Source organism: Mirounga leonina, unplaced genomic scaffold (genome assembly GCF_011800145.1).
Source record: "Mirounga leonina isolate KUSES-001 unplaced genomic scaffold, KU_Mleo_1.0 Mir_173, whole genome shotgun sequence".
Taxonomy (NCBI): Eukaryota; Metazoa; Chordata; class Mammalia; order Carnivora; family Phocidae; genus Mirounga; species Mirounga leonina.
Window position 1 is genome coordinate 69966884 of NW_023270447.1, and position 258900 is coordinate 70225783.

The 258900-nt window shown below is 47.3% G+C and overlaps 13 protein-coding genes and 1 long non-coding RNA gene across 34 annotated transcripts in view; 3 read left to right on the forward strand and 11 right to left on the reverse strand.

Annotated features, from left to right (window-relative positions):
- Nucleotides 1-9909, reverse strand: part of HDAC1 (histone deacetylase 1) — a 32777-nt gene extending 22868 nt beyond the window's left edge. Inside the window, exons 1-2 of the mRNA XM_035019208.1 lie at nt 9785-9909; nt 3153-3265 (exon numbers count right to left, since the gene is read on the reverse strand). Coding sequence (XP_034875099.1) covers nt 3153-3265; nt 9785-9833 — 162 coding nt within the window. The 5' untranslated portion in view covers nt 9834-9909. The remainder of the gene's footprint in view (nt 1-3152; nt 3266-9784) is intronic.
- A 254-nt stretch (nt 9910-10163) lies between these two features.
- LOC118019749 (myotubularin-related protein 9-like) lies at nt 10164-49137 on the forward strand. 5 transcript variants are annotated; one of them, XR_004681742.1, is made up of 13 exons: nt 10164-10369; nt 11831-11978; nt 33661-33783; nt 42769-43171; nt 43349-43457; nt 43699-43824; nt 43939-44112; nt 44599-44825; nt 46299-46460; nt 46635-46776; nt 46859-47079; nt 48445-48746; nt 48828-49137. XR_004681742.1 is itself a non-coding variant. In XM_035019211.1 (13 exons), exons 4-13 carry the CDS (start codon nt 42987-42989, stop codon nt 48956-48958), a joined length of 1629 nt encoding a protein of 542 aa, XP_034875102.1. In that variant the 5' UTR covers nt 10176-10369; nt 11831-11978; nt 33661-33783; nt 42769-42986; the 3' UTR covers nt 48959-49137. The 5 variants fall into 5 exon arrangements, 4 of the variants coding, with proteins under 4 accessions (XP_034875104.1, XP_034875105.1, XP_034875102.1 ...); XM_035019211.1 differs by having other exon boundaries at nt 10176-10369; nt 48595-48746; XM_035019213.1 differs by lacking the exon at nt 46299-46460 and having other exon boundaries at nt 10171-10369; nt 48595-48746.
- On the reverse strand, nt 13831-36953 carry LCK (LCK proto-oncogene, Src family tyrosine kinase). 2 transcript variants are annotated; one of them, XM_035019216.1, is made up of 14 exons: nt 36568-36953; nt 29699-29807; nt 22400-22509; nt 22039-22120; nt 21755-21845; nt 21425-21523; nt 21190-21293; nt 20893-21042; nt 20448-20600; nt 20122-20301; nt 17678-17754; nt 17432-17585; nt 17217-17348; nt 13831-14480 (listed from the first exon to the last, which is right to left on the reverse strand). In XM_035019216.1, exons 3-14 carry the CDS (start codon nt 22502-22504, stop codon nt 14278-14280), a joined length of 1530 nt encoding a protein of 509 aa, XP_034875107.1. In that variant the 5' UTR covers nt 22505-22509; nt 29699-29807; nt 36568-36953; the 3' UTR covers nt 13831-14277. The 2 variants fall into 2 exon arrangements, with proteins under 2 accessions (XP_034875107.1, XP_034875106.1); XM_035019215.1 differs by lacking the exon at nt 29699-29807.
- Nucleotides 38761-40668, reverse strand: FAM167B (family with sequence similarity 167 member B). The gene is made up of 2 exons (XM_035019223.1): nt 40200-40668; nt 38761-39562 (listed from the first exon to the last, which is right to left on the reverse strand). The coding sequence occupies exons 1-2, from the start codon at nt 40458-40460 to the stop codon at nt 39326-39328; spliced, it is 498 nt and encodes a 165-aa protein (XP_034875114.1). The 5' UTR covers nt 40461-40668; the 3' UTR covers nt 38761-39325.
- Nucleotides 49138-49210: 73 nt separating the features above from the next.
- Nucleotides 49211-56601, reverse strand: EIF3I (eukaryotic translation initiation factor 3 subunit I). Its single transcript, XM_035019217.1, has 11 exons — nt 56517-56601; nt 56331-56423; nt 55127-55214; nt 54748-54813; nt 53437-53586; nt 53214-53341; nt 50922-51032; nt 50711-50800; nt 50319-50392; nt 49527-49619; nt 49211-49385 (listed from the first exon to the last, which is right to left on the reverse strand). The coding sequence occupies exons 1-11, from the start codon at nt 56517-56519 to the stop codon at nt 49304-49306; spliced, it is 978 nt and encodes a 325-aa protein (XP_034875108.1). The 5' UTR covers nt 56520-56601; the 3' UTR covers nt 49211-49303.
- Nucleotides 56553-63631, forward strand: TMEM234 (transmembrane protein 234). Of its 5 annotated transcripts, XR_004681743.1 has the most exons (7): nt 56557-56653; nt 56942-57093; nt 57910-57976; nt 60088-60180; nt 60452-61040; nt 61549-61712; nt 62517-63631. XR_004681743.1 is itself a non-coding variant. In XM_035019225.1 (5 exons), exons 1-5 carry the CDS (start codon nt 56638-56640, stop codon nt 62525-62527), a joined length of 339 nt encoding a protein of 112 aa, XP_034875116.1. In that variant the 5' UTR covers nt 56555-56637; the 3' UTR covers nt 62528-63631. The 5 variants fall into 5 exon arrangements, 2 of the variants coding, with proteins under 2 accessions (XP_034875116.1, XP_034875115.1); XR_004681745.1 differs by lacking the exon at nt 60452-61040 and having other exon boundaries at nt 56553-56653; XR_004681744.1 differs by lacking the exon at nt 61549-61712.
- On the reverse strand, nt 61426-65732 carry DCDC2B (doublecortin domain containing 2B). Its single transcript, XM_035019226.1, has 9 exons — nt 65464-65732; nt 64502-64553; nt 63988-64064; nt 63630-63761; nt 63210-63356; nt 63066-63105; nt 62318-62549; nt 61839-61942; nt 61426-61581 (listed from the first exon to the last, which is right to left on the reverse strand). The coding sequence occupies exons 1-9, from the start codon at nt 65730-65732 to the stop codon at nt 61486-61488; spliced, it is 1149 nt and encodes a 382-aa protein (XP_034875117.1). The 3' UTR covers nt 61426-61485.
- A 682-nt stretch (nt 65733-66414) lies between these two features.
- On the reverse strand, nt 66415-69230 carry IQCC (IQ motif containing C). The gene is made up of 5 exons (XM_035019210.1): nt 68848-69230; nt 68310-68453; nt 67846-68086; nt 67471-67589; nt 66415-67348 (listed from the first exon to the last, which is right to left on the reverse strand). The coding sequence occupies exons 1-5, from the start codon at nt 69214-69216 to the stop codon at nt 66512-66514; spliced, it is 1710 nt and encodes a 569-aa protein (XP_034875101.1). The 5' UTR covers nt 69217-69230; the 3' UTR covers nt 66415-66511.
- On the reverse strand, nt 69191-74059 carry CCDC28B (coiled-coil domain containing 28B). Of its 5 annotated transcripts, none has more exons than XM_035019222.1 (7): nt 73931-74059; nt 73006-73075; nt 72574-72764; nt 71030-71196; nt 70715-70905; nt 70491-70513; nt 69191-69384 (listed from the first exon to the last, which is right to left on the reverse strand). In XM_035019222.1, the coding sequence occupies exons 3-7, from the start codon at nt 72735-72737 to the stop codon at nt 69330-69332; spliced, it is 600 nt and encodes a 199-aa protein (XP_034875113.1). In that variant the 5' UTR covers nt 72738-72764; nt 73006-73075; nt 73931-74059; the 3' UTR covers nt 69191-69329. The 5 variants fall into 5 exon arrangements, with proteins under 5 accessions (XP_034875113.1, XP_034875112.1, XP_034875111.1 ...); XM_035019220.1 differs by lacking the exon at nt 69191-69384 and adding an exon at nt 69391-69614 and having other exon boundaries at nt 70463-70513; XM_035019221.1 differs by lacking the exon at nt 73006-73075.
- Nucleotides 74060-79377: 5318 nt separating this feature from the next.
- On the reverse strand, nt 79378-91897 carry TXLNA (taxilin alpha). Of its 2 annotated transcripts, XM_035019227.1 has the most exons (12): nt 91801-91897; nt 91059-91268; nt 89904-90242; nt 88757-88828; nt 88347-88438; nt 85598-85768; nt 84068-84262; nt 83314-83433; nt 83001-83075; nt 81965-82057; nt 81474-81569; nt 79378-80092 (listed from the first exon to the last, which is right to left on the reverse strand). In XM_035019227.1, the coding sequence occupies exons 2-12, from the start codon at nt 91234-91236 to the stop codon at nt 79766-79768; spliced, it is 1758 nt and encodes a 585-aa protein (XP_034875118.1). In that variant the 5' UTR covers nt 91237-91268; nt 91801-91897; the 3' UTR covers nt 79378-79765. The 2 variants fall into 2 exon arrangements, with proteins under 2 accessions (XP_034875118.1, XP_034875119.1); XM_035019228.1 differs by lacking the exon at nt 88757-88828 and having other exon boundaries at nt 91801-91896.
- Nucleotides 91898-94767: 2870 nt separating this feature from the next.
- KPNA6 (karyopherin subunit alpha 6) lies at nt 94768-152817 on the reverse strand. 3 transcript variants are annotated; one of them, XM_035019229.1, is made up of 14 exons: nt 152733-152817; nt 112155-112288; nt 110500-110592; nt 109990-110089; nt 108843-108937; nt 107202-107333; nt 105774-105862; nt 104766-104865; nt 104283-104446; nt 104060-104138; nt 102219-102344; nt 101761-101888; nt 100570-100748; nt 94768-99949 (listed from the first exon to the last, which is right to left on the reverse strand). In XM_035019229.1, the coding sequence occupies exons 1-14, from the start codon at nt 152734-152736 to the stop codon at nt 99762-99764; spliced, it is 1611 nt and encodes a 536-aa protein (XP_034875120.1). In that variant the 5' UTR covers nt 152737-152817; the 3' UTR covers nt 94768-99761. The 3 variants fall into 3 exon arrangements, with proteins under 3 accessions (XP_034875120.1, XP_034875122.1, XP_034875121.1); XM_035019231.1 differs by lacking the exon at nt 152733-152817 and adding an exon at nt 152269-152312; XM_035019230.1 differs by lacking the exon at nt 152733-152817 and adding an exon at nt 119997-120086.
- A 2605-nt stretch (nt 152818-155422) lies between these two features.
- Nucleotides 155423-175269, reverse strand: TMEM39B (transmembrane protein 39B). Of its 3 annotated transcripts, none has more exons than XM_035019234.1 (9): nt 175167-175269; nt 173283-173409; nt 172537-172756; nt 171856-171939; nt 171382-171536; nt 163348-163684; nt 162212-162399; nt 157716-157836; nt 155423-155875 (listed from the first exon to the last, which is right to left on the reverse strand). In XM_035019234.1, exons 1-9 carry the CDS (start codon nt 175168-175170, stop codon nt 155633-155635), a joined length of 1479 nt encoding a protein of 492 aa, XP_034875125.1. In that variant the 5' UTR covers nt 175171-175269; the 3' UTR covers nt 155423-155632. The 3 variants fall into 3 exon arrangements, with proteins under 3 accessions (XP_034875125.1, XP_034875124.1, XP_034875126.1); XM_035019233.1 differs by having other exon boundaries at nt 173283-173441; XM_035019235.1 differs by lacking the exons at nt 172537-172756; nt 173283-173409; nt 175167-175269 and adding an exon at nt 172056-172507.
- LOC118019763 lies at nt 174820-182767 on the forward strand. Its single transcript, XR_004681748.1, has 3 exons — nt 174820-174906; nt 180857-180983; nt 182409-182767. It is a non-coding gene; the product is annotated as an uncharacterized LOC118019763 (long non-coding RNA).
- Nucleotides 182768-183931: 1164 nt separating this feature from the next.
- KHDRBS1 (KH RNA binding domain containing, signal transduction associated 1) lies at nt 183932-221706 on the reverse strand. Of its 3 annotated transcripts, XR_004681747.1 has the most exons (12): nt 221181-221706; nt 208544-208668; nt 207597-207713; nt 205511-205657; nt 202715-202848; nt 201997-202198; nt 201404-201471; nt 200579-200637; nt 197858-198050; nt 195197-195256; nt 189987-190074; nt 183932-184247 (listed from the first exon to the last, which is right to left on the reverse strand). XR_004681747.1 is itself a non-coding variant. In XM_035019236.1 (9 exons), exons 1-9 carry the CDS (start codon nt 221560-221562, stop codon nt 197953-197955), a joined length of 1332 nt encoding a protein of 443 aa, XP_034875127.1. In that variant the 5' UTR covers nt 221563-221706; the 3' UTR covers nt 196709-197952. The 3 variants fall into 3 exon arrangements, 1 of the variants encoding a protein (XP_034875127.1); XR_004681746.1 differs by lacking the exon at nt 189987-190074; XM_035019236.1 differs by lacking the exons at nt 183932-184247; nt 189987-190074; nt 195197-195256 and having other exon boundaries at nt 196709-198050.
- Nucleotides 221707-258900: the final 37194 nt, after the last annotated feature.

The following is a 258900-nucleotide window of genomic DNA, read 5'->3' on the forward strand; positions in this document are numbered from 1 at the left end:
AATAAATAAATAAATAAATAAATAAATAAATAAATAAATAAATAAATAAATAAAATATTGCTTAGGCAGGCACCTGGGTGGCTCAGTTGGTTAAGCGTCCAACTCTTGATCTCAGTTCAGGTCTTGATTTCAGGGTTATGAATTCAAGCCCCGCACTGGGCTCCACACTGGGCATGAAGCCTATACATATATTGCTTAGGAATAGGGAAGAGGACAAATGGACACATAAAGACCCTGGAACCAGAGAGATCTGGGTTGGAGTCTTACCTCACCTGTTAATAGCTGTGTGATGTTGAACACATTAATTATCCTCTCTGACCTTGTTTTCTCATCTATAAATTAGGGTTGCAATAAGGATTACATGAAATAACAGGTAGCCCTGGCCTACCACCTAAGCAATCTTCAATAAACGTTAGTTTATTTTTCCTCTCACTTGGAAGATAGGATCCATTTTTTAGTATCTTAATATCACTCATGGAGGTTAATATAGTCCCTGGGGTATGACAAGTATTCAACAAAAATCTACTGAATGGAAGAAAGAAAGAAGGCTTGAGGAAACTTTTTTTTTTTAATTTTTAAAGATTTTATTTATTTATTTGACAGACAGACAATGAAAGAGGGAACACAAGCAGTGGGGAGTGGGAGAGGGAGAAGCAGGCTTCCCGCCAAGCAGGGGGCCTGATGCAGGGCTTGATCCCAGGACCCAGGCAGACACTTAATGATTGAGCCACCCAGGCGCCCCTTGAGGTAACTTTTATTTTATTATTATTATTTTTTTTTTTTTAAAGATTTTATTTATTTATTTGAGAGAGAGAATGAGATAGAGAGAGCATGAGAGGGGGGAGGGGCAGAGGGAGAAGCAGACTCCCCACCGAGCAGGGAGCCCGATGCGGGACTCGATCCCAGGACTCCGGGATCATGACCTGAGCCGAAGGCAGTCGCTTAACCAACTGAGCCACCCAGGCGCCCTTGAGGTAACTTTTAAAGATGAGTAAAATACGACTGGGCAGAGTAAATCCTCTCAGTCAGGATAGGGTGGACAGAGGCAGAATCTGATCTGGCTGACTTTGAGGATTCTGAGAGGGGAGCGGCAGGAAAGGAGGCAGGCTGGGGCCAGATTAGCACCGTAAAGATGTGTATGAGGCAGCTCTAGAAGGTCTTGGTGCTCGCTATTCCACATTCAGGTATCCTCTCTTTATCTAAATGCTAGTCTGCTCCCTAAAGTCCCTCAACACCTCTGTCTGCTAACCTTTTATGTTTTTCATCCCAGATGCCTTTCACACCTGAAAAAGCTCTCTGGTCCCAACGTCTGTCTGCTCCTCTACCTTCCCTCCTTGCTTCCCCAGCTGCCTCCAGTAGCTCTAGGGACATAACAGGGCCATCTGAGACAGAAGACTCATCTCCTTACAGTCTCTGGAACGGTAAGGAAGGATACTGCTGTTGCTAGGTTACTTAAGCTGCCGGCACAGACTTTAACCACAGACTCTTAGGCTCTAACCATAAGGCGACATGGGCCCCCAGCCCTTCTTTATTTTTTCATTTGGACCTTTGCAACAGCCTCCTAACTGGCTTCCCTGCTTCTAAAATGCATGCCTGGGGGCCCCTGACTGGCTCAGCTGGTGGAGCATGCAACTCTTGATCTCGGGGTTGTGAATTTTAGCCCCACACTGGGTGTACAGATTACTTCTCCCTCTCCCTCCCATTCACTATCTCTCTCCCTAATAAATAAATAAAATCTTTTAAAAGTAAACAAATAAATAAAAATAAAATGCATGCCTGTTTTTATCTCTCTTTGATTTAAAATCCATTACCTGGAGATGCCTGGCTGGCTCAGTCAGTAGAGCAGGTGACTCTTGATCTTGGGGTTGTAAGTTCCAGCCCCATAGTGGGTGTAGAGATTACTTAAAAAAAAAAAAAATCTTTGGGGCACCTGGGTGGCACAGTCGGTTAAACTCTTGGTTTCAGCTAAGGACGTGATCTCAGGGTCTTGAGATCAGGCCCCACATTACATAATAATGTGGATTTCTAGCTTCTCTTTAAAAACCAGTAGGTGGGGGCACCTGGGTGGCTCAGTCAGTTAAGTGTATGCCTTTGGCTCAAGTCATGATCCCCTAGGGTCCTGGGATGGAGCCCCACATCGGGCTCCCTGCTCAGTGTGGAGTCTGCTTCTCCCTCTCCCCCTGCTCGTGCTCTCTTTCTCTCTCAAATAAATAAATGAAATCTCAATTAATTAATTAATTAAAAACTGGTAGGTGGGCAAAAATCAGCTGGAACAGAGTTAAGCAGTTACAGTCTATGCTCTTTAGTAATTGGAGACTTGTCTAATTCAACACAGTCCCGATCCCTCTTTCTTTTAGGCATTGGATTTTTTTGATCCTGGCCCATCAGAATTGCTTATGACATAGTACAGCACATCTAATCCTTGCTGACCTCTCCAGCTCTAGGTTCCCCCACTCACACCTGTGACCTTTACACTATAGCGCTACCTGAACACCAAACTACTTATAGTTTCCCCAAACACACCATATTGTTCTCACCTCTTTGCCTTTTTGTCTACACTCTTCCCTTGGTCTAGAATGTCAGTCCCCTCCTGAACTCCAGGCTAAATTCTATTCAATAGTTAAATTTCTGCTCAGATAGAACCTCCAGGAAACTTTCCAAGGCTCCCTTCCTCCTTCACTTCCCATTATCTCTGCATCTTGTACATTCTTTAATTGTTGCACTTACAGACTGTAGTACAATTTACTTGTGTAACTGTCAGTCTCTAGCACTGGACTGAACCCTTTAAAAACAGAAATCTCTTGGGGCGCCTGGGTGGCTCAGTCGTTAAGCGTCTGCCTTCGGCTCAGGTCATGAACCCAGGGTCCTGGGATCGAGCTCTGCATCATCGGGCTCCCTGCTCAACGGGGGGCCTGCTTCTCCCTCCCCCACTTCCCCTGCTTGTGTTCCCTCTCTCGCTGTCTCTGTCAAATAAATAAAATCTTTTAAAAATTAAAAAAAATAAAAATAAAAACAGAAATCTCTATCATTTACAGTGTCTGCCACATAACAGCCACTCGACACATTTGATGAATGAGTAGTTGAGAAAATGAGATGAATAACATGACCAGAGCTGAAGGGGTTAGGGAGTGGTGGGGCTCCCAGTAACTCACATAGATTTCCATTTTTCGGTAGAGACCATAGTTAAGTAGCAAATTGTGAGTCATGCGGATTCGGTGAGGCTTCATTGGGTGGCCTTGTCCATAATAGTAATTTCCAACATCCCCTGAAGAAGAAAGAGTGACAATTTCAGTGACACAGTTAGACACACTTCCAGGAGAATCCAGGAGTTTTTATAACCATCTCCTAGTCAAATTCTTTCTCTTTCTTTCTAGTCTTTAAGATCCTTACCCACATCGAGGAAGGGTAACTCCAAAATAAAAAACACAAAACAGAAACAAACAAACAAAAAAAGCAGGGGGCCCTGGAGAGTTCAGCACTTAAGGATGTAAGTCTAGCCCACAGGCACTAGGCAGTGTAAAAGGTTCATTCCAAAGCTTACTGGAGAATAGCAGGCAGTGAGGTGACTCACCTCACTGTATCTCCAAAGGATTCACTCCCACAACAGAAAAATAACCACTACTATTCAGAATTATTATAAGTTACAGTTCACCTCTTTCACATTATAACACTTTATGGAGTTAAAGCACATTTACATTCATTTTCTTACTGGATCCTCACAATAACCTGGTAAAACAGGACAGGAGTATTACTCTCATTTTATAGATAAGAAAACTAAACTCTTATCATCTCTTGTTTCAGCTATAGCAATAGACTTCTTTTTTTTTTTATAAAGATTTTATTTATTTATTTGAGAGAGAGAATGAGATAGAGAGCATGAGAGGGGGGAGGGTCAGAGAGAGAGGCAGACTCCCTGCTGAGCAGGGAGCCCGACATGGGACTCGATCCCGGGACTCCAGGATCATGACCTGAGCCGAAGGCAGTCGCTTAACCAACTGAGCCACCCAGGCGCCCTATAGCAATAGACTTCTAATTGGTTCCTCTGCCTTCAACTCAAACTATCTGCCACACTGACCAGTTATTTTTCTAATATACAGCTTTGATAACATCACTCCCCTGCTCAAAAATCCTTAATGGCTCCCCATCTTCTACAGGATAAAGAACAACTTCACTAGCCTGACATTCAACCCACAACACTCTCCCTCTCCTGCTCTCTCCCTCACCCAGTTCTCTGCTCTAAACTGGAGTAGGCAAACTATGGCCCTTGGGCCAAATACTACTGGCTGCCTGTTTTTTAGAAATAAAATTGTATTGGAACACAGCCATGCCCATTAATTTAAATACTGTCTATGGCTGCTTTCACATTATAATAGCAGAGTTGAGTAAACAGTCACCACAGAGACCCACCCACATGGCACACAAGGCCAAACATATTTACTATCTGGACCTTTACAGAAAATTTGCCAATCTCTGTTCTAAACACACTAGATGATTATGAGCATCCTGAACATCGCATTCACCTTCACACCCAAGTAGCTTTTGTTAAGACTGTTCCTTTCACCTGGAATGTCCTTCCTTTTCTGATGATCCTCATACTACAAAGCCCAGCTTTAGCGCCAAATATATTCCTGATCAAAATAAATGGTCATTTCCTCTCCATTTGTATGTATCACTTAATAAATTTTGTTTTGAGGGATGCCTGGGTGGCTCAGATGGTTAAGCATCTGCCTTTGGCTCAGGTCATGATCTCCAGGTCCTGGGATCGAGCCCCACATAAGTCCCGCATCGGGTTCCCTGCTCAGCAGGAAGTCTGTTTCTCCCTCTCCCTCCCCACCCCATGCTCTCTCTCTCTCAAATGAATAAATAAAATCTTTATAAATAAATAAATAAATAAATTTTGTTTTGTATCTGAATTACTTATTTATCTATTTATATCCATAAGACTGGATGCTCCTTGAAGGCAAGGACAAAAATAAATAAATAAATAAATTTTGTTTTGTATCTGAATTACTTATATATCTATTTATATCCACAAGACTGGATGCTCCTTGAAGGCAAGGACAAATGTGCCCTGTACAACATAAAGGCTAAATAAAGATTCAAAGAATTGAACTAAGTGAGACTTAGAGACGTTAAGTGCCTATTTAAGATCACACAGCTAACAAGTGATGCAGAGTTCAACTCTTCTGACTCCAAATCCAGTATCCTAAAAGCTGCACTGGGTTTCCCAGGTATCTACTTCAGTTTGCACTTAATCTAGAGGGCTCTGTGAATCTCCTTGGCACAAAGTTCCTGGCACAAATATTCCAAAAATCAAGTGGGGGTGCCTGGCTGGTCAGTCACTAGAGCATGCGACTCTTGATCTCAGGGCCATGAGTTCGAGCCCCACTTTGGGCAGAGAGCTTACTTAAAAAAAACAAAAAACAAAACAAAACAAAAATCGAGAGAACTGCACACCCAAGGCTCTCTCCTTAGAAGTCCATCAGGATGAGGCAGATCTTTGAGCACCAGTGAAAAGAAGGTCCCAACACCTTATGCATCATGGTTTGGTGGTGTCAGCAACAATCTTCATTCCAGGGAGCAAAGCACTGTGGGGAATGCTACCAATAGCAACCAAACCACGCTCCAATGCTCTTTGTCATAGACATGGCCAGGGACAACAGGAAACTTCTAAACAGCTGGATGTTTAGGATCTCACCCTCTTCTCTGTCTTTTTAATAGACTTTACTTTTTAGAACAATTTTAGATTTATAGAAAAATTGCAAAGATAGTACGGGAGAGTTCTCAGACACCTCACAGGCAGTTTCCCCTATTATCAGCATTCTACATGATAAAATAAGTATTTGTTACAATTAATGAAGCAATACTGACACAGTATCATTGACTAAAAGCCCATACTTTATTCAAATTTCCTTAGTTTTTACTTAACGTCCTTTTACCCTCTTCTCTACTCTTAATCTTAGTGAGACCTCTGAGGGCAAGAACTGTGCTCTCAGCCAGAACCACAAGCCAGAATACAGTATTTGGTGGCATTCAATTGGGGCCCTTGTCTCATACAGACACAGACTGAGATGCAGTAGCAGAGAAGGCAGGAGGAAATTTTGTTTCCAGAGACCCTCAGACCACCTTACATGGGGATTATCAGAATAGGTTCTCAAGGCATTGGCTGAGACATCCAGATGCAGACCCAGTTTGAAGGCAGACAGTAACATGACCATTACCATTACATAATTGGATTCCTGGCTTACCCATGTCTCTGGCCTGGGCCTTAATCCCTAGCAACTCCCCTGCCTATCAAACCTGAATTCAGCCAAGGCTTAGACTTGGGGAACTAAGATAACTTATCTAGAAGGCTAGGGGAGTACCTGAGGGTGGGGCCCAGAGGCACCATCCTTTTCTCAACAGCTTCTAATCCGGTTGCAGAGAGACTTTTTAAAAGAAATAATCCTTTCTATTCAGATACTACCTTTATAGTTTAGAGAGCTTTTCCCACTCTTCTCATAGTTTTTCAGTTTTATAGGAGAGTGACCTGAGGCCTACAAAGGTAAAGTGACTTGCCCAAAACTGCAAAGCTTCTGAGGGGCAGAACTAAGTCTGGGTCCCAAGCTGGTGACCTCATTGCAAAACTCCCAAGCGGTTTCTCAAAAAGTAAGAAGTCTCCTTTGTCTAAAGGTCTTTCCACTTTTTCTCATTTTAAACTACAGTGTAGAGATCACAAAACTGTGCAAACTGATACGGCTACAAAGTCATAGGCTCTAGCCTCAAATGGGCCCTCACCACTGCTCAGCAGTCCTTCCAAATTTATTTTCCTAGCTCCCTCTTTCACAACAGCTACTTAACAGCTATCTGTCTTTGAGATGCCTACTCTTCCAACTGCCCTCCCCCACTCATAGGAAAAGGAATATTCGCTTACTTCATTTGGAAGACTCCCTCAACTTTCTCCCCATCCAGCTTACCTACATCTGAACTTTTCCTTGCCTCTCAACATGAAGAAACTTCCCCTTGAAGGCTAGCGTCCCTCCTTGTGCCCTGGTTTCCATCTCAGCTGGCCTCCTCAGGAACCTCCATCATTACCAGCCCCTTTCTCCTGTATCTTCAACCACTCCCTCTGGCTATTTTCCATTCGGATTTTGAATATGCTCAACCCTCAGCCACTACATCCCCTTTTATAAACAACCCTTTCTCTCTGCCCCAACCAAGCTTCCTTTGAAAAGGGTTCAATCTGATATCTTCTCTTCACCCATCCATTCATTCTTCAATAGACTGCAATCTAGCTTCACTTCACTTCACTTCACTTCAAACTGTGCACAAGAAACAGTTCTTGCAGACACCTGGCCACTCCCTCCTTCTTTTGGCTACTCTAACTCAAGACTTTCAGGTTCATGGGGTGCCTGGGTGGCTCAGTCGGTTAAGCAACTGTCCGACTCTTGATCTCAGCTTAAGTCTTGATCTCACAGTCGGTCGTGAGTTCGAGCCCCGTGGTGGGCTCCATGCTGAGTGTGGAGCCTACTTAAAAAAAAAACAAAGAAAAGACTTTCTGGTTCACTTACATTCCCTCTGTACAATTTAATCGGCAAGTATTTATTGAGAGCCCACTATGACTGAGGCACTGTTCTGGGGGCTGAGCATACAGAGCTAGATAAGACAAGATCCCATTCCCTAAGGAGATTACTGTCTAAGAAGAACGAACAAGTAAACAGGCAATTCCAATACACAGTGACAAGCGCTATGACAGGGGAGTACAGAGCATGAAGGGCACTAGACTTTTCTCAGTCCACTTCCTTAGAATTCCACCTGGGATTCTCTTCTCTTTCCACCCTATACAACTTCTTGGGTGATCACATCCTCTTCTTTTTTTTTTTTTTTTAGATTTTATTTATTTATTTATTAGAGAACGAGCGAGAGAGAAACAGCATGAGAGGGGGGAGGGTCAGAGGGAGAGGCAGGCTCCCCGCCGAGCCGGGAGCCGGATGCGGGACTCGATCCCAGGACTCCGGGATCATGACCTGAGCCGAAGGCAGTCGCTCAACCGACTGAGCCACCCAGGCGCCCCGATCACATCCTCTTCTTAACTAACATTATTATCTGTATGCTGACAACTACCAAAAATCTCTATCTTCTCATTTCTATCTTCTAAATTGCAGACCTGAATGGCCAACTATCTACTGGATGCCTCTACTTGGATATCCCCCAGTAGGGATATCCCTCAACGAATATTTCTTAAAAAAAAAAAAAAAAAAAAAGATTTTATTTATTTATTTGAGAGAGAGTGAGAGAGAACATGAGCAGGGGGAGGGGCAGAGGGAGGACAGGGAGAAGCAGACCTCCCACTGAGCAGGGAGCTCAGATCCCGGGACTCCAAGACTCTGGGATCATGACCCCAGCCGAAGGCAGACGCTTAACCAACTGAGCCACCCAGGTGCCCCTCAACAAATATTTCTTAAAAATACAAAACCCCAAGTATCAACTGATATAGCCTTGTCCAAACACATCAAACTGCCCAACCCAGGAGTTTGGGATCCTTGCCTTCTTCCTTACCCCTACATTTGTGTACTTAACTTCTGTCTCAGAGTAATAGTTCTAAGGTATAAATGTGATGATGTCACCAGCCTGCATAAAACTTCAATGATTCACAAGTGCACTCAGAATAAAGTTGAACTTCCTTAAGATAGTGTCTCCAGCCCTTCATGATCTGGTCCCCATTTACTTTTCCAGCCTCATCACTCGCAACCTTTCCCTCCACCCTATTCCCTGACCTTCTACACTCTTGCTCTCAAACCTATGCCTCAGCCATACTGTACACACACCTGCTGTCTTTCAAAAATGCTGTCCTCTCTCTTACCTCTAAACTTAATGTCATCTTTGCCTTCCCTGGGCCTGGCTAATAACTCCTGTTCTTCAGGTCCTGAGTGAGATGGCACGTCCCTCCCCGACTCCACAGGCTAGGCTGGGTGCCTCTCCTCTGTGCTCCCCAAACACTCTGAGCTTTCCTTTATCCCAGCCTGACAATGGAGAGCAATCTGTCACTGCCCATCTCCCCCTCCAGACTGAGAGGAAGATGAGAAGTGACCTGATCAGCCCCATGGCCCCAGCACCTAAACGTCCCTCGTACAGAGTAAGCTGCTCCACAGGCTTCTGTTAAATGAAAAAGTCTGTTTTAACAGGTTGCATCTTTCTCCTTGCAAGCCCAGGGGCCCCATTTCCCAGCAGCAACTGCAGGCCCAGCTCAGAGACTGGGGGAGGGGAGGCTGGTGACAGGAGGTGGTGACTCCTGCAGGACTCTCACCAAAAAGGATGAGGAAGCAAAGGGGCAGAGGAAGACCTTTGTATTCTCGGCAGGAAAACATATCCTTGCACCCTTCTCCGCCAGATCCTGCCTCCCCCCTCAGACTCAGCCTCCCCTCCAGGAGTCCGACTCAAACTCTCCCCATCAGGCTTCCTGAGAATCCCCCCCATCAAGTTACCCCAGGCTTCCCCACAAGCCCCCCGCTCAGCCTCAGCCTCCTCCCTCAGCCTCGACCTCCTGCTCTCAGCCTCCTCCCTCACCCTGACCTCTTTCCTCTGAGCCTCCTCCCTCAGTCTCGACCTCCTTCCTCTCAGGCTCTTCCCTCTGCCTCGCTTTCCTTTCCTCTGAGCCTCCTCTCTCAGCCTCGTCCTCCTCGCAGCCTCCTCTCTCAGCCTTTCCCCAACGCCTCAGCCTCTCCCAGCCTCCCCGCTCGCATCTCCTCAGCCTCCCTCTCCGGATGCGGCCCGGCCCCGCCCCCGCCGCGCGCACGGTGCTCACCGTCGTAGTAGTAACAGACTTTCCTCCGGGTGCCCTGAGTCTGCGCCATCTTGCTCGCCTCCCGTCCCTCCCGTCAGTCGGTCCGTCCGGCCTCCCGCCCGCGGCTCCGCTCAGCGTCCGACCCAGGGGGGGAGGGGGCGGGCCTCCAGCCCGCTCCGCCCGTCCCCTCCCGCGCTCACCTATAGCCGCGCAGCCAGGGCACGGCTCCAGCCAATCAGCTTGCGCAGGGGCGGCCCGGAACTCGGCAGGGGGCAAGGGCAGCCCCGAGAGGCAGCCGAGGGCCCCCTGGGCCTGTACCAAGGCCCGCGACAGGGGGGTGGGGGAGCTGCCCGGGGACCGTACCATTAGTCCCGGGGGAAGAAAGCAGATCCGTACACTTCACGGTCCCATTTCCGTGTTGGAAGCGTGCTTGGAGATCGGAAGCCAACTTCGTAATTTTGTAGAGACTCAACCGAGGTCTACGGGGGGGTGGGAAGTGACTTGCACAAGGTCACTCAGCTCGTGACAGGGCTGAACGTGGATTAGAACGTGGGTTTGGAAGAAGGAGAAATAAACTACAAAGGAAAGAAAACCGCTGTGGGCCAGGTACTGTGCAACAGCTTTACCGACGTTTATCTCAATGATTGCTCACAACAGCTTTGGAAGAGGCTTTTTATTCCCATTTTACGGATAAGGATAATGAACTTCAGATCTTTGTGACCTGCTCAGAGGCACACAATTAGTAATTAAATTCAACTTTCAATAGTATAGATTTTTTGAATGCTTACTGTGCAACAGAGACACTGTAACGAAGTTGCAGAACCCAGCCTTTCTTATTCCAAAGCCTGCCTCCCTGATGCCGTCACCCAGGAGGACAGAACTGATCGTTCTCTTATACTGGAGCAGGGTTTCTCAAGCGATTGAAGCTATTAGCTTTTGGAGCTGGATAATTCCTTACTGTAGGGGGCTGTCTTGTGCATTGTAGGATGTTTAGCAGCATCCTTGGCCTTTACTCATTAGATACCAATAGCACCCTCCACTCCCACCCCCAGTTGCGATAACCAAAATTGTCTCCAGACTTTGTAAAACTGTCCCCAGGGCAAGGGGTGTGTGTGTGTGTGTGTGTGTGTGTGTGTAAAATTGCTCCCACCCTATCCTTGAGAATCACTGCACTAAATTGATCAAGCATCAACTGTTCATTATTGAAAGCTGAAAGACTGAAAAGCACTGTGATGAGCTATTAAAATAACTAAATACAACAGCATTAATATTTAGTGAGTACTTACTATTTGTGTGCCAAGTAAGTTACAAACTCAGGTCCTATAGTTGATAAGATACATTTTTATGCCTCTACAATTTATTTATTTATGTTTAAGTAGGCTCCACACCCAGTGTGGAGTCCAATGGGAGGCTTGAACTCACAACCCTGAGATTAAGACCTGAGCTGAGATCAAGAGTTGGATGCTTAACCTCCTGAACCACCCAGGTACCCCTATGCCTCTACAATTTAAAGAGTGCTTGGGCATTTGTGTTCCTCACTTGAAAACTGCATTTAGGCCACTAATTATAAAAGTAACAGAAGATCTAAGACTGGGCAATTCTATTATAGAAACAGCTAAAGGGCCAGGGAATAAACCCTGTTTCCAGCTCTGTGTTGCTGCTTCCTGGCTCATAACCTTTCTGACCCCCACTTCCCTCTTTGTAAAATGGAGAGGATAAGAATACAAAGTTCACCAACTCTATGGTTGCACACAGTAGCCAGACAAAGAGGAGGGTGGGGATCAGATGAGGTCATGGGTGTGGCAGCATTTTATAAAATGCAGAACAGGAATCAGAAACTCAGATCCTTCCAGAGGTGAGGCAGGTGGTATAAAAATAAGTGGATTTATATTAGTTTGATTCAGGTGCTTTGCATATTTCTAAAATTGGATTCTTTTTCACTTTCATAAAGCAATATGCCTTTTCCCCATCTTTCCTCAAACACACTGCCATCTGCAGGTATCTTCATTTTCTCACTTTTTAATGGAAATAGAGGTGAAAAACATTTCATTTTCCTCTTCATTATAGCAACAACAGTGTGAGCATGATGATAAATAACCACTAAAACTCAGTTTCACCGTCTGGTAAAGGGACTCTGGCAAAGGAAGACTCTGGCAAAGGAAGAGCTCAAGCCCTACCTGAAGGGGGTGGCCACTACTCAGCTCTACGAGGACAGGTAAGCCCAGTGAAGCCAAATCTTCAAGCTATTTTTTTCAAGAGAAGGCAGAAATCTGTAGTTTTATGCAAAATCTCCCCAGTTTTATAAATTGACTGCTAACTCATTCTGTTAACATTCAAGACAGTGGGAAGAGCCATTCTTTTAAAATGTAAGTCAGATCATGGGGCGCTGGGGTGACTCAGTCAGTTAAGCGTCTGACTTGATTTGGGTTCAGCTCATGATCTCAGGGTTGTGAGATGGAACCCCTCGGTAGGCTCCACGCTCGGTATGGAACCATAGGATTCTCTCTCCCTCGCCCTCTGCCCCTCCCCCCACTCTGTGTGTGTGTGCGCGTGTGTTTGCTCACGTGCACACACAATCTCTCTCAAAAAAAAAATAAAGCTTAAAAAATAATAAAATGTAAGTCAGGTCATGTCATGGCTCTGCAAAAATCCCCGCAAAGTCTCCTTGAAATGGTTCCTGCAAAGGCCACAAGGCCCCATAGGATCTCTACCCCTCAGGCCCCCTGTCTGGACCTTGTGTCTCTGTGCTGGCCAAAGGAGCTTCTGCCTCAGGCTGTTCCCTCATCCTGGCCTCTCCTCCCCCATGCCACGTGGCTTGCTCCCTCATCTCCTTCAAATATTTGCTCAATGTCACCTTCTCAATGAGGCCTTCCCAGACCACCCTGTTTAAAATTGCACACTTCCCCCAAACATGACATTCCTAATTCCCCTTACCCTGCTTTATTTTCCCCCTAGCACTCCGCACCTTGTAGCATACCACATCATTTACTTCTTTGTGACTGTTTATTGTCTGTCTTCCCTTACTAGGATGTAAGCTCCATAAGGACAGAGATTTTGTTTGCGTTATCTACTGTATATTCTATGAACCCAGAACGATGTCAAACACACAGATGTTCAATAAATATTTGCCAAGGTGTGCCTGGGTGGCACAGTTGGTTAAGAGTCCAACTCTTGGTTTCTGCTCAGGTCATGATCTCAGGGTTCTCAGATTGAGCCCCATGTGGGGCTTGGCACTCAGCGCCCAGTCAGCTTGAGAATCTCTCTCCCTCTCCCTGCCCCCCACTTGTGCTCTCTCTCTAACAAATAAATAAATCATAAATAAGTAAATAAATATTTGCCAGATGAATGAATTAATTCAATGCTTAAAAACATCTTGGGGGCACCTGGCTGGCTCAGTCAGTAGACCATGTGACTGTTGATCTCAGGGCTGTGAGTTCCAGCCCCACGCTGGGTATAGCAATTAATTAAAAATAAAATCTTTAAAAACATCTTGAAGGTGAATCAAAACATATCTGAGGGGCACCTGGATGGCTCAGTCGGTTAGGCGTCTGCTTTCGGCTCAGGTCATGTTCCCAGGGTCCTGGGATTGAGCCCCACATCAGGCTCTCTACTTAGCAAGGAGCCTGCTTCTCCCTCTCCTGCTCCCCCTACTTGTGCTCTCTGTCAAATAAACAAATAAGATCTTTAAAAAATATATTTAAAACAAAACAAAACATATCTGAGTACAAATATAGCCCCAGAATCAGAAGCTGTAAAAAAGTGCTATTGCCCTTACATAACAGGAGGGGAGGGTCCTGGGACACACCCACTCCCTAGGAGGTTCTGGGTAGGGGTCACCCTTAATCCTTTGGGGTGGGGGTTTGAAGGAGTTCAAAGAACCCATACAGCAAAGTGTAGGAACTTCCTCTTGGCCCCCCAAATCAGCAGAGCTGGAAAAAGTTCAGACATCCCCTCATCCCATCTTTCACCCCAATTCAGGGTGACTTATTTTCCATCTTCTGAACCCCCATTCCCCCCTCCCAAGGAAGAGGAGATGGGAGTGGGGAGCTGAGAGATGTACAATCTTCATCAACAGAGAGTCATTTATTGAGCTCCTAGTGTGTGCCAGGCACCAAGGAGGAGCACACAGAGGTATTAGATAAGGTCCCAGCCTTCAAGGAGCTTCTTGATGGCTAGGGGAAAGGAAAAGGGGGTGGGCAGAAGCTGGTGTCAATCACAGGCGTCACTCTTCTCTCTGGTGGTCTTGGGAAGTAGAAGGGCCCGCAAAGGGACAACTTGAACAGGTGCCCAAGACATGTATACACATACCACACATGCACAAGACACCTGTGTGGAGCCCACACACTATAGAACCCCCGTATAACACACAAGAAGTGTATGTGCCACACGTGGGTGGGATTCACACGCAGAGTCCATATGTGCATAGGCCACGTGGGTATGACACAAGAACTGCATCTTCCCCAGCCAGGTTGCTAGATGGAGGGAGGGCTCCCGGCCACGGCCAGCTAGGTCTGTCAGGGCTGGGGCTGGTACTGGCCCTCCGTGGCCGTGAAGAAGTCCTCCAGCACACTGCGCAGGTAGTCAAAGGTGGGCCGTTCCTCTGGGCGCTCCTTCCAGCACAGCATCATGAGGTGGTACAGCTCCTCGGGACAGTTGTCAGGTCGCACCATGCGGTAGCCTCGCTCCAGGTTCTGAATCACCTCAGGATTGGTCATCCCTAGAAGTTGATGGGAGAAACAATATCAAGGCTCCAGGCTTTGGACACCCATGGCAGGGGTGATGTTCAGAATATTTAACTGGCACAGTGTGAGCACCAATCCAAAATGATCTTGGTCTGCATCAATAACAAGACCATATGCTTCAGGTACCCGCCGAATGTCAGTCACGCCACTTGGAGTGTTGGCTGTGGCTTAAGCACCCAATAACACGTACATGTTGACTGTGAGACCTTGGGTGAGCCATCTCCCCTCTTTGAGCCTCAGTTTCCTCATCTGGGAAATGGACCTAAGAGTAGCTCCTACTTCATGCAGCTGTTAATGAAAATTGAATGAGACAGTGCATATGAAGCACCAAATATAGGGCCTGGAGAGGAGATGCTGCATGAAGAATATCTGTGATTATTATGATTTGGTGGGGAAAGATGGGGTGGTCAGGGCCCAGGGGGATGGGAGTCCACAGACAGCACAGGGGTGAGGCTTCTCTGGCTTTGGGACCAGGCACATGAGATGCTGCATCAGGAAGCCAGATGGGCCCTGGACCCCAGCAAAGCAGACTCTGCATAAGGTAGGTTCAGCAAGCCCCTCAGTGACCCAGATTAAATAATTTGGGGTCCACATCCCTTAAAACGAGGAAATTACAGGACATAAACCAGGGAACTAAATACCCATGGCTAGAGTCAAGGATGCAAACACATAGTCTGCACCCAGTCTAAATATAGCCCATAGACCTACTTTGGTTTGACCCTTGTCATGTTTTTATTTTTATTTATTTATTTATTTTTAAGTAGGCTCCACACCCAGTGTGGAGCCCAATGTGGGGCTTAAACTCAAGACTTTGAGATCAAGACCTCAGCTGAGATCAAGGGTTGGATGCTTAATCGACTGAGCCACCCAGGCACCCTGCTGTGTTTTTAAATAATTTGAATCAATCATCAATATTTGGATATAGGCAAATTTTCCTAAAATTCCAAGTTTTGGCTTCCCTTGAAAAAGAAAAGATCTGGGGGCACCTGGTCGGCTCAGATGGTTAAGTGTCTGCCTTTGGCTCAAGTCATGCTCTTCAGGTCCTGGGATCGAGCCCTGCATCAGGCTCCAGGCTCAGCAGGGAGTCTGCTTCTCCCTCTCCCTTTGCTTCTCTCCCCATTCATGCTCACTCTCTGTCTCTCTGTCTGTCTCAAATGAACACATTTTAAAAATCTTAAAAAAAAAAAAAAGATCTGTTTTGGGGGTCCCTATGTCTTAGTAGCAATCATCTTCTGAAGCAGATGCAAGTTCATCCAGGTCACCATTACTCCCCATTGTCTCCCTGACCCTGAAGCCATGTGTCAGTTGCCAATTATCATCATGGTTTCAATGCTTTTTTTCATCTTTTTAAAAATTAGTTACTTGATTTATTGATTTATTTATTTTTAAGTGAGTTCCATGCCCAGTGTGGGGCTTGAACTCATGAGACTGAGATCAAGAGTTGCATGCTATCCTACCTGAGCCAGCCAGGTACCCCATGCTTTTTTTTCTTCTAACAGAGAAATTCTCCATGGGTCCATCTCTATGGGCACAGTGGAGGAGCAGTAAGGACGCTTGGCAGGATGACTGGAACGTGGTTCTAGTCCCCGTGCTGCCCTTGGACTCTGATGGGGCCAATCCTGGGCAGAGTAGTCCTTCAGGCTCTCACCTGATTCTAAGGTGCCTTTACCTTTCTAGGAGCAAAATCCTGTACATAGTGCTCTGGGGATGTGGGAAGCTTCTGCATATCCGGCCACTGTGCTCCGTGACCTCTCTCCCCTGTCTTTGTGTTCCATTTCCTTTCCCCAGAATTTCCTAGCAAGTTCCTTTCAAAAAATTCCATCTGTCTTGGCTGAATTCAGGGGTAAAGGACTTTGTCCAGAGGCTAGAGGAAGGGATGGGAGAGGGTAGGAATTAGTCATTTATATGTCTCTCTCATTCTTTAGATGGAAAGTTTCAGAGGGAAGGGAAGTCAGTGTTTAGTGGGCACCTACTGGGAGTCAAGCTCTTTCACAAATAGTCTCCGTTGTTCATATCAGGAAACTGAAGCTCAGAGAGGTGAAGTCACTTGCCCAAAATGAAGATTATTAATAAAACCTAGGGGCTCCTGGGTGGCTCAGTCGGTTAAGCATCCGACTCTTGATTTTGGCTCAGGTCTTGATCTCAGGGTCATGAGATCAAACCCCAGGTTGGCTCCGTGTTCAGTAGGGAGTCTGCTTGAGATTCTCTCTCTCCCTCTCCCTCACCCCTCCCCCAGCTCGCTCTCTCTCTAAAATAAATAAATGAATCTTTAAAAAATAATAATAATAAAACCTAACCCTCCTGAGTGCTTAGTATGGGCCAGGTACTGTTCTAACCTCATAATTTACAGATGGAGAAAGAAAGAATGATCTGATCAAACCCAAACAGAAAGTTAGCATCAGTGGCAGATCTGGTAATAAAGGCAGGCCTTTTCCCTCCTGAGCCAGATCCACTTCTACCATCCTAGGCTGCCCGTGTCAGAACTTAAGAAAAGAGCTGCGATTATTGAAGGAGGAGAGAAATTGAGACAGACATGGGAGCCAGCCCTGGGAGACGTGGCACCTGACTGGGCATGCTGGAGTCCTGAGGGAATACAGAAAAAGCAGCTAGAAAGATTCAGAATCTGAACCAGGGATAGATGAAGTGAGTGGACAGACATGGATTTGCTGCTCTTCCCCACCACTCTTTCAGTTCCTGCCCTTGGCCCTGACCTGGGTAAGGGATGCGGCCGTGGGTGACAATCTCTGTCAGCAGGATCCCAAAAGACCACACGTCCGACTTGATGGTGAATGTCCCGTAGTTAATGGCTTCTGGTGCTGTCCACTTAATGGGAAACTTGGCTCCTGGAGGGAGGCAGAATGAAGTCACCTGGGTCTGCTTGGCCAGACCCTGCAGGCCCCAGACTTCCCTTATATCGCACACCTACCCTCCCTGGCTGTGTACTCGTTGTCCTCGATGAGGCGTGCTAGGCCAAAGTCTGCAATCTTGCAGCTCAGAGTGTCAGATACCAGGATGTTGGCAGCCCTCAGGTCACGATGGATATAATTCCGCTCTTCAATGAATGCCATGCCCTCTGCAATCTGCAGACCAGGTAGGAGGTCAGCAGCCCTGGGCCAGACATCCTTATCCCACTCGGCTGTGCGCCTGCCCAGCCCCTCCCCAGTCTCCTTACTTGGGCTGCCATGTCCAAGAGTTTGTTGATGGTCAGCTTGATGCCTGGGGGGGTCTTGAGGAAATCCACCAGGCTCCCTGTGAGCAGAAGCAAAAGTTGCTCACTCAAGTTGCCCCAGCAGAAAGCTCCGAGACCCTTCTCCCCTAACTGGCTGTCTAGAAGCAGTATCTGACATGTGGAAAGAAGAATAAGGGGTGAGAATGGAGAAGTGTGCATTCAAGGTGAAGGTACCCAGGATCTATGAAATCTTTTCCTGTGGCCTAGGATGGAGCATGCTTGGAGAAGTCTGTAAGCTTCTTGTCACCAATGGGGTAGAGCCCAGACTCCTTAGTCAGGTAGGTGTCCAAAGCCCTACACGGTCCATACTGTAGTTTCTTCTCTTTCCCCCACTTCTGCCTCTTTCACTTCACCCACCCTAGACAATTTTGAGATTTTTCACATAGACCACTGGGCTCTCACCCCAAAGTCTCTTTGTCCCATCTCTGTCTGCTAAAAATTCTACTTTTCTTTCATGGCTCAGCTAGACTATTCCTCTAGGAAGCCTCTCTAGACTCTACCAGGCCTAATAAATTGCATCATTATCTACATTCCCCGTGACATGCTGGAACTCTCCTGTGGCAAAACTCTGGTTTTCCTAGAGTTTGTGCCACATAATGAAAATGAACTTCCCCTGAAAGCAGGAGCCTTGTTTTGTCCATCCGTGTTCCCAGTGCCCAGTCCAAAGTAAGCAGTGATAAATGTGTGCTGAAGGTATTGAATGGAGTATAGAAAGAGGTGCCTGGGGGGCTGAGGGACCATGTCTGGGAGCAGAGGCTGACTAGGAGAAGACCAAGGGTGAGAGTTGCTGGAATGGAGCTAGTGACTGCTAGCCCTTCTCAAGAGATTAAAACCCTGTGTAAAGATGGCAAAAACCTAAGTATCCCCACTACGAGCGCTGAATTAGTCACCAAAGATAAAAGGCTCCCCCAGACACAGCAAATATGGAGGTATCTACTGCCATTCCTACATCAGGTCAATGGAAGATGCTGCCGATCAATCCCAGCACTCATTTCCAATGAGCCTCAGAATCCTCCTCAGCACAGAACTCTAAGCAGCTACCAATTGAAGTTGGCCCACAGGGCAAAACCTATTTGCTACTTCCAGAATCCATTAGCCAATTAAGAGCTTTTTTTCCCGGGGTGCCTGGGTGGCTCAGTCGGTTAAGTGGCTGCCTTTGGTGCAGGTCATGATCCCAGGGTCCTGGGATCGAGCCCTGCATCGGGCTCCTTGCTCAGCAGAGAGCCTGCTTCTCCCTCTCCCTCTGCCTGCCTGCTGCTCCCGCTGCTTGTGCTGTCTCTCTCACTGTCTCTCTCTCTGTATCAAATAAATAAAATCTTTAAAAAAGAGAGAGAGAGAGCTTTTTTCCCCTTCCTGGAAGGTGGACAGATCTTATACGCCCAAAGAATCAGAGCCAGATGACAACACAAACTTACTGAGCAGTTAATATATTGCAGACACTATTCTAACTGCTCTATATACACGGACTCTTTCATCCTCACAAAGGCCCTATGAGAAAGTTACTATACCATTACCACCATTTTACAGATGAGGAAACCATAGCACAGAGCAGTGAAGTGATTGGCCCAAGGCCACACAATCGTGAAAGCAAGATTCTAACACAAGCAGTCAGATTCTAGAGCCCTTAATGACTACTCTAAATTATTTCTGGGTGAGCCCATTCAGATTTCTGATGTTATACTCGAGGGAAATGAGCACCAGAGATGGGACAGGGACTTGGCCTGTGTCACGGCAAACTGGTGACAAAGCTGGACCTGGAAACTTTTGGGGGGGGGGCTAGAAACTTCTATCCACCTTCCTGGGTGCTCTCAATCAGTCCAAGGGAGGGCAAGGGGCTCACCTAGAACTGAAAAAGAGAGATTTGGGGCAGATCTGCCCTCCCAAGGGTCAGGGTCAAAAGGAAGAGAGAAATAGGGCTAGAGACCCACTCATTTGAAATCAAGCATCTTGGCCCGCCTGGGTGGCTCATGCATTAAGCGTCTGCCTTCGGCTCAGGTCATGATCCCAGGGTCCTGGGATAGAGCTGGGCTCCCTGATGATTGGGGAACCTGCTTCTGCCTCTCCCCCCTGCCTGTTCTCTCTCTCTCTCTCAAACAAGTAAATAAAAACTTGAAAAATACAAGCATCCCGAGATCAAGGTAGGACTGCAGGTCAGGGAAGATGAGAAGTGAAAGCTCTTCCAGAGCCTGCCACCTTAGACTGAGCTCCCAGACAGGCTCGGACATCACACCCTCTTCCCGTCCCTAGTGATGAGTCTTTAGGGACCCAGGAAAACAAGAAGCCCTCGGTGCTGAGCCAGGCGAAAAGGCAGATCTCCTCCACCTTCTATCAGGGTCAGAGGAGATGGCAGCGCCCCCCCAGCAGTCGATCACAGTGGCGGCACCCACCGTTCTCCATGTATTCCGTGATGATGTAGATGGGCTCCTGGGTGACCACCGCGTAGAGCCGGACCAGTCTCTGGTGTTGCAGCTGCTTCATGAGGTTGGCCTCGGCCAGGAAGGCGTCGGGGGACATGCTGCCCTGCTTCAGGCTCTTCACTGCCACCTTTGTGTGCTCGTTGTAGTACCCTGGGGAGGGGAGGGATTGGGGAATCACTGGGAGCCCGAGCACCCGGAGCCAGGTAGTTGCCCGGACGCTGTCTCGGGACTCTCACGACCTCAGCGGATGCCTCCCCTTTCCCCCTTCCCCGCAGTCCCGGGGGGCCCTCACTCACCCATCCACACCTCCCCGAACTGGCCAGCCCCCAGCCGCTCCACCAGCTTCAGCGTCTCCCTGGGAATCTCCCACTCGTCCTCCCACCAAGGCTTCTGGGGCTTCTGGGTCTGGCAGGGGCGACTCAACCGCGTGCACAGCCCGTCCGAAGCATCTGCGAGCACAAGGGAGGGTGTTAGGGCCGTCAATACGGCGGACTCGGGTGTCCCCGCTGAGTCCCCACCGGGCCAAGTCCCCGTCCAGGGGAAATGGACTGGCAGGGGATGCCTGGGGTTGTCACCCGACACTGGGCTATCGGGTACCGCACCTCACCCCCTGCGGGGAATGAAGGAGCATACTGAGATGGGGGGAGGGCACCCCTGGGAGGGACTTAGGGGAGGCAAGCTGGTAGGGCACAGGTGAAGGAGCCTCAGGAGCACGTCTGAGGGGCCCCTGCTAGGGCTCACTGGTGTAATGGCGGACCAGCTCATGCAGGCCAGGAAAAGTGATGCGGGGGGAGATGTAGAAGCCGCCTTTGTCCAGGTTACGGATTTTGTAATGTTTCACCACCTCTCCCTGGTTCTGGTCGAAGTCCCGCACGGACAGTGAGAACGATCCTGGATGAAAGAATGGGTGAACGAATGCAAAAGAGGGGGAGGGGGAGGGGGGCCTCCTGCGAGGGGCGCCCCCCGCGCCTTCCCGGGGATCACCGGGCCCACCCCCCCGCGCTGCGGCCCCGCCCCCGGCCCCGCCCGGCCGCTCACCGGCGGTGCTCTCGCTCTCCCGGATCAGGAAGGAGCCGTGCGTGTTCCCGGGCGCCAGGAGCTGCCGCTCAGCGTCCTTGCGGCTCAGGTTCTTGAAGAACCAGCTGCGCAAGGCAGAAGGGAAGGCCGTCGTCTGCCGTTGGTCCGTTCCTCCTCCATCGCCCTCAAGCATTCACCACCAGCCCTAGCACCCCACCTCTGCTCCCACCCTTCGTCACCGGGAGTCCCCACTTACGGTTCAGGCTCCAGGCTGTTCGCTTTGGCCACGAAGTTGAAGGGGATGAAACCTTCCTGGCCGGTGGTCAGGGACTGCGCCTTCCACCACTCGCCGTTCCTGCGCGACAGAGGCAGTCGGTGGGGTCTCCTTGGACTTGGATTGGGCAGGAAACCTTCAGAGCCCCCCGTTACACCATGCCACCCCACCCTCCAGCCCAGCACTCTGGAGCCTTCTGTTTTGTCCCAAGGGCCCCCGCTGCAAGCCAGTCAGGGACGGCGATACAGGGGATCCCTGCTCCCTCCCATGCTCTGGTAGGGCAAGGATGGGTGGCGAGGAGGGGGCACTCACTGCTCCAGGATACGGAGCTGTTCACCCTTCTCGAAGCCCAAGTCTCCATCGTGAGAGGGCTCATAGCTGTGCAGAGCGATAACCAGATTATCTGGAAAGACAGAGGGCGTCAGGGAGAACCAGGCTGGACTAGGCTGGGAGCACAGAGTTCAGGAATTACAGGGTAGCAGAGAAGACCAGGGGCGAGAGAGGCAAGACAGGGTAGAGAGTGGATAGGAAGATGGAGGCCCACAGCCAAGGATCCATGGCCCTTAACTTTCAGGCCCTGCTGGTTGTGAGGTCACCTTGCAACGGTGAGGCTGGGGGGTTGCAGCCTTCGTAGGTAACCAGTGGATCCCGCACCTCAGAGCCATTCCAGATGGGCAGCTGTGGAGTGGGGGGTGAAAGTGGGGTCAGAGAGCAAGAACCTGAGTCAGATTCTGGCTCCCTTCCCCACTGCCCTGTTTTCACTTCTCCAGCTTGGCTGGGTCTTATCCCTGCATTTGCCAACTACTTAGGAGAGTCCCTTCCCCTCTCTGGGCCTCCTTTCCTTTCTGTTTTCCAAGGGGAAAGGGCTACTCTGTTATTTCAGTGGTGGTCCATTTCCTTCTCCTGGCTTGGATACTCCACCCAACTCCCTCACCAAGTCCCCCTCTTGCCTCTTACCATGGCCTTGCCGTCCAGTGGAACTATGGGGTAATGGCAGTTCTCACATACATCGATGTTTTCCATCCAGTCATCTTCAGGGTTTGAGCTGCAGCTACAGCCCATGGTCCCTGGGGCAATGGAGAGGGGGCTGAAGGGGCTCCCCCAAGATCTACTTGCCCAACATTAGACATCCTAGGGCCTTGCCCTGGGAATTTCCAGAAGTACCTGAGATTGTCAGGCCCCCATCCCCATTCACCAGCCACTAGAAAAGCTGAAATGGGTCGAGTTGGTCAGGTAAGGAGCTCCCTACTGGTGCTGTCTCTGAGCTCCCAAGTAAAGTCACACATGGGCCCCCACTGAGCCCTAGGCCCCGCCCTCCCACCTGGGATGGGCAAACCGCCACAGATACCTTTGTTAGCCTAGTTGCCCACTTCCTGCCTCTCCCCCAACCCTCTCTTTCCTCCCATCCCCCATGTTAGAGGACTACCTACTAGAGATCACACACACTTCCCCAGGCCCTGGGGGAGCCCTAAATTTTGATCCTCCCCTACCAGAGAGGTGTGTATGCCCCACCTCCTAATTACAACTCCCCTCTCTGGCCCAGGAAGTTGAATAAGAGATTCCTGCTCCCTAATGTCAGAGATCAGGCCCCCAGCCCCCCAGCCTTTCCCAGAACAAGTCTCCTTCAGAGGGTTTTTTTTTTTTTTTTAAGATTTCATTTATTTGACAGAGAGAGACACAGCGAGAGAGGGAACACAAGCAGGGGGAGTGGGGAGAGGGAGAAGCAGGCTTCCCGCTGAGCAGGACCCTGGGATCATGACCTGAGCTGAAGGCAGACGCTTAACGACTGAGCCACCCAGGCGCCCCTCCTTCAGAGGGTTCTGATTCTCACCAGCAGAAAACCCTTCAGTGTTGCTGTTGGCCATAACTTTTTTATTTGTTTGTTTGCTTAAGCAGTGGAAACTTCTTGTCATATGTAAATCTGACAAACTTTTTGTCAGATGGAAATCAAGCAGAACCTCATAGATAAAGCAGGTAAAAAAGGGGCTGTTCTGCCTGAAACAGAGCGGAGACGTCATTGTGAAGCCCCTAGGAGTCCTGAGACACCTCCTTGCCTAGGGCTGCTCCTCAGAACGGCTTAGAAAGCACTAGTCCTCAGATAAAATTCAATTTACCATTCAAGACCCTTTTTTTAAAGTAGGCTCCAAGCGGGGCTCAAACTCAGTGTTGCGATCAAGCCCTGAGCCAAGATCAAGAGTCCGAAGCTTAACTGACTGAGCCACCCAAGCGTCCCATGACCCTTTAAAAAAATTTATTGGGGCACCTGGGTGGCTCAGTCGGTTAAGCGTCTTCCTTCAGCTCAGGTCATGATCTCAGGGTCCTAGGATCAAGGCCCGGGTTGGGCTCCCTGCTCATCAGGGAGTCTGCTTCTCCCTCTGCTCCCCACCCCCCATGCTCCCTCTCAAATAAATAAATAAATAAATAAATAAATAAATAAAATCTTTAAAAATAAAAAATAATAGGGGTGCCTGGGTGGCTCAGACGGTTAAGCGTCTGCTTTCGGCTCAGGTCACGGTCCCGGGGTCCTGGGATCGAGCCCCACATCAGGCTCCCTGCTGAGCAGTGAGCCTGCTTCTCCCTCTCCCTCTGCCTGCCGCTCCCCCTGCTTGTGCTCTCTCTCTGTCAAATAAAAATAAAAATAAAAAAATAAAAAATAATTATTTATTTATTCATTCTAGAGAGAGTGAGCACATGCAGGTGGCAGAGAGAGAATCCCAAGTAGACCCCTCTGCCAAGCTCAGAGCCCAATAGTGCTCAACACCCTGACCCTGAGATCACCACCAGAGCCAAAACCGAGAGCTGGACGCTCAACCGACGGAGCCACCCAGGTCCTCCCCCATGACCCTTTAATATCAAGATCAAATCCACCTCCACACTCTATTCTGATACATACACACACACACACTCACACAACCTTCATTCTGAGCTACCCCTGCCTTTCCCAAACACCCCCTACTATTTTCTTACTCAATGCCTTTGCACATGTGGTTCCCCTACCTTGAGTGCTTTCTTGTCTGCCTACTGAGCTAACTCAACCTTTAAGGCTCAGCTCAAATATCACCTCCCCCGTGAAACCCTCCCAATACCCTGTTCCTACAACACTCTACTCAGACACAGTCGTCAGTTAGCACTGAGTGCCATGACTAGATGGATTTATGTGTCAGTCCTGCTGCCTTTCCCACCCCCTTGATGAGATGGGGGGTTCATTCAGAACAGAAGCTGTGCTTTATTTGCCTGAATGTCCCAGCACCCAGAACTACTTGTCATTAATAAATGTTGGTATGTGGAGGGTTCATGCACAGACTCTTCCATCTACAAGGGTCTTAGAAATCACCAAGTCTAACTTCTGATTTTAGACAAGCAAACGGAGGCCCGGAGAGACCTGCTTAAAATTAAACTCACGTGGGGGCACCTGGGTGGTGCAATTGGTTGAGCGTCCAACTCTTGGTTTCGGCTCAGGTCTGATCTTGGGGTTGTGAGATTGAGCCCCACCTCGGGCTCCCCACTCAGTGCAGAGTCTGCTTAAGCTTCTCTCTCCCTCTCCCTCGGCTCCTTCCACTCCCTCAAATAAATAAATCTTAAAAAAAAAAAATTAAGCTCACACGGGGCACCTGGGTGGCTCAGTTGGTTGAGTTTCTGACTCTTGGTTTCAGCTCAGGTCATGGTCTCAGGGTTGTGAGATCCAAGCCCCCCCACCCCACCCCTCGAGCTCTGCACTCAGTGGGGAGTCTGCTTGGAATTCTCTCTCCCTCTGTCCCTCCCCTGGCTTGGGCACGCTCTCTCTCTAAAAATAAAAAAATAAATAAATATTTTTTAAAAATTAAACTCACACAACCTATTTGGGACAGAACAAAGCTAGAGGTGCTAATCCATGCTGGGACCAAGTAGAAGTGGGGAATAGTGGAGATTTTGGGGTTTGCAAGACTGAAGGACACATGTCAATTACATCTCGCCTAAAAAAGAAAAAAAAAACAAAAACTCAAGGACAAGCCTCAGAGTCAGAGACCTAAATCAAACCCCAGTTCTGACATTCACTATATGACTTTGCTGAAATCATTCTTCCCAAGCTTCACTTTTCCTTTCCTGTCCAGTGGGGATCATCATCCCTTTCTCATAAGCTTACACAAATGTTAGCTTAGTTTAGGGCTTAGAAAGACTTCTATCACTGCTCATTCTGCCCTCCCAAACCTACTCCGGAGGATGGGAGAATGGGATTGGTAAATAATCCTCCTTACTAGAAACTCATGTTTCTTTAACTGAAATACTCAGAACCCGTCATGGGTACCAGAAGTCATGGGTGTACATCTTCCTAGAACATGAGTGTTATCTGACCTTATTCATATAGTTAAACAAACATAGATCTATTATGGAGGAACATGCAAAACGTACATGGAATTTTAAGCCAAATCAAGAGACTTTCAAGGAAAAGGGTACACATTCACTCTCCCCTCTACTGTTAGGAGTCCTGGAATTTGGGGGAGAGACATTTGAGAAGTTCTTCTCAACCATTCTCCTGTTCTCTCTCTGACAAATAAATTATTTTTTAAAGATTTTATTATTGGGGCGCCTGGGTGGCTCAGTCATTAAGCGTCTACCTTAAATGATAAAATTTTATTATTTATTTATTTGACAGAGAGAGATACACAGAGAGAGGGAACACAAGCAGGGGGAGGGGGAGAGGGAGAAGCAGGCTTCCCGCTCAGCAGGGAGCCCAATGTGGGGCTGGAGCCTGATGTGGGGCTCGATCCCAGGACCCTGGGACCATAACCTGAGCTGAAGGCAGACGCCTAACGACTGAGCCACCTAAGCGCCCCTCTGACAAATAAATTAAAAAATAAATAAAATAAGATCCTTTTTAAAAACAATATCTTATTTACTTCCTTATTTGAGAGGGGGAGAGAGAGAGAATGAGTGGGGGAAGAGCAGAGGGAGGGGGACAAGTGGACTCCACGCTCAGGGTGGAGCCCTACGTGGGGCTTGATCCCAGGACCCTGAGATCAGGACCTGAGCCAAAATCAAGAGTCAGACACTTAACAGCCTGAGCCATCCAGGCGGCCCTGCAAATGGCTTTTTTAACACCTCATTCTATTATGGCTAGAAACTAATGAGCAGCAAAAGCCTCCAGAGAGGCACTGATAACCATCTGGAAGCAGCCTAAAATGAGCTGAGCTATCGAGTGAGGCTGTGAGCATCCTGTTTTTGTGACATTCAAAGGGACCTTGGAAGATCACAGGTTGGTTGTACTGTAGAGAGAACGCCAACATTAGATGGAGTTGGACTTAGATCTGTAAGGTCCCTTCCAGGCTGACATTCTCAGAGGCTTCAGAAAAGAGTAAGAGAGAGATGAGAAAAGCTTGAGGTTGAGGTAAGTGAAGGAGTTTGGATTCAGCAGTGAGGAGAGGCCAGTGAAGGGCCAGGAGTCTAGACTGCAAACCACAGGGCTGGAAGCTGGTACCTGGACATGCGGGGAGGGGAGAAGGGGAAAAGAGCCCCAAGGCCTCGGGCCAGGGTCCAGGACAGCATGCAGACAAGACCTATGTCCTGGACTAAATCTGGGCCTCCCAGAGAGGACCTAACATTCCTAAAGATTGGGGCCAGGAATGAGGAAAAAGTCAAGCTGTGTCTTGATTAAGCCAAAAGGAACTCTAACTCCTCTGGGAATCTGACCCCTAGTGTTTCCTCCATGGCTTGCTGTGTGGTCCTGGAGCCCTGGGGCTGCAGGGATCAGATCCTGCCCTCTATAAAAGTGTGAACTATGGAGTGTAGGGCCCGGCAGCAAGCGTGAGACCGTAGGATCTGGCAATGCCAGAGATGATTTTGGTGAGTGGCTCCCAGCTACTGGGAGCTCCATGCTCTTGGGAGGCCTCAGGATAATGTGGGAGGCCTGCAGGTTATTTCAGTATTTTAAAAAAACCTAAAGGGAGGGGCACCTGGCTGGCTCAGTCGGTCAAGCGGCTGCCTTCCGCCCAGGTCATGATCTCAGGGTCCTGGGATTGAGCCCCACGTCGGGCTCCCTGCTGAGCAGGGAGCCTGCTTCTCCCTCTCCCTCTACCTGCCGCTCCCCCCTGCTTGTACTCTCTCTCTCTCTAATAAAAAAATAAAAAATCTTTAAAAAACCTAAAGGGAAATTGTACTATAATTTGTTTCTTAGCTTGACGAATTATTTTACTCTTTCTTCAGTGCATACTGATTGTCTCTGGTTAAAATTTGTATTAGAGAACATGAAAGTGAGTACTTAAAGTAGTTTAGTAGGCAAAAACTTCAAAATCATAAGATCCCTGACCCAGGAGGGTGGGGAGTACAACAGGGGAAGGGGTCAAGGAGTCTGGGAGGGAAGAGTTTAGAAGCACTGGTGTACTTTACCAGGCTTGTTTTAAAGATGGAGAAGCTGGGGGATCAGAGAGGTTACGTAATTTCCCCAAGAGCATGTGAGGACTCTAGGCAGAGGCGAAACTCAAATCAGGTCCCTACTCCTTAATCAAGGTATCCCCCTCTACTCTTCACTCCCTGGAAAGACCAAAGGGGGTGGAGGATCCTGAGAGGTCATGGAGGAAACAGGGCAGGGAGGCAGGTCTGACAGGGTGGGGAGCCACTCTTCCTCAAAAATTTCATCATGGCGGGGCGCCTGGGTGGCTCAGTTGGTTAAGTGACTGCCTTTGGCTCAGGTCATGATCCTGGAGTCCCTGGATCGAGTCCCGCATCGGGCTCCCTGCTCGGCAGGGAGTCTGCTTCTCCCTCTGACCCTCCTCCCTCTCATGCTCTCTGTCTCTCATTCTCTCTCTCTCAAATAAATAAATAAAATCTTTAAAAAAAAAAAATTTCATCATGGGGCGCCTGGGTGGCTCAGTCGGTTAAGTGTCTGCCTTTGGCTCAGGTCATGATCTCAGGGTTCCAGGATTGAGTGCCGTATTGGGCTCTCTGCTCAGCGGCAGGTCTGCTTCTTCCTCTCCCTCTGTGATCTCTCTCGCTCTCTCTCAAATAAATAAATAAAATCTTTAAAAAAAAAATTTGATCATTGTGCTGTTAACAAAGGCCTTTTTCTCCAAGGCAATTCTCTTTCCACCTAGAATGCATGCTTCTGAACGTACATTTACCTGACAGGTGAATGCAGGTCTGTGTATATGAAGTCATATGATTCAGTGAGCATTGTGCTTTTGTGTGCATGCCCGTGGGCTTGTCTGAGGCTATGTGTGCAGATGGATGTATCACAGAATGGGGGGATGTATAGTTTGCGCTTGTCCCTATGTAATTGTGAGGTCATATACGGATACATCTATTTATACAAAATGTGGGTCTCATCCTTCTCGTCTTAGTTTGACAAAAATTACTGGGTAGCCAAAACGATCTAACCAGGTTAATAAATGAGGTCAATAAAAAGAAAATCAAAATTAAATCTTAATATAAATGTCTCATTGTCAGGGGTACCTGGGTGGCTCAGTCGGTTTAGCGACTGACTCATTTGACTTAGGTCATGATCTTGGGGTCCTAGGATCAAGCTCCCTGCTCAGCAGGGAGTCTGCTTTTCCCTTTTCCTCTGCTCCTCTTCCCTGCTCATTCTCTCTTTCTCTCTTTCAAATAGATAAATCAAATCTTTAAAAATAATAAACAAATGTCTCATTGTTTGAAAGAAAGAAAAAGAAGAAGAAAAAACAGATCCAGAGAATCCCCAGGGTTCTCAGAACCAGCAAGGAGGGCAGATTCTGAGGTGAATGACAAAGGACATTCTCTTCTCCCAACTCAGGAATTCAAGGTCAATAGCAGGGATTTTATAGATCTAGACTTCCTCTGACCAGGGTCTGTAATGTTCTCAGTGAAATTCAAAGCTGCCCATGGTCCACAGAGCACCCTGTGTCAATTATAAAGAGCCACCCCTCCCTGGGGTTTCAAACTTGGAGAGTAGAGTGAGGGCTAGACCTCAGTCCCCACCCCTTCGTGCCTCTCAGCATAGTGCCCAATACACACAGCGGCCCTGCTCATTTGGTAGAACTGATAAAAAATCCCAGGCTAGGGGCACCTGGGTGGCTCAGTCGTTAAGCATCTGCCTTCGGCTCAGGTCATGATCCCAGGGTCCTGGGATCGAGCCCCACATCGGGCTCCCTGCTCGGCAGGAAGCCTGCTTCTCACTCTCCCACTCCCCCTGCTTGTGTTCCCTCTCTCGCTGTCTCTCTCTCTCTCTGTCAAATAAAATCTTAAAAAAAAAAAAAAAAAAATCCCAGGCTACGTGCAGCTCTTGGCCTGGATCATCTGAACCCAGACCTGTTTAGGGTTCATATCACCATGAGTTCCGATTCTTGCCAATTCGTTCACCTTTATCAACTCCATAGACGTTATCTCAGCTGGCTGGGCCTAGGACGTGTTGTGTCTCCTTAAAAAAAAAAAAAAAAAAAAGGCAACCCTTTTCCTCCCTTAAACTGTAAAGCTCTTCATTTATCGAACATTCTGTCCATAATGTGTGCCAGCTTCTTGCCCGGGTTTCTTAGCCAAGAACAGGTAGGCTATCGCGCGGCAGACCATCATGGTGCCCTGGGCGACTTCGTGGCAAATCGGTCGGGAATCATCTAAAACATTTTCTTGGCCTTTTACTTTGGCCGAGATTTGGTTGTTAGCAAAGTTGTATATGTTCAATGAAGAGCCTTGGGTTTGGAGGTGACCCACACAGATCCCTCATTGTGGTACTCAAGAATCAGGGTTGGTAGGCATGGCAAATGATTTCTAATGGGTAAAAGAGGGATGTGTCCTGAGTTCCCTCCTTTTTCATGTGTTCCTTTGTGATATAACAATTCCTTTTTTTTTTTTTAACCATAGAGAACAAAAAGGTAAGCTTTCTCTTCAATGCAAACAAGATGAATTTATTCTCACAAATCTGAGTGGCTTGACCATAAAACTGATTGTTAGTTAATTATTGCTAGAAAAATGGGCTACAGAGCAATGATGCTAAAGCTGGTATTTTTGGTAGAGGCCCTCCAACTAGTAACTTGTATGTACTGCTGATCCCTTTTAGTGAGTCTGCCCCCTGTGGACTTCTGTGTGCATTTTGTGACATGGGGGTTTTATCATGATGGACGGAGCCTTACTTACAACTTGGCAAGCCATGATGCTTTATTTAAGTTTCTGGGAGTCTGCAGGTCATGGAGTCTCAGCTCACCATATCCATGTCTGAGTGACACAAGGTCAATCCCAAGACCTCCCAGGCACTCACTGGCAGAGGGCCTCAGAGCAGTTTACTAAACCTCTCTGGGGGACACCTGGGTGGCTCAGTCGGTTGGGCATCTGCCTTCGGCTCAGGTCATGATCCCAGGGTCCTGGGATTGAGCCCCACATCGGGCTCCCTGCTCAGTGGGGAGCCTGCTTCTCCCTCTCCCTCTACTGCTCCCCTTGTTGTGCTCCCTCCTGTCAAATAAATAAATAAAATCTTTTAAAAAATTATAAGAAAAAATAAAAATAAACCTCTCTGAGCCTCTCTCCATTCCTTCATCTGCAAAATGGGAATTAAAGTGGGACCTGCAGGGGCACCTGGGTGACTCAGTCGGTTAAGCATCTGCCTTTGGCTCGGGTCATGATCCCGGGGTCCTGGCATCGAGCCCTGCATCAGGCTCTCTGCTCAGCAGGGAGTCTGCTTCTCCCTCTGCCTGTCGCTCTCCCTGCTTGTGCGCTCTCTCTTGCTCTCTCTGTCTCTTTGACAAATAAGTAAATAAAATCTTAGGAAAAAAAATAAAGTGGGACCTGCAGGTAGAGCTGCTGTAGGCATTACCTGTGAGATACAGATGGTCCCATAAAGTGCTTATCATGTGCTCGATACATGCTAAGAACTAAATAAATGAGAACACCGTTGACCCTTGAACAACATGGGTTTGTGCCGCATGGCTCTGCTTATTCATGGATATTTTACAGTAGAATACTATAAATGTATTTTCTCTTCCTCATGATTTTCTTTTTCTTTTTTTTGTTTTTTTATTTTCTTTTTCTTTTTTTTAAGATTTTAATTATTTGAGAGAGAGAGAGAGAAACAGCATGAGAAAGGAGAGGGTCAGAGGGAGAAGCAGGCTCCCCGCCGAGCTGGGAGCCCAATGTGGGACTCAATCCCAGGACTCTGGGATCGTGACCCGAGCCAAAGACAGTAACCAACTGAGCCACCCAGGCGCCCCTCTTTCTTTTTTTGTTTAAAGATTTTCTTTTTAAGTCATCTCTACAACCAACATGGGGCTTGAACCTACAACCCCGAGATCAAGAGGTACGTGCTCTACCGACTGAGCCAGGGGCTCCGTCTTCCTTATGATTTTTTTTAATTAAAAAAATTTTTTTAAAGATTTTATTTATTCATTTTAAGAGAGCAAGAGAGAGAGAGAACAAGCCAGGAGGAGGAGCAGAGGGAGAAGGAAAAGAAGACTCCCCACCGAGCAGGGAGCCCAATGCGGGGCTAGATCCCAGGACCCCGAGATCCTGAGACCATAACCTGAGCTGAAGGCAGACGCTTAACCGTCTGAGCCACCCAGGCATCCCCTCCTTATGATTTTCCTAATAACATTTTCTTTTCTCTAGCTTATTTTTAAAGAATTTTTTTAAAGATTTTATTTATTTGACAGAGAAAGAGACAGCGAGAGAGGGAACACAAGCAGGGGGAGTGGGAGAGGGAGAAGCAGGCCTCCCGTGGAGCAGGGAGCCCGATGCGGGGCTCGATCCCAGGACCCTGGGATCATGACCTGAGCCCCCAAGACAGACGCTTAACGACTGAGCCACCCAGGCGCCCCTTCCTTATTATTTTCTTGATAACATTTTCTTTTCTCTAGCTTATTTTAAGAATACAGTACATAAGACATGTAACATACAAAATATGTGTTAACCAACTATTTATGTTATCAGTAAGGCTCTGGTCAACAGTACGCTATTAGTAAAGTTTTTTGGGGAATCAGAGTTATACGTGGATTTTCGACTACGTGCGGTCAGAGCACAAACCCACTGTTGTTTAAAGGTCAACTCTAATTGCTATTTGAGGTTAGCAGGTGCACTTCACTGCATCAGCCTTAAACATTTTCCAGTCTAAACGCTAACATTAGCCGTTATCAATCATTTTCACTCTCCTTTGTGATTCTGGGCACTTCCACAGACCACCTTTTCACCTTTAATATATTTACCTAAAATGGAAACTTTGCTACCATACATAAATGGAAAACCAGTATCACCAGCCGTAGATAGAAATCAGTATCCATTAAAAGAAACACATAGTATCATATGTAAATTCACATTCATTACCCCCTAAAATCACTCCACGCCAGAGAGGCACAAGCCTTATTTCGGAACATGCTGCATTGTGAGACAGAGCTTTGGGCTTAGACCTCTGTTGGTAAGTTAGAGGAGACGCCATTTTCCTAACTGGCCAGCCTACTGACAAAAATTTAACGGGCACCTCTATGTGCCAGGCTCTGATCTAGTGCTGGGGACACAGAGGTGAGCAGATAGAGAGGTTCCTGTCCGTTGGGTCCTGCCCTCTCTGGCAGGACACTCCATGTCACGGGAGGCCATAGGCCTGTCTTCAGCTCAGTGACTGGTAATGTCTGTGACTCAACACCAAAACACCGGCAGCACAAAACAGCCGTACTGGTCAGAAAGGAGCTTTGCAAAATCACTGCTGCCACCCATTTACCAAGTTGACGTTTAGCTAAAATCACTAAAAATGAGGTCGATCTCCACGTACTGACATGGGAAGACATCCCGGATATAAGAGGGCAAGCAACAAAACAAAACAAAACAAAACATGGCAAGGAAGTTACAGAACAGAATGTAGCATAGAAACCTGTTTGCATTTAAATGTGTATATTTAGGGATTCTTTTCAGCCAGGTTCTGTGCTAAGCCTTTATTTGCATGTTTTCATGTAATTCTCACAATAATCCTATGACGTAAAGGCTATTATTATCCCCATTTACACATGCAAAAACTGAGGCACAAACAGGGTGAAGCGATTTGTCTAAGGCCTCATAACAAACAAATAAGTGGCGGAGTGGCGAGTTGACACTTGGTCTATCTGCCTCCAGAGATGGGGCTCTTAACCACTATACTTGGCTGCAGCCGTCCATAGGAAAATCTGGAAAGATGCACACCAAATTGTTCGCAGTGAACACATCCCAGCAGTGAGACCAGAGGGGGTTGTGTTTCTTATATTTCTTTTGATGCCTCTGTATTGTTTGGATTTTTAACGACAGGCCATGTGCTAATTTTGTAGTTGAGAAACAAAAAACAACAAACCACCACCAACGCAGAAACTCTGCCAAGAGACACGATCATTTGAGGAGGATTCGCTGCAGAACCTACCCTTCCTTCCATTCCTCTCCTTGTCTCAGGAAAGGTAGGCATGGAATGAATGGGGCATCCAGGAAAAAAGGCTTCTGTGACCAAAGAAGTTTGGGAAATGCTGAGTTAGACAGAATTGACCAGGCCCCGTCTCCCAGGGAGTTTTCAGAGTGCTAACAAGCTGACATTGACCAGGAAGTTAATATGGGCCAGTCTGGAGCTGAGGCCATGTTGGTTTGGCCCCAGAACCATTCTCTCGCTGGGTGCCTCATGGAACTGGTGTTCTTTAGAACAAGCATTGGAAATGCAGCACCAGCTATTTTAAAGCCAACGCCAAAGTTTGTTGTTGGAGGCCATGTCCCTGGATGGTATCTTGGTCCTGCCTACCCCCATCCCACCCCCACACCCAGCTCCCCCGAACTGAGCTTGACCTTGAGGTCATCAGCCTGGGGGTGTGTGTACAGATTTGTAAGATCCAGTGTGTGTTGTGTGTGTAGAACCTGCCTCTGCTTCTGCCCATATCTGCATGCGGACATTTTCTGATGATATGTCTGGTGTTTGGGACAAGATGTGTGTGTGTGTGTGTGTGTGTGTGAAGTTGTGTGTGTGGGACTCTCCTCTAAGGCAGACCTTGTGGCTCAGTCTCGAATTCTCACACCTACTATATACAGGAAACAAGCTCATTTGCAAAGCCACACCACAAGTGTGATGGAATGAGCGGTCTGCCAGCCGGCCAAGGTGCTGAGGGTGGTCCGCCGGCCGGCCAAGGTGCTGAGTAGGTGTAATTCTGGGTGTGAAAAGCCTTCCCTTTGGTGCCCCATTTACAGGAGGAAGGGCTGCCTAACCTCTGATAAGCACCTACCATGTGTTGGGTATAACCCTTGGCACATTACAAAGTCCCCACACGCATTCTGCAAGGGAGACATTTATTATTGCCTCTACAGAGTTTGGAGTCTGGAGACGTGAAGTCAATACTGTTCAAGGAAATGGCAGAAGCGGCATTGTACCTGGGTCAGCCTGACCCTGAAAGCCGTGTTCTTTGCACTACATCATACCCATTAACTCTCTGGCGTTTGGTCTTGTTATGCCCTCATGGTACCCAAGAAACAGAAACCAGGGACAGTGACCTGGGCTCATGTCATAAGTGCTTTCCAAAATGGGCCTTTGTCCTTCCCAGAACTGTGCTGACTCTTCCAGGGAGCCTTCCAGATCCCCTGAGGGAAGTCTTCTATTCTCTGAGAACCTCACCTCATTCTCTTGCCCTATCACTTGGCCCTTTACCCTTTGAGGAGAACCTCCATCCCTGAGCCATGAGGTCAATGGACCCTGAGTCATCTATCAGCACATGCTGGATGAGAGGGGTGCAGGTTCAGGGTGCAGATGAGCCCCCCTGAAGCACAGGGAGAGCCAGTGTGTTCTCCGGCCCCCACAAAAGGCTGCGGGCCTTGGACTTGGAGACAAGGGAAAGGCTGGGACATGCTGACTAGGTGGAAATTGTGTGTCAAGAAAAACTCCAACGGCAGAGGGTAGGGCAAGGGAAACCTGGAAAGTGTGGTTCACATGGGGATGCCCCCCCTAAACTGAAGGCTCAGAAGAAAACGAGGGGGTGGGCAGATAGCTGACTATGCCTTCCTGGGCCTCTACCTTCCTGGGGTTTGAAGCAGTGACCAGTTAGTCCTACACACACATTGGGGGGGTGGGTATGGAAGCCAGAAGAACCAAGTGGAGGGGGCAACCTGTGACACTTGGCAGGGGCAGGAATGGCAACTTTCCAGATGGAAGTGCCGACGTTCCTAGCCCAGGGCCAACTGGACCCCTGTCTCGGTTAAAAATAGCCCTTCCTCTGCCCTTCCCTTTCCATTCTCTGTCCTTCAACCACCCTCTGGTGGTTCAACAGCCTCTGGTCAGATACTTCCGCCCTGGAGGCCCCAACCCAGATGATAAACATGCCCTCACATATCCATCCGCTTCCAACAGAAGACACTTCCACCCCTCCAGCACTGCTGGTCACCAAGGCTAAAATCACTTCTCAGGTGTCCAGCCGGATGTTCTGGGTGATTCCTCTCTCTCTCAATCTCTCTGTCTCTCACTCAGAAGATTCTTGTCACTGGCATCTGCCCCAGCAATCAGTAGGATTCCTGGGTCCCGGGACTCAAGCCTGACCATCACCCTGCCCCATGGATGGGGGGCAGTCCTAGCCTAGGCCATCACCTTCTCCCAGGGAATGGCTCTACCTCTGCCTTACTGAGTGACTGTGGGGAGGGAGGGCTTGGCCTCTCTGGGCCTCAGGAAGTTCATCCATCATGGGATCGGGGACTGGACTTGGTGATTTTTTTTTAAAGATTTTATTTATTTATTTATTTGAGAGAGAGCGGGAGCACGAGTGGGGTTAGGAGGGAGGGCAGAAGCAGAGGGAGAGAGAGAAGCAGACTCCCTGCCGAGCAGGGAGCCCGATGTGGGACTCGATCCCGGGACTCCAGGATCATGACCTGAGCTGAAGGCAGACGCTTAACTGACTGAGCCACCCAGGCACCCCTGGACTTGGGGATTTCTGAAGGCCTTCTTAATACCTGACAGTCCATGTGCCAGATTTCCAAGAAAAGGCTCCCAGCGAGGTAGGGACCGGTGGCGGACGGTGTGGCAGGGGCAAGAACCAACGGCTACTCAGGTAAGGCTACTCCTTACCAGCTGCCACCCACCTGACCTCCAGCAAGATTTTTCTCTCCCCCAGCCTGTAGGGCTGCTGAATACCCAGGGGCCCAGCCCCATGCCCAGATGTAGCCCCCACTGTCGGGCCTCCCACCGCAGTCCCTAGACCCCTGTTCCCAGTACTCCTTACCTGCCCAGCCCAGGAGCCCCCTGGTCCCATTCACATGGTCCTCCTGGCCTAGCCTGGCTGCTCACACAGTTTCGGCTCCCTTCGCTGAGGTAGCCACCTCCTGTCTCAGCGCGCCCACGTCCCACCCTGACTTCCTGCCTCCTCCCGAGGGCTCCGCAGCCAACCGGGCCCCAGCAGCCCAACCACAAGCCTCCAGCACCCCAAGCTTCCTGCTGCCATAGCCCCCCACTCCTCAGCCCCTGGGGGTCCTAGATCTCTCCTGAGGGGGGCACTTGGAGCTGAAGAGAGAATCTTTAATGGAACCTCCCCTCCTGCCCCCAGGGTGCACCTGGACGAGAGATTCAAGGGCAGCCTTTATACCCCAGTGAGCAAGGGGCAGGCAGACATACACTCAGCTTTTGGTGAAGGACAAGTGGCACCGCTGTCACGGTCTGAAAGCTGAGTGACCCTTTCGTTACAGTCTAGAGAAGGCAAAGATAACCCCACTTCAGAGTCAGAGGAGAGAACCCTCTCCCCGCTAAACAGTTGGGGAGCCGAACACCATATGTTACAGTCAGATGTCAGGCTAACATGGCGGCCTAACGACAGTCATGTCATCTCAGGGCAAGGGACGGTAACTTTATTAGAGTCAGAGGGGAGCTAACACCCTCCTTAGAGACAGAATGCTGGACAGCAAGCTGTTTAAGGAAGCAGGCAGGACAACCCCTTTGAACCCCGTTCAAGAGACCAGGTTACAGCCCGTGCTGTGGGCAGAGGACAGGATCACACCCACTAATTAGGGCGAGACTTCTAATTCAGGGAGAGGCAAGCCACAGCCCCTGCGAGAAATGTAGGGCCTGCCACCATCTTCTGCAACAGGTGAGAGACAAGACAAACACTCCTGCCCAGCTCCCAGGTGCAGGCCACTGACTGGTAGGCCTTTCTGTTGGAGGCAGGAGACAGGAACCTAGTCACAGGCAGCAAGCAGGCCCAGAATCTCTCTTTCCCTTGGGGCCAGGCTGAGGGTGGCACCCATCACAGGCTAAGGGCCAGGTCACCGGTGTTATGAGGAACCCTGGGTGGCTTCTATGAGGCACCAGGGCTGGGCCCTGCCATTCCAGCCCCCCCCCCGCCCCGCCCCGGCCCCAGGAAAGTATAGATGTGTCACAGTCACCACCACGGGAGCCTACACTCAGTGAGCAGGCTGGGGGAGGGGAGCCCACAGAGCATTGTTGGGGTTTGTGAGGTGGAAGCTGATGTTCTGTGCACCTCAGCTACAGAGGGAAGGGGGAGACAGGAAATGGGGGGAGGAAGAGGAAGCCTGAGCTGGAAAGTCAGACAAAGCGGGTGCTACAGAAACAAAGGCTGAGGAGACGCAATGTTAAAAAACCCACAGAGTGACCCAGAGCCCTGCCCGGCCCGTCTCCGGGCCTCCGCATAGCAGTACCACTACCAGGGGTGAGAGCCAGGATAAGCAAGAGACGGTTCGTGGGTTTCGAGTGTTGGTTTGTTTTTAAGATTTTTTTATTTTTATTTATTCTTTTTTTTTTTAAAACGATTCCATTCATTCATTAGAGAGAGACAGAGAGAGCACAAGCAGGGGGAGACGCAGAGGGAGAAGCAGACTCCCTCTGAGCAGGGAGCCCGATGTGGGGCTCGATCCCAGGACCTGGAGATCATGACCTGAGCTGAAGGCAGACTCTCAACCATTTGAGCCACCCAGGTGCACCTTAATATTTTATTTATTTATTTGTTAGAGAGAGAGAGAGAGAGAGCATAAGCAGGGGGAGCAGCAGGGGCAGAGGGAGAAGCAGACTCCCCAGTGAGCAGGGAGCCCATCCCAGGCCCCTGAGATCATGACCTGAGTTGGAGGCAGACGCTTAACCGACTGAGCCACGCAGGCGCCCCGGTTTTGAGTGTTATTAAGCATTGTCTCACTGAAGACATCCCCAACTCCTTGTGCAGTAGAAGTAGCATAGTAGCGTTTCCAGCTGAGAGGTAAACAAACAGCTGCAGGGACCTCCTCAAGGTCTGATGGAAATGCGTGGTGGAGGGGCGCCTGGGTGGCTCAGTGAACCTGTCTGCCTTCAGCTCAGGTCCTGATCTCAAGGTCCTGGGATGGAGCTCCACATCCAGCTGGCTGCTCAGAGGGAGTCTGCTTCTCCCTCTGTCCCTCTCCCTACTCGGGCTTTCTCTTTTTTTTTTCTCTCTCTCTGACTCTCAAATAAATAAAATATTTTGAAAAAAGAAAAAAGAAAAGAAATGCACAGTGGAGCTGGCTTGGAACTCAGGTCTACCAGGTCCCGCATTCTTCAGCTGCCCCTTGACCTGTCACCTGTCATAGGGGTGATTTAGGATTTCAGGTTCTCGCCCAGTTCTGAACTTGATAAGAGGGGGAGACAGTGCTGGAGCTGAGGGAGAGATGGGGATCCATCTGTTCATCTCCACCCCAACCCAGGCAGTGGAATCCCTGGCCCCAGCTACAGATAAACACACAGCGACCTTGGGCCTGAATAAATGACTGCAGAGACCTTGATGGAAGCAGAGAGGGCCTTTATTGAAGAGTTGGGGCGGGGGGCGGTCTGTGAGCTTCTCCCCTTCCTCCAACATCCCCTCCTCAAGCTAGGGCAGCAGGGCTGACAGGATGCTGGGGCTTTATACTCCCAGAGAACTGAGTGACCCCCCAACCCTCCCACCACCCCTTGCCAGGTGCTGGCGCCTTTGAGGCACCCCTCCCTTCCTCCCTCCCAGCGGGTCTCAGGAGGCACGCAGGTGCCCCTCAGCAGAGGGTGAAGCGCCGGGCACTGATGTTCATGCGCGTGAGGCCGAGGTGCCGCAGCGGCGGCGCCAAGGCGAGGCCGGCCCCCGGCTCCAGCTCCAGCTCCAGCTCCAGCTCCGCCTCGTCCAGCAGCTCTTGGTGCAGGTGACAGGCTTGGTCCACCTTCAGCCGGTGCAGCTGGGCCCGCAGCCGAAGCAACTGCCCCGCCAGCCGCCGGTCCTGAGCCTGCATCTCCCGCTGCGGCCGAGAGGGGGCGTGAGACTGCGCACTGGTCCGCAGCCGCTCGCGCCAGTCCTCCCTTCCTGTCAACACCTGGGTCTTTGCACCGCCTGGGTCTCCCCACCCCCTCTCGCCCCAGCTTGATCCCTCCGCATCGCTCAGATCTTGCTCTAAAACTAAGGAGCGACTGTTACACAAATACAGGTCAACTAAACTGCAGTCTCCAGTTTAGAGGCTAGACATCCTTTTGTTTGCACGTACTGGGTTAAGAGCCACCTGAGTAATGCTGGTCTCCGCAGGTTCTGCCTACAGTGTGGTCAGTGCCTCATTTTGTCCTGCACTGCACCTTTGTGCTATAGCAATTCCCAGAGTAGGGGAGGCCATGCCTTCCCCATCTATGACTGGTGGCCCCGAAGGGCAGGGCTCTGTCCCCAGAGCCACAGGAGAGGTCGGTAGTAGGTAGGTTGGCTGGAATCCTGCTTCAGCAAGTCTCCCTGAATAAATCACTGGACAGGTCCATTCACGGCTCCTTAGCCCCAGGACAAAGCCACAGGAGTAGGGCAGTTGCTGGAGGTGAGGTCCATCCTCATCCCCTCCCCACACCCACAGTTGGTTCTCGGGTCCTAAGGATGACTGCCCACCCCACCCGACTCACCAGCTCCCGGCGGAGCCACTCAAGGGCAGAGTCCATTGAGTCGAAGCCGCAGAGGGTCCCGGGGCCCCCCAGCCCAGGTCTGGTTTGGGCCCTGCGCCACACCTGGCTCTGGACCCGGGCTGTCCACTCCAGATACGAGGGCCGCCGCGTCTGTAGCTGCAGCTTGGCCGTCAGGGCCTTCACAGAGTCCAGGCTCTCTTCCTCCTCATCCTCTTCATTTTCTTCCCCCACTGCCTGGAATTCCAGTGGCCCCAGGGACATGGTGGGTTTGGGGTGAGTGACGGGGCAAGGCTACAGCTCTGGGAAAGGCTGGCAGTATGGCTGGGGGGTGACCGCAGGAGCCGAGGGTGACAGAACTGTGCCAGGGAGTGTGTGATGGTGAATGTTCAGGGCGGGTCAGGGAGGCCGAGTGTGTCAGGGTGGGTGAATAGAGAGGTATGGGAGGCCGAGTGTGCAAGGGCTGGGATTTTCCTGGCCTGCTAACCCGGAGCCACGTGATGCCATCCGGATAAGGGCAGGAGGAGTCCTGCTCCTCCGGCCCCTTGGATGAATTTTATTGTCTTTGCCCAAAAGGAGACACCCTGTTCCCAGAAAGGAAGTTGCTCCAGGATGAGAAAAGCATCATCCACACTAGAGTCTTGGCCTTCTTCCCAAGACCCAAGTTAAGGGGGGTGGGGAATGGATAGAAGGCTGATGAGCTGCCCTCTGTCCTCATGACATTTGGACATGTCACGGACTCTCTGTTGGGACAGATAAATAATTTCAAGCTGTACTCTAAGGACCTTTAGGTTCCCTTGGAAATCCCTCAAGGACTATGTATGGGATAAGGGCAGAGCCGTAGATGGGCTCCTAGACCCTCCCTCTCCCTGCCCCTCCCAGGGCTTCAACCAGAGCTGTTCCCTTTTTTAAACTTTGTATTGAAAAATACCAGGGGTGCCTGGGTGGCTCAGTCGTTAAGCGTCTGCCTTTGGCTCAGGTCATGATCCCAGGGTCCTGGGATCGAGCCCCGCATCGGGCTCCCTGCTCCGCGGGAAGCCTGCTTCTCCCTCTCCCACTCCCCCTGCTTGTGTTCCCTCTCTCGCTGTGTCTCTCTCTGTCAAATAAATAAATAAAATCTTTAAAAAAAAAAAAAGAAAGAAAAATACCAGACACACAGAAAATTTCACACATCGTAAGTAATGACAAGCCTTGCTGAATTCTCCCAAACTAAACCCACTTGTGTACCCAGCACCCAGATGGAACAACTGAGCATTACTGGCATCCAGGAATGCCCCTGGCCTGTCACTACTCTCCCAATCTCTGACAGCTACCATTAGTTTGCCTTTTTGTGTACTTCCTAATGGTTCTCAAACTTTATTTTTTTTTAAATGTGTTTTGGGATTTTAAGATTTTATTTATTTGAGAGAGAGAGAGAGACAGAGAGCACGTGCACAAGCTGGGAAGAGGCAGAGGGAGAGAAGCAGTCTCACTGCTGAGCAGGGCTCAACCCCAGGATCATGATCTGAGCCGAAGAGAGAAGACAGACGCTTAACCAACTGAGCCACCCAGGTGCCCCTGGTTCTCAAACTTTAGTGTGCGTGGAAATCTCCTGGAAAACGTGTTTAAGGAGACACGTGGTGGTGGGGGTGGGGCTGATAATTTGCATTTCTAATTAATTCCCATCCCAGCTGGTCTGGAATTTTACAATTCATACTCTTTTATGTCTGGTTCCTTTCACAGATCATTCCGATTTTATGTTTATATTATGGGTGTCCACCTATGATTTCTTTTCTTTTTGTGCGTGTGTTTTTTAAAAGAAGGGTTTTGCACACACGCACACCCACACAAACCTGGAACCTGGTGGACCAAAAGGCCCTTTGAAGGCAGGTGTCTGTCTTATTCTTCTTAGTAATCAGCACTTAACACAGTGTAGGCATCAGTGTTTAAGAAAAGAAAGAATTAAAAAAAAAAAGAAATGAAAGAATAATTGGATGGATGGATAGATGGATGGATGGGTCCTCCAGTAAATCCTTTCACCTCTTGTAGTTTACCAGCTTGGGTGTGTCTCTTGCCAATCGGAAAATCCCAATGAACAGAACCTTCCTCAGTCATCTTTGTGTCCCCATACAGGGGCCAGCTCGGTGTATGGGCAATTCATATTTGGTTGAAGGATGGAGTGATAGTGAGAGGAGAGGGCAGGACTAAGCCAGGAGTGGCCCCCGAAGAGGGCGCCCTCAGGCAGGGACTTCCAGCTGTGGTGGGGGAGGGGCACCAGCTACACAGCTGCTTCCATTTAAGGTGGACTAAGGGATTTCCCCCACCCAGCCTCAGATGTAGGGGAAGGAAGCAGACAGTTCCCAGTTTCACACCCACCCTTTCCACCCCTTCCACCAGGGTACAAAAGAAGAGACGGTAATTTTTCTTTTTTAAGCCAGTGAGAGTGCCAGCTCCTAGGTTAAAAAACAAAACAAACAAAAAAAAAACCCCAAAAATGTTGAGTGCCACTGAGAACAAGGCACGAGGTGAAGGGCTTTAAGCAAGATTATTCTCCCCATGTCACAGATAGATGAAATTGAGATTTCCTTCACAGGTTCTGGCCGGCGTCCTCGCTCAGAGGTGCTGGCAGCAGGAGGGGGAAATTCCTGTGAAACTGTCCGATCCCTTCCTCCAAGGGGCCTCCTTAACAGCTGTCCTGCCGGCGTCGCCAGCTGCCCAGCCAGTTCCTGTCCCTTTCGGAGCCCGCGCTCGCCCCGCCTGACGCTCCGGGAGTCTGTCCTTCTGCTGGGCCCCAGGCCCACCACAGACGGAATGGAGTTCTCGGAGCTGATCCGTACCGGCCGGGCCCAAGCCAAGCTCCTGCGGGGTCCGGAGGCGCCCCCACTGCGTGGCACGCTATGCGTCACCGGCCACCACCTGCTGCTGTCGCCGGGGCCCCAGGCGACTTCAGACCTGTGGCTGCTGCTGTTGCGTAGGGTAGACTCCATCGAGAAGCGGTGAGCCGTGGCGGGGGCGTCCCCGTAGTTGCGGAGCTTGCGGCTCCGCGGAGGAGGGGGAAGGGCAAGCGCGGTTGGAACTGGTGCCCCCTTGCGCTGCGTCCAATCCGAATAAACTCGTTTCTCCTCCCCTGGTGGGGGGCGGGGGATACTAAGCCTAAGCCCGTCCATCCCCAGGGTCTCGGGTGACTCCGGCACCATCACGTTGCGCTGTAAGGACCTGCGAGTGTTGCAGCTGGACATAGAGGGCGTGGAAGCCACGCTGGACATCGCCCGTTCCATCGAGGTACGCCGGCGGTGCTCCCGAGGCCCTTAAGCTACCCCTGTTTCGTAACGACTCGGGAGTAAACAGGGGCTATTGCGCAGGGAGACTCAGCATCCAGTGTTATCCTGGGACACAGCTAATGGCAAGGGATGCAGGGTGGTCTAGAGTACTTGCAGAGGAGGGAGCTGCGGAGCGCAGGGGCCGGGAGCGCGCGGGTGAGAAGATTTCGACTTTGCCCAGATCCCCCGACTTCCTTCCCCAGGCGCTGTCGTCCTTGGAATCGGTCATCACTTCCTTTCCGTTCTTCTACCGTCCCAAGGGCTTGAGATTGGGCGACGCCTGGCACTTCCACCCACCCGAACGCTACTACAAGCGAGTAGCTCGCGAGGTGGGTGCGGTCGTGGGGGCCCGCGGTTGTGCGAGCGCCGGGCCTGGAAGGGGCGTGAGGACCGGGCGCTCACTGAGTGCCCTAACCTGGCCTTCGCCTCTCCCTGCGCCGCAGACCAACGCGTGGCGGCTGAGCGAGGTGAACGGGGACTTCAGCTTGTGCCCCAGTTACCCCCGCGCCGTGATCGTGCCTCGCGCCGTAGACGACGATGCCCTGGCGCGCTGCGCCCGCTTCCGCCAGGGAGGCCGCTTCCCTGTGCTCAGCTACCACCACGCTCCCAGCGGCACCGTGAGCCCGCGCGTCCCCAGACTCCGCCACTAGGAACAACTGCGGCCCTTCTTGGCCCTTTTCTGCACTGGCCCGGCCAATTCGCGGCGCGCTGGCCTCCCAGGCTCCTGCCCTCTCTGGCCCCGCCCCCTCCGTTCCCTCCGCCCTCCCCGGACTCTGACCCCGCCCCTCTGTCCCAAGACGGAGTCTTGCCAATCTGGGACGGGTCCCCGGCCGTTCGGGTCCCTGGAGCCTAGCCCGGTCTTCGTCAACCCTGGACCCGCCCAAGGTCTACTCTTCGGGTCCCTTTCCCCTCCGGCTACACCCCACCCAAGCCCGGGCCCTGCGCCTTGTAAGTTCCGCGGCTAGGTTCCCTGCGCTCCAGCCCGCCCCTGCCAGGCTCTAGACCCGCCCTAGTGTGTAGACGCTCCCGAGGGGCTCCCCGAGCGACGTCCCCGGGCCGGGGCTGGGTGGCTATGGCTTCCGGAGTGGCGTCCCCGTCCGCAGGTGCTGCTCCGTTCCAGCCAGCCCCTGACTGGTGCCCAGAAAAGGCGCTGCGCTGAGGACGAGGAGCTGCTGCGAGCTGTGCTGGCGGGGGCTCGCCCTGGGGCCCGGGGCTTCGTCTTGGACACGCGCTCGGCTCAGGCCGCCAAACAGGCGCGCGTGACTGGCGGCGGCACCGAGGCCAAAGCCGCCTACCCGGGCTGGAAACGGCTGCACCGGCCCCTGGAGAGGTGAGAGGTCTTTCTGTCCTCTTCTGGGCGCTCTCCCACCGGACTCTTTGGGGATACGAGTGTGTGTGGCGGGGGGTGGGGGGGTGGGGGGTGTAGTAGGAGTAGGGGGTGTCTTCCAGGAACCTTGGGGACTGACTGTTAGGCATTTCTGAGTAGCCATCCTATCCGGTGAGCATCCCCACTTGCACCCCCCCCCCCCCCCCACAGAGCTCATTTCTCTCTAGGTACCCCCAACCCTGCCTGGAAAGAAAAAGCCTCTGTTTACATTAAACTGGAATTTGTCTTCCACGAACAACCTCATCACACGCACACACACACACGCACGTACATGCACACGCACACGCGCACACACATGCACACACACCTCTCTCCCCATTGGTCCCAGCCCTCCCCTGAGGGCTCTACCTGCGCAGCTGTATCTATCCAGGTGGTGGTAGTACCAAGAGCAGGTCCTCAGGGGGTTTTTGTGCTTTACGGAGAGTGGACTGCTCCCCTGTCCAGAATACAAAACTGTTTATTCCTTTATTGAGCCAGTGCTGACTGAGCACAGAGGCTGGGATGGTGGCCAGCCCAGACGGGGTTGGGAGGCCAGCGGTACGTGGGCAGTGAGGGTTCAGTGTGATGAGTGGCAGCACAGAGCAGGAGCCCCTCTCCTGTGTGTAGGGAGTGCAAAGAAAGTTGCCCTGAGAACTGGAGGTGTTAGCTGGCACCTGGAAGAGGAGTTGGCCAGAGAGCAGAACATTCCAGGTGGAAGGAATGGCAGGTGCACAGGGGCAGAGCTCCTGGTCACTTGTCCTGTTTGGGGAGCTGCAAGCACTTCAGAATGGTGGACGTGTAGACTGTGGGCTAGACACAGAGAGAGACGGGGCTAAAGGGGTGACAGGGACCAGAGCAAAGGTCTTGAATGTCATGATTATGAGTTTAGACTTCATCCTAAAGGCAGGGGGCAGCCACTGAAGGCTTTTACACAGGGCTGGAAAAGTCTCCATGAGATTTTCTCGCAGGAGGTCACATTGGTGATCTTGAGCAGGGCAGTTCCTGGGAAGCAGGAGCAGGTACCAGAATCCTAAGAGTGTTGTGTTTCTCTTGTCAGACTGGGGCGCCCCAGGGAGTACCGTGTTGCTCCCATCAGACTGGGCTACTTCAAGGGCACTGGGATGCTTCCATCAAATTGGGGGTTTCCCAGGGCATTGTTTCCCAGGAGGGCTGTGTGACCCCTCCCCAGGTACCCCCCAACAGACTAGGTCTCCCCCAAGGGGTCTGGGGTCTCCTCCATCAGATTGGGGAATCCTCCAAGATACTGAACCATTTCCATCAGATTAGGTGGGCCCCCCAAATGGTCCTGTGTCCCTCTTGTCAGATGGGTTCCTCTGAGGGTTCTTTGTCTGCCTCATTGGTCTGGAGCGCTTGTTCCCAGGCTATGCTCACCAGAGCTTGGGTGGAGATGGGGTGACCGGATTCCTGCTTGTGCAGGGGATGGCCCCTACAGGAGAGTTTCGTGCGCCTGGTGGAGGCCTGTGGAGACCTGGAGCAGAGCATGGACCGCTGGCTCAGTCAACTGGAGGCCTGCCACTGGCTGGCGCATGTGAAGGAGGCACTCAGCACTGCCTGCCTAGCAGCCCAGGGCGTGAGGAGGTAAGCCCCCTGCCACGAGGCAAAGAACAGGACGGATGGGCAGGGCCCTCAACCCCTGGGCACACAGCCATGTCTCAGTAAGCACGGACAGCCTAGAAATGGGCCCATTTGGTTCCTGGCCCGCCCACCCCAGGCTGGGAAGGCCTGGCCACTGTTAACAGCCCTGGCCCACAGGGAAGGGGCCTGCGTCCTGGTGCATGGGGCTGAAGGCACGGACAGCACCCTGCTGGTGACTTCGCTGGCCCAGCTCATCCTGGACCCCTCGAGCCGGACCATAGCTGGATTCCAGGAACTGGTGGAGCAGGAGTGGATCCAGGTAAGTGGCTGCTCAGCCCCAGCCCTGCCCCTCCATCCAGAGACCCTGCTTCCTTGTGCCCATCGCTCTGCCCCCTCCCCAGGCCGGCCACCCCTTCCAGCTGCGCTGTGCCCACTCGGCCTTCTCCCATGCCCGCCCCAAGCACGAGGCACCCACCTTTCTCCTCTTCCTGGACTGCGTGTGGCAGCTGGGCCGCCAGTTCCCTCTGTCGCTGGAGTTTGGGGAGGGGCTGCTGCTGGCCCTGTTTGAGCACGCCTATGCCTCCCCTTTTGGCACCTTCCTCTGCAGCAGCGAAAAGGAGAGGTGAGCGAAGGGGGTGTCAAGGCGGGTCAGGGGCCAGGCACAGGCCAGGGTCAGATACCTGCTGCATCAGCACCGAGGTCCCTAGAAGACATCTGTCCCTTTTGGATGAGTTTCTCTTTGGGGGAAAACTCCGGTGTTTTCTCCTCCCCTGCCTCCAAATCTCACCCTTCCCCTTAACTTCTGCAAACCCAGATTTGAATGGGTCCACGGCCAGTCCTTCAGACCTACCCACTCTGTTCAGAGCCAAGAGCAAACACAGCTCTAGCTTAAAAACAAGGACTGAAGGGGGAAGTTGCTGCCAAATAAGTCATTTCTGAGGCTCTCTACCACTTTGCAGGGTTGATTCTAGTGAAGCAAAGGAGTAGAGGTTGAAAACGGAGTCAAACTGTTTGGGCTTAACTTCCGGCTCCATCACTCACCTTGCTGGTGATCATAGGAAACCTGTTTCCTGTTAGTAGCAAGGAGGCTTCTAGTAGCAGCCGGCATGTCTGGGGGCCGGGGCTGCGTGTGGATTAGCTGGGTTAAAGCATGCGAAGTGCTTGGCACAGAGCCTGGCACGTGGGCACCCCAGCAGTGGCTGTTCTTACGATCTGGTTCGCCTGTTGCCTATGCTCCCAAGCCCCCCAAAGCCATCTTTCTCTCATCAGTCTGACATGAGGGGAGGGTTCACTCCTCTTCTCGCTTTTGTTGCTCAACAACCCCCAGCCCCAACGTTGTTTTCACTGACTCCACTACTGGGTCATCCCGGTTAGAAACTCTTATCTCGATGTATCTCCCTCTCCCCGGTCCTTCATATACAGTCTTTCTCCTAAAACTTTCTTACCTTTTCCTTTCCTGGCAAAGGCCCCTCCTACCGACCCCAGTCCAGACTCTTCTTTCCATGTGGGATGTGGGAACAGCCGCCTCACTGTTCTAGCTGTCACCAGTTTAAAAAACTCACCCAACAGGGGCACCTGGGTGGCTCAGTTGGTTAAGCATCCGACTCGATTTCCGTTCAGGTCATGATCTCAGGGTCATGAGATCGAGCCCCGTGTCGGCCTCCACAATGGGCTCCGCACTGGATGTGGAGCCTGCTTGATTCTCTCTCTCCCTCTGCCCCCCACCCCCTGCTGGTGCTTTTTCTCTCTTTTTAAGAGAAAAAGACAAAAACCCACCAACACTCACTTGGGCCCTCTCCCATTTTCTTGCTCTTGGCCCTGTAGTCTCCCCTCCTAAGTACTTCCATGCTTTTGCACACCTGGTGAACTTCTGCGGACAGAACCAGCCCAAGTGGCACATTCTCAGTAACCTTCCCTGACGCTTCCAGGCAGAGCTAAATGGAACTCCTGAACAACTAGGACTTTGTCTTGTTCTACTTTATTCCAGTGTTCAGTACAGGATCTGACTAGCAAGAACATTTGCAGGAAAAAGGAGAGATTATCCCTGCCCCCAAGGTGGCTGTCACTCACCTAACCAGAGTTCCCAGTCCAGAATCCCAGAAGGCATAGCTTGAGTCTGGAAACTCACTGCCTACAGATGCCTGTGTGAAGTGAGGACTCGAACCCACTCCTTGTGGTCTGGGCTCAACCAGCCAAAAGAGCAACGGAAACTCCGGAACCCGCTCTACGTCCCCAATCCCTTGGCCATCTGGCCTTCTGTGGAGCTCCAGCCCCTGCGACTATGGCAAGGTGACCCCCTACCCCACCTCCTTCCCTGGGGAGCTAGCCCCTCTGCTCAGCTTCCTTATCTGTCCTCCTCTTCCTCCTCAGGCCTGTTTCTGCGCTGGATCCGCCCGCCTGAACCTTCAGAGGTAGCCTGGGAGAAGGTGTGGCAAATAGTGACAGATAAGAAGACCGAGGGCTTTGAGCCAACAGTTTCAGCCTCTGAGCCCCAACTTTAAGTGCTGGCTCCTTGGATAGTGGTTGAGATGTTCCGGAGACCCCTCCAGGTCCCTCAGCACCTTTGGACCTTGGATGAGGGCGCCTGCAACCCAGCCTAGTCCAAAACATACTGAAGCTCCAGGTTTGAAGTGTCTGTGGTGTAGGGAGGTCTAACTAATAAAGATCTCCATGACTGGTATCAGCTCGCTGGGGTGTCACCGAGAAGGGAAAAGGATGACACAGTCCCCACAAAATTTCTGACCAGAAACCACTTATTTCCAAATGAATTTATTACTCAGAGTCCAAAACTTTCTGTGAGCCCTGGCCCAGAAACTTCCCCTGGTCCTGATGGAGATCCAAGCTTCTTAAGCCTCAAACTCAAATTCAAAGTACTGTGGGTCAAAGTAGTGGATGCGGACATAACCATCTTCACCGCCGCTGCTGTAGCTGCAGAGAGAGCGAGCCAGGGACCAGTCAGGTGTCCCCTCTGGGGCAAGGCAGGCCCAGGGGTGGGGGGGGGGGGCAGGGCACGGGAAAGGGCCAGAGGCCAGAGTGGGGCTGAGCTTAGTTCCCTGCATGGAGCCCTACCTCTTGCCATCGGGATGGAAGGCGACACTGTTGATGGGTCCGAAGTGGCCCTTGACTCTTCCAAACTCCTCTTCAAAGGCCAAGTGAAAGAACCTGGAGGAGAGTGGTGGGAAGAGACAGGTCACTCTCCATCTCCTTCCAAGACATGCTGGACGTACCGCTCCCCAAATGCAAAGCAGAAAGTGGGGAAACAGGGATGAGGGCGAATGAACGTGAAGAAAATAAGAGAACAGTAAGACTGGACCCAAGTGTCTGCCTGCAATCCTGTGGCTAACACTTCGTTACTACCTAGTAACTCATGCATTTCATCTGCCCGATTTTATAAGGGAAGTGTATTATCGCTGTCCCCAATATACAGTGGAGGGAACCAGGCACAGAGAAATACTAGGATGGGTCCAGGGCCTCAGAGGGAGCCCATGGTCATGCCTGTTAACTGCTACACTTGTCACAGGAAGGCCACAAATCTGGCTGTACCTCTTAGCAGGCAACGAAATAAGGAAGTCTCCCCAGGTATGTGGTTTGTGTCTATCACAAAAGACACTCTGTGGGGTTTCAATCTGGAAGAGCCCCCCCTTTTTAAGATTTTATCTATTTATTTGACAGAGAGAGAGAGAGAGCACAAGCAGGGGGAGTGGCGGGCAGAGGGAGAGGGAGAAGCAGGCTCCCCGCTGAGCAGGGAGCCCCGCACGGGGCTGGATCCCAGGACCCCGGGATCATGATCTGAGCCGAAGACAGAAGGCAGACGCTTAACCAACTGAGCCACCCAGGTGCCCCTGTCCCCACTCTCTTTACCTGGCTTCAAACTTGCCAATCCTGGTGGAGGTGGTGGTTACATCCATGGCTTCCTGACCACCGCCCAGCACCACCTGAAGGGAAGAAGAAATTCTAGACAGGCCGGAAGGGCAGGCAAGTCCATTTTCTGTTTTTTACCCCCAGCCCATAAGCTTTTATATTAGTACATCAGACTGAGAAGATGCTGAGGGCAGGCCCAAACAGATCTTTTCAGTCACCTCCTGCCCTGCCCTCTGGGGCTTCCCAATCATTCAGCCTTCTCATTGCTCTGGTAATCTCCTCTCTACCTGACACTATTTCCTACAGAGTTCATATCTCAATTGCTAGATAAACGCCTAGGTCCTGGAAGCATTCTAAGGCGTCAGCAGGAAGCCCAGGTGGGGTTCCCTTACATGGTCGTAGTTGGGAGAGAGGGCAGCTGAGTTGACTGGACGTTCTGTCCGGAAAGTCTTCTGGTGTTCAAGAGTTGTGGAGTCAAAGAGCTAGAGAGAGAAGACAGGGGAAGAAAATCTGTAACAGGAGTCTTCCTGAGGGAAAGTTGGGCAAGGGGAAAGCTTTGCAGGGGGTGGGAGGAGCCCTTCCAGACTCCTCACCCAGGCTCACCTTGGCTGTGTTGTCCTTGGAGGCGGTGACAAACATGGTCATGTCCCTGGATAACTGGATGTCATTGATCTGCCTGGAGTGCTCCTTAACATTCACTAGGACCTCTCCAGACTGGGGAAGGCAAAAGAGTGAGGGTCCAAGTAGCCCGAACTCCACCAGTCCCACTGCTCTGCTGGGGTTCTATACTGCTCCCTGTCCGGGCCGGTGGGGGGCGGGGGTCTGGGGCAGGTGTGCCCAAGTATCCCCTGAACCAACATTCACCCCCACTCCCAAGCCCAAGCCCCCATCCCAACCTGGCCCACATGTACACACTTCAACACTGCTAGTCGGGCTAGGAAAACACGGGCTTCTGGTGACAAATCTACGGACCTAGTAACTAATCAGCACATCACAAGGGTAGAGCCGTTTCCACTCCCTCCTTCTTGTCCCCAGATTGTGAATAGTCACAATTTGCCGAGCACTGTGCCACGCACTCAACACCTGACTGCGTTCATCCTCACAACAACCCCATGAAGTGGGTCTTTTAAAGGACATTTTCAAAGGCAGAACGTAAGGTTCAGAGGGGTGATGTGACTCACTGGAGGTCCTGCAACCTGTAAGATGCAGAGAGCCTGCGCTCACCCCCTGCCCAGCCAGGGTCGGGGTGACAGTCCACTGGGACTGCTGCATGTCCAGCTTTTTCTAGATCTTCTCAAAGAGCCATTGCATCTCCCGACTTCCCTCCCACGCAGCAACCTGCTACAGCCAGTATGGTACAAAAAGCAGAGTTTGAGGGTCTGCCCTCAGAAGTACCTCTTGCTGCCTCAATTTCTCTCTCTAGAAAACAAGATGACTAAAAGCCCACCACCCAGGGTCACAGTAGGGACACTGGGACTGTGTCTCATTTGACTTTGTTGTGACAGGAACCTGGCCTATGTTCTGCAGACACTGATTAGATGATTAAAAGGCCTTGTGAGCACTGTGCCTCACACACAGTAGACCCTCAGAGAACTTCCTTTTCCTTTCCTGAATTATTTTTGTTGTTGTTTTTAAGTAAGTTCTATGCCCATTGCGGGGCTTGTACTCACGACCCTGAGATCAAGAGTCTCCTGCTCTATTGACTGAGCCAGCCAGGCACCCCTTTCCTGAATGATTTTTACCTACTCTGTGAGAGGGATGTATTTTTGTCTCCTCCATCAATGTGGACACATGGTAGGGACCTATCTGGCTCCTGCATTTCGGGGAGTAAGCCCCAGCTTTGCAGTCAGGCCTATCTGAAGGCACAGAACAGCTCCACTAGGTGCTCGCACCAAGCATCATGTATGCCTTTGACCTTGGTTCCCGTTCCTTTCCTGCAGGTGGGTCTGGGGCCTAGTGGACTACAGTCAGTGTTTGCTGAGTGACTGACTAGCCCTTATGGTAGTACACGCCAGCATTGCCCAGGGACCCGGGCACCCAAATGAGAATCCAAGACAGGCCGGCTTGACCCTTTCCTTACCCCCCATCTCATCAGTCACCCCTAAATAGCTCTTGACTCTGTCAGGGGCTTCACATCCTCAGAGCTATTTCCTCATTCAGGTCCATTCTCTGAACTAAGCCTGCAAAAGCTTTCTAAAGAGAAAACTCTGATCACCAATCACCATTTAAAGAGTCCCTACTGCCCAAAAGAAAAACAGAGTTACTTACCTCCTGACACTCAAAAAAAAATCTAGTCGCCACTCACTTCCCCCAACACTGTGTCCCAACAACCCTAGACGCTTCTGAACAATCCCCCCATTCCCTTAACTCTGTGCTCTTGTGGGCACTGTTTTTTCCGCCTGTGGAACGGCCTCCTCTTCTTGCTTGAAGCTCCACTATTCTTCACGGGTTAATGTACGGGCCACCGTCTCTGTGACAGAGGGCACCTTCTCTACTTGGCTGAGACCTCTACGGCGGCACAACTCACAAACCAGCTCCTGGGTTAGCCGTCTGCCAGTCTGGCTCCCTGGCGGCAGGGCCCACGTCTGATGCGGGTCTTTGTCCTCAGAGCCCAGCACGAGGCCTGGCACTCAGTGGCGGCAGGAAAGGGCTTCCTTGTGATCACTGTGGACGTATCCAGAGTACTCTGTGACAAGTTTTTCAAACGCCTGATGTCATTTGATCCTTGCAACATTTTACAGATAAACAGACTCCGTGAAGTTACTTGCCTGGGTTCATGTAACTAAAAAGTGGTGGAATCTGTGTCCGAACCCAGCCCTTGCTCTTCACTGCTGCGCTATCCTGCCTCTTGAACGGAATCATTCTGCTGGGCGTGGGCCCCACCCTCCCCCTCACCTTGGCGCTGTACTGGTTGAGCTCTCCGCCTTCGTGGCCTGCGATGATGCACTCCCCCAGGGGTCCCCAAACAGCACTGGTGATCTTGGAGTCGTTGCAAGGGATCTTCATGTAGGGCTCATTGTTGTCTGTTGGGGGTGGGGGGGTGAAGATGTCAGGCCGTGGGCTCTGGAGCCGCGCCCTTCACCCCAGCCCCAGTCCCAACCCCGCAGCGCTGGCTCACCGATCTGGCTTGGATCCCGCAGGTCAAAGAAGCTCACAAAGCACTGGTAGCCCATCTGCTTGTCGGTGGAGAACATGATGATGTTGCCCCCAAAGTCAAAGCCACACGTCCGGACAGCTGAATTGGTCTTGAGGAGGGCCAGCTGCTTCCCTGGGGACAGGCAGAGTCTGGGCTACCCTTTGCCCTATGCCATCAAGGGGAGGACACGCCACATCTGCCTATCCTCCTGTCCGCTGTGTCCCCTGCTCTAGTGACCACAGCCCCCGCCACCGCCGCCTCCCCACCATCTGTCCTCAGACATCCTGCTGCTACGCACTGCTCACAGTGCGTAGCAATACGTCCGTCTTCTCCTCAGAATGCCTTCCTCCAAAACAAGGATCTGCTCGAACTTCTCTGCATGTCCCCAGAACCCAGCATCGACCTGGCACAGAATTGGGTGCCCAGTAAATATTTACTAGATGGAGTAGCTTAATAGGCTCCCGTGTCTTCGGCCTGTTCTTCCAATACTCCCCGCTGCTACCTGAGCTCGCCAAAATGAAACATACCCTTCCCTGCTCAAGGACCTCCACGGCATGCCAACTCCTGCAGAACGAAGACAAGCTCCTGAGTCTGGCATTTGAGGTCTATTCTGACCCTAGCCTGCCGCCTCTTCTCTCCTATTTCATCCCCCAAGAAGCAGGAGCTCCCATCAGATCAGATGACTTGGAGAGGATACTTGCCATGCTTTCATTCCAGAATGTGCTAAAGTGATGACCTCTTCCTCATCCTTTAAGCCCCAGCTCGTGTGACATTTACCTTGGGAAACCTTGCCGGGTTGCTCCCATCCCCACTCCAGGCAGTCAGCTGCCCCCACTCTGGCCTTCCACAGTGCTCTGTGCTTTCTCTAAGGTGCCTTATAGCCTACTGCACTGCCTCTTTTCTTTTCTTTTTTTTTTTTTTTAAATTTTTTTTTTTTTTTTTTTTAAGATTTTATTTATTTGAGAGAGAGAGAATGAGAGACAGAGAGCATGAGAAGGAGGAGGGTCAGAGGGAGAAGCAGACTCCCCGCTGAGCAGGGAGCCCGATGCGGGACTCGATCCCGGGACTCCAGGATCATGACCTGAGCCGAAGGCAGTTGCTTAACCAACTGAGCCACCCAGGCGCCCCTGCACTGCCTCTTTTCTTGTCTGTCTTCTTCTCCTTGTCTCTTTCTCGTTCCTTAGAACAGGAGCCATCTCTGGATTTATCTCTGTTTCCCCAAAACCTGTTCACCTAAACAGGTACGCTGTAGGTCCTCACTGTCTGGTGAAAAAGTAAACGATCCAGGCTTACCTGTTTCACAGTCCCAGAGACGACAGCTATTATCAGCTGAGCCGGTGAGGACATGTTTGGTGTCCCCTGAAGAGGGTGTTAAGAAACATGACTGAGTTCATCTGAGCCCTCGTCCTCCTGGAAAACCAACTGAATTACCTCCCCGTTCAGCCCCAGACAGCCTTTCTTCCTCTCTTACCTCAGAGCATTCTAACCTCCTCATCTAGAAACAGAACTTGTCTTGAATGGTCCCTCAACCAGTGAAGGGATCGGGTATTAGGAAGTAGGTTATCATTCCCTAGACCCACAATAGCATCCCAAACTCCCAACTCCCAAGTCGGCAGCCTCTCCGTTGCTCGCAGACCCTGGCAGCACAGACTCAGAGCAAAGACAAGGATACAGTCAGCGTCTACACACCACACAGCTCCAGTATGGCCCGTGTAAGTGCCCAGCCTCTCACCGTTCACAGAGTACCACACATTGACAATCTGGAGGAGTCAATGACAGTGTGACAGATGGTAAGCATCCCAGGCAATGGCCTCCTACTTAAGAGGTTCCCCAGAAACCCTCAGCAGCCTCTAGCCAGGCCAGATTTTGCCCTCTCTTGCTCATCTCTTGGGAAACAGCAGGTTGCTGGTAAAAAGACCAACTCCTGGATTTTCCTCCTTCCTGCAGGTAAGTGGCAGGGGAGTCAGGGGGCTTGCAAAAACATCTACATGCCATTGTCCCAGTCCTTCCCGAAACCCTCCACTACAGTGTTTCTTTTCTCTGAGCTTATTTTCTTGTCTGTAAAATGGACACAACAATAATGCCTTCTTCAAAGGGTATCTATGAGGCTTCAATAAAATGATGTCTAAGGAATTTAAAATATAAGTGACTAACAATTCTCTACTAATACACACTAGGTACTTACTGTGTAAGCTCCTTACTTGAATGATCTCATTTAACCCTGAAGACAACCCCATGAGGGAGGTACTATTAATACCCATAATTTATAATAAGGGAAACCAAGTTTAGAAAGGTTAAATGACACGCTCAAAGTCACACTGTTACTCGGATGCAGGGCTCAGGATTCAAATCGGGTCGGCTGGCTTCCGAACTCCCACTTTTAGCCGCGAGAGTTAACGTCTTCCATACGGAGGTGTCCCAAAAGGCAGTACATGAGGGTCTATTTGCACTCAGTGAAAAGCAGGATGGGGCCCAGAAGGACCTACTGAAATGAGACCAGGGACACCTCCCCCAGTAAAGTAGTCCTCTGTTGTCCCTCACTGTCCAAGGATCAGCTTTCCGCTTCTAGAGGTGGTCCGTTCCCCTACCCTGGAAGAATAGTCACTCTTGTCCCCATCTCCCTTCCATGATGGTCTCTTGCTCTTGTGCTCCCGGCCACTCCTCCCACCAACAACAGTGTTCTTTCCCAGTATAATGCTCTCGCCCACCTACTCCAGGGGTGGTCTCTTCCTCCTCTCCTAATCGGGAGCTCTTTGGTTCCCTTCTCACGGCAAAAACGGCTTGTCCACCCCTTGCCCTGGCAGAATGAACTCGCCCCCTCCCGACGCCTCCCCCCGCCCCAAGATCCCGCCGGCCCGCCCTCTGCCGACGCTCACAGGGTCCTTGGCCACCGTGAAGAGGAGGTCTCCCTCACGGTTGTACTTAATCTGCGTAATGGATCGCTCATGGCCCTGCAGCAGGATCGGCTTCTGTGGGGACAGGACAGGTGTGTCAGCGCCCAGGATCGACCCCTGCCCCAGTCCCAGACCCCCACGCTAACACCGCAACTCAGGAGAACTCACCATCCCGGCACTGACGCGAGGAAAGAAGCAACGTGACTAGGACCGGAAGAGGCTTTGGGGCCACTTCCGGATTGTGGGTCTCCGCCCCTTCGTTCCCGGAAGTGGAGGGAGCGGCGTTGCCATGGCGGCGTCTCTGGGTGGGTGGGCGGCCCCGCCCCTCTAGGGGCTTCCCAAACCTTGCCCGGAGTTCATTTCCCGCCCCACCTCCACTACCTGACCTTCACCCCTGCCCGAACCCCAAACTCCGGGCTCTCGGACCCATCTCCCCGGCCTCCCGGGGCCTGTCCTACCCGCCAATCGCACCCGGCGCGTCGGAGAGCGAGGGAGGGATGTGGGGGTGGCTGGCTGGGGAAGGGAGGTACGAGGAGGGCCGGGCCGGCGGGCAGCGGTTTTTGGGGGGTGAGTGACCTCGCATCTCCATCCAGGACAGGTGCTGGCTCTGGTGCTGGTGGCCGCCTTGTGGGGTGGCACACAGCCGCTGCTGAAGCGGGCCTCCTCCCGCCTGCAGCAGGTTCATGAGCGGACCTGGGCCCGGCAGTTGCTGCAGGAGATGAAGACCCTCTTCTTGGATACTGAGGTGTGTCTGTGAGTGGCCCCTTTCTCGCGCATAGCTGCTAAAAATTTGGTCTCTGGAATCAAACAAGGCTGGGTCAGAATCTGCTCCCCACCAGCTTACTCGCTAGAAGCTCTTGGACGAGTCACTTGTCCTCCTTGAGCCTCAGTTTCATCGTCTGTAAAATGGGAATGTTAATGGTAACCATCTTATTGGGCAGTTGTGAGGATTCAGTGAGGTGAGGCACATAGAGCACTTAACACTGGGTCCAGTACGGAATTAGTGTTCAATCTATGGGTGCTATTACTAGTATTTTATTGGTGATCCCTCCAACAGACCTTCCATGGGAGGACTTGGGGCTCAGATTGACCCTGGGGCGGGAGGGTAAGGAAGGATATGGAGAACTACCTCTGACCCCAGTGCTGCCAGTCTAGGCTAGTGGGAAAGACAAGACATAGACACAACCACCTCTCAGGACTAAGGGCCACGAGAGAGGTACTGATTAAGTGCTTCCTGAGTTTACAGGAGGGAGGCTGGAGCTAGGAGCCTCTAGGAATGCTTCTTGGAGGGAGTGACATTGGCATTCAGGGACTTGCGGGATGGGGAAGATGGGGAGAATGGGAACTAGCAGGGCTGAGGGAGAAGCATTAAAGGCAGAGGCATGAGTTCAGTCAGCAACTTGCTGGGTCCTTTTCAGTGGGTAATCACTCTTTGGACCCTTATAGCTGTAAGGAAGCTTCCTTGTAGCTTCCTTCAAGGAAGGGCATTATCTAGAAGCTCAAAGAAGGCACTGCTTCTCAGTCAAGCATCACGTTGACTGCAGATTTCTTCTGTTTCCAGTACATGATGCCCTTTTTCCTCAACCAGTGTGGCTCCCTTCTCTACTACCTCACCCTGGCATCAACAGGTGGGTCTCTGACTTAGAACTGCTATGCTCAGTGCTGGAGGCCACCTGGAAGAGTCACTTGGGGAGGGGGCCTGAAACACCCTGTTGCCATGAGTGAGGGAGAGCCCACTATCTCTGGTTCCCTCTTTGCACCCTCTTCTCTAAGCAGCCGGGGCACAGTGGGCTGATTATGAGTATGCTGCCAGGCACCTGGTTTGGTTTGAAGCCTGGTGGTCTTGTGCAGCAGTGGAGTCAGAGGGGAGGTTCATTTTGCTGTGCCAGCGGCTGGCCTTGACTCTCCTGCTTCCACGGTGTGCTACCTGCCTGACCTTGAGCAAGTCTCTTATTTGAGTGTTGGTTTTATACGATGGTTTTTGTAGCATTGAGAGGATTAAATTCAGTGTATGGGAAGCATCTAGCAGAGTAGCTGGTGCACACTGTAGGTGCTCAGTAAGTATATATTTCCTTCCTCCCCCTGATTGTTGACTGTCCTCTGCTGCATCAGATACTGTACTAGCAGGCGCACCTGGGTGGCTCAGTCGGTTAAGCGTCTGCCTTCAGCTCAGGTCACGATCCCAGGGTCTGGGGATCGAGCCCCGCATCGGGCTCTCTGCTCCGCGGGAAGGCTGCTTCTCCCTCTGCTGCTCCCCCTGCTTGTGTTCCCTCTCTCGCTGTGTCTCTCTCTGTCAAATAAATAAATGAAGTTGTTTTTTTTAAAAAAAGATACTTTACAGCTGTACTACAGAGATATTGCAGGTTTGGTTCTGGACTACCGCACGATACAACAAATGTTGCAGAGCAGATCAGATGAATTTTTTGGTTTCCTAGTGCATATAAAAGTTATGTTTAGGGGCGCCTAGCTGGCTCATTCAGTGGAGCATTGATCTCAGGAGCATAAGTTCGAGCATAGCATTTACTTAAAAATAAAATTGAGGGGCGCCTGGGTGGCTCAGTCAGTTAAGCGTCTGCTTTCAGCTCAGGTCATGATCCGAGGGGCCTGGGATTGAGTCTCACATTGGGCTCAGCGGGGAGCCTGCTTCTCCCTCTCCCGCTGCCATTCCCCCCGCCCCCCCAACTTGTGCTCTTTGGCTCTCTGTCTGTTAAATAAATAAATTAAAATCTTTTAAAAACCTGTCTTTTTTTTGAAGATTTTATTTTATTTGTCAGGGAGAGAGTGTGTGCGTGCATAAGCAGGGGGACAGCAGGCATTGGGCAAGGAGCCCGATGGGGGCTCGATCCCAGGACCCCGGGATCATAACCTGAGCCAAAGGCAGTCGCTTAACCAACTGAGCCACCCAGGCGCCCCTGCTTCTGACATTTGACATTTTCTTCTCTTACCTCCATAAGGCCCAAGCCTGAGCTGAAACAGAATCAGATGGGCTTCACCGGCTCTTTTGTTTGTCCATCTCCGTTTAGTTCAATCAGGGCACAGGCTTTGGAGTCCAGCAGGCCTTGGTTTAAGTCGTCGGTTTGCCTCAATGTATGTGTCTTCTTTGAGCTTTTGTTTCCTTTACACAAAGTGATGATGCTCTTCTCTCAGTGCTGTTGTGAAGATCAAAGGAGATGAGTACACAGTTGGCACTTAATAAATGGTGGCTGTGCTGTTACATTCATCCTACTGCCTCCTTTAGGCTTGGGGCCTATCTGTCCTGATATCCTTGCGATCGCAGGAGCTCTTCGAGTGCAAAGACCTCATCCTTATCCGCAAACCAGGGTGGTCCCAGACCACCTTATAGTTCGGGTCTTCGTGCTGGAGTGGAGGGAGCACTGAATTTAGAGTCGGGAAACCTGGTTTGAATCCTGAGCTTTGCTGTGATTTCATCGGGGAAATGAGATACTTTTTAAAGATTTTATTTATTTATTTGATAGAGCACAAGTAGGCAGACAGGCAGAGAGGCAGGCAGGTGGAAGGAGAGGGAGAAGCAGGCTCCCTGCTGAGCACGGAGCCCGATGTGGGACTCGATCCCAGGACGCTGGGATCATGACCTGAGCCGAAGACAGAAACCTAACCGACTGAGCCACCCAGGTGCACCCCCCTTTTTTTAACAGGCTGTCTTGATAAAATGTGTTTTGTGCCTAGAAAGGCATTTTTTTGGCATCTCAGAGATTTTTTTTTCATTCTGATCACTCAGATCTGACCCTAGCTGTGCCCATCAGTAACTCTCTGGCCATCGTCTTCACACTGATTGTCGGGAAGGTCCTCGGAGAAGATATTGGTGGAAAAGGTAAGTCAGGTCACTGCAAGTGTGGGAAGCCACTCCTTGGGCCTTGCCACCCCGGTTAGTCCTTTCCCAGAGCTGGCTCCACGGGTGGGGAGGAGAGGATCTTTCCCCATCCCTCCCCTTTCCTCAGCAGCTCTCCTGCTTCCTTATGGCCATCAGAGTTTCCTTCCCCTGGACATTCTGGGGACAGACCCCATTTGCACTGGTCCCTCAGCCCTGCACCAGCTCCTAGCTTGGCTGGGCTCAGCCCCTCAATTTCTGCCCGTTCTCCCAGGAGCATTCACAGGCATGGTGCTCACCGTGGTGGGGATTGCACTCTGCGTCACGAGCTCCGTGAGCAAGACCCAGGGGCAGCTGTCTGCCCTTTGAGTGGGCCCACACCACCCTCCAGCCCTTCTGTGTCCAGGAAGCCCCTGAGCCGTGAGGCACAGCCAGTGAGCAGACGGACCTAGCACTTCCCCCTGAGCCTCAGCGCCCTCACCTCTTAGGGGGCGAATAGCTACCTCGTGGTGGCTCTCACGGGAGAACCGCAGGGAGTGATCTGTTCAGCTGCTTGGATTTAGCACGAGAGACTTCATACCTCCCCAGCAACCTTTCTGCCCCGCAGCGCTCCTCGTGCTGTCATGTCAGGCCCCTAGCCCAGCCACCATCACTATGGCCCGATCCAGATTATCACAGCAGCTGGGTCCACGGACCGCCTGGAGACGGCCAGCCGCCGTCTGTGCCCAAGATGCAAACAGGAGGCCTCGGCTGCCAGAGGCCTTGGCTGGCTGAGGCAGGGACCTGAGGGGAAGAAGGGACGTCGGAATGGCAGGTGTAGAGGAGATGAGCAGTCTAGGAGCCTTGCCTGGCCCACCTAGAAGGTGGGTGGAAATCTTCAACTGCCTGCCCTTCTTAGACAGCCTGGGGCCCCGGCACCGCGTCACTTCTGCCACGTGATGCGGTGCCCGGCGAGGGGTAGCCTCAAATAAATCCGCACCGAACAGACGGAGGACAGTTAAGTATTCTTTTATTGCAGCAGACCTGCTCCCAAGTTTGTAGTCTCCCCCTAAGCTCGGTTAGCTCCTCCTGTCTCTGACCAGAGAACCCTATAGGAACATGGTCTCCATGGCTAGGGCTGCCCGGCTCAGAAGGAAACGAAGACTGGGCTGTGGGTTTAGGAGCAGAAGAGTGGGGCGGGGCTGAGGGGGCTACAGGGTATCCTGTGAGCCCAGGGGCAGCGCTGGGTCCCCTCGAACAGGCTGCTGGAGACGAGGATAAAAGGTGGCTGCAGAGTGCCCGCCCCAGGTCCTGGCTGGACAGCGGCTCTCAAGGTGGCAGAGACGGGGTTGAGGCTGAGACCACTGCCCCAGCCCCAGGCTGCTTTTCCAGGCACAGAGCCTCGTCCACCATCTGCGCTGCCCTCTGGAGGAGGCGGAAGGCCGTACAGAACAGAGCATTAGTGTCCCTTGTCGCCTCCAGCCCTCAGCTGAAGTTTCTGACCACAGGAAAGGAAGAGACTTTACAAATTTGGCTCTGCCCTCTCATTTAACAAGGTAGGAGGTTGGGCTTGGAGAGTTAGATCTGCTCACAGTCCCAAGGTGGGGGCTCTCCTGGGACCCCAGGCTGCCATTCCAGCTCAGAGCTCCTGAACCAACATACTGCATCCAGTCCCCGCCCACCTGATCCAAGGGTTCCTCCGTGCAGGTGTCTTCATCATCTGCCACTTCCTGGGCCCCTGCTGTCTCCTTCCTCGGGTGGAGAGCCTCATACACTCCCTTGACTCCTGATGAAGGAGGCAGTGTCGGTGGATGCCCAGGCTGAGGAGCCCTGAGCCTTTTCCTTGCCCTTCTCTCCCAGCCCCTTCCCCTCCACAGTCCCCACTACCTTGGAGGCTGGCAGGGTAGCTCTGAGGCAGGCCATTGGCCCCCATCCCTTCCAGATCCCACCCTTGAAGTTTCCCTGTGCCTCGTTTCATATTGCCAGCTCCCCACAAAGAAGCCAGGGACTGCGTGTGCACGTGGGGCAGCGGGAAAGATCTGTGTTGAGGCCAGGGCCAGCTCTGTCCCCGGGCATTCTGCCCCCATGGACCTCTCCCACAACAGGGACCATTCTGTGTCACTGTCAGAGGGTGGGTGAGAAGGGCCCAGGGTCCCCTCACCTGAGGGAACTGAGAGCGTGGGGAGCCTGTTGCTTGGCTGAATGGCCTGTTGGGGTCTGGCATAGAAAGCAGATGGCTCAGTGGGGCTTGGTTCCTTTGGAGAGGGCTGGGATGCCTGTGCCCTGGGGCCCTGGGCCTGTAGAGGACATACTGGGCTTGGACTGGGGGTGATGGTTGTTCTTGCCTTCTCTCCTGCCAGGCCAAGCTTGAATGCCCCTGGTGCCTGTGGGAGCTGGGGAGAGATGCCATCCGTCTCATAGCCTGCATCCTCCCTCCCGGCTCCCTCTTCCCATCAGGCTGCCTTATCCGGGGACAGAGCCGCTGGTGCCCGGCACTCAAGAGGCCCAGTGAAGCCAGGCCGTGTCCTCCGACCCCCACCCAGTGCTCACTGGCTCATTTCTTGGGAAGGCTCAGGCCTGGGATCAGCTGGGGAGCTGGACCCTGCTACGCCAAAGAGGCCAGTTCTCTCCCCCAGCGGCCCGCTCGGCCAGCAGAGTCCGCAGGTGTTCGTTGAGCCAGGCTGAGCTGTCTCCAGCTTCTGGTCTGGCCCTTGCCACTCAAGACCTGTGTCCCCCTGAGCAGCTGACTTCACTCCGGGGAACCTGACTGCCTCCTCTGGGAAATGGGAAATGGTAACCTGTGTTCCACAAGAGGATGCAGTGCGATGTGGAGAGAGCCTGAGCTGGAAGAGAGGCCAGCCAGTCACCCCCCTCCTTGCCTGCCTCCCATGGCCTCCCCCGTCACCTACCCGCGGCTTGTGGGGCTTAGACTTTGGGTCTGGCGGGTGCCTGCAATGAAAACAAAGGGTTTATAGCAAGTAGGCAGAGCAGGCATGGGATCAGGGTGGTTTCCTCTGCTCTACCCTGCCGCCTCGCCACTGACCCGTCCGTACCAGCAGCCCCTGGGCAGTGAGGGGCTGGGCACCAGCAGCTCCACATAAGGGAGGGCCTGGAACTCCTCTTCTCCGACCGCCACATAATAATGGCCGTTCACCAGAGCCTCTCTTGCTGACAGTGGGAGCCCCTCCAGGCTGCAGAGTCTGGGAGAGAGAGGTAGGTGGGTAAAGGCCAGCGGACAAGATGCCTCTTCACACTCGGCAGACTATGACGGGGTACGCGCTGGCCGCTGACCCTCCGAGCACCCGGGCCAGTCACCTCGGCTCTGCCCTGGCTCCAGGGGCTCAGCTGTGGGGGCCTCTCCCTGTGGCGTAGAAGGAAGTCCCATTTGGGGAGACGTGCTTTCCTTTCACCTTGTTGTCCGCTAGGACAGCCGGGACCAGCAGGGAGGCTCCCTCCCCGGGGCCCACACTCACTTGCACACAGCCCCAGCCTGCAGTTTGGCCTTCTCAGTCAGGAGCTTCAGCACGGTTTCCCAGTCCTCGCCAGCAGCCTGGGACAGCTTCAGGCTAAATGGCGGACTTACCAGGTCCCCATTCCTGAACACACTGGGACAAAGAGCAGCCTGGTAAGGAGAGGGGTCCCCAGAACGCCCCACATGTGAGAGGAAGAAGGGCAGCACGGGGCCGGAAGATTGTCTACAAACCGGGGCACTGGTCCGTTTTCACCCATCAGGCATGTTGGGACCAGGGGCTCTGGAAACAAACCCACCCACATTTTCTTGGTCTCACTGAAACAAAATCTATGCTCCTGCTCCCCGACATCGGCACTCACTGGATGTAGCAGGGGGAACCTGCAGGTGGTCGCGGTCCAAGGGTCCTGTCACCTGGGTGGTGAGTCACAGGAGGACCCTGAAACCCAAGGCAGGCCCTCAGATCAGGAGAGAGTTGAGGACTTTGGCTAGGGGTGGGTCAGTCCAAGGTGGGTAGGGTGAGTGAAGGAGGGGGCAAGGAGGGATGGGATGGGTCACACCTTTCACCAAAGGAACATTCTACCTCCCCGTAGTCACATTCCAACCACTACCTTGCCCCCATATGTTTTACAGCTTCCTCTTTCTATTGGGGACCACAACCTGGTGATAAAGGCTGGGCGAGGAGCAAGGCATAGTCTTGAAACCCTGTACCCCAGGAAGGGTAGCAGCTGGCTCCAGAGTGGATGTGGAGAGTAGCCCCCAGGGACCTGACAGATCCTGTTATTTCCAGAGCCCCTGATTTCCCAGATGAAACTGGGGGCAATCCCAATAGGGGTGAGAAGACAGGGCTGGAGGCCAGCCTCCCCCAGGACTCACTGGTAGTCTGCTGCCCTTCCCACCTGGATCCTTCCGTCTGGGGGATAAATAGCTGAAAGGACAGATGGGTCACAAGTCATCTTGGGAAGCCTGAGACCTCAACACCCTGGTAGCTGCCAGAGTGAGGGTCTAGGGCTACAGCTTACCAGGGATCCATCCCCACCGGGATAGTCTCAAGACATCTGTCCAGAAACAGACGCTGGCCCTTGAACCTGCCCTAGGGCCCAGCGTGAGGCTGACCATCTGGACTGGGGGCTCAGACACAAACCGTTAAAGGTCAAGAGAAACTAGTTCATTAAGCGTCATACTCTATCTCAGAAATTTTCTCATTCACGAGCTTTCATCTCATTTTCTGTGACAGAGAAAGTTACGTGACCTACAGTAACACGGAAGTAAGTGACAGCCCAGATTCTAAGTCTGTCTGGCTTCCCACCCCTTGCTCCTTACGCTACCATAAGCAACCCCAGGGGACAGCTGAGTAGCACCTAGAAGTCAGATCTGAGTTGGGAGCTCAGATACTTAAATTCTTCTCCCATCTTGGAAGGCATGGCCCCACCCTACAAATGGGGATGACCCCAGCCCGTGGAGAGCACAGGATGCCTAATCACAGCAGGGAGGAAGCGATGGATGGATTTAGCATTTGGTGATGGTGGTGGTAGCGGATCCAATCAAGAAGAGCCTTTGGAAAAAGGGGCTCCAGCTGCAGGAGAATGTTCTCCTCGAAGCCTGGTCCTGACTGTGGTGGGCATGAACATCAGTGTCATACTTGGCCTAGGGCTGTGGCTTCGCTGTTTGTAACCTGCGTACTCTGAGGCATCTGAAGAGTGGGGAGAAGACCGCCCCTGCGTCGGGCTGCTGTATCCCAGAAGAGAACACAAACGCACAGCAAGCACTGAACATGAATACTATCGCTCTTGCAGGTCCCTCCCTCCCGCAGCTCTAACCAGCCCTGGCCCACTCACTGCAGCTTGCGGAATCTTTCGAAGCCAGCAGCCACATACTGCCCTCCATTCTGCAAGTCGGCCAGGTCCGTGACAGGGTGGCCACCACGAGGCGTATAGAGGGCCCGCACAGCCACTGGGGCCTGCACAGTCGAGGTCACCTCACGGAGGAAGGTCTCCAGGGTGGGGAAGCGGCGTTGGCTCACCACCAGCTGGCGGCCTGGGGAGAAGGGGTCCCCGTTCTGGTATACCACCACCCTCTTGGCTGCTGGATTGCCACCACCGGCCATCGTGTGTCCTCAGCGAGAGACGCAGAGCCGTTGCCAGGCAACTAAGGCGGGCTGGGAGCAGGGCCGGTCAGAGGTGGAGTCCTGCTCCCTCACCAAGGAAGGTGGGAGAGACTGCAGGGCCTTCAGGGTCTCATCCAGCCGACCCTTGGTGGGGCCTCGTGAGAGTTGGGCGGGTCTGATCACTATCCTGGAAGGAAGACCCTGGGCCTCAGTGAGAGAGGCAGTGGTGGGGAACACACCGAAGCACAGATGTTCTAATACTGGAGAGGGAAGAATCGGCAGAGGCTCCCTGCCACCGTGCAGCCCAAGGGCTGAGCTCAAAAGACGATCAGCTTTGGGGACTGCTCCCAAGGATGGCCCATCTGCTCCTGGACTGTGGCTCCCAGCCAGCCCTGGGGAAGGTGCCCCATGCCAGCAGGAAAGGAACAGGAGGGCCCAGTGTCTATCCTGGACAGAGGCAAAAGATGAATGCAACCAGGTGCAGAATCCATGAAAAATGTTTATTCTCCATTAGGCCCCCCACTATACTTATCCCAGGAAACTCCCTATCCCAAAATTTGAATTAAACCACAGGCAGAGGATGAAAGTATGTCCTTCTCCCTCCCCTCCCCATACTGGTGCCCACTCTTTGCTCCAGCTTCTCTTGGCCCCATTAGCCACCAACAGCCCAGGGCAGAAGGAAGAGCTGGCACCAGGGAGCAAGGATGAGGCCTGCCTCCCTCATCACCCTTTCATAGCACCCTGCTTTGGAGCCTGGTCTTCCCCTGGCTCCCCAGGGCCTAGCCTGGTGGTCCTGTTTTCCATGGCCTGTCCCTCCAGTGGTCCTCCCCCATGTGGGCTGACCCTGTCAAAGACAGTTTCTCAGGCGGCCTTGATCGCCATGGTACGGTCCTCTGGTTTTTCCCTTCCTCATGGCTAGGTTCGTTGGAGGTTCTATCCCTGGAGCTTTTCTCACTAGGGAGCTGGCCCTTAGGTGGTTTAGTCTTCCAGAGACCCTGGCCATCATGCTCTGCCGAGGTCTCATCCCAGATGCCACAGTCCTCTGAGAGGTCTAACTTCCGTGGACTAGCTCTTTGGCAATCAGGGTCTCCGTGTTCTGGCCTCCTGGGAGACTTGTCCTCAGTATCTGGGTCTTCACAGAGTGTGGGCACCCGGGTCCTGGCCTTTTCAGAACGGTAGCCCCTGGGTTTGAGGCCTTTGGGGGTGTGGTCGCGCAGGACAGTCATTAGCTGCGGGCAGGTCTGTCCAAATGTCTGTTCCCCATGGTCTGGCTCTTTGGTGAGCCTGTTCTCTAAGGTCTGGTCATCTGATGGTGTGGGCAGCTGTGGCCCAGCCCTCCTGTAGCATGGGTCCCTGTACTTGACCCCAGCCGTGGTTTTGTCTGTAGTAGCCAGTCTTTCTGGGGACTTGCGGGGTGGTGATTTGAGCCTCCAGCAGTCATCCACATGGTCTGGCTCCCTAGCAGTCCTGTCTTGGTAGGACTGGTTTTTCAGTGGCGGGCTTGTTTGTGACCCAGCCCTCTCATAGGTCTGTGCCCTGTGGTCTGGGCACACGCTGGGCTTGTCTCTAGGCTGGCTGGCCTCTGGGGATGTCAGTGTTTGTTTGAGAATTAGGTACTGTTGGGAAAGAGAACAGACACTGTACCAGGCAGGACTGCTTGAGCACAGAGCAGGAGGCTTTTCCCTAACCCCGACCCTTGGCCCTAAATGTGCAGGCAGGGCTCCAAGGGAGTGCCTACCTCCTTACGGCTATTGATGGCCTGTTGTAGCCACAGCAGTTCCATGGCCAAGTGGTTGTGGTGGTACTGGAGCTCCTGGAGCTCAGTCTGGCTGCGGGGCAGTCCTAGACCCGCAGCTTCTGCGAAGGAGGGAAGAAAAAAGGGAGAAGGCTTTAGGGGTACACACTGGCTACTGGCTACCCTTAAGCCCTGGCACCCTCCCCCTGCCCACCCCCGAGTTGCCCTTAACGAGGCACTGGGAAAAAAGAGAGGGATGCAGCTTATGGAGCACAAGCCTTTCTACTTTTCAGATGGGAAAGCTGAGGCCCAGAGCGGGTCAGGGGCTTGCCCTGAATTGAGGCACAGAGGTACCTGGGTTTTCCATCCTTGACGTACCTCTGGTCTCCCCTTGGCTGGGATTCCTGGCTTTCCTGCTGTGCTCATCCCGAAGCCAGGGGCTGTCACCTCTGCAGAGAAGACTTCCTGAGTTTGCGGAGCTCTCTCCTGACTTCTTCAGCATCACCTCCCCCAAGACAGCTTCTCTCTCAGGTTCTTTACATGAGAAGCTGCTCCGCAGTTCCTGCTCTGGATTTGGTGCCCTCCCTTGGGGTTTCCGGGTCCGATGGGATTTTGCCTTCTGAGAAATCAGAAGTATGAGAACCTCACAGCTAAACTCTCCAAATATCTGGGTGCCAAAATTTAGCATACAAGGTGGTAAGGATTAAGGACTGGCATGTGAGGCGTGCAGTCTCTTCCACTGAGAAAAGCTTGTCAACGGGAAGGGTGGATTCTACCATTTCCTTGAATCCCCTCTCCAGGTCCCTCCTACCCCTCCCTTCTTCCACTGGGGTGTATACTACCGCTGGGAGAAACTGGGGCCTGGGAATCCAGCCCTCTGTCCACTGAAGCGTGCCCAGGTCACCCTCGATTTCTCGTACAATAGCTTCATACTCATCTCGCAGACTCTGGAAGTGGCGTCGGACCAAGAAGCCCCGGACGCAGGCCTGGCGTGGAGAATAAGGGGGAAAGAAAATGCTTATCACTGCACAAGTGGGGGCATTTGGGGGGTTTTCCTGGAGAGGTCGTCCCAGGGACTAAGAGGGGCTCTGGCCGCGGGAAAGGATAGGTGACGCTGTACGTCAGGACAGTCTCCGGGGGTTCAAGGGAGGATGCCGGACTGGATCCCTCTCTTGAATTTAAGGCCCTTCCCACCACTTCCTGGATGGAAGGCCGGTGAGGGTCCGCGGGTCCCCAGCATTCTTCAGGGCGGTGGGGGTGGGACGGTAATTCCAGAGGCGGGCACGAGGGTAGGTGACTGAACGTGGTAGCCTCATCTCGTTCGAAGGTCCCAACCCGAGATGCCGTGGTGGGAATCGTGCCCCCCGGCCCGCTCCGCACCTGCAGCACCGACATCCTCCGAGCAAACCGCTCCCGCTCCATCCGGGCGCCAACAGACCCGCGGCTGGCCGGGCGCCTGCCAGTTGCGTCACTAGTCTGCGCCGCGCGCCAGGCCCCGCCCTGCCGTCTCCAAGGCAACCCTGCTCCTCCCGCGGCCGCGGCCAGCCTCGGGCGGCCGGTTCCCAATACCCGCTTCCAGACTCCGCCCCCCCGCCTCCGCCCCACCGAGCGGGACCGCCCAAAGCACAGAGTGTCGCAGAGGGGTGTCTCTGCGGAGGCCGGGTGCTGGGGGCCTTCCCGAGTGAAGGCGCAAGGAGGGAAGGAAGCAGGCGGAGCCGGTGTCTTTCTTTTTTTCTGGTTTAATTCCATCCAGTGCCCCCCTCCCCCATAGCACCTGGGGAGCCGCGTAATACCCGATCGAGTCCATAAAAGGTCACAGTTTGAAGGGCATGAGAGGGGCAGTCTGGGCCTGGGTCCGACATCTACACGGCTGACTGCTCCTCAGGCTCGGCGTTCTCGGCCAGGTGCAACTTCTGTCTGTGCCAGTCAAGGATTGCGATGCTTTGGACCCCAGTCTTTCCAGCCCTGTCTGTCCATCCTGCACAGGCTTAGTTTCCCCAACTGCGCAAAGAGGCGGGGTCGGAGGACTCGGGTGATCCGTGGTCCAAGTTGCAGTCCACACCCGCCCTTCTGGCTAGGTAGCTTACTCCCTTCTCTTCTGGTCTAGATCTTGCAAGTACGTGCACCCGCACTATTTCTGGCTGAGACTAGATGGGGAGATAATCTAAATCAGTGAAAATAATTATTCAATGTTGAAAGAGTAGGAAGACATCAGACAAGCTTTGTCATGGATTGGTGTCAGTACTTGCAAAGATTTTCTTTCTTTTAAAGATTTTATTTGGGGGGCGCCTGGGTGGCTCAGTTGGTGAAGTGTGCGACTCTTGATTTTGGCTCAGGTCATGATCTTGGGGTTGTGAGATGGAGCCCTGCAGGGGGATTCTCTCCCTCTCCCTCTGCCCACCCCCTCTCCCTCTCTTAAAAGAAAAAAAAAAAGGATTTTATTTTTTTCACTAGTGTAACTTAAAAGGTTTTATTTTATTTTTATTTTCTTAAAGATTTTATTTATTTATTTGACAGAGACACAGCCACAGAGGGAACACAAGCAGGGGGAGTGGGAGAGGGAGAAGCAGGCTTCCCGCAGAGCAGGGAGCCCGATGCGGGGCTCGATCCCAGGACCCTGGGACCATGACCTGAGCGGAAGGCAGATGCTTAACGACTGAGCCACCCAGGCACCCAAAAAGGTTTTATTTTTAAGTAATCTCTATACCCAACATGGGAATCGAATTCACAACCCTAGAGATCAAGAGTCCCAAGCTCTACCAACTGAGCCAGCCAGGGACCTCACTTGCAAGGATCTTCATTAAGTAGATAAATCACATTCCCTATAACTATCTTTCTCCTGATATTTGGGACAATTATGCCTGGGGGGCAGTTTGTGACTAATTCTGCTTCAGTAGGACAGAAAGGGGAGACATTGGTTATAGTGTAAATACTCCTAGAGGGTGGTGGGGGGAAGGGAACTGATTTTGTCTGTGGGAGGTGTGGACATACATACACACAGCAGGATCCCCTGGAAAGGATACATAGAATTACTAAGATCTTCCAGCTGTCAACAGAGAGAAAAGGAGGTTTCTGTCAGGAAAGGCACCAGGCCAAACCCCAGATGCCCTGCAAGCGATCTTCTGGTAGGGGTTGGGGCTCCATGCACCCCCAGCTTTTCACCCAGGGGCCAGGAATAGCTTTAGGATCATGTACCTCCCCCACCCCGCAGTGTCCCCGGGAACAGAAGCACCCAGCCCTGACGCACATTGCTAAGCAGCTGGTCCAGGTTTCGGTCAGCCATCGTCTTCTTCTGCTCCTCAGGCAGCCCCTCAGTGACCCCGTCCTCTTCCTCCTCATCCTCCTCCTCCCCACACACGTCCAGGCTGAAGTGCAGCCGGGCCAGCTTCTCCTGCATCTCCCGCACGTGCTCCAACTGCTCAAAGGAGCATTCCTTCCCTGGACAGGACCTGTCTGAGCCCTGGGAGCACCGTGGGACCCTGGCCCCAGCCACGGCCCAGAGACCAGGCCCTCCAGCCCCACCCACATACCCCCTCAGGCAGCCCCCCTGGTGGGAACTCACCAAAGGCCTGCAGCCGGCCCGAGTGAAAATCATTGAGCAGGTTCAGCAGTCCCCCCTCCATCTCATAGACGTCTGTCACCTCGGTCAGAAAGGAGTGCTGCAGGGGAGTGCCTGCCGAGCCGCCCCCGCTTCCGGCCAGCACCGGACGGCATTTCTCCTTGCCTACCCTGGGTGGGGTGGGCATGGCCATGGTCACAGGGTGGGGGCAGCCAGGTACCCGAAGGTTTTTTCTGCCTTCTGCCTATGCACTAATTCATCTTCCTCTCTACTCCTGAACAGAAACGGATGTTTGCTCTTGCAGCCCTGCCCGGGGCACCAGGACTGGGAAGGGAAGGGAGTGGGTGAGGAGGGGTAGGGAGAAGAGGTCAAAGGAAGGCTTTCTCTTCAGATGACACTCCCAGCCAGAACCAGGCCTGGAGGGGGGCTTTTGGGTTCCTGTCTGGGCCCTGCACTCATTCCTCCCATGGTCCTGGGGGAATCGCTTGTCCTCACTGGGGATAGTTACTCCTTATTGTCATGACAGCCATCTTACCTCTCCCCAAAATGTCTTTCTGCTCCTCTTCTATTTCAAAACTGTTTTGAATTTTCCATTGTCCCCAGGATAACACTGAAGGACCCTTCTCAGCCTGCCCCCCCCTTCTTTCCTGTTGCATTTCCTACTGTTCTGTCTCCAGCCCTGAGCTTCAGCGACACCCCACTGTGGCGGTCCCCAGACAGATCTCTCAGGCAGGTAGTGTGCAAAGCCACAGGGGACACAGTCACGGGAGAAAGAACACCTTGTGTTTCGTGGGAAACAAACATGGAGACATTGTACGGTAGGATACAAATCCCCACTTATTAAGAAAAAGTAAGCAAAAATTCATATTGTACAGGGGCGCCTGGGTGGCTCAGTCGGTTAAGCGACTGCCTTCGGCTCAGGTCATGATCCTGGAGTCCCGGGATCGAGTCCCGCATCGGGCTCCCTGCTCGGCGGGGAGTCTGCTTCTCCCTCTGACCCTCCCCCCTCTCATGCTCTCTCTATCTCAGTCTCTCTCTCTCAAATAAATAAATAAAAATCTTAAAAAAAAAAAATTCATATTGTACATCTGAGTCTCCCCGTACCATCTCCTGCTCCATGACACTTGAGGGCCACCAACCACCTGTGGTTGCTGTGGAACCACCCAGGTTCCAGGAACCTCCCAGGCAATACTTTTCTTCCATACTTATGTCAGGCAAGTCCCTCAGCTTAGACATTCTCTCTCGCTCTCCAGTGTGCCCTTCAGCCTCTCCTTCTGGCAGCATCGCTCACTCCCTGCTCTGCGGTGCATCAGCACGGTGTGAGATCCCAGTCACCCCTCTAGCCTTTCCCCTACACCTGAGGGCACAGACTGGGGCTGAGGCATCTCTGAGCTCTCTCTCAGCCCCAGGGAAGGCATCAACAGTTGCTAAGGCTAAGGCTTAGGCTAAGGCTGTCTTTACCTTGCTTCCCACAGGGCTCAGCCCAGAGTGGGGGTGGGATCCCGTGGGGTCCCTCCCTCCTTGCCCTGCTTTCCTTCTGTACCCACCTCTTGAACTTGGCCCGCTGCTTGGGGGAGGGCAGATGAGGGAGTCCCAGGGCCAAGGAGCCGCTGTGGCTGGTGGGCACAGGGACCCTTCGTAGTGTTCCCGGGGCCTGGGCTGGCTGGGTCAGGCAGGGCTTGGGACTCCTTTTCTTCTTCTTGTCCTCCATTGGATGCCGGCTGGGCCTCAGGTCCCACTGAGATAGCGAGAGGCAAAGGCATCACTTCACCCAGCCACCCCTGAGAGCTGCACAGGAAGGGCCCTGGGACCTTCCCACTGCCCCGTCATAACTGCCAGGGCCTCGGTCCCCTCCTCTGTCCAGGGCGGGCAGGCCCAGATGCTGGCGCCCTCCCGCTGGGGTCTTGGATGTGTGTTTGAAGGACCTTCCAGGGCCTACCCCAGGCACCCCCCTGCCCTCCAGCCCCTGGCCTGGAAACCTGGCTGCTGCCTGGAAGGGCTGGACCAGACACTGTTGTCCCGCTGCTGCTGGGGTTTCCTGTCGGGAAGCTGGCAGAGGAAACGGAGGGGGAGGCAGCGAGGCTGTGAGCCGGCAGGAGGCCAGCGGAGGGTTAGGGGTGTCTTAACCAGGTCCTCTTGTATTTATTTAATCAGCTGTCCGGGCAGCTGCTGACAAACTTTGTCGGCAAGGGAGGTGACCAAGATGTGGGTGGGGGCGCCTGGGAAGACCTCAGTGTCAGGCAGTCACCCCCAGAGGATGGGTGACGGCGCTCACTGTGGGATCCCCCACCCACTCGGACACTGGCATCCCTCCTCTTCCGCCCACCCCCAACCCCAAACATCAGGCAACTCCCAGATGTTCTCTGGGACGGGCTCCCTGCCGCTGCGGCCAGGGTGGGGTGGGTGGTCGGGCAGCTGGCCGTCTCGGCCTCCAACAATGGCCTGTGGCTGGCACTGCTCAGCCTCCCGTCCAGCTCCACCCCCTAAGCCTCGGGTCAGCTGAGGTCCTCCCGGAGGAGGGTCCGGGGGCTCTTTCCAGGGGTTCTCCCAAGCTGCTCGCTCCAGGCTGCCGACTCTGGGATGGTGGCGCCCCTGGGGGCATCAGCATTGAAATTGGCACCTGGCTGGCCGGCCCCAGGGGGTGTGGTGGAGGGGAGACCGGAGCACGTCCTCCGACTGGCGTTGCAGCAGCTTGGCCCAATTAAGGACTTGACAGAAGAACTGGAGCAGGAGCCCCTGCTCCCCGGGAATGGCTGGGGGCCACCTGGGATCTATTTCCCATGCTCAGTCTTTAAAGCCATGTGCCAAAAGGATCGCTCGGCTGGGGAGCCAGGATCCAAAATGGAGCGTCAGACCCGAGACGTTCCGCACGGCCCCCCCCCCCCCCGGAAGGGGGCAACTGACCTGGAGGTGTGGCGTCGGGAGTGGGGCTTCGGGGCCGTTCCCTCCGCGATCGGCGCTCTCCTCCTAGGGAGCCGAGCGGGTGGAAGTAGAGCTGGCAGGAGGTAATTTGCATTTAAAGAGAAAGTGACCTTCTTTAGCGGTTGGGATGCGTAAGATGGGAGGAGACTACAGCAGTTACTAGGCTGTCGCTCTCACTTGACTTTACCTCCCCAGCTGAGCTAAGGTGACTAACGTTGGTTGTGTGCTGCCCATCTAAAAAACTCACTTTCCCATCAGTTCGGGGAGAAGCTATAGTCCCTTACAAAATGGTGGTGGCTTTGTCAGAAGGCCAGGGTGGGGCGATAGGGATGGGGGGGGCAGAAAATGTACATAAGCATGTAAGATATATATAAGCATACAAGATATATATATACATGAGCCTGTAAGAAGCAGCAGCAGAAGAAACTGCAAGAGAAGACAACCACCTATTGAGTCTGGGTCCCCTGTTAAGCACTTTATGTACATTTAATCCTCATAACAATCCCGCAGGAGGATACTGTCATCATCCCATTTGCCGAAAGTAAACTCTAGTCTTTTGAGGGTAATACCACTCACCCCACGATACCCAGACACTTCTCGCTGGTAAGCAGTGGGGGCTATATTCAGCGCCTGATGAAGTGATGGGACCAAGCCTCCTCCCTCCCCACCCCCAGGTCTAAGAGACACGTGTGGGGAGCATCAGGTCAGAGGGAAATCGGTGCGATTACTTGGCACTTGACCCCAACCCCCAGGAGGCTGACCCAGCGCTGCCCGTGCTGCCTGGGAGGCCAGATCAATGGGGCAGCTATTTAAAGACCTGGCAGAGGCTCCCAGCTCAGGTCCCCGAGAACCATGATGCAACAGGAGACAGGCTTATCCTTGGCCCGGTTGCCCTGCGGTCCCAAATTAACTGCCCCAGGGCAATGTGCACAGCACCCTGGTCCCCCTTCCCCTCCCATGGGCAGGAGCAGCTTCCTGGCCCCTGGGCCTCCAGGTAAGTTAGGGAGGGCTGGGTTCTGTTTCCACAGGCACCCACGCAGGGACCTTTCCCAGGTGCTTCCAACATCTAGACTGTTTCAGAAGAGGAGACATTAATTCAGGACTTTTTCAATAACCAGAGGCTTGAGGGAGGGTTCTGCAAAGGCGGAGAGGACAACGGGTGAGCTGCTCTCCTCCAGCTGCTAGAGGGGCACCAGGGCTCCTCCAGGAAAGTGGTAGCAGGTGCAGGAGCACCCCCTAGGGTGAAGCTATCCTCAGAGACGCATGGCTTGGGAGCTTCAAGAGTTGGGGCGGCCTCCCTGGACTCCTTCCGAAGATCTTTGACTGTGGCCAGCCCAGAAAAGTATCAACCTGTTTGGACTCTGATCAGAAGGGGCAGAGGCTCCGAGGGGACAGTCACAGCCAGTGTGAACACATCTGCTTGTGGAGGCCTGGAGGGAAGGGCCCTTTACTTGTCTCTGCCGTTTGTTGGGCATTCACATACCATCCTTTGTGCCAGGCCAACCCAGGCTCCAGAGAGAATAGGGTGCTGGTACAGGAGCCCCAACTTTTGCACCTAGGCTTGGCAGGGTGAGCAGGAATGTGTAAAAAACCAGCCCATTCTTCAGAACTGCAGGCAGAATGTGGTCTTCTCAAGGAAGGTTCAAAATCAAAGGAACTCACAGGTAGGCCAATGCCAAAGGATGCTGCCCGTGGCAGACAGCCCTGAACAGCAGTGCTCACAGTGACCGGCCATCTGATTTTGGGCCTCAATTGGCCTATGCCTCCGTCTCTGGTCTCCTTACCTTATGCCTTCCTCATGGATCTTCCCAATGTCCTCTTTAAACACCTTCAGTGGTTCCTGTCCTCTGGATCTAGCCCAGATTCCTTAACCTGTCACACAGACTCCTGGTGACCTCCTCCCACGACCCTCCTGTGCACCTGCATTTCTAGGTGAGCCACTTCACTACTAAATCAAGTTGTCAAACTTCTACCTGTCCTTTGGGTCATAAGGCCCTTCCAGGTGTGTCCACCCCTAGCTCTTTGCTGAAGGGGACAGGGGCTTCCTTTACGGTTCCACAGCACCACCACAGTTTCTTCATCTAAAAGTATCTTTTGGGGGGCGCCTGGGGGGCTCAGATGGTTAAGCCCCTCCCTCTCCCTCTCCCCCCCCTGCTCGTGGTCTCTCAAATAAATAAAATAAATAAATAAAATCTTAAAAAAAAAAAAAAGTATCTTTCGGGACGCCTGGGTGGCTCATTCGGTTAAGCATCTGCCTTCGGCTCAGGTCATGATCCCAGGGTCCTGGGATCGAGCCCCGCATCGGGCTCCCTGCTCTGCGGGAAGCCTGCTTCTCCCTCTCCCACTCCCCCTGCTTGTGTTCCCTCTCTTGCTCTGTCAAATAAATAAATAAAATCTTAAAAAAAAAAAAAGATTTCTGAGAGAAGGAAAGCGTAACCGACTGAGCCACCCAGGCGCCCCATAGAGAGTACTTAAAAAAAAAAAAAAAAAAGTATCTTTTCTTCATCACTAGCCTGACCCCTCATGGGGCAGGGGCAACTTGTCATTGAATGAAAGAAATCTGATGCTTCTATGTATCTGAGCATCATGCCAACTTTGCCACGGGCTCTGCTCAGGCAGCTCAAATGAATTTGCCTGTGGTGACTTGGCAGGCAGGGCGCACTCCGGAAGATGCACAATATGGCCCAGCCAAAGGCTCTGCAGCAGATCCAGACAAGTCAGTGACGGCCAGGTGGATCCAGAAGCACCAACTGACCACAAAGTCAGGAGAGAAACAAGTAAGGCAACAGACTCTTTATTTAACGTGGTTTAAAATACATCAAAATCAAGTCCCTGGCTGTTGTGAATACCAAAAGGAGACAAAAAAAAAAAAAGGCTGTCAGCACAGCTTTAAAACAAATCTGGGTGGCCAGGTCGGGCCATATGGGAAGCAGTTACAGGGACAGAAGGCAGCACCCCTCCCCCAGGCAGGTGCCCGGCTGTCCCTGGGGCGGCCACCTCTGTGCTGCTCAGGTGGGAGGCCCGGGCAGCAGCTGGAGAATCAGCTCAGTAGGCTTTGCCGCGCCCCCCCCCCCCCCAGCCACCAGGGCAGGTCCACTGGCCTCTCGATTGGCCCTCAGCAGGGCCACTGTGACGGGAGCGGAGATAACCGTCTTTACAGACAGAACATCCTCTCACAGAAAGTGCCTGAGCTCAGCCCGTGGTCCAGAAACCTCATGGAAAACAAAAGAAAACGAGTGCTGCCGATACCTCCCGGGAACCTGGTGCACGCGAGGCTCTCAGGCCGGCAAGGTCCGCAGCACACGTTACGTCAGCAGGGCCAAGGGCTCGGGGCGGCGAGCCTCACCGGCAGTGGTCCCCTGAAACGCTAGCAACCTAAGGATCCAACACAGCTCTTGGTCCCGAAACGGAGGTCATGTGCTCGGGCCCTGCCCCGGGGAGGACGGCACCGGCCTTCATCCGGACAGGCCACCTTCCCCCGCATCCGGCCCAGGCTCGGGGCCGGAAAGCAGAACAAGCAGAGCCGCTGTAGTGCTCAGCGTGGTGTGGCCAACGGGGAGGAGAGGGAGAGGGACAACGGGGGCCTCATCTGCAGCCTGGCCTGGACGCCTAGACACGGCTGGGGCCGCCCTGCTCGCCGCAGCCCCACAGCAGCTGGACTGGCTCTCTGGGGGCGGCTGCGCTGCACAGTCGTGGTCCCCCACAGCCTTCCCCCTCAGCCCGTGGGCTCCACGAGGTGGCTGAGGCAAGCAAGGCCATCGCGTGGGCTACCGCATGCCTCCTGCTCTTGAAACCGGCCAGGCAGCAGCTTGCCTCTTCCTTGCGCTTCCGGAGCCCAGCACACCCTGTACGCGGTTGTGTGTCTCAGCCTGACAAAGGGCCGGGCGGCGGGGGGGGAGAGGGGGAAAGAAGGCCTTACTGGGGAAGGACACGGCAGATCCAGGGACCATTCCACATATAGCCATTTCAGAGGGCAAGACCTTAGGAAACACTTGTCCACAGGAGAGGAGCTCAGCCAGGGAGGGCAAGTAGGTGTCCACACTTGGCCCGGCTGCCAGGGGGTCCTGAGAGCTGGCTGCAGCAGGGGTTAGCGGGAAACACTCCACGGCCCAGCAGGGGCTCCTGCCACGGGGGCAGAGGAAAAACGGTGTGCCGGTCCCGTGCCATCTCTGGTCTACGTCGTTAACGTGTTTCACGCGCACTGAGCACTCTTCATGAACCTGTTTATGTGAGGGACTGAAGTGAAAGGCATGGAGAGCGGGTGGTTGTTGAAGATGAAGGGACCTGCAGGATAATGAACTAGCCTCAAGGAAATCCAGCAAGAAACAAAAGCTCCACCATCCTGTGCCTCTTGGTCCACGGCTCCCTCAGCTACACTGAAGCCGAGGCCCAGCCAGAGGCAGGGTGTAGGACCTCACGCCCACCAGAGCCCAGCTTCCCAACCCGTGCCTCATTCTGTTGTTCCAGAAAATTGCTCTGTACAGACTGATGAATACACAACCGGCAAAATTTTCAGTCCAGAGCAGCAAGTACTGGGGGGCGTGGGGGCACCAGACCCGAGTATCTGCAGCCGTCCTGCAGATTTCTGAGGCTCATCAACTGTCAAGTCTCATTCCGTCCCTCAGCTGCCAGACAAGAGCTGGGGGCTTCCACACAGGAACTGAGACATCAAGGACATACTTCAGCTTATTCTTTAGGCAATGGGACCAGGGCAAATCTCAAGGATTGCACATTAACGGTGGGGTTAGAAGCAGAAACAGACTCCTAAAAGCCAAGGGGACAGTTGGGCACGGGGCCCAGCAACTGCCACATGGAGACAGTGGTGATGGGCATCAGCAGTGGCCTCCCAGGACCGAAACACATAGGCAAGCTTGTGGCAAAACCATCAGATGCCCTTCTCTTCCTCCTAACTGCAATCTGATTTCACCGAACAGGAAAGCTCAGCACCAACGTGGCAAAGATACCAGGTGGGGTGTTGAGGGTGGGGGGCACTGGAGGCCAACTGCGCCAATGCCCCTCCTCCTTCCTCAGATCAATACACACACTGTCATGTGCAAAACAAAAACAAAAAACAGAAACCTTCAGAAAGCATCCTTTGGGTGATCTCTTGTCAATCATTTGTGCAGGCTAGAGAGGCACCTGTGAATGATAAGGCTACTGAGAAGCATCGCTGGCCTGGTCCTGGCACCACCTGAGGGCTCCCTAACCGTGTACCAGCCCACAGCAACTTTCTCCAGGTCCCCCGTCCAAAGCAGGACAGCAGTTGGATCCCCAGCTCTGAAGGCCCCGCCCGGGGACCCCTTTCTCCAGGTTAAGAGAAGCAAAGGAGCTTCCAGGGGAGCTAGGTGAGCCAGAGCTGCCCAAGCCCTGCTAACGAGGGAAATGCAGTCAAGGCCTGAGTGTATCACTTGTCACAAGCCCTCACGGGCAGGAAGGGAGGGATCTGAGCCTCAAGTCAGGCAGGGGAATGCTCAAGTCACTTGTCCTGCCAGCTCACTGTGACAGCAGCTACAGATGGCAGCTCCTCTTTCAGACTCTTCAGCTCACAGAAGAGCCAGTGACTTCACCCGTACACACCCCCACCTCCAGTGCAAGCCCATGTTCCACTTAAGAGACAGAAAGGTAGGAGGCCTTGCACATATGCCGTATGTATGTAAAACTGACCCACGAAATCCAAAACTGCCAAGTGTCAGATGCCAGCCAGGTCGGAGCACCCTGGGCCTCAGCACTGGACTGCTTAGCGGTGGGAGCCTTGCCTGGGCCAGGCCTGGCTGGGCTGCTTGCTCCCTTCCCAGCACGCCCCCCGTGCCAGGTTCCCTAGGCGGTGGTGGAGGTGGACTCCTGGGGCCCCGCTTGGCCGGGTGTTTCTGTGCTCGCTGCTCCAGGGCAGCAAGGAGCTTCTGTGACCCTCGGGGAGCTCGGTGATTGGGCTCCAGGACCCTCACAACCTTGATCCCTGGAGGCGGTTGCAGCCTCTGGTCTTCGCTCAGGGCCGCCGTCAGGGAGGGAGCCCTGGCCACCAGCACTCAGGTCCTGTACCCTTTTGTTCAGGTCGTTGCGCTCTGTCTGCAGCGCCCGGCACAGCTTCTCCAGCCGCTGGATTTTCACCTGCAGGCCCTCCAGCTCTTTGTCCCGGAGTGTTTTCTAGGGAGAGAAATGGGGCCTCAGTGCCACACCATCAACCCCCACACCACAGAGTCACGTGGTAGAAAACATTCACACCTGAATGATACTGGGAGCAGACCAGAGCCAAAAGCTGGTCCCTTCCTAGTGAAACAGCCCTGGTGGGTGCCAAGACGTGGCTGCTGGTAGGGGGCAGTGTGGCGCCGAGAAGGGGCGTGTCTTGAAGACCACTTATTTCTCCATTTATCCGCCAGATGACACAAAGTAAGACCTGGCTTTTAAAGCCTATTTCCTTATCTGTTACAATGGCCTACTGGGGTGCTTGGATGGCGCCAACGGTTCAGCATCCACTCTTGATTTCGGCTCAGGTCATGATCTCAGGGTCACAAGACAGAGCCCCACGTCAGGTTCTGGGCTCAGCAAGGAGCCTGCCTGAGATCCTCTCCTCTCCCCAATCCTGTACCCCTCCCCTCTGCTCACACATGCATGTGCACACATGCTTTCTCTCAAATACATACATCTTTTTTTTTTTTTTTTTAAGATTTTATTTATTTATTTGAGAGAGAGAGAATGAGAGACAGAGAGCATGAGAGGGAGGAGGGTCAGAGGGAGAAGCAGACTCCCTGCCGAGCAGGGAGCCCGATGCGGGACTCGATCCAGGGACTCCAGGATCACGACCTGAGCCGAAGGCAGTCGCTTAACCAACTGAGCCACCCAGGCGCCCTAAATACATCTTTTTTTAAGGTTTTATTTATTTGAGAGTGCATACACATGTGCACAAGGGCGGGGAGGGGCTGAGGGGCAGAGAGACAAGCCGACTCCCCAATGAATGGGGAGCTCAACTTGAGGCGATCCCAGGACCCTGAGATCATGACCTAAGCCGAAGTCAGATGTCAGATGCTTTACCAACTGAGCCACCCAGGTGCCCCTAAATAAATCTTTAAAAAAAAAAAAAAAAGGCTAACATCAACCTCACAGATCTTGAGAAGGTTCAATGAACTGCCATTACCTAAAACATTCAGGACGGTCTAGTATATAGTAGCTACTCCAGCAACTAGTTCCTTTCTTCTGCATCTCAAACCATGAAATCAAATTAGCTGAGCTACTCTGCATATAAACTGTGCGCACCATTGGTACTCCTTGGTTTTCGGTTCCTGTATTTCTTTCATCTGTTCTCTTTGCTTCTACTGCAGACCTACCACTGGGCTCACCATCTCCCATGGGGCAACAGTCGGCAGTGCCTTTGGACAGATGGACATGTAAGTCCCAGCGCCATCTCACGCCAGCTGCATGACTTACTGGTAGGATGCAGAGGAAAGGGCCCAACACTCAAAAACTGCCTCCCCGCCGCCCCCCCCCCCCCCCCCCCCCCCGCTCCAGCTGCAGAGCACACGCAACCCACCTCCTCAGCCATCTCAAGCAAGGCCTTGTTGCTGCTTTCCCACCGGGACCGGTACATGGTGGTTTCTTTCTCCAGCTTCTTGATCTTCTTAGTCATCTGGGTTATGGGACAGAAAGAAGGAAATGGTCAGGGGGCCAGACCATCTGTGCATCTGTGTCTCCAAGGTGGGGAACAGTCCCAACAGGGCAAGGTATTACGGGCGCAGTCAGTGCCTTTGGTACCACCTTGGGACATCTCAAGGTCAATGCCGCCACCACCACCACCAAGGACTGACAAGGCTGCCCCTTGTCCAGGACAACCTGGAGGACGCACTTATCAGTGATGCTTCCTTGAGAGGTGGGGAAAGGCTCGGATCCCTCCTTACAGCCCACCCTTGGTATCAATCACACTGTTACTGTAAACAGCTCCCCAGGAGGCACCCCAGGGGCTGGGGCTTCTGGAAGACAGGCCCGGTGAGCCGCTGCAGCCACACCCAGCCTGGACACTGTTACCTTCTCCATCTCCTGTTTGAATGTGGTGAACACCTCACTGCTTTTGGAAAGAGTGTTCTGGAATTCCTCAAACTTCTCTGTGTATAGGGCCAGCTGGGTGAGAAAGAAGCCGAGATAAGATCAGGCTTCTCTGGAGGACACTTCGGGTTAACACAGTCAGACCCAACCTTGGACCTCGGACCCAACAATTCTATTGAGATACCATTTTTCTTTTCTTTTTTTAAACGATTTTATTTTTTTGACAGAGCAAGAGAGCATAGATAGGGGGAGCGGTAGAGGGAGAGGGAGAAGCACGCTCCCCACTGAGCAGGGAGTCAGACTTGGGCTCGATTCCAGCACCCTGGGATCACAACCTGAGCTGAAGGCAGATGCTTAACCGACTGAGCCACTCAGGCACTTGAGATACCATTTTTCTTTAAAACAAAACAAAAACTATGTATTTGGAAGGACGGAATCCAAAATGTTAAGCCTAGAAAGCAGGATTTGGGGTGACTTATATTTTGCTTCTTTTTTTTTTTTTTTAAGATTTTATTTATTTATTTATTTGAGAGAGACAATGAGATAGAGACAGAGAGAGCATGAGAGGGGGGAGCGTCGTCAGAGGGAGAAGCAGACTCCCTGCCGAGGAGGGAGCCCGATGCGGGACTCGATCCCGGGACTCCAGGATCATGACCTGAGCCGAAGGCAGTGGCTTAACCAACTGAGCCACTCAGGCGCCCCTTATATTTTGCTTCTATGTATGTTTTCAAACTTTTCTTCTGAAATTAAGTATAATTAATGTAATTAAAAACAACCGTTCCATCCCTGCCTCCTCAAAAGTAGCACAACACTTCCAACTAGGAACGAAGTCCTTCAAGCTCACCTAGCCACCTGGTCACCACCATAGGTGCTGGGCGGGTCCAGAGAGAACAAAGGCTCAGCAAGGTCACACAGCAGTCAAGGTGGTCCTAGAACGAGGGTCTCATTTCCCTCCCCCAGGATGGGGCCCAGTGAGGGGACCTCAAGAGGCACAGGATCAGGACCCACTCTGTCTCACCTGCTGCTTCAGGTGGGTCTCCTGCTGCTTCATCAGCTCGCACATCCTCTGGGACTCCACTGCCTCTTTGAGGAGCTATTTCCAAGACAGGACCCCAGATCCTATCAGAAGCCCCGAGGGGCTGTTTGGTCTTTTTTAGCCGTATGCCCCAGGACCCACTGAAGCTTCCTGCTCTCTGACTGCTATCTGAGGAAGCAATGCCCTGGTCTGGCCAGGCGGCAACCTCTCCCTGACACACCTGATGACTTATGAGCTGAGCCAGAACCCAACCTGCCTCCTCCCAGACTCCCCACCCTCAGGGCCCGAGCCTCACAAAATCCTTCTCCCGCTGGTGCCTCTCCTCTGCCTCCTTCAGCATCTCTTGGGCCTGCTGGAGCTTGGCATCCACCAGCTGCTGCTGCAGGTCCTTGTGTTTGAAGACTTTGTCGATATGCTGCAGGAAAGCATGGTGGGAGGGCCACCTGTCAGCACCTCCCTTTCTCAGGGAGGCCTGGTGGCTACAGAGACGTCCCATCTGCAGAGACCAGGGTCCCCTGCCCAGCCTCCCATCTCACTCTGACACGCTGGACTCCTCACGTTCCACAGCACTTGGGCCCCTTGTCCCTGGAAGGTCTACTTCCGAATCTCCCCTTGTTTCTCTCCAGTCAGTCCTGGGTGGGCACAGGGATGAAACTGGCTCCCAAGAAGCCAAGTAATAAATACACTCAAACCTCCGGCCCCAGATCACTCTGCTGGGCTAACAGCCCTCACTTTTGTAGCCCGACTCCCTTGTCAATGGGAAGAAAGGACAGAAACGACACCTCCGCCAACACAACAGCTTAGCTCCCTTGGCAAAGATCTGCCCCATCTATAGCCCAAGACTAGATGTGCAAATTTCAAGGCAGTCCCCCGAACTGCCGGAGGGGCCCTGGGGGCCGGGAGTGGGTGAGACCGCAAGAGGCGGTGGACTCGGTGTGGCTTCAAAGATCAAAGCAGCTGGGAAAAGGCGCGTGGGGACGTCACCTACACTCCTAATAGGACAGGAAAGATGGCCTGGAGCTGGGTGTTGGCTGTGCAGGACTCCTTACCTCCTCCCGGAGCTCGTACTGCTCGATCAGCTTCTTGAGCCTCTCTGCCAGCTCCATGTTCTCCTGGCGCAGCTTGGAGTTACGCTCATTGTGCTGTTCCATCTGCAGTTGAATGTCGTTCAGCGTCACCTGGAAGTGTGAGGTCACCTCCTTGCGCTTCTCCTCTTCCTCCCGGGCCCGCTGCACGCCTTCTTCCTGGGCAGAGAAGTCAGCCCCATCCCCATCAGCCGCAGCTCCCCAGCCAGCCATGGTCTGTACCGACAACCCTCTCTGCTCTCAGAGTGAGGAGCGGCCAGGTTGCAAGATGTCCTGCGATGGGGCTCCCAATGGACCCCTCTATCAGGTGACAGCAAGGGAGAGATTCTCGCCCTAGAACGATGCAGGCATTCTAGAGGAACCTGGATCTCCCGAAGCCCATTCTTCCAGACCTCAGGTTAAGTGGTCTTGTTTCTGCACTTTCATTTCTCACCTCTCACCCCCACTGCCCACCGCTGACCCCTAGTTCAGTAGTACCCAGGGTTGGCAAGATTGTGCAGAATTAGGCATGCAGACACTATTGGTGGGAAGGCAATCTGGCAAAATCTATTAAAATTTACAATGTGCACATTCTTTGACCCAGACATTTCACTTCTGAGATTTATCCTATGGATAAATTGTATACAACGAGCCGGGGATATATATATATAACTAGAACTTCCACTGTAGCTCTATGTATATAGTAGTGTAAACTTAGAAACAACGCAGCAATTCCTTAACTGGGGCACTGATAAAATACCGTACATGCATACAATAATGCTGTCAAACAGAATGAGACAGCCCTCAATAAACTGAGAGGGAAAGGCAGCTACGCATTCTGGGAAGTGAGAAGACAGAACGGGATGTGAAACGATACACGATGACGGCTCCGTCTGTACGGAACCCTATGTGGGAGTGCGTACAGATGCAGCTAGTCTGCGGGCTGTACTTAAACTTGGGCGTAAGTACATGTACTTCCCAGTGGTTTCTGATGGACACTGGGGTTGAGGAGGGTGGGCAACTGTCACTTTTAAGCTGCTATACTTTTGTCACCTTTGAATCTCTCCTACCAAGTTTATATTAAAGTTGAAACGCTGTCAAACTAAAAATGAGCAAAACACATTGCAAAATACCATATATTTGCTGATCCAAATTTGTAAGAAATAGATAAAGGATCCAGAGGTCAGAGCAGTGACTGGGCTTTAACCAGACTGACCCCGCCCCCGAAGCAGCAGAACGAAGAGAAAAGCCCCAGCATTCCAGACCCACCACGGCTGGGAGAGGAGCTGCCTGCCAGAAACTGAACAGTACGGAAGCCCTGCCTCCCGGGCTCCCTCAGCCCCGCAGCCCTCACGTTACCGGACACGAGGATGGGTCAAGGGGTTCTAAGAAGCTGCCGCTAAGGTAGGGGCGTCACCGGGGACACTGATGTCTCTGCTGAAAGCCCGTGCTACTTCTTAAGGGCAAAGCCCACCGAAGAGTGGAAGTCAAGGGAAGCAGTCGCGGGCCGCCCACCTTGAGCGAGCGGTTGTGGCGCTGCAGCTCACGGCACAGGCTCTCCAGCTTGCTGCGGGCCAGCACGGCCTTGCTGTGCTCCCCGCGCAGGTGGTCCTTCTCCTGCACCAGCTGGCTCTGCTTCTTCTGCAGCAGCTTCATCTGCTTCTGGGAGTTCCGGTGCTCCTCCAGCTGAGGACAGGCAAGGCAAGGAAGTGCCGTGTGGGGCCCTTCCCCGGGGACCCCGGCCCTCTCCCGACGCCAGTTGTTAAGGGCTCCAGCTGGACACCGTGCGGGTGACTCACACCTCTCCGACAACCCCGAGGGCCCCGTGGCAGGGATACAGAAACGGGCCGTTGGGACAAGCAGGGCTGCAGACCCCAGCTTCTCCCTGCTCTGACCAGAGACAAAGTTCTCAAGACTCTCACCTCTTGGGACACTCATGCCCTCAGATGAGACCCCCACCACACCCTCTTGTACTCAACAGACCCCCGTCACTCCCTCTCGCTGCTCCGAGACTCTGCACCATTTCTCTCCTCAGTGTGATTGCTGTTACCATTTTGGCCTTTTCATTATGGACAGATCTTAACCTCCTCCTCAGCCCCGTCCTCCCCGCCGGATCAGCTACCCTCCTGTGAGCCCATTCAACGCGGATACAGTGTGACTCAATTATGTAATGACAACTCTTCCAGTGGCCACGTTAAAAAGGTAAGTAGATGACATTAACACTAGTAAAACATTTACTTAATCTAATATTTATTATTATAATACTCAACCTGAAACCAATGTAAAAAATTTGCGTATTTTATTCTTCCCCTTTCCTTAGGTGTTTGAAATCCAATGTGTATCTTACGCTCAGAGCACATCCAAATCCAGACTAGCCACATTTCAATTGGCTAATGGTTACTGTCCTGGACCATGAGATCCAGGTTTTGTCATTACCCAGAAGCACACATATCTCCATTATCTCATGCCAGGGCAGGACCACTATCACCTATCATTCTAGTTCCTTTCCTCCAATATCTGTGGTCCCAGAAAATCTACCACAGTGGACCTCCAACCTAATGACCCAATCATCCTTCCACTTTCCTTGAACTCTCCTTTAAATAATCATTGACTGGGCACCTGGGTGGCTCAGTTGGTTAAGCGACTGCCTTCGGCTCAGGTCATGATCCTGGAGTCCCGGGATCAAGTCCCGCGTCGGGCTCCTTGCTAACCGGGGAGTCTGCTTCTCCCTCTCCCACTCCCCCCTCTTGTGCTCTCTCTCAAATAAATAAAATCTTTAAAATAAATAAATAAATAATCATTGACCTTCTTACCTTAGATTTCTTATACCCTCAACTCTCTTGCCCCTTTTTCCTAGCAAAACTCCAACCCTGATATACCAGCCTTCTGATTCCTCTACACCGCACTGAGGCAGTCTTGCCTGAAGAATCTCACTTTAAGTTCGTGGCCACCGCTTTGGGGCAGACCCTTGTCTGCCACGCAGCCCAACTATATTCCTTATGTTATTCACACTCCTCTTCCACAGAAGTATTTCATCGTCCTCCTTTTCAACTCTCCTCCGCCCCAGCAACAACTATCTTTCTCATTTTGCTGAGAATGGAAGCAACCAGAGGCACAGGGGCAGAAGCTCCACCTCTGCCCACCCACCTCCAGCTGCCTTCTCCTTTAGTCACCAGGACCCAGCCATGCTTCCTACCACAGCCCGCCCTCCCGCTCTGGCCCTTACCTCCTCGTCTACTTGAGAACATCACTCTAGCGACTCAGCTACTCCTCTCTTCATCAATCTTTCCCCGGCTGGCTCATTCTGAAGGGGTGGTATCTTTTTCATATCCTGTCCTTTATTTAATCATTATAATAACCCCACCAGGCAGGTGTGATTTTCACAATTTTACAAATGAGAAAAATTCCCTATAGGAGAATTCCAGCTAATAAATGTGAATGGAGTGAAAGTTAAAAATAAGTAGTCAGGAAATGACCCTGGATGAACCCATTCATTCAAATTCTGATGGCAACCTGACTAGGGAGAAACCTGGGTGGCCCCACCTGAACCCAGTGGACAATCTTCCATCACTAAAAGCGGGAGGAGCACACTGTGTTTCTCTACAGAGTACTACTTATGAAGAGCTCTTATCAAAAGTGTTGAACTTGGATTGGATCAAGCTTCTAGAGCTCATTTCCACTTTATCTGCAGGAACTAAGGAACAAATTAACTGCCACCACAAAGCGAGAAAGTGAGGCACCCTACAGGACAATTGATCTGCAATATGTCAATCTCATGAGAAAAAGGTTGGCAGTAAGATGAAGACTGTTTTGGAGTAAAAGGAAAAACAGCTGTAAGGACCCAATGCATTAAATGGACCTCCCTAGACCCTGATTTGATCAAACAGATATTCTAAACAACCGGGGAAAGATTCGGATTAGAGAATATCACATGACCAGCGCTAATTGTGTGAGGACGGCGCTGTGCATTTCCACATTTTGGGGAGATGCACACTGAAGCACACAGGTGTGAGATGACGTGGTATCTGGGACTGGGGCCAGAAGCCAGGGTTCTACCACTGGAATGTGAAGGGTCTCCTCTTACAGTCGGCCTGGAAGAGACCAGCTGGGACTTGACTCCCCACATAACAGATGCGGAAAAGGCTCAGAGAGAGGCTGAACAGGAATTAAGCCATCCACCTGCCACTGCACCCTCAACCCCATGCCAGGTGGCCTGCTGACTTTCCGAGGCAGGGCGGGTGCAAGGAGAAGGGGGAGAACTGACCAGTTCGGCATACTTCTTGCACAGAGCTGCAAGCTTCTCCTCTGGGGTGCTCAGCGTGTTCAGTGTCTGCATCAGCAATGTGATCTCCTTCCCTACAAAGCACAGGGAGCAAAAGCATGGACCCCTTTCTCTGGGGCTCTCCCCAGGCCCCCGCTTACACTCTTAGGCTTCGAGGCAGCCCTCCACCATTATACTTTATATTGTTTGTTGAACAGGCTGCTGTCCTGTCAGACCGTGTGCTTCATGAGGGTGGCCGCCAAATCACTCCTGCCTATTCCAGTGACCCCAGTGCTGCCCGGTACTGTCCCTAGTGCCCATCTCAGAGGACGTGCTCCACAACCGCTTGACAAATGACTGAGGCTATGTGGAGACTGCGTGGTGAACACTGGGAGTGGGAGAAAAAAACTTGCCTGCTCTACCAGCAGGAGAAAAAAAGACATCCCACTGGCCAAGTGCTACTTGTCGACGCAAGGAAGGCCCTTCTGAAAGAGAATGGATGCAAAAAAGGAATAGGTCTCCTTGGGAACGACTAAACTCTTATCAACAGAGGCAGCCACACAGTGAACTTTATTTGTTCCCTCCCAAACACTGAACTTTAAATCAAATACATCTTCCAATATTTGATCCCAAGATTAAGAAACAACAAAAACAAACAAAAAAACCCTCTTGTAATTAGGATGACAGGCAGAGATGCGGAAATAAGGACTAAGACATGGATATATCACTTAACTTTGATTCTTTAACACTCACACTACCTCCCCGCCCCCCATAACTTTCTCTCACTGTCTGTGCCTGAGTCAAGGGCTCTTCCTTCTGTCTCCCTGGAGGGCTGCTGTACAGAGCACAGCAGCCAGCTCCTGAAGTGTCAACCCCAAGAGGCCCAAAAGATCAGTGTGGAGACTGCAAGCATTGGCACACAGGCCACATCCAACCCACATGTGGGTTTTGTTTGGCTCCTAGCACATTAGTTGCCAATTGTTAAAAATCCAGAGGGATTTCATGTAACTCTGCATAAAAGGGGCAAAAAAAAAAAAAAGGCTGGCCACACTTAGCCTGTAGTGTTACATGCTATCAGCATGCTGGGACCAGAGGGCAATCACCCCTTCGGATGAAGTAGGCAACATCTTGTCTTCATAGGATCCCCTGTCTAACTTGGCTTATTTGAGTTTTCAACCCTGGTCTAGTCCAAATCTTACTGCAGACAAGTGAAAACTAAGGACCAGAAAGGAAAAGGTCTTGCCCAAGTTCACAGAGCAGGTTAGAAACAGTGCTGGCTGACACAAGAGCCCGCCCAGGCCTCCTGCTCTCCATTTTCTCAAAGATGGAGCAGGGTACATTTTGGTTCCCATCTACTCCCAAGGCCAGAAGCCCCTGTGCAGTGAACAACCTACATGCCTCTGTTCTATGGCCCACAACCCTGGCTTGGATCAAACTAATGTGACTTGCTGCTCTGGAAAGTAGTTTCCTCTGAATCCTGGCACAGCAGGTTAGCCCAAGGAATGTCAGGTCCAAACTCCCCCGCCTCACCAGCCTCGCCAGCAGCTGCCCTCTGCTCACCCAGACCCTTGGCTTTCTTCTTCTCCTGCGGCCTTCGGTGATCTCGGTCTCCGACCTCGTCACTTGCCCGGATCTCATCTGTACCCGGCTCCCCCTTGGAGGTCTCCTTCTCACCATTGACTACTGGGGTCTCTGGCTCAGGCTCCCCATTCCGCGAAGCATAGGTCCGGGACTTGTCTGCATCTTCGGGTTCAGCAGGCTCACCCTGTGCCCCATCCTCACCTGGGCCCCCCTGATTGTTGTCCACACAGTATGTACTCAGGATGTCTTCCAACTGGCGGCTCAGCTCCTCAGAGACATCACGGAGGGCCCCAGACTGAGCAGTTTTGGCTTGTGCTCCTACAGCAGGGCAGGATGAGGGGCAGAATGAGAAACAAGATGGTTATTCCACTGGCTGGGATTTTTCAGGCCCAAACTTACTGGTTTGGGTTAAACGTTGCCTACCTTCTTTAAGCCTCAGTTTATTCACCTATAAAATGATATAATTATTTCCCACTACTGCCCACCATGTCTGTTTTGAGTGTGAAAGAAATCAAGGAAATAAAGCATCCAGCACAGAGCTCAACATCTAGTCCATCCCCCTTCTCCCTGCAAAAATCATTTCTGGCTATTAAAGTTCCAGGGGCGACTGGGTGGCTCAGTTGGTTAAGCAGCTGCCTTCGGCTCAGGTCATGATCCCAGGGTCCTGGGATCGAGTCCTGCTCGGCGGGGAGCCTGCTTCTCCCTCTCCCTGCCTCTCTGCCAACTTGTGCTCTCTCTCTGTCAAATAAAATCTTAAAAAAAAAAAAAAGTTCCAGAAAGGCCTCCAATGTGAAGAGCAGTTACCCACTGGTGAATATATATATATTTATATATATATATTTATAGTATTTATAACCTGGGCTGGCTGTCTCATTTGATTGCCACCTGATTTAACCCTGTCAAAGCCTTCTCTCAAGACTTCTGTTCCCGTGCTTAGAGTGGGAGGCTCTATCAACGTCCCCCCCCCTCGGGAAACGGGGATCTGGGGGTGGACCAGACTCAGCGCGGTCGCCCTCTCATTCTACATTTCCTCCTTCCTGGGTAACCAGCGGCACAGGCCTCCAACTCCAGAAGCTACCCTGGCGCACCACAAACTCCTCCCCCTGCCCGCTGGAAAGCAGAGCTGGCACACACCCTCAGTCTTCCCCGGAGCCTGGCTGGAGGAACCTTCGGCTTCTGTCGCAGGAGCCGGCTGGCTGGGCCGCCCCTGGGTTCCCTCTGGTCCTGCTTCCGCTTGCCCCGGGTTGGTTTTGGGGTTGGAAGTGTTGCCCGACTGCTTAGCAGCCCCGTTCTTTTTGTCTTGGTTCTTCATTGTGGTTTGCAATGCTAGGCTGGGAACAGATCCTATAGAAACAAGCACACTCGCTATTTTCCAGACTTCGAAATTCTTCACAGCTTGGAGGCGAAATCCCAATACCGGGTGCACAAAGCTTCTTAGAACACACTGGCCGGCTTTCACCGGAGGGAGCCAACGGTTCCGTCTCAGGCCGGTCAGGGAAGCACGGCGCGCCCAGGCAGGTTTTCGGGGCGCCGCTCCAGAAGTAGGGCAGGCGAGGCCTCCTTTTTCTCGAAGCCGCTTCCCGGCACTACACGGCCCCCTCACCACAGGCAGAGCGCGGGATAGGCTCAGGGCCGGAGACTGACGTGGCGGGACGCTCGATTCCCGTCCCTCCCCCGGCCCCCAGGCCCCACGTGGGCCACCCCCCCGCCGCGCGCGCAGCCACCCACGCCCCGCGCGCCCTCCAGCCGCGCGCCCCGCCCGCCCGCGCATGCGCACAGGCCCCAGCCCGGTCCCCCCCGCCCCCCCCGGCCCGCGCCCTTGCGCAGAATCTGCATGATTCCCCCCAACTGGCCGAGAGCGTTCAGGCCCACAGACCTTCTGGTCGCCTAGTCCGCCCAGCCTCCGCGACACGCACCTCACTGCCGACCTCCCGACAGCTTCGCCCGCTCTGGCCTCGCACCGGAAACCCTGGGTAACCGCTGCCGGCCGAGCCGCCTGCTCCTGCCGCAGCCAATCAATAGCCGGAGCTCTCGCGGGGCTTTCTGGGAAAGATGAAGCGGCCTCTGAGGCGGGTGACTTGGGAAAGCGGGGGAGGGAAAGGACTACACCTCCCGCCATGCACCGGGGCTGACCCCCCCCCCCCCCCCCGCAACTTCCAAGGTGCAATAGAAAGGACTTTAGTTCTGGGAGCCGGATGCCCAGGAGGTCTGAAAGGAGCTAGTCATTCTGCACAAATACTCGAGTCCATCTCGTTCCTATCGTGAAGTTATAATTCAGGTCCAAAGCCCTGCGACTGGCTGTTCTTTCCTGCACACCCCCACTGGTCCTTACCGTCTGCTGTGAACATCTATGACTAGGAACTCTGAGGACAAGGGATAGAATATTGGGCTGGTAATCAGACCTATATTCCAGTCCTAACCTCATCGCTAATCTGTGTGATCGGGCATTCTTTTCTCTCCCAGGGCCTCATTTTCCGTATTCAAATGAAAACTTTCCATAACAATAGTAGTTCTTTGAGCGTTTACAGTGTGCATTTTTCCATCTACTAGCTTAATCCTCGTAACTACTTATTAAGATTAGTACTATTAGTTATTCCTATTTGCATCTGAGGACAGTAAGTCAAAAGTTACTTGTTCCATCGCTGTTGAATGGTGTGAGCAGGGATTCAAAACCAGTCTGGGACAGTGCCCATTTTAACTCCTGGACTACTCTGACTCCTACCCAGAAGAAATAACCATGGCACCCTTTCCCTGAGGATGAGTGAAGGTAATTTGGTGAAATTATTTACCCCCCGCCCCCAACTCTCCATTACCAGCCCCTGAGTCCCTCTTTGGAAGGAGCTGAGGGGGCTCTCTGCAAGAAGTTTGGCCTCAGCAGATTCCTGAACTTTTTCTATGGCCCATCCTCTACAGACAAAATCCGAGTTGCCCTGGGGCTAAAGGGGGAAAACCCAAACTTCTTCCAAATGTGAGATCACAGTTCTTTATTCAGCTGCCTATAGATAATGGAATAAAAAGCTAACAACCCATGTGCCTGGAATTTAATGTGTAAGTGGTTTGGCTTGTTTCCAGCTAATCCTGCCCATGCCCTCTTTTTTGCTCCCGCTATACTTTTACTATTTCCAGGATTTCCCAGTTTTTTGCAGGTGCTATTCCAGCTTCCAAAATGCCCTTCTGACAAAAACAGTATTTTGAGGTCCAACACAGAGGTCACTTTAGAGCCTTCCCAGTGCTCTGCAGTCTGTCCCTGCTCCCTAGGTCTGGATAGAGCTCTGTAACAGCATTAGTAATGAGATGTTGAAATTATTTGCTTACAATTCAATGAATATTGTAAGAACTGTTGGCTAAATTGTATTCCTAAAGCCCAGCATCAGTCCGGGGCAGCGAAGGCAGAGAATGAAATTGTGCAAATCGAGCATTGTTTTGGGGCTCTTAAGGATGTTCAGTATTTTCCCCAGTTAGACTTAAGGGCAGTGCTCTTCCTCATCCCTTAGTCTGTTTACCAGGTAACTTTGAGAATATGGTATAGTAGTATAAAGGTGGAACTCAAGCCAGAAATGTTGGGGATCCAGGTGTCTCCCAACTAAGGCCCTGATTATTTCCAGAAAAACATGTTGGAAATCTCTTGAGGTAACATATAAATCAGGCCTTGATGGCTTCCCATGGGAAGAGGGTGTTCTAGGCAGAGATAAAGATAAGAACAAGGCATGTGTGGGGTAAGGGGGTGGAATGGTGTAGCTAGAAAGATCAACAGTGGCCTACACGGGCCAGCTGGGTAATGAGTAGGCAGGCGAGGAATAAGAAAAATTGAGAAACATGGGTTAAATGTTCTCCTTTGCTGTAAAAGAAAATAGCAACAATTATTAACATTTTCCAGATTGTCAGGGAGACCATTGGGAATGGTGGGGATTGTGGTAAAATAGAGCTCTTGCAGATTGTTTTCAAGCAGAAGCTTAGATCCAGTAGTGCCAGAAATTTTTTTAGATCTTTTACAAAATGATGCCAATGAATTAAACATACTCTATCAGCCAACCAAAACCTTCCTTTTAGATTAAATCAGCTTTTTGGCTGGTTGTTTGTAATCTCTGTCGTGGGAATTGACCTAAATGGGAGTAGTTTGTATGACCCCAGTGGCTCAAAGGGCTGTTAACTGGAACTGATGAAATGTCAAAATCCTGTAGAGAAACTCTAGAAAATGCAAACTAAACTACTGTGACAGAACACAGATCAGTGGTTGCTGGGGGTTGGGCGGGAAGGGGGGACTCCACAGGGGCATGTGGAAACTTCTAGAAGTGATGGGATATGTTCACTATCTTGATTGTGGTGATGGTTTCATGGGTGCGTATGTCAAAACTTATCAAACTGTACATTTTAAATATGTGCCAGTTACTGTAGCTCAATTATATTTCAATAAAGCGGAGTAAAAAAAATTCTTGGGATACCTGAGTGGCTCAGTCAGCTAAGTGTCCTGACTCAGCTCAGGTCTTGATCTTAGGGTTTTGAGTTTGAGACCTGTGTTGTGCGCAGAGCTTACTTAAAAGCAATTCTTGGGGTGCCTGGCTCAGTTGGTTAAGCATCTGCCTTCGGCTCAGGTCACGATCTTGGGGTCCTGGAGTTGGGCCAGGTGTTGAGCTCCCTGCTCATCGGGGAGTCTGCTCCTGCCCCTCTCCCCCAGCTCCTGCACTCTCAAATGATTAAAAATCTTAAAAAAAATTTTTTTTCTTTATAAGCAGGAGCAGGCTGCTGCAATCCTAATTCCACTGTTAAGCCACAAGTTTAAACACCCTTGCCTCATTCATTTCCAAAAAATCCAGTTTAGGATGATTCGAAAGAAGACGATTTAGAACTTTGCAACAGGTTTTTATTTTTGCTTTATATCTAGTACAGTGTTTGAAACCTAAAGAAATACATTTTCTCTTCAAATTTGGATGTGTATATAAATATCATTTGTCTGGACTCAGCACACTCAATGCCACGGCTTCTTGGCCTATGTCTGCTCTGAAATCATCAAACTTTGTCCGTCTACCCAGGGGCCCTGAGAACATGGAAAATAGCCAGAGTCTGTAGTTCTTAGAAAACTAAAAGCAAATGAATTTGGAAAGAATAAACCAATGGGGGAAAGTTTCGATTCACCTTCCTAGGGTCTTTAGCTGGGAACCCAAGCTGTTTTTGAAGGACATCCAGTACGACCTCAGTGGATGGGACCTCATCCCCACCTCCCACCCCTCCTTAGCTTCTTTAGTCATCAAAGGCAGTTCCCACAGAAGCTGGCTAAGAGAGACAATACCGAACTCCAGGGTCTGAGGGTTCTGGTAGAGGTGGACTCTTTTTAATGACATCCTGGGTCAAGAAGTTCCCAGCCAATCTCAGGATCTGAGCTTTGACTTCCTTCACTGGCCCCAGGGCATGGCAGAGTTTTTTCTCCCCAAACCCAGGAGCTAAAAATCTAATCTACACAAGGGAGGAGGGCTAGCGTTAGGAAAGGGGTTTAGGTATGTGCTAACATGGACATCAGCAGTCAGGCTGGCCCAGAAATAGCAAGGTAGGCCCCAAACCACTGGAGACCTTTATGACACACTATAGAAACCTTTTTCCTGGATGTTCGGGGCCCAAAATTTAATGTTGCTGCCCACACCCAGTTTTGGTTCTGCACATACCCCAGGCCTGATGCAAAATGCCCTCTCAGAGGAACGATAACAGCTTTAATTCGCAGACTTGATTGGTATTGACGTCAAATTCTTCCCTTGTCATGGCCTTAAAGTGGGGGTGGGGCTAGGGGGTAGACCGTGGGATGACTGAATCACTTACGAAGGCCTTGGACAAAGAGCAGCCAGTGCCTACCACATGGATCCCCGCAGGGCCAAATTCTCAGCTTGCTGGCTTAACAAAAAGACTTCAAAAGTTAAGACACAGAAAAAATACTGGACAAGATTGGTCTAGAATGTGCAATCCTAAACGGCTGTGGAAGAAACCTACTCTGAGCAATTTCTCAGTCTCACACTCACTCACTTCTAGGACAGTCCTACCTAGAAGATGTTGCTACTGGTTACGAGTACATCCTATGGTTCAGTGCACTGAGCCTCCTCACACCTTTCCCCAGGCTGCCAGGGAGGCCTCCAGCCAGCCTGTCCTCCCTACGGCTCCCTGCCTTCAACTGAAAATCCAGAGTCTGGGCTCACAGATTATCTACTGAAGAATCCAAGATGATGGATACCAAGCTGAGTGAGTCTCAGGGAGAAGAGGAGGGAAGTACTGTTCATCCTCCCTTTTAGTTTGCTGGAAACAAGTAGCTCTAGGGTATAGAGGGAAACAGGTAGACATGAGAACATAGAAATCCAGTTCATTCTGTCAGATGGTTTTCATTTTAAACTAGTGTGACTTGAGGGAAAAAGTGTGCCTGAGAGCCTTCTTTCACTCTTCCTTGACCAAGTACAGTAGCAGCTATTATCTGTGCAGTTTAGCTCCAAAAAATAGGGGTCTTGGGAAGTGGCTTCCAGGGCAAAGAGTAGGAGTGGATCTAAGGTTCTTGGTAAAGGGGGAACAGCAAGGGTCCCCGAAAGCTGAGGTCATCAATGCCTGCTTTTCGGAAGAGTCATCTGTCCGCACTGCCCCAAGTAACCAGGCTGGCCAGCTGAAAGTGGAACCCATGAAGTTCTACCAGAAGGCAGCAGCCAATGCCAAGGCCATGCAGTCACCTGGGGACAACTCAGAATTGAAGGCAGACTTGTAAGACCAAAAACTATTAGTACTAGAGATGTTGGGGGTAGGATAACCAGAGGGGCTGGCAATAAAGAATAGGCAACAGTCTTTAAAACTTCAGCTAAAAGGCTCCTTATCCCCTGATCCACACCTAGATATCTCCACCTCCAGCGGAGATCTTAAATGGATATACCAGCCATGTGCCAGCATATGAAGATTCCAAAAACAGGTCTTTTCAAGGCTATCCCCGACAACAGGCTGCGGAGCCCCTTCATCCCTACAACATCCATTCAGAAATCTACCGGAAAGCAGACTGTGACCTCATTGAGGCCAGGGTCTGAAGTCCAGATCGGGGCTGCCCACGAAGAGTGGCTGTCAAGGCTGGGCTACGGAAATAATGTTTTGCTTTCCAAGAGGACCAAAGGAGAGAGGAGACACTGAAGATGTTATTGCCCCTGTGGGCTGGAAGAATCTCACCTGCTGACTGAAACAGGGGTAGAAGAAATAATGGGAAAATATGGTCTGAGGAAGACGCCAACAAAGGAAAGCTCCTAGAGGCCACTTTATCTGATGAGAAATCTGTCCTCATGTTGTACCCTGGGAGACTTCAGCCTTTCTAGACCCTGGAGAAAGCTGGCTTATAAGCAGCAGCCAGATGGATCAGAAAAGTCTTCCATCTGGTATAGGCCCCAGATCTGAGGTGCAAGATTTTAGAGTAGCTGGGAAAAGCAGAGTGTGTATGTCTCACAATAAAAATCTGGCCCCAATAACAGGGACTCAACTATTGCTTGAGATGTACACAATAGGTCCTACTAAAGTGCTTTGCCCTTTGGGAAGGACGGAGGGGGGCAGGTGGCTTCTCTTTGAACTGTAGGGGAAAAGTTTTGTAATGGAGTCAGTGGGCCAAGTAACAGAGGTCCGCCCCTTGTCTCCTTGTGGACCGGTATCTGTCATTCCTAGGCTGAAAAATAGCATCTGACGTACTAAGGTCAGGGTACTAAAGTCTGACGTCCTGAAGTGGCACAGCATTGGTGTGACTTTTCAGTGATAACCGCAAGCCCCACACCACCTTCCTCAGCAAATGGTTCTGAAGTTGGATCTCAACACTAGGAGAGGGCAAAGTCAAGACCAGTGACCGACAGTGAGCACCTGAACTTTAGATCTGTAAGCAGAGGGGCAGGGATTTAACCTGAGCCAGAAGGGATTTGCAGGAATGGGAGTGAGAGTGGCACTGTCCCTGGGGACGGGCAACGACAGCTCAGCGCAGGCACAGGACTGACCGCAGTGGGGAAGCAGGGGCAGGGCAGACTGTGCCCACAGCTCCACAGTTGGTCTACACTTAGCCAGCAACTTTCTCCACTCCTCTCCCCAACAACTGGGCTTTATTCTCATGTAATCCACCAAAGCGTAGGCAAGCCACTGAGGCACTGCTCTAGCTTTACTCAAAGAGAAAAGGCATTAGGATTATAACTGTCACAAGGAAGGGAAAAACCCAAACCAGGCCCAAGGATCCCAAACAGGAAAGATACCAATAACTCTCACAAAAGTCCCGAGGCTGCTAAGTTTCTATGATCACTGGTGAGGCAGCTGTGTCTGATACTTTGTGTGGCCAGGGCCTTTGAGACTGAATCTGAGAAGGCAGACTGCTTTCTGGGTTTCCTGATATAAGCAGGACGCTTAGCAATAAGGACTAGAGTGGTAGACTTCTCCGGGCCCTGGGGCCATCCTTGCTCCCTTCAGGTACTGGGACAATTAGACCAGGCTGACCTGCTATATGAAGGTTCCAGAGCTAAGGGTTGGTCCCAGGTGGTGGCCCAGAACCTAAGCAGAGAGGAAAAGGACCAAGCCCAGGCTCCCTGAGCGAAGCAGCTTCCTCCTCTCTTTTTGGTCGTCCTCACAGTATCCTACTTAAAGAAGTAACAGACAGTTCTTCCTCTTGAGACCAAATAAGATTGACCTACCTAATATATAGAATATAAAAAAATACAGAACTTTTTGACATTCTCTCCTTTGGAAGTAAAATATACATGATCCAACTATGGAAGAGGAAGAGGAAGAAGGAAGGCCAAAGGCAGGGATCCCTGGCTATCCCAATACATGACACTCTCACTCCACCTCCTCTGCAACTTATGGGTCACCAGAGCAAGGACTTTCTCCTCAGGAGAGAGGAAGGACCACTGCCCCCTGTCTCGTGCTTAGGAGAAAATACAGCTACCTCAGAGGTTCATTCAACTCCGAGGGGAATTTTCAAGTAAACAAATGAAGTTGGGTCGCACCACTGGAAGGTGGGTAGGAAACATGGGATCAGTAGCGACACATGGGAAGACCCACCTGAAGGCCTGCGCTCCTCCCCTCCACGCCCACTGGTGTACGTGCCCCTGGAGGGAAGGCGACCCCCCAAACTAAAGAGGTTCTGCGGAGGGGTTAGAGGGAGGAAGGAACCTTTGTCTCATAGTGACCTCCCCCTCAGCCTCTAGTCCCAGACCATGCTGGCAGCTGGGATTCCTAAAACCAGGAACTCATGGCTCTTGGAAAGAGCCATCTTAATACAAGAAAAATGTGCAAAAGAAAAAAAAAATTAAATAACTCAATCCAAGCATATAAGATTAATATTCTGTCAGAGCAAGAACACTTTGTTTTGAATTTTTCCCCTCCCCTCCCACCCCCCCACCTCTGGAATAGTCCATCTGCTCAAGTACCCAAGATAACAGTTACACAGATCAGGGCAGAGAACTGGGAAGGATGAAGGAAGATAAAAGGGAAGGAAGTCACCACTAAAGGAAAAAAAAAAAAAAAAAAAAATTAAAAAGGTGCAAAATTGATTACCTCAGTCCTCCTTTGTCTACCCCTGGGCTCCTGGGTTAAAGACATATGTGCAGCCAAAATATAGTGTAAGGAAGAAAAACCCAACACGTCCCCTTCTTGTCACAAAACCCAAATGTGAGCCTCAGATGGTTCCGTCTGTCCAGAGGGTGCTCCCTCCAGGGAAGGGGGCGGAGCAGGTCAAGAGCACAGTTTCCAGGGCAGCAGAGGTGTGTGGTGGCTGATGATGGGGGGGCTGGTTTCCCGCCCACCAGAGGGCTGCTTTTCCGCTGGTTGGTGGTGCTTCCCATCCCCTCCCCTCCCCGGAGGCAGACATTATAGCTGGAAGCCCTCCATGGGGGCCTCAGGCTGCTGGAAGATGAACTGCTGTTGTGTCTCATCCACCTGGGGAGCCAGGCTGCTATCATCATCTTCTACACCAAAGTAGTGCTCAATGAGGTCAAAGGCCTTCTGGTAGATTTCCTGGTTCTCATGGCTCTGGAGAAACTCAATTTTATCCAAGCCTATGATGGCGGTGGCAAGAAGGAAGGAGGGACAAGAGTAAAATGTAATTGCTCTTCTACGGGGCCATGAAACATTTATGTTTTTCTTTCCCTGAGCTATGTTAGTGTTTATCAACATAAGTAATACGATCAGATCTCTCTGACAAGAAAGAGGAGAGCCAAGACTTTTTCCTAAAATTACACAGCCCCAAAGGAAAAAGACCAAAATGTCAGTTGTAAATCCGAAGTTCTAGTCCTGACTCTGCTTTAAATACCTGTGTGGCCTGGGCAAATCATTAGCTTCTCTGAAGTCAGAGATGAGTGATGAACCCATGAAGTTCTACCAGAAGGCAGCAGCCAATGCCAAGGCCATGCAGTCACCTGGGGAACTTGCTAGAAACTGGAGCTCTTTTTTGCATCAGTGCCATGCCTACTTACTGGGCAGAGCCTATCAAAAAGAGAAGTGGATCTATTGCTCCTCAGAGGGAGAATGAAATGATGGGATAAAACCTTGTTCAATGATGACCCCCCAGATCCCACAGCCTTACATGTAAACTACCTTGGAGGCCCTCAGTCCCTGGGGTCCTGACCTGGAACCTCTCTACTTAAGGCAGAGGTGAGGCTAAAGACAGGACACATACCATAGGCTTCCTCAATGAGGCCACAGTAGGGGTTGACCCCTGAGCCACTGCGCTTGCCCTCTTGCTCTCCAAGCCGAAGGATGTTCTCTAACCCATTGAGGGCCACCTGCACAATCTTCGAATCCATCACAGTCAGCAAGTCACACAAGGGTTTGATGCAGCCCAGTGAGACCAGGTACCTAGGGGCAGAGACCAGGGAAGTTCTAAATTAATACAGGGCAGAAGAGGTGCTAGGCAGGTGCCGTAGGGCCTGTGGGTCTCCTTCACACATGTCAATACTCTCAGCAACCCCCTTTTGCTGAGCCTTCATATCCACTTCTTTATCTCAGTCTCTTCACTCTTCCAATGCTCTGGGTCTAGTTCATTTCCATGGCAAAGGCTGCCATAGATTGCTCCTCCTTGTCTCTATTGTCCCCTTGCTGTAACGTTACCACTCTGAACACATCACTTCCCTGCTTAAAATGTTCAGCCCAAGCTCTACAAGCCTGACAAAACAGACCCTCTCCGATCAGGTTCCTACCCTCCCATCATTCCCTTCCAAGGACATTACATTCCAGTCAAACAAGTAAACATCTCCAGGTTTCTGATTCTTGTACCTTTACTTAAATTTTCTCCTGTCCAAAAGGGCTTTTACAACCTTGAATCCTTCAAAGTTTAACTCAATGGTTATTCCTTTTCTCCTAAGGCTTTAAATATGCTGAATATATTCCTACTCCTCTTCCTGGGCAACAAGCTGAGGGCAAAACACTTGTCCAGCTCCCATCACTCCTACTCATGCTGATGATGGAAACCAAAATCAAAGAGCATACACACACACACACACACACAAAATGGCTATTTGCTTCTCCCAAGTGTCAACCCCCAAAAATGATTTCCCCCCAAAAGTTGCTATGAATGAATCACAGCATGGTTTCTCCTTCATTTGTATGGGTAATTCTCTGGAAGGTGGAAAGTAGAGGAGAGATGGATGTCTGTGTCCTAGGTTTCTATTCTCTTGGAAGAAAAGAGGTACATGCTTTAGAGGAATCTATTCCAGATTCCAATGCCAATCTAGTAGCTTACCAGTTAAACCTGGTGCTGTTGGACTGGGGCAGACCTATCCCAGGAAAAGCAGTTTAGTGGTTACTGTAGACCATGAACCAAGAAGGAGAGTACACATATCACTCAAGACAATGAGAAACAAATGGATACCTGATCTGCTCAGGTGTTCCTCCTGATGTAGCATTGGTGATGGCCCAGGCTGCCTCTTTCCTTGTACGGAACTCTGCTTTCTGAAGGATTTCGATCAACACAGGGAAGATATTTGCATCTATGACAGCCTGAGAGAGGATTGGGGGGGGGGGGGGGGACACACAGCAAAAGTCACTTTAAGAAGATTAAGCTTACAAAAAGGCTTAACAAATCTAGCCTACAAAATCAGCTAAGATTCAGACATCTTCCTCTTCCTGGGGGTCCTTTGTTCTTCCCATAGACTAAGAGGATACAGAGGAACCAGGCTTCTTAAAAAGAATATTCAACAGCAAATACTGACCCCAATTTCTAAAGGGGAACAAATTATTTCTTCTAGAAGCAAATATCCCACAACCTCTCATGTTCCCTTGCCTTCCCACCTGCTCCTGCCCTGCCCCCTTCCCTCCTGCTTGTTTTACCTGTATTTGAGCCCTGTTGCCAGCAGTGATATTTGAAATGGTCCAGCAAGCTTCCTTTCGGATTGACTCCTTGGGGCTGCTCAGCAAGTGGAGCAGGCAAGGGAGGGCTGAACAGTTAAGAATGACCTAGAACACCAAAAGCACAGGCAACAAAAAAAAAACTAGGTAAACAGGACTTAATCAAAATTAAAAACTTCTGTGAATCGAAAGATACCATCGACAGACTGAACAGGCAAACCACAGAATGGGAGAAAATATATGCAAATCATATATCTGATAAGGATTAATATCCAGAATAAAGAACTCCTACAACTAACAAAAAAACTGAAGAACCCAATTTAAAAAATGCTGAAAGGGCTTAAACAGACATTTCTGCAAAGAAGAAATACAGATGGCAAGTGAGCATATGAAGAGATGCCAAACATCGCTAATCATTAGGGAAATGCAAATCAAAACTGCAATAAGGGGGCACTTGGCTGGCTCAGTTGGTGTAGCATCCAACTCTTGATCTCAGGGCTGTGAGTTCAAGCCCCACATTGGGTGTGGAGCCTACTTAAAAAACACAACAAAACAAAAAAACCACCAAACTTCAATAAGATACCATTTCACTTATTAGGATGGCTATTATCAAAAACCTCAGACAATACAAGTGTTGGTAAGGATGTGGAGAAATTGGAACCTAGTACATTGCTGGTGGGGATATAAATTGGTGCAGCCACTGTGCAAAACAGCAGGTGGTCCCTCAGAATCTTAAACATAAAATCAGCGTATGATCCTGTAACTCCACTTCTGGGTATGTACCTAAAAGAACTGAAAGCAGGGACTCAGACATTTGTACGCCACTGTTCAATGTAGCTTTATTCGTAATAGCCAAAAGGTGAAAACCCAAGTATGTATCAACAAGACAAATGGATAAACAAAATGTGATATATGCATACAACAGACTACTATTCAGCCATAAAAAGGAATGAAGGCATGCCACATGCTACGTATGAATGAACCTTGAAGACATTAGGCTAAGTGTAATGAGCGACACAGAAGGACAACTATATATAGTTCCACTTATATGAGAGACCTAGAGTAATCAACTCCTAAGAGAGAAAAAGTGTTATGATGGCTACCAGGGACTGAGGCCCAGGAAAGAGGAAACAGGGAGTTATTATTTAATGGGCACAGAGAAATCAGTTTAGGATGATGAAACCCTGTGGGGACGGGTGTTGATGACAATTAAATAACAATGTTAATGGGCTGAATGTCACTCAAGTGTACACTGAATGGTAAAAGCAGTACATGTTATATTATGAAAATTCACACATATATGCAACACACACACAATGATCTAGGAATTGAGTGTGGTTTGAATGAGATCACTCAACTCTTAGAAATTTGTCAAGAATCCCACAGAATTATGCCAACTTCTCAAGACCAAACGAATACTCTGATCTCTAGCATTTGAACAAAGGAACCCTTTTTACTGTGCCCTCACGGGAGGTGTTATTAACATGAGGAAGTGTCTGTAGGATTCTAAGGGTGTAGGAAGTAGAGGTAAGATTCTACAGCTTTGTGTCTCAAGGGGACCATGACTCAAAAACTTAAAAATTACCCTACAATGTCCCAGGTAGTCAGTCTATGACATTTAGTTTTCCTTCAGAAGCACCCAATGGACAATGATTTGCTTCCAACTTAGAAAAGAAATTAAGGCAATCAAGTTAATCATTCAGGAAGTGGCAAAGTTGGAATTTTTCACCCAAGCCCATGCTTTGTCTCCTGGACCATGTTGCCCCCCAACAAGACCCAAACCCTTGGTTAGGGCTTTTGTCCCTAAACAGCTCCCTCCTTACCTGGGTTTGGATGTCATCCCCGGTGACAATGTTACCCACTGCTCTCAGGGCAGGAGAGGCCACTTTGTAGTCATTGTGCCTACAGAGGGGGGAGACCTCATCAGCAGAGGGCCAGTAGCACTGTCACGGCTCCAGCCCTCTGCACAGAGCAGCAGACTGCTTACGGCAGCTCTTTAGTTGGCGCTTGGAGAACTTTAGGGAATCTTTCCAACCAGATACTCACATTAGAAGCTCTACCAATCTTCGGCAGACTCCAGAATCTATGACTGCCTGGATCTTTTCGTTGGGGCCATCGGACAGATAAGAAAGGGCCCAGCAAGCATCTGCCAGCAAGTCTGAGTCACTGCTGAAGAGTAGGCGAGACAGCACAGGTAAACAAGGGGAGACCTGTTGGAAGCAGAGTGATAGGGACTCATGAGGGGACAGGGCTAATCAGCTCTACCACTAACCCTAACATCGCTGTCTCCTCCCCTACAAGTAATTCTAAGCCCTAGAGATTTCTGCTACATTAAACCATCAGGACTACCTTTTTCACTTTGCCATCCAAAGCACACAAGATCACCTACTTCATTGACAATTGCCTCTTTCAGTTTTCCATGGACCGAGACCCTAAGGGGTCCCCCAAAGACCTGAAAACTCCTATATCAAAATGCCTGCATATGAAGGAAACTGCTTTCATTCAGAAACTGGTAAGAAGCTCTCTCACCTTTGCAAACTCTGGGGGTGGGTTCTTTCCTCGGCAGAGGTTTGACAGGGCCCAGACTGCATTCCTTGTCATTGTCAGTCGTGTGGACTTGGTAAGGAGTCTGAAGGAAACAGCAAAGCCAGACAGATCCTAAGCAATGATGCCCTTGGCATAGGGCTGTCACCTATGAACCCCAGGAGCAATCCAATCAGACCCCTAAGACTCTAGCAGCCTCGCCGTGTCTTTCTACCCATAGACCTAAGTTAACTGAGCTTGTCTGGGCCAGGAGACCGACCTACATCTTCACAGGATAAGGACCAGCTGTGGCTTGTTAAGACCATAGCTAGTAAGGACATACAAAGGGCTGAAATTTGAGTAAGCCTGCAAGCCTTTTAAGATAGGACATACTGTGCTCCTAACTCTGGCCACAAGATCTAAACAAGGAGTACTGTTCTCTTTGGAAATAAAAGCTGAAGGTCTAGTGTGAGATAAGCAATGATTTTCTGTGAAGGGCCCAAGAAAGAGTTATAGTGGTAGTCTTTGATATTGTGGTCTCCGAAGAAGTACAACTCCTCCATCTATTTTGATTTAGATGAAGCTCTATTTGAAGGGTATGGGAGGGAGGGATTGGCGAAGGATCCCCATACCCCTTCCTGGGGTCTTTAATCTGTCGTTTACGACATAGCTTTCCAATGTGCCTATGCATAAAATAGCAAATCAATGCATTCCATAGAAAGGGTTGGATTTTTCCAGATGGGCTAGTCTTGCCTCTCTCTTCTGACTCAACAATGAGGCAGGTATGACCAACATGAGAATCTATCGTGCCATGAAGTAAGGAAACAGAAGATCCTCCTTGGCACAGACACAATCTTCTTACTCTCAAAAGATACCTCTATCTTTTACTTTGGCAATCAACATACTTTTAGTATTTTTGCACTTACTCAACATCTTAAGGTAAGCTGCCCCGCAAAGATCTGCCACGTGGCTGCCTTACAGAGGCCCCAGGTGCACATGATCATAATTACTCACGTTAACAAAGGATTAAGGATGGAACAGTTCAAGACGTAATCTCGGCAAACGGAGCTGTCTCCAGCTATGTTTCCAAGTGCCCAGACTGCCTGAAAAGGAGATGACGGAACCGTCACTCAGACTCTAGTGGCTTCTGTCAATATTTTATACCAGAGTGAGTACCCACCAGTAACTTGGACAAAAACCGTATCAAGGTACCTTCCTTGCTGACCTCCTTATTGAGCATTTGCTCTGAGGGCCTTTCCTCTCGGAGTTCCTGATTTAGTAGGGGAAGACAGGCTGACATCTGTACTGCTGCCAAAGAAGCCAAACCAAGACCTCCCTATGCCCACTCCTCAGAAAAAGAGAAAGTGATTGGAAAGTTGCATTCTTGCAGCCTCATAGGATCTAGCCAGTATGTAGTAAGGGAGGAAAAGATCTAGGCACCACTTTCTTTTTTTTTTTTTTTTAAGATTTTATTTATTTGACAGCGAGAGACACAGTGAGAGAGGGAACACAAGCAGGGGAAGTGAGAGAGGGAGAAGCAGGCTTCCCGCTCCATCCCAGGACCCTGAGACCATGACCTGAGCTGAAGGCAGATGCTTAACGACTGAGCCACCCAGGTACCCCTAGGCACCACTTTCTACTTTCTATCCAATCAGTAAAAATCCAATGAAAGAAATGCAAGTTGTGTCTTAATCTCTATGATCTGTAGGTATTGAGAAATGCGTACTGTGGTATCTTCTTTCCAATACTACCTCTGATGCCAAATGTGTGGAGTTTTTTCTACATCAGCAATCAATTCTCCAACACCATTTGTGTGTCCAACAGTCTAATTCAAATTCTGACACTAACTCTTAAGAGTTAATACAGACCCTACAGGTTAAGGGCTCAGGCCCACAAGAATGCCCCCACTTTAGACACCAGCTACAATTACCAGGTGCCACCATACTTCTGACCAACTGGCTATAAATTCAAAAGTTCCCATAATCTCCTCCTCAGAGTCAATAATTCACTAGAATGATTCACAGAACTCAGGGAAACATTTTGCTTACATTAGTAGCTACTGTAATGGGTATCACTCAGGAAGAGCTAAATGAAAGAGATGCATAGGGCAAGGTATGGGGTGAGCAGTCGTGGTGGTACCGAACTTCCATGCCCTCTCTAGGGCACTGCATCAATGTGCTCACCAACCCAGAAGTTCTCTGGGGAGGTTGGGGTGGAGGGATGGGAAGAGTTGGGGGTTCTGATGACCACCATCCTCATCTTGAGGCTACCTAGGGGCCCCACCCAATCATCTCATTAGGTGTGTTCCATTATAAATAACAAAAGACACTCTTATCATGCAGGAAATGCCAAGGTTTTTTAGTAGTTTTTAGGCACAAAGATCAAATATATTTTTTATTATAGCACAGGGACCCCAAGAATTAAGCCAAATGTGAACATTACCTGTTCCTGTACATCCTCAAAGTCCGAGTTAAGCAGCTCTATAAAAATGGGGACTGCCCCTGCTTCAATGACAATCTTGGTCTGCTGAGAGGTTCCGGAGGCAATGTTCGTTAGAGCCCAGGCAGCCTCAAACTGAAAGTGAGATTAAGCCATGACTGAGAGATCATTCCAGACAGAGCAGCCGTGCCTACCAGCTGGCTGAGAGCAGTGAGCCACCTGCCCCTGACTAAAAAACTAAAACATAAGCCTTTTCCTCTTCCCCTTTATTTATTATCTTATATTTAAGTAGGCTCCACGCCCAGCATGGAGCCCAACGTGGGGCTTGAACTCATGACCCTGAGATCAAGACCTGAGCTGAGACTAAGAGTTGGAGCCTCAACTGACTGAGCCACCCAGGAACCTCCTCCTCTTCCCCTTTAAATGACAAAAAGCAGGGGCGCCTGGCTGGATTAGTCAGTGGAGCATGTAATTCTTGATCTCGGGGTTGTTGAGTTCAAGCCCCATGTTGGGTGTCGTGATTACTTACAAATAAAATCTTTATTAAAAAAAAACTGACAAAAAGCAGTGTGGACAGTGAGTAACACATGGGAAGATGGACCCAGGATTCAATGGTCCCAAGTGTAGTTCTGCAGTACCACAGCACCCAAGTCCTTTGGCAAGTCGCTTTATTTTCTGAGTTTCATGTTCTTCATTTCTGAAACCAGGATTAGAGTGATATGCATCTCTCAAAGTCCCTTTCAGCTGAGTTTCTGGCTAGGTTCTAATGGATGGACTCACTACCTATTTCTGAAGAGACACCTAAAGAGGTTAAATGATTTGCCTCAGGTCACACAGGTAATTAGAAGTGGACTAGAACCTTTGTATGTATTTTTATTTTTATTTTATTTTTTTATTTATTTGCGAGAGCGAGAATGAGAGACAGAGAGCATGAGAGGGAGGAGGGTCAGAGGGAGAAGCAGACTCCCCGCCGAGCAGGGAGCCCGATGTGGGACTCGATCCCGGGACTCCAGGATCATGACCTGAGCCGGAGGCAGTCGCCCAACCAACTGAGCCACCCAGGCGCCCCTGTATTTTTAGAGTAAATTCTACGACCAATGTGGGACTCAAACTCATGACCCCAAGATCAAGAGTTGCATGCTCTACTGACTGAGCCAGCCAGGCGTCCCTAGAACCTTCTTTGATTTATAACTGAATAATCAAACTGTCATATTAAGGTATCTTTCTTTCTTCTTTTTTTAAAGATTTATTTATTTCAGAGAGACTGAGCCAAAGCATGTGAGTGAGCACCAGGAATGAGGGAAGTGGGGAGATGGTGAGGGAGAGAGTCTTAAGCAGACTCCATGCTGAGCGCAGAGCCCAACCTGGGGCTTGACCTCACGACCCTGAGATCACCTGAGCTGAAGCCAAGAGTCAGATGCTTAACCGACTGCACCACCCAAATGCCCCTCTGGTATCTTGCCTTTGAGACTGTTTTAGGGAAGAAATTTTGGCTCTCTTATTTGAGACCAAGACCTCTGATGCATCTCTTAAATATTTCCTCATATCTTGTCTATTTCTTGAGAGATGTGTCTATAGAAACACCCCACAACAATTTCTTGGGAAAAGGGCTTTTATCTGGTACCCTTCTACACCAGGCCTCACCTGTAATGTACAATTCTCATTCCTCTTCAGAAACTCCACAAACCGATCCACCACTCCTGGAGTGTTGATAACTTCATCTATTGGAGGACTAGGCTCTGGAAGAGGGAGAAAGGAAGGAAAGAAAAAGTCAGGAGAGGTTTTGGCTGGTGTATTCACTGGGGTCAGTCCACGCATCCTTCCTAGGTAGTTCTGACTGTCCTTATTGATATTCTCAAACTCCTTTTTGGTGAAGTAGTTTTCACAATAATTGGTCATCTTTGAAATGTGTGATACAGTTGGGATGCTAAAGAGAAAACCAATCCCAAATTAAGTATATTCACCTTTGGCTTCCTGAAACTTAATTCCTGAAGTAAAGAATTAAGGAAGAGAAGAAAGCCCAAGAGATGGGGAACCCTCGTCTAAATATTTCCCTTCTAAAAAAAGCATTTGTTTTCTCGGGAGGACTGCTTCATATACTGAGACAAGAAGTATTTTCCTATCATACATCAAATTTTTATTGAGTACAAACTATGTGCCAGACACAGTTCTAGGTACTGAAGATACAACAATGAACAAAGTCAACAAGTCTCTGCCCTCATAGAGGAGAGACATTCTATCATGTTAGTCAGTGTAATGAGAAATAAAGGAGAGGTAGGGCAGGGTAAGAAGATTAAAAATGCTGAGTGGAGGGGACCTGCAATTTTATATAGGGCATCAGGGTAGGCTTGCTGAGAATCTAGAATATAATCAGAGAAGTGGGGAGCTGGAGCTGTCACACAGTTATCAGCGACCAGAGGATATCAGGCAGAGGGAAGAGCCAGTGCAAAGATAAGAATGTGCCTGGCTTGGGGCGCCTGGGTCCTCAGTCGTTAGGCGTCTGCCTTCGGCTCAGGTCATGATCCCAGGGTCCTGGGATCGAGCCCCGCATCGGGCTCCCTGCTTGGTGGGAAGCCTGCTTTCTCCCCCTCCTGCTCCCCCTGCTTGTGTTCCCTCTCTCGCTGTCAAATAAATAAAATCTTAAAAAAAAAAATGTGCCTGGCTTGTCCAAGGAATACCAAAGCAGTATGGTTAGAGCTGAATGAGTGAAGGAGAGTAGCAGGTAAGGTCAGTGAGAGGAAACAAGAGCTTAAATCATGTAGGGACTCCGTACGAGGACCAGGCTTTGTACCTTTGGAAAGCAGTTTCCGGAACTTCTGTGTGGTTGCTAATTGCAGGTCAGAATCATCAGAAAAGAGCATCTCCACCATCTCTCGTGTGATCACACTCTCCTAGAACGTAAGACAGATTTAAGACTTTGCAAACCAACACCAGAGCTAGATATGAGTACACACTCCTGCTTGGCATCCTGCTTTCTAAAGACTTGAGGGCAAGAGGATGGCGTAACAGCAGGCTCAGGAGAAGGTATTTGTTGTTTAATCCATGGCTGCTTTAAGTTGGGACATCTGGATGATTCCTAACCTCTGAGGCAAATGATGGCTTCCCTTAAATGTTTCCTCAGGTGTCTCCATCACAGATGTAACCCTATTGATTCCTTATGCTGACCAGTTACAAAACTGGGCCATGGAAGAAAGGACTTAGCATGGCTGTCGGCAAAGCCACTAGATGAGAACTGCCCAGTTTCTGTTCTATAGACACTGGTACTTCCCAGGTCTACCTGAAGCACATGCAAGGGCCTTACCCCAGTGGTAGAGCTCACATAGGAGTCCATGAGGAGACTGTCGAACATGGCGGCTTCTTCATTAATCAGCTCCACATTTCTCCGTTTAAAAAGCTGAAAGAGAAGAGAGTGGTTAAACTATTCACTGTAATAAAGAAAACCAAGAATGATCCAATGCCAAATTATGGCAGTAACTGTCAAGGATATGCTAGCATAGCTGAGATAATGCCAAGCTTAATATATTGACATGGAAAGAGATTCAACAGCTTTACTATGTTATACCTAATTGTTCACATTTTTTAAGAGAACATTTTTCTTTTTTTTTAAAAGTAAGCTCTATGCCCAATGTGGGGCTTGAATTCATGACCCTGAGATTAAGAGTCGCATGTTCTACTGACTAAGCCAGCTAGGTGCCCCTAAGAGAACATGTGAAGATTTCTGTGCCCTTTGTATAAAAGTCGATGGGTATAAAAGGCTTTGAAGGAAAGAAATAAGAGTAAAGCAAGAGGGTGGGCAAAAGCAGGTTAGGTGACTGCATCTAGACCTGGGCAAGGCACCAATGGTGGTGGTTTATGCCAGAATACAGATGATGAGGCATTAATAAAGTCTCAGTCAGGGGCGCCTGGGTGGCTCAGTTGGTTAAGCAACTGCCTTCGGCTCGGGTCATGATCCTGGAGTCCTGGGATCGAGTGCCGCATCGGGCTCCCTGCTCGGCAGGGAGTCTGCTTCTCCCTCTGACCCGCCCCCCTCTCATATGCTCTCTCTCTCTCATAAATAAATAAAATCTTTAAAAAAAAAAAATAAAGCACAGGGCGCCTGGGTGGCTCAGTTGGTTAAGCGACTGCCTTCGGCTCAGGTCATGATCCTGGAGTCCCGGGATCAAGTCCCGCATCAGGCTCCCTGCTCGGCAGGGAGTCTGCTTCTCCCTCTGATCCTCCCCCTCTCATGCTCTCTGTCTCCCATTCTCTCTCTCAGATAAATAAATAAAAAATCTTTTAAAAAAAAAATAAATAAATAAAAAATAAAGTCTCAGTCCTAGGGAGACTTACAAAGAATGGACTTAAGACAGAGAAGTAAGGCAGCCAGAATGGTGATGAACCTCTTAAGGAGCCAGGCCTAACACTGACTATGGGGGTGAAGAAGAGAGAAGACAACAAGGGGCTAAACTAGAATATTATACTGAAGACAATATATGAAAAATGATATATATATATTTCATATATGTGAAAATAGACAAAAATGATGTCTAAATTTTTTTTTTAAATTGAGAGAGAGCATGCGTGAGTGCAAGTTGGGGGGAGGGGCAGAGGGAGAGAGAGAATCTTAAGCAGGCAGGCTTCATGCCCATGTAGAGCCAGATTCGGGGCGGGGCGGGGGGGGGGCGGCCTCGATCTCACAACCCTTAAGTCATGACCTGAGCTGAAATCAAGAGTCAGATGCTTAACCAACTAAGCCACCCAGGCACCCCGTAAGTTGTTCTAATTATGGAAAAGGAGTAAGAGATTGGTTCTTTTTTCAAAGCTTCCAGCATCTTTACAATAAAGGAAACTAGATGTGTGGCCCACAGAGCTAAGCTATTTTTCTAAGGGGAAAGTGAGAATGTAAGGTGGAGACCAACCATGGTGGCTGGATTGTTTTCCTGAACAGTATGTTTGAGCACACTCAGGTTAACCTACTTGTTGCTCCCGTTTCTGCTTCCGGAGCTGAATGCCCTCCTCCTCTCTTCTTCGTCTCATTTCCTCAGGGTTTAGGGCATTGTTCTTATAGCTCTTCATTCGATAATTGTCTTTCCCGGGGCTCGCCATGGTCTCTAGAAAAAGAGAAGATAACAAATACAAAAGCTTTTAAGAGGACAGCATTTCTTTTTCACTGGGCTTCTGTCCCTACCCAGCCTCCCAATCTCCCCTACTCAGGGGACCAAAGCTCCTCAAGGAGGCCTGATAATCTCAATAATTTAGCACCTGACATCTCATCTTTAAAACAGGGACATGACTTCCTACTTCATAGAGTTGTAAGGATTAAATAGGTTAGTACCTGTGAAGTACTACTTAGAACAATGCTAGGCCATATGGTAAATGCTCACAAGTTATGATCACCTCTATGACAAGAGAGAAAACTTGACTTGCCCAATAAACTCAAATATATTTAACTGAGCTAGGTGAAATACATTACAGCATATCTAATTCAGTGGAATACCATGTTATCTTTAATAACCCATATGCCCACCATCTATTTTTCACATTAAAATTTAAACTTTATTCTGTACTATTTGATACATACAAAAAGATGAAACATAATGTTAGGTTACCAAGCAAAAAATACAATAAGCATCTGTAAAGCCACCACCAAATCTAAAAGTAGGCAAATCTAAAAACTAGAACATTATCAGTATGTCTGAATCTTGTGGGCCCTTACCCTGTCCCAGGCTCCTCCAGCCCCACTCCAACTCCAGCCAAAAGGAAACTGCTATCCTGAATTTCATTCATTTTGAGAACACATCTGTCCAGTAACTAAGTCTGAATAACCAGTTTGTCTGTCAGTCACTCTTTCAAGTAAAAATAGTGTCAACTTTTAAAAAATATTCAAGTATAGTTAACATATGTTATATTAGTTTCAGGTGTACAATATTGTGATTCAACAATTGTATACATCACTCGGTGCTCATCAAGATAAGTGTGCTCTTAATCCCTATCACTTCTTTTACCCATCCCCCTGCCCACCTGCACCATCATTTGTTCTCTAGAGTTCAGTCTATTTTTTGGTTTGTCTCTCTCTCTCTCTCTCTTTTAAGATTATTTATTTATTTGACAGAGAGAGAGAGACAGCGAGAGAGGGAACATAAGCAGGGGGAGCGGGACAGGGAGAAGCAGGCTTCCCACTGAGCAGGGAGCCCGACGTGGGGCTCGATCCCAGGACCCTGGGATCATGACCTGAGCCAAAGGCAGATGCCTAACAACTGAGCCACCCAGGCGCCCCTGTCTCTTTTTTTCTTAAAAAATGGTGTCTATTTATTTACTTATTTATTTTTAAAGATTTTGTTTATTTATTTGACAGAGACTGCAAGAGAGGGAACACAAGCAGGGGCAGTGGGAGAGGGAGAAGCAGGCTTCCCGCCAAGCAGGGAGCCCGATGCGGGGCTCGATCCCAGGACCCTGGGATCATGACCTGAGCTGAAGGCAGACGCTTAACGACTGAGCCACCCAGGCGCCCCCAAAATGGTGTCAATTTAAAAAATGTCTAATTTAGCTAGTAACTCAATTACCCACAGGTGATTTTCCTCCAGACACATTTTCAAAGGTTGGGTTTGTACTGTTTCATCAAGGACATTCTTAAGTGAAACTAGCAAATTTTTTTTCCAACAGTGAGGGAGTTGGTGGCAAATACATGGACTACTAGTACAGTTTGGTACCACCGTCTTGATTTGTGCTAAGGTACCAGAAATTTCACCCATCATTGCTTTTGAACTACTTCTGCAATACAAACATCAAAATAGTAGAAATTGGCAAATAACATTTTTAAATTTTTTCTAGCTATATTGAGATATAACTGATCTATATCATTTAAGTTTACAGTACACAAAGTGATGATCTATGCATCATACTGCAAGATGATTACCACATAAGGTTAGCTGACACATCCATCATCTCAATTACTGTTTTGTGTGTGTGTGTGGTGAAAACATTTAAGATCTATTCTCTTAGCAACTTTAAAGTATATACTACAGTGCTGTTAACTATAGTCACCATGATCAGATCCCCAGAACTTACTTTACAACTGAAGTTTGTACTTGTTGACCACCTTCATTCATTTCCCCCACCCCAGATTGGCAACCACCCATCTACAGTTTCTTTGAGTTTTGTCTTTTCAGATTCTACACATACATGGATTTATATTTGTCTTTCTCTTTTTTACTTATTATTTCACTTAGCATAATGACCGCAAAATTCATCCATACTGTCACAAATAGCAGAATTCCTGGGGCGCCTGGGTGGCTCAGTCGTTAAGCGTCTGCCTTCAGCTCAGGTCATGATCCCGGGGTCCTGGGATCGAGCCCCACATCGGGCTCCCTGCTCCGCGGGAAGCCTGCTTCTCCCTCTCCCACTCCCCCTGCTTGTGTTCCCTCTCTCGCTGTCTCTCTAATAAATAAACAAAATCTTAAAAAAACCACAAAAAACAAATATCAGAATTCCTTTCTTTTTATAGCTGAATAATAGTCTATTGTTTATATATACATCATGTTTTCCCTATCCATTCATCTGTTGATGGGGCACTTGGGTTGTTTTCATGTCTTGGCTCTTGTAAATATTGCTGCAATGACACGAGGGTACACATATCTCTTTGACATAGTGATTTCATTTCACAGAAATGGTACTGATAGGTTATATGGCAGTTATATTTTTAAGTTTTTGAGGTAGCTCCATACCCTCTTCCATAGTGGCTTTACTTATTTACATTATTTAAAAAAAAAATTTAAAGTAAACTCTGTACCCAGTTTAGGGCTTGAACTCACGACCCTGAGATCAAGAGTTGCATACTCTGCTGACTGAGCCAGCCAGGAACCCCTACCTACTTACATTCTTACCAGCCGAGTACAAATCTTCCCTTTTCTCCAAATTCTTGCCAACACTTGTTATCTCTTGGGGTTTTTAGAGTTTTTATTTATTTATTCAGTTAAGTAACCTCTACATCCAAGGTGAGGCTAAGATCAAAAGTTGCACATTCTTCCAACTGAGCCAGCCAGGCATACCTTACCTCTTGTGTTTTTTTTTTAAGATTTTATTCATTTGACAGAGACACCGCGAGAGAGGGAACACAAGCAGAGGGAGTAGGAGAGGGAGAAGCAGGCTTCCCACCGAGCAGGGAGCCCGATGCAGGGCTCGATCCCAGGACCCCGGGATCATGACCCGAGCCAAAGGCAGACGCCCAACGACTGAGCCACCCAGGCGCCCCTCCTCTTGTGTTTTTGATAATAGCCATTCCAACAGGTGTGAGGTAGTACCTCACTGTGATTTTGATTTGCATTTCCTTGATGACTGGTGATGTTAAGCACTTTTTTCATGTACCTATTGGCCACTCATATGTCTGGCTCTGGAGAAAATGTCTATTCAGGTCCTTTGCCCTTTTTTTTTTTTTTTTAGATTTTTATTTATTTATTTGACAGAGAGACACAGCAAGAGCAGGAACACAAGCAGGGGGAGTGGGAGAGAGAGAAGCAGGCTCCCCACGGAGCAGGGAGCCCGATGCGGGGCTCAATCCCAGGACCCCGGGACCATGACCCGAGCCAAAGGCAGACGCTCAATGACTGAGCCACCCAGGCGCCCCCTTTTGCCCATTTTTAATTGGAATATTTGGGGTCTGTTGTTGAGTTGTATGAACTTCTTATATATTTTGGATATTAACTCCTTATCAGAGACATGGTTGGCAAATATTTTCTCCCATTCTATAGGTTGCCTTTTCATTTTGTTGACTGTTTCTTTTGCTGTATAGCAGCTTTTAAGTTTAGTTCAAGCTTTCTTAGTTTGATGTAGTCCCACTTGTTTATTTTTGCTTTTGTTGCTTAGGTTTTTGGTGTCATAGCCAAAAAAATCATTGCCAAGACCAAGGTCTTTTTTCCCAATGTTGTCTTCTAGGAGTTTTATAGCTTCAGTTTTTACCAATTAAGTCTTTGATCCATTTTGAGTTGGCAAATAACATCTTAGTTTTCACTTCCCAGGCCCTCTGAAATACTCTGCAGATCGCACTTTGAGAACTCTAAGGAATGAATTGCTGGGTTGTAGGCAGGTAAATGTTAAACTTGACCAACTAGCACCATGTTGCCTTCCACTGTGATACCAATTTACACTATTTTAGCAATACACAACAGGTTCCCATTGATATATATCTTATTACTTGGAATTTTCACTTTTGCCAATCCCTACTGTGTATGAGGTATTTCACTGATAATGATTTGCACATCCCAGATTACTAATGAGGTTAGATTTTATATTTATTAGCCATGTTTACCCTTCTCTGAAAAATCTATTTGTGTATTTTTAACATTTTTCTATTGAATTATTTGCCCTTTTCTTATCAATCTGTAGCTCTTTAGATATTCTAGTTGTTAATCACTTGTGGGTTATTTGTGTTGCAAGTATCTTCTAGCACTTTGAAGCTTTTCAGTTTTTTCAATTTTTACTTTATGGAGTTCTTTAACAAGTTCTTAATATATATAATATATATATAGTAGTTAAATATATATATACAAATACATATATTATATATATAACATAGTTAAAATTTTTTTTATACTTAGCTTTTTCTATGTGTCTTGTTTAATAAACCCTTTCATGCTCCCCAAATCAGAAAGATAGCTTCTTATGTCTTCTAGAGGTTTTAAAACTTGCCTTTTACATGCAAGTGTTTCATCTACCTGAAACTTAACTGTATGAGATAGGGATTCAATTTCATTTTTTTCCATGTGGATAAATAATTGTCTTGGCACGGTTTACTGAACACTTTCCTTTCTCACTATGCCACTCCTGTCATCAAACAAATCTCCCTTTCTGACCAAGTCTAGTTTTAGTTTTTTTTAATTTTTGAAAAATTTTAAAAGATTTTATTTGACACACAGAGAGAATGCACAAGTAGGCAGAGCAGTAGACAGAGGGAGAAGGAGAAGCATGCTCCCAGCTGAGCAAAGAGCCTGACATGGGGCTCTATCCCAGGACCCCAGGATCATGGCCTGAGCTGAAGGCAGACGCTTAATCAACTGAGCCACCCAGGTGCCCCCCCAAGTCTAGTTTTAGAATCTCTTGATCAATTTCTTTCTTGCCCCAACATCATATTTTCTTAAAAAGGAGAAAAAAAAAAAAAGATTTTATTTGTGGGGTGCTTGGGTGGCTCAGTCGATTAAGCATCTGACTCTTGGTTTTGGCTCAGGTCATAGTCTCAGGGTCATGGGATCAAGCCCCCTGCTGGGCTCTGCTTGAGATTCTTTCTCTACCTCTCCCTCTGCCCCTCCCCCACGCTCGCTCGCTCTCTCACACACACACACTTTCTCTAACATAAATCTTTTAAAAAAAATTTTAGGGTGATGGGCATTAAGGAAGGCATGTGATGTAATGAGCACTTGGTGTTATGTGCAACTGATGAATTACTGAACTCTACATCTGAGACTAATGATGTACTGTATGTTGACTAATTGAATTTAAATTAAAAAAAGATTTTATTTATTTGAGAGAGAGAGAACATAAGCAGGGGGAGCAGCAGAGGAAGAGGGAGCAGCAGGCTCCCTGTTTAACAGGGAGCTTGATGTGGGGCTTAATCCCAGGACCCTGGGATCATGAGCCAAAGGCAGTCAACTGAGCCACCCAGGCGCCCTGGCATACATCTTTGATCAGTTTAAAAAAGACCGCTGTATTCCTAGTTTTCTACACGTTTTTAATCATGACTAAGTGTTGATTATTATCCAATCCTTTTTCTGCATCTACTGAGATGATATGTGGTTTTTCTCCTTAAAAGGCATAATGAATGAATTAAACTATAGATTTTCTAATATAAAAGTATCCATGAGGGGCTCCCCATGGGTAGGCTCCCTGCTCAGCAAGGAGTCTACTTCTCCCTCTCCCTCTCCTCTCCATACATGCACTCTTGCACGCTCTCAAAAAAAATTTTTTTTAAGTAGAACAGAGAAAAATCATACAGTAGAGAGGATTAAAAAAGGAAAAACTTGGATATTTCAAAAGACTAAAAGAAGTCAAATCTGGTAAGATTTTTAAAAGAACAGAAGAGAGGGGCGCCTGGATGGCTCAGTCGTTAAGCATCTGCCTTCAGCTCATGTCATGATGCCAGGGTCCTGGGATCGAGCCCCACATCAGGCTCCCTGCTCAGCGGAAAGCCTGCTTCTCCCTCTCCCACTCCCCCTGCTTGTGTTCCCTCTCTCGCTGTCTGTCAAATAAATAAATAAATAAAATCTTAAAAATAAATAAATAAAAGAACAAAAGAGGACACAAATACTAGAAATAAAAAAAGAACTACAAGTAACTAGGAAATTAAAAAGAACATTAACAACTTTATGCTAACACCTCTGAAAAGACAAATTCCTAGAATAACGTTAAGTTAACACAATTGACTCAAATAGGATGTTTCACTAGCTTTATAATCATGAAATACATTGAATCAACAGTAAAGACTAGTTAACAAAGAAAATGCCAGGCCGGGGTGCCTGGGTGGCTCAGTCGGTTAAACGTCTGTCTGCCTTCGGCTCAGGTCATGATCCCAGGGTCCTGGGATCAAGTTCTGCGTTGGGGTTCTTGTTCAGCGGGGAGCCTGCGTCTCCCTCTGCGTGCCGCTCCCCTAGCTTGTGCTCACTCTCTCCCTCTAATGATAAATAAAATCTTAAAAAAAAGGAAAGAAAGAAAATGCCAGGCCTAAGTGGTTTCACAGAGTTCTGCCAAATTTTCAATAAATTATTTATTTACTCTTATACATTCAGAAAACAGGAAAATAAGGGGTATTTCTTTTTTTTTTTTAAGGTTTATTTATTTGAGAGCGTGAGTGGGGGGAGGGGCAAATTCCCCGCTGAGTGCCAAGCCAGACTTGGGGCTCAATCCCAAGACCTATGAGATCATGACCTGAGCAGAAACCAAGAGCTGACGCTTAACCGTGCCCCGAGGAGCATTTCTTTTGATAACAACACCAAAGAATAATAATATGAGAAGGTCCTATACTTTTCTTAGGTCATTTGTGAACAAGGATACAAAAATTCTAAATATTAAAACATAACCTGCGATGTATAAAAAAACTAATTCATCTTGACCAAGTGCAGCTTATCACAGGATTTCATGGGTAATTTCATTTATATTTTTTAAAAAGACTTTGAGAGAGAGAGAGAGAGAGAGAGAGAGAGAGAGAAGCCAATTCCCCGCCAAGAAGGAAGCCCAATGGGGGGGCTCTATCCCAGGAGTCCCTCCTGTCTACTTTTTTCTAACTCATGTACCTAAGTCATTCATGTTTAGACTTTTTATTTTGGTTATTATCTTCCTAAGGCTTTTAAATTTCCTTCAAATTAATATTTTAATTGTAATTCACTTCTGAATACCTAATTTCCATCAGTTTTATTTGGATCATGAGTGTTCTTTTAAATTAGTAATATTTGGGGACTTACTTCTTCTGTTATTTACTTCTAATATAATTACACTGTAGTTAGAGTCTCAGAGATTCTTTTAAATTTACAGATCTTCCTTGACTTATATGATTGAGCTATGTCCTCATAAACCCACTGTTAAGCTGATGCTACTGTAAGTCAAAAATGCATTTAATACACCTAACCTACGGAATATCATAACTTAGCCTAGCCTACCTTAAATGTGCTCAGAACACTCATATTAGCCTACAGTTGGGCAAAATCATCCAACACAAAGGTATTTTATAGTAACATATTCACTATCTCATGTAACTTATTGAATACTATATGGAAAGTGGAAAAAAAAGAATGGCCATATAGGCACAGAATGGTTGTAAGTGTATCAGTTGTTTACCTTTGTGATCACATGGTTGGCTGGGGGCTGGGCCTCACTGCTGCTGGCCAGCATTAAGAGAGAGTAGTGTACCACGTATCATATCACCAGCCTGGAAAAAGACCTAAATTCAAGATTCAAAGTCATGGGGGCGCCTGGGTGGCTCAGTTGTTGGGCATCTGCTTTCAGCTCAGGTCATGGTCTCAGGGTTCTGGGATCGAGCCCGGCATCGGGTTCCCTGCTCGGTGGGAAGCCTGCTTCTTCCTCTCCCACTCCCCCTGCTAGTGTTCCCTCTCTCGTTGTGTCTCTCTCTGTCAAATAAACAAAATCTTAAAAAAAAAAAAAAAATTTATTTGTTTGACAGAGACACAGCAAGAGAGGGAACACAAGCAGGGGCAGAAGGAGAAGCAGGCTTCCCGCTGAGCAGGGAGCCCGATGCGGGGCTCGATCCCAGGACCCTGGGATCATGACCTGAGCCGAAGGCAGACGCCCAATGATTGAGCCACCCAGGCGCCCCTGCTTTATATATTCTGAGACAATTTTATTAGAGGTACATACATTTAGAACAGTCCTGTCCTTCCTGGTGTATTTAGTAATTTTTTTTTAAATTGTAAACAGCCTAATTATTCCTTAACAATGCTTTTTGTCTACTCTGTTAGACATTAACATAGCTATCTATCACTTCCATTCCAGTCATGGTGGAATAACAGGGATTGATTTACCTTCCTGCTGTAAACTTTCAGATATTGGACATGAGGCAGTGAAAACCTGTGATCCCCAAGAGTGTGAGCCCTACTTATCTCCTTGACTTTCTGCCAGGAAACATGTTCTAGACCACTGAGCAGGAAGAGGGTTACCAAATAGCACAGGAATCTTATTAGTTGGGGAAAGAGACTGGACGGTTTAAAGAGACTGAGACAGCTGGAAATTGTGAGGCAGAGTTCCAGAGAAGAGTGAGATACACAGAAAAAAACTGAGGAAATCTATTTGGGGTTCCCATAAATCCATGCTGAAGACTAAGGGCAGGAAGGCACTTGATGAATCAGAATGGAGATTCCTCACTGATCACTCAGGGCATTTAGTGAAGACCCTAAAAGGGCTATGCTTTAATAGTGAGATTAAACTATCCCTACAAAAGACTACTAACAAAGTTTAAAAACAAGACTTAAACTGATCAACTGAGCAGAATGTAACAACTGCCTATAAAGCTCTACATCCTTTAAAAAAACAAAAACAAAAAATTCCATCAAAAATCCAATTAAAAACTTAGATGTGCCAAAAAGCAGGAAAATATGACCTACAGTCAGAAGAAAATCAATAGACCCCAAAATGATGCTGCAGTGCAAATGTTATCAAATGGCCTAATATACCTGTAGCTGGATTCACAGGAGGAAAAGTGGGGTGGAGGAGGAAGGGAGACAGAAAAAAACTTATGAAGAAAGAAAGACTGAAAAATTTCCAAATTTGATTCCATATACCCAAGAAACCATGATAAACCTTAATTATGATAAAAACAAAGAAAATCAGGGGCAGCTGGGTGGCGCAGTCAGTTCAGCGACCGACTCTTGGCTTCAGCTCAGGTGGTGATCTCAGGCTCGTGAGATTGAGTCCTGTATGGGGCTCCGTGCTCAACATGGAGTCGGCTTGGATTCTCTCCCCATCTCCCTCTGCCCACCCCCCGCCCCTTGCACACACATGCGCGCACACTCTCTCAAATAAATAAATAAATCTTTAAAAAACAAAGAAAATCACACTAAGGCACATCATAGCAAAATTCCTGAAAACCAGTGATAAAGAAAATCTGAAAAACAGCTAGAATGACTCATTACACATAGAAGACCAAAGATAAGAATGACGTGACTTCTTGCCGGAAACTATAGAAGTCAGAAGATAATGAAGTACCATCCTGAATTTACTGAAGGAAACCTGTCAAACTAGAATTCTATACTCAATGAAAATACTTTCAAAAATGAAAGTGAAATAGAAAACAAAAGCTGAGACTTTGTCTCTAGCAGACATGCACTGAAGAAATACTACAGTTCTAAAACAAAACAAAAACTACAGTATTTGAAGTAGAAGGAAAACGATATCAGATGGTAACTCAGATCCTCACAAAAGGAAGGATACTAGAAATGGTAAACATATAGGTACATATAAAATAACTTTTTCCCATTTAAAACATTTCTTTAAGCCAATAATGGAGATAAAATGGAATTATAAAAGAAAAAAACACAAATGGGCCAAGAACACATGACAAATAGAAAAACTGATTTCCAGGGTGCCTGGGTGCCTCAGATGGTTGAGCGTCTGCCTTCGGCTCAGGTCGTGATCCCGGGATCCTGGGATCAAGGCCGCGTCGGGCTCCTGGCTCAGCGGGGAGCCTGCTTCTCCTCCCTCTCCTTCTGCCTCTCTCCCCTGGCTCATGCTCTCTCTCTCTGTATCTCTGTGTCTCAAATGAATAAATAAAATCTTAAGAAAAAAAAGAAAAAAAAGAAAAACTGATTTCCAGAGTTACAATATTATAATATTCAAATTTCCAGTTTTTAATTAAAAAAAAAAAATCACAAGGCATATGAAGAAAAAGGGGAAGTATGGCCCATTCGAAAGGACAAAATAAATGGACAGAAACTATCTCTGAGGGGGCTCCTGGGTGGCTCAGTCGTTAAGCGTCTGCCTTCGGCTCAGGTCATGATCCCTGGGTCCTGGGATTGAGCTCTGCATCGGGCTCCCTGCTCGGCGGGAGGCCTGCTTCTCCCTCTCCCAGTCCCCCTGCTTGTGTTCCCTCTCTCGCTGTGTCTCTCTCTGCCAAATAAAAATATAAAATCTTTAAAAAAAAAGAAAGAAAGAAACTATCCCTGATAAAACCCAGATACTTGACATACTAGGCAAAGACTTTCAAACAATGTTTAAATACACTCAAAGAGCTAAATATAAATAAACAAACAAACTAAAGGAAATCAGGAAAACAATGCATGAACAAAATGAGTATCAACAAACTGAAAAAGGACCAAACAGAAGAAGAAAAACAGAAGTTCTGGAGTTGAGGGGTGCCTGGCTGGCTCAGTTGGGAGGAGCATGCGACTCTTGATCTTGGGGTTGTGAATTTCAGCCCCACGTTGGAGGTAGAGATTACTTAAATAAATAAATAGATAAACTTAAAAAAAAAGTTCTGGAGTTGAAAAGTACAATAACTGAAATGAAAAATCCACTAGAGGGGTTCAATGGCAGATGTGAGCAGATGATAGAAGTAGCAAACTTCAAGACAGGAACACTGAAATTATGAAATCTGAGGAGCAGAAAGGACGAAAAATGAAAAGTAACACAGCCTAGAAGACCCATCAGATTCCAACAATCATTATGGGAGTCAAAGAAATAGAAAAAGGGACAGAAAGAATTTAAGAAATAATGGCAGAAAACCTCCCAAATTCAATGTAAGTCATGCATCTACACATAAAGATGTTCACTGAATCCCAAGGAGGATAAACTCCATATCTAGACACACAATCAAACTGCTGAGAGCCAAAGACACAAAGAGAATCTTGAAAACAGTGAGGGAGAAGCGACTCATCACATAACAAGCCAATTTCTCATTAGAAACCATGAAGGCCAGAAGGTACTGGGATGACAAATTTAAAGACCCAAGAGAAAAAAAAACCTGTCAAACGAATTCTATATCTGACAGAATTATGCTTCAAAAACAAGGGAGAAGGGGCGCTTGGGTGGCTCAGTTGGTTGGGCATCTATCTTCAGCTCAGGTCATGATCCCAGTCCTGGGATTGAGTCCCGCATCGGGCTCCTTGCTCAGCGGGAAGCCTGCTTCTCCCTCTGCCTGCTGCTCCCCCTGCTTGTGCTCTCTTTCGCTCTCTGACAAATAAATAAATAAAATCTTTTTAAAAAATTAAATAAAAAAAACAAGGGAGAAATTAAGACATTTCTGATAAACAAAAGCTGAGGAAGTCTGTTACCACTAGACCTGCTAAACAAGAAATACTAAAGGGTGACCTTCAAACTGAAAACGAAAGGAAATGAAAGGACACTCCACAGTAACTTGAAGCCAGTAAAGGTAACTATATGGGTAAATACAAAAATCAGTATGATTATATTTTTGGTTTGTAACTCCACGTTTTACTTCCTAGATGATTTAAAGGACAAACATATAAAATAATTATAAATCTGTTACCAGGCATGCAACGTGTAAAGATGTAATTTGTGACGGCAACAACATAAAGGGAACTGGAACTGTATAGAAAAAGACTTTTTTAAGTTAAGTTGGTACCAATTCAACCTAGATTGCTATGAATTTAGAATGTTAAATGTAATCCCTATGGTAACCACAATACCTAAAAATACATACACAAAATAGAAATTAAAAATATACACAAAAGGAAATGAGAAGGGAATCAAAACAATTCACTACCAAAAATCAACTTAACTCAAAAGGCAGTAATGGAGGAAGAGAGGGACAAAAAATGTGTAAGACAAAGGAAACAATGAGTAAAATGCCAGAAATCCTTCCTTATCAGTAATATATTATATGTAAATGGACTAAGCTCTCCAACCACTATACAGTCTGCAAAGACTTACTGCATATCCAAAGACACGGACAAGTTTGAAGTAAATGGATGGAAAAAGGTATTTCATCTATTTGGTAACCAAAAAAGAGCTGGGATAGCTACACTAATATCAGACAAAAACTTCACGTCAAAAATTGTTACAAGAGATAAAGAAAGACATTATATACTGATAAAAGGGTCAATTCATCAAGAAGATATGGCAATTATAAAACATAAATGCACCAGGGTGCATGGGCAGCTCAGTTGGCTAAGAGGCTGACTCTTGGTTTTGGCTCAGGTCATGGTATCAAGCTCAGCACAGCATCTGCTTCAGATTCTCTCTCTCCCTCTTCCTCTGCCCCTCCCCTGGCTTGTGCGTGCTCTCTCTTTCAAATAAATCAATCTTTAAAAAAAAAAAATGAACACTTAATAGAAGATTAATAAGGAAACAGAGGACTTCAACAACATTATGAATCAGCTAGACCTAAAAAGATCTATAGAACACTCAACAGAATATATCTTCTCAGGTATACATGGAACATTTCTCCAGGATAGACCTTGTAGGCCACAAAGAGTCTCAATGAATTCTAAAAGACTGAAATCAGACAAAGTATCTTCTATGACCATATGGAATGAAGCCAGAAATTCACAAATATGTGGAAACTAACAACATACTCTTGGATGATAAAGTTGGAGGACTTACACTTCCTGATTTTATAACTTACTACAAAGCTACAATAATCAGAATAGCGTGGTACTGGCATAGGGTGTTTACAGATCAATAGAATAAATTTCAGAGTGTAAAAAAAAAATTCACACCTCTATGGTCAGCCAAATAATTTTAATAAGGGTATCAAGTTCATTCAATGGAGTATGAATAGTCTCTTCAAAAAATAGTGCAGGGACAACTAGATTTCCAGATACGAAGGAACTGTTTTGGACACCTAGCTCATACCATATACAAAAATAAACTCAAAATGGATCAGCAACCTAAATACAAGCGAAGACCATAAAATGCTTAGAATAATACAGAGGGGGGCACCTGGGTGGCTCAGTTGGTTAAATGTCTGCCTTTGGCTCAGGTTATGATCCCAGGGTCCTGGGATGGAGCCCCATGTTGGGCTCCCTGCTCAGTGGGGAGTTTGCTTCTCCCTTTCCCTCTCCCTCTGCCTGCCGCTCCCCCCCTTTGTGCTCTCTTGCTCTGTCAAATAAATAAGTAAAATCTTAAAACAAAATAAAACAAAAAACAACCAAAAACTAGCCAGTCCTAAACTGTTTACTATGCCCTGCCTTCACTTTACCTCAAAAATCTCAATAAAGGCTCTGGCCTAAATCAGCTTGCCCCTGCTCCTTCTGCCTCCTGACTACCTGGTGCTTTCTGCTGGGACCCTACAAGCATGCAGTGGCTCCCTCTCTGACCTGTGAGCATAATAAACTTCTTCCTTCTGCACCTCATTCCTGTCTCTTCCTGTGGCCAGAGGGACCTTATCATACCTTCCACCCCATATTTACATTTTAAAAACAATCTCAGTATTTAAAAAACTGATAGGAGTGACGCTGATTGGGGCACCTGGGTGGTTCAGTGGGTTAAGCGTCCCACTCTATTTATTTAAAAGATTTTATTTGAAAGAGAGCGAGCGAGCACGAGCGTACCTATGTTAACGCACAAGTAGAGGAAGCCTTACTTAGTCTCCCTCTAGAGGCATTTCCCATTCTCTAAATTTCTTTTTTTTTTTTCTTTCCTTTCTTTCTTTTTTAAAAGTAGGCTCCATGCACAGGGAGGAGCCCAATGTGGGGCTTGCACTCATGACCCTGAGATCAAGACCTGGCTGAGATCAAAGTCAGAAACTTAACCAACTAAGCGACCCAGGTGCCCCCCATTCTCCTCAATTTCTAATTGGAAACAGTTACTAAAGGTATTGCTAAAGGGGTGAAAAATAAGTTTTACAGGCACACAGAACGAACAAGTAATTCTAAGATTGCTCTCTTCTGAAGTGGTTGGGGTGATTGTAGTGAGAGTTTATTTTTTTTTAAGATTTTATTTATTTGACAGAGAGAGAGAGAGAGTGCGCACAAGCAGGGGGTAGTGGCAGAGGGAGAGGGAGAGGGAGAAGCAAGCTCCCTGCTCAGCAGAGAGCCGGATGTGGGGCTGGATCCCAGGCGCCCCTGTAATGAGTTTTAAAAGAAATCTCCTGGGGCACCTGGGTGGCTCAGTCGGTTAAGCAGTTGCCTTCAGCTCAAATCATGATCCCAGGGTCCTGGCATCCAGTCTCACATCCGGCTCTCTGCTCAGCGGGGAGCCTGCTTCTCTCCCTCTCCCTCTGCCTGCTGCTCTGCCTACTTGTGCTCTCTCTGTCAAAGACCTGTACCTCTGAAACAAATAATACATTGTATGTTAAAAAAAAAAAAAAAGAAGAAGAAGATAGTAGGAAGGGAAAAATGAAGTGGGGGGAATCGGAGGGGGAGACGAACCATGAGAGACTATAGACTCTGAGAAACAACTGAGGTTTCTAGAGGGGAGGGAGGTGGGGGATGGGTTAGCCTGGTGATGGGTATTAAAGAGGGCATGTATTGAATGGAACACTGGGTGTTATATGCAAACAATGAATCATGGAACACTACATCAAGAAAAATAAATTAAAAAAAAAAAGAAATCTCCCAAGATAAGATTTGGGCTGGTTCTTCAACCCCAAATCATGTTGGGGGTGAAACACCCATATATAAATGGGAGGGGAGCAGAGTAGAGTCTACTAAGAGAATCTGAGTGAAAGAGAAATGAAAATGGAAGTTGAAAAAAGCTGAATTCCGGAGCTAGAGAAATTGAGGAAATGAAACTTCAGAGAAGGTGCCTCGGTCATTCTGGAAAGTAGCTTGGTGAACCCAATTGCAGTAGTGGGTCTTAGAAAGTGCATGTCTCCACATCCACTTGGTGAAGCCCAAATGAATTTATTATTTAAAAAAAAAAAAAAGATTTTATTTGTCAGAGAGAGAGAGCACAAGCAGGGGGAGCAGCAGGCAGAGGGAGAAGCAGGCTTCCTGCTGAGCAAGGAGCCCGACACGGGGCTCCATCCCAGGACCCTGGGATCATGACCTGAGCCAAAGGCAGACCCTAACTGACTGAGCCACCCAGGCGTCCCTAAGTGAATTTTTATTAAAAAAAATTCTAGGGGACTGCAGTGGCCTTCCTTGGGGAGTTCCTGATTACTCCTGTGCCTGGAGACTAAAAGGCACAGGACAAATTCCTAAAGGCAGCACTATGGATTGCTGTCCCCCATTACCTGACACATGGTTTTTCATGACTCTGAGTCTGGGCTCTCCTAGAGGGCTGTCCCCTCCTTTGAGCAGAGCTGACAGCAAAGCTGGAAAGAGAACCAGGCTGTGCTTCTTTAGTCACCACGGTGACAAGAAACTATCACAAATATTTGCTTATGACTTCACTGGAGAAGCAAGGCAGGGGAGGTTAGATTGGAAGAAGGAACAACTGCAGAAGCACATCTGGAATCAGCAACCAAAGGAATGCTGGACTCTCATTTAGGGACCAGAAGGCAAAGGGGCTTTTTTCATCATGCACTCCTCTACTTGCTGGGGCTGGATCAAGAAATCCAGGATACGAGGTGCCTGGGTGGCTCAGTTGGTTAAGCATTTGCCTTTGGCTCAGGTCATGACCCTGGGGTCCTGGGATCAAGCCCTGTGTCAGGCTCCCTGCTCTGCAGGGAGTCTGCTTCTCCCTCTGCCCCTCCCCCCACTCGTTCTCTAATAAATTTTTAAAAATCTTAAAAAAAAAAAAAAGAAATCCACGATAAAAATAGCTTTTCTAGCATCTGTCTTAGACAGCCTTTGGGTTTTCTTAGGCAAGGAAATTTCTCAAAGTGAATAGTTCCCTGAAGTTATACCTCCCATTTCTAGGAAATAAATGTCAAATGTTACCATGCACTCTCTATAAACTTTTAGAACCAAGGAACCAGTAATAATAGTACAAAATAGGCAAGGACCCTGTTATGGCCTGAATTCTGCCCTGCCTCCAACTCCTATGTTGAAGGCCTGGCCCCCAGTCTCTCCAAATGTGACTATATGGAGACAGCGTCTTTAAAGAGGTGAGGACACTGGGTTAAGGCCCTAATCCAATATGACTCGTGTCCTTATAAAAAGAAGATTAAGATACAGATGCACACAGAGGGAGAATACCATGTAAACATGAAGACAGCCATTGATAAACCGAAGAGAGAAAGGGCTCAGAAAAAGCCAACCCTGCTGATATCCTGATCTTGGAATTCTAGCCTCCAGAACTGTGAGAAAATAAATTCCTGTTGTTTAAGCCAGACAGGCTGTGGTACTTTGTTGTGGCAGCCCTAGTAAATTACTATAAGCCCTAACTGACAGATAAAGTACCTGAGTCTCAAGTCACACACTGAGTGAGTAGTAGTAAGATTACTGCAGTACTCCTTTCAATCACTGATGTTTAAAATTTTGAGATCCATAAAACTTAAAAATTTTGCACATGTTCTCAGAAAAAAGCGTACTACGCACAGCCAGCTGTCCTGTGTGTGGGATCGGAATGATACTACTTACTACACCTTCAAGCTCAGATCCTGTACACCTGCTGGCTCTAGGGCTTTCCAAATCAAAGCTTTATGTTCATGGTCTGTACTTCAAAAAGCTACCAAGCAATCACCTGATTGAAGGCATCTGCCTGGGAGAACCCAGAGGAGCTATATTTAGGAGATAAGGGAACTAGCTTTATTTTCTAGGCAATGACCTGACAATCTTCAAAGGAGATGGGACCTGGAACACTATGAAGAGTCAGTCTTTTCAAATGATTTCCCTTGTTCTGGTGTTGAGTGGGCGCTCCTCGGCAGAGGGAGGTTCTAAAGAAATGTTATTATAGCTGCCCGGGAATGAGCTAAGGCTTTAAATCACACAGACTGACTATATGGCATATGCTACAGTTAGAAGCTTTACAACTCATAATGATGCATTAAAGGTTTCTTAATGGCACTGGGAAGAGAGATAAAAGAGATAAAATGGTTACTCCCCAATTTAAGGCCTCTTCCTTCAAGAAAGTAAGAAACCTGATTCCTCACAGGTTGAATGGCTTTTTTCAGTTGGCTTCTCATACCTTTCAGGAGGAATTCTCTAGCAAATATGTATCAACCTAAGATTCCTGGGTTAAAACACTATGGCCATATGCCTGTTAATTGAAAAGGGTAAGAGGGTAGGTACCAGGATAGAGTCCATAAGCCTTAGCAGGCTAGTAACATTTGATAATGAGCCAACCTTCTTGTCGATAGTGCCAACCTCTTCGTTGATATCTCTAATCTTCACAACAATCCCGAGAATCCATTTAACAAACAAGAAAGAAGACTCAGAGGGTAAGTGAACAAGTCAGGAAGCTAATATCAACCCTGACCTATTTGGTCCCAAACTCCAGGTTCTTCTCATTTCCTGAAAAGGAAAGCTATTGGTAACAGCAAATCCATCGGAATTCTGGGTTGGAAGCTATTCCATCTCCGATAAAGAAACAAATCTGGTCATATCCCAGAATTTCAGTTAAACACAAACTCAAATGCCTTAAAAGGGGTAAAGAGGTGAATGATTTTTAACAGGACAGTCGTAATATTACATCAGGGATTGCACTCACACTCAGTTTTTACAACACTGTGCCAGCCGAACAAGATTTGACAGGGGCTATGGTGAAATCAGCTGTTTTAAGCCCTGGGACAGTAGCTAAATAGCAATTAAGAGCTAAAGAACCAGGTTCAGAAGTGTTATGACTTACACAAGATCATTCAGCTATTAAATTGTGAAGCGGGGACTGGGATCTAGATCTCTAATTCTAAAGGCCTCCACTTTCACATCCAACCTCTGAGAATTACTTCTTTCCATCCCCCCAACACACAATTCTATTCAATTTGGCTCCTGCCCTTGGACTAGGTTCTGTCTATATTGATCTATGTACTCAGTCATTTTAACTTGAGAATTACTGGCAATCAATTCTCTAATTAGTGCATATGAACAGGGAGCAAGTGAAAACTTTGCCAAGATGTCTGCCTAAGAGTTCCACCTTCTATCCACTATATCTGATTTTTAGGAACTCATTTTCATAGTAATAGGTTTTTCTTTGCAGTGACTTCTCTCCTTAGACCACAAATCCAACCAGCCATAAACTTAAAGTATCTCTGACGCTGTGTGAACACCTATACAACCAGAATTAACTAAATCAAAATTCTTCCAAAACAGATAAAGTCAGCCATGATGCGATTGGAAGGGTGGGAAGACAACACACAACACAAATGACAGAGGTAAATTTGGACATTTTCAAAGATGCTCTTCCGAAACTTACCTGGCTCAGTTTCTTATCATAGGCTGGCTTAAATTTTACCTGTCTTCTTGCTGGTCTATCTAGTAGATAATTACGAAGTTTATGGCAAAGTTTTGGTATTACTGATTTACAACTTTGCTAGTTAAAATCAGCACCATAGGAATAGTTCCAGTAATCTCACCACCTGAAATTCTTTTTTTTTAAGATTCATTTTTAAGTAATCTCTACCCCCAACATGGGGCTCAAACTCACAACCTTGAGATCACATGCTCCACTGACTGAGCCAGCCAGGTGCCCCTACCACCTGCCGTTCTTTATCCTAAGAATCAGTCACTTGTGAGTGTATTTTTTCATTCACCTCCCTACCCAAGCTACTGCCCCATTTCTCTGTTCTCATAAAGAGCAAAAAAACTTTCTGTCCCCCTTTTATTAAGAATTATTTATTTATTAAGAATTTATTTTATTTTTAGAGATAACAAGAGAGCACATGCAAGCAGGGGAGAGGGGGAGAAGGAGAGAGGGAGAGAGAAATTATCTTAAGCAGACTCCAGGCTCTGCGCAGAGCCTGATGCAGGGCTCAATCTCATGACCTGAGTGAAATCCAGAGTCAGACGCTTAACTGACTGAACCACCCAGGTGCCCCATGAATTACTTAAACACTAAAAAACTGAAAGAGCATAAGAAACATCTATAAACTCTCTTTTCAGATTCAACAATTAAAACAAAAAACAAAAAAACATGGGGCTTAACTCATGACCCTGAGATGAAGACCTGGACTGAGATCAAGAGTCAGACACTTAACCAACTGAGCCACCCAGGTGCCCCAAGATTCAACAAGTTTTAACAACGCCATATTTGTTTTACTCCATCAGATGTACGGATATTTTTAACATACATGTATATATATTTTAACTGGACATTTCAAAGTTGTAAATGTCACAACTTGCACTAGACCCTTATTACTTTAGTATGTGCCTAATTAGGACCTTCTTACATAACCACAATTTCAAACCTAAGAAAATTAACGAAACATCTATTATCTAGTCCATACTCAAATTTTCTTACTTATTTCAAAATGGTTGTTATAGCTAGTTGGGGGTTTTTTTCCCCCCAACCCAAGCCAGAACCCAGTCAAGGTTCACCCACTGTATTAGTCTTTTAACATTTTATTATGGAAAATTTCAAATATATACAAAAGTAGACAGAATAATCTCAATGCAATCACTCAGATTCAATAATCAACCAGTAGCCATTAATCTGTTTCTATCTACTCCCAGATCCTGAATCACTTAAGCAAATTCCTGACACCTCATCTATATATATTTCAGTATGTAGCCTCAAACAATAAAAACTTTTTTAAAATAACAATATGATTATTCTAACATCTGGTCATTTTTAATCTATAAAATCCCTATCCTTCTCTCCCCCGATCCCTTTATTTACTTGTGATACTGACTTTCTGAAGAGATTAGGTCAGCTGTCTTTTTTTTTTTTTTAAAGATTTTATTTATTTGCGAGAGAGAGAATGAGAGACAGAGAGCATGAGAGGGAGGAGGGTCAGAGGGAGAAGCAGACTCCCTGCCGAGCAGGGAGCCCGATATGGGACTCGATCCCGGGACTCCAGGATCATGACCTGAGCCGAAGACAGTCGCTTAACCAACTGAGCCACCCAGGCGCCCCTAGGTCAGCTGTCTTAAATGAATGCCCTGCATTCTCATTTTTTGTCATTAATTTATATGCCCATCTCTTGTATTTCCTGTAAAACCGAAGTTAGGTCTTAAGGCTAGAGTAGATTCAGGTTCACAATATTTTTTTTTCAAAAAAGTTTTTATTTATCTGAGAAAAAGAGATCTGTGCAAGCAAGCATGTTGGGGGGGAGGGGCAGACCGAGAGGGAGAAGCAGGCTCCCTGGGGCTCCCAGGGGCTCAATCCCAGGACTCTGGGATCATGACCTGAGCCAAAGGCAGAGGGTGTCCTGACTGAGCCACCCATGCGCCCTGGGTTCACAATATGTTTTTGGCAATAATACATTAAGGGGATGCTCTGTTTCATGCTTATCACATCAGGAGGCATGTAATGGTGGGCTGCCCAAATGATAATAAATTTGGTAAGATGGCAACCTGATCTCTCTTGACAGTCATCTACATACCCTAAGTCTCCATTCACTTTAATTTTGTTGTGACATGTTTCTTGAATATTACATATTTTATGATAAAATGACCAAGTTTTAAAAATAGGCATTAACCATTATTGTTCAATCTGTGTGCTCTGTTCACTCTTCTAACTCTTCAAATTGACTTCTATTCCTTCTGTTCCACAGAAAACTGCTTTTATCAAGGTCACAACCTCCCTGTTGCCATATCTAATGGATAGAAATTTCTGTCCTCTTCTAAGCCCTCAGTAGGATTACTAATCCCTTCTCTCTCGGAAACACTGTTGTCTTGGCACCACTCCCAACTCATCCAGTTTTCTCTGTCCTCTTAATGGCTCCTCCTCCCTACATCTACATACTGGTTTCTATCTTCACTCTCTTACTAGCTGATTTCATCCATTCCGGTGATAACTTAGAAATTTATGTCCCAAGCTCAGCCTTTTCCCTTGAGCTCCAGACCCATATATTCAACTACCTATCAAAATCTTTCCTTGGATATCCAAAACTACTCTAATTCCCCTCACCCAAAAAGCAACAGCAACAACATTTACAAGTTACTCAACCCAAAACCCAAGTAAAAACCATCCCTGATTCCTTCTCTCTCCACTTTCATCTAATCTATTGCCAAAACCTGTCTCAGTTTTATCTCCAAATATATCTTGAAGGTATTTACATGTCTTTCAATCCTGACCCCCACACCATCCAAGTCACTACTATCTCTCACCTGACTACTAAAGCAACCCCTACCTCTTCCTTTCTTCCCCCACACCCCCATTCATCACCACAATAAAACCAGAGATGCCACTGCTCCCATGTAGAATAAAATCCTTTTTCCAATTCAAGGTCCTGCCTATATATTCATCTCATCTCATTCAACTCCGTACCTTCATTCATCATATGCTCCTGTCACAATGGCCCTATCAGTATTTGGAGGCTGTTTCCGGTTGCAGTCTTCACACTTCCTGTTTTCTCTCTGCCCGCAATGCTCTTCCCTAGCTCTTAGAATTGCTAGGTCCTTTCCTCATTACCCTAACCCACAGTCAGCTACTCTATTTTTGTCAGAACACCTGTTTTATTTCCTTCGTTACACGATTTTACAGTCTGTGCCTATTCTCTTCTGTAGGACGTTTTAAGTTCCGCAAAGGCAGAGACCTTTGTTTTATCTCCAGTACTTCTTCAATATTTACTGAACACCTACACTGCCTCAGACACAAGGCCTAGCTGTAACAGCTGCGTAATACGTGTTTGCCGGTAAGTGAGGAAGGGTACAGCAAAGAAATCTTCCTGTGCCTGGAGTGGAGCACAACTTCCAAAGGCAGATTTTAGAAGGGTTTCTTCCTAGAAACCCAGAAACCATAGGTTTCCTCCAGAATTGATATGAAAACTGAATAAAAACAAGTCGTAAAGCAGGACACAAGTGCTTCAGAATACATTTTGGACTGCTAAATCTAGTGACCTTGACAGCCTTGATTCTGACTTTCTAATTTGTCACTGATGGTCACCTTTGTCTTCTTAAAACTCCACCCATGATTCTGACAGCACCACCTTCTCCCACTTCTACCTTTCCTACAACTCCTCAGGTTTCATACTGTGTTCTCTTCAGTGCCCAACTCTGTCAGTGTGGATCAAAGTTCTACCTTCGGTCCTCTTCTCAGCAGGAGCAGCCCCCTCCTCAAGCCTCCACTTTTATGCCAAGTATCAAATCCCTACTGTTACTGCCTCCTGAAAGTGTATTTCCAAATGCCTACTGGCTATATCTCTACCTCCCTTTCTCTTTAAACCAATTTTTTCTATCTTCCCTCATTCGGTTAATGCCATTACCATTCATTACCTTCCTCCTCCCCAAATTTCAACTATTGATAAACTGATTTTTACCTGTGCCAGTCTCTCCGTAACCAGTCTATCCAGCTTCCTCTGAGCCTTTTCTCAACTAGGCCTCAACCATGGCCTATAAATCATTGAACAAAACACTAACATAGTTTCTAACGGGTCACTAGTATGACCCCAGTCCCCCCTTAAAGTACCCGCTTGAGAAAATCTTAAGGCTGCGAAAAGAATTTACTGTTTGTTCCACCAATACCTGAAAATAGGGCCCCATCTCCGAGGCTCTGTGGCCTAAGGTCAATAAGCACCAGTTAGCAAACCCAGATGGGTTTCAGATGAACTAATCCCCCTTTCTCACATTTTGTAACTTTTCACTTCCCTTACTCTTCTGGGCCCCCTTTCTCTGGCCCCTCTATTCGTCCATCCTCCCTTTAAAATGCCCAGTTAACCATGTAGAAATCGACATTGAATTCAGTGCACACGTTTCCCTGTTATAATAGTAACATTATTGATTAAAATCTATCTGCCCTTGTCACTTTAACTAGTGTCCACTTTATCTTTGACTCGTTACCCAAATTGGTTCCTACTGACAACCTGCAATGATACTGTTTTAGTTTAGAACTCATCACCTCTCACATCTAAACCATTAAATCTTTGAAAGCAAGAACCCATGGCACAGTGCACACCACACACATGCTCTCAAATGTTCCATCTAACATCTTAAACTTCAGTCTCCCAAAGGATCCAAAGTGGTTAACAACACATTCAACAAAATAAAAATATAAAACCAAAAATCTGGTATAGGAATATACCAATTTGTACAGAAGACAGGGAAAGATGAGGGCCACCTAGGTGGCTCAGATGGTTAAGCATATGATTCTTGATTCTGGCCCAGGTCATAATCTTAGGGTTGTGAGATCGAGCCCCACATTGAGCTCCATGCTCAGCGTGGAGTCTGCTTGTCCCTCTCCCTCTACTCCTCACCCCCTTCCACTTATGCTCTCTCAATCTCAAATAAATAAAACCTTAAAAACAAAACAAAACAGGGAAAAATATAGATAGATAGACAGCAGGATAAGAATCAATTATTAAAACTGAGTTGCATTTTGTGGCAATTGGGTGGCTTAGCTGATTAAGCATCTGCCTTTAGCTCAAGTCATGATCTCAGGGTCCTGGAATTGAGCCCCTTACCAGGTTCCCTGCTCAGGGGGGAGTCTACTTCTCCCTCTGCCTCTCCCCCCAACTCGTGCTTGTTCCCGGATGTGTGCTCTCTCAAATAAATAAATCTGAAAAAAACAAAAACAAGAACAAAAACAAAAACAACTGAGGTGCCTTTTGACATGTTAGCTGCCTGGCAGCCAAAACAAAGCAACGAGTGAACACTTACATAATTTTCATTATCCATGATGGTGCTTTTTTTTTTTTTTTTTAAATAAAAGATTTGAGAGGAATCCTCACTGAGAGCGGAGCCCGCTCCCAAGCCCCCACGATCATGACCTGAGCTGAAATCAAGAGTTAGACGCCCAACCAACTGAGCCACCCAGGCGTCCCTGTGATGGTGCCTTTTGAAGGACAAAAGTTTTAAATTTTGACTAAGTCCATTTTATCTTTTTCTTTTTTTTTTTTCTTTAGGTATAATTCTTTTTTTAAAGATTTTATTTTATTTTATTTTGACAGAGAAAGATCCAGCGAGAGAGGGAACACAAGTAAGGGGAGTGGGAGAGGGAGAAGATCTTTTTCCTTTTTGGTTGCTTGTGCTGATGTTGTATCTAAGAAACTGTCTAACCCAAGGTCATGAAGATCTACTGGTTTTTTTAAAGAATTTTTTATTTATTCATTTGAGACAGAGAGATAGAGAGAGAGAGAGAGAGTAGGAGCAGTGGGGAGAGGTGGAGGGAGAGGGAGAAGCAGACTCCCCACTGAGCAGGGAGCCTGATGTGGGGCTCGATCCCAGGACCTGGAGATCATGACCTGAGCCGAAGGCAGACGCTTAACAACTGAGCCACCCAGGTGCCCCTTTGTTGTTGTTGTTTTTTTAAAGATTTTATTTATTTATTTGACACAGAGAGATATAGCAAGAGAGGGAACACTGGCGGGGAAGTGCGAGAGGGAGAAGTAGACTTCCTGCGGAGCAGGGAGCCTGATGCAGGGCTCAACCCCAGGACCCTGGGATCACAACCTGAATGGAAGGCAGACGCTTAACGACTGAGCCACCCAGGCGCCCCTACTCCTGTTTTCTTAAAAGAGTTTTATAGTTTTAGCCCTTTACATTTCTCTTTGATCCACTGAGTTAATTTTGTATAAGGTGGGGGAGGGGGTGAGTGTCCAACTTCATTCTTTCGTAAATGGATACCTATTCTTTTTAGGCATTATATATAATACCTAACACATGAGAATAAAGACAAACCAGTGATCCACATAAGTCCTTTCTTAATGAATCTATCTTTAACTGCGATGCCTTCAAAGTTAATGGTTTTTATGATTAAACCAGTCTATTAAACCAACAAACTGCTGCAGAATACAACAACTTCCTTTCCTATGTCAAGTTTCTTAGTTCTCTGTCAGGCCCCAACGCCAGCAAGAATCATGATGCCCCTGCCAAGAAAATCACAGATCTGTGTCCTCACTGCTAGGTATGAAGTAGTCTTCTGAGTTCAGCCCAGAATGCTTTCTAAAGTCTCTAGCCATGGTCAAAAGGTTTTATCTAAATCCAGAGTAAAAGCCAAGATACCCTTTTGAAAGATCTTTGAAATATCCCAAAGTATGTCTAACCTCTATGAGGGGATATTCCCAGGGAAAATTCAAATTTGAATGGTAATAATTTAGTAATAATCTGCTTAGCTTTTAAGGCTAAACTCATATAAAACCCCCATTTTAGTGGTAGGGAGACCAAGGCATAACTTGCAGAAGGACCCAGCTAATTAAATGGGTCTAACCCAGGTATTTCTTAAAAGCCAATGCTCTCTCCATTACATATACCTTACTTAACAGCCTACTAGCCACAAGGGGACTCCCTTGTTATTTTCTGGTAGGAGTGTCAATGTTCCTTCTACTACCCTACCCATTGCCTGAGTCAATCCCTCAAATGAGGGGTGATCCAGTTCTTGCCAGGAATGGGGAATACAAATATTAGGTGACAACAACACTAATAGGAACAGAAGTAGAAAAATGTAGGGACTGGCAAGTGGTTAGGCAATCATTTGAAGGCTGTTTGCCACTTCAAAGGAAAAGCAAAAACAACCACTTGAGTTAATCCTCCTTGTTTTAGAAGTGCCCCACGTGCATGTGTTTGTGTGGAAGGGAGTCACCAGCGGTGGCGGCAGCTACACTGATGATACCAAGTTGAGGGAAATATGATGAGCTGAGATAAATGTCATTTAAGTATGGTGTAGGGCTTGAAAATGTTTTTAAAAAGTTCAACATTACGGGGGTGCCTGGGTGGCTCAGTTAAGCATCTGACTCTTGATTTCAGCTCAGGTCATGATCTCGGGTTGTGAGATTGGGCCTGGCGTTGGGCTCCAGGTTCAGTGGGGAGTCGGCTACTCTCCCTCTCCCTCTGCCCCTCCCCCTGCTCATACTCTCTAATAAATAAAATCTTTAAAAATAAAATAAAATAGGGGTGCCTGGGTGGCTCAGTTGTTAAGCGTCTGCCTTTGGCTCAGGTCATGATCCCAGGGTTCTGGGATCGAGCCCCGCATCAGGCTCCTTGCTTGGCAGGAAGCCTGCTTCTCCCTCTCCCACTCCCCCTGCTTGCGTTCCTGCTCTCGCTCTCTCTGTCAAATAAATAAATAAAATCTTAAAAAAAGAAATAAATAAAAATTACATTTAAAAATCTTTTTAAAAAGTTCAACATTATGTAAATGGACAAGGGTTCATCAAGGGTTTGTATTAGAAAGAAATAGGTAGGCTGAGAGAAGGCAGCTGTGCTAGATGGATCACCAAAAGGCATGCTAGAAACAGTGTGGTACTGGTGAAAGGAGCTACAAGGCTAGACAATCTGATTTCCGGCCTTGCTATTTAATAAATGTACAAACTTGGGTGTCATTTAACTGTATCTTGATTTTCCTACCCTTACCCTGTCTCATACCACAGAGTTATAATGAAGATAAATGAGAATATACACAAAACTACTTTAGGATTAGGTTTGGTAATAGCTTTTCAAACTTCTGGAATTTCTCCCCTAGCTTCATGACCAGGAAATACTGCAAACAAGAAAACAGTATATCAAACAGGTACGACAGCATGAAGCTCTCAGGGTATTATCTGCCAGCCTGTCAGAAATGCTAGTCACAAAGACAATGGGAGAGGCTCTTCTATGGGACAACTGGGTCAGTCCACAATGGGGCCATAATAAGGCTACTCCTATTCTGGCCGATCCTCACAGGACTGGGCTGAGCAGTGATCACTCTAGGAAACAAAGCTGAATCTATGAACTAGGTGGTTTGGCTAAAAGACCACGTGGAAAAACTGTATCTGCATACACAACTATGTATTCAAAGCTCAAGGTCTAAGTGAAGTATGGCACACCGAGGTACTGAATCAATCAGATGTTGATAGTCCCAGAGACTAGTTCTCTAATGCTAATTCTCCCACAGATTTACTAGTCCTTTTGGCCTTTGAGTCTATATGTAAGTGCAATGGTCAGACCTAGGGGTGGGAAGTAAGGGGTAGTGAGAAACACAGGACAGTACTAGGATAGCTATAGCCCAAACTCCAGTTTCTCCAAAAGAAAATTTCCAACTATCCTTTGTAGACTGTGCAGAATCTGGAAGCTCTCACCTTCTTAGGGACAACCCACTGCCACTGCCACCAGGTGCTACAAGGAACTAAGATGAATTAAAGTAGGGAAATCGGGATGCCTGAGTGGCTCAGTTGGTTAAGCATCTGCCTTTGGCTCAGGTCATGATCCCAGGGTCCTGGGATCGAGTCCCCCATTGGGCTCCCTGCTCAGCGGGGAGTCTGCTTCTCCCTGCTGTGCTCTCTCTGACAAATAAATAAAATCTTTAAAGAAAAATTTAAAAAATAAAGTAGAGGAGGAGCTCAACTTCCACTGAAGCCAGCCCCAAAATATTCACTGAATATCTTCCAAGCACTCACACTTTTCAAGGAATCAAGAAAATAGGAGCACCTGACTGGTTCAGTCGGTAAAAGTGTGTAACTCTTGATCTTGGGGTTGTAAGTTCGAACGTCACATTAGGTGTAGAGATTACTTAAAATAAACTCTTGGGGCGCCTGGGTGGCTCAGTCGGTTAAGTGTCTGCCTTTGGCTTGGGTCATGATCCCAGGGTCAAGCCCCACATCGGGCTCTAGCTCCAAACTGGGCTCCCTGCTCAGCGGGGAGCCTGCTTCTCCCTCTCCCTCTGCTGCTCCCCTGGCTTGTGCTGTCAAATAAATAAAATTTTACCAGACTGATGAATCACTGAACTCTGCCTCTGAAACCAATAATACATTATATGTTAATTAATTGAATTTGAAATAAATAAAATCTTAAAATGTATATGTATGCGTATATATATATATTTTTTCCAAATAATCATCTCCAAACTGACTCAAATAGACAAGTGATTTATTATTCATTTAAAAAAACGTTTGTGCCAGGCACTGTGTAAAGGTTTCTGCCTTTAGGAAGTTTTACAACTTGGGGCACCTGGGTGGCTCAGCTGTTAAGCGTCTGCCTTCGACTCAGGTCGTGATCCCAGGGTCCTTGGATCAAGCCCCATATCGGGCTCCCTGCTCCGCGGGAAGCCTGCTTCTCCCCCTCCCACTCTCCCTGCTTGTGTTCCCTCTCTCGCTGTGTCTCTCTGTCAAATAAATAAAATCTTAAAAAAAAGGAAGTTTTACAACTTACTTTGCTCTCATAGCATCAAGAATATAATAGACAATGAATCTAAATGTTCAGTGAGTTCAGAAGGTGGGAGTGAGAACTATCTGCCCTAAGTATAAGCTCTACAGGGGTCTTTAGAGGCTAGATGGTTAATATTTCTTTTTTTTTTTTTTTTAAGATTTTATCTATTTATTTGGGAGAGAGCACACTAGAGAGAGAAAGAGCAAGAGTGTGCAAGTACGAGCGGGGGGGGGGGGGGAGCAGTTTCCTGCAGGGCAAGGAGCCCAGGACCCTGAGATCATGACCTGAGCCGAAGGCAGACCATTAACCAACTGAGCCACCTAGGTGCCCCACTAGATGGTTAATATTTCTGAAGATAATAGGGGTGGGGAGGGAGAACAGTTCACCAGGAGCAAAGATTAGGAGATTAGAAAGCCCAAGGTTGGTTTGAGGAACAATAACAGTTTGGTTAGGTATAAAAACAAAGGTCTACAGCAAAACGTCCCTGAGATATACAAAAGAACAGCCGGCCAGTTGGCCTCTATTCTGCAGCACTACGCTGCTCCATCCCTAGTTCGTAATAAGGAGGGTTCTACATTGTCAGTGTCTGTAGGTTGAATTACAGAAATCTCTCTGATTAGCTCTGTTTTAACCTTTAGTAATCTGAGAAAGGGCTTTTCCAAGAGCCCTTCTGACAAATTAAAAGCAGAGATTTCTCTAACCCGTATATATTAATCCAAAAAGAAGGAGCCAATTTTGGGAGGCAGTCTTCTGAGGCCCCATATACAAAGGGCCCAAGACAATATGGGGGAGGAGCACCAGACTGAGAGGCCACACAAAGGGAATCCTTTCTGCCCTCAGAAGGCATGCTGTGGACAGACATCCAGTGTTGCCCCCTTAAACCCTATCAACTCCTTCCAAAATGATGTAGTGAGAAAGAGCACCAATTTGGAAGGCAGGTAGATTGGGCTCCAATCCCAATGGCAGAACCACTACCTTTGAGTCCCTACATCCATTATCTATAAAATGAGCATAATAGACTTCATAGTCCTGTAGGACTGATGAAGTAATATGATGGTGTCTAGGGCCTCGGTGCTGAATCAATGATACTTTCTTTTTCTTCTCAGCTCCTACTCTGAAAGGTCTCAATTCCCCGTGAGGGCAATTTCTAGGAAGTTAGGGTCAAAGAGGACAGCTATATTTTCTTGCTCTCTATAATAGGTGGTTTTTCCTTTTCTCCTAACACTGTAGCTCCTTTCTCTTGATCCTTACCCTTCTAGTCCATCTTCACTCCCTCCAAAGCTAGGCTGTAAGAATCAATGAGCCAGCATTTTAAAAAAGGGCCTATTCTTGGGGTGCCTGGGTGGCTCAGTCAGTTGAGCATCCAATCATTGGTTTCTGCTCAGGTAGTGATCTCATGGGTCGTGAGATCAGGCCCTGTGTTGGCTCCCTGCTCAGCAGGGAGTCTGCTTGAAGAATCTCTCCCTCTGCCACTCCCCCCAGTCTCTCTCAGATAAATAAATCTTTAAAAAAGGGGGGGGGATGACTATTCTCTACCATTTACGTCACCCCAAAGCAATTCCAATCATGTCTCATTAGACAATTATTGCCTCTTTGGAAGATGGTGATAACTTTCAAATCTACACCTGCAATCCACACTTAATACCCAAGGGGTTCCTTCCACCCATATCCCAGAAACATCTCTTTTTTTTTTTTTAAAGTAGGCTCCCTACCCAGCGTGGAGCCCAACGCAGGACTTGAACTCAAGACCTGAGCGGAGATCAAAAATCAGACACCTAACTGACAGAAACATCTTTTTTTTTTTTTTTTTAGATTTTATTTATTTGCGAGAGAGAGAATGAGAGACAGAGAGCATGAGAGGGAGGAGGGTCAGAGGGAGAAGCAGACTCCCTGCTCCGCGGGGAAGCCTGCTTCTCCCTCTCCCACTCCCCCTGCTTGTGTTCCCTCTCTCGCTGTGTCTCTCTCTGCCAAATAAATAAATAAAATCTAAAAAAAGAAATAAAAAACAAAAAGCATGTTAAATTTTTTTTTAAGTTGTCACCTTTTCCATAAACCTGCTCCTTATACATTTCTTTTAATTCACAATCCACAAGCCCTAATTTGAAATTCCGAAATCAAAAGAGCTCTGAAAATAAGATATTTAGTAAATACAGCTTCAAAACACATTCAGCAAAACTCGAACAAAACATGAGACTACAGCCTTTATTTATCCCACTTAATGGGTTGCTACAAAATATTAGTAATACTTGACTATATAGGACTCTACCCCAGATTCTGTTGGAGGTGCTATCCAACTCTTATACACTATAAGGCCTTTCTAAAATCTAAACGATTAAAATTCTGAAATATCTGGCATAAATGGTTTCTTTTAAAGGCATGCATTCTCAATGGGGGAAATACTGCACCCAAAAGGGTAAAAGTGGTTCGTGGGGAGTGGGGGGACTTACATATTACAATGGTATGTGGTGCTCCAAAGCTCAACATTATCAATAAAGTCTTATTTCTCAGTATTTAATTTCTCTCAATGGATTGTCTTGAATATCACATGAGCAGTACTGACACTGATTTCATGGAAAGCAGACAACAGGTATGCAAGATGCGTACTCAAAGTATGGTGAACAGAAGACCACAACTGGGGGACTTCCTCTTGACTGACCACTAGATCTCAAAGTCATACAAGAAGTGGCCTGTGCACACCTGTTATGCCTTCTGGATGTTATTTATGCTTTATACTCGGTGCTTTTGTGTGTGACACGGGTTTTCTGGAAATTAAAAGTTTATATTTTATTATTTAATTCTACAAACTAAAATTTGTCATAATTAGTTATGCCAAGTATTGAAAAGAAAAATGTCAACAATATCTAAAAGAATATCTGAAAGCTAGTTAAGTTGTAAGTTTTTTCATATCAAGCTGTTTAAAAGTTCACTAAAAATAACTTTAAGTGATTTTTTCCTATTACTGGAAAATGAACAGCTTTGAATGATTTTAATTTATTACATTAGTTATTTATAAATGCTAATTTGCATGTGCAATTTGATACATTAGCATTCACGTAAGTAAATTACTTTAAAAGTTACTCAGCAAATACAGCTATAAAACTTAAATGCAAACAGCTTTTAATTTTAACTTTTAACCTAAAATTTTTGTTTCATCATTCTTAACCTTACATTGAATAAAAAGCAAGCGTTATGTCTACTCTCTTTATGTATAAAGCATAGACATACTACCATACATAAAAAGAGTATATCTGTGTGTTAAAATTTCATGGGAGGGATGCATCAGGAAAAAAAAAAAGTCTAAAAGGGCTCCTTAGGAGGGGAAAGAAAGGTTGAGAAAATACTGATAACAAGGAATTAGGGGTCTGTACCAATATCTCAGCTTTTCAAGCCAGAAACTTGGGAGTTACTCTTGACAACTTTCCCCTTATCCCCACATCCAATCAATAAGAAATGCCAGTTTTATTTCCCAATTATTTTTGCACTCTTTTCTCCATTCCTACTGCCAACTGCCCTAACTCAGGTCTTCAGGATTTCTTGTGTAGACTTTATAAGAGCCTCCTTAACCTCTTCTTTCTCCATATAATACAAACTTCTTGAAACAGTTTGCCTCTCCTCGCTCATTCCTTAGCCAGCTCCAATTTGCTTGTATGCCATCAAAACTGTTTTTGTAAAAGCAACTGATCAGGTGCATGATGTTAAATTCAACCAATCTTTTTAGTCCATGTTTTGCTGGTCCTCTTAGCAGCACTCAACCCTGACAACCATTTCCTTCTTGAAATACTCTTTTTCCTTGGTTTTTGAGACATCAATCACTGTTTTCTTCTTCCAATTCTGGCTGCTGATCCCCATCTTGCGTATTAAGGCTGATGCACGTTGGGGTTCTCTTTTCAGCCCATCTCCCATGATACATCAGTGATTCCATGATTTTAGTTACCATATATAGAAAAATAGATGATCAAACATCTATCTCCATCCCCAGACCTCACTCTTGGAGCTTCAGACTTCTATAATCCAATTGCTTTTTGGACATTTTCCCCTAGAGGTCAGACAGACACCTCAAAATGTCAAAATTTAAACTCATCCCAGTTAACAGCATCACTATCCACTCTGCTGCTGAAGGCAAGAGGTCTAGGAGTCATGCTTTTAATTCCCCCACCCGCCCCATCAGCCTCCCGGTGAAATTAATAACCAAGTCCTGCTAATTCAAATTCCTAACTCTCTTATTCCTTACTATTACCACCTCAGTTGCCATCATCATCTCTTGCCAGGACTACTGCACTACTTAAGAACCAACCACTTTGGGGCACCTGGGCGGCTCAGTCGTTAAGCGTCTGCATTCGGCTCAGGTCATGATCCCAGGGTCCTGGGATCGAGCCCCGTGTCAGGTTCCCTGCTCCGCGGGGAAGCCTGCTTCTCCCTCTCCCACTCCCCCAGCTTGTGTTCCCTCTCTTGGTGTGTCTCTCTCTCTGTCCAAATAAATAAATAAAATCTTTAAAAAAAAAAAAACAAACCACTTAAAGAACCTCCTGGTTGGAATCCTATTGCAGCCTAATTCATCCTCCTACAGCTGTCCAAGTCATATAAATAAATAAATTTGATCATATCACTTCTAAGATTAAAATGGCATTTCACTATCATCAGGATAAAGTCCAAATATCATTCCCCCCATGCTACCAATCCCTTTAGTCTACCAATCTTCTGCTTCTGAAATAATCATTCCCACCCTGCCACTGACAATTCTTTTCCCTAGGTCAGATCTCACTTAGCTTAAAAGGCCTTCCCTGATTCCCTTGGGCGAGGGTGGACCCCCTTACTATATGTGTCCACAGCGTTCTGGACTGCCTCATCCAAATACTTACCATTTTTCACTGGTCTCCAAAGTGTGGGACACAAGATTAACTAGGAGGTAGGAATAAAAACATATGTATATATGCTAATATACTAATATATGTATTAGGAAGGCTTACCTTTATTGTAGGTGTATATATACATAAGCCTATTAATATTGGCAAGATGGCAATGTTTATCTGTTGGTCACATGGCCAAATTTTCCTGAAGGAAGACTGGAAGTTATACCAAGGTGAGGATACTCGTTCACTCACATTTAAGATACTGCCTCATAATGTAGTTTGTTTGGGTGCCTAGTTAAGTGGATTTACAAGCTACTTAGTTGTTATTTTTTTTTTAAAGACTTTATTTATTTGACAGAGAGAGAAAGCACAAGAGGGAGGGGGGTGCAGCATGCAAAGGGAGAGAGAGAAGCAAGCTCCTTACTCAGCAGGCGCCCCTCTCTTGTGCACCTTACTCCAAAAGTATATTATGCTTAAAAAGAATACCTACTGGGACGCCTGGATGGCTCAGTTGGTTAAGTGTCTGCCTTCAGTTCAGGTCATGATCCCAGGTCTTGGGATCGAGTTCCGTATCAGGGAGCGTGCTTCTCCCTCTCCCTCTGCCTGCCGCTCCCCCTGCTTGTGCTCTCTCTGTCTCTCTCTCTGACAAATAAACAAAATCTTAAAAAAGAATACCTACTAAATACATAATGCTATCATGACCTGCAAGACTTTAAAAATGTCTGTCGTCATCCTCTTTTTAAAATATTTGTTTTGAGAGAGAGCGCGCGTTTGTGAGCGCACACGCGGGAGGAGCAGAGGGAGAATCCCAAGTCAACTCCACGCTCAGCAGTCTGATGTGGGGTTCGATCTCATAACCCTGAGATCATGATCTGAGCCAAAACCAAGAGTCAGATGTCTAACCCATCACCGCCACCTGGAGCCCATCTTCATCCTTTTAAAATGTTTTTTTTAAATACATAAACTAAGGGCGCCTGGGTGGCTCAGTCGGTTAAGCGACTGCCTTCGGCTCAGGTCATGATCCTGGACTCCCGGGATCGAGTCCCGCATCAGGCTCCCTGCTCAGCAGGGAGTCTGCTTCTCCCTCTGACCCTCTCCCCTCTCATGCTCTCTCTCTCAATAAAATAAATCTTTAAAAAAATAAATACATAAACTAAGAAATATTTTATAAAATACATAGAATATTATTTTCTAATATTTTACAAGACAGGCAGGTCCTGGGCTATATTTGGCTTCAAATATCCAAATATTTGGTTAGCTTAAGGTTTTTAGAATTTTTAAGTTGGCTCCATGCCCAGCATAGAGCCCAATACAGGGCCTTAACTCAGGACGATGAGATTGAGACCTGAGCTGAGATGGAGTTAGAGGCTTAATCTACTGAGCCACTAGGGTGCCCCTAAGGTTTTTAGATTTTAAGAGTTAACTTGTAATTTATAAATGTTTAATCCAATAATATCATGAAAATCTGGATTTCCAACTTCAAGGGGAGAGGGACTGTGGAAAGGAATGGGAAATCAGGCAATGCTAGACCTCCAGTCCCCCATGGAAACAATTGGCTAGAGCTGCATAGACCACATCGAACTCTGCAGCTGGCCTGCCAGTCTCCATGTGGTTGATTACCCATTAGAATTTAAACTCTGAAATTTCACCAGAAAGAGATTTTTGTCTGTTTTGTTCACCACTGTATTTCCAGGGCCTAGAGCAGAATAGTCCCTGCACATACTAGGTATTCAATAAACATTTGCTAAAATTGACGAATAAATAACCATTGCCTGCCTGGCACCTAAAAGTATATTTCTGACAAATTTTCATAATATGTTACTGCCTTCCCCTCAAAGACAAACTATTTAATCTATTAATCTATTTTTAGCATAGGGCCTGAAACACAGTAAGTCCTTTATTTATTCACTAAGTGACTAAAAGCAATTACTGTTAAGTATTTACTACTTGATAATAAACACCATGCTAAAATGGTTTACACGCATTTGCTCACTGAACCCTCTTAACACTCCTTTGAGGTAGATATTATCCCTATTTTTTTTTTTTAAAGATTTTATTTATTTATTTGACAGAGAGAGAGAGAGACAGCAAGAGAGGGAACACAAGCAAGGGCAGTGGGAGAGGGAGAAGCAGGCTTCCCGCGGAGCAGGGAGCCTGATGCCGGGCTCGATCCCAGGACCCTGGGGTCATGACCTGAGCCGAAGGCAGACACTTAACGAATGAACCACCCAGGCGCCCCGATATTATCCCTATTTTAGAGATGAGAACTATAAGGCTGTGGAGATTAAGTTACTGGTTGAAGAATGAATTATATTAGTTTTTTTTTTAAGATTTTATTTATTTATTTGAGAGAGAGTGAGAGAACATGAGAGGGGGGAGGGTCAGAGGGAGAGGCAGACTACCTGCTCAGTGGGGAACCCGACGTGGAACGAGCTCGATCCTGGGACTCGGGGATCGTGACCTGAGCGGAAGGCAGACCATTAACCTACTGAGCCACCCAGGTGCCCCTGTATTACAGATTAAGTAACTGTTAACACGAGAAAAAATATAAAATGGGCTATATGAAAGGCAAGAACAAAGTGCTACAGAATTCAGAGAGCTCACTTCTAGTTTGGAAGGCATAAAGTATCTGAGAGTTCATGAAGGAGGTAGCATTTAAATCAGACCTTGAAAATCAGGCAAGATTTCCATAGAAAAAGATGGGTGGGGAAGGGACTGTAAGTAATCGCCAGTAATGCTAACATACAGAGGAGGTAGTCTGAGTGGAATGCAGGATATGTACATGAATCTCTAAATACAGTAAGATTAGTAAAATCATTAGGAAGGCCCTGAATACCATACTGTATGGGTTATGATTTTATCCTGTAGACAGTAAATCCCTGAAGTTTCCTAAACTAAGGAGCAGAGTGGTAAGATCAAATGGGTGTTTAGGCAACACTGCTACAGCAAGAATTACAGCAGTGGTACAGGAAGGTATAGAAGAGATCTGGAGGGCTTCTAAAATACCTTTACAATTTATATTTTTTGGTATCTAGTACTTCACTGAATCTTCATTAATATTAATAAACAGTGTTACCCATATTTTCATTTTTTAAAATTATTTATTTATTTGAGAGAGAGAATGAGATAGAGAGCATGAGAGGGGGGAGGGTCAGAGAGAGAGGCAGACTCCCTGCTGAGCAGGGAGCCCGATGCGGGACTCGATCCCGGGACTCCAGGATTATGACCTGAGCCGAAGGCAGTCGCCCAACCAACTGAGCCACCCAGGCGCCCCCACTTTTTTAAGATTTATTTATCATTTGAGAGAAATCATGAGCACCGGCGTGCAGGACGGTATGGCAGAGGGAGAAGTCTTCAGCTCAGCGTGAAGCCTGATGTGGGGCTTGATCGGACGACCTCAAGATCATGACCTGAGCTGAAATCAAGAGTCAGACGTCCAACCAACTGTGCCACCCAGGCACCCCTATCCACATTTTCACTTTGAGGAGCCTGAGATTCGGTAAGGTTAAAGAGCACAGAATTAATACTCTTTGTGGGTCTCTGCTATGAGAAAAACCTACACAAAGCAATTTAGAAGTAACATGATCACAGTCTTCAACAATTGCCAATACAGAAAGGGAAGAAAAGAGTGAGGAACCAAAGATGGATAGATGCCCCAGTGCCTGGGCCAATGGTTCTACCATTTACAGAAATGAAGGAAAAGTTGGCCAGGAAAGGGGAGTAAGTTTGATGCTTGTGGGACACTTAGGTGGTGACTGACAATTAGGTGCCTACTCTGCAAGTAGCTGTTATACACGGGTGGGTGGGCAACCCGGATTGGAGGGAAAATAAGAGATGGGCTAAGTTACTTCTGGACCAGGAAGTGTTCTGTTAGAAAGGTTTTGTTACTTGCAGCCAAAAACCAAACTAGAAGTGGCCTTAAGTATCCTAGTTAAATCAAGAGATAAGACAGTTCCAAAGTTGCCTAATTCAGTGGCTCAAAAACATCAAGAAAATATCAGATTCTTCCCATCTTCTCTACTCTCACCCTTAGAGCTGACTGCTCTTACTTATAAGTTCTGCCTCACGACCCCAGCATTACTAATGCCAATTTTAGAGTCAGAAAAGGGCTCTTTCCTTTCCAGAGGCAGAACACAGCCCTTAATAGCCCATTATGTTGGTTAGAACCATACTACCTGAGTAAGTGGTTCTACTGACTAGCTCTGACCTTTCTCACAAGTTACTGAACTTCTCTATGCTTCAGTTTCCTCAACTACAACATGAGAATCTGAGAAGTAAAGGAGTTAATATTATAGTACTTAGTGCCTAGCACATAGCAAGTTCTATTTAAATGCTGGCTATTATTACAGCTTGCCCATCTCTCTCTTTTCTTTTATTTGAGGCTCTCATACTTTGGTGATACCCAAGTTAAAACAGAAGAAGCTGGCAAAAAAATAATAAAATAAATAATAAAATAAAACCTGGCAAATCTCTTTTAAATAAGGAAGTCTTTGCCAGAAGTCCCCCAGGCTTCCCTTCCTGTCTAATTAGCCAGAGCTGCATCACATACCCAAGCCTAAATCAATCACTGCCTAGGGAGACAGAATTACAATGACTGGTTAATAGTTTATTTAATCAAGTCCTATCCTTGGGGCTGGGGTAGCAAGATGGCAGGAACGGGTGATAAAACAACCAGTGTCTGCCAAAGCTTAGTTTTTAAGAGACTGTGGTCTCTGCTAGGGAGGGTCAGAATAAGTAACTTCTAGAGCTGCAAGCAGCACCCCCACAGGCTTCTAATGGCAGTGAAATCACTACAAAAGTCTGTTAAAGCTAATGAACTTTGGCACAGGACAAACAGTATAGGATATAGTAGGGCTTGAGTAGAGCACACCTGAGAGGCAGTGAAATACAGCAGGTTCTAGATTCATAGGGGTGTGGTGAGGGCTATGTTAGTATCCCCAGAACACAAAGGGCCTAGATCACCAGCCTTGGATGAGTGACCTAATCTTCACAAAGCCTCAGTTTACTCATTTATGAATGGGGATAACCCAAACTACCTTGGATTCCATGTTAGGATTAAATGTATCCTTAGTTTCACTCACACCGTATGTATAAGGATCAACCAAAAAACATGAACACCAATAGCTGGACATTCAGAAAGACCAAGTGGGACAGGGAAGAGGTACCTAAAATGGAATTGGAGAGAAAAAGGGAGGCCACCTAACTCTAGACTAATAATCCCCTTCAGGACCCTGCTCAGGCTTTTTTGCTCCATATAATAAGAACTTTCATTTCAAAGTCTACCAGAAAAGGACTAATTTTACTTCACACCTTAACTCTTCTAAAAAGTTTGTGTACAGCAAAATGGGTAAGGATCTCACTTCTGGCTCTGCTACTTACTAGCTGTGTTATCTTCTCTGAGGGAGTTTCCCAATCTATAAACTTATTTCACTGAGCATAATAAACTTAACATTAGCTCCTTCCCTTTGAGACACCAGTGTTTCTAAAATTGAAAGCCAACAGAAAATCTATAACATAAAAGTCCCCTAAATTTTCCATTGATACATAAAGCTGCAGTTAACAAAGATAAGCCCATCAGGCTTGACAGTAGATTCTGGAAACCGGAATGCTTAAGGGAAAGGAATGCTATTGAAGGTAGAAAAGAATCTGTTCTGATGCCTATGGAGCCTTTACTAGGCTCTGAACACTGTTATCTTAGTCCTCAAAACATCTTGATAACACTCCCTTTCCCCTCCTTCTAGAGATGTGGAAAAGGAAGAATCGGAAAGGAAAATAACATTTACTGTGCACTGTGCTAGATGCTTTCTACTGCCTTCGATACTTACATGATTTCTCTGGATGAGAAAGCCAGAAAGTGGCAGGCAGGATTATAATACCAGATCTGATTCTAAAGTTATTGCCTTGCAACTCAAGGGAATAATTTATGGTTCCTCAGGATCAGGGTTCTTACAAAACTCAAACTTAGAATCTCATTTAGCTCTCCCTCCACACACAATAGTTGGGGTGAGCAATTCACTTTGGAGTTTTTCAGTTTCATTCAGACTAAAGATTTCAAAGCGGGCCCACTAGGCACAAAAAAACCACCTTTACAACTTTGCCTAGGGTTAAAGCTTTCTTCCCCCCTTTCCCGCCCAACCACTAGGTGGCCAAGCCATAAAGAACTGCAGCCATACACTAGGGCTCTGGAGGGATCACCCTGGTTTAGCCACTAACTGTGTGACCTTGGGTAAGTTACTTTACCTCTCTCTAAGTCTCAGTTTCCTTACCTGTAAATTGGGGTAACAGCTGTATGTCTCATTAGGTTGTGCATATTAGGTAAAACGTGACATGTAAAGCCGTCAGAACAATGCCCACGCGCAGGAAGAGCGTAACAAGATGCATAGTTTTTTAATGCTTAAGAGGAAATAGCTCTTCAGTGATGGTTCTGTCGCTAAGTCCAAAGACTTAGCCATCGGATTCTCTCTGAGCACAGGCCTTGCCAGCCAGAGTCCCTTCAGAGAGAGCAACAGGTCGCTCCTTTTCTCCTAACCGGGGCCAGGCCCACACCTGAAATCCCCAATCTACTACATATGGCCCCAAGGTCTTGGCCTGCGGTTTTCTACTACTAGGCTGTCACTCTGACTCCAGCCGAACCACCCCATTTCCGCCCGTGGCTCGGGAAGTTCTGCCGGCCTTCAGCGGCCCGGGCTGCTTACGGCATGGCTGCCCCTGGTTACGGGCCTGGAGCCGGCAAGCCTGGCGTTCCCTCACCAGAGGACTCTACTCGCGACGTAGGCAGGATTTCCCTTGAGTTCAGAGAAGCCCCCGAATCCACTCAAGATGCGCGTCGGTCAGACACACGCCTGGAGAGGGCTCCCTCAACGCCGCCCTGGCCTGCCGCCGGGAGCCCGTCCCCCAGCCCCGGTCTCGGCGCAGGCCGGAGGAGCGGCCCCTTTCCAGCCCCCGGGAACGCGTGGGCTCCAGCCCTGGGCCACCACGTGGGGGCTCCAGGCGTGGCAAGGTGCTCCGGGAACCAGCCCCCGAAGACTGCTCCTGCAAGGGCCCTAGCCCGGCCCCAAACTGGCCTGAGCGGCTCCCCCGGCCTGACTTCTCCCCTCAAACCTATTTGGAGGGGCCTCAGACACCTTCTGCAGACCGGAGACAGGCTCCCGCTAGACCCCAAGCCCCAGGACTGCCTCAGCTCGAGTCCCCAATTGCCTGGCGTCCTTACTCACCCATCGCGGCTCCGCTCGCTCGTACTTGGCGGCGGCAGCGGCAGCGGCGGCGGCTTCAGCGGTAGCTTCAGCAGACAATATGGCGGATCTGCAGGACGGCAGGCCGAAATGGACAAACAACTTAACATTCAACCCGGGGAAGAAACGCGCTCTCCGCCCCACAGCCTAGTTTACAGGGAGGAGCGCATTTAAAGAGACCGCAGCTACTAAAGGCGGGGAATAGGGGTGGAATGTAAGAGCAGTGAAGAGAGACTACGAGGGGATACTTACTAAAGAAAGTCAACTGTGCTTAGGAATTCTCAGCTTTTTCTGCTCCTATTTCCTCTTTTATAGTGAGGTCTCCTCCCCTAGAAAATTTTTCTCCTTTCGTAGTTAAAGCCAATCATAGACCCTGAGCTGGATATGAATAAGGAATCCTCCGGAGAGGGGGAAGGGATTTGCTTAGGATATGGAGATAAGGAAATAAAGAAGCTAAGAGTCAACCCGATTACAACCTTATTGGGAGATAAGAAGTGGAAAAATAATGAGACTGGTGCAGGGCTTTATAGTTGATCGAGCAATTTCGTCCCCCACCCCCACCCCTAGCAAGCTGAGGGCAGGGGTAGGTTCTGTACGTTCATCACCACATCTCCAGCACCTTGCACAGGATCTGGCACATGGTGTGTGCTCCATAAATGTTTACTGAATAAGCAACAAATGAATAGGCCTGTGACTTCCACAAAGTGAGGAACGATCTCCCTTTTTTAGAGATGAGGAAATTGAGGCTAAGCGTTCATGTGCCTCTTGTAATCATGGAATTTATGACTGGTACACATCAGACCTTCCTTTTTGCATAATGACAGGCCAGTCCTGGTCCCCCACCTCAACAAACAGGAGAAGGGTATGTCTTCAAGTCACTAGTCAAACAGGGAATTGTCTTTCAGAAGCTGAATGAGGGACCTGGGTTTCCAGGTTCTGTTGCAACAAATTGCCTCCTCCAGTTGTGTGTCTGGCCTGTGCCTGGCCCATTAAGGGAAACAACTCAAAAAGCCACCTCTGGAACTCAGGGTCAGGAGAGGTAGCATTATCTTTCTCTTCCTACTGCCTCTGCTCAAGGTCAGACTTATTTTCTCCTGGTCTATTTTGCCTGCTCCTCAGTGGTCTCCCGCCTCCAGGCTCCCCAGTTGCACCATCTCGGTAAAGCAGAGACCTTGTCAGGTTGTTCCTCTGCTTAGCAAATTATGTCTGTCTGCCCTTAGGTAATGCCCAAACATTGCAATCTGACACACAGGCTGGTCCTTATTCACTTCTTGGGCTACTCCCCACCAGGCAACCCAGGCTCCATCCATATTTGGGGAACCCCCTTTCCCCAAGTATGCTATCTTCTTTTCTGCCTTTGCATGTGCTGTTTCCTCTGCTTGGAATGCAATGCCTTCCCTTCCTCCTTGACCATGGGGTGAACAAATTCACTTTCAAGATCCAATTCAACTTTCCCCTTCCTGAAAAACTCTCTTTCCAGACAGTCTGGGTATCTGTCCTCTCTGCTCCCCAGTGCCCTGGACACACATTTTCCTCAGCTAAAACTTAGCATCCTAATTTGCTCACAAGTTATGCCTCTCCTGGTTGTCTAAGGGACAGTATCTTCCTCACCTTTGTATCTGTCCCATGCCTAGCTTGATGCCTTCCTCACCAGAGACACCAAAAACTTTTGTTGTAGTGCCTCCCATACACCACCACAGACTCCTCTGCATATCCTGTGGCCAACAAGGGCTCAGTGAACACAAGCAGAGTAGATGAGCGGCTAGGACCGTCCTTTTCTCCCAGCCTGAGCCCTCCAGCCTGTCTTATAGGAGCCAGGGCGCTCTCCCAAGCGGCTTTGTTTCCACTCTAGCACTTGGCCTTGCTTACACACTCTCCCTCGCCTAGAGCCATTGGTCCTGATCCAGCACCTCCCTGCAGACCCACCCCATCCCCACCCCATCCCCACCCTCTGTTCCTTATCCTTCCTGCTCTAGGAACCATTCTGCTTACCCTCCCCAAATATACCAGGATATTCCAAATCTCTGTGCTATTCCATATGTCCTTTCCTCTGCTTGAAGTGCCTTTCCCCCATTTTGTCCACCTAGGAAGTGGCTGACAACTCAGACTATCCCTGCCTCCAAGAAGTCCAGAGAGCATTAAACATGCTCTCCTGTGCTACTCTGTATCTTGTAACTGTTATACCCATCCCAGTGTAGTATGACTTTTTTGTTTCTGTGTCTGGGCATCCTGACACAGAGCAGGGTCTCAGTGACTGCATGCTGAGAGAATCAGGACATCACATTCTGCTAGGATAGTGGTGGTGTCTTTTAGGAGGGTTTTTTGACTACTGTGTTGTCTTTGGCAAGTCACTATAGTTCTCTGAGCTTGTTCTTCATCTATAGAGTTGGAATGACAGCACCTACCTCCTAGGGTTGTCATAAAAGTTGGATTGAGACAGGCCTATAATGCACATAAGATTAATGTCCAGTACACAGCATTTAGCCATCAGTAGCTACCACTGTTACCATGACCTCTGGTGCCTCATCTCTTCTCTATTGGAGAAGGCAGGACCTATAGGGGCCCCAGAAGCCACACATGGGGCTTCCTGGCCCAGAATCCTAACCTCTAACATCTGCTCTCTACCTGATAGGCAAGAAGAAGGGAAAGAAACAAAGGACACACAGGCTTAATGGGAGTATAAAAATAGGACTTTTTTCCCCCCCATAATCACATCAATTATCAAAGAAACAAACAGTATGTAACAAAAATACAAAGCTCTGGTGAATTTTTTTGTCTGTTTTTGTGGGTTTTTTTGCCCCTCACCCAACCCTCCCCAACAGCCCCTTCCCAGAGAGCCCCTGGCTGAAGCCTGGATGCTGTCCCTGGGGTCACCCTGGGGCTTAGGAGAACCGGTGGTCCAGGTCCCTCTGGGGGCTGGCCGAGTAGGAGTAGGCCTTGCCCAATACCAAGCGGTCCCGCAGCAGCTTGAAGAAGGCATAGTAGTTGCTGAAGAGGATGAGTGCCAGGGAGATCGTCTGATGCCACTTTTCAGAAGACATTAAGGAGTATAGCTGGTAGACAATGACAGCACCCTCCAGCAGCAGAAGGATGTTGAGGATCCGCAGGGGTTTGCTGAAAAAGAACTGCCCAGGAAAGGGTAGGCAGGGACTAGAAAGTATGTTCCAGAAACCTGCCTCCTGGATGGGGGTTCTGGGGGGCCAGTGAAGGGGACAGGCTCTTGGGGCCCCATGCAGACATGGGTGGGGACTCTGCCACCCTCTCTGCTTTTGCTTATGGTCTTTCTTCCGTCAAGACTACTGTTTCGGGCGCCTGGGTGGCTCAGTCGTTAAGCGACTGCCTTGGGCTCGGGTCATGATCCCAGGGTCCTGGGATCGAGCCCTGTATCAGGCTCTCTGCTCAGTGGGGAGCGTGCTTCTCCCTCTCCCACTCCCCCTGCTTGTATTCCCTCTCTCACTGTGTCTCTCTGTCAAATAAATAAATAAAATCTTAGGGCGCCTGGGTGGCTCAGTTGGTTAAGCGACTGCCTTCGGCTCAGGTCATGATCCTGGAGTCCCAGGATCGAGTCCCGCATCGGGCTCCCTGCTCGGCGGGGAGTCTGCTTCTCCCTCTGACCCTCTCCCCTCTCATGTGCTTTCTCTCTCTCTCAAATAAATAAATACAAAATCTTTAAAAAATAAATAAATAAATAAATAAAATCTTAAAAAAAAAAAAAGACTACTGTTTCCCACAGAAGTTAAGATCTTGTTGAACTTCTACCTTCCTCTAGGAAGCTTTTCTTGAGAGATCTTGCTTGCTCACAAACTTTTTCTGGTCTACAATCAACACCTTTTTATATGTGATCCTCCTGGGTACAGCCTGGCCCGAACAAATTAGAATCTTACGACATAGATATGGGAAGTTATTATAGACTATACAGTCTGAGTCACCCACTTCTTCATGAGTAGCATCCCGACCTAGGCCAGAAGCTTCCAGGGCATGTGGTGACACCTCACTCTGACCTGGTATTTAAAAAGCAGGGTAGAATGCAGGGACTCAAGAAGAATGTTTTGATCAGTTCCAAAGAGTGATCAAGGTCTAGGGAATCTCGATTCTTCAGGGGCCAAGGTACCTAAACCTCAAAAGCTGCTTACAGGATGGGAAGAGACGTGGGAGGAAATAGGAGTCCAAGAAACCAGCACACCAGGCTCAGCTCTGCACCTGACAGCCTGCAGGACCCTGAGCAAGTCCCTTTCCTGTCTGGGCCTCAGGTTTCTCTACTGTGAAGAGATCACCCAGATCAATTTCTTAAACTGTGTTCCTTGGAAGCCCAGGATCTGAGGAGGCCTTTTGGGGGCCTAAGGTAGTGGTGAGTGGGAAGTGAAGGGAGTCCCAACCCTTTCAAATAGAGGGGTGCCATGAGGTCCTATATACCGGACTTTAGTCTATGACTGTGTTGGAAAAAGGATTTTGATAGCAAGATAAGTAAATAAAACGGAGACCACTAGCCTCAGTGATTTTGAGCAGCTCTTTTCATAATGCTGAGTCCATGAGTCCTTACCATCAGACCCAAGGTTCCCAGCAAGGCACCCTTGAACAAGTCAGATGCTAAGCCAATTTCAGTCTCAGAAAATGGCGATAGCCCTGGCACTTCTCTCACGCGCAGGGTGAAGGCTGAATGGAGGGTGCATGGCAGGTGCTTACCACTGTGCCCGGCACACCATATGAATGAGGACAGTTATGATTTTTGCCCCTAAGAATCCCTCCTTTTATAGTGTCATCTTTCCCGCCTCCACCCGACGTTTTCAAAGATCTGCTAGCACGTGAGGTGCGGTTATGGAGTCACTGTCTGAATGGCTGTCTTGTGCTGCACATGTGGGGCTTCCTTTGGATTTGAGAAATACTGAAAATAGCTTTCTGTTGCTAGGACATCACCTTCCTGCCTTGGGATCCTCCCGCCCCTCCTTCCCAGGGGAGGAGACTCACGTGGAAGCGGAAGTGGGAGACGTCCGAGGGGATGGCCACGTTGTAGTGGCCCACGGCTTTGTAGACGTTCTTGCTGTGCTTCACCAGCACGCCCTGTGGCCACATGCATTCTTCCGTCCACCTGGAGGCACAACCCAACAGTGCCCCTTACACCCAGCTCACCCACAAAAGGGGCTACCAGCAGACCGGGCCTGGTGTGACCACCAGGGCCCGACTCCCATTTCTATCATTTAGACACAGTGACTTTCCTTTCTGGGGTCTCAGGTGCCTCCTCTGTAAAAATGGGGTAAGAATCATGAGAAATTCATGGGAGTCAGAAGGTCTAGGGTTGAGATTCATGTCTGAGGGGCTGTCAAGAAAACGCTTTTCCCTCTTTGGGTGCATTTTCTTTCTTTCTTTTTTATTTTATTTATTTATTTGAGAGAGAGAGAGCAGGAGCAGGGGAGGGGCAAAGGGAGAAGGAGAGGCAGACTTCCCGCTGAGCAGGGAGCCCGACTCGGGCCTCAATCCCAGGACCCTGAGATCATGACCCAAGCTGAAGGCAGACACCCAACCAACTGAGCCACCCGGGAGCCCTGCATTTTCCTCACCTACTCTCACCTCTAGCCTCCAATTGGTCCACTGCACAGCTGCCTGAGTGGTCTTTGTAAAACACCAAGCTGAGCCTATTTTCCACTCAAAACCCTCTGAAGCGTTTTCGGTGCCCTTGGAGTCAAGTCCCCAAGGATTCGCTGTGGCCTCTGAGGCCCTGCGTGGACTTTCAGGACTCCGGCCGCATAGCTTGTGCTCAAGCCATTCCCAGCGGTTTCTAGTTCTCCAGCACAGCCTATGGTTTCATGTCTCTGTGTAAGTCACTCCCTCCAACTGGACTGCCCTTCCTGATGCAGTATCCTTCTGGCAAGCTCTTTCAAAACTCGGGATCCTCCAGAAACCCTTTCTCAAACTCCCCACAGAGTTCAGCATCCTTCAACAGCAACCTGAATCTCCTGCTACTGGTCCACTTTCCCCAGTGTTTCGTCACTTATTTCCCTGTATCCCTCCCTCGTCTGGGAGCCCTTGAGGGAAGGGATGGTGTCCATTTCATCTCTATGTCCTCAGAGCACGGCACAAGGCCTGGCACAGAGAGGCCTCAGTGAGCATGTGAGTGGGATGGTGCGTTCTTCCAGTTCTGCCACATCTCCCAGGGACTCCAAGGGTCCTGGGCCAGAGGACAGAGAATCACAAAAAACTCTAACTCATGTTCCTACCTTGTTGATTCATTCATTTAAAAACCAGTTATCGGGGGCGCCTGGGTGGCTCAGTCGGTTAAGCGGCTGCCTTCGGCTCAGGTCATGATCCCAGGGTTCTGGGATCGAGCCCCGCATCGGGCTCCCTGCTCGGCGGAGAGCCTGCTTCTCCCTCTCCCTCTGTCTGCCGCTCTGCCTACTTACGCTCTCTATCTCTGTTAAATAAATAAATAAATAAAAATCTTAAAAACAAAACAAAACAAAACAGTTATCAGGGTACCTGGGTGGCTCAGTCGGTTAAGCATCTGACTCGTAGTTTTGGCTCGGGTCCTAATCTCATGGCTCATGAGAGAACTGTCAGGCTCCAAGCTCAGCGGGAGTCTGCTTGGATATCCTCCCCCACTTCCCCTCCCCTGCTCATGTGCACTCTCTCTCCATCTCTCTCTCAAATACATATGTAAATCTTTTTTTTTTTTTTAATTTAAAAACTAGTTATCATGTTATACCTAACAACATGGATGAACTTCACAGGCAATATGCTGAATGAAAAAGAAACTGAACCCAAGATTTCATTTATGTGAGGTTGTAGAACAGGTTAGTTTTGAAAGAAAATAGAAAAATGGTTGTCTGGGTGGTGGTGGTAAATGGGGGGCAGTCTTTGGGAAGAGCCAAGAGGAAATTTTCTGAGAGGCTGTAAATGTTCTACATCTTGTTCTATCTATATGTGGGGGTGCAAGTCTGCCTACATATGGGGGTACAGGCCTACCTCTACAAGGGGGTACAGGTCTACCTATACATGGGTGTACAGGACTATCAAAACTCAAAGAATTGTACACTTTAAGGTTTATGCATTTCAGACTTTTAACTCTAGGAAACAAACCGAGGGTTGCTGGAGGGGACGTGGGTGGGGGGATGGGGTAACTGGGTGATGGGCATTAAGGAGGGCACTGAGTGTTATGAATCACCAAATTCTACCTCTGAAACTAATAATACACTATATGTTAATTAAACTGAATTTAAATTAAATAAAAAAAAAGATTTGTGCATTTCACTGTATAAAAATTTTATCTTAAAAAAAGACTAGACACAAACCACAAAAATTTACCGTGGACCTATTTTAAGCCGGGCACTCTGCCAGGAGTGAGATGGCTGAGTGCTTGACAGGCAAGGACCCTGACCTCCAGGAGCTTTAGTCCTGGAATAACAGGCAAGTAACTAAGCAAACAGAGCAGAAAGAGTTAGGTGCAATGATCATGATATTAAGGGATTGTGGGAGCACAGGGTGGGGGGCACTGAACCTATCCTGGGTGGTGAGGAAAGTGTTCTTGGAGGAAGCAAACTGCTAAAGGATGCATAGCAATTAATCAGGAAAAGAAAGGTGGAAAGGGTGTTCTAGGCAAAACAAGCATCATGTGCCAAAGCCTGGATACAAACATGCATAGAGAATTTGAGGATCCGAAGCGGTCTGGTATGGCCAGAGCAGAGTATGAGCAGGGAAGGCATGGTAAGAGAGGAGGCAGAAAAGGCTGGGAGGGCCTAGTTCAGCAGCTGGGAAGCCATGCGAAGGAGCCTGGGTCTTCTCTGTGGACCATGGTGAGCTATGGACAGGTTTCTCCTCATGTTCACCTATATTCTACCTTTCTACTCCTCCCTCCCTTCAGAGGCTAAGGCTAAGCCGAGTCCCCTTTAGGCCCATTTGGCAATGTCTATCCCCTTTCCTCGACCATTTGGACAGAGCCTGGGAGGGACCGTGATCAGCATGGAGGGCTATGTGACCCCAAAGGTTATGCTCCTGACAACAGTTCTCCAAGTTATCTTACTTAACCTTACCCCAGGGAGAATGGTAGCATCCCCGTTTTATAGACCAGAAAGCAAAAACCCAAAAAGGCCAACTGCTTACCCAAGGACACTCATGTATCCCTTCTTGGAACATCAGAAAAAAGGAAGAAAAAAGTTACTACTGATAAGAAAATATAGCATTCTCATTGGCCCTAACTCCTGGAGGCAGCCAAGGGACCCTTCTGGGGCTGTGTCTGAGGACCTGGGGAAATGGATAAGCCCTAAGCTAAAAGAAGGAATGTCTGTAAATAGCACCGACTACAATGTTCCATGGACCGTCCTAAGCACTTAGCTACTTTTCCTCTATCATCTATCTATCTATCTATCTATCTATCTATCTATCTATCTATCTATCTATCATCTATCTACCTACCTATTTATGTAATCTCTATGCCCAATGTGGGGTTTGAACTCACACCCCCAGATCAAGAGTCACATGCTCTACTGACTGAGCCAGCCAGGCGTCTCTGTGGCCTCCCTTTGCATCTCTGCTTCTTGATGGACCTACCTCTACAAACCTGTCCTAGGGGCCTCTTCTCTGCCACACCTTGTGCTGGGCCCGAGGCTCAGATGTGATTCAGGAGGGCCCAGACTTGAGGAGCTTCCAGCCTAATGGGGGGATACAGGCAGGAAAAATGAGGGTAACCTGGGTGAAAAGTACTGAGGATGGCACCATGAAGGATGAGCCAGGCTGAGGGGACGCTGGGCTCCTGAGCAGGTGCTTCTACCTCTGCAGTGCTGTCCTGCAGCCGGGCTTCCTTCTTCCCATCGTCCTATAACCATTTGTGTACGTGGCTGTCACCCGCACCAGACTGACCTCCTCTAGGACCTCGTCTTGGTCATTCTCTCTTTGTGACTCTGCTTCCCTGGCCAGGGTTCACCATCGGCTAACATGGCACCCTATCCTCTGCCCAGATTGATGGTTCTAAGGCACCTTGGCATGGGTTCCTCCACTGTTCCAAAGCCTCCATAGCCCCCCTCTGCCTGTAGGTCAAGTCCAAGCTCCTCTGTCCAATACATAGCACCAGGCCGGGTATGGCTTCAGAAGACGTAAACGTCTGCCGCAAAGGAGGTGACCTAATGACTGAACGGATGTGTGAGCAGGTAACAGAAGGAGAGAAGCAATGAAGGCAAGAGCAAATCGGTCCGTGAGCTGCGTAAGTAACAGTCACTGAATGAGAAAGTCAACGAGTCTATGAATTTACTGCCTGGCCTTCTCCCGTCTCCAGCACGCTGCAAGTTACCTAATCACGGGGGACACCTCTGCCTGGGGCCCAGCCACACCCCACTCTGGCCGCAAGGCCTAGCTTACAAGACGTGCTCAACGACCCCCGCCAGCTGAATGCATGAGCCGGTGGGGGGAAGGCCCGTGGCTCCGCAGACACGGTCCCCGAGGGCTGGGGTCGGCCAGGGACGCGGAGGGCAACTCACGGGTGCTGCAGCACGTTGGAGCACAGCGCTGGGTCGACCTTCTGCCAGCAGCCCAGGTGGGCAGCGGCCTTGTGCAGGAGGTCGCAGTAGCTGGCGGGCAGCAGGTGCTGCATGAGGATCACGGAGGTGCTGACGGACACCAGCAGGAAGAGCTCACAGGACCAGCGCTTGTCATAGTAATGCGTGTTCTGGGGGCAGCGGGAGATGGGTAAGGCCTGGGATGCCCAGAATGGCCTCACCCCCTCCCCTTTCCGCGATTCGATCTGCTCTGGAAACCAGGGCAGCCTTCCAGGGGGCCTGAGACCAAGGATCAAACACCTAACAAAGAGGGCTTAATCATGGACCTAGACCCTAGACCCTGTGCCCCCCACTCAGTTCTCTACAAGCTCCTCTTACAGAAAAACGGCTCCCACTGCCTACCACTCTGAGCCAGAGTGCAGGCTCTGGGGTCCAAAAGGCGTGAGTTCAAATCTTGGCTCTGTTCCTTATTAGCTATGTGATGCTGGGCAAGTCATCTCCCTTCTCTGTGCTCTAGCTTTCTCTTCTGTTACGTTGCAAGAACAGCTACCAAGCACCTCTGAGAGGTGGCAGGAGGATTATCACACTCATGAAAGCTCTAGCACGCTGCAGGTGCTCAAGAAACATTAAGTCCTCTCAGCCTCGAATCATTCAGTGCAGTCCAGCCCTGGAGAAATGTTTTAAGCCTACTGGCTGCCGGGGAGGTACCTTCCCAGAAGGCCATACAAGCTGGAGAGAAAGCACAGGCTTTTGGGGTTGCTCGGGTCTGGATGAATCCTGGCTTTCCTACTTCATGATACAGCTGGACATCGCGACAGGCCTGGGCCAAAACAGCCCTAGTGAAATACACCACTGCTTCCTGTTATCAAGTATCATGAACAACAATGTCCTGTCCCCCCTCACTGGCTGGGTGACCTTGTGCAGGCCATGCCCTCTCAGTGAGCCTTGTTCTCCCCACTCTAAAATCGAGGTAGTCGTTACTCTAGCCCTCAAGAGAACAGATGGGAATCTTATCAAAAACGGTCCAGTTACTCATGCAAGCAGGAGGGCTCCTGTGGCGCAGGCAACAGGGGAAGGCCCCAGGCTGGCCCTTTCTCCCCCTGGGTTGAGCCACGCACCTTCACGAACCAGACAGGCACAAAGGCCACATAATAGGCGCTCAGCATGGAGCTGACCAGCACTTCCTTCATGCGCCAGTTGAAGTCCATCTTGAGGAACTCCACCTCGCTGCGGATGAGACTGGGGGACAGGCAGCAAGCGTGTGTGGGCATGGCGTCTGGCCCATACAGCTGCCGTGTCTGCTGCTTCCACGTCTCCCTCAGTGTCAGCAGGTAGTCCCGGCTCCGCGCTAGGCCACTCACCGCCTCCCGGGGACCCATGGAGGCCATGTGGCTGAAGAGGTTCGTCTTGCGGAGGTCACAGTTCAGCTGCAGGAACGGAATGTACATCCCAAACCTGCTGGGGAAGACAGTGGTGAGGGGGAGGCCTGCCTGTGGGCCACGATCCCCACCCTTACCCACAGAAGGACTCTTCTTTCCTCCCTGGGCCTAGCTCTCCCGGCTACTCAGAGGGCAGAATGTACCCATCCTTCTATCTAGCCATCCTTTGATCAGTCAACATAGGTATCAGCATTGAGTGCAGGCCAAGCATTGTGCCGAGCATCGGGGACAAAGTAGGAAGCAGGAGCTGAGGCCCTGCCTCGTGGTCTATTGCTGACTAACAGTGATCCTAACAGCCCACGTTCATTGGGCACACACTATGCTCTAGACACTGTACTAAGCGCTTTACACGTGTTCTCTTCTTTTGCTTCTCCTAAGAACACTATGCATTCAGTACTGTTATTTTGTACCCCCTTTGAAGAAGCTGTGGTTCAGAGAGGTGAAGTGGATTTCCCAAAAGTTACCCAACCAGTAAGAAAGCAATAGAGCCTGGATTCAAACCCAGAACCATCTCGTACCAAAGACCAAGACTCATACTCAACAAATACCATGAATAATTAATTAGTTAAAAATATACAACAGGTGCCTGGCTGACTCAGTCAGAGAAGCGGGTGGCTCTTGATCTCGGGGGTCATGAGTTTAAGCCCCACACTGAACACAGAGATTACTTAAAAAAAAAATGTACGTGGTACCACAAGACAGGTCTAAGTTGTGATGGCTGTGTACTCAAGAGGTAGCTCTTCAGCTTGTGGAGAAAGGAGGTTCAGGAACGGTATTCATTGTGTGCCTATTATGTGCCAGGCACTGAAATGGGCCCCCCCCCTTTTTTTAAGATTTTATTTATTTATTTGACAGAGAAAGAAAGGAGAGCACAAGTAGGGAGAGTGGCAGGCAGAGGGAGAAGCAGGCTTCCCGCCGAGCAGGGAGCCCGATGTGGGCTCGATCCCAGGACCCTGGGATCATGACCTGAGCCGAAGGCAGATGCTTAACAACAGCCACCCAGGCGCCCCTGAAATGGGCCCTTGAACAATACAAATCCGTTTCCCTGAGCAGTACCCCTAGGGCTGGAGCTAATTAGTCAAGGGGTGTTTTGAGTGCATGGGTAGCATCTTTTGAGGAGAAAACTAGGTGGACCCAAAGCCCAGGAAAGTAGATAATTATAAAAAAGTAGTTAAGAGCCAGGGTGCCTAGCTGGCTCAGTTGGTGGAGCATGTGACTCTCGATCTGGGGGTTGTGAGTTCGAGCCCCACATTGGGCACAGAGATGACTTTAAATAAAAACAAACAAACAAATAAATAAATAAATAAGCGGGGGGAAGTAGCTAAATGCCTAGCATGGTCCATGGAACATTGTAGTAGGTGCTATTTACAGACATTCCTTCTTTTAGCTTAGGGCTTATCCATTTCCCCAGGTCCTCAGACACAGCCCCAGAAGGGTCCCTTGGCTGCCCCCAGGAGTTAGGGCCAATGAGAATACTACATTTTCTTATCAGTAGTAACTTTTTTCTTTTTTTTTTTTTTTAAAGATTTTATTTATTTATTTGGCAGAGAGAGAGACAGCGAGAGAGGAAACACAAGCAGGGGGAATGGGAGAGGGAGAAGCAGGCTTCCCGCGGAGCAGGGAGACCGATGCGGGGCTCGATCCCAGGACCCTGGGATCATGACCTGAGCCGAAGGCAGACACTTAACGACTGAGCCACCCAGGCACCTCTTTCTTCCTTTTTTCTGATGTTCCAAGAAGGGATACATGAGTGTCCTTGGGTAAGCAGTTGGCCTTTTTGGGTTTTTGCTTTCTGGTCTATAAAACGGGGATGCTACCATTCTCCCTGGGGTAAGATTAAGTAAGATAACTTGGAGAACTGTCGTCAGGAGCATAACCTTTGGTCAAATAAGCCAGGATTAAAATCCCAGCTCTGCTACTTAATAGTACTGTAATTTAGGGTAAGTTATTTAACCTCTATGAGCCTCAGTTTCCTTAATTTGCCCTAAGTTACATAGCTCATATTGATTCTCTACACTCAGACAGGCATTACACCTAGTGTTTTCATAAATACTTTCTTTAAACCTTGCAACAACACTCATCACGGTGCTTGATTCAAAGTACAAGACTCATAAAATTTTGTTTAGAAAAGAGAGACCAGTGATTCTGTGGGACAGAAAAGAAGACTGAAATGGGAATAAAACAACACTCTTCAGGACACCTTGTGGGAATGAAGGAGTGGGGCACCTACAGGAACATACAAGGGATTCAGACCCAAACTTATGGCCAAGTACTTAAGAATCTCCCTGGTTTTGCCTCTAAGAAGGACTGCAGATATAATTAAATTATTTGGTGACAGCAAGTAACTGCTCCACAAACCACAAGTTAGAAGCTATTTCACATGCAAGACAGCAGATTCCCTCTCATCTTCTCCACTCAAGACGTGACAGTAGAAAAGTAGAAAATAAATTCATATCAGCAAAAAGAATGGGAGTGGGGTTATCAGTTCACAAATGATTCTGACAAATTTAGAAAGCAGATGGAAACATGTTGACAGATGAGGAAGGAAGCCATCATCTAGAACAGTGCTGTCCAACAGAAATATAATGAGAATCACATATGTACTTTGAAAATTTCTGGTAGCCACATGGAAAAAAAATATGAAGTTAATTTTAATACTCTAGTTTACTTAACCCAATATATGCAAAACATTATCATTTCAACACATAATCATTATTTACAAATGAGATTTTTACTTTTTTTTTTTTTGAAGATTTTATTTATTGGAGAGAGAGAGAGAGAAAAACGAGCATGCACGGGAGTACATGTGAGGAGGGGGAGGGGCAGAGGGCAAGGCAGAGAATCTCAAGCAGACTCCACGCTGAGCGTGGAGCCCCACGCAGGGCTATCTCACAACCCTGAGATCATGACCTGAACCAAAGCCAAGAGTCAGATGTTTAACCAACTGAGCCACCCAGGTGCCCCTACTTTTTTTTTTTTGTACTAAGTCTTCAGAATCTGATGTTTATTTCACACTTACAACACACTGAAGTGAAAGAGGCAAACTAGCCTCTTTCAAATGTTCAGTAACAACAGGTGGCTAGAAGCTCCTAAACTGGATGGCGTGGGTCTAGAATATGCTATGAGAGGACTGCACTGGGGGTAGGAGCTTATCTGCCTAGTGACCCAAGAGAGATTCTGACTTGAAGTAGGCACAGCTGATAAAGGGTAGAAGCAAGCAGCAGGACTGAACAAATGGGATTAAACAAAGATCTGTATTTATTTGTAAAAGTCAGTCCCTTTATTCCCTTACCTCATACAACCTACCCTGAAGTATTCAATAAATCAATAAAAAAATTGAATAAACTGTCTAGGGAGAACTGTGGTCTCTAATGGGAGCACCTTAGAGTAACCCCCTCACTCTGGCTTCTGGCCTATGGGGCCCACAACCTGGCAACTGGCACTGCACTTCCTCATCCTAAAGCGAAGTCTGCCAGTCAGTGTGTCCTGCTCATGTACTTAGAATTCCTAGTCAAACCTCCCACTCACATATATAATGGCAGAGGGAGAGGAAGTGCATTGCAACTATTCAGTCCTTCATCTGTCAGTGTAAAGAGACAACAAAAGAAACGAACTATGCTTAGAAAACTAGCAGCATGAAACAAAAAACTGACCCCAGTGGAAATACAAAATTGAGGGAACAGAAGAGATTTTTTTTTTTTTTTAAAGATTTTATTTTTTAACAGAGAGAGAAACAGCGAGAGAGGGAACACAAGCAGGGAGAGTGGGAGAGGGAGAAGCAGGCTTCCTGTCGAGCAGGGAGCCCAATGTGGGACTCGATCCCAGGACCCTGGGGATCATGACCTGAGCCGAAGGCAGACGCTTAACGACTGAGCCACCCAGGCGCCCCGAGATTTTTAAAACAAGAACAGAATGCTATGAGAAAAGAACAATCAGGAAATAAGAGGCCTTTGGAGATGAAAAATATGATTGCTGAAAAACTCAATTAAAAAGCTGAAAGATAAAGTTGAGGAAATCTCCCTAAAGGCAAAGTAAAAAGAGAGAGCGGAGAAAGCGGGGAGAGAGAGATCGAGACAGAGAGAAAGAAAGATGGGGGGAGGGGGAGGGAGAAAGGGAGAGAAAGATGAAAAATATGAGAGAAAATATAAGAGAAACAGATGATCAATCTATGAGGTCTACTACCTGATAAACAGAAGCCCCATAGAGAATAGAAAAAAATAGAAGGGAAGATATTATCGAAGAAATAACAGGAGAACATTTTCCTGATCTGAAGATATATCCAAATCTCCAGGTTAAAAGAGTCCTAGAGTACTGATAAGATGAATGACAAAAGTCCCACACCAGATGCCTCCTTGTGAAATTTCAATAATCAAAAGATAAACAGGACATCTCTAAAAGTTTTCAGAAAGGAAAAAAACAAGTCATCTACAAAGTAACTGGAATCAAACTGGCATCAGACTTCTCATTAGAAACATGGGATGCTAGAGACAATGGAGTAATACCTTCCAACTTCTGAGAGAATATGAATTTGAACTTAGAAATCTACATCAGCTGAACCATCAATCAAGTATGAGGGCAGAATAAGGACATTTTTAGACATGCAAGGCCTCAGAATGTATATACCTCCCACATACCCATTGTTAAGGAAATTACCTGATAATGCACTCCAGCAAAATAAGGGAGAAAACCAAGAAAGAGGAAGACATGGGATCCAGGAAACAGTGGATCCAACCCAGGAGGGCAGCGAAGAGAAGTCCCAGGCTGAGAGCTGTACAGCAGGCCTAAAGAACAACCACTCCAGACTGGAGCAAGAGGATGGAGGGCTCCAGGAGGGATGTCTTTAGGGGGAAAAATGGACTCCAGGCAACGGGTAGCATGATTGAGAGGCTGGATAAACTTGAGGATATGTTGAAGGCCCATCATTCTTTCATCAACAAGAAAAAAGAAAGGCAATTAGAACTCCAAGAAAAAGAAAAGGCTGTATAAGAAAGTTACAATCTAAATATGAAGCAAACTAAAATGTGACATGATTTTAAGCAATTGATGGAACGTAAGAAAAGAGAAACCGGGGCGCCTGGGTGGCTCAGATGGTTAAGCGTCTGCCTTCGGCTCAGGTCATGATCCCAGGGTCCTGGGATCGAGTCCCACATCGGGCTCCCTGCTCCTTGGGAGCCTGCTTCTCTCTCTCTCTGTCTCTCTCTGTCTCTCTCTGTCTCTCATGAAAAAATAAATAAAATCTTTAAAAAAAAAAAAGAAAAGAGAAACCATTTTTCCTTGACATGAGGAACTTTCTTTTTTTAAGAGGCCCAAGATTATAACTCAGTAACTATAGAGAAGGAATATCATCTATGCACACTACTTGGCCCTGAGGTGAACAATATTTTCATACTCATAATAACATCAAGACTTCCTACAGCTTTTTAGTTTTTAGAATTAACCTTAGACAAAGAATGGAAGACTTAAATGTGATCATATAGGAGAATGTGAATGTCAAGCTTAATATAGGAGTATAGCTGCCAGGAAGTGAGAGGAGGAAAAGGGGAGGAAAAGTGGATGGGTAGCGTTCCTAATATTACCGTCTACATAAAAGGGATTAAGATACCATTGTTGAAGAAATAAAAAATACAGGCATACTGACATTATTGGAAAAGATAATCAATAGAGAATAATAATAACAGTTATAAAATACTGGGAATGGTATGGATGGAAGGGTGAACTAAGTAAATCTTCATCTGTCATTGAAGGGAATCAATGAATGTATGCATGTATGTGTGTATGATATGCTTGTATATGCATAAAACACTTACTTCCAGGATATATGAGAAACCAGAAATATCAGTAGTTGCCTCTTGGAAGGGAAACTGGGCAGCTAACAGACAGCAGCCAAGGAGAGACTTTTTCTTTCTATATTCTTTACACATTTTGAATGTATACATTTTACACATATTTATACATTTTGAATTTTAACTCTGTAAACCTATTATCCAACTATAAAATCAATCACATGTTTTTAAAAGGAATAAAGGCACAAGGATACTAGAATTATGGGGGTAACTCAAAAAACAGTGAAAGCCAGAAACAGTGAAGGAGATCACTTTGGAGGAGTGGGACTAAAAAGCTGAAAAGTGGGGTTGGAGGCTGCTTTTCATCATAAGCTTTTTAGCACTCCTGGATTGATTTGTTAGGATATGCCTGCCTTATGTTAATAAAAATTTATAAATGAAATAATAAAAAAATAAAGCAAAATATGACTACTGGGTGATACCTGTATCCGAGGAGAATGGATTCACTGGATAGTAACCACAAGGTGAAAAAATTAAGGCAACTGTTGATGGTTCTAGCCAGTACAACCCCTGAACGGCCATTTTTTAATATCTATGGACTGCACCTTTCGGCACAGTAATTCTACTTCTGGGAATCTGTTGTACGGAACTATTGGACAAGTGGGCAAAGATGTACGCAAAAGAAGGTTCCCTACCTCATTGTCTCCAATAGGGAAAAGCCAGGAACACCTCAAAAGGCGAAAATAGAAGACAAATACAACTGTGAAAAATCTATATAATGGAATACTATGAGGCCGTTAAAAAATGAGGCAGTCCTGTATGTATTGCCATGGAAAAATACCCAAGTTATAGGATTATGCGAAAAATGTAGTAAATTGTACAGCATCATGCATAGATTAATCCCTTTTTGTTAAAAAAAAAAGTATATGTGAGTATGTTTGAACAGAAAAAATTTGGGAGGATATGCTGCAAATAATGGTTTTCTGGAGGACTGATATTAAAGAGGACTTTCATTTTCTACATTAAAAGCTTCTGTAAAGTTCAATGTGTTTATAAGACACATGTGTCACTCTTACAATTAAAAACTAGTTATAACTGAAACAAGTGTGATGGGTCTCCTCCCATGACAGCGCCCTTTTGGTCATGCAGGGTAGAGAGGGATGAGTATCTGGCTCTGAAGCTTCCCAGGACAGAGAACTGGCTCAGCCTGAGGAAATTCATGAACCAGAAAGCTCCGGGGTTGGGAAATGACTGTAAATGCCCAGGGAGCCAGGAGCCTGCACCAGGAACAGCCAGAATGGATGTCTTGCCAAAGTTCTCCCCCGTTCTAGGCGAGAAGGGGGCAGTCCTGGGCTCCTCCCAGACAGGATCTTCCCATCCTCAACAATCTGGGCTCTGGTGAGATGGAGTGAGTGAGCAAACAGACACGAAGACTGACATACACACATGGCACGTGCAGGTACACCTCCCCCCCATTTCACGCACAGACACCCACACAGAAACATTCACACACGCAGGTGCTTGCATGCACACAGACCTGGGAGAGGCACCGAGAGATTACATAAACACTGAGATACAAAAAAAGAGAAAGAGAAAGAACCAGAGAGAAAAGTAAAGGAGAGGGAGACAAAGCCCATGCATCCCCATCAGGAACATTCCTTTGGCATATACGCTCAGATCTGAGTCCCATTCTGACCTCCCCATTGGTGGCACCTAGGGTAAATGATGCCTGCTCTCTCAGTTTCGGCTCCTGCAAAAGAAAGCTAATCCTCTTGTTCTCAGGGGGATGCTGTCAGACAACGTGGGAGGATATTGCTGCTGCCCTTCCCTGAGTCTTCCAGGTACGGGGGCCTGCTGACCCAGCCACACTCAGGGCAGAGGTCAGGAGCTGGGTGCTAGGCAGTGAGGGGGTGAAGTGAGGGGTACTCACGGATAGCAGAGGAACAGGAGGTTCAGGAAGGAGTAGGTCCTGAAGAGGTGGATGAGGGAGCGGCACAGACTCCAGCCTGTTGCCGTGAGAACGGTGAAGCGGGTGAGGAACAGCAGGACGGAGCGAAAGAGGGAGACCTTCCCCCTCTGAGAAGCCTGGGTCGGGGCGAGATAGGACAGGATGGGGCCTTGGATGGAGGCCACCGGGGCTGTGCCCACATCCCACCCAGCATGGCCTGTGATCCCACCCAGGGAAACGTGGGGCAGCAGGCTGGGCTGGTGAACCTGGCAAGGTGAATCCTTTTCCTCGATGCCCCATAAACTCCAAGAGTGATGGGATGTAATGTTCTCCAACCAAGTTCAAAGGGAGCCCCAAGGAACTGCCTTAGGCTTGAAGGGCCTGGGATGTTTTCTTGGTACCCCCAGGGGAAAGGGGAGTCCCAAAGTCCCCGGCCAGCCTCTGGGACCCAATCACCTCCTTCACGATGGACCCAATGAAGCGGCGGCCCAGAACGATGGTGGTCACCATCAGCAAGTTGAAGTCGATCAGGTGGAAATTCTGTTGGGGGTGGGCAGAGGCTGGGGGTCACATGGGCCCCCTGCCCATGTATGGGCTTTTTTCATCCCCACCTCCCCCTGCCAAGTCCTTTCCACAGGGACTGTCCCCACTCTGACCTTCACAGGCCTCCAGCTGAATCAGGCCAGGAAATTACCTAGAGGAGCAGAACAGGACCGAGAGGAGGGAAGTGGGACAGTCCCAGGAGATAACAGAGTGGTGTGTGAGCCCTCTTGCTATGATCACCCGTGCCCCTGTCCCTGCACCTCTTTCTCGGCATGGAGATCTTTCCACTTCTGAAACTCATGTATGCCCGTGGCTCTTCTCCCCGACAGGACTTAAGATTCTGCGCTCTTTTAGGCAACATCTGTCAGATTTCTCTCTGCTACCTTTCAAATGCCTAACACGGTACTGAGCAACCAGGCGTGAGCGTTCAGGAATCATTCGCTTCCTATTCCTTCTACACTCTCCATTTCCAGCGTGAGGCCAAGTGTCCAGGGTGCTTGGTAAGCTGTGTTAAACTGAAACCAAATGTCACACACACACACACACACACACACACACACACACACACACAGCTGGTCCTAGCTGGGAACCTACCAGGGAGGTGTGGGAGGGTGGGTGGGAGGGCGGATACCACCACACTGTCTTGTAGATGTTGATGTAGTGAACGAAGAGGGCTATGAGCTGGCAGAAGAAGAGCTGCAACTCAAACAGGATGCTGGCCTGGACTGGCAGCTCGGGGATCTTGCAGTGCTGGAGGGGCACAACCGTCTGGGTGGCCAGGGGCGGGCTGGAGAGGCCCGTCCCAGAACTGCTCCTGGGAGGTGGGCAGGGAAAAACATCAGCAGCTGACCTGAGAACCCCACCAAGAAGGGCTTCCAGGACACAGGGTGGTGGGGTTGGATCAGCAAAGCAGCTCATGGCAAGGATGGGAGTCCTCCTAATCCTGCCCATCAGACAAAGGAGCCAACAGAGTCTTTTCCTATCCCTAATCTTATTCAGGCTTTCCAACATTCTCCAGGAAGGAAAGAATTATTAGATCCATTTGACAGATGAGGACACGGAGGCCCAGAGAGGAGAAACAACTCGTTCAAGCCACCGGAAAACCAGGAGCAGGACTGTAACTGGAATCCAGGCCTTTGGGCTTATTACCCTATATCCCACTGCATCTGCCCAAGTGACCACCACTTCTGAGTCTTTTTTTTTTTTGCTGCTCGCTATACTCAAACCCCCATCTGACATCTGGAGTATCAAATCCTAGAGCCCAAGCCCAGTGAAGGAGAGCTTTGTTCGTATTGCCCCTGGGAGCCCATAGTGAGGGGAAAGAGACAGAGGTGGTTTACCTGGTGCGAGAACGGACACTGGTGACCGATGCACTGGAAGTATGGCCCCCACCAGAGCCCCCTGAGGATCCTGGCTCACACAGAGGATTTCGACAGTAGGATGTCCTGTTGGGACCTCTTCGTCCTCCTGCGGGACTCAACATAAGGTAGAGCCTCAAGCTAGAGGGCACAGATCAAGGATAATAGCAATACTGGCTACTGATTACCTGGTGCCTCATTCCATCATTAATCACAGAGACCTCTGATCTGGCCCCTGCCTGCCTCTTCAGCCTCATCTCCTACCATTCTCTGCCTGGCCTTCATGCTTCAGCCATCCTGTCGTTTCTCTCCTTAAGCAAACCAAACCTGTTGCTACCCGTTGTACTTGCTGTATCCTATCCACAAAGCCCTTCCCTGACTGCCACTTTTAAAGTACCTGCCCCCATAACTCTCTCATTTCTATTTTTTTCCCACAACAATTCACTCTTGGAATTATCTTATTCATTTGTGAACACATTTATTGTCTGTCTTTCTCACAAGACCAGAAGGTCAATGAAGTCATTACCCTTATCTGTCTTTTCTACTGCTGTATCCCCTCCTTCCATCACAGTGTCCAGCATAAAGTAAGTGCCCTTACTTTGTGTATGTTGTGTATGTTGTATGAGCGTATGTTGATGAGTGAATGAACCCAGCAAAGTAGGTCTTCCACAGATTAGGAAACTGAGTTTACACTGTGTCACAGGTAGTTTGGGGTCTGAGGCTTGAGCTCTTAGCTCTGGTGTACACTGCTTTGTTCGGATACTACAAGTCTCTCTAGGCTTAGGATTCTGGGCACCCTTGAAGCCTTTTCCTCCAGAGTCCAAGATCCAGCTCAATAGGTGTCTCATGGTTGGTCAGGACCAGAGGCTGAGAGCCTGGCGTCTCATGGTCAGGACCACAGCCTGAGCATAGGGTCAAGGATGTGGGCTCTGGGAGAATGCTGTGGTTGTGGACCCAAAACCTATTTCTCTAGGCTTAGCAGTCTAGCCCAAGCTCCCAGGCACCATCCTGCACAAAGGGCCTACACAAAGCTCCGAAGCACCACCCAAGGCCTAATCAAAGTTACAGCTTTGTTCAAACCTCCTCATAGCAACACAGCCTACACACACACACACCCCCACCCCTTGCCCTAGCTTCCCAGCTCAGAAGCTTTTCCCACATGTCTCCAAATAGTACTTGTCCAGGAGTTCTGCACCCAACCAGCCCCCAACCCAGAAGCCCTGTTCATATACTATTATACCCTATTATACCTGGCTTAAACATCTCACACATGCACCCTCGGTCCAAAAGCTCTGCCCACACCTACTCTCCTCTCTTTAGAAGCTCTACACCCACATAAAGCCCCTGGGCCCAGAAGGCCCCGCCTACACACTGTTGTCAGCCCAGAAAACCCGCCCACAAGCCAATAAAAGCTCTCTCTGCCCAGAAGCCCCGCTCCAGAATGGGCTCCCGTGGTCTGGAAGGTCTCTTTCCCGCCCCATCACCCCAGTGCCAAGCCGCTACAGCCCAGAAAGTTCGCCCCCGCACCAGCGCCAACAGCCCACGAGCTCCACCCCAGCACCAAGGCCCCGCCCACCGCTGAGCCCCGTCCCCACTTCTAGCCCAGGTGAGCGGGTCCCCACCAAAGCCCATGCCCCCACAGGCCCTCTCCATGTTAGAAGTCCCGCCCCCCGCGCCAATGCCCCGCCCCCACAGCGAGGCCCCACCCCGCAAGGCGACAGGAGGGGGCGGGGTCCCTCTGTGCCCCGCATCCCCTCCCCCTTCCCTCGCTGGGATCCTGTCCGCGCGGGGGAGCAGTCAGCATCTTGGCCATCCCGACCCCCACGCCCGCCGGTTCCCCTGCCGAGCCGGAGCCGCTCCGCTCACCCATCTCCTCCCCCCGGCGCTCTCCGCTCCGCCGCCGCAGCTCCTGCGGGCAATATGTCGGAGACGACGGCGGCCGGGAGAGGACTAACCGCCGCAGCCCAGTCCCCGGGTATCAGCCGCGCGCTCCCGCTGGTCGCCAAATTTGCATACAAGGCGGGCTGGAAGCTGGGGGCGCGCTTCTTAAAGGGGCCGCGCGGACAAAGGCGGTGGCTGCGCGCTCTTTGTCTCGCGGTCCCCTACGCCCTTCCTGCAGCTGCTGCTCCGAGACCCCAGAGGGTGACTTCCGTCACCTCCTGCTCTTCCCGTGCGTGCCTTCTCCCAGCATCTCTTTAGTCCCGAGGGAAGGGGCCGGAACCGCCTCTCGGCTCCTGCCGGAGGTGGACTGTATCCAGGAGTGGCCCGCAGGCGCCTCAAACTCAACGCGTCCCAAATTGGGCTTTCGTCTTTGTCTTCGGCCTTATTTTTCTTTGGTCCACCCTGGTCAAAACCTGGGAGTCATTTCCTTCTTTCCCTCGACCCCCCCACAACCGATCTTTCACCTAGTTTGGTGGACCCTAGGTCCTAAATCTTTCTTCTGCCCTCCCCTTAGTTCAAATCCAGCGTCTGCTCCTTCTGAGCCTTGAAATCTTGTTTCTTGCTCTTTACAACGAGGCTGGTAATATTCACCTTAAAGGTCTTGGTGAGGATTGAATGAGATAACGCATGTAGAACAGGGTCTGTTTTAACAAATGTTAGCCATCATTATTATTAGGTTGCATGGCAAGTACTTAACACAGAGGAAGCACTCAATAAATGAGCTACTACTACGAACCGTTAGGACTTCTTCCCTCACAAGACCTATAAACTGTCTTAATCACCTGGTAGCTCCATGGCTTAGCGCAGTGCTTGGCACATAATAGACATCAGTATTCAATTAATTGAATGAATTAGCAGATATTTAATTAATAGATACAGAGCTTACAGTCAAGTGGGAGGAGATGGACATAAAATTAGTAAATTCTGTAGCATGTTAGAAGGGAGTGATTGTTGTGGAGGTAAACAGGAAAGGGGGATGGGAGTTTGCAATTTTAAACAGGACAGTCAGAGTAGGCTTCTCTGAGAAGGTGACTTTTGTCCAAACACTTGAAGGAAATGAGTGAGTCAGTCATACAGCTATCCAGAGAAAAGGGGTATTCCAGGCAGAGGGAAAAATCAGTGGAAGGGCCATCAGGTATGAACACGGCTAGTGTGTTTAAGAAACAGCAAGGAGGTCAGTGTAGCTTGGCTGGAATAGACATGAGAGTGGGACATGAGAAGGGGTGGACCATATAGAGTTCCTCATTACTCTGAATGAGATGGGGAACTATTGGAGGGTTTGAACTTTTTTTTTTTAAGATTTTATTTATTTATTTGGGAGAGAGTGAGAGAACGAGAAAGACTGAGAGAACCAGTGGAGGGAGGGACGGAGGAGAAGCCAACTCCCTGTGGAGCTGGGAGCCTGTCATGGGACTCGATCCCAGGACCCTGGGATTATGACCTAGCCAAAGGCAGATGCTTAACTGAGCCACCCAGGAGCCCTGAACTTTCATTTTTATTTTATTTTTAAATTAATTTTATTTTTTTAAAGATTTTATTTATTTGACAGAGAAGGACACAGCGAGAGAGGGAACACAAGCAGGGGGAGTGGGAGAGGGAGAAGCAGGCTTCCCGCGGAGCAGGGAGCCCGATGTGGGGCTCGATCCCAGGACCCCAGGATCATGACCTGAGCCGAAGGCAGACGCTTAACGACTGAGCCGCCCAGGCGCCCCATGAACTTTCATTTTTAAAGAATCACTCTGGCTGCTGTGTAAGAATAGACTGTAGAGGCACAAGGGTAGAAGCAAGGAGACCAGACAGAGGATATGGCAATGATTTTAGCAAGAGATGTTGATGGATTGTACCAGATTGAGTGAGGGAGATGTGTTGGATTCTGGATTTGAAGGTAAAGTCAATAGGATTTGTGGACAGATTGGATAGGTGTGTGGAAGAAAGACAAGATTGAGTATTACTCCAAGGTTTGTAGCCTAGGCAAATGGAAATGTGAAGTTTAATTCAACACATATACATCTATTAAATTATAGATTTTATACCAAGTTAGGCCTTCCCTTCTGGAGGAATAGAGGCCCAGAGAGGGAGAATGACCAGCTCACAATGTAACATAGAAACCAGGGCTGAGATTTCTTTTTCCAGCCAAAGAAATTCTGGTAGAAGAGCTGGCTCTGACCTCTTTAGACTGCTGAGTTTGAAAGGTATCTTGTTAATTTCTGAATTGCCGAAGCCCAACACTATCTGGCATGTGATAGGCATTCAAATGTGTATTAGTTCAGTTGAATTCAGGTAGTGGCAAACTAGCTCTTAAAAGGAAACTCAATTGGGAAGGAAAGCTAAATGGTTTCGGGAATAGTCCATAAAAGATTGAAGCTGGGCCATTCCTGGGAACTCATTTTAACTCAGGTTAACAAACATTTTTGAGCATCTATTATATAGCGGGCACTGCGGATTCCGAGGTGCCACTCATCATTGGGAGAGACAGAGAGGAGAACCAATAAATGATGACACAGTGTGTTGTACCAAGTCTAGAGGTGGACGGAGGGTGACTAACTCCGACAGGGGAGGTAGTCCAGAGAAGGCTTCATGGAAGATGACATCAGAGCTGGTTTCTGAGAGAGGAAAAAGAGTTGGCCTGTCATGCTCCTATGGGAGGAAGCGATAGCTTGGGGCTGGTAAATTCCCTTATGGGGGCTGGTGGCAGGGGCGTGTCTTGCTGTCCATCTATTGTGTGGAAGGGTGCTGGACCTTGTACATGGCAGATACTCAGGAAATGTTTGCTTAATTGATTTGAGGGCATTCATACAACCCAGTGCCCCAGTGTAAGAGGGTAAAGCCACTCAGATGGGCTGCTGTGCATGTAACTCATTATCTGGGGCTCCTGCCCACCTTGAACAGGTTGATTTTGCCTGCCCAACATCCATTCTTCCTTCTGGTTAGAACACTTTGATTTTCCCTTGGGGAACTACCCTTCCTCCCACGCTCTCCGTCCATGTGGTCTGGTGGGGCTGCCTTACTCTGCAGTTCCAGTGTGGGCAGATAACCCTGGCCTGGCGAATCAAAGCATTCCATCCCTGCCACTCCAGGCCGCAGTGACTGGTTTTGGGGAGGGGGAGGGATTAGTGACTCTAGCCAGGCCAAATGAGATGCAATGCAATCCTAGGACCTTTGCTGGAACAATTGGGAAATAATTTCCTCCCCTCTGGGATGGCTAAGCTAGCGAGATATAAACTTGGAGCTTTGTGGTGCCTATGTTGCCATCTTTTAAGGAGGTAGAATTTAGACAACGAAGGAAATACAGAAAAGTGAAAAAATCAGTAGACACAGTCTTGATAGCATCATTTGAACCCCTGGATCCAGCGATACCTGAATCCTTGTGGACTTGAAAAAAAATTTATTTACTTATTTTTGCAGGGGAGGGGAGGAGCAGAGGGAGAGGGAGAGAGAGAATCCGAAGCGGCCTCACAGCTGAGCGTGGAGCCAACACTGGGCTCAATCCCATGACCCCGAGACCGTGACCTGAACTGAAATCAAGAGTGGGACGCTTAACTGACCGAGCCACCCAGGTACTCCTGGACTTTTTCTATTACAAAAGCCAGTTCGTGTTTGGTATCTGACAACTGCAGCTGAAATAATCCAGAACGATGTACACTTCTGTCCCAGTAACCAGCAGTAGTATCCAGGGTCCTAGTCTTTTCACATCCGCCTTCTACAGGATCCCTGGGGAAGAGAATCAGAAGATGGCAGGCTGTTGGTTAGGTTCTTGTTTTCCAGATCTGTGGCCACATGTTTTGCGACCCTGAAGCCCTCACTTCCTTTCTTTGCATCTTCATTTCCTAATTAACTTGCTCTCTATTGGTTCTTCCAGGAGTCTGGATTTTTGAGGAAATGCCACTGGCTCTGGGCCAGCCCTGTGTCATTAGGTGTCAAGATTTGGGATCTCTTCCTTGGTCACGTTATTCTGGGGCCATGGCTGGCAATTCTGTCCTCTGGATCAGTAGTTTTCTACCTGGATTCTGCAGACCTCTAGTGGCACCCAGTGGGGGTGCTGAAACCACAGGATAAAACACATACTACTTTCTGGAGTGTCAGTTTTATTCATGAAAACGTGAGGCAATATTTTCAATATTTAGGTGTCGTTATTCAGAGCACCTTCTCTGCGCCAGTCTTAGAATCAAATCCTGGCTCCACCACTTACAAGCTTCATGACCTTAAGGAGTTCCTTAACTTCCCTGTGCCTCAGTTTTCTCAGTGTCAATTAGTATTAGTACCTGTATTAGTATTAGTAGGGTAGTATTAGTACCTGTCTTAGGAGATTATGGTGAAGATTAGTCTGTGGAAAGTACTTAGAACAATGCCTGGTGAAGGGGCGCCTGGGTGGCTCAGTCGGTTGAGTGGCTGCCTTCGGCTCAGGTCGTGATCCTGGGGTCCTGGGATCGAGCCCCACGTCGGGCTCCCTGCTCAGTGGAGAGCCTGCTTCTCCCTCTCCCTCTGCCTGCCTCTCTGCCTACTTGTGGTCTCTTCTCTTTGTTAAATAAATAAATAAAATCTTAAAAAAAAAAGAATAGTGCCTGGTGCACAGTAAGTGCTATTTAAGTTTTACTTACTATCGTTATAACACAGATCTATCATGAAGTACAAAGAAAACTAATGTGAATTTAAGATTGAAGACTTTGAAGGAATGTCATCGTAGCTCTGTTCCAGCTTTGCAGGGGTTGGCTCTTTCTTCTGACAGCAAGAATACTTACACCTGATTTTTATTACAAGTGCCAAAAGAGAATCCATGTGTCTTCATGTTTTTCTAATTTCCTGAGCCATTCTTACTTCCACGTATATGTTAGTCTCCCCGTCTAACTTTCTCCATCTCAGAGCCACCCACCCACCTGTACTTACCCGGACATTTGTCTTCCCATGTCTTATAGTATTTGATTATTACAAAGATAATAAGTGCAAGCTTTAGAAAATACTGTATTTCTTGTTTGGGTGTTCAAAAGCGAACAGGATTTGGGTAGGTAATGTACGTGGGTGAGGATGGAATGGGCAATGAAGATACAGAGAACAGCATGAGCAAAGGCCCAGAGGCAAGCTATGTTCTAGAAGAGCAAGTCCATTTCAGCTTGAGAGTAATTGAAGATGGGGTTGAAAAAATAGGTTAAGTTCTTGAATGCTACATACAGTGAAGAGTTTGGACTTGATTATACTTTTCTAAGTCTGTTTCCTCAGTAGAATGGGGATGATTCCTGTCATTGAATTGTTGTGATTAATGACAAAAGCAAACAGGTGGGAGAGATAGCTTATGTAAGAAATGGAATGAGGGGCACCTGTGTGGCTCAGTCAGTTAAGCGTCTGACTCTTGACCCTCAGGGCGTGATCTCAGGGTTGTGAGATCAAGTACCGAGTTGGGTACTGCTTTGGGCGTGGAGCCTGTTTGGGACTCTCTCTTTCCCTCTCCCTCTGCCCCCACCCCCCACTCTCTCTCAAAACAAAACAAAACAAAAAGAAATGGAATGATTGTCATTAGGAGCTGGGGACAAGGATTCTTCTCTCCTTGGTATAAAGCCAGCCCTCCCACCTCAGAATGGCCTGCAATTTAGTCTCACTTTTGAGATCTTATTTTCCTTCAGTGTACATCTCAACCACCAGAGGGAGCTTGGCACAAAGGAATCACAGCTCCGAGCTCAACAGGACAATTGTGGTGGGCCCGGTTGGACAGGGGATATGGAATCCTGGACCCGATCCAGAGTCTTAATGGTATGAATGGGGCATGGACCCAGGTGCCCCCCTCTCTGGCTCTCTTTTCTTTATTAGACCCATCCCAAGGAGGGGTGAGGCATGCTGCCACAACCTAGTGGTTAGATCTAAGATGTAAGATCTCTAGACAGGGGGTAGAGGATGAGGGCCAGATCTAATCTGGGGATGGGGGGTGGGTCTGAGTTTCTGTATCTCAAGCCAAAAAGGCCTTCGTCAACTCTGCTCATACGTCACTGGGCCCAACTCCTTGCTAGAACACCCTGTGCCCGGCCAGGTAGTCCAGCTAGACCTGGGAACTGTAGAAAAGTAGCCAGTGCTGCAGCCTGAGGAAGGGGACGGGAGAGGCAGGGCCCTATCTGACAGTCCATCTTTGGAGTGGCATCCACATTGCCCTGGGACTCCAGCCGATAGGTCTAACAGAAAGGGTTATGCGGCCTGGCTCCTCCAGTCATAACTAACCTAGTATTTCATAGGATTTTTGTAAAACCTCCTTTGCTTTGTCTTCTGGCGCGAGTTAAACAGGGACTTTTCTGATACGGATGTTCAAACGAAGGCCCAGAGACACTTAGCAATTTACCCAAGATCACGTAGCACTCCAGGGCAGAGCTGGGCCTGGAAGCAGCGGGATCGACTCTGAGGGGGCCGGGAAAGGGAAGGCAGGCAGACAGAGCAACAGCCTTCAGAACCTGCTGCAACGAGCACCAGCTCTTGGCCAGACTTCATAACCGCCCCTCGAGAGCCCGCTCTGTTGCTAGGCCCCAGGCTGCCAGCCCCACACTCCCACCCCGGTCCCCTGAGAGCCCCTCACCCTGGCAACAGCCAGAGGAAGGCCCAGCTCAAATATTTATGGCTCAAAACAGCTCAGAGGCTTCAGCTGGGGGGAGGGCGGAGGGTTGACGTCATCCCTTCTCTGCTTGCAGGGGAGGTGACTGAAAGGCGGGGCAGCTGGGTGGGGGGGCCGAGGCCACTAGGTCAGGGCTCTCAAAAGAAGATCCCTAGGGCTGCAAGCGGTAACCGGAGGAGGGAGGAGGCTCTATGTATGTGACAGACGTGACAGGTGGACAGGACTTGGGGGAGAAACACAAGCCGGAAGAAAGGAGGAAGGAAACTTAAGCGTTTGAGCAGTATTATATGTAGACCTCGTGTTAGGTGTTTCATATCCATTTCATTTGTTTCTCAGATCCTGCTGAGTGGACGAGGATTATTAGCCTACTTTTAGGAGTGAACAGGCCTAGAAAAATACACACCAAGTGATGAGCTAGGATTTGAATGCAGGATTTGGCTTTAGCTCCACGAGCTTTACTGTAATTCCGTGGCTCCCAAGTAGATACCCCCGCATCTGGGGGTGGAGGGTGTGGCTGCCCAGGAAAGGACTGCTGGCTTTCAGATAGTGACCCAGGCTCTGTGGCTCCATTTATCATTCAGATGCCATCTGAATCCCGGACTCCCTGCGCCAAACTACGCCCCTGCCTGCTGAACCTGCAGCAAGTCCTCAAATAAAGGATAAGATAAAGGAACTCTAGCCACCAGGTGAGGACCAGGTCTGGACCACGAGTCTCAATGCAAATAATTTGACAAATGCATCTCGGTTTGCCTGGGACTCTCCTGGTTTGGGCACAGGAAATTTCTCTGTCTTGAGTAAACCTGGATAAGGTTTGTCACCATGTATGAATCTCTCACACAAACACAAATGCTTTCCTGTTTCAAAGTACTTGTGGTGGTGAGAGGTACGGGTGAAAAGCAGGACTATCAAGTCTGACGGCTGCTTCTTTTAGCCTTATACAAGTTATTTATCCTCCTTGAGCTTCAATTTCCTCGTCTGTAAAACGAGTATCATAGGTTGGAAGATTAAGTGAAATTGTGCAAATAAACGCTCGACATAGTGCCTGCTATATATTAAGCACTTAATAAATTATTAGCTATCATTTATAATAATCAGTAATGAAGATGGAAATGGGCTCAGAGGTTTACTAACTTGCCCAGAGTAAATCAACTGATTTCAACATCCTTTTCCTGCTAAGGATGCATCCCAGCTCATTAGAATGCCCCAGGCACAGCTAAAATGCAGACAGTCTCTCTTCCCAAACTCAGCCCTTCTCCTGGTTCCCTTGTTAGGATAAATGACCAGAAGAGTTATTTTATTAAAGGAAGAGTATAATATTAGACATCCCTAACCTCTCAGGAAGCTCAGTATAAAATCAGCCTAGACATAGGCCACAGGAAACTGGAAGTCTATCAAAGGCTGACTTTCCAAACCTTCGAGAGAACGTGTTAGGACAGACAGCTAGCTCAATATAGTTGGAAGAGAAGGAGCTAGGCAAGGGGCCTTTGGCTCTTTCCCAAAGCTGACAGAAGCTACCAGAGTGGGACCATTCTTCACTTGACCAAATCTTTTATTGAGCTCCTCAGTGCCAGGTATTTGCTGGGGAAGGGATAGAGTACAGAGGTGAAATGGAAAAGCCCTACTCTTCAAGAGCCTTTTAGACAAGGGGGTGCCTCTGTCGTTAAGCGTCTGCCTTCGGCTCAGGTCATGATCCCAGGGTCCTGGGATCGAGCCCCACATCGGGCTCCCTGCTCGGCGGGAAGCCTGCTTCTCCCTCTCCCACTCCCCCTGCCTGTGTTCCCTCTCTCGCTGTCTGTCAAATAAATAAATAAAATCTTTAAAAAAAAGAGCCTTTTAGACAAGGTTAGTAATCAACAATGAAGAGAGAAACAGGCTCAGAGGTTAAATAACTTGTTCAAAGTAAATAAACCTTCTCACTTGGCTTTCTTCTGCCTGTAACAGAGGTGACAACCAGCCTTGTCCTGGGAACCCTCCAGAGGTGCCCAAGGGCTCCTGGGCTGGCACCTACAATGCAGGTGTGGGAAGGTGGGAAGGAAAAGGTGGAGGTAGTGTGTTCCAGCCAGTTCTGCTGGAGGCTAAGGGGAAGCAGGCAAAATAGGAGTGACACAGTAGGAGATGCCAGTTTATTCAGATCTAGGAGGCTGTGCTTGGGATGCCATTAGTCCCCTTCAACTCTTTAAAGTCCTGAGCAGGTTTAATTGTTAGCATCACAGCCCCCTGCAGCCCTGAGGACTCCATTCTGGGCCTAGAGACTCTCTTAGGGGATCCTGGCTGGCTTTCTGTATGCAAATCAGACAGATCAAGAAGTAGAGTGGGAAAAGACTGTTGATCTCTCCTGCGTTTCTCTGTGCTCAGCAAATGCCCTCAGGCCAGCCTTGACAGAGCAGGCAGCTCTCCTGGTTTCCGGAGTCCTCTGATCACTGCAAAGACACAGGTAGAAAATTAGACACGAAGCTACCCTATCAAGGGGCTTCCTAGCCTCCCATTTGGCCCGGGTGCCCCCCCTTACAATCTCCCCATCCCATGGCACAACTTTAGTTATTTCATTCCGTACAGGTTTCTAGGTGCACAGATGGGTAGGCAATAGAAGTCCACAGCCTAACAGCTGTCTTTTTTGCTGTTGGTCGGGCAATAAGAATGGATTCTCACTTCATATACCTCCCATCCTTAGCCATGCCTAAGCTGAGTGATCCAGGGCAGAATCAACTAAGCCACTGGAGCCTTTAGCTATTCAAACTTTGGGGCCTCCAGCTCTACAAAAGGGAAAATGATTTCTGCTCTCCCAGAGATGTGAAAAAGATAAAGATTAACAAAGAGCTTTAAAGCCTTTGGAGGAGGGGCGCCTGGGTGGCTCAGTTGGTTAAGCATCTATCTTTGATTCAGGTCATGGTCCAGGGGTCCTGCGATCCAGCCCCGTGTCAGGCTCCCTGCTCAGCAGGGAGTCTGCTTTTCCCTCTCCCTCTGCCTGCCCCACCCCCCCACTTGTGCTCTCTCTAAAGTAAATAAATAAAATCTTTAAAAAAAAAAACAAAACATAAAGCCTTTGGAGGAAAGAGAATGAGGAAATAGTCATCTTCTTACAGCTATTATTAGCACCTCAGTCCTAGGCTCAGTGGGGCATCTCCTCTGGCCTTTTGAGGGGTTCATCCCAGCTCCAAATACTCAGGGTTATCTGCAGGAGACACACATCTGAAGCCTGGGGCACATGCCAAAGCCTGCAGCAGTGCTCCCATTCTGTTAACATATGGTGCCCCCATTCTGCGAGTTGTTCCAGCCAGTAACTGGAGGAGCCCCCCCTTAGTCAAGCCCTTCTCTCCCACATTAATCAGCCACCAAATGATGTTTATGGTAGCTCTGAAAAGTCCTTGGATCCAGTCACTTCTCCACATTTTCATTGGTATCACCCTACTTACTATAGGTCTTCCTCATTTCTCGTCTGGACTAACACAAAGTTTCTTAATAGGTCCTCATAATCCATAATCCATTTTCCACTCAGGAGCAAGTGAAGTTTAAATTTAATCATGTTGTTCCCCATACCTCACTCCTGGATTCAGTGGTCTTCAGTGTTGACCTTAGAGTAAGGGCCAGGTTCCTACCTCACCTTGAACCTGCCTCAGTCCCACCTCTGCCTAGAATGTGCTTTGTGTCCTTGCCCCAAACCATTTCATAAACCCTCTAACTAACTCTTCCTTTAGATGTCAGCTTAAACAGCATTTCCTCAAAGAGAACCCCTGGGCTAGGCTGGGCTGCCTGGTGTCTGTCCTCATACAACTCTGTTCCTTTCTTTCATAGCTCTTATCACAACTGAAATGATATATGTTATTTATGAGACTAACATCTCTTTATCATGTCTCCTCAAATATAAGCTCATGAAGTCAGGAACCAATTTTACCTTATTTGCCACTGAATCTCCAGTATCTAGCACATAGTAGGTGTTCCAATTTATATTAGCCAATGTGTTTAATAAAATTGGGGCACCTGGATGGCTCAGTCGGTTGAGCAGCTGAATCTTGATTTTATCTCAGGTCATGATCTCAGGGTCATGGGATCGAGCCCTGTGTCAGACTCTGTGCTCAATGGGGAGTCTGCTTGAGGATTCTCTCTCTCTCTCCCTCTGCCCATCCCCCTGCTCACACTTTCTCGCAAATAAATAAATAAATGAAATGAAATGAAAAAATAAAATGAATGAATTCAAAATCTTAAAAAAAAATAAAATGAATGAAAGGGGGCATTTATATTGACCTCTGGAGAGAAGCTTATGATGAATCCTATCAGAGCACAAGGTATTTCTTTCTCAAAGGCAGATGTAGAGCTTGTTTCTGAATTCCAACCTCAGAGAGCCTGAGAAATGGGGAGCACCTGTTCTATACCTAAAGCTAGGCCACGAATGGGAAGCTTGAAGGCTGCAGGAGCTAAAAGCCCCTGGGAGGAATTAGCTCTATCTGAACCCAAACTCTTCTATCTCAAGTTCTCACACCACAGTGTCTGGGAAGAAGAGACTGAGGTGGACTAAGTGGGCTCCAGAGGTTGACAAGGGAACAGTTAATTCAGACATCTTAATGCAGTTTTAAGAACAGGAGTAGTCTCCCAATTTCTGGCATTGTGTTCTACTTAAGTGACTGATCTGGGCAGGCAGCCTGGCTGTGCGTCATCCTCTGCCTGGAAACCTCTCAAATGAGTTGTCTTTTTTCAGGAGTCCCCATATCCTCCCCAAGTTTGCCCTGGAACTGACAAGGCCTCCTGGAAGCGACAAGCTCCCTAGGTCTAGGTGGGGAGAAGCACTGGGATAGCTTGTGTTCCTACCGGAAAACTCCTACCTGCCCCTCTCCTGCCTGAGACACCAGCCTAAGACACTCACCACAGCAGTACACACCTCCTGCCAAGAGGATGCTGCGTTTGTAGTCAAGGAATGTCGAGAAGCTAAACTCCAGCAGCATGGTTATGAAATTTAAGTCCCTTCCAGATACAAGTCTCCTTCCTCTTAGAATAGAGACCCATGGTTAGCAGAACACTGGCTGAGAACATGTCCTCAGCCCCAGTGCGAGAACAGGTTAGAGAGTAGAAGATTTTCAGCCCAGGGGTTAGAAAATTGATTTATTATTTTTTTTTAAAGATTTTATTTATTTGGTGGTGGGGGAGAAGGAGAGGAAGAGAATCTCAAGCAGACTCCCTGCCGAGTTTGGAGCCCAACATGGGGCTCAATCTCATGACCCCAAGATCATGACCCAAGCCGAAACCAACAGTTGGACGCCCAACCGAGCCACACAGGCACCCCAGAAAATTGACTTTAGAGGTCAGTGAACTTATCTGCTCCTTATTACCCCCTAAAAAGGTTTGGTCTGCTGCCTAAAGGCAGCCTCCTTGGAAGCCCAGGGAGCAATCAGGCCACGACAGAACTAGGGTCCAGTGGCCACCATAGGCCTTTGCTCGTAAGGGGCCTACAAGGGCGAGCTCAGGGAACAAGAGAACAGGTAGTTAGGCTGGGCAGTGCACTTCCTCCCCTCCCCGCCCCAACAGCGGCTGTCTCAGACAGCTGTATTCAGCGTGTCTGCTCAGGCTATTAGTCATCAGATGCTTGCTAGCTTTAAACATGTAAAGACTATTAATCCAGAGAGCAAGAGGTACATGAAGGTTCTGGAGAGAGAAAAGGAAGGCTTAGAAGGATCTGTTTCTCTTAATTTCAGGAATCTGGAAACCAGAAAGGGGTACCCATCCTGTACACCAAAGCTGGGAACTACTTTTAGTGTAAGCTGATCTTCTGGTGGCCACTGTAGGTATAGAGAAGAGACCAGGAGGCAGTTAAGTGAGAGCAGAGACTTGGGTCTAAACTCCAGCTCTTAGGGCCTGCGGTCATCCTAATCCGGACTTGTCAGTTTCCCAGGATAATCCCTGCTTCACGGGGTTGTCTGAAATTAAGTAGGTCACTGTATCTGCATATGATAATTCCAGTAGAATTAGCACAGAATTAAGAGCTTAAAATGGAGGCAGAGACTTCATGCATTCAGGGGAAGCAAAGCCATGTTTAACAATTCCTTAAGAGCAAAATTTCTATCAGAGGAGACTCCAGGTTCTGGTCTCCAATTCACAGGGTGGGTTAAAGGGACAGGAGGTGGGAAATCGCCCTTAACATATGACAAAGGCCTAACGTCCCACCCTCAAATAGCCCAAATCTCTGAGAGGAGAGAGGAATATTTTTTCTGAAAAAGGTTAGAACCAAAAGGCCTTCAGGCAAGAGGAGAGCAGAAGGCAGGCAGGGTGAGGGGAGAATATCCCCTTCAGTCTCCCACAAGGAGTGGTGCCACTTTACAGAAAGCTCTGCTCTTCTGCTTCTTCCCTCCTTCCCTACCTTGCCGGCACAATGGCAAACACAGGTGTGTCCAAGTCACTCTCATGATCAAGGCCTTCAACAGCTCCCTAAACTTCAGAATCAAGTCCAAATACTTTGCCTAACATTTAGCTTTTCAAAATGGGCACTCACCTCTCTTCCAGCTTAACATTTACTGGGTGCTTCCTACAGGTCATGTTGAATGTTCTTCATGAATTCACTCAATCTTTACAACGATGTTGTGACATAAATGATAATCTCCCATTTTACAGATGATGAAACTGAGTCTTGGGGAGGATAGCTTGCCTAAGGCTCCAAAGCCAGTGAAACTAACCCTGGAGGCGGCAGAGTTGACATTAGTCTGTTTAAAGCCATAATAAGGTGTTGTGTTAATCTGCCTGCCTGGTGTTTTCTAAACCTTCTCAGACAGCTCCCCCAGGCTCCTTCGTATTCAGTTCGGCAACACAGGACAACCACACACTACTGGAACTGTTGGAGACTTACTCTCTCCCACTATGAGCGGATGGAGACCCATGACCCTGAACAGCCAGAATAAAGACCTCAGTGGCCTCAGCAAATGTTTACTGCCCTAGCAAAAATATTCCCGCAGAGGCAGCCTCCTTCCAGGATAGAGAACAGATGGACAGCCTCCCTGAGGTGGTTCTGGCTGACAGGTAAAGCTCCTCTACATTCCAGCATAATCCTGAAGCTGAGGTTGATCACAGACTCTGAAATCAGACCGCCTGAGCTTAAATCCCAGCTCCACTACTTAACAGCTGCATGACCTTGGATAAGTTATTTAATTTTCTGGGCTTCAGTTTCATCATTGTGTAAAAACGGGACAATAATAGCTACTTCACAGGTGGAGAAGACAGTGCACGGCACATGGTGAAAAATCAACGTGAGAACTGACAGAATGCAATAGTGGTTAAAATACGTATTTTTCAGATTTTAACATCCCCGAGATCAGGATGCATTTTATACTTGATACGAAAACAAACTATCGTGTCAGTTTAATTGGCAGTATTTTTTCTTTCTTTGCAGTACTTGCTACATCTTATAATAAATGGCTGCAGTGTCGATGAAATATGGTGTTATCTTACAGAAGGAGCATACTTTCAGCATAGAGAATGGACTTCGGTGTACAAAAATGTTGACAGGCACACCCCACAACTTGCTATGAGACTGTGGTAAATTACTCCACCTCTCCTAGTATCAGCTGCCTCCTTTACAAAAATAGGGACACACAGTAGGCCTGCAAATTCAGTTCTCTCCTCCCTTAGTCAGGCAGAGCTGCCTATTTTCCCTATGTCACTTCCTCCTCCTTTTATAAAGTGGGGTCAAGATCAATGAATGGGAGTAGATGGAATAACAATTTAAATGACTACTTAACAGTAACACTGCCAGCAAACAGCAGCTTGCATAGGCTCACACAAAGCACAAGAACATATCAAGAAAGAGGGAGTCCATGTTCTGCCTTGTGCATTCCAATTCCGGTATGATCTTTGGGCGAAGCCTTGAGGGACATAGAACTTCGGGGTCTGAGACAAGGCAGGGAGTACTTAAGTTTCAAAAACCTGAGCAAGGGGCGCCTGGGTGGCTCAGTTGGTTAAGCGACTGCCTTCGGCTCAGGTCATGATCCTGGAGTCCCGGGATCGAGTCCCACATCGGGCTCCCTGCTCAGCAGGGAGTCTGCTTCTCCCTCTGACCCTCCTCCCTCTCATGCCCTCTGTCTCTCATTCTCTCTCTCGCAAATAAATAAAAAACTAAAAAAAAAATAAAAAAATAAAAAAAACAAAACAAAACCTGAGCAAAACAGCCACTATCGTAATACCTCTATGCCCCTATTCACATGGTACAGGGGAACTCTGCGTATGCGTGGGCAAGAAGGCTTTTCGGTCCCAACTCTCAGGCTGCTGTTCCTGAAACAAAACACAGTCTGAGTCTGTTTCATCCTTAGTGGCCAGAAAGCCCTAGCAGCTGCTGATGCATCTTTACCTTCATTCTTAGCTTGCGGCAAGGGGTGGGAAGTGGTGGGGAGAAAGCAAGAGGGAACAAGCCCTGAGCCTTCTTGAATAACTACCATATCCCTAGGGAAGAGAGGGTGAGGCTGTTCCCTTAGCAGCCACAGTCATTGCCAGGAGCACCCAGGAGATTCCACAGAAATCGTGGAGGGAGATGGAGAGAGGAGCAAAGGACGCTGATGGTGGGGGAAATGGCATGTGGAGCTCAGCCTCGAAGCTTCTGAGGAACCACATATGGCCAGGCGTGGCAGCTAGAACAGCAAGCCTCATTTCCACTTTAGCAGCCTGTGCTATAAGACAAGGTAAAGATGTGGTTTGGAGATACCCATACACGGGATCCAATCCTAGCCCCATGACTTACCACTAGCCTTTAGTGGTGCCAAAATAATCCAGTTAGCTATTCCTTATCATTGAGTAGCTACTACATGCCAGAAATTACATTAATCACTTTTAAGTAATACCTACTTCAAAAGGTAGTAGATCTATATCTCCATGGTCAATTAGTGTGCCAATATGGACAAAGGCACCGAGATCATTCAATGGGGGAAAAACAGTCTTTTTAAAGATTTTTTTTTTAAAGATTTATTTGACAGAGAGAGAGTGGGAGAGAGAGAAAGAGTGTATACACGCGCATGTGTGCATGCATGAGAGCAGGGGGAGGGGCAGAGGGAGAGAAACTCAAGCAGACTCCCTGCCGAGCATGGAGACCGATGTGGGGCTCGATCCCATGATCCCCAGGATCATGACCCAACCCGAAATCCATAGTCAGATGTCCAACTGGCTGAGCCACCCAGGCACCTCCAAAACAGTCTTTTTAATAATATGATGCTGGGACAACTGGATATCCATATGCAAAAGAATGAATATGAAACTCCGATCGCACACCATATGCAAGAGTTAACGCAAAATGGGTCACAGACCTAAATGTAAGAATTTAAACAATAAAAGTCTTAGATGGAGGGCGCCTGGGTGGCTCAGTCGTTAAGCGTCTGCCTTCAGCTCAGGTCATGATCCCAGGGTCCTGGGATCGAGTCCCACATCGGGCTCCCTGCTCAGCGGGAAGCCTGCTTCTCCCTCTCCCACTCCCCCTGCTTGTGTTCCTGCTCTCGCTATGTCTCTCTCTGTCAAATAAATAAATAAAAAATCTTTAAAAAAAAAAGTCTTAGATGGAGATAGGTATAAATTTTCAGGACTCTGATTAGACAATTGCTTCTTATCCAAGACAGCAAAAGCATAAGCAACAAAAGAAAATAAACTGGACTTCATCAAAATGGAACTTTTGTGTCTCAAAGAAAATAAAAAGATAACCCATGGAATGGGAGCAAAATACTTGCAAATCACCCATCTGACAAGGGTCTCATACCAGACCATATAAAGAACTTACAATTTAATAATAAAAAGACAAATAATTCAATTAAAAAATTGACAGATTTAAATCAACATTTCTCCACAGACGATACACAAATAGTGGATCAGCACACGAAAAGAAGCTCAACAACATTAGTCATTAGGGAAGTGCAAATCAAAACCACCATGAGACACCACTTCACACCCAGTAGGATGGCTACAGTAAACAAAGCAGAACGTAACAAGTGTTGGTGGGGATACGAGAAATTAGAAACTTCATACATTGCTGGTGGGAATGGTGTAGGTTCTACATAAGAGTCTGACAGTCCCTCCAACAGGTAAGCATTGAGCTGCTGTCTGACCCAGCAATTCCTCTCCTAGGTGCATGTCCAAGAAACTGAAAACGTATGTCTACACAAAAACTTGTACATGGATGCTCATAACAGTATTTTTCATCATAGCCAAAAAGCAGAAACAACCCAGATGTCCACCAGTGGGTGAATGGACAAATAATGCTGAAAAACACATACGATCAAACAGTATTTGACAATAAAAGGAAAGAGGTACTGATACAAGTTACAACATGGATGGAACTTGGAGACACAATGCTAAGTGACAGAAGCCAGTCAAAAAATACCCCATATATTATATGATTCCATTTATATGAAATGTCCAGAATAGGCAAGTCAACAAAGGTAGGAAGTAGATGAGTGGCTGATCAGGGCCGGAGAAGTTCAGTAGACTGGGGGAGATGACTAAAAAGCATGGGAATTCTTTTCTGGGGGTGATAAACATGTTCTCAAATTGACGGTGGTGAGGACTATACAATTTCGTATCTATTAAAACCCACTGAATTGTACACTTTATTTTTTTTTAAGATTTTATTTATTTGAGAGAGAGCATGAGAGAGCAAGCAAGCAAAAGCTGGGGTGAGGGAGGAGGGCAGAGGGAGAGGGACAACATGGGGCTCGATCCCAGGACCCCAGGATCATGACGTGAGCAGAAGGCAGACACTTAAGCGACTGAGCCACCCAGGCGCCCCTGAATTGTATACTTTAAATGGGTGAATCTTATGGATATGATTGTATCTCAATAATCGTAACGTGTCTTCTAGTTTGTATTAATAGAAGTTAACCAGAAGCTGCAAGCTGGTAGGCTGCCTACCGGCAGCATTTGGCTTGCCACAGAGGTTTTACAGGGACTAATACTAATCTGAACGTACATTAAACAATTGCTGTATGTAAAATCCAAATTTCTAGTTTTTCTGGAAAATCAGATCCAGCAAGTCTAACAAAAAAATTTCTGGAGCTGGAAAAGAAACATGAATGAAAATGAACTTCAAATGTTTGACAGGATATTCCCTCAGGGGTCCAAGATAAAACCCATGACTCATTCAAAATGAGGGATAACTTCTAATACTTGGAGCTGTCTTAAGAGAAATGGGTTGCTTTTGGAAGTAATATGCTTCCTATCACTAGTACAAAGTACTGATACATGTTACAACAGGGATGATCCTTGAAAACTCTGCAAAGTGAAAGAAGCCTATCACAAAAGGCACATATTATGTAATTTCATAGAAACAGAAAGTAGGTTAGTGGTTGCCAGGGGCTGGGGAAAGAGGGGAATTGGGAGTGACTGCTGACAGGTATGGGATTTCTTTTTGGGGTAATGGGAATTTTCTGGAATTAAATAGTGATGATGGTTGCACAGCACTGTGAATATTCTAAAAGCCACCGAACTGTACACTTTAAAACGGTTAAATGGTAAATTTTAAGTTACACAAATTTTGTATTAATTAAGAGTAAGGTAGAGAAGACCAAATGAGATCGTCCTTATTACCTGCTTAGGATATTATCACAGTAATGTTAGCTACTATTATCAACTTCGTTTGATGATAAAGAAATGAAGCCCAGAGAGGGATTAAGGGTTTGGTTTTGTCAAAACAGAGACCAAGGCTATGATGAGGCAGAGTCAGGACAGATCCCCAATCTTGCCTGGCTCTAAAGATTACAGGACTATAAATTACAGGACTGTCACAGGTAGTGACAGAAAGCTATGGAAAACACTGGGACCAACTGACTAAGCTCCACATTCAGAAAAGGCAGACCACCGACAGACCGGGGTCTGCCAACAATAAAACCTGTTTTTCCAGGCGCAAGTTACAGGCCGAATGAGGAAAGAAGCATCCCCAAAATTCTGCTCTTAAGACTACCCTAGGAAGAGTTGGAACTAATTCTCTGCATTCAGGGACTTTCCTCTAAAATTGTTTTGCCATTCATGTAATCAATACCAAACTTAGGACTTCCTTGGTGCCCAGAACCATGCTCAATACACACAATCCTCTTTAAAATCTCTAGAGCTCAGAGGCTCCTGGGAGAGGCAGGTTGGGAAGAAATGAACTCCAAGAAGGCAAATTTCACTGACAAAGGCTGTATGTGCCTTTGGCCTCTCCCGAGTTTGGTCTTTTCCCTTCGGTGCCCTCCTAGCCCTAACAACCCACTCAGGGGCAGAGGGAAAAATCATCCAGCTAGTTCCTGGATGGCTTCAATCAGCAGGTAGGCTTGCTCAGTTGTCAGAAGCCCCCGCACCCCAATCAGGGGGCTACCCTTTCTTAGAGAACGAACACGAATATTTATTATGTATAGGACACTGAATTGATTGGCCTTATATATAATAAAACTCATTCAGTTTGCTGACCACTATAAGGTGTATGTTATCACTATCTGCCTTCCCAGATGTGGAAATAAGTGGTTTTAGGTCACGAAACAAAAATAGGTTGCCGATTCAACTCTTGTTAGGTCTCCTGCCCTTTCTACTGTGCCACACTATCCTTTTCCGAGGGTCTCCTCAGGGTGAGAAATACCCCTTCCTTAGATTAAAAGCAATATAATATGGAGAGTAAAGATGTTAGGTTCTGGCAACAAACTTGGGCTTGATTACTAACCAACCATACTAATTATATGACCCTGGGAAGTCACTTAACCTTATTAAGTCTCCGTCACTTCTGTAATACACAAATAATATTGGACAACTGCTGTTTGCCTGCCCAGTATCCATTCCCTTTTCCTAATAACACCCGACTTCCTTTTGAGGAATTACTTTTTTCTTACCACAACCTGGTAAAGTATGAACATGTGACTTAAGCTAATACAGTCTTGACATTCCCTCTCTAGAATTTGCATCTTCAGGGAAAAAGAAAGCAAACAGGGCTAGAATTCACTCATTCTAGCAACAGCACCTAAACAGCTAGTCCTGGCTTCAAGAACATTCCTGTGGTCTATCACTGCTGCCCCAGTTCTCTGCAGCCCATCTGGTTCCCATGCCAGATTTTCTAGCCTTCATACTAAATCTGTGAGCCCCTAACATCCTTCTAATAAATTCCCTTTTATTTACATTAGCCGGTCACTTTGTTGCTTACAACCAGTGAACTCCAAATGAAACACTGTCCCATTAGGTTATTGACAGGATAGGGTGGGATTCAACAGATGTAAGCTGATGCTACAACCATTGCAAGTAAATTCAATATGGACTGATGGTTGTGTTGTAAATATGGTACAAATGACATGTGAGAAAGATTTGCCCATGGACCATGTCCCAGGCCACGTCCTGGCAAAACTATCTTATAATTAGGATAAAAGTCCCACATCCTTAATAGAAAGCTACCTTAACATACCTGACATGGGTCTTCACTACCCATTCTACTCCAGGAAATGCCTCAGGAGTTTTCAATCACCTGAAAATGGAGAAGTAAGAGATCAGCCTTTTGAAGAGGAAGTTTTAAAGACATACAAAATAAAAGATAGAGATCCTGCATGCAGTTTACACATTACAGGAGAGAAACATGCAACTTTAAAGAAATTTTAAATAACATTTCATTGTGAATATCAATATGGGGACCTATAGGGGATCATCCTTGTACATTTTTAAATAGCTGAGCAGAAAGCTTGACTTTGGGGAGCAGCAGGTCTAATCTACAGTCATTGAAATTTTACAATGTGTCATTTAAGATGTCAGACTTTGTGCCCAGGTTACATTACAGTTCACTTGTGATGGGCAGGATTATTAAGAGTTATGGCTAATTTATGCGGCAGCATATGGTTTTTCTTTTTACAGCTATTTTTTATTAAACAAATTTTGCCAAGTTTTAACATTAAAATTAACAGCTAAAGAATTGTTTATGCAAGTTGCTGTCACAGTTTATGTAAAAGAGAAATATGTGCTATTAAAATCAGACATTTAGGTTACCTTTGGTTTTTTGCGATGCATGTTAGCTTTACACATCCTGATTCTCTTGCGATAATTTTCCTTTAAAAAGGGGGGTATAGAGTGATCTCTTTTCATCAAAACAAGACATAATGCCCTGAAAGCTGACTTCAAACCATGGTTGAAAATTCAGTTATTTACACTTTATCACAATCTACAAATACATTTTTTTGTTGGTGTGTTTTAAAAAGAAAAAAAATGTCCATCATGCACTGCTGCAGGCAGCTTGGCACTTCATACAAGAGGATTTTTCACCCCCGAGCAGTTTAGGTGGCTCCCTTAGGGAAGGCATGAGAACCCTGAGAATTAACAGAGGAGTGGAAACAGGGCCAACCAATTCCATCATTTCCTCTCTTGGTCTCTCAGGAGGGAGTTCAGAGCCAGCCTATCATGCCAGATCCTGCCCCAGCCCAGCTGATTTGTTAACAGCATTTCTGGGATCGGAAGGGAAACCCTTAAGGGCACCCAGGGTTTGCTGAATTGTCGTATCTAAAGGCAGGTGCTATCCCTTTCCAAGCTCACGGAGATTATTTGGTGTCACGCTTAGGGCCACCTAGGGGCTTTAGAGAGGTGCAGACAAGAGTGGCTGGCACTTTAAACACTGAGGCCTATGTACAGAAACCAATCCAAGTTTCGGCTCAGTTGGGTTTTTCTCTCCAGAAATTAGAGCTTGTGATAGGATGGGATAAAACTGCTGTCAACAACTTCCAGGGGGTGAAAAAGCTTTGGTTATTTTTAAACTAAAACTTAACAACTCGATAAACTTTTTTTTTGGTAAACTTAAAATAAAATCCCCCCCACCACTTTTAAGAATGTCTCCAACTTTTAACAAGCCCATTAACTTTAGAGTTAATTTAAGTTTATTTGAAAGAGAAAACTATTTTATTGTCCACCCAAAAAAATGACAATTCATCACATTTACTTTGATTAAAAAAGGACTAAACTTTATTGACAAACTGCTGCAGACATTTTGACATAAGTTTAAGCTACCTATTTAGGCAGACTTACACATGTAGCATTTAATCTTCCAAGAACAAAATGGGAGGACGGTACAAATCCAATTAGGACTTTAACTTATGTACAAAGTGGATTTTGATTCCTTTTTCATTCAGCTGCAGTGTCCCTTTTTATATCATGCTAGTGTTGAGACATACTTGACTAACTACCTTGGGAACAGTTCAATATTGACAACCGTCAACTTTAAAAAATCATCAGCTTTTGGTTCCAGTGTCCAAGTGAGCTTTTCATGGAGTGCAGAACCTCGGAGGGACAAAACACTTTGTCTTTTTAAATACTGAAATTTTAATTATTAGTACGATTACTGAAGGATTTTTTCATGGCTGAAAAGCTCTGCATCAAATTCAATCCAGGTGGCCAGCCCCTGTCCCCGAATCCACCTCTTCAAAACCTACTCCCCACTAAGTATCTCTCAACACTGTATGTCTGGGGCTAGATTTCAAAACCCACATAATGAAAAAGTCAGTTTTACAAACCTAATTTTGTTGTTGTTTTAAATCAATTAACGTTAAAAATTGCATCAACTATTTAATTCATGAGGATCTTTCATATTAAAATTTAACCTTAAGATTCAACCGCCATGTGCTTTTAAAGGAAACATTTTTAGAGACGTCTGAGCTCACTTTTACATGGTGGCACCTACTGCCGTTAACGTTTGTGATTTTAAATCTTAAACAGCCCTGAATTTTGAAATGTAGCCTAGTTTGGGATTCTGCAACTACAACTTTACGGGATGCCTCAAATCAAAACTAAGAGAAAGTTAACAAGCCTTAAACTTCAGAACCTTTAAGCAAGCAATGTCACTTTTGAAACTAACAGGTTTGTGGTTTTTTTTTTTACTCAACTTCTTTTTTTTATTATAAAAGGTACATTTCTGTTTATATTTAAACAACAAAGAAAAAAGCATCTACACACTTAAAAAATTAATTCGATATTCCTAAATCTATTTTAACTCATTTTAAAATACTACATACAGAAGCCAGAATGCAGAGTTAAGAATGGAGTAAGGTGGGGAGAAGAAGGGGACCACGAAGAAAAACACTTAGACAATTACTTGTCTGTTGTGGGTAAAGCAACAGGAATCCTGGGAGATACAAGAAATCAGTAACAACTTTGCTCATAACTGATATTTTCCCCTCATGTTTGTTTTTAATAACGTCCATATGGGTGCTCTCTGTATGCTCCCTTCACTGGCCTAGCTGGAGGGGCCTTCAGTGACGGCCTGGTCCCATTCCAGTCGTCTTGGCCTGTGGGGAAAGCAAGAACAGTTTATAAACCATGTGCTATTGGCATTTTGGGATGAGCAGGAATAGGTCAAATGGTAAAGATCACCAAAAACACTGCTTTGCTTCCAGTGTCTTGCATGTCCCAATGGTCCCTGCTTTTTGCTCTGCTTGGCCCTCCTGAACAGCTTAATTTCCCAGCTGTAGGGCAATTTTGAGTGGACAGACAGAAGGAAACAGCTCAGAAAAGGCCTGGAGTCATCTTTAGCAAAGAGGTTCTCCACAGGCAACATGATCTCTACTCCAGCCCCCAAACCTGGATGAACCCAACACTTTGCTTGAGACAGGGAGGAAATGAATCTTAGTAGGTCTGCAATGCCCTTTTTCCTGTTCCCAAAGGAACTGGGGAGAAAGCCTCAGGTCATGTGGCAACTTTGGGAAGTCTTTCAGACTGGAAGCAGGTAGCTCCCTTTCCAACAGCAAGTCAGGTTTCCCTGTTGAAAAGTGTCCTCTGGCTCTCTGGGAGAAGCAAGCAAGGGCCACATTTCATGAGGCTTCCCCACCAGCAGAGCTGGTCCACTGCTCTGGCAGAGGGAAGTATAATTCAATGTGTTTATAGCAATGACATGGAGAATTCACGGTTTCCTTTCTCATGCAATAGTCCAGAGAAGCCAGACAACATGGTTGACATCCTCAAATGGCTTTCCTTTGTTACAAGGAAAAGCCTGAGGGAAATGATCACTTACTTCTATAGCTGACCTCTTATGAAAAGGAGTTGCGTTTATGAGCTTATTCTTCCCACTCGCCCCCATACTTTACCCATGCCAGTTCATTCCTGATGTATATTTCTCCAGCTGCCTGCATTCACTAAAGGTCTAAAGCCTCTATATGGACCTGAAGTCCCACAGAGCCCTATCTAAGCCTGTTTATACCCTTAGTATAACAGGTACATCCATCACTTTCCAAGTGGCTTCTGGTCCTAAAAAGACAGTTTATTTTTGTAATTCTGTTTATAAAGGCAGAAATCATAACCGATTAACTGTGCAACAACACACCAGGAGCAAGAGAGGCAGCCGGCCTCTTTCAGTCCAGTCTCTTCTCTGGCAAAACAGAAATGTAATTCAGTCAAACACATACAGAGGCCCCATTGTGCTGCCTCGCCCATGGGAGGGAAATACCCTGGGGCAATCCCACTGCCCTTCTGAATAGTGGCCTACCAGCCACTCTGGAAGCAGAGCAGTGCAGTGTTACTGATGGCAACTGTCCAGGACCCTTTAGCTAGAACTGGTAAAAAGAGTTTCCCTAGGCAAGCAGCTGACTGGCTACTACATACTGAGCTGAGGAGCTAAGCTCAGCTTGTCTGTCTGTGGGAGCTCCAAGAGGCTCCCTACGCCCTTTTCAGCTAGGCAAAGGTGGGGGAAGGGGGGACACACGACACTGTTAACTAGCGTCTTAAGATGAACTGTCAACTGCTGAGCCCCTGGCCAAGGACTCTGGAGCTCCCTCAGGTATGCTGAAAATACCTTGCGTTTAAAAGGCTGCTCTCCCTCACCCACTGCCGCATGGCACTCCCTCTGGGGCCCATTAACATGGGGTCATAATTGGCTCTTGAGGACACTCTTGAGCAATGTGTTTTCAACTAAACCTCAGGGAAGACAGCTTGGTCCTGCTGCCATTTCAGCCGCTAGAGCTCTCCTGGGATCAAGGACTGAGTTGAGATGTCTCCAAGCCAGTAAGGAGCTTGGTGCCAGTACTGCCCTGAATTGGCCCCAGCCCCTACCATCTCAGATCTGAGACTGACAGGCACGATTCTTGCACTCAACCTGCTTTTCGCTAGCTACTTGCCATCTAGTTCCCTTTCAGCTAACATTTCCTCTACACTGAGATTCTTTTCAATGAGATCCAAAATTGCTCTTAAAAATGAAGTGGGGCCGGGTGCCTGGGTGGCTCAGTCGGTTAAGGATCTGTCTTCAGCTCAGGTCATAATCCCAGGGTCCTGGGATTAAGCCCTGCATTGGGCTCCCTGCTCAGTGAGGAGTCTGGTTCTCCCTCTCCTTCTGCCCCTGCCCCCCACTTAAGCACACTCGCTCTCTCACGCAAAATAAATAAAATCTCAAAGAAAAAAAATGTGGTGGGGCTGGAGAATAAAATTGGATATGATGAAGTTCTTAGTATGTACCAATGTGGCGTAGGCACCAACAGCAAAGGCCCTGCAACATGACCTAGGCCTGGCAATCTCTCCTGGTCTAAAGTAGAAAAAGATCAACATCAGCTTAAAAGTTTGCAGCTCCAACCAGGCCAAACAGACATCTAGTTTAAGACATCTGCTTAGCTTTCCAAGAGTAACTCCATCTCACCTTAAGAACTCCTATTTCCCGGCACACCACACAATTTCAATAAGAATGGGACGGCTACTGTCACATCTACCAACATCTCAGCTTTCTAAAGGCTCCTTTTTGGGTGTGTGCCCGGTGGCCCCCAATAGTCCAGCCACTAGCACTCGTGCAGGCCCTTACTTGCACACTCTGCCCACCATGGAAATAAAGACATACCATAAGCTTCGTAAGAATCTTGAACCTCCCCATGTCCATAGTCATAATATTCTGAGTCCCTGAAAGCCAAAGACAGAGTGTTAGAGAGCGACAGAGTAACTCTATTTCCATTTCTCCTTCTTCCCACATTTCAGGCATTTTACTACATGTGTAAGACAGGAAAATGCTCATTTTGCCCCATCTCCAAACCAGAAAATATTTCCAAAACACGTATGTGCTATGTATTTAACCAAAAAAAAAAAATTTACCATCATAGCAAAGAAAAATGGATACCACATAATTTAAAGTGGAAAAGCACAATCCAAAACTGACCATCTTAATCATAGTGTTCACACACACACACATACATTTACAGGGCTCACTGGAAGAGAATAAACAAACATGCTGTTCTGTCCCCACTGTACGATTTTGAAATACTTTTTCAATCAGTCACAGATAAAATACATATACACAAAAACGTTATTTAAGACAAGTGCAGAAAATAACGTAAGTTATGGTAGTAGGATTCTAGCTTCCTTTTAAACTTTTATGTACCTTTAGTGTGGCAATAATACATCAAAACAATTTAAAGGCATTTTCCCTTCATTTCCATGTGGTCACAGCTCAGGAATTTTTCATCTGCTATTCCCAGATTCTATACTATAAATTAAGACTCAGTTATCTAAGCTTACAGATCTGTGTGCCTTGCAGACGTGGAAAGCAGAGATACCCCCTAAACGGGAACCACACTGCTCCTTAGATGTGTGCTACCTAAATCTCTCGGTCGCTCCAACTCCTTCCATCCATCCCTAGGACATGAAGTAGCACTTCTATTGCCTAACTTACCCTTGGCTCTGGCTGTAATAGCCTTCGTAGCCTTCATAACTTTGTTCTGCATATGTGTCATCATATCCCTAGAACAAATAAAATGAAATAGAAAGTCAGAATCACACAGAGTAGGGAAGGTAATTACATCCCATGGGAGGACGGTAGGCTTCTAGATTAACAGAATGCAGAATTTTCCTCCAAAATTAACACCCACTGGGGAATAGTTGACAGAGAAAGGGTTTAAAAAAAAAGAAAGAAATAAGACTGAACCACCAACCAAACCAAACCACCCTTCAAATTGTGGGCAGGAAACAAGGTAAAATGTTGAACTTGAGCATTATCAGTAGTACTAGTGGAAAGACCCCTTACTAAAACACTGTGTATTTATCAAGGCACAGCCTACTTCCTGTTTAATCTATTCACACATAGTCAACTATGCTTAAAATGGAAAAATCTTTTCATAGTTTCACATTCACTGCAAAAGAAGAGACCGGACTCCAGATCTTATAGGTAGTCCCTGCCACCTACATCAAGGGCCAATGCCCTATCACTCAACTTCCTTTGGCAACCTTCTAGGTGTTAGGAAATGGCACACTGTTCAAATTTCTTACATATTCTTCATATGTTTCTGGTGCAGGGGGTGGAGGCAAAGGTATTCTCTGGATGCCTGCTGTCCGTGCTCTTGGTGCTGGAGCACCCCTCACTGTAGGTGGGGGTGGCACTCCTCGAGTTACGGTGGCACCTCTGGTGATGGCTCCTCTCACTGGTGTACCACGCACCAAAGCCCCCCGAGGTGGTCCAACACCACGGCCCCTGCAAAAAGAAAATTTATTTTAAATGGAGCTTTTAATACACAGATAATACTTTCATGTTCAGATCTGTTTGCAAATTCTGGAGCTAGACAGATTTCACAATGCCTTAAGTAAACTATTATTAAAATACAGGGGAAAAAACAAGCAAAATCCCCAAAAAAACCCACAAAGGAATATATGGGTGGGTAAAAGACCCATCCCGGAGACTCCCCAGGTTCCATAGCAGACCTATGAATATTTCATCAGCGGATGATGGAAAGTCTGAACACTCCATAAAGGTCAGTCACAAAAGGCAAAATTCTAAAGCCAGAGACCATTTTAAAATGCTAGAACTGTCCAAAATTAAAAGACCAAAAGTTTCGACAGGACTGCTGCACTTGACTATGGCCAAAGTACCTAAGATCTACTTATTCCAATCCTGAGGCCCCCTTCTAAGCTGCAGATAAGAGCACCACTAAGAGAGAAACGGTACTGGTCAAATTTACATCCTGTTTCTAGTTGTCTCCATTATTTTTACCTGGGAACAGGTGGAGGAGGAGGTGCAGCTCCTCGGCCTCTCACTGGCACCCCACGTCCACGAGAGGGCTCCGGTACTCCATTCAAGTAGGAGAGCTCTAGAAACTGCTCCTGGCAGATATCATCCATCATATCCTGCAAATGAAAGATAATAAGGATTACTGGGCCACATCTCCACCTTCTGCTGAGAAGCTGTCCAGCCCACATAAGCCTTGGATACTAAGACCAGCTCTGAATGCCTGGATGAAGTCTCAGGTCATGCATTCTCTGAAGTCAAATGGCACCCTACCTGTCACCTCTTCGAGGAAAGTCCTGATGGCACATCCCTCATTATTCAGCTGAAGATCTTCATAATTAGTCCCTACCTAGCTCTCCAGATCACTTCCAGCCACTCTCCATGGATAACCTCCTTTCAAGCCATGTGGAACAACTTGTAGTTCAGAACCTGGCATACTTATACACCCATTCTTGCAAATAGCTTCCTCTTCCTAGGATAGTAAAAGCTACTACCGTTAATTAAGCTCTACATACTGGACACTTTACAATAACCTCTCTATAGATTTTGCAGTTTAATCTTCAAGATAACCCTGAAGTAAGTAGGCAGGTCTTCCCATTTTACAGTTGGGAAAAAAGAATCAGGGCATATAAAGCCCACCAGCCTAAGGACATAAAGCTAGTAAGTGGCAGACTTGATGTGAATTCAGAATTATCTGTCTCCAAAATCTAGGCTTTGAATTACTGGACTACATTGCCTTTTTTGTGTACCTGAGAGACTAACTCATTCTTACAAGACTTAATCTAAAATATTACCTCTTTTGAAAAACTTTCTTTGATGCCACCCCCACTCCCTCCTCTTTTTCCACGGCACTGTGTAATTTTCTCTACCCAAGCACTTACCACGTCATTCTAGAATTGTCTTTCTCACTAGATTGTGAGAAAGGAGCCATTTTTGTAACTTCAGACCCAAGCAGAGTATTAGGCACCTACCAGATACTTAACAAATGTTTGGGATGAACAAGGAACCTGAGGCTCAGAAAAGTGAAATAATAACTTGTCCAAGATGACGCGGATAAAGGTCCCAGTCCAGTGCTCTTCCTACTGTACCAGGAAGCCTCTCTGGTACAGTTAATGGTTCTAAGGGGAAAACGGAGGCTCTGGTCATGGATGCAAAAATAGGCTCACTTTTTTTTTTCTTCACAAGAGGGAAGAATTGAGTCAAATGCCATTTGCAAATCTTTTCACATATTTCCTGATGAGAGCCATTCAGTTTTAATACTCCATGCTTTTTTATATATCCCAGGTGGATAGAGCTTCAAGAATAGAAGATTCTAGTCACCAGAGAGATGCCCCCCCACCCCAACTTTTCACCTCCTCCTACCTTACACACTACTGCTGCTTGAGACCCACCCTGGAGAATCAAGTGACCAATGACAGCCCATTTGCCTAGATTCTTCCAAATGCTACACCAACACTGAGGAAACCCAGATATGCCTGGCAGGTATCTTTTTAGAAGACCACTTACATGAAAGCCTTGTAAAGCTATTCCTTTTGAGAAATATGCTGAGAGTAAAGATAAAGAGGAGATGGGCATTCCCCTACAGTCCTTCAGAAACTGGGTGGCTCAGGATGCTTCAATAGAACACCTCAAAAAGAGTAAAAAGAACTCTCTCAAGGGAAAATTTACCAGCTCTGAGGTCTTCTCTAGGATATTTTAAATTGTATGTTTCATGTTTGAACATTCTAACGAAGACGAGGTACTTGGAAGCAAAGCAGCTGCTGAGACATCTGAGACAGTGTTGGAATTCTTAGAGCTCAGCATTATAGGTACACACTGCCTATAAATTTCTGCTCTATCAATTCTCACATCCTCTGACACCACATTTAGTTCCAACTCCTCATTTTGCGTTCACAAGAAAACCAAGAACTGTATCTCACTCCTCTTAGTTTTAGTGATGAAAACAGGATGCTTACTCAATTCTAGTTAAGAGTATTTCTCACTTCCTAAGGTTCCAGATTCATCCTTGGTTATTAAATATTCAACTGTAGTATGTTAATTCTGACAACTAGTAGGTCTTGCTGAGCAAAAATCACACCATTTTCTACTTATTCAAAGAATGGATCCTCTGACCAGGTGGTAATAAGCAAGACAGGTAACCTGGTCTGTCCCAACTCTTCGTGGGCCTCAGTTACACTCTGAAAGGAACTGCACACCTATTTGTTTAGTATCATCAACAGTCAAGCCTATAACAATTATGCCTCTTTCAAATCAAACTCTATGTGAGAAATTCCTCCAGGAGAGAAAGCCCTGAATGCACCCTGGTCAAAATTTAGTCTATTAACATTGGATGCTAGAAGGCTCTTGCTGTTATGTTCTACACTCTCTAGAGTCTAGAACGTAAACCCTTGAGTACAGGGGGTTTATGACCATCTTAGCCATTGTCTTATCATAACCTCCTGGTTCCACACTAATACCAACACACTTAGTGAAGACTCTGTTAAATCTTTGTTAACCAGATGTTAAGATGCCAGACACACTGTGGACCTAAGATACTAACAACAGATCCTGGTATATAACTAAAACCACATTAGACAAGGACGGTAGAGTGGCTTTGGGGCACAGTGTTTTGAGAACTAGGTACAAGTAACACACTACTTCAGAAAAATGAACATAAATACAGAATTTGGTACGCAATTTCAGGTTATGCAGAGTTCGTGATTAAGAACCCCTGCCTTATTAGCAACAGCACAAGATCCCAGTTCTCTCTTGCTCAAAGATATAGGATGTGGATTTCCTTACTGGTACTAGGAACTTCTTGACTTCCTCCATAGCATGGGCCATAAGAGCATAAGCCTCACATGGGGGTCCAAAGACTTCAATGAAGACATGCAGATCCATATTCAAGTGGGCATATTTCGGGTCTCCACCTTTGCGCAGTTCTTCCTCCTATGGAAAAATGCAGAAAAACATCACATCACATGGAATGGGAGAAAATGACACTGATACCTCCAGCCCAAAGAGACAGCAAGAAATAACCTAAAAATCTAAGAAAAACAGCAAAGTGTAAAAAGAAAGCAAAACAAGGTCTGGAGAATAGTAATTCACACAACCTGCTAAACCTGTAATCAGTCTGCTACTAAAAGTTAACCACTGTCTTGAATTCCTGGTGTATTCACTGCAGCTCTTATTAGAAGGTACAGAAGAAACTTTTTTTTTTTTTAAAGATTTTATTTATTTGACAGAGAGAGACACAGTGAGAGAAGGAACACAAGCAGGGGCAGAGGGAGAGGGAGAAGCAGGCTTCCTTCCCGCTGAGCCCGGAGCCCGACGCGGGGCTGGATCCCAGGACCCTGGGATCATGACCTGAGCTGAAGGCAGATGCTTAACGTCTGAGTCACCCAGGGGCCCTGAAGAGAGAAACTTAATTCCAGTCTTCATTCAGATATCAGCTGTTTGCCAAGCATGCGTGCATTCATTCACTGCCAAGCATTTGCTTTTAAATCCCAGGTAGTGCTGTTAAGTACCAGCTCTTTTTTTTTTTATTTTAAATAATAAATAAGTAAGTTTATTTATTTATGGGGGGAGCCAAGGGAGGGGAAGGGAGAATCTTAAACAAGCTCCATGCCTAGCGCGGAGCCCAAAGCAGGGCTTGACCTCACAAACCCTGAGATCATGACCTGAGCCGAAACCAAGAGTCAGATGCTTACTGACTTGAGCCACCCAGGTGCCCCTAAACTTTTTAAATTTATTAAGTAATCTCTACCCCCCTTGTGGGGCTCAAACTCATGACCCTGAGATTAAGAGTCGCATGCTCTACTAAGCCAGCCAGGTGTCCCAGCACCAGCTCTTCCTATTTGCTTATATGGTCTGGGGAGTCCTAGGGGAGGAAAAAAGTCAGGATAGAGTGAAGAAACTCTCAAGTAAATCTCATTAGGTAGAATAACATACTTCAGCCCTAAGTGTATTCATCTAATGAGAAATGTGAGTGGACAAAAGAAGAGGCTCTGAGAAAACAATGTTTGTCACTTTAGGCTGCAAAAAAGAGCCCTGAATGACTAAATTTTTAGGCTGTACCTGATATGTCTCATCTAAAAAGCTAACTCTAGAAAGCTAAGACTCTTCTGTCTTGATAGGAATTTTTTTGAAACTTATGAAGAATACAAAGCCCATGGGGCTATGACATGAAAAAAAAATCAGCATTAGGTTCTGTTGTCAGGATTACTCATGGTTCCTTTTGAAATACTTTCTTTTAGGGGTGTGTGGGTGGCTCAGTCGTTAAGCATCTGCCTTTGGCTCAGGTCATGATCCTGGGGTCCTGGGATCGAGCCCTACATCGGGCTCCCTGCTCAGCGGGAAGCCTGCTTCTCCCTCTCCCACTCCCCCTGCTTGTGTTCCCTCTCTGGCTGTGTTTCTGTCAAATAAATAAATAAAATCTTAAAAAAAAAAAAAAAAGAAATACTTTCTTTTAGTGTTCTTTACATTCCAGCAGGCTATTAAAAAACCCAAACAACTAATTCTCAGACTCACCTGCACTCAAAACATTATTGCTCTCACTTTTCTATGTTACTGGAAAGGGAAAATGCTGTTCACATTTTAGTGTCTTTCGTCTGGATCAGTTTTAGTATATCCAGCTCCCTTTCCAAGTTTTCATAGACAAATGCTTACAAATGTGAAAGTTGCTACTGCTGCTTCCATTACTATGCAGTCAAAAGTGAGGAAAGAAACAATCACCAGGGCACACCTAGGCTCTTCCAGGGTTGCCAAACAAGTAAGTTAACCTGGTCTATAATCTCTTACAGCCAACACAAATTTAAGGGATTCACATTCTGTGCAAGTGCTGGCTTCTTGAAGGCATTGTCTTCTTGCCTCACTGACAGGAGCTTACCTTGGCTTTGTCTCTCATTGAGCCCTTGCCCAGCACAGAGATCTTTGCACCTGTCTCTTCTTGCAGTCTTTTGATTGTATTCCCTTGTGGCCCGAGGATCTTCCCCACAAAATTGAACTGACAGAAAATAAAAATAGATTTCTCAATATACATGTTCCTATAAAACATTTCCACATGTATTATCTCATTTGATCTTCAACAACCCTGCAAAATTGGGGGCGTATTACCATTCCCATTTTACTGAAGGATATGCTGAGGATAGACTGAAAAAAGTGAATAGTCTAACATTACACTAGAAAGTAGCAGTTCCTAGACTTGAACTTGGGTTTCCTGATGTAGTCTGGTGCTCTTTCCAAATTATCACACTGCAACCCTTAGTACTTCAACACACATAAGTATTTTTAAGGCAGTGACCTCAGAACAAAACAGACATATGGCATTCTTTTGTAGTACTTGTTTCGTCAACTAAATAGAACTAATTTCTTCCCTTAAAAAACGGAAAAAAGGAGGAGGAGGAGGAAAAAACAAGAAAGGATTTATTTAGAAGTAAAACACTGAGTAAGAAATAAAATTAACTTCACCTAGTCAAGGATTTGTGTTACATTTCCTGTATTTAGATTTTGCGTCAATCTTTTCCCCCCACGTCAATCTTTCGACAGAGGGCAACTCTTCAATTTTTTCCTTTGAACTTGGAGCCTGAACAAACACTTGAGAAAGAAACTCTTTTTGGTAATAAAAAGTTGATTATATTTCCTTCCTAGCTATAGGTATGCTGTTAGATCTAGACTTAGATGTTTCAATTGCCAGAAACAAGTACTGCAAGTATGGGAGAGAAGCTTCACAGGCTCAAGGACCTGATGCATCACAATTTCCAGAAGTCTTTATTTCAGCCCATGGCTCTCACACCTACAAAGACAACGAAGTGAGTGAGGCACTTTATGCCTTACCTTGGGATACTGCTTGACAGGTATCAGTACCCGCTCCTTCAGCTTCATGTTCTTATGAGAAAATAAATCCAAGTAATTCTCCTCATCGTCTTTTTTTGAATCTCCTTTCTGAATCTTCTCAATCTCTGGATAAGACAAACACAATTTAGTTTGTTCTGGCATCTAGATGCAAAGTTCCAAGTCTGCATAAAGCAATAACATAGTAGAAGACCAAATACTTCAGACATATGGAGTTGACTAGGAAACGCAAAGGCTGCTTCTCATGAAAGCAGTTTGCTCTTCCAGCCCCACCTGAAGCCTCTACACCAGAGCCATCAAGTGTTTCTCAAGAATAAGTGAATTTAACAAAACCAATGCAGAGAGATGGGGAAAAGGGGATAAATGAACTAAAAATAAAGTCTACATCAAACAAAAAAAAAGCACCAAGTCGTATCTTTATGAACAAAGGTCAGTAATTTAAATATACAATGAACAGGGGCGTCTGGGTGGCTCAGTCGTTAAGCGTCTGCCTTCGGCTCAGGTCATGATCCGGAGTCCCGGGATAGAGCCCGGCATCCAGGGACCCTGTTTCTCCCTCTCCCACTCCCCCTGCTTGTGTTCCCTCTCTCGCTGTGTCTCTCTCTGTCAAATAAATAAATAAAATCTTTAAAAATAAAAAAATAAAATAAAATTTTAACAAGTAATTATAAACTATTGCAAACTTTCAGAAAGTACAGTTAATAATATAACCCCCAAGATAAAAATTTAATATTTGAATATTTTGCTATATTTGCTTCTGATCTTTTAAGATATAAAATGTTACAAATAGGGGCGCCTGGGCGGCTCAGTCGTTAAGCGTCTGCCTTCGGCTCAGGTCCTGGTCCCAGGGTCCTGGGATCGAGCCCCGCATCAGGCTCCCTGCTCCGCGGGGAGCCTGCTTCTCCCTCTCCCATACCCCCTGCTTGTGTTCCCTCTCTAGCTGTGTTTCTCTCTGTCAAATAAATAAATAAAACCTTAAAAAAAAATAAAAAATAAAAAAATAAAAATAAAATGTTACAAATAGGGGCGCCTGGGTGGCTCAGTCGTTAAGCGTCTGCCTTCGGCTCAGGTCATGGTCCCAGGGTCCTGGGATCGAGCCCCGCATCGGGCTCTCTGCTCCGCGGGAAGCCTGCTTCTCCCTCTCCCACTGCCCCTGCTTGTGTTCCCTCTCGCTGTGTCTCTGTCAAATAAATAAATAAAATCTTAAAAACAAAAATGCAGAATGTTCTCCTTATATATTATCCCCATACTATGTTTCTATCTTCTGTAATTTTTTCTTCTATAATTTTTTTTTTTTTTAAAGATTTATTTATTTGACAGAGAGAGAGACAGCGAGAGCAGGAACACAAGGAGGGGGACGGGGAGAGGGAGAAGCAGGCTTCCTGGCTGAGCAGGGAGCCCGATGCGGGGCTCGATCCCAGGAGCCTGGGATCATGACCTGAGCCGAAGGCAGACGCTCAACGACTGAGCCACCCAGGCGCCCCTCTTCTATAATTTTTTAAAAGATTTTGAGAGAGAGAGAGAGTGTGTCCTAGCGTAGGAAGGAGGGGTGCAGAGGGAAAAGGAAAGAATCTCAAGCAGACTCCTGGCTAATCGGGGAACACAAGGCAGGGCTTGATCTCACAACCATGAGATCATGACCTGAACTGTAAGCAAGAGTTGGACGCCCAACTGACTGAGCTGACCAGGCACCCCTCTATCTTCTATAATTTTAAGGTAAGGGTTCTCAAACTTCAGTATGCATCAGAATCACCTGGAGGGCTTGTTCAACTGGGCCCCAACCCCAGTCTGGGATTTGTGTTAGGAATCTGCATTTCTAGCAAGTTACCAGGTGATGCTAATATTGCTGATCTAGGAACCACACTTTGAAAGCCACTGGTTTAAGGTATAAAGATGTATTATTTCAGGGGCACCTGGCTGGCTCAGTTGGTAGAGCATGCGACTCTTGATTTCGGGGATGTGAGTTCGAGACCCATGTTGGGTGTGGAGATTACTTAAAAATAAAATATTAAAAAAAAGATATACTACTTCAAACACAGTGTGTAAACCCATACCTTTAACAGTTTTTAAAAGTAACTGTTTAGGGGCGCCTGGGTGGCTCAGTCGGTTGAGCGTTTGCCTTCGGCTCAGGTCATGATCCCAGGGTCCTGGGATCGAGCCCCGCATCGGGCTCCCTGCTCGGTGGGGAGCCTGCTTCTCCCTCTCCCTCTGCCTGCCTGCCTGCCTGCTTGTGATCTCTCTCTCTCTCTAATAAATAAAATCTTTTAAAAAAAACCCAAAAACTGTTTAGATTAAGTCCAGCTGTGAAGTATACAGATGAAGGAAAGTCACTTTGATTCTGACAGACTTCATAAGAGTTCAGAATTTCAAACTGAAGGCTTCTGCTTATTAAAAAGCCTAATTTCAGATGTTATAGAATATGGTGAGCTGACCTGTTTATGCCCAAAAGCACATACTCCCTTGCTTTCTGACAATTAAAACTGTTGACAGAGAGAGACAGAGAGCAGCAGAGGGAAAGGGTGAAGCAGACTCCCCACTGAGTAAGGGGCAGGGCTCGATTCCAGGACCCTGGGATCATGACCTGAGCCAAAGGCAGACACTTAACGACTGAGCCACCCAGTGTCCCACCCCATACTGTAAATATTCTTTTTTTTTAATTTTTTATTTATTTGAGAGAGAGAGAGAGAGAGAGGCAGAGAGAAAACAGGAGTGGGGGCAGGGAGAGAAGGACAAGCAGACCCCTCCGGGGGAGCCTGCCGTGGGGCTCGAGCCCAGGACCCCGAGACCATGACCCGAGCTGAAGGCAGACATCCAACTGACCGAGCCACCCAGGCGCCCCCCCCATATTGTAAATATTCTTAACTAAACCTTTACTCCTATGAGAAGAACTGTAGATGACAGTGCTCTTCACACTCCTATGTTTCATTGCTTGAAAGAGAACAAATTTGACTTTAAAATTAACAGACTAAATGCTTCATTCAACACCCTATTTGTTTGCTGTTTTACTGGTGGTATATCCTGACCTCTATTCTGCCCTCCCACTTAACTGCTAATATTAGCTTTTTCTAGTCACTAGTTTTGAGCCTACCATCTCTGAATACTACTACTTTTTTTTTTTTAAGATTTTATTTATTTATTTGACAGAGAGAGACAGCGAGAGAGGGAACACAAGCAGGGGGAATGGGAGAGAGAGAAGCAAGCCTCACGCTGAGCAAGGAGCCCGATGCGGGGCTCGATCCCAGGACGCTGGGATCATGACCTGAGCCGAAGGCAGACGCTTAACGACTGAGCCACCCAGGCGCCCCTGAATACATCTCTTCTTGAGTTTCCAGGCTGAAAAAATGGGTACTCAATCCTCAAAAATCCTAGGAACAAAGATGCCACATTTGTGATCTGAAAACATCACCAAAGAGCTTCTAAAAATGTGGGACAAATTACATGCTTCATTTTGAATGTCTCTCTGTGTGTCCTAATTGCTACCATCTAGTTAGGCCATTCAGCTATATTTTATAGCACTTTCCAGAAACTTTACTTGGCCAGTGCAAGATAAGACTCAAAGCCTGTTAATCTGTTGTACTCCTACAGGAAGGAGAGCTGCAAAAACTGAACCCAGGAGAAAGGTTTTTATGCAATGTAATGCACCCTGTAAATTTAAGGCCTTTCTGTAACATGGATCTTTCTGTTATATTTTGCACTAATCATATCTTAATTAGAATCCCTTTGTCCAGTTTATCTCACAATTTTTAAAAGAATATTAAAGCATTTTTAGAGAAGTTCCGGAAGGATGATTTAAATAAAACAGCTTTAAAAAGATAAAAGAATCAGAGGAGTTTAGCCTAGAAAGCAAAACACAAAGAGGCAACTTGAAGTCTTCTCAAGAGGGCTCATCTTCCATGTTTGGAAGGGAAAGGACTGAATATTCATTCAGTGTCTACTATGTATCGAATACTGTACAAATATTACGTCATTTATCCTACAAAATAACTCAGTGAAGTAGCTGGTACCATCCCCATTTTACAAATGAGGAAACAAACTCAGAAAAAAGTTTCTAAATCACAAAGCTGTTAAAGTACCAGAATAAGGATCAAAACCCAGGCTTTCTAACTTCAAACCTCATGCTTTTATCACTGCCTTTCGATGAAGAGTTTCTAAAGTGGGGGGGGGGGGGGGGCTTTACTTAAGCAAGGAAGAATTGATTTTGTAAAATTTTGGGTACAGTTTATACCCTCAGACAGTCATGTGATTAAAGTCCATGAAAGGACTCTGTGGGTGCTTCAGATGTTCAGTAGCCTGATCTTTTCTTTTCTTTTCCAATTCTCTATTTCTCTCCTTGGCCTTACTTTTCTTGGAGAGCTTGGAGTAGGTTGTATTGGGAAGAAAAAAAAAATCAAGGAGAAGCTTCCTAAAAATGGTTTAACCCTCAGGCAACAGTACTTTCTAGACAACTTTTTTGAGACTAATTCCTTTAAGTGATCTTTGCTTGGGCCTCTAGAGACCTTAGCTGTCCCAAGAGCCAAAGAAAGGAAAGCTAAAGTGTAAACAACACAGAGAGGTGACCCATTTGTTTTCTAGACAGCTGCTTACAAAAATCGTATTTCATCCAGTGTCTCTGTGTGTCAGGAATTTTGTATTTATTGTTTCATTTTGTCTTTATAACCAAGACTATCCTTATTTAACAAGTGCAAAAACCTGGGTTCAGAAAAGTTATATAACTCATCACAAAACTTGTTAGTGACACAGCAGGTACTTAAACCCAGGTCACTCCTTCCATCAGTCAGAGCAAATTCAACTAATATTGTGGCATTTCTTTTACTCTATCTTTTACTATGATTTAACCGTTCCTTTTTTGGTAGGTCTTACCACAATCAGATTGTAAGCTCTAAAGGATGAGGTTTCTTTTTTTCTTTTTTTGGTGCAAAAGGTGGTTTTGTTAAAGCATGGGGACAGGACCCGTGGGCAGAAAGAGCTGCTAAGGATTGCTTTTTAAATGCACATCTCAGAGGAAAGAGCAGGAGTTTTGAAGCTGATCATGACCTGAGCTGAAGACAGATGCTTAACGACTGAGCCACCCAGGTGCCCCTAAACTGAGTACCTGCCATCTTTAGTATAATGTCTCATACACAATAGGCATCTATAAATGTTTACTGAATGAAAGAAACGTACCATTAACACCCTCAATGATTCATTACTTTTATCATTCCCAAGTTTATAATTCTCTGCCCTATACCTTCATATGACTTTATCATCCCCAAATTTGTAATTCTCTGCCCTGTATCTTTTCTGTTGGTACCCACCTTGTGGAATCACAAGTCCAGTAAGTTTACTGTCTTTGTATAAAAAAACTCCATTCTTTTTATTCATCAAATTATTTAACTGTTTTAAGCAAGAGCAGAGACCAATCGGTCCTTAAACTTTTTTGGGGTCATGGGCCCCTTTGAGAATCTGATGAAAGCCATAGATTAGCACCCTAGGAAAAGATACTATGGTTCAGAAAAATCCCCCGAAGTCTGAGTAAAGAGCCCTCTGAAGGGCTCAATTCTCACATTCCAGGATAGTGGCAAACCCTGTTATGACATATTGCCCAGGGTCTCCTGAATCTCTTTCTTACGATATAATTTAGAGTTTAGAGCTTTTCTTTGCTTTTTTAAAGATCTTATTTATTTTAGAGAAAGAGTGCATACAAGTGGGGGAGAGGAACAAGCAGACTCCCCAGTGAGCAGGGAATCTGCAGTGGGGCTCAATCCCAGGACCCCGAGATCATGACCTGATCCGAAGGCAGATGCTTAACCAACTGAGCCACCCAGACACCCGCCCCCCTTTTTTGAGATAATTGTAGCTTTATACGCAGTTGTAAGAAATAAAAGATCTCATATACCCTTCACCCAGTTTTCTCCATAACACTTCGCACATATATAATATAGTTATCATAACCAGAAAACTAACATTAATACAATCTACTGGCTTTATTCAGATTTCATCAGTTTTACACCCACTTATATGTGTGTTTAGTTCTATGCAGTTTAATCAGTCATGTGAGCACCACCACAGTCAAGGTGCAGAACAGTTCTATCACCAGGATTCCTCATGCTACCCTTTTGTGGCCAGAGGCCCCTCCCTCCAGCCGTTCTTCACACTGGCAACCACTTATCTGTTCTCCATCTCTATTATTTTGTATTTTCAAGAATGTTAAATTAATGGAATTATACAATATGTTTCCTTTAGAGACTGGCTCTTCTTACTCAGCGTAATTCTCTTGAGATCCATCCAAGTTGTTGCATTTATCATTTCTTTTTATTGCTAAGTAGTATTCCATGGTATGAATGTACCAGTTTATTCACCTATTGGAGGCATATGGTTTGTATTCAGTTTTGGGCTATTATGAATAAAGCTGCTTTGAACATTCATGCACAGGTTTGTGCGAAACTAAGTTTTAATTTTTCTGGGATAAATGCCCAAGAGTGCAATTGCTGAGTCGTATGGTAAACATATGTTTAGTTTTGTAAAAAGCTGCTTTATCAGAGAAAAATGTATGCTAACAATATTTTGCTTAATCTCACTAGTATTATGTTCTACAAAAATAGTATTGTACCGTATGTATCTAGCCTTATGGGACTTGCTTTTCTAACATTAGATCTCCAAGATTTCTCTATGTTGTTGCATGTAGCTGTTAAGTTTTCATTTTCACAGCTATATAAATATTTCATTTTGAGAAGCTCACAGTCTTCAGTCAATGGTGAAACAAGTTGCACCATTTTGTGAACAACGTGCACCATTTTATGAATGAGGCATTCATGTACAAAAGTTTCTTTGGGCATATTCCTAGGAATGGTGTTGCTGAATTTTAAGGAATTTGAAAGTTAACTTTCAGATGAAATGTTAAACTGTTATCCAGAGTGGTTGTATCAATACACACTTCCACCAGCAATGTTTAAGAGTTCCTTCTAATTCTCAGTCTCTCAAACCCTAAGTTTTGTTTGACTGATTTTCTGTCAATACTGTAGATTTTCATTATTTTCCTGTCTCCAAATTTTTTTTCTCATTTATCGTCATTTCTTCTTCTAGCTACTTTATATTCAACATGTCAGGTTGAAAAAATAAATCCAGTTGGGGTGCCGGGGTGGCGCAGTAGGTTGAGTGTTTGGCTCTTGGTTTCGGCTCAGGTTGCATCGGGGTCATGTGATCGATCCCCTAGACCAGCTCCGAGCTCAGCGAGGAGTCTGCTTGAGATTCTCTCTCCCTCTCCCTCTGCCCCTCCCACTCGTGCTCTAAGATAAATAAATAAATCTCTTAAAAAAATAAATCCTGTTGGAATTAGTTTGGGAAATGCAAAAAATCAACATGTTAAAAGTCCTGTCATCTTGGGCGCCTGGGTGGCTCAGATGGTTAAGCGTCTGCCTTCGGCTCAGGTCATGATCCCAGGGTCCTGGGATCGAGTCCCACATCGGGCTCCCGGCTCAGCAGGGAGCCTGCTTCTCCCTCTGACCCTCTCCCCTCTCATGCTGTTTCTCTCTCGCTCGCTCTCTAAAAAATAAATAAAATCTTAAAAAAAAAAAAAAAAGTCCTGTCATCTTTATAATGCTAGTCCCCCCACTTTCACCCCCCTACCCCACAACTTCCCCAGGACATGGCATATTTCTCTTTTCATTCAGATCTTCCTTTATCACCTTTAGTAAAATTTTGAGGGGTGCCTGGGTGGCTTAGTCGTTAAGTGTCTGCCTTAGGCTCAGGTCATGATCCCAGGGTCCTGGGATCGAGCCCCGCATCGGGCTCCCTGCTCAGCCAGGAAGCCTGCTTCTCCCTCTCCCACTCCCCCTGCTTGTGTTCCCCCTCTCGCTGTATCTCTCTCTGTCAAATAAATAAATAAAATCTTAAAAAAGATTTTTTTTTTAAGTTGACAATATGTGATCACAATATTACTCATGTGTAATACTGAGATAAAAATTCTTCCTTGTAGAATGGCCAGGAAGACTGAATAAGTAGCATACCTCATAGCAAGTTACATGCTCTACACAAAGGTTAAATATTATTTAATGTTATTGTTTATAATTATTCACATACATTTTGAACTGATTTTTATTGCTTATCCCAAGGCAATTGATACTATTTTTTTTAATTTTTAGTTTTTTGGATACTATTCTAAAAACGAGATTTTGTCAATTCTTTCCTAATTGGCTACTGCTCATGTATCAGAAACCTACTGATTTGTACATCTCTATCTTGTAATCAGCTGCATCACTGACCATTTTCCTATGTAAACAACGATATTGTTGCAAATACTGAGAACCTCTGCCTTTTTATCCTACTATTTACACTTGTATTTGGTCTAGAATTATTCGCAACTAATTCCACTTTCTAATTTTAATAGGTTTTGCTAGCCCTATAGACGAAACAGTTATTTCTCTAACATATTGTGCACGAAATAAATTATTTTCAAGTTTCACTAGACTGTCTTTAAAATGTCCAATGAGTGCTTTTGAAAGATGGATTTCGAAGTATATTTTCAAGATTTTGTGGGGATTAATCTATTCAAAATATTTCCTTACTCCTGAGTCATTTACACAAACTTATATTTTCCTAATTGTACAAAGTAGAAAAAGAACACTGTTATGCGTACAGGCATTGTATGTTTATTACATAAATATTAACACAAGATAAATTATTTTTGTTTCAGAAAACAAGCATGGGTACACGGAGTCCTTGCATGTCTGCAAATGCATTTAATTGTCATTGTAGCTGAGTATCAATTTGGCTAACACAGAAGTCTATATTCAAAATGTAAATCTCTCAGAACTGTGTTGATGTTTTTCCATCATGCAATGAAGATGAGTATCTGTTCATCAAATATTTAGTAAGAGTCCGTTCTGTGCAGCACTCTTCAAGGAACAGGAGATACAGCAGTGAACAAAGCAGACAAAAGATCCCTGCCCTGGTAGAGCTGACATTCTAGCTGTGAAGGAGGAGTGGTTAACAAATACACCCATAACTACAATATATAGTACATCAGATGCTGATTAAGTGCAAAATAAAGTAAAGCTGGGGAACATCTGGGGGGGCTCAGTCAGTACAGCATACGACTCCTGATCTCAAGGTTTCTAAGTTTGAGCCCCACATTGGGTGGAGAGATTACTCAAAAATAAAATCTTTAAAAAAAAAAAGCTGGGAAAGGGACAGGAAGGGGTATGTGGCTGCTGAAGGAAGAGTGGTCTGGGTCTTGAGGACTCTCTTTGGAAATGAGCAGAGGTGCCTGAGGAAAGTCAGTTCCAAGAGCTAGGCTCTGCTCTTTGGGTTTCTTTCTTCTTCTTCTGGCATTATCATCTTTATTGACCTGTTAGCTAGCACTCCAATGCATTCAAATAAATTGTAGTATTTTGTCCAAGTAGTAAAAAATATTTTTGAAGTACAATTTGTTTACAATTTTTTGCAGGTATTATATATAGTAGGGGGTGGAGTGGGTGGGGAGAGTTAGGTGTATGGATCCAGACTCAGACTGACTTCAAATCCTAGTTATGCTGCTTATTAATTTTATTACTGTAGGCAAATTATTTAATCTCTGGGTGCCTTGATTTCCTCGTCTGTAAAAATGAGGATAAGAGTAACTTCTCATGGGGCACCTGGGTGGCTCAGTAGGTTAAGCACCTGCCTTCAGCTCACATCATGATCCCAGAGCCTGGGATGGAGCTCCATGTTGGGCTCCCTGCCCTGCGGGGAGCCTGCTTCTCCCTCTCCCTGTTGCTCTCCGTTTGTGCGCGCGCGTGCGTGCTCTCCATCAAATAAATAAAATCTTAAAAAAAAAAAAAAAAAGTAACTTCCTCATAATATTGTCACAAAGACTAAATATTTGACATAAAGTGCTCAGACCAGTGCCTGGCACAGTAAGTGTTAACTATATTTTTCTTACATGTATCCTATCAGAGTTTTGTTTTGTTTTTTTAGATTTTATTTATTTATTTGAGAGAGAGAGAGAGCAGAGCTAGAGATAGAGCATGAGCTGAGGGGAGGGGCAGAGGGAGAGGGAGAAGCAGACTACCTGCTGAGCAGGGAGCCCAGCTCTGGGCTCAATCCCCAGGACACTGGGATCATGACCTGAGCTGAAGGCAGACGCTTAACCAAATAAGCCACCCAGGCACCCTTTTATCAGAGTTTAAATATTACTATTCTGTCTTCTCAGAGTCTCACTTCCTCACAGTGGGTTGACTTCACTACAATCCCTTTTCCAGATCATTAAAAAATACATTAAGAGCCAGGTCCGGGGCGCCTGGGTGGCTCAGTCGTTAAGCGTCTGCCTTCGGTTCAGGTCATGATCCCAGGGTCCTGGGATTGAGCCCCACATCGGGCTCCCTGCTCAGCGGGAAGCCTGCTTCTCCCTCTCCCACTGCCCCTGCTTGTGTTCCCTCTCTCGCTGTATCTCTGTCAGATAAATAAAATCTAAAAAAAAAAAAAAAAAAAAAAGAGCCAGGTCCAATATATATCAGAACTTAACCACGCTAAGCAGCATCCATATTCCCCAAGTCTGTTTTCTCAATGAGCTAGCATTACCTCAGCCCCAATTCTCCAATTAAAATTTCAGTTTATTAAAAAACAAACACCAAAAAAGCCCGTTAAAAACTATTAAAGAGCACTCTCTTGTAACAGAATTTAAGCAGTAAGAGTGAAAATTTTAAGTAACTTTTTAAAAAAAGATTATTTTTCAGTAATCTCTACACCCAACATGGGCTCCAACTTACAACCCCAAGATCAAGAGTCACATGTTCTACTGACTGAGCCAGCCAGGTGCCCCTGTAAGTCACTTTTAAGGATCAACAGTTTTTGATGCTTATTCTAAGAAACCACCTTTTACTTGAAAGATAAACACTGTACTAGGCACTTGGTGTGGTCAGAAAGGCAAAAAAAATACCTTGTTTTCATACGTTATTCAGTACCAAGGATTTACAATTAGAAGAAAACCGTGGTGATAAGTTATTATCTGATTTTGGCCAAAGGGAATGCTGCTAGTACTTTTACATGACATTTAATTCTCTCAACTCACCATCCCACTTTCCAGATAGGGTTACTGAGGTTCAGAAAACTTCCCAAGAGTAGGTAACTAATTAAGGGTCAGAATTTCAAACCCAAGCCAACACCTTTAAGTTCTAAAGTTTGTTATTCTTACTCACTTAACCTGGACTGCTTAAAGATTAGAGGAAATAAAAATTAGACTACCAGTCAACCTTTAGCATTTAGCCTGCCATTCCTAAATCTGCATGTACTTGCTTTCAGATTCAAACACCTGGTGTTTGCTATATGCAAGACAACATGAAAAATCTAAAGATAAAAAAAGTCCTCCTGGTCTTCAAAACGATTGCCAGAAGAACACAATGAACAGTAATGTTTCAAACAATCTGACTGTTACAGAACAGCAAAGCACCCAATTGAAAATGTAAGCAGTTTATCCAAATGTTCTTATTCTTGACCACAGCGAGCTTTGTTCATTGCATTAAAAAGTGAAGACCCCTTACCAATGTAGGGAGATAGAGAACAAAGGGGAACGATCTGTCCATTATATCAACCTTGCCCATGAGTCCAACTACTCATTTAGCGTTGAAGGCCGCAACTTTTTACTTGCTTATAAAATAACTAAAACAACGTTTTAACTAGAAGAGAGAGCAAAACAGACGGCTTTAGGGAGAAATCAGAGCGACTAGGTGAACGGCCAGTGCAGAGCAGGAAAGGAGCGTTAGTCTACAGAGAACAAAGACTACTTTTCCTCATCTATTTCACTACTGAGGCAAAAAGAAATAAAAGAAGACCAAGCCTTTAGGGTACAAGCATCTTGCAACTTCTCTCAGTTTTTGTCCATCTTGGGGAATGTCCTGCAAACCACCCTTTACCTCCTCCTACCCCATTTCACTGTCTCTGGGGTTATTTTTACCCTTCTGATGAACAACACCTTGTAAAATAAAGGGGTCCAGCCTTCTGGCTCTATAGCAATTATCATTTTATCTGCCGAAGTCGGAAATCTGATTCGGAAAACCTCAAGCTCCGATTCCCACAGGTTGCTCCTGCCTCCGAGCAACTTAAGCTCCTGTTTCCGCTAAGTCCGACCCGGCCCCCAGCGACCGCGGCGCGCTGGACAGGGCACTCCAGCCTCACCCCATTTCACCTCGGCCCTCCCTCCCACGGTCCCTCCCCGGCTCGGGCTGTCTTCACCCCCTACACCCTCAGGAGAGGCGTCTACCGCCACCCGCAATGAAGAAAGCTTTCCCTTTGGCGGGGGGGGGGGGGGTTGGGAGATAAAGATTCATTTCTGGAAGAATCTGAACACTCGGGGCGCAGGGCAGCTGCAAGAAGTGGGAGGGGGAAGGGTCGGGAAAGGGGCGGGGAGCGCAGCGCATCCATCAAGATCTCTGCGCTAAGATATCGCCAAGTCCCCTTCGGGCCTTCACTGCAGCTTAGAAATTCTCCCTCGCACCGAGGGCCGGGATGGGAGTGTGGAATCCAGGCTCCCCAGGATGAGAAAGAGAGAAGGGTAGTTCACGACTGCCTTGGCCCCGAGGGGGCGGGAAGCGGGCGGAACAAAGCCACTGCTGCCCATGCCCCCGGGTGGCCAGGCGACCCAGAGGGATCCGGGAGGCCCGCTTACCTGCCGTCAGTAGCTGCATGGCGTGAGTGAAGGACGGGTCGAGCGAGTCCTTCTCGGCCATGAGTTCGGGCAGGTACTTGTTCTCCGGCTCCATCTTGACGGAGGCAGTGGCTGAGGGGGGCAGCAGCGGAGTCGGTGCTGGACCGCCCACTGTCGCGTCGGGACCCGTGGCCGAGGGCGGCAGCAGCGGTGGTGGCTGCGTGGCGGGCGAGGCCCGAGCGCCCCCCCGGGATCCCCCTCCGCCTCCCCGGGACCGGTGAGGCAGCGGTGGCTGCCGAGACGGCGCCTGACGCACTGAGGGGTGGGCACCGGAGGGGTCCATGGAGCCGCTGCGGCCCGAGGACCGGCTCATGCGCGCGGCGGGGTCGTCCCGGCGCTGCATTGGGGCGGATGTGCGATCGAGGGATCGAGGAAGCGACGCGGCAGCGGCAGAGGCCCGAGCGGCGGTTGGCGGGGGTGGAGAGCGGGAGCGACAGCGACCGAAGCCGACCCGAGCGACCCAGCGAAAGAGAGCACCGGAAATGAGGCGGCGCGCGTGCGCAACCAGCCACCGGCACCGCCCTTGGGTCTCTCCGCGGAGAACAAAGTCTCCAGTCGGGCCACGGCGCCTGCGCACCGCCGCGGAGCCCGAAGAAGTCGCCTCCCCGCTCCCCTTTTCCCTCCGAGCCCGCCAGGCCAGAGTCTTGTGCGCGTGCGCGAGTGGCCGCGGGCTTCGTTCGTTTTCTTTTCCACGTGACTCGGCGCTAGCGGGACACGTGTCTCCTCCCCCTCTGGCCGAGTGCGCGGAGGGGCGGGGGCTGTGGAATGTCTTTGTCTGCGCGCGAGCCCGCGGAGTGTGGGGCGGGAGACCTGTTACTCGCGGGGCCACGCCCCCGCCAACGGCTAAGACGCGGAGGGGGGCTGTGCTCTGTGGGGTTTGGGGTGGGTCACTGACGTGTGAAAATAAACCGAAGCCAGAGTGGGGGTCACGGGAGGGCGGTCTGGGCAGGAAGACAGGAGAGAGACTGCCTGAACAGGGAAGGGGAAGAGACAGAGCACCGGGGAAACAGGGGTGAAGGAGGGACGACTAAGGGAGATCTGACTCCGGGATGAGGGGTGGAGATGGGGAAGGGGAGCTTGGAGGGAGAAATCGAGGAAGGACGGGTCAGTGGGAAGACTGAAGGCTATTGGAGGACTTGAACTAAGAGGGAAGGTTTAGATTGGAGACCGGCAATCTAGGGAGGAAAAGGGCGCCCGACCAAAGAAGGAAACCCCAGAAGTCCTATCCCATGGTTTCCAATATAGTAGGCTCTAAAAGTTTAGCCATTGTTGGTCTGAGAAGTCGTCTTAAAAGATGAAGCTTTTAGCTCTTCACATATAGTGCTGTTTTCCGCTGACTTAAGTTTGTTCATTGCGCAAAAAAGTGAGGAAGGGGCCAGGTCCTTAATCCAGTGTTGTATCACTAGGATGGCTCCTTCTACTGATATGAGTGCTAATCCCCCTGCCTCTGTCCGACCCTTCACAGTGGATCATTCCAGACTTGCTCAAAGAGACAGAGCCTTAACACTGCTCTCAAGGCCAAGGTATATAGTGGACAGTCTCCCACAGCAGTCTCCTCATCCCGGGGTGCTATATGCAAATGAGCCTAGGTCTCTACTCCCATAAACTCTCAGAAACCTGGTGCTTTCTCTAACCTTTCCCTCCACAGATTTGTGCTTTCCCCATTCAAAGCACTCCCATTCCTTTCCCTTTGGGATCAGTTTCCCTACTAAGCCCATGCTTTTCAAAACCATTTCTGGACATTGTCTTCTGTGTGGCTAGAAACTGTTGATTTTTGAATCTGAAACTTAGCAGCCTTCAAACTAGGGAACATTTAAGGCCTGGCTATCTTCTTGGGGGTGGGGGAAAGAAATTACCCACAGAAATGAGAATAAACACAAATATCTCCATAAACTATCACATATTGTATATATATATGTATATATATCCACTGTTAGTACTTGATATATATATATCAAGTGGATATATATATATATCCACTGTTAGTACTTGACTTTGAAGTCACATAGGTAGTTTATAAGTAGGAGAAAAAATGTTTTTGAATAATTGTAACGAAGAATTAATGTGACCAGTGCCAAAAGATAGGTGACTATTAAGTGCAATTGGAGTTCAAGGCAGGAAATAGATTTTGGCTGGGGAGAATGAGTTCCAGGCAAAGGGAAGGGCGAATAAATGAGCATTCGAGATGAGAATGTCAGAGATGCATTTAAGGAATGGGAGTAATCCAGTTGCAGAGTGCGAAGAAATAGGTGGGTTGAAGAGAGCAAATGCATGGAGGAGGGGAAAGAGGGGGCAAGGTGGATTTATAGCTCTCTTGCAACTCATTTCAGCTGCTGTCCTTGAAAATCCTGTTTGGGTGGGAGTGGTGTTACAAATGGCTGAAGTGTCCTTGCTCTGTAATGAGATGCCCAGATGGAGGTACCTTGAGCTGAGGCTAATAAAACTTTGATAAAGAAGTGTCTGAGAAGGAGCTGGGTAGTGGTATCTGTGGGTTTCTAGGCTAGAATCACCAGTCCTCACAGATGGCTGCCAAACCTTTACTTACTTGAAAAGGGTGGGGTTGAAGGGAGATTTGAGCTCTTCTTCCTGATGAGACACAGGCAAGGGTTGTGACGCTGTGGTGAACTTACCAAGTAAGTGATGCAGCAGCCTTCCATTGGGGTGGAGGTGGGCCTGGCCCTGGGAGTTCCCTGGGTGCTAGAAAAGTAATTCCTGTCCTGAAAGCTCGGAGGTCTGGAGCTCATTTTGTGTTGACCACGGTATCACATGGTGCTCCAGGTTCACCTGAAGGTATTAACAGTATATAGCCTTGTGAAAGGACTGACTTTGGAGTGAGGCAGACAGATTTAAACCCAGCAATGCCTTGTCCTTGCTGTATGTTGTTAGCAAAAGCACAACCTGTCTGAGCCTTAGTTTCCTCCTCTATAAAGTGGAGGTAATGACATCTACATTGCAGAACTGGTGTGAACAAATACCAGTGTAAACCTCCTGACAGTAGAACTTATAAGCAAAAGGAAAATTACTATCATGCCATCTGGTGCCCAATGAAGAGTTCGGGGCACTTCATCTTGCTTGTGGATCTGAAAGGCCTGCTCTCTAATCTATCTCATTTTCACAGACTATAGACTTTGTTTTGAAGGGGGAGTTTCCAAAAACACAAGTACCTTTTACCCTGTTTCCTCCCATAATCCAGTTACTATAGTGAAGGTTGTAGGAACAATTGGGAGCATAGTGATTCAGATAGAGTTGGGCTCTTCTTACCTGCTGGATGCTTGAGCACATTACTTAGCCTTACTCAACCTCTCCTTCCTCCTCTTTGATAAAATCTCGAGCCGAAACAATACCTACCTCTGGGCTGTGAGGATTAAAGCACTCAGCCCCAGGCTGGCAATTAGTAGGTGCTTGAGAGGCGATGGTGACCATTGTTATTATTACTACACACATTTTTGAGTACCCTATTGCAGACTTTCACTTTCGTGTGAGTCCCTAATGGATGGATTGGGAGAGATGGAAGTTTGCCTGTAGCTGCCTGACCTGTGTGACCTCTACCAACGGGGGATCCACAAGCCTTGTCTACCTCTGCTGCTTTGCAGCCAGTTCCTGGGAGAAGGGCTCCAGCTCTGAACAGGAGAGTTTCTCTTCCAAGAGTGTAATTCATCTGTTCAGTCTTAGACACCTACTTGGTGCCAAATATATGGAGGGTGGAGAAGGAGAAAGGGAGACCAAGATTCAGTGTTTTAAATTATTTTCTGAGATTTTTTTTACTATAAAAATATATACTTTTGGGGCTCCTGGTTGGCTCAGTCGGTAGGGCATGTGACTCTTGATCTCGGGGTTGTGAGTTCAAGCCCCACGTTGGACGTAGAGGTTACTTAAAAATAAAACCATATGTGTATATATATATATGCATGTGTGTGTATATATATATTTTTTTCTAGTTTTAAGAAAAATCCAACCATAAGATAGGCATAAAATGAAATTCCCCGCAAACCCTGCCCATGCACTAGACTGCCCCTCTCCAAAGCATTACTCAGTGGTTACTTGTGTAGCTTTCCAGACATTTTAATACATGTATATGCAAATCTATCTTTTTTGTTTTAAACACAAATTGCAGCATTTAACAGTTTGAGACTTATTTTTTTTTTAAGATTTTATTTATTTGACAGAGACAGAGACAGCGAGAGCAGGAACACAAGCAGGGGGAATGGGAGAGGGAGAAGCAGGCCTCCCGCTGAGCAGGGAGCCCGATGTAGGACTCGATTCCAGGACCCTGGGATCATGACCTGAGCCGAAGGCAGTCGCTTAACCAACTGAGCCACCCAGGCGCCCCGAGACTTGTTTTTAAATGAAATATTCTGGTCGTTTTTCCTTCTCAGAAAATCTATTTCATTTTCTCATGGCTGCCTAGCATTCCATCAGCTACCTCTTAACCACTTCACTTCTGATAGAAATGTAGGTCTGGTGCCATATTTGGAAATGTGTAAGGGTCATTTTACCTTTTCAGTATGGCAAATCATAATGCAATGAGCATCACTGAACAACATTTTTGTGCACTAGTATCCATATATCTATAGGTTAATTCTAGAAATGATACAAGAAGACTGTGACATGCAGCAGGGGAGGGGACAGTCTCTCTCCCTTCTCCACAATCAATTCTGGGTGCCATCCTCCCATAATTTTAATCTTTGCCAATGTAATAGATGAAAATGGCATGAGATTGAACATTGAATAAGAGTCCATGCCCTCGGGGCACCTGGGTGGCTCAGTCGTTGGGCGTCTGCCTTCGGCTCAGGTCACGATCCCAGAGTCCTGGGATCGAGCCCCGCATCGGGCTCCCTGCTCAGCGGGAAGCCTGCTTCTCCCTCTCCCACTCCCCCTGCTTGTGTTCCCTCTCTCGCTGTGTCTCTCTCTGTCAAATAAATAAAAATAAAATCTTTAAAAAAAAATTAAAAAAAAAAAAGTCCATGCCCTCAAGGAGCTCTTGGCTGGGTGAAGGAGACAAATATACAACCAAGAGTTACCATGTAGACTGAAAAGTGCTATAGCAGAGGACTACAAAGAGCTACAGGAATGCACAGGAAAGAGTGATTGACCAACCAGGGACATGAATTAAGGAAGTTGGATCTTTGGGAAGTTGCCAGCTGGAGTGGGGGCAAGGCATTTAAATGTTGGTTGTTCAAAATGAATGAATGAATGAATGTTGTTTGTTCAGCAGAGCTTGGTCCCTGGGCCTGTTCTCCATTTTCCATGTTCATGATTCTGGAATGTAGACCTCTAGCCCAAACTTCTGAGTTCCAAATCTAGATAGCCAGTTGCACCCCTGTTACGTCCCTGTCTGGCTCTGTAACTCCACGTGTCCGCAATAGAATTCAAACTTCTGCCCCTAGCAGTGCTGCTTCAGGGCCCAGATGACTTAACATAGCTCAGGGCTTGGGAGAAGCTCCTTTTCCAGGACCCAGGCCTTCTCCAGCACCTCAAGCAAAATTTAAGGGCCAGCAAAATTTAAGGAGGCATTCCCTCTCAAGGCCATGTTCCTTGCTTGCCTCACTCTAGTCCCAAGGTGCTCTTAGGATTCCCACAGAAGGTGCCTTTTGTAGCGACAAGGGGGATCAGAGCAGTGTTGGTGTGTCCAGGGACTTAACTCATTGCTTTGTCTGACAGCCACTTGTGAAAAGTCCCTAGAAGTGTCCCAAAAATACTTAAAGGGGACTTCTCAGGGCCAACAACAGGAACTCAGGATGATGATTAATGTTCGTGTGGTTTTGTTTGAGTCCATAGGCTTCTGAGGCCTACATGATACTTGGGTTATAATCATCTTTTTTTTTTTCTGCCTGTCCCCCCCAACCAAAAGGTGAGCAGCTTATGGGCAGGAAACATTTCTATCTTTGTATATACAGACGGAGGCTGGAACAGAGCAGGCATTCGATAAATGTATGCTGACCAAGTAAATATCTGCAAAATAATTAAACTCCCATTCTCTCCGTTGCCTTCGCCACCAACCTGCTCCTCCTCCAGTGTCCCCTGTCTTAGGGAACAGCTCCCCTAACTCGCTGCACAGCTGGAAATCTGGGAGTCATCTTTAATTGCTCTCCACTGCCTCACCCCCCCATATACACTACATGCCTAAATCATGTTGTTTCCTGCATAAATATTGTAAACCCCATGTTTCGCTATCTCTACCACCTCTGCCTCCATCTGAGGTGCTGTAATGCCTCACTTGAACTTCTGCCACCTCTGGACTGGTCCCCTACTACTACTATTACTACTACTACTACTTCTCCTTCTCCTTCTCCTCCTTCTTCTTCTTCTTTTCTTCTTCTTCTTTCTTCTTTTTCTTCTTCTCCTCCTTCTCCCTACTTCTATTCCTATTTCCTGCATCCTTTCTCTATTTTCTACCCAAAAGCCAGCATAATATATTTTTTAAGATTTTATTTATTTATTTGACAGAGAGAGACATAGCGAGAGAGGGAACACAAGCAGGGGGAGTGGGAGAGGGAGAAGCAGGCTTCCCGCGGAGCAGGGAGCCCGATGTGGGGCTCGATCCCAGGACCCCGGGATCATGACCTGAGCCGAAGGCAGACGCTTAACGACTGAGCCACCCAGGTGCCCTGCAGCATATTTTCAAAATGCAGATTTGATTGTGTCTGCCTGCCTGCCTCTGTCTCTCTCTTTCTCTCTCTCTCTCTCTCTCTCTCTCTCTCTCTCTCACACACACACACACACACACACACACACACACACCTTGTAAAACCTTTGACTTCCCATTGCCCTCAGGATTAAAGACCAGAGCTCTTAACATGCCTGACTCCACCCTGCCCACATGGCTAGCCCCGCCTGGCTTTCTTGCCCCAGCTCATGCTGTTCTGCTCCTCAGTTCCTGTAAGCAGCAGCCCTGGCCTTTTTCACTTCCTCAACGAAGTCAGATTCCTGCCTCCTCCAGACTGCACACTTTTCTGGTTCCTTACCCTAAAATTCTGATCACTGCTCTCCTGCCTCCGACCCAGCCCCTCCCTTCCCCAGTGCCTCTTTTCCTTGGATACTGTATACTGTAGTTTCAGATATATGAAAATGTCAATTCTTTTTTTTTAAGAGTTTATTTTTAAGTTATCTCTGCACCCAATGTGGGGCTCGAACTCACAACCCCCAAGATCAAGAGTCACATGCCCTACTGACTGAGCCAGCCAGGTGCCCTGAAAATGTCACTTCTTTAGGGAAGCCTTCCCAGATCCTCAGAGCAGGTCAGATTAGCTCTTGTTGTTATATGTTTTCATGGCTTATTCCTAAAACCTATCACATTTTATTTTATTTATTTTTATTTATTTTAAAGATTTTATTTGTTTATTTGACAGAGAAAGCACAAGCAGGGGGAGTGGCAGGCAGAGGGTGAGGGAGAGGGAGAAGCAGGCTCCCTTTTGAACGGGGAGCCCCATGTGGGACTCGATCCCAGGACCCTGGGCTCATGACCCAAGCTGAAGGCAGATGCTTAACTAACTGAGCCACCCAGGGGCCCCACCTATCACATTTTAAATTTACTTTGTGTTATTGTTTGAGTAACATCTACCTCTGTCACTTGAATGTAAGCCCCATGAGGGCAGGAACTTTGCTTGTGGTGCTTAAGGTTGTCTCCAGCACGCAGCAGAGTGCTGCGCTGGATGGTCTGATCAATAAAGACTTGTTGGCTCAATTAATAGAAATAGGAACAGCACACACAGAGACATCAAAGCATTACAAAACTTGGCATGGGTCCCTGGTTTGGCAAGTCATGTCATATAACCTAGACTGGGGAAGGGGAAGTGTGCATGGAAAATGGCAGGAGATGAGGCTCCAGCCATAGTCTGTGTCTGGAAGCTCAAGTAAAGAAATAGAATGCCCACGGGGAGCAGCAAGGTGACATGGACACAGATCTAGAGTAGAGAAGGAAACCAATGGCTCACAGGCCAGATTTGACCTGTGCATATGTTTTAATTGGCTTGCCTAATTTTAAAAAATGGAATAGTTGCTGGTACTTCAACATTGGGAGAGTTCACATTTAAAAACAATTTCTGGATTTCTAGTTTTTCTTGAAACATCAGATGTTCTAGGAACCCTGGGCTCAAATTCCTTCAAGCAATAATTAGTTTCTGCCTTTAGAGGGCACTGTCTCTAACTGCCCAGGCATTTTTGCTCCCAGCCAGACTCTAAGCATTTGAGTTAGTGACCCAGTTCTAGAGGGAACCATTGATTGGAGCAGGTGGGGTAGGGCCATGGAGCCGAGGAACCGAGGGAGAGAGGGGAGCTCACATGGGAGTTGGAGACACTTAGACCTAAGGCACACTACATCTGGACCCAGTCAGTCTGGCCCAGGCTTGGGCTGGGGGAGGGGAATAAGCTTCAGAACTTAGAGACTCTCTTCCACCATCAACAGCTTTTATTGGGCTAAAGAGAAGATAAAAACAAAACAGGAAATCTGCTTTGATCCTAGCTGATCTGAGAGTAAATGAACGGAAACTTTGGAATTTTACCAAAGTAAATGCTAACTTCTTTTGGGCTCACCTTTGCCCTGTCCATATCACAGAGAGATAAAAGATGAATAAGACTATGGTCCTTACTATTGAAGAAATTAACAGTCTTGTGGGGGAGAAAGATAAATAACTATTATGTGCTAGATAATAGAATAGAAAAGCACTCATTCATTCAATAAATATATTTTGAGCATGAGCATCTACCATGTGTCAGACACCGTGCTAGGTGCTGAGATATAATTATGAAGAAGACAGACATGGCTTCTGACTAAGAGCTTATACCTAGGTGGTTTGGGAGATCAGAGGATGATGGAATTAATTCTGACAGGCAATCATTCGAGTTGGGCCCAAAAAGAAGAATACAATTTTGCTAGGGCTTGGGTTGGAGCATGGAAGGCCCATTCCATCGGAAGCTTTCTTCTGAACTGGTGAGAATGTGTGAGATGTTTGAGGAATAGTGAAGCACTGGGTTGGAGTGATTTTTGTAGAAGAAAAGAAAGCGAGTTGTTTAGACCCTAGGTTGCCTTTTAATCTAACAATTGGATTTTTTTTTCTAGAAATAAATTCTTTAAAATGGAACTGTTTTGGGGAGCCTGGGTGGCTCAGTCGGTTGAGCATCTGACTCTTAATTTCAGCTCAGGTCATGGTCTCATGGTCATGGTGTCGAGACCTGTGCAGGGCTCTGTGCTCAGTGGGGAGTCTGCTTGAGACTCTCTCTCCCTCTCCCTTTGCCCCTTCCCAACTTGCTCACGGGAGCACTCTCTCTCTCTCAATGAAACTGTCTCAAAAATAACTAAAATGGAAAACCAATCCAGGGGTGAAAATACTATTGTGTCAGTGTAAAGAGTTTCACTGCAAAATAAGGCATTGTTTGAAATCAGCACAACATTCCAGAACTTACACGTTGAAATGAGAGGTTTTGAATTCCTCTTTTCAAATCTGTCTTCAGGGCCTAAAGTCCATTCTTCAGACTGTTATTAAAGGTGACAACTTTTTATTCTTTTTTTTTTCTGGTTAATGTGACAACTTTTTATTCTTGAAGATGAATTTAATTTGGGGAAACAAGTAATTCAGAGCCTAAGTCGGTGAATAATATAGAAATCAAGTTGGGGAGGGGCATCTGACTGGCTCAGTGGTAGAGCATGTGACTCTTGATCTCAGCGTCATGAGTTCTAGCCCCACATTGGGTGTGGAGCCTACTTTTAAAAAAAAGAAAGAAAAGAAAAGTCAAGTTGGGGAGAATTTTTTTTTTTTTATTTTATTCACTCATTTGCAGGGAGGAGGGAGAGAGAGCAGGCACGGTGTGGGGGGTGCAGAGCGAGAAGCAGGCTCCGTAATGAGCAGGGAGCCCGACGCGGGGCTTGATCCCAGGACTCCAGGATCATGACCCAAGCTGAAGGCAGACACTTAACCAACTGAGCCACCCTGGCACCCCAGGGAGAAATATGTTTTAAAGAAAAGCTTAGGTGTGAGGACAGAGTAGTGAATCTGATTTTCTTGGGTAACTTCTGAAGTGATCTTGAAGTCAATTCTAAAAGATGACATCCCCAAATACTTTGAGTCATGATGGCTGTCAGAACAAGGGTAGATACACCCACCCAAAACAACTCCTTCTAGGACAGCATTTTGTTTCATTTATGCACGCATGCATTCATCCATTCAATAAATATTTATTAAATACCTACCCAATAGATGCCAAGCATTGTTCTGGGTGTTGAGGTAAGTGGTGAACAAGATAGACAGGTCCCTGCTTTTGTGGTACTTTGTAAAGTGGGGAGGCAGATATTCACCAAGTAAACTAACAGGGTCGAAATAAGTTTTAGAAAGACAATGAAACCAGGGGCGCCTGGCTGGCTCAGTGGGTGGAACATGTGACTCTTGATTTCAGGGTTGTAAGTTCGAGCCCCACGTTGGGTGTAGATATTACTTAAAAATAAAATATCAGGGGCGCCTGGGTCGCTCAGTCGGTTAAGCATCTGCCTTCAGCTCAGGTCATGATCTGGGGGTCCTGGGATCGAGCCCCACGTTGAGCTCCCTGCTCAGTGGGGAGTCTGCTTCTCCCTCTCCCTCTGCTGCTCCCCACTGCTTGTGCTCTTTCTTGCTCGCTCTCTCTAAAGGGCATCCCAGGCACTGAGAGGCTTAGGGGGAGTGAGAACTTAGTGAGTTTGAGGACCCACAAAGAGTGTAGCATGGCTGGATTTTAAAGGTATGTGTCCTGTAAAAAAAAGAAATCGGTCTTAAGGGGTTTTTTTGGTTTGTCTTTAATATAAGCTTTTTGAATTTGTGTAGAAAAGATATTCAAGGTTTTTCAGCACAGAATGACATAGTTCAGGGTCCTGCCCAACTCTCAACTGCCTCTCCCTAATCTCCTTGGATCAGTCTTAATAATAATCTATTGAGCTGTAACTTTGAACCTGATATTATACCCAGTGTCGAAAAGCACAAAGCATGCTGGTTGAACACCTCTGTTCTCCCCTAACTAGATGAGAAGGAGCAGTGGAGGGAAAAATCACTACTCTCTGAGTAATGGAAACAACCTACTTGGGAAACTGCTTGAGACAACTTAGATCCTACCATCCATGAGGCCACAGCCCAGGGGGACAGTGTGGTTAAAGAGGCCTGGGGCCTGCTTTAAGATTTTTTTTTTCTTTAAGTAGGCTTCATGCCCAATGTGGGGCTTGAACTCACAGCCCCAAGATCAAGAGTCACATGTTGTACCAACTGAGCCTGCCATTCGCCCCTGCTTTAAGCTTTTGTACGGACTCCTGAAAAATTCTATTAGTCGAAGGATGGGACCAGTTAGTTGATTCTATGCTCCAATAAGCTGACTTGTTAGGTTTGTCCCTAACCTCTAGGGTGGTTGTGCATGAAATGGATTCCTGACTGGCATAGTTGGTCTGCATTTCTTTGGATAGTGGTTCACTACCTGTTGGGTCAGATTTTTTCCTGAGACAAGCTCACTAGAGCACTTAGGACTTTCAGATACCTTTTTTAATTTTTATTTTTAAATTTAAAATTTTTTTATTTTTTTTAAATTTATTTATTTGAGAGAGAGAGAATGAGAGACAGAGAGCATGAGAGGGAGGAGGGTCAGAGGGAGAAGCAGACTCCCTGCCGAGCAGGAAGTCCGATGCGGGACTCGATCCCGGGACTCCAGGATCATGACCTGAGCCGAAGGCAGTCGCTTAACCAACTGAGCCACCCAAGCGCCCTAATTTTAATTTTTAAAAAATATTTTATTCATTTATTTGAGAGAGAGCACAAGCCCGGGGAGCAGCAGAGGAAGAGGGAGAAGCAGTCTCCCCGCTGAGCAGGGAGCCCGATATGGGCCTCGATCCCAAGACCCTGAGATCATGACCTGAGCCACCCAGGTGCACCACAGATACCTTTAAAAAAAATTATTTATTTGAGGGATGCCTGGGTGGCTCAGTTGGTTAAGCGACTGCCTTCGGCTCAGGTCATGATCCTGGAGTCCTGGGATCGAGTCCTGCATCGGGCTCCCTGCTGAGCAGGGAGTCTGCTTCTCCCTCTGACCCTCCCCTCTCTCATGTGTGTGCTCTCTCTCACTCATTCTCTCTCTCTCAAATAAATAAAATCTTAAAAAAAAACTGGCTTAAAAATTATTTATTTGAGAGACAGAGAGAGAGAGAGAATGAGTGGGGGTGGGGCAGAGGGAAAGAATCCTCAAGCAGACTCCCCGCTGAGTGCAGAACCCAACTCCAGGCTTGATCCCACAACCTTGAGATCACGACCTGAGCCAAAATCAAGAGTCAGGCGCTCAACTGACTGTGCCTCCCAGGGGCCCCTCAGATACCTTTTTTTTTTTTTTAAAGATTTTATTTATTTGTCAGAGAGAAAGACAGCAGGAGAGGGAACACAAGCAGGGGGAGTGGGAGAGGGAGAAGCAGGCTTCACACTGAACAGGGAGCCCGATGCGGGGCTCGATCCCAGGACTCCGGGATCATGACCTGAGCCGAAGGCAGACGCTTAACGTCTGAGCCACCCAGGCGCCCCAGATACCTTTTTTGATAGGAGAGGCTTCTCTCCATGATTCATTCCTTACTAGGAACTTGAAATCACAGAAAACAAATAATAGTCAACATCTCCCTGTGTTCAGTTTAATTATCACAACAGTTCTATGAAGCTGGTGCTGCTATTCCTATGTTACAGTTGAAAAAATACAAGCACGGGGAGGTTATGGTCACTTTTTTCGGGTTACCAGGGATTTGAATCCAGATAGCTGGACTTGAGAACCCCTAAAATGATATAAATTGATAAATTTTGTCCTCTACTTCTGTAAAATTGGGCATAATTATATTGAATACTTCTTTTTAAAAATATTTTATTTTAAAGATTTTATTTATTCATTTGAGAGAGAGAGAGAGCATAAGCGGGGAGAGGCAGGGGGAGAGGGAGAAGCAGACTCCCTGTGGAGCTGGGAGCCCAAATGAGCCAGCCACCCAGGCACCCCTAGAATACTTTTTATTTTTTATTTTTTATTTATTTTTATTTTTTTAAAAGATTTTATTTATTCATTTGAGACACAGGGATACAGAGAGAGAGAGCATGAGCAGGGAGAGGGAGAAGCAGGCTCCCCGCTGTGCAGGGAGCCCGATGCAGGGCTCGATCCCAGGATGCTGGGATCATGACCTGAGCTGAAGGCAGAGGCTTAACCATCTGAGCCACCCAGGTGCCCCTATTTTTTATTTATTTTTAAAGATTTTTTATTTATTTATTTGACAGAGAGAGACACAGTGAGAGAGGGAACACAAGCAGGGGGAGTGGGAGAAGGAGAAGCAGGCTTCCCGCAGAGCAGGGAGCCCGATGCAGGGCTCGATCCCAGGACCCCGGGATCATGACCTGAGTCGAAGGCAGACGCTTAACGGCTGAGCCACCCAGGCGCCCCCTTTTAATTTTTTTTTTTTTTAAGATTTTATTTATTTGACAGAGAGACACAGCGGGAGAGGAAACACAAGCAGGGGGAGTGGGAGAGGGAGAAGCAGGTTTCCCCGCGGGGCAGGGAGCCGTATGTGGGACTCGATCCCAGGACCCCGGGACCACGACCTGAGCCGAAGGCAGACGCTTAACGACTGAGCCACCCAGGCACCCCTAGAATAATAATTTTTTTTAAAAAGTTTTTGTTGGGGCGCCTGGGTGGCTCAGTCGTTAAGCGTCTGCCTTGGGCTCAGGTCGTGATCCCGGGGTCCTGGGATCGAGCCCCGCATCAGGCTCCCTGCTCCGCAGGAAGCCTGCTTCTCCCTCTCCCACTCCCCCTGCTTGTATTCCCTCTCCCGCTGTGTCTCTCTATGTCAAATAAATAAATAAAGTCTTAAAAAAATTTTTTTAAAAATAAAAGTTTTTATTTAAGTAATCTCAACACCCAATGTGGGGCTTGAACTCACGACCCTGAGATCAAGAGTGGCATGCTCCGCTGACTGAGCCAACCAGCCAGGCATAATTATATTGAATTTAGTAATTATATGATGATATCAATACAATGGCTTGAGACATTTACAAACACATTTACAGACAAATCATTTACAACCCATAAAAATGGAATTTCTTTGTATCATTAAGTTGACCTAAACAATTAGTTTTCAAACTATTATATTTTTTAAATCTTTATTTTAATTTCAAACTCTTACTAAGTTGCTATGATGATGCTCATGGTAAGTAATTGTGCTTGCTTTCTTAAAGCTTATCAAGTCTTTGGGGCGGGGTGGGGGAGGTGAGAAGCAGGAGGAGGGAGGGAGAATGACCTAACCTTCTAAAAAACCAGTCTAGGCGCACCTGGGTGGCTCAGTCCGTTAAGTGTCTGCCTTCAGCTCAAGTAATGATCTCGGGGTTGTGGGATTGAGCCCTGCATTGGGCTCTCCACTCAGCGGTGAGTCTGCTTCTACCTCTCCCTCTATGATCTCTCTTGCTTTCACTCTCTCTCAAATAAATAAATAAAATCTTAACCTCCCCCCACCAAAAAAAAACAGTCTAAAGGAAACTTAAGTTGGAATCTTTTCCTCTTGGTAAATCTCCCTGTTACAGAGACTTCAGAAATCTTTTTTTCACCTTAGAGCCCAACATCTATAATGCCTAGTACGTTACTACTACAAATCACAATTACTACCTTTTTTTTAAAAAGACTTAATATATGTCAGGCTCTGTGTAAGTCTTTTTTTTTTTTATTTGAGAGAGAGAATGAGAGGGGGGAGGGTCAGAGGGAGAAGCAGACTCCCTGCCGAGCAGGGAGCCCGATTCGGGACTCGATCCAGGGACTCCAGGATCATGACCTGAGGCGAAGGCAGTCGCTTAACCAACTGAGCCACCCAGGCTCCCTCTGTGTAAGTCTTTAAATCTAAGAGAAAGGACTATACTCACTTTACAGGGAGGAAGAAACTGAGGCTCAGAGAGTTTAAATAATTTGTCTAGATCACTTAAGTGGTGAATTAAAGTTTGGAACTTGGGGTTGTCTGATTTTGGAGTCCAAGCTCTCAGACTACAACTCGGTATAGAGATTAGCTCTAAGAAATAGATACTTATTTAAATGTATGAGAATGATTATTATAATGGTCTTTCTCCTACAATTTTGAACAAATCAGACTCTTCTTTTTATCCCAAACTGCTTTTCAGTTTATTTTATTTATTTATTTTTAAATATTTTATTTATTTGACACAAAGAGAGCACAAGCAGGGGGAGTAGCAGGCAGAGGGAGAGGGAGAAGCAGGCTCCCCACTGAGCGGGGAACCCCACATGGGACTCGATCCCAGAACCTTGGGATCACGACCCGAGTTGAAGGCAGACACCTAACAACTGAGCCACCCAGGTGCCCCTGCTTTTCAGTTTAATTTATCAGATCAAAATGTGAAATGGAAAGCACTAGGGGTCATTATCTTTTTTTTTTTTTACTTCAACACTGGGCCCACTTGACACTTTCTTGATGTGTTACGGAGCATATCATGCTTTATGAATGTCACAGAGTTACCAGGTTGTCATTAGCAATGGTTCTTAATCTAAAATATCTCTGTGGGGGCACCTGTGTGGCTCAGTTGGTTAAGTGTCTGACTCTGACTCAGGTCATGATCTCGGGGTCCTGGAATGGAGCCCGTGGTTGAGCTCCACATTCAGTGGGGAATCTGCTTCTCCCTCTCCCCTTGGCCCCTCCTCCACTTATGCGCACATGCTCTCTCACTCTCTCTTTTTCTCAAAAAAATAAATAAAATCTTAAAAAAATAAAACATCTCTGTGAAATGGTTGATACAGGTTAGTGGACTCCTTTTCCAATAGATGGGGTGAGGCAATGACAGTTGAGATATGAATGACAATTAGGCATCAAATAGCATGGCAGAAGCCGAGTGTCTTAGCTGGGGTCTGCTAAGAAGATCATTATAGAACAAGAGTGTTTGCGGCACCTGGGTGGCTTAGTCATTAAGCGTCTGCCTTTGGCTCAGGTCATGATCCCAGAACCCTAGAATCAAGCCCCACATCGGGCTCCTTACTCAGCGGCAAGCGTGCTTCTCCCTCTGCCTGTCACTCCCTTACTTGTGCTCTCTATTTCCCTCTCTGTCAAATAAATAAATAAAATCTTAAAAAAAAAAGTGTTTTTTTATTTTCTTGGTTTTGTTCGTTTTGGCGATAAAAATACAAGGTGTTCTCATAAAACCAAATATCCCTTTCATCCAGAGTTGGTAAGGCACCAGCAAAAACTTCCAATTCAGACGTCACGCCTTACGACAAATTCTGGATGGTGTAGAAATAGCTTAGTAAATCACAGGTGATTTCTGGGAATGCCATCTTGGAGACAGCAACCTGCAAAGTTAGGGTGATGTCAAAGGAAGTGGTATATGTCTTTTTTTTTTTTTAAGATTTTATTTATTTATTTATTTGACAGAGAAAGACACAGTGAGAGAGGGAACACAAACGGGGAGTGGGAGAGGGAGAAGCAGACTCCCTGCCGAGCAGGGAGCCCGATGCGGGACTCGATCCAGGGACTCCAGGATCATGACCTGAGCCGAAGGCAGTCGCTTAACCAACTGAGCCACCCAGGCGCCCAAGGAAGTGGTATATGTCTTAAACAAGCAACCAGTATGAGTATGGTGCCATCTTCTTCATGGCCAGAATCCAAGGGCCCAGAGTGGACGTGGGAGTGAGCTTTCTCACGTGTATATTTAATAACTCACCCACAGAATTTTTGCTTTTTGTCCCTGCAACCTTGGGTTCAGTGAGTTTGGAGGTCCTATTTCCCAAGGAATGCTTCCATCGGGGAACACATACATTAACCTGGTTCCATTAAATTGAAAGCTGAGACTTTCCCTCTGGTCATTTTGGGCTCCTCATGCTATTCAGCCAATGGGTTTACAATGTTGGCTAGGGTGATTGATCCTGATTATCAAAAGGAAATTAGGTTGCTGCTACCAACAGGGGCAAGGAGAACTTTGTCCTTTCCCAGTGGATTCACTAGGGTACCTCCCTAGTACTTCCATACCCAATAACCATCAATGTAAAATTGTAGCAAAGCAGTAAAGACAGGAACGTAGGGGTCCCTGGGTGGCTCAGTCAGTTAAGCGGCTGCCTTTGGCTCAGGTCATGATCCCAGGGTCCTGGGATCGAGCCCCACGTCAGGCTCCTTCCTCAGCGGGGAGCCTGCCTCTTCCTCTCCCTCTGCCTGCCACTCCCCCTGCTTGTGCTCTCCCTCTCTCTATCAAATAAATAAATAAAATCTTTAAAAAAAAAAAAAGACAGGAACGTGAAGGGCTTGAATCATTTGGAAAGGTAGGTTTACATCATTCCACCAAGCAAAGAATCCCCTCCAGGCAACATGCTTTCAGAAGGAGCATGGAATAGATGATAGGAGGTAGCCTTGAGTACCGATTGCCTCCTGGGCACCTGCTGAGGCAGGATCTGTAGCTCCTGTGGGTATCTTGTATTCATTGATTGTTTCTCCTTCTCCCCCACTTCCTTACTACCTGGCATAATCAACACTGGTGGTGGCTAACTTTACAATTTAGGTTCCAGATGGAGGAATAACCAAGGTGACATCGCTTGACTGCTGGGTGATTGGTAACTGATGGACTTGGTGCCTCTCCTGTGTTGCCCACCCTGATCCGTCCTCTGCCCTTGTTTGCCCTATGGCCCAGGAAGCTAAGCTCCATGGACCGTATCACCTGAACTCATTGCTCATTTGAGTTCTACCAGTGGGAGGTACTGAGAAGAGATTGGTGTGCAGGAGGAGAGAGAGTTTGGGGTTTCCCTTTGCTCTGTGCTGCATTTTCTTATTTTCTGGCAGTGACTGCTTCCTTCCAAGGCAACAGCTCCTGTCAGCAGCCCCTCTTCCATGATTCAGGGTCTCACCAGGTTCACAAAACTCCATTTCCTTCCCATTGTCTTTTCAAGCAAGCATGATAATAACTTGCTGCTGGTGCCAGCTTCTGGTTCTCTCAAACTCCCTTTTCGCTTCCCTCAACTGTGCCCACATCTCATGAATTGTCCCTTCATTGAAGTTTCCGGAATCATCCGAAACTGAATTTCTGTTCCCTGCTGAGACTTGGGCTGATAGATCAATCATTTAAAGGTGAGATGCAAAATGTTCAAAGTAAATCTGTTTATTCAAAAAATAAATCAAACCAAAAAACATATTAAGAAGGATGGGAGATGAAAGTTAAGTCATTCTTCACTAAATGTTTATTGAGTACTTACTATGTGCAAATGAGGTATTGGGACTATCAGAGTTGATGTCAGTTGCGCTCCGGTGTACAAGCTAGCTGGGAGGCAGGGGGGCACACAAACTGCGCGGTGTCCTAGGTGCTCTGTACTAGACTTGCCAAAGTGCTGTGGGACAAATGAGATGTTTACTGATTTATCTCACAACTTGAATTTATTTTAACCTCCCTCCCACCCAGCCCATAAAATGGCCATTTGGGGGGCATGCAAAATCTTAGAGAAACACCGGGGCACCTGGGTGGCTCAGTCATTAAGCATCTGCCTTCGGCTCAGGTCATGATCCCAGGGTCCTGGGATCGAGCCCCACATCAGGCTCCCTGCTCCGCGGGAAGCCTGCTTCTCCCTCTCCCACTCCCCCTGCTTGTGTTCCTGCTCTCGCTGTGTCTCTCTCTGTCAAATAAATAAATAAAATCTTTTAAAAAAGATCTTGGGGAAACACAATTATTTTAAAGATTTATTTATTTATGCGAGGGGGGAGGGGCAGAAGGAGAGAGAGAATCTTGAGCAGGCTCCCCACTGAAAGCACAGCCCAGGGCGCCTGGGTGGCTCAGTTGGTTAAGCGACTGCCTTCAGCTCAGGTCATGATCCTGGAGTCCCTGGATCGAGTCCTGCATCGAGTCCCGCATCGGGCTCCCTGCTCGGCGGGGAGCCTGCTTCTCCCTCTGACCCTAACCCCTCTCATGTGCTCTCTCTCAAATAAATAAATAAAAATCTTTAAAAATAAAAAAATAAAATCTGTCTTTAAAAAAAAAAAAAAAAAGAAAGCACAGCCCAATGTGGGCCCAACCCCACGACTCCAAGATCATGACCTGAGCCAAAATCAAGAGTTGGACGCTTAACTGACGGAGCCACCCAGGCGCCCGAAGCACAACTATTGTTAAAAGATTATTTTCATATTCTGTCTTAGGATAGGATATTAATTCTTAATGCAACAGGAAAAGATCTGGAGGGATACCCAACAAAGTGTTCCCAGTTGTTACCTTCGGGAAGAGGGAATATGAGAAAAAAATTTCATCATCACTTTATACCTTTCTATGTCATTTTAATTTTTTTCAGTTGAATATTAAATTTAAAAATTGGTAAAAACACTATGTAATTAAATATGTAGAATATGTGAAAGAAAGAAAGGTAATAATGCTTATGGCAGATCTCAGAGAAGAGGATATTGATTTGGACCTTAAGGAATAAGTAGGAGGGGGACACCAAGCTGGCTCAGTTGGAAGGGCGTGTGACTCTTGATCTCGGGGTTGTAGATTCTAGCCCCACACGTCTTTTGTAGAGATTACTTAAAAACAAAATCTTAAAAAAAAAAAAAAGGAATGAGTAGGAGGAATTCATGGAGTATAGAAAGGGGAGAGAATAAAACATAATCACAGAATATCTTATTCTAGTTTCAGATTGTCTTAGTACCTCCTTCATACCTGCCTCTGTAAATTCATTCATTGATAGCATCTTGTCAGAAAACAAATATATATTGAGTCCCTGCTCTTTGCCAGTATGATAGATACCAAGGCAGTATAAGAGAGTTCCTGTTCTCAGAGCATTTACAGTCCCAATGGGGAGTGAAGACAGAACAGTTAGAGACAGCCCATGGTTAAGTGCCAACAGGTTTGGCCCGTGAAAGAGCAGGAAAAGCTGAGTCCACTGCCAACATTTGAGTCTCGGAGCCTTGGAAGAGTGGTGCAATTTATAAAAATGGAAAGTTGGAAAAAGAGAGCTGTTTTGGAAGCAAATATACTTATAGTAAAATATCACAGTCTATGGAATTACTGTTTGGCTATGCAAATGAGCAGGACTGCAGTGCCAGGGACTATAATAATCTCTACGTTTTATTGAATGTAGACGGAGTGCCAGGCACTGTGCAAAGCCGTTTGCACACATTATCATTTAATCCCCACAACAACTCTCTGAGGCCACTCTGACCTGTTTTTTAGCTGAGGGACATGAGACTTGGAGAGAGGTAAGGTCACCTGCTAAGGCCCTGCCACCAGTGGGAAAGTGACGGATTAGGATTAGAACACAAATCTGTCCAGCTCCTAATCACTGTGACACGATGACACTATGCTTGTCATTCAGGAGGATGGAGAAGATCCCAATTCTGCCGGCAGGTACAAGGTGAAATAGACAGAGGCAGGTGTGTGCCGGCAGGCACTGACCAGCTACTCGGACAGGGGCTCTCCATGCCCACCACCGTATCATCAGCAGAGGAAACTGGGAGGAAGTGATAACTGTGGACAGGGGTGCACAGGTTGGCCTCAGGAAGGAGTTGAGTTTTGAGCCAGACCTTAAAGGATGGATTGAATTTGAATAGAGAAGGGATTGGAGAGAACGGCTTTCCAGGCAGAAGACTCAGAGGGGGCAAAGAAGAGGGGTTGGACATGGGGTGAGGCATTCATGGAATGGAAAATCTGGATTGCAGCTAATGGAAAGTCAAATCTAGAAAATTAGACACGGAAGGACTTGAATGCCCTCAAATCTACCAAGGAATAAGCCTTAATTGGATTTTGAAGGAGATGGGAGGGGATGAAAGGAGCATATTTGACATGCTTAAAAAGCGATCTTTTTATATGGGCTGCAATATTCGGGATGGATTGGAATTAGCCATTAAACCTGGATCAAACCTGGGTTGATATTGGTCTAGAGTGACATGAGGAGAGATGGGAAAGAAGGAGGTGGATGTGAGAAATGTTTTGGAGAAAAGAATAGAGATGCTTGGCAATTGATTGGATTCAGAAAGAGAGGGAAGGAACTAGACCAGAATCTAGAATTTGATGTGTGGGTGGCCAGGAGAATAATGATAGCTTTGAGAACAGAAGCAAGAACAGACTGAGCTTGCTTTTGGTGACAGTGTTGTGGCCTTTCTCTAGACGTGGCGAGCAAAGGACAGAAGAATAATCCTAGGGAGATGAAGAACCTGGGAAGGAGAGGGGAGAGAGAGAAGGAGGGAAGGAAGGGTTGAGAGAGAGAGAGAAATATCAGGGGATCAAAAAGTCAAGAAAACCATCGGGGAGAGGGAGGAGGTCTCAAAGAAGTAAAAAAGTCAGAGGTGACCACCAGGGTCAAGTAGTACAGAGATGGCAAGAAGAATCACAGCAGGAAAGAGACCACTGGCTTTGAGAAAACCAATATGCTATCCAAAGTAAATCACTTTGAGCAGACATTCGTCTGTCGGTAAAAACTACCCAACAAGGTGAAGGATGCTGGAAAGAGGGTGATGAGTCTATACCAATGCAGCTAATATTTCCTGAGCACGTTCTACGTGCTCAGGCTCAGGTGAGGACTTGACTCTATCCTGTTGACAAAGCCAGTATTATCAATGTCTTCTTAGAGAAGGAGACTGAAGTTCAAAGATGTTAATTAACACCCCCAAGGCCACATGATGGAAATAATGGAACTAGGATTTCCAACGAGGTCGGCATGGTCCTAAAGGCCCCACCAATGTCGGTGCTGGATCGTGCACTGATGGCTACATAATAATAGTATGAACATCTACCATTGAATGAGCACTTCCTGGGCACCAAGTACTGTGCTAAGTAGTTTACATATATTACTTTTATTTTATCACACCCTTTGAAGTAGGCATAATTAATTCTATTTTACAGATGGGGAAAATGAAGCTCAGAGACGTTAAGTGACATGACCAAAGTCACACAGCTAGAAAGTAGTTGAAGTAGGCTATGAATGAAGCTGTGGGCTTCTCTTGCCTTTCAAAAATTTCTTAAAGGACATTTCTTCTTGGGACCCAGTAGGTGACCAGCTAGCGCTCCAAAGCTCTAGAAGGCATTAATTGTACAAAGCCAGTATCCTACTTTCTAGGTGATTTTCAGTGGCTGGAATGCCAAGCTCCTGGTGGCAAACTCCCTCCATAGCATTGGTATCACTCAAGGCAGCTTTACTGACTTACAATGCTTTCTCTTTATCACATTTTTTCCTCACCCCAGGGGTTGAGGACAGTATGTGGCTTTTGAACTTGCTTTCCATCAGGGATGGAGAAAGCATGAGAGTTCACCTCTGCCTTAATTGTTAGAAGTGTTCGTGCAGAATCAGGAACTTGTGGCACATCACTTGTCCTGTCTGAACTCGGCAGGAAGAGCCTGGCGGGGTCGATGGAGGCATCCGCTTGGCAGTCGGGGGGGGGGGGGGGGGAGGCCTGCGAGACAGAGCTCTAATTCTCTCTCAGCAACATTACCTGTAGCCTGGGCAAGACCCGCTGAAGGCTCCGTCTTAGTGACAGCCGCCTGGGTGGGGCGGGGGCACAGAGATCTGCCTGCGGGGTTCTGGGCAGAAATGAGCAGGAGCTCGGCCAACACTGGTTGGTAGGCTAGAGCAAAGAAGGGGTATTGGGCCAAGCGCCTCTCTTCCCCTTGGTCGTTAGTCAGAGGGCCCCGGGGTGGGGGGGCGGGGGGGAATGTCAGCCTTCCTGATCTGATCTAATTTCAGGCCCCCTGCTGTATAACTGAGCGATTCTCTCTGTATCTAGTCAGCAGCAGATTTTTCTCAAGGTGAAAACAATTAGGCCTTCGTCCGCTCCTCCCCCTCCTACTGCTGGAAAGAAAAGGAACATGGAAGGGAAGCCGTCCCTGCTTCCACCAAGGTCAGCCAGGGTGCTCTGGCCTGTTCCAGTAATTGGCTCCCCCACCTAGTCACCACCTGTCACATGTTGTCATGGTCTCAGGCATCCTGGAGTCCCTCAGGGCTGAGGCAGTGAAGAGGGCTGGAGCTGCTTCTACGCTTTCCTCCAGAACAAGAGAGAGGGCAAATCATCCAGCCCTGGGCAGGGAAAGAGTTGAAACACGGTGAGACAGCACTTGCAGGTGGGGCTGAGCTGCTCCCTCCTCTCTCTGGAAGATTCCAAGCCAGGCAGGAGAAAACTCTTTGGAAGAATTCATTCATTCATTCGGTTAACAGCTATGGCAAGCTCTCTGCTAGGAGTTCCTGGCCCCTGTCATCTTGGGACAGAGGAGAGCGTGGTGGGTGTGGGAGGGGGAGGGGCGGGAGAGGTAGTGAACAGGCAAGTAGAAAGGTGTTGAATGTCACAACAAAGGAGGGTAGGGTACTGTGAGGACCTGATCTACAATAGAGGGAGACTGCTTGGAGGAAGAGACTTTTTTTTTTTTTAAAGATTTTATTTATTTATTTGACAGAGAGATATACAGCGAGAGAGGGAACACAAGCAGGGGGAGTGGGAGAGGGAGAAGCAGGCTTCCCGCTGAGCAGGCAGCTCCACGCAGGGCTCTATCCCAAAACCCTGGGATCATGACTTGAGCCAAAGGCAGACCCCCAATCAACTGAGCCACCCAGGCGCTCCTGAGGAAGAGACTTTTGAAAAAGGGATACAATCTCATGGTAAAATGTTTAAAGGTAAAGGGGCTCCTCGCTGGCTCAGTGGTAGAACATGCAACTCTTAATCTCAGGGTTATGAGTTCAAGCCCCATGTTGGGATTGGAGCCTACTTAATTAAAAAAAAAAAAGGTGTTTAGGGGCACCTGGGTGGCTCAGTCGTTAAGTGTCTGCCTTCGGCTCAGGTCATGGTCCCAGGGTCCTGGGATCGAGCCCTGCATGGGGCTCCCTGCTCCGTGGGAAGCCTGCTTCTCCCTCTCCCATTCCCCCTGCTTGTGTTCCTGCTCTCGCTATCTCTCTCTGTCAAATAAGTAAATAAAATCTTTTAAAAAAGGTGTTTAAAGGTAAAAAGGGTGAAAACTAAAAATAGAAGCTTCTGATGATCCCCAACCATCCTCCATAGTGATAACAGCTGTTCGTATAGTGTTACATACTTTTTAAGGAATTTCCCATATGTAGCCGAGTGTAAATACATATCGATGGCACTCCTTTTAAGAAAGGGGATTGTATTTATGCACCTATTCTGCTGGTGACTTTTTTTATTTCACCATATATCCGGGGCTTTTTTCCTAGAGAGAGCTTTGCCTCATTCTTTTTGAAGGCTGTGTGTGGTATGAGGAAGTGATGCTTGAAAAGTAAAACCTGGAGAACGAGTGAGATTAGGGAGGCAAGGGAGTGGTTCTCTAAGGAGCAGAGTCCGGGCAAAGGAAAAACGCCACAGATCTCCTGAACTATTCCTCTTACCTGCTCCGGTCCTCCTGTTTTCAGGCCTGCCTCCCTCTCCATACTGCCACCTTTTCCCGTCTAATTTGCAAAGCAATTCAGCTCCCTTTGTCTTGCCCTAGCCCTGGGGATGTTCATTCTTCATGCCAAAGCAACTTACTAAGTATTTTCCTAAACAAAGAGCCATCTACCCAGAGAAAAATTATGCCATTCCCCTCACAGACAAAAGTAGCTGTTGTGTTTTTAAATAGCAATTAAGAGGGAAAAAAACCTGTTACACACATAAAGCACCTGGCAGTTCATAAATGGTGGTTGTTTGTTACTATCATTATTTTACATGTGCTGATGGATGAGTTGGCTGCTGCAGGAACCCCTCCTTTCTCCTGCAGCACCCACCTCTTGGTTGGAGCGGATTTGGCAGCTTTGAAGTGCAGGGATGGTGTTTTATTTGTCTTCATGGTCCCAGCTCTCAGCACAGGGTCTGGCACAGGGCAGATGCGCCGGAAATGAGCAATGAGTTGACACTCAAGGGCTGGAGTATGGCGGCTGTGGGCCCATCACTGTGGGCTGTGATCTGAACCCCAGTATGCTTTGGAACAGGAGAGAGAAAAATCAAAACAAGACTTCTGGCCTCAGGAAACTTCACCATCAAGCTGGGCCTCTTGAAATGTCATATCATAAAACGAAAATACTGATAGTCCCTGGATCAGTGCTGTCTTTGGTTCTTTTGTCTTTTGGGGCAGGGGATAAGCTCCCCTCTCCCTCGTTAGGTACACAATAGATATAGTAATGTGCACAAATCTTAAATACACAACTGGAAGAATTTTTATACTACTACCCAGATCAAGATACAAAAGCATTTCCAGCACCCCAGCAGGCTCCCTTGGCTCCCTTCCAGGGATACCCCCTCCCACAATAGAAACCACTATTTTTGACTTGTAGCACCATCTACTACTCAGACCTGTTTTGTGCCCTTTTTATAAATGGAATCACACAGTATATATTTTTTTAGGTCTGGCTTTTTTTATTCAACATTATACCTGTAAGATTCATCTATGTCAGCACTTAATTCTTTTGTATGTGTGGTGTAGTATTCTATCGAATGAATGTATATCAGTGGACATTTGCTTTGTTTCCAAGCTTTTGGCTCTCCTGAAAAATGCTGTTATGAACATTTTTTACACATTTTTGGTGGAACTAATCACTTATTTCTCTTGGCTATATAGTATATGGGAGTAGAATTGCTAGGTCTTAGAGGATACATATGTTTCATTTTAGTGAACACTGCCAGTTTTCCAAAGTGGTTTGCCATTTGCACTCCTGTCAGTCGTGTATGGGAGTTCCATTTGTTCTATGTCCTTGCTAGTACTTGATATTGTCAGTCCTTTTAATTTCCGCTATTCTGGTTGATGTGTGGCGACATCTCACTGTTTTCTTGTGTTTACCTTAATAAGTGATGATGCTGTTTTCATATGCTTACTTCATTTGCTTACGTCCTTTCCCAAGATTCTGTTCAGCCTTGATCCTCTCACCCAGAGATGTCTCAGGCTGGGGTCAACGACCATCCTTGTGCGGGTCCCATGCTTGTGCTGTCTCCAGAGATCGTGCTCCTAAACTCCGCACTCACCTATCTAGCTGGCTCCTTGATATCTCTAACAGGGTGACCCACCTGCCCCTCAAGATCAGCATCCCAAACCAAAATCTCCTCTTTAGCCCCAAATCTATGTTCCTTTCTTTATGCTCAGGCGCACTCATGGTCTGGCCCATCATCTTCATTCTCACTGTCCCCGTTGAGGTTCAGGCCACAATCTCACATAGCATGTGAGATTTGCATGACCTGTTTCCTTTCCCCACCCCACGCTCCTCCAGTCCTGCGAACTCCTCTCAAGTCTCCCCTTGCATGCCACTTCCTCTGGGTGAGGTGTTATCCTACGCGCCCCTCCAGTGCCAGTTCCTTCCCTTTATGTCATTTACCACACGGTGTTGTAATTACTAGAATCATTGCCTGAATCTCTGGATCAGACATCTGTTGTTTTTGCTTACCCTGCTTCCTAGGGCTCCAGGGGCCTGTGAACCATCCCTCCATTCTCAGTCCCTGGGGTCCAGGTGGGGCTGCACAGAGAGGTGTGCCTATCCCCTGGGCCAGGCTAGTCAGCATGTTCCATCCTCCAGGCCCATAAGTGGGTCTTAACATGGAATCCAGGTAATTGATGGGAGTCAATCTTAGGATCCTTACTGGAACAACTGGGAAAGAAACATTCTTTTCCTGAGGGGGTTCCTGATAGGCCAAGAGGAAAGCCTGGGGCCAGCGGCAGCCATCATGCCCCACAAGGAGAATGCCTGCCTGGGAATGGAGGAAACCCAGAGAACAAGGTCAGGGTGGGAAGAGAAGTGAATCCCACTGACAATTTTGAGCCCCTGGATCAATCAGCCTGAAGCCCATCCTACCAGTTGACTTTTCAAGTAAGTGAGCCAATAAATTCCCTTTTGCTTCATCTGATTTGAATTGGTTTCAGTCACTTGCAACTGAAAATGTGCTGACTAATATACTCCCTTACTAGACCGCAAACTTTGTAAAGGCAGGAGTGCCTGGCGCTTAATAGGAATTCAGCAATAGGGGTTTAAGGAAGGAACCATGGAAGAGCTCCTCCTTTCCACTTTGCTAGGTCCTTCCTCCGACTGCCCCGGCCAGCTGATGCTCCAGCCCAGCATCCTCAGGTGTATACCCTTGCTGGTCTGAGGTCTGTTTGCACATTCTTAGCCATGGATCTCCGCTCCCTGGTTCCTTTTTTTTTTTTTTTTTTTAAGATTTTATTTATTTTCTGACAGAGAGAGAGACAGAGAGAGAGGGAACACAAGCAGGGGGAGTGGGAGAGGGAGAAGCAGGCTTCCTGCTGAGCAAGGAGCCCGATGTGGGGCTCGATCCCAGGACCCTGGGATCATGATCTGAGCCGAAGGCAGACGCTTAATGACTGAGCCACCCAGGCGCCCTCCCTGATTCTTCTTTAAGCACACCTGCCTGCCCCACTAAAGGCTCTAATGGTTGTTCTTTAGCTCACTGTTTTCTGGATTTTCTTTCTTAGTCAATCCAACCAGTCACACATTCTAGGTAGGATAGCTGTCCTCCATGTTACTGGCACACATAGATTCTACAAAAAAGCACTCCTCCACAGCCCTTTTTACATTTTTGATGGATTTCCTAATTCTTTTCATTCAGTAAGGAGTTGCAGTTGCTAAAAGCACAAGTTCAGGAGGCTGACTCAAGGGTTCAAATCCCAGCACTTCCATACCAGCTGTGTGACTCTGAGGAAGTGACTTAACCTCTCTGTGCCTCACTTTCCTCATATATAAAATGGAAACAGGAATAGTACTTTATACTGTTGCTGTGAGAATTAAAGGAATTGATTAATGTAAAAACACTTGTTTTCACCGGGCAGAGGGGGGAATACCACATGGGACATTTCACAAAGGAAGTGAAAGCAAGGCCAGGTTTCCAAGTGACTAAAGATGGCTTTATTGGTGGCGGGAAATGCAGCAGGCTAACACCTGACCAGTAACTTTGAGTGAGTTCCTTTGTGTTCTGTATGTCACCCGTAATGTGTTCTTTTTGTTTTGTTTTTAAAAAAGATTTTGTTTATTTATTTGAGAGAGAGGCAGGGAGAACACGAGAGCACGAGAGGGGGTAGGGAGGGGGAGAGGGAGAGGGAGAGGGAGAAGCAGGCTCCCCACTGAGCACGGAGCTCCATGTGAGGCTCGATCCCAGGACCCTGAGATCACGCCCTGAGCCAAAGGCAGACGCTTCACTGGCTGAGCCACCCAGGCGCCCCCGCCTGTACGTCGTTCTTAATCTCACACTGACATTACCAATGAAATTATTTCAAGTGTTTGGTATCTCACTGAGGCTCGAGAGTCAGAATGGTAGCCAAGTGGGCTGACCATAAAGAGATGATGGTGGTGTTTGCTGCAAAATCTTGGGAGATCGCATTGTTTACACTGTACAGGGTATGGATCTCCTGTACATAGTAAGTGAGGTTCACTGACTCTGATACCAGCCCGTATGCATCCATGTCCCAGAGAAGATTCAGGAACTCCTCCAGACGCTGCCTACCTCCGGGACACAGTAAACCAGTGCAGTGTTGGGAGCTCGGGCTTTGCCATTGGCCACACCTGGGTTTAGGTCCTGTCTCTGCCTTTTGCTTGCTTGTGTGAACTTAAAGTAGTGATTTGTCCTCTCTGAGCCTCAGTGCTCTCTTCTGTAGAAATGGATAAAGTAATTGCTCCTCGGGCTGCCTCATGGCACAGTCCAAGGGGTGCCCATCACAACATATTCTCTATTGATCGCACCCACTGTATAAGGGGGTTGTGAGGATGGCGTGAGATGGCTCCTGGATGGTAGTTAGCTCAGTGATGGGCACAGAGAACACACTCAGTAGATGTATGAGATGCTATCATTAGTTATAGTACATGCAGACGTGCTTCTGATCATCATCATAATAGCGGAAGAAGGCAGAGTCAGGCAGATTAATGAGAAAAGTTTCTGAGGAGATTCAGAGGTTTTAACTGGATTTGAGAGGTAGGGAGGAATCAATTTTGGTGAAGAAGATTAGGGTGAGTGTTTCGGGAAGGAAGAAGAGGGAACAGGTGTCTGTGTGACCAAACTGAGATACTTGGATGCAGCTCAGCCCTGTCCTCAGGGCACTGTTGGGCCCCTGCCAGGAGCAGGGAATCCTAGAAGCTTCTCAGGCTTGGCTGCAGAAGGAAACAGACGTCTCCTATGGAGAGAAAGGGAAGGCACAGAGCTGCTGTCCGGTGCTTCCTGACACTGGGGCCAGACCGGCCAGCAGACAGATTTCTGGGGGAGCAAAGGGGATGGCAGGGGATGGGCTCGAGGGTCAGCTCAGGACTTTCTGGTCATGTGGGCAGCTGGGCTGGAGGCTTTTTTCTCCCTCCCAAGTTAGAAGGTCTAGTTCGGTGGCTTCTTCCCAGATGCTCAGGGCGCCTATCTCCTGTACGCCATCGTTTGGGGTCCTCTTTACGCAAGCGGGGAGAGCATTCTACAGGAAAGACCAAAGCAAATGATGAGAGTTTTAACGCTGGTCTGAGCTTCCAAAAGGTCATCGTGGGACCATGGGAGGGGCAGCCAGAACTGGCTGTGCTGCTTTCCTGTCAGGCCCCCTATCTCCCCTCTGCCCCTCCAGATCCACACTTCACTCTGTTCTGGGTCTGACTTGTTTGGATGCATTGGCCTCTGGCGGGGCTCAGCCAGTGGTGAGTGTGTGGATAAGAGACAGGCAGAGACAGAGGTCGGCGTATTTATTCCCCTGACTCCCTCCACAGGCTGGTAGTGTGATTGAGAGTCCCTGCTCTTCTTACAAGGCTCCCTTTTCCAAAGCTCCCTCTCTCCTGGTTCAGGTGACTATCTCTCCTCTGTCCCCTCAGGCCTAGGGTAGCATTAGGTCCTCAGTTGTTACTAGCCCCCGGTCACCATGCTATCTCTTGTGATTTTCCTCTACCATCTATACTGTTATAAATAAACCCTCTTCACATTACTTGACCATGCTATCTGTTTTCAGTTGGGACCCTGATGGATACATTTGCCAAATAAGGATTCTTTTGGTTGACTCTAGGGGGAGAGAGAGAATGTGAATTATTGCCTTATGTGCCTGAAACTTGAGGTATAGACTTTATACCTATGTGTTCAAGTGTTTAGGCAAGAGCTCAGAGTGTGCAGGCTTCAGCCTTATTCCACCCTTCAGCCCTATCTCCTCTGGATTTGCTTTGCATGCAGGCATTTCTCCACCTAGCAACCCACAGCAGTCCCAACCTTATCTTCTCCCTCTGTCAAGTCCAAAGGCAGGCTCATCTCTTTCTCAATGGATTCAATAAAGTTCCAGCATTTTCCCAGACTCAGCATAGGTTACAAGTCCACTCTCAAACCAGTCCCTGTGATCAGAGGGATGGAATAAGGAACTGGCCAGACGGGGGTCACATACCCGCCCCTGGAGCTTGAAATAGAGGTGTCAACCCCACCCAAATCGCATGGCTTGAGTGTGGGGGAGGGCTGTTTCCAAAAGAAAGTGAAGGCACTCTAACCAAAAAAGTAGGCGTGGATGCCAAGTAGGGCAAAACTACCAGAGTCTCTTCTGCTTGGCAGTGTAAATTTGGAGAAGAGACCCAACCTCTGGAACTTTGGTGTCCTCCTCCAAGAGCACTGAGAATAGCTAACGATAACTGAGCAGTTACTGGAGATGAGACTCTGGACTAAGGGTTTTAGATGAATCTTTGTTTGGCAGGTACCATTATCTTCCCCACTTAACAGAAGAGCAAACCAAGGCTCAGAAAAGTGAAGTAGCCTTCCCAGGCTCACTAAAGTCTGGACGGAGCTGGACTTTGAACCCGGATTTGTCTGACACAAGAGCGTGCACCATTATAACAATCTGCCTCTCAATGTGGAGCACAGCTTGCCGGGTTGTTGTGAGGATTCAAAGAGAGATGTAATAAAAATAACGTAACCAACATTGATTGTGCCCTTACTATGTGCCTGGCCCTGAGCCAAACGCTCTACACAGACTCCTATTTAATTCTTGCCACAGATCCCTCAGTCCTGAAGGCACCTAGCACAGCCCAGGCCCAGTGGGAACTCGGGTGTAGCTTCTGTCTCCTTAAACTCCCTGCCTTTTCTTTTCATGTTGGTTCAAGTAGCTCCTCTGTGTTTGCCATTCTTAGTTCTTTAATGTTGTGCAGGGTCTCTGAGCTGTTTCCCCTGTTGCTCGGAAGCTGAGAAGAACCAGGCTCAGGGCCGTCAAGATACCGGAGAAATCCTGAAAGGGGCCCAATCAGAGGAGAGTAGGAGGGAGAACAGACATGGGGAATGTGATGTGATGAGCATCACTGCATCAGTGTTTTCCCCCTGAGCAGCTTTAGACATTCCCCTGGGGGACTGGGGTTTACCCCATCCGGGAAGTGAGAGGGAGAGGCCTGGTGAGTTCAGCTTTTCCGGGCTAGCTGGTGTGGGGACCAGATAGGCATTCTGAGATTGCTCTCCAATCCCCTGGACTACTTCTTTCCTGGGGCTAGTTGTCCATTATCTTTGGCTCTTCCTTTATTCTCCTTGTCTGGCCAGGTGCCAGGACCTGATGATCCCCCCCCCCACAGGACTGTTATCACCTGAGAGGTTGTTCAGAGCATCTGCCGAGTTTCCTCCTTTGGGATTGAGGCTGGGGGCTGGATCTTTCATTTTTTTTCTGTTTCCAGCAACTTCTGCATGTTTAGTTCAAGTAAACAATAGTGACCATTGATTCAGAGCGTCCCGTGAACCCGTTACTTGATTGACCATCAAGTTCGATCCTCACACCAACCTTGTGTTAACAAATGCCGTTTTTACCCGTTTTACTGAAGAGTTGGGTGCGGCTCTGGGAAGTTAGGTGACTTGTCTAAGGTCACGAGGCTAGCAAACAGCTGAATGGTAAGCTGGTAAGTAGCATGGACCTCTCTCCCGAATGCCGGAGTCACGTGTCCAACTGCCTACTGGACACATGCATTTGAATGTCCAATGGGCATCTGAGAATTAACATGTCCAAGACTCACTTCCTGATGTCCACTCCCCTCCCATCTGCTAGGCTAATTGCAACTGCATCTTTCAGCTGCTCAGGACAAAAACTTTGAGTTATCTTGGACTTCTTTCTCATACAGCCTAGCTCTAATCCATCAACACATTCGGTCAGCTCTTCCTTCAAAATACGTACAGAATTGACTACTTCTCACTATCTCTGTTGCTCCCTTTCTGGTCCAACCCATCATCATCAGTCACTGTTTTCCCTGCTTCTGCTTTTGCTCTCTTAAATCTATTCTCAGTGGATTCAGATGTCAGCCCTCTGCTCGAAACCCTTCAATGAGCAAATTGATGAGTGAAAGCCAAAGTCCTTACTCTGAAGCCACGAGGTGGTATCTGAGCTGGTTTCCTGAGACTTTCTCTTACCTCATTTTCCAGTCTCTCTCCTCAGCCCTATCACTCAGCTACACTCGATTTTCCTCGGACCGTGCACTCCTACTTCACAGCCTTTGCATGTGCTGGTTACCCTACCTGGGAATTTCTTGCCTCAAATACCACATGACTTGCTTCTGGATCTCTTTCAGGTCTTTACTCCAATGGCACCTTGTTGCTGGGGCTTTTCCTGGATACTGTATCCAAAATTTCACACCCTACGCTGATATTTCCTCTTCTCCTTCCCTATGTTATTTTTTTTTTCTCCTTAGGATTTACCATCATTTAAGATAATGCATATCCTGGTTTATTTTCAGTCTTCCTACTAAAATATATGTTCCATTATAACAGTATATGGTCCAATATATGGTCACTTTTTTTCACTGCTGACTCTCCAGCTCCTTTAGCAATGGCTGGCACATACTAGGTGCTTAAATATTTGTTGAATAAATGTATGAATGAGTGAATTTAGAGGGAGAAATGAGGTCTGCTGCCTCAGCCCATTTCTCCATGCTACCACTCCAAACTCAGTGTCTCTGTGATATACAAGTAGCTATTGGATGGTGCTCAAACCAGGCTGGGGTTCTTGGGGAGTCAATAAATAGCACCCTCTGGGCTTCAAAAAGTTCTGGGCCATTTGAGAAATAAGATGAGGAAATAAGGCATATGGAGACCAAAATAGCAACCTCAGTACTGATAGAGCTGATATTGGAGTTTTGTCTATGGATAGGTGTTTCCTAATTTTGACCCCAGAATTGGACCAACTTAACCACACATTCACAGGCAATGCCTGATGTTGCAGAATTTAAGGCATAGAGAAATAAGGAGAATGCCTCTTCCAGGGAGAGAGGAGCGTGCAGAGCTGCATATATCCATTCTTTATTTCAAATGCTCAGAAAAATTAAATAACCTCTCTCCTTTAGAGGAGGAATGAGTTGCAGGCAGAGAGAAGCCAAGAGTATGACACTCATGGATGCCTTTCTCATGGAAGGGAAATAGGAGGAGGAGGCCATGAGTATTTCCCATGGAATAATCCCCAACTTAAGAGAAGTAATAATAGCTTTATTGATACATAATTCACATACCATAAAATTCACTCTTCTAAAGTATACAAGTCACTAGTTTTTAATATGTTCACAGAGTTGTACAACCATCGCCACACTCTGATTCCAGAATATTTTCGTTGCTCCCAGAAGAAACCCCATACTTACTAGCAGTCACTCCCCAAGCCCCACCAAGCCTTGGCAGCCACTAATCTACTTTCTATTTCCATGGGTTTGACTATTCGGCCATTTCATATAAATGGAATCATAAAATACGTGACTTTCGTGATTGGCTTCTTTCTTTTTTTTTTTTTAAGATTTTATTTATTTATTTGAGAGAGAGAATGAGAGACAGAGAGCATGAGAGGGGGGAGGGTCAGAGGGAGAAGCAGACCCCCTGCCGAGCAGGGAGCCCGATGCGGGACTCGATCCTGGGACTCCAGGATCACGACCTGAGCCTAAGGCAGTCGCTTAACCAACTGAGCCACCCAGGCGCCCTGGCCTCTTTCATTTAGCATCGCGTCTGCAAGGGTCATTCATTTTGTAGCATGTGTCAGGATGTTGTTCCTTTTTATTGCCAAATAAAATTCTATTTTTTTTTTTAGCTAATGGACATTTTGGTCATTTCCACCTTTTTGACTGTTATGAATGCTGCTGCTATTAACATTAATATACACATTTTTGTGTAGATATGATTTCATTTCTCTTGGGGATTTCAATTCTTAGGGGTGCAATTGCTGGGTCATACAGTAACTATGTATAACATTTTGAGGAGCTGCCAAATTATTTTCCAAAGTGGCTGCACTATTTTACTTTTCTACCAACAGTGTCCAAGATACATGAAGGCTCTATTTTTCACATCTTTACCAACACTTGTTATTGTCTGTCTTCTTCTTCTTCTTCTTGCCGTCTTAGTGGGTATGAATTGGTATCTCACTGTAGTTTTGATTTCAAGTCTCTTTTCAGGTACTTATTGGACATTTGTATACCTCCTTTGGAGAAATGCCTTTTTGAATTCTTTGTCCATTTTGAAATTGAACTGTTTGTTTTTTATTGTTGAGTTTTAAAACTTCTTTATATATTCTAAATACAAATCCCTTATTTGGTATGTGATTTGCAAGTTCTCCCTACTGTGGGTTATCTTTTCACCATCAAGAGATGGTGTCCTTTGAAACACAAAAGTTTTTAATGTGTAGAAAGTCCATTTTATCTATTTTTCTTCTGTTGCTTATTCTTTTGGTGTCATATTTAAGAAATTATTGCCTGACCCAATGTCATGAGGATTTACTCCCGTCTTCTTTTAAGAGTTTTTGGTTTTAGCGTTTACATTTAGGTGTATGATGCATTTCGAATTAAATTGTTTACATGGTGTGAATAGGGGTCCAACTTCATTCTTTTACTTATGGATATCCAGTTGTTGTCTTCACATTTTGGTCTAAAATTAATTGACCATAAATATAAGGGTTTATTTCTAGACCCTCATTTCTATTCCATTACTCTGTACGCTTATTTTTATACCAGTACCACACACTATTTTAGCTATGTAATAGGCTATATAATAAGTTTTGGAAAAATTTTTGGCTAGGGGCGCCTGGATGGCGCAGTCAGGTAAGTGACTCTTGGTTTTGGCTCATGGTCGTGGTCTCAGGGTCGTGGGATTGGGCCCTGCATGGGGCGCCGTGCTCAGCATGGAGTCTGCTTGAGATTCTCTCCCCCCTCTCTCGCTGCCCTCCCCCGCCACCAGGATGCGTGCTCTCTCTCTCTCAAATAAATAAATCTTTAAAAAAAATTTTTTGGGCGCCTGGGTGGCTCAGTCATTAAATGTCTGCCTTCGGCTCAGGTCATGGTCCCAGGGTCCTGGGATCCAGCCCCACATTGGGCTCCCTGCTCAGCGGGAAGCCTGCTTCTCCCTCCTCCACTCCCCCTGTTTGTTTTCCCTCTCTCGCTGTGTCTCTCTCTGTCAAATAAATAAATAGAATCTTGAAAAAAAAAACTTAAATGTTATTTTTTTTTGGCTATTCTGTGTCCCTTGAATTTCCATACAAATTTTAAGATCAGCTTGTCAATTTCTACAAAAAAAGCCAGCTGAGATTTTGATAGGCATTGCATTGAATATGCAGATCGGTTTGGGAGCTATTACCATCTTATTCCCCACAATGCCATCTGTTTATTCCAATCCATGAACATGAGATTTTCCCCCATTTATTTAGTTTTTCTTTTTTAAAATGGGGGGGAGGGGCAGAGGGAGAAGGAGAGAGAGAATCTTAAGCAGGCTCCACGCTGAGCATGGAGCCTGACATGGGGCTGGATCCCACAACCATGAGATCATGACCTGAGCTGAAATCAAGAGTCAAATGCTTAAATGACTGAGCCACCCAGGCGCCCCTAGTTTTTTTTTTTTTTCAACAATGTTTTGTGGTTTTCAGTATACAAGTCTTGTAGTTCTTTTGTTAAATTTATTCCTAAGCATATTCTTGTTGTTGTTATTGTAAATGAAATTATTTTCTCAATTTCATTTTTAGATTGTTCATTGCTAATTGTTATGGACTGAGTGCTTATGTCCCTACAAAATTCATGTTGAAATCCTAAGATCCAGTGTGAGGAAGGGGGACCCTTTGGGAGGGTGATTAGGCTCCACCCTGATGAATGTGTTTAGAGCCCCTATATCAGGGACCCTAGAGAAAATTGCCATCAGCAACCTGGAAGAGGGTTTTCACCAGAACCCAACTATGGTGACCCAACCCTGATTTCAGACTTCCAGCCTCCAGAACTGTGAGAAATTTTTGTTTTTTTGCGCCAGTCTATGGTATTCTATCATAGCAGCCCAAGTGGACGACGACACTAATGTATAGAAATTCAGCTGATTTTTGTGTATTGATCTTATATCCTGAAAATTTGATGAACTTATTAGTTCTAATAGTGTGTGTGTGTGTGTGTGTGTGTATTCCTTAGGATGTTCTATATATAAGTTCATGTTATCTGCAAATAGAAATAGTTTTACTTCTTACCTTCTAATTTAGGTGCCTGATCTCCAACTCTTATCCTGTCTTCTTTCTCACACATAACTTTTAGGCTAATCTCCCTAGTTTTTTGCTTTAATTTGGTGTAGGAATTTGGAGACCTATGTTTCAAGCTAAGTTTGGCTGCTGATCAATTCCTGTTTCTTTTCTTTCTTTCTTTTTTTTTTTTTTTAAAGATTTTATTTATTTATTTGACAGAGAGAGAGACACAGCAAGAGAGGGAACACAAGCAGGGGGGGTGGGAGGGGGAGAAGCAGGCTTTCCGCCGAGCAGGGAGCCCGATGCGGGGCTCGATCCCAGGACCCTGGGATCATGACCTGAGCTGAAGGCAGATGCTTAACCATCTGAGCCACCCAGGCGCCCCCCATTCCTGTTTCTTTAGGTACAAAATTCTTTGAAGAAATGACAACTTAAAATGAAATTGTATATGAAAATTATAAGTTTTTCCCCCTGTATCTACTACATATCAGGCCCCACATTCAACAGGGCTATCACAATGTTCATCTCCAGAGTGCAGCCATCACATAGAAGGTAATGTGAATAATGCCCCCTTGAGGTGTGCAACAAGACTGTCCTGATGCTAAATGCTTATCTTTAATCCTTACAATAAAGTCATGAGATTGATGTTACTAATCCCATTGTAGATATGCAAAATTCAGAGTAGCTAAGTGATTTACTCAACATCATACAATTGGCAAATCTCAGAGACTAGCTTTGAACTAAGTCTTTCTGATGCCATTATATCAAACTGTCTTTCGAAAAATATTATTTTAGAATTAAAAAATTACCTTGAAAAAGTAATATACGTACACAGTAAAGAATTTAACATTACAAAAAGATATAGCGGAAGTAGTTCTCCTTCCTATGGCGGTGATCCTCAGTCCCTCCTTCCCCAGAGGCAGTCATATGTATTAGTTTCTGCAGTTTCCTTCTGATTATATAAAAACTTACTTCTATAATTATACAGATATTTATTTCAGACACATACACTCACACTTATTGACTCATACATCTTGCTTTTTCTTTTTAAGATTTTATTTATTTATTTGAGAGAGCGCGCGAGAGAGAGCTTGCGCAGGGGGAGGGAGAAGGAGAGGGAAGAATCTCCAGCAGACTCCACTGAGCACGGATCCCGAGGTGGGACCTGATCCCACGACCCCGAGATCATGACCTGAGCTAAAATCAAGAGTTGGATGCTCAACCAACTGAGCCATCCAGACACCCCACATCTTGCTCTTTTTTTAACTTAATGAATCTTGGAAATCATTCTATAGCAGCATGTACAGATCCACCTCAGTTTTTTAAAAAGTTTATTTATTTATTTATTTATTTATTTATTTATTTATTTATTTATTTAT

Bases quoted from the DNA above. Each gene is read 5' to 3' on its own strand.
- LCK (XM_035019215.1), bottom strand. From the start codon at position 22,504: ATGGGCTGTAGCTGCAGCTCAAACCCTGAAGATGACTGGATGGAAAAC. The intron at 21,043-21,189 runs GTGAGCGGCCGG...TCTTTCATCCAG, and splicing joins GGAGAGCGAGAGCACCGCCG to GATCGTTCTCACTGTCCGTG. The intron at 20,302-20,447 runs GTGAGTGAGGGC...TCCCCTCCCCAG, and splicing joins GTTCGGGGAGGTGTGGATGG to GGTACTACAACGAGCACACA.
- FAM167B (XM_035019223.1), bottom strand. From the start codon at position 40,460: ATGTCCCTGGGGCCACTGGAATTCCAGGCAGTGGGGGAAGAAAATGAA. The intron at 39,563-40,199 runs GTGAGTCGGGTG...TCTCGGCCGCAG, and splicing joins AGTGGCTCCGCCGGGAGCTG to CGGGAGATGCAGGCTCAGGA.
- LOC118019749 (XM_035019211.1), top strand. From the start codon at position 42,987: ATGGAGTTCTCGGAGCTGATCCGTACCGGCCGGGCCCAAGCCAAGCTC. The intron at 43,172-43,348 runs GTGAGCCGTGGC...GTCCATCCCCAG, and splicing joins GTAGACTCCATCGAGAAGCG to GGTCTCGGGTGACTCCGGCA. The intron at 44,826-46,298 runs GTGAGAGGTCTT...CTGCTTGTGCAG, and splicing joins CTGCACCGGCCCCTGGAGAG to GGGATGGCCCCTACAGGAGA.
- EIF3I (XM_035019217.1), bottom strand. The intron at 55,215-56,330 runs GTGAGCGTCGGC...TGACTCCTCCAG, and splicing joins TCACGGTGGCCAAGGACCCT to ATTGTCAATGTGTGGTACTC. The intron at 53,587-54,747 runs GTAAGCCTGGAT...GCCTGTCCCCAG, and splicing joins TCTCTGGGACTGTGAAACAG to GGAAGCAGCTGGCCCTCCTC.
- TMEM234 (XM_035019224.1), top strand. The intron at 57,094-57,909 runs GTGTGTCTGTGA...TTCTGTTTCCAG, and splicing joins CCCTCTTCTTGGATACTGAG to TACATGATGCCCTTTTTCCT. The intron at 60,181-60,451 runs GTAAGTCAGGTC...CCGTTCTCCCAG, and splicing joins AGAAGATATTGGTGGAAAAG to GAGCATTCACAGGCATGGTG.
- DCDC2B (XM_035019226.1), bottom strand. From the start codon at position 65,732: ATGGCCGGTGGTGGCAATCCAGCAGCCAAGAGGGTGGTGGTATACCAG. The intron at 63,357-63,629 runs GTGAGTGTGGGC...TCTCTCTCCCAG, and splicing joins CAGGCTGGGGCTGTGTGCAA to ACTCTGCAGCCTGGAGGGGC. The intron at 63,106-63,209 runs GTACGGACGGGT...TTTTCATTGCAG, and splicing joins TCACTGCCCAGGGGCTGCTG to GCACCCGCCAGACCCAAAGT.
- IQCC (XM_035019210.1), bottom strand. From the start codon at position 69,216: ATGGAATTAAACCAGAAAAAAAGAAAGACACCGGCTCCGCCTGCTTCC. The intron at 68,454-68,847 runs GTGCGGAGCGGG...TCTCCACGCCAG, and splicing joins GGAGGATGTCGGTGCTGCAG to GCCTGCGTCCGGGGCTTCTT. The intron at 67,590-67,845 runs GTACGTCAAGGA...CCTCCTTCGCAG, and splicing joins CAGCCAAGGGGAGACCAGAG to AAGCTGCGGGTCTAGGACTG.
- CCDC28B (XM_035019218.1), bottom strand. From the start codon at position 72,737: ATGGAGGACAAGAAGAAGAAAAGGAGTCCCAAGCCCTGCCTGACCCAG. The intron at 71,197-72,573 runs GTGGGTACAGAA...CACCCCACCCAG, and splicing joins CAGCGGGCCAAGTTCAAGAG to GGTAGGCAAGGAGAAATGCC. The intron at 70,514-70,714 runs GTGCGTCAGGGC...CTCTGTTGACAG, and splicing joins TGGACCAGCTGCTTAGCAAT to CTGGAAGATCTTAGTAATTC.
- TXLNA (XM_035019227.1), bottom strand. From the start codon at position 91,236: ATGAAGAACCAAGACAAAAAGAACGGGGCTGCTAAGCAGTCGGGCAAC. The intron at 88,829-89,903 runs GTGAGCAGAGGG...ATTCTCTTTCAG, and splicing joins GAAGAAAGCCAAGGGTCTGG to AAGGGCCTTCCTTGCGTCGA. The intron at 85,769-88,346 runs GTCAGTTCTCCC...GCCTGTCCTCAG, and splicing joins GCAAGAAGTATGCCGAACTG to CTGGAGGAGCACCGGAACTC.
- KPNA6 (XM_035019229.1), bottom strand. The intron at 110,090-110,499 runs GTAAGGCCCTTG...CTTACGTTCTAG, and splicing joins ATGTGAGCTCTACCACTGGG to GAGAGTGTGATCACACGAGA. The intron at 104,139-104,282 runs GTGAGTATCTGG...CCCCCTCTGTAG, and splicing joins AGATTGGTAGAGCTTCTAAT to GCACAATGACTACAAAGTGG.
- TMEM39B (XM_035019233.1), bottom strand. From the start codon at position 173,425: ATGTTGAGTCCCGCAGGAGGACGAAGAGGTCCCAACAGGACATCCTAC. The intron at 171,940-172,536 runs GTAGGTTCCCAG...CACCCCCAACAG, and splicing joins CACCCTCCCACACCTCCCTG to AATTTCCACCTGATCGACTT. The intron at 162,400-163,347 runs GTGCGTGGCTCA...CGCTGCCCCCAG, and splicing joins TGCCTGTCTGGTTCGTGAAG to AACACGCATTACTATGACAA.
- KHDRBS1 (XM_035019236.1), bottom strand. From the start codon at position 221,562: ATGCAGCGCCGGGACGACCCCGCCGCGCGCATGAGCCGGTCCTCGGGC. The intron at 202,849-205,510 runs GTAAGGAAATCC...TTTCATTTGCAG, and splicing joins TCAAGAAGTTCCTAGTACCA to GATATGATGGATGATATCTG. The intron at 200,638-201,403 runs GTAAGTTAGGCA...TTTGGCTTTCAG, and splicing joins TATTACAGCCAGAGCCAAGG to GGACTCAGAATATTATGACT.